At 44.0% G+C, this 257,187-nt stretch overlaps 3 protein-coding genes across 14 annotated transcripts; 2 read left to right on the top strand and 1 right to left on the bottom strand.

Moving 5' to 3' along the window:
- The first annotated feature begins 34,271 nt into the window (after window positions 1-34,271).
- On the top strand, window positions 34,272-70,563 carry LOC129817600 (sentrin-specific protease 6-like). Of its 7 annotated transcripts, none has more exons than XM_055873024.1 (25): window positions 34,272-34,711; window positions 35,773-35,812; window positions 35,897-36,000; window positions 41,348-41,441; window positions 41,911-41,971; window positions 42,479-42,594; window positions 42,733-42,888; window positions 50,699-50,778; window positions 51,569-51,657; window positions 53,291-53,747; window positions 54,166-54,407; window positions 56,110-56,247; window positions 58,269-58,302; window positions 58,493-58,684; window positions 58,891-59,075; window positions 59,358-59,509; window positions 59,749-59,865; window positions 60,053-60,175; window positions 60,461-60,553; window positions 64,033-64,391; window positions 64,558-64,649; window positions 67,446-67,534; window positions 67,705-67,773; window positions 67,891-68,041; window positions 69,960-70,563. In XM_055873024.1, the coding sequence occupies exons 5-25, from the start codon at window positions 41,927-41,929 to the stop codon at window positions 70,185-70,187; spliced, it is 3,207 nt and encodes a 1,068-aa protein (XP_055728999.1). In that variant the 5' UTR covers window positions 34,272-34,711; window positions 35,773-35,812; window positions 35,897-36,000; window positions 41,348-41,441; window positions 41,911-41,926; the 3' UTR covers window positions 70,188-70,563. The 7 variants fall into 7 exon arrangements, with proteins under 7 accessions (XP_055728999.1, XP_055728998.1, XP_055728997.1 ...); XM_055873023.1 differs by having other exon boundaries at window positions 35,897-36,033; XM_055873022.1 differs by lacking the exon at window positions 35,773-35,812 and having other exon boundaries at window positions 35,897-36,033.
- A 2,577-nt stretch (window positions 70,564-73,140) lies between these two features.
- On the top strand, window positions 73,141-202,887 carry LOC129817598 (unconventional myosin-VI-like). 6 transcript variants are annotated; one of them, XM_055873014.1, is made up of 36 exons: window positions 73,148-73,442; window positions 97,480-97,600; window positions 104,658-104,727; window positions 105,013-105,086; window positions 105,824-105,953; window positions 106,937-107,042; window positions 110,286-110,341; window positions 110,435-110,532; window positions 110,956-111,120; window positions 113,488-113,568; window positions 139,696-139,876; window positions 143,136-143,280; window positions 149,695-149,852; window positions 151,920-152,011; window positions 152,690-152,762; window positions 156,059-156,186; window positions 156,348-156,443; window positions 156,744-156,914; window positions 161,622-161,660; window positions 167,084-167,177; window positions 174,631-174,761; window positions 174,902-174,979; window positions 175,740-175,869; window positions 176,619-176,709; window positions 177,010-177,160; window positions 180,228-180,436; window positions 182,011-182,089; window positions 186,875-187,035; window positions 187,194-187,235; window positions 187,685-187,723; window positions 188,682-188,720; window positions 191,714-191,820; window positions 194,198-194,338; window positions 195,272-195,298; window positions 200,081-200,299; window positions 200,442-202,887. In XM_055873014.1, exons 2-36 carry the CDS (start codon window positions 97,484-97,486, stop codon window positions 200,639-200,641), a joined length of 3,918 nt encoding a protein of 1,305 aa, XP_055728989.1. In that variant the 5' UTR covers window positions 73,148-73,442; window positions 97,480-97,483; the 3' UTR covers window positions 200,642-202,887. The 6 variants fall into 6 exon arrangements, with proteins under 6 accessions (XP_055728994.1, XP_055728992.1, XP_055728989.1 ...); XM_055873015.1 differs by having other exon boundaries at window positions 73,148-73,446; XM_055873016.1 differs by lacking the exon at window positions 73,148-73,442 and adding an exon at window positions 74,060-74,176.
- A 3,442-nt stretch (window positions 202,888-206,329) lies between these two features.
- On the bottom strand, window positions 206,330-240,039 carry LOC129817129 (interphotoreceptor matrix proteoglycan 1). The gene is made up of 17 exons (XM_055872063.1): window positions 239,834-240,039; window positions 236,157-236,399; window positions 231,743-231,909; window positions 231,152-231,186; window positions 228,698-228,747; window positions 228,409-228,521; window positions 225,647-225,796; window positions 224,417-224,475; window positions 223,587-223,607; window positions 222,565-222,743; window positions 222,423-222,484; window positions 221,279-222,328; window positions 220,318-220,594; window positions 219,064-219,617; window positions 211,442-211,661; window positions 206,831-207,041; window positions 206,330-206,519 (listed from the first exon to the last, which is right to left on the bottom strand). The coding sequence occupies exons 1-17, from the start codon at window positions 239,901-239,903 to the stop codon at window positions 206,330-206,332; spliced, it is 3,651 nt and encodes a 1,216-aa protein (XP_055728038.1). The 5' UTR covers window positions 239,904-240,039.
- Window positions 240,040-257,187: the final 17,148 nt, after the last annotated feature.

Genomic DNA, 257,187 nt, shown 5'->3' with positions numbered 1-257,187 from the left:
ATCAGTCTCTTGACCAAGTTGAAAGTTCTAAACAACAAGAAGCCAGGCCAGGGGTTTTTAGCAGGAATCAGATTGACCATGACTTGACTTCCCCTAACATCATCATGCCTCTCCTCTCACAATCCAATTCAATTCCCAGTCAAACAGCAATTAAAATGAATGAGCAAAATGTATGGCATGTTTGTATCTATCTTCGCAAGCCTATGTGCTAATGTCTAATACGTGGCTATGGGTCTAGCAAACTGACATCAGTGGCCAGCTGCAGTCCTCTGTCAAGCTGGCCAGTCTCAAATGCCTTTCTAGTGGAATGAGGATGAAGTCACTTCCCTCAAAGCGAGAGACGAAGAGACATCTACAAGGGAGAGTGAAGGAAGGAGAAAGGGGAGGGGAGGAAAGTGTGTGAGCAGGGGGATTAATGCTGACTGTGTTTTATTCTTTTGGTATTTACAGCTTATTTTCTCCCTAAGCATGAAACACTCAACTATTTTGGTTGTCATCAGTTTCCCAGAAAACACATACTGTCATAACCTCTAAAAGTCAGAACAAATGGGTCGAGGACTAAATTCTTGCAAGAGAAAAAAAAAGACAGCTCACAAAATTGTCTGTAGGACGATTAGACTTATCTTACAGTAAATATAATATTTTTTTCTATATAACATGCTAATAAGCCTTTATATTAGTAAAGGTGAGTTGAAAGATGTGTTATATTCTGAACACAAATTTCAAATGGTCCCTCATTCGGGTGAAAATACACATAGTACAGCGACTCTTACAAAGCTGAATTGAATCAGCTGACCTGGTATAATTTCAAGGACTTTAATTCCCTTTGTTAGGAGCAGTCCAATAGCAAGGGCTGGAAATGATTCTGTGTTGCTTCAGATGCAGCTGTTCAAGCTGATAATGAGTGAAGAATCCAGAGACACTCTAAATCGCTTTGTGTATGTGCGTGTGCGTGTGCGTGTGCGTGTGCGTGCGCGTCTGTGTGTGTGTGTGTGTGTGTGTGTGTGTGTGTGTGCATGTCTTGGTCCTGCTGTACATCCAATGTACCACACCTTCCACTCTTCAGTGTGTAGGCAAGCTGGATGATTTCATGAAGGGTGGAATGTTAACTAGCATGGTGGCAATGCATTGCTTCCCTTGATCATTTTCTATGAGGCACACTTTTCAGGGATGTAAAATCACCCACAGCATTTTGCTGACAATGGGTTATTCACTCAAACGATCACATCAGTCATCTCCATTCAACATTCTTGAGATACTTTTTTTTAAGGAAGTGCACTATGGCAGACAGAGATAATATAGTAATATTTCACTGGTCTCTGACAGACAGGGATAATATTAATATTTCACTGTGATCTCCTATCTGGTAAGAAGGCAAATGTAATCCATCTCGCTCTAGTCCCTTATTTTGTTGTCATGAGAACAGAGGTGATGTTGTTATGAAACCAAACATGAGGACCTGCACTGCTGTTTCCATCACTGGAAGATTGCTGAGCTAAATGAGTTAAGTGATCTCATGGTTCACTGTCTTATCACTTGGGCTTTGGCTGCCAGTGAAGTGATGCCACCGACACACAGTAAATCAGATGATTTAGAGACAAGCGCTGCCAGAGAAACTTACAAGACCACAAGGGAATGCAGAATGACAATCTGAGTTCTAGACAGACCGGAGTAGAGGAGAGACATCCACAGGCAGTCATTTTATTCAATCATTTATTTAACTAGGAAAGTCAGTTAAGAACAAATTCATATTTACAATGACGGCCTACCCCGGCCAAAACCTAACGACGCTGGGCCAATTGTGCGCCGCCCTATGGGACTCCCAATCACTGCCAGTTGTGATACAGCTTGGAATCTAACCAGGGTCTGTAGTGACGCCTCTAGCACTGAGATACAGTGCCTTAGACTGCTGCGCCACTCGAGAGCCCCTGGGTTCCCGAGTGTTCATACGTAATACCCGTTAACTACCCAACGTGTCAGTAATCTGTCCAAGAAGGTACACTCCATTAAAATCATTCCAGCTTGTTAATGGAGGTTAAGGAGGACATGTAAAATTGTCCAGAATAATATCCTTATTATTACCAAAAAAATGCGATCCTTGTAAATTGTCCTCTCAGAAATTGGCATTTATATGCAACAGGACCTCACTATGTCTTTAGTTGTTCTGAACGCTATTGGCACTGTCAAAAATATTTCAAAACAAACTTACCTATGAGCTGTCTATTACAAATGACAATAGACATTTTAAACCCCTTGTTCATCCCCCACATAACACAGGATTTCTGTGTGGAGTTCCTATCACCGATGACAATGACGTGATGACGCAAAGCCACTGAATGTAATAGCTGTCGCTTTCCTCATCCTCGGATGAGGTGAGGAGAGAAGGATCTTCGGACCAAAATGCGGAGTTAGGGAAATATGCCATCTTTATTTATAACGAAAACTGATGACACGAAAACAAACACTTTAACAAACTACAAAATAAGAAAACGACGTACAACGGAACCTGAACATAAACTCACATCAACAAACGTAAACTCACGAACAGGAACGTACATCAAAACGAACGAACAGCCAAACAGCTCCAAAAGTGAATACATCGAACATAACGAAGACATCACAGGAGACAATCACCCACAAACACACAGTGATAATGCCCTACCTAAATATGACTCTTGATTAGAGGAAAATGCAAACCACCTGCCTCTAATCAAGAGCCATACCAGGCAAACCGAAACCAACATAGAAACAGGTAACATAGACTGCCCACCCAAAACACATGCCCTGACCATAAACACATAAAAACTAACATAAATAGGTCAGGACTGTTACACTGAAGCCTTCCCTAATCCGCATGGACAGCAGACATTTATTGTATCATCGCAGAGGGGAATACTCTTTAGATCTGATTCAAAATAACTTACAATAAAAAGAGTGGAAAAAGTTATTAATGAAACGCTCCTTAGTCCGCCTAGGGATGAATGGTACCACAGGCTGGCGGAGCCCACATCATATGTATATGCCATTTAACAGATGCTTTTATCCAAAGCGACTTACAGTCATGCGTTCATACATTGTACTTATGGGTGGCGCTGGGAATCAAACCCACAACCCTTGGCGTTGCAAGCGCCATGCTCGACCGACTGAGCCACATGGGACCACTGGCTGCCACTGGAGTAGCAGAAGGGGTGAGGCAGCTCCACTGTTTACTTTGTGCCTTCAAACATGGAAGCTCTTATCAGAATAAAGCCCTTTGGGTACAGCTATTGTTTTCACCTGTGAAAATGTCTAAGTGGAGAGACAAGATATTATCTGTCCATGTAATATACTGTATGTCTCCTTAGGTTAAGAAGGAGAGATATTTGTGAACACTAATTACTTAAATTTAACTTGCTCAACTTGTTCTTAGTTCAACTGTCATTCAACTTGAACACGTTTGACATGTTTCAAAGATTTTCAGTCCTGAGAAAGTTGAATAACCATTGCAGGGGTCGGCAACAGGTGGCCCACGGGCCAAAAACCAGCATGCCATCGTTTTTTTTATCATAAAAGATTGAAATCACCAGGAATTCTGCTGAAAATGAATTTAATTGAGGAAATCTGTTCACCACAAATTAAAAAAAGATGTGAACCAGTCTCAATGTAATCAAGGTATAAAATTATTGTATTTGAAAATACAATCTCTATCTGGGCTTAGTTGTGGTCAATTTGCAGTGTACAAATTATTATATTTATGTTCCACCCCCCCGACAATCCGCTCCGACAAAAATCTAGTTGCTTACCCTTGAACTATTCTCTCTACTCTGTTTTGTTACTCTGCTTTTGGTACATTTAAGAGTTCCTCTAGAGAGAGAGGGAGCTAAAGCTTTATTCTGGTAAAAGATGTCATCAATTAACCTCCTAATGTACCATTTCCTGAGTTGAGCATGGACCGGACGTCAGAGCGAGTGGCAACAAAACGAATGTTCTTAACCAACTCACTGATCCACAATGTGTTCCACACTGACCCATTCATGACTGGGTCAACCTCTACACACATGGGTTAGTGGATGTTATCAAGAATGAATCAATACTGAACCATGGACTGCAACAGAAATGTATGTTTAATTCTAAGTAACATCTTATTCATTATAGAGAACTACTGTATATAAAGTCATTCTCAGTAGACACAACTCTTTCATGAAATACAGCAGTGAATGTAGCAATTCATTCCACTTTATGAATGGAATTTTTCCTTACCTGTTCTCAATGGTTCCAAATCACAGGTGACGACAGGTTAAAAGGTGAATATCTGAGTTACTGAGAATCAAGTCCCACAGTAAAAACAGTGTCTCCTCAATGTCTCAATGTACTTTAGTTACCTTGACTGTGTGTGTCAAAAAGAGACACCATGATAAAGGTAGATTTGTCAAAGGATATTTATCCTCTCTCCTGTTACTCTTCTCTTTTACCTTGCTTCTCCTCTTCTCTCCTGTCAAAGTTACAGAGGTAATGAAAAGCCGTCTGAAGATAAACCCCAAGCTTTGTCCTAACCCAGGGGTTTGGGCCAGCAGAGTCACAGTGAGGCGATGCGTGAGTGAGTGAGTGAGCGAGAGAGTGAGAGAGGCCAGCAGACAAGAGGAGGTGGTCAGAGTTGCTTCAACTGTCACTTTTTGCCACAGTTTTCTCTTCAAATAGAGATATCCAGAGATAGATGGAGAGGAGGGTAGATACTGTAAGTGCAGACAACCTTTGTCAGAAGCCAAGACCCTGCCTTTTCCCCTGTTGTTCCTGGGCAGGAGAGTGTAGAACTCTTGAGTGTAGTGGAGAGCTATATTTAACAAGTGTTCTCAGTCACTCATGGCTGTTAGCAGCTGAGCAGATTGAAGGAGGCTTTTCCAAGCCTCTCAGACAGCTGAACTATCCCACTCTGAAGCAGGCAGGGGAAGTCCAGCTCAACCACTCCCACCAGAGCAGAGGCAGGGTTAGCAATAAGAGCTCAATTTCTGCCTGGTTAGTCAATGCAGTCATCTTTTCTAAGAAACAAATGAGAAAATTGCAGATAAATAATATGAGATCACCATTTTGCCTTTAACCATTTAAGCAGGGATGGGGTGTTACTGATTAAATGTAATCAGTTATATGTCATCTGATTGCAAACAAAGTATTGCCCTGTAATCAGTTACATTACCAGCAAAAATATTGCAATCAGATTAAGAATACTTTTGAAAAACTAGATGATTACTTCTTGGATTACTTATAAATTCAGGAAGTATGTTTGCATAAAAATGTATTATGACACCTTCCTGCTTTCAAAATGACACCTGAGCGAGTCTGACCACAAGTCAGAGACCACTATGATGAGCACAAGTCAGAGACCACTATGATGACACACCAAATGATGAGCACAAGTCAGAGACCACTATGATGAGCACAAGTCAGAGACCACTATGATGTAGTGCACTACATAGGGAATAGGTTGCCATTTGGGACGCAGATCAGATGCCATATTTCAACAAGGAGACCAAATGGCAACCTATTCCCTATGTAGTGCACTACTTTTGACCAGAGCCATATGGACCCAGGTCAAAGGTAGAGCACTAAATTGGGAATAGGGTGCTAATTGGGACACAACCCTTTACTTACTGTACTGCTATTCAGTACTTCAGAAACAGATGTATATGTTCACATGGAGGTCCTGCTAATGCACAACTTATTCTACTTGAATGTTAACATCTACACGCCCCAATGAAGTCATAAAGTTGGTGCGAGAGCTGATGTTGTTGTTTTAAAAGGATCATTCTATATTTTTAGCCCAGAGCTGATGGTGATCCTTACATTGAGATTCAGTGTTGCACTTGTGGTTAACATGAGTCACTTGAGAGACATGGCTGTTAAAGTGTCCAAACTGTTTCAAAGTCCAAGTATTTTATTACTCTAGTGGTTGGTGAGAATGTTTATGTGTAGATGACATACTGCTGTTTCCCTATAATTCTATCCTAATTCTATCCATCTTTTTTCATTATTATGTCCACCTTCAATCTTCATTCTGACATGTAGCCTAACAACAGTAACATGACAACTGGAAGTTTGTTGTTCATTTATTTTAAGTCTTTCCGGAACATGAAGGGCGAAGGTGCAATCTGCTCATAACTGGCTTTGGTTACAGTCTTCCTTGCCCTGCTAATGCACAGGGAGCGGAAACCAAAGCACTGTTCATTACTAACAATTGAGTCAGGGCCTCTCCTCTCTGCTTCCTAATGCTCCAAGATGGTTATCATGGTCAGGACCTCTGTTGGGCAATTCATCTGGGGTTAATCTACAGGATACTCATCCAGTCAGTATCTTCATAAGTTATTTTTACCAGCTGAATAAAACTGCAGGGTGCATTGAATCAAGCTCTGTCATTCCATCTAGCTAACAGCGACATTGGTGTGTTCCATTGGGAGACATGCTACATATAGAATTTGATACGGCCCTCAATAGACCAATCCACTGCTCAGTGAGATAAATAGGTAAATGAGGCAGTGAGGCAGCTCTCTGTCACATAGCAACCAGACCTATTTTGGGGAAGTGTTTAAATGTGCTTGTAAAATCAAGGTCCATGTAATGTTTTATGGGCAAGGAAAACAAAAACAACATTGGATACATTGTTCTGAATCCTACCTATTTGGATGAGGTTCAACACTTGTTTTAGATCCCCCCACCATGGGCATCCAGAGGTTCACAAATGACATGTTGCTCTGTGTCAATCACATCTATCTACCTTCACAAGAGATTGTTTCAGCGTCTGTAGCATGTCACATTTGGCGAAGGAAAATGTATCAATTTAAGTACACATTTACGCGGTTTGTGTCTGGAAACAGGGGTTTTGTGACTTTCATTAAGGCGGATTCACTGTCCTCTTTAATGCAAAATATAAATCCTGCAACATCTGTTTTGCAGTTTTTTAGGTGAGTGATGTCATGCTAGTCAGTGTAACAAGTGCACCATTATGTGCCAAACAAAATAGTTTCCTATTAAGCTGCAACATAATGTAACACCATCTTTCCGATATGTGTAACGTCTAACTGGTGGGGAGATGGATAGAGTAGTGGAGTAAGATTTTATACACTCAAAATGAGTTTGAGGAAATCACTCATCACCAGTCAGTAGTAGGCGAGATTCAGTTATAACACTGAGAGACATTAAATAAGGACGAATGTCTGCACGGCACACGTCAGACCTTACATAATATGTAATTCAGTCCCTGGATAAAACTGACCAACCCCCCCCCCCCCCCCTCCTAAATAGACATTGGTATCTTTAGCCTTATGTATCAAATCCCTCATCTGTGGTATATTACAGGGGACATAGAACCCTTTCAGTTATTATCATACATCAATGTTACAGGCTGTTAGGCTATGAATACATATCATTAATTATATTTCCAAGCTTTACTGCTTTACCATAATCAAGTTTTGGTGGAGAAAATGGATAGGCTACTTGACCATGTGTCTATACAGTGGAAATACATGATGTATTAAGCCTATTTTACGCCTATGCTGTAACGGCTTTCATATTCGTCCTCCTCCTCGGACGAGGAGAGGCGAGACGGATTGGACCAATACGCGGAGTGGTTAGTGTTCATAATGATTTAATAACAAAACTGAACACTGAATTACAAAACAAATAAACGAAGTGCAGAAACCTATACAGTACCGTGTGGTGAAAAACACAAACACGGAAACAAACACCCACAAAACACACGTGAAACCCAGTCTGCCTAAGTATGATTCTCAATCAGGGACAACGATTGACAGCTGCCTCTGATTGAGAATCATACCAGGCCGAACACAAAAATCCCAACATAGAAAATCAACCATAGACAAACCCACCCAACTCACGCCCTGACCAACTAAAATAAATACAAGACAAAGGAAAACAGATCAGGAACGTGACAGAACCCCCCCCTTAAGGTGCGAACTCCGGGCGCACCACCATAAACTCTAGGGGAGGGTCTGGGTGGGCGTCTGTCCACGGTGGCGGCTCTGGCGCTGGTGCTGTGCAGGCAGGCAGCTCAGACAGTGCTGGGCAGATGAGAGACTCTGGCTGCGCTGGAGAAGAGGAATGCTCTGACAGCGCTGGATAGGTGGGAGCAACTGGGGAGAGAACCTGGAATGACAGCCTGGTGCGGGGGGCTGCCACCGGAGGACTGGTATGTGGAGGTGGCACCGGGTATACCGGACCGTGAAGGAGGACACGCGCTCTTGAGCACCGAGCCTGCCCAACCTTACCAGGTTGAATGATCCCCGTAGCCCTGCCAGTGCGGCGAGGTGGAATAGGCCGCACTGAGCTATGCTGGCGAACAGGGGACACCATTTGTAAGGCTGGTGCCATGTATGCCGGCCCGAGGAGACACACTGGAGGCCAGATGCGTTGGGCCGGCTTCATGACACCTGGCTCGATGCCCAACCTAGCCCTACCAGTGCGGCAAGGTGGAATAGCCCGCACTGGACTAAGCACGCGTACTGGGGACACCGTGCGCTTTACCGCATAACACGGTGTCTGACCAGTACGACGCCCTCTCACTCCACGGTCAGCACGGGGAGTTGGCTCAGGTATCCTACCCGGCTTTGCCACACTCCGCGTGTGCCAAGAAATTTTGGGGTCTGACTCTCGGGCTCCCAACCGCGTCGCCGCGCTGCCTCCTCATACCAGCGCCTCTCTGCCTTCGCTGCCTTCAACTCCGCCTTGGGACGGCGATATTCCCCTGGCTGAACCCAGGGTCCTTTGCTGTCCAGGATCTCTTCCCAGGTCCACGAGTCTTGTGTCTTCTGTTGCTGCTGTCGCTGCCCTTCTCCACTCCGCTTGGTCCTTTGTTGGTGGGTGTTTCTGTAACGGCTTTCATATTCGTCCTCCTCCTCGGACGAGGAGAGGCGAGACGGATCGGACCAATACGCGGAGTGGTTAGTGTTCATAATGATTTAATATAACAAAACTGAACACTGAATTACAAAACAAATAAACGAAGTGCAGAAACCTATACAGTACCGTGTGGTGAAAAACACAAACACGGAAACAAACACCCACAAAACACACGTGAAACCCAGTCTGCCTAAGTATGATTCTCAATCAGGGACAACGATTGAATACAGCTGCCTCTGATTGAGAATCATACCAGGCCGAACACAAAAATCCCAACATAGAAAATCAACCATAGACAAACCCACCCAACTCACGCCCTGACCAACTAAAATAAATACAAGACAAAGGAAAACAGGTCAGGAACGTGACATATGTGTTGGAGAAATGCGAGAGCTGGGGACTATAAGGTGCTATCTGCATTTGTCTAAATTGAGTTATTGACATAGCCTTGTTCTGTTTAATGTTCTCTACCTAAATAGTACTCTAAATAGCCCAATTAATGTGGTTAAATTCAAAATAATTCTCTATACAAATTACTGACACCATTCAAACCACTGAGGGTTCGGAACTTTAAAGCCAATTATCTCCTAAATATATTTTTGTAGATAAAACCTTATAGTCCCAAGCTCTCGAAATCTGGAAGCATTTCAGGACATGCCACTACACACCGCACATTTTACAGATTTGTATCTGATTATTTAAGATAAATGGATTATTTTCTAATGAAATGGAAAGTTATTACATACAGGTAACTGCCAAAATAATGGAAACACTTCAGTAAATGAGGGATACAACGTATATTGAAAGCAGGTGCTTCCATACATACTTCCATAATTAAGCAATTAACATCTGTCACGTTCTGACCCTAGTTATTGTGTTAATCCTTTGTTTTTTGGTCAGGACGTGAGCCGGGTGGGCATTCTATGTGTTGTGTTTCTATGTTGGGTTTAATGTGTTGCCTGATATGGTTCTCAATTAGAGGCAGGTGTTTGACGTTTCCTCTGATTGAGAACCATATTAAGGTACGCTGTTCTCACTGTTTGTTTGTGGGTGATTGTCTTCCATGTCTGTATGTATGTTCGTACCACACGGGACTGTAGCGTTGGTTTGTAGTCTGTACCTGTTCGTGCGTTCTTCGTGTATTTGTAAGTTCTCATGTTTTAGGTCAGTCTACGTCGTTTATTTGTTTTGTAGTTTGTTAAAGAGTTTTCGTGTTTCGTCGTTCTGTTAATAAATATTATTTATGTCTTCACAACCCGCTGCATTTTGGTCTGATCCCTACTCCTCCTCTTCAGACGAAGAGGAGGAGAGAAACCGTTACAGAATCACCCACCCACAAAGGATCAAGCAGCGGGGAAAAGGGCAGCGACAGAAGCAGCAGAAATCCCAGGACTCCTGGACATGGGAGGAGATTTTGAACGGAGAAGGACCCTGGGCACAGGCTGGGGAGTATCGCCGTCCCAAAGCTGAGCTGGAGGAAGCGAAAGCTGAGCGGCGGCGATATGAGGAGGCAGCACGGCAGCGCGACAGGTACGAGAGGCAGCCCCATAATTTTTTTTTTTTTGGGGGGGGGGGGGGCTAGAGAGGAGTGTGGCTAAGCCAGGTAGCAGACCTGAGCGCACTCCTCGTGCTTATTATAAGCAACGCGTCACTGGTCAGGCACCGTGTTATGCGGTTAAGCGCACGGTGTCGTGCGTGCCCATAGCCCGGTGCGCTATAGGGAAGCCCCCCGAAAGTGTCATTTGAGTGTGGGCATCCAGCCGGGGCGTATTGTGCCTGCTCAGCGCGTCTGGTCTCCGGTACGCAGTTTCGGTCCAGGGTATCCTGCGCTGGCTCTGTGTGCTGTGTCTCCGGGGCGCTGGGAGGGTGCAGTGCGTCCTATGCCTACGCTTCGCTCGTACCGGGCAAATGTGGGAGTGGAGCCTAAGGGAGAGGTGCGCGTAGTAGGCACTAGATCTCCAGTGCTCATCCACAGCCCGGTTCAACCTGTGCCTGCACTCTGGAGGGTACGGGCTGGAGTAGTATTCCAGCCTGGGGGAGTGGTGCCAAGGCTGCGCACCAGAGCTCCAGTGCTCCCTCACAGCCCGGTCCTTCAGGTGCCTCTTAACATCAAGCCTCCTGTAGGTCTCTCCAGCCTGGTGGGTCCTGTGGCAGCCCCACGCACCAGGCTGTCTCTCCGTCTCCTCCCTACAGGTGTGCCAGTCTGCCCAGAACTGCCCGTCTGTCCCGAGCCGTCAGAGCTGCCCGTCTGTCCAGAGCAGTCAGAGGTGCCCGTCTGCCCAGAGCCGCCTGCACTGCCAGTCTGCCCAGAACTGCCCGTCTGTCCCGAGCCGTCAGAGCCGCCCATCTGTCCTGAGCCGTCAGAGCCGCCCGTCTGTCCCGAGCCGTCAGAGCTGCCCGTCTGTCCCGAGCCGTCAGAGCTGCCCGTCTGTCCCGAGCCGTCAGAGCCGCCCGTCTGTCCCGAGCCTTCAAAGCCGCCCGTCTGTCCCGAGCCTTCAAAGCCTCCCGTCTGTCATGTGCCTTCAGAGCCGTCCGCCAGACAGGAGCCGCTAGAGCCGTCCGCCAGACAGGAGCAGCCAGAGCCTTCCGCCAGACAGGAGCAGCCAGAGCCTTCCGCCAGACAGGAGCAGCCAGAGCCTTCCGCCAGACAGGAGCAGCCAGAGCCTTCCGCCAGACAGGAGCAGCCAGAGCCTTCCGCCAGACAGGAGCAGCCAAAGCCTTCCGCCAGACAGGAGCAGCCAGAGCCTTCCGCCAAACAGGAGCAGCCAGAGCCTTCCGCCAGCCATGAGCAGCCAGAGACGCCAGCCATCCATGAGCAGCCAGAGACGCCAGCCAGCCATGAGCAGCAAGAGACGCCAGCCAGCCATGAGCAGCCAGAGCCGCCAGCTAGCCATGAGCAGCCAGAGCCGCCAGCCAGCCATGAGCAGCCAGAGCCGCCAGCCAGCCATGAGCAGCCAGATCCGCCAGCCAGCCAGGATCCACCAGATCCGCCAGCCAGGATCCGCCAGAGCCAGCCAGTCCGGAGCGGTCCCTCAGTCCGGGGCTGCCCCTAAGTCCAGCGGGACCCATGTCTAGGGTTCCCAGTCCAAGGTCGATGGCGAGGGTCGCCACCTTGAGGAGGCCACAGAAGCGGACAAAGACAAGGGTGAAGTGGGGTCCACGTCCTGCGCCAGAGCCGCCTCCGCGGACAGATGCCCACCCAGACTCTCCCCTATAGGTTTAGGTGGTGCGGTCGCAGTCCGCACCTTGGGGGGGGTACTGTCACGTTCTGACCCTAGTTATTGTGTTAATCCCTTGTTTTTTGGTCAGGACGTGAGCTGGGTGGGCATTCTATGTGTTGTGTTTCTATGTTGGGTTTAATGTGTTGCCTGATATGGTTCTCAATTAGAGGCAGGTGTTTGACGTTTCCTCTGATTGAGAACCATATTAAGGTAGGCTGTTCTCACTGTTTGTTTGTGGGTGATTGTCTTCCGTGTCTGTATGTATGTTCGTACCACACGGGACTGTAGCGTTGGTTTGTAGTCTGTACCTGTTCGTGCGTTCTTCGTGTGTTTGTAAGTTCTCATGTTTTAGGTCAGTCTATGTCGTTTATTTGTTTTGTAGTTTGTTAAAGAGTTTTCGTGTTTCGTCGTTCTGTTAATAAATATTATTTATGTCTTCACAACCCGCTGCATTTTGGTCTGATCCCTACTCCTCCTCTTCAGACGAAGAGACGAAGAGGAGGAGAGAAACCGTTACAACATCCCATTATGCTTAAGTTATGCTTAAGTTCATGTATAAAAATGCTGGGCAGGCCATTATTTTGGAGTCCATGCTATCCGGGACCTTACCCTATTGGAGTTGACATTTAAAATGGTAAGGGTAGGGGTAAAGGTTAGGGTTAGGGATGTCCCAAGAATCCCGGATAACATTAAGCATTATTGCGTGATGCCATCACGTCAGTATGGACCAACATCCCTGTGGAATGTTTCTGACACCTTGTTGAATGCCCCAAAGAATTCAGGCTGTTCTGGAGGGAAAGGGACTCCAACCCGATACTAGATGGGTGTACCTAATATGCCATGGCAGTCTCAGTCACCAGATCTCAACCCAATTGAATTCTTAAGGGGGATTCTGGAGCGGTGCCTGAGACAGCACTTTCGCCCACCATCAACAAAACACCAAATTATGGAATTTCTCATGGAAGCAGGGGTAAAAGTAAGCCGGAGCGGTCCAGTCCTCCGGGAAAATAAATAGTGGGCGTTTGCCGTACCGTCTGAACATGAGCCTATATCACAATAATTAAAGCAAAGATGCCAAGAAAACTGTAGGCTATTATACGATTTATCATTACCGCATTTCTTGAAAAATGAGTGTATCGTCTTCGGAAGAAAAAAAACATTTTGCGAAGGCAGAAATGAGTGGCCGAGACCGAGGACAAGGACAGCAGCGGACACATCAATTCAGGTTAAAAGTGTAGCCCTATTTGACAATTACCGAATTTCATTCATTAAACTTTTTGGTGTTTTGCAACATATGTATCTTTCCATTCATCAAATGGCATGTGCAGTGTATGGATGCGGGAATTATTTTAGAGTGAATGTGCGCAGGTAACCAGGCTTACAGAAGCCTTTTAAAGTGATTGTCACATCCTGATCTGTTTCACCTGTCTTTGTGCTTGTCTCCACCCCCTCCAGGTGTCGCCCATCTTCCCATTATCCCCTGTGTATTTATACCTGTGTTCTCTGTTGTCAGTTCTTACCAGCGTGTTTTCCTGGCTTCCTTTTTCTTAAGTTCTGTTTCCTAGTTTTCCCGGTTCTGACTATTCTGCCTGCCGAGCCTGCCTGCCGTCCTGTACCCACCTGACTTAGACCTGATCACGAACCCCTGCCTGTCCTTGACCTGCCCTTTACCTGCCCCGTGTTTACAATAAATAATCTGAGAACTGTACTATCTGCATCCTGTGTCTGCATCTGGGAAAACATCACGACTGGTTGTGTTTATGCCACATTAAAAGGTAATACATTTTCAAAGTATGTGCACACATAGGAGGTCCCATACCGGGAATAAATTAAATCTAGTTTCACCCCTCCATGGAAGAATAGTGTCGCATCCCTCCAATAGAGTTCCAGACACTTATAGAATCTATGTCAAGGTGCATTGAAGCTATTCTGTTTTGTGGTGGCTCAACGCCCCATTAAGACACTTTATGTTGGTGTTTTCTTTATTTTCTCAGTTACCTGTATATTTGTATAGCAGCAAATTCATTCTGGGGTATAACGACTTCAGTCAGACCTGCTTGACAAATTTTGTGTGCCGGTACTGTTTATATTTAGGTGGAGGACCTCCACAATACCTTTGACCTAATATTCTATAAGAGGAACATCTTGGCACTCTTTATTCTATTTCAGACACCTCAATGCATTATTTCAAATGATATGTGAGCAAAACATACAAATAACAATTTTCATTAAAGTATAATTTTTAGAAAGTACTGTTACTGACCACATTACTGTCACGCCCTGGCCTTAGTTATCTTTGTTTTCTTTATTATTTTGGTTAGGTCAGGGTGTGACATGGGGGATTTATGTGTTTTATCATGTCTAGGGGTTTTGTATGTTTATGGGGTGTTTCTAGTCTAGGTGTTTTGTATGTCTATGGTTGACTAGATTGGTTCTCAATTAGAGGCAGCTGTTTATCATTGTCTCTGATTGGGAACCATATTTAGGCAGCCATATTCTTTAGGGATTTCTTGGGTTATTGTCTATGTTAGTTGCCTGTGTCTGCACTGTTTATATATAGCGTCACGTTCGTTGTTTTGTATAGTTTGTCAAGTGTTTTTCGTTTCATTAAAAGAAGAATGTATTCACTTCACGCTGCGCCTTGGTCCTCCTCTCTTCCTCCATACGACGAACGTGACAATTACAACATAAAAAAACTTAAATATATGTAATTTTGTCCTTAAAACATTTAATTTAAATATTGTAGAATTCCATTCATTCCTATGGAGACTGCTTCTACTGAGGAGTGACAATATGGCTGACCGGTGGCTTCAAAGCCTCTCATTGCCAATACATAGCATCAGCAATGCACGGTTTATATACATCATTGGCTCTAGCCAACAGCTCCCAGATACAGTGCGGGTAGACTATACTTGATGTGATTATTATTATTTGTCAAATGGCAGTCGAGCATCGATCATCATGTCACCAGAATAAGACCTCAATATTTATTGGAAAGAGGCATAAAGCTCATCCATGTGCACTTTCGCCACACTGAAGATCATCGTAATGTATTTAATCTGTAGCCTAATAAACTGCATTGTTTCCCGGGTCGTAGGACCACACACCATATCCTCACGCGACTCCAAGTTTACTTTGATTTGATGGTTATTATATTAATATTTGTGCATAAAGGCAGTTCCACAGTCGTTTCTCGCATAATACATTTTACCTGCACAAAAATATCCCACCATGTCAAACGAACAAGTGATCTGTGGCATTTATAAAATGTTACCATAACTTCCTGTTTCCATCACAGCTGTTGTGATTTTTACAGTATGACAGTATTTATACAGTATTTACTTGCATCAAAACTGTGGATGGAAACATGGTTAGTGAGAAGAGCAAAAATCTATTTATTTTATCTTTGCTTTCTAAAATAATTAGAAATAGGCATATTTCCTATTATTAACTTAATTTCCACGATCATTGCAGAATAAATTCTCTCTTTTAAATGGACCCATTTCACAGTAGTAAATGGATAACCTATTGTAGCATTATTAACTCCTTTAGCCCCACAATGAAATAGGGTGCAGGCCAGGCAGCAGGCTGTTAGCCAACCTGCCAGCTTAGTGGAGTCTGCCAATAGCACAGTCAGTGTAGTCAGCTCAGCCATACCCATTGAGACTGTGTCTGTGCCTCGACCTAGGTTGGGCAAAACTAAACATGGCGGTGTTTGCCTTAGCAATCTTATTAGGATAAAGACCTCCTCCATTCCTGCTATTATTGAAAGAGATCATGATACCTCACATCTCAAAATAGGGTTACTTAATGTTAGATCCCTCACTTCAAAGGCAGTTATAGTCAATGAATGTAAGGGCTGTCTCTCTCCTCATCCTCGGACGAGGAGAGGAGAGAAGGATCATCAGACCAAAATGCAGCTTTCGGGAAATAAGCCATCTTTTTATTTACAACGACGATGGCAACACGAAAAACAAAACACTTTCAAATATACAAAACAAGAAAACGACGTTGACGAAAACCTATACATGAACTTACATAACTAAACGTAAACTCACGGACAGGAAACAGACGACATCAAAATAAACGAACAGCCAAACAGTCCCGTATGGTACATACATTCGACGACACAGGAGACAATCACCCACAAACAAACAGTGAGAAAACACCTACCTAAATATGACTCTTAATTAGAGGAACGCCAAACACCTGCCTCTAATTAAGAGCCATACCAGGCAACCCAAAACCAACATAGAAACAGAAAACATAGACTGCCCACCCAAAACACATGCCCTGACCATAATACACATACAAAAACAACATAAAACAGGTCAGGACCGTTACAGAACCCCCCCCTCAAGGTGCGAACGCCGGGCGCACCAGCACAAAGTCCAGGGGAGGGTCTGGGTGGGCAGTTGACCACGGTGGTGGCTCAGGCTCTGGACGCTGTCCCCACACCACCATAGTCACTCCCCGCTTCTGTCTTCCCCTCCCAATGACCACCCTAAAACTAACATCCCCTAAATGAACGGCCAGCACCGGGAGAAGGGGCAGCACCGGGACCAGGGGCAGCACCGGGACCAGGGGCATCACCGGGACAAGGGGCAGCACCGGGATAAGGAGCAGCACCGGGATAAGGACCAGCACCCGGACAAGGGGCAGCACCGGGACAAGGGGCAGCACCGGGACAAGGGGCAGCACCGGGACAAGGGGCAGCACCGGGATAAGGGGCAGCACCGGGATAAGGGGCAGCACCGGGACAAGGGGCAGCACCGGGACAAGGGGCAGGTCCCGGCTGTGATACTCTGGCAGATCCTGGCTGAGGGACTCTGGCAGATCCTGGCTGAGGGACTCTGGCAGATCCTGGCTGAGGGACTCTGGCAGATCCTGGCTGAGGGACTCTGGCAGGTCCTGGCTGAGGGACTCTGGCAGGTCCTGGCTGAGGGACTCTGGCAGGTCCTGGCTGAGGGACTCTGGCAGGTCCTGGCTGAGGGACTCTGGCAGGTCCTGGCTGAGGGACTCTGGCAGGTCCTGGCTGGACGGCTCTGGCAGGTCCTGGCTGGACGGCTCTGGCAGGTCCTGGCTGGACGGCTCTGGCAGGTCCTGGCTGGACGGCTCTGGCAGGTCTTGGCTGGACGGCTCTGGCAGGTCCTGGCTGGACGGCTCTGGCAGGTCCTGGCTGGACGGCTCTGGCAGGCCCTGGCTGGACGGCTCTGGCAGGTCCTGGCTGGACGGCTCTGGCAGGTCATGGCAGGACGGCTCTGGCAGGTCATGGCAGGACGGCTCTGGCTGGTCATGGCAGGACGGCTCTGGCTGGTCATGGCAGGACGGCTCTGGCTGGTCATGGCAGGACGGCTCTGGCTGGTCATGGCAGGACGGCTCTGGCTGGTCATGGCAGGACGGCTCTGGCTGGTCATGGCAGGACGGCTCTGGCTGGTCATGGCAGGACGGCTTTGGCTGGTCATGGCAGGACGGCTCTGGCTGGTCATAGCAGGACGGCTCTGGCTGGTCATTGCAGGACGGCTCTGGCTGGTCATGGCAGGACGGCTCTGGCTGGTCATGGCAGGACGGCTCTGTAGGAAGGAGAAGGAGAGACAGCCTGGTGCGTGGTCTAGGCACTGGCTGCGCTGGAGAGGAGGAAACAGCTGGAGAGAGAACCCGGAGAGACAGCCTGGTACGGGGGGCTGCCACCGGAGGACTGGTACATGGAGGTGGCACCGGGTCTACCGGACCGTGAAGGAGGACACGTGCTCTTGAGCACCGAGCCTCCCCAACCCTACCAGGTTGAATGGTCCCCGTAGCCCTGCCAGTGCGGCGAGGTGGAATAGCCCGCACTGGGCTATGCAGGCGAACCGGGGACACCACCTGTAAGGCTGGTGCCATGTACGCCGGCCCGAGGAGATGTACTGGAGGCCAGATACGTTGGGCCGGCTTCATGACATCCGGCTCGATGCCCAACCTAGCCCTCCCAGTGCGGCAAGGTGGAATAGCCCGCACTGGGCTAAGCACGCGTACTGGGGACACCGTGCGCTTTACCGCATAACACGGTGTCTTACCAGTACGACGCCTTCTACCTCCACGGTAAGCACGGGGAGTTGGCTCGGGTATCCTACCCGGCTTTGCCACACTCCTCGTGTGCCCCCCCCAAGAAATTTTTGGGTCTGACTCACGGGCTCCCAACCGCGTCGCCGCGCTGCCTCCTCATACCAGCGCCTCTCAGCCTTCGCTGCTTCCAACTCCTCCTTGGGACGGCGATATTCCCCTGGCTGAGCCCAGGGTCCTCTACCGTCCAGGATCTCCTCCCAAGTCCAGGAGTCCTTGTTGCTCTGTTGAGCACTCCCTTGCCGCTTGGTCCTAGTTTGGTGGGTGATTCTGTAAGGGCTGTCTCTCTCCTCATCCTCGGACGAGGAGAGGAGAGAAGGATCATCAGACCAAAATGCAGCTTTCGGGAAATAAGCCATCTTTTTATTTACAACGACGATGGCAACACGAAAAACAAAACACTTTCAAATATACAAAACAAGAAAACGACGTTGACGAAAACCTATACATGAACTTACATAACTAAACGTAAACTCACGGACAGGAAACAGACGACATCAAAATAAACGAACAGCCAAACAGTCCCGTATGGTACATACATTCGACGACACAGGAGACAATCACCCACAAACAAACAGTGAGAAAACACCTACCTAAATATGACTCTTAATTAGAGGAACGCCAAACACCTGCCTCTAATTAAGAGCCATACCAGGCAACCCAAAACCAACATAGAATCGGAAAACATAGACTGCCCACCCAAAACACATGCCCTGACCATAATACACATACAAAAACAACATAAAACAGGTCAGGACCGTTACAATGAACTAATCACTGATCATAATCTTGATGTGATTGGCCTGACTGAAACATGGCTTAAGTCCGATGAATTTACTGCGTTAAATGAGGCCTCACCTCCTGGTTACACTAGTGACCATATCCCCCGTGCATCCCGCAAAGGTGGAGGTGTTGCTAACATTTACGATAGCAAATTTCAATTTACAAAAAAAAAAATGACGTTTTTGTCTTTTGAGCTTCTAGTCATGAAATCTATGCAGCCTACTCAATCACTTTTTATAGCTACTGTTTACAGGCCTCCTGGGCCATATACAGCGTTCCTCTCTGAGTTCCCTGAATTCCTATCAGACCTTGTAGTCATAGCAGATCATATTCTAATTTTTGGTGATTTTAATATTCATATGGAGAAGTCCACAGACCCACTCCAAAAGTCTTTCGGAGTCATCATCGACTCAGTGGGTTTTGTCCAACATGTCTCTGGACCTACTCACTGCCACAGTCATACTCTGGACCTAGTTTTGTCCCATGGAATAAATGTTGAAGATCTTAATGTTTTTCCACATAATCCTGGACTATCGGACCACCATTTTATTACGTTTGCAATCGCAACAAATAATCTGCTCAGACCCCAACCAAGGAGCATCAAAAGTCGTGCAATAAATTCTCAGACAACACAAAAAATCCTTGATGCCCTTCCAGACTCCTTCTGCCTACCCAAGGACGTCGGAGGACAAAAATCAGTTAACCACTTAACTGAGGAACTCAATTTAACCTTGCACAATACCCTAGATGCAGTTGCAACCCCTAAAAACGAAAAACATTTGTCATAAGAAACTAGCTCCCTGGTATACAGAAAATACCCGAGCTTTGAAGCAAGCTTCCAGGAAATTGGAACGGAAATGGCGCCATACCAAACTGGAAGTCTTCCGACTAGCTTGGAAAGACAGTACCGTGCAGTACCGAAGAGCCCTCACTGCTGCTCGATCATCCTACTTTTCCAACTTAATCGAGGAAAATAAGAACAATCCAAAATTTATTTTTGATACTGTTGCAAAGCTAACTAAAAAGCAGCATTCCCCAAGAGAGGATGGCTTTCACTTCAGCACTAACTGAAGTTTATTTAGTGCTTTATCCGGGTAGCCGGAAAGTAGAGCATTGCAGTAGTCTAACCTAGAAGTAACAAGCATGGATACATTTTTCTGCATCATTTTTGGACAGAAAGTTTCAGAAGCTGTCCGTGAAACAGTCTTGATATGTTCGTCAAAAGAGAGATCAGGGTCCAGAGTAACGCCGAGGTCCTTCACAGTTTTTTTTGAGACGACTTTACAACCATCAAGATTAATTGTCAGATTCAACAGAAGATCTTTTTGTTTCTTGGGACCTAGAACAAGCATCTCTGTTTTGTCCGAGTTTAAAAGTAGAAAGTTTGCAGCCATCCACTTCCTTATGTCTGAAACACAGGCTTCTAGCGAGGGCAATTTTGGGGCTTCACCATGTTTCATTGAAATGTACAGCTGTGTGTCATCTGCATAGCAGTGAAAGTTAACATTTTGTTTTCGAATGACATCCCCAAGAGGTAAAATATATAGTGAAAACAATAGTGGTCCTAAAACGGAACCTTGAGGAACACCGAAATGTACAGTTTATTTGTCAGAGGACAAACCATTCACAGAGACAAACTGATATCTTTCCGACAGATAAGATCTAAACCAGGCCAGAACTTGTCCATGTAGACCAATTTGGGTTTCCAATCTCTCCAAAAGAATGTGGTGGTCGATGGTATCAAAAGCAGCACTAAGGTCTAGGAGCAAGAGGACAGATGCAGAGCCTCGGTCTGACGCCATTAAAAGGTCATTTACCACCTTCACAAGTGCAGTCTCAGTGCTATGATGGGGTCTAAAACCAGACTGAAGCATTTCATAGCATGTTCGAATCCAAGATGGCGTAGCAGTCAGATGTCCTTTGTCCTCGTCTTGTCCCGTGTAAATATATTTTATATATTTTTCTTCGCATATCTTTTTATATATATATTCTTTTCTTCTTAAAAACTCAACTTCAAAACACTCTCCTGCAACCCACCTCACCAAATGTGGTGCGGATCTGTTTTTTTTTTCTTCCTCAAAAGTATTATTCACCTCGTATCCGAAATCTACAACAGAAGCTAACCAGAAGTTAGCCAGCTCACAAGCTAACGTTAGTAGTTCAGCTAACCACAGCTAGCGCTCATCAGCTATCCTTTAGCTCGGAAAACTATTGCCAGTTTTGTACAACGCGACTCAGACCAGAGCATACCAGACCTATTTTCTCTCCATATCCCTGGATTTTTACCTCAAGCTCTGGACATTTACACCTGGATCTTGCAGCTAACTAGCTGCTATCCGAGTGACTATCGGCTAACATCAATTCCGGAGCAAACACCAATTATCCCGGAGCTAGCCAGCTGAAGAGTTCCATCAGCCACTCCTGGGCTACAATCACCTATCCGGACCCGTTTTACTGCCGATGCGGAGCCCCACCGGGCCTTCACGACTGGGATACCGACGTTATCTGCCCGAGGGAGTATTTCAACCGGCCCCTCCATCGCGACGTAGCCTGAACGTCCATATACTAACTGCGGCCCGCTAATCGTTAGCTGTCTTGAGCATATCGGCTGCTATCTGAACAGGTCTATCGAACAATCTTCTTAGGCCACTATAACTATTTTGACAATTGGATTGGTCCCCTCTACCACACGGAACCCCACTAATCTACCGACGGAATTGCACTGCGGGCTAAAAACAGACCTCCATCTTCTGCTAGCTTGCTACCCATGACTAGCTGTCTGAATCACGAAGCTAGCACCAGTTAGCAAACACAATTCTACAACTCACAACCTCTCTTTCGCCACCGCCATCCGGCTTGGATTCTCTGTCGACACGACCACGTCTGGTCTGCAGACAAATACCCCATCCGCTGTGCCCTCAACCGGCCTCCGTCTGAGCAGACCCCCTCCGTCTGAGCAGACCACCCCCCCGGGCTACTAACTTTAAACGCCGCGGGCTAGCTTAGTGGAGGCCTCACTACTCCATCTACGGCTGCTCCCTGGACACTATGATCACTTGGCTACATAGCTGATGCCTGCTTGACTGTCCATTAATTCACGGTACTCCATTCTGTTTATTTGTGTTTTATCTGTCGGCTCTGTGCCTTAATTCAGGATCTGTGTGTAGTTAATCCGACCCTCTCTGCCCAGTCGTCGCCATTTTTACCTTCTGTTGCTGTGTTAGCTGACTAGCTGCTGTTATCTCACCTGCTGTTTTAGCTAGCTCTCCCAATCATGACCTGCAATCACTTTATGCCTTATTGTATGTCTCTCTCAAATATCAATATGCCTTGCATACTGTTGTTCAGGCTAGTTATCATTGTTTTGGTTTGCAATGGACCCCGTAGTTCCACTCTCCGTACCTCTGATACCTCCTTTGTCCCACCCCCCACACATGCGGTGACCTCACCCATTGAGACCAGCATGTCCAGAGATACAACCTCTCTTATCATCACCCAGTGCCTGGGCTTGCCTCCGCTGTACCCGTGCCCCACCATACCCTGGTCTGCACATTATGCCCAGAATCTATTCTACCACGCCCATAAATCTGCTCCTTTTAATCCTTGTCCCCAACGCTCTAGGCGACCAGTTTTGATAGCCTTTAGCCGCACCCTCATCTTACTACTCCTCTGTTCCTCGGGTGATGTGGAGGTAAACCCAGGCCCTGCATGTCCCCAGTCACCCTCATTTGTTGACTTCTGTGATCGAAAAAGCCTTGGCCTCATGCATGTCAACATCAGAAGCCTCCTCCCTAAGTTTGCCTTACTCACCGCTTTAGCACACTCTGCCAACCCTGATGTCCTTGCCGTGTCTGAATCCTGGCTTAGGAAGGCCACCAAAAACTCTGAGATTTCCATACCCAACTATAACACTTTCCGTCAAGATAGAACTGCCAAAGGGGGAGGAGTTGCAATCTACTGCAGAGATTGCCTGCAAAGTTCTGTCATACTTTCCAAGTCTATGCCCAAACAGTTCGAACTTCTAATTTTAAAAATTTATCTCTCCAGAAATAAGTCTCTCACTGTTGCCGCCTGCTACCGACCCCCCTCAGCTCCCAGCTGTGCCCTGGACACCATCTGTGAATTGATCGCTCCCCATCTAACTTCAGAGTTTGTTCTGTTAGGTGACCTAAACTGGGATATGCTTAACACCCCGGCAGTCCTACAATCTAAGCTTGATGCCCTCAATCTCACACAAATCATCAAGGAACCCACCAGGTACAACCCTAAATCCGTAAACATGGGCACCCTAATAGACATTATCCTGACCAACTTGCCCTCCAAATACACCTCTGCTGTCTTCAATCAAGATCTCAGCGATCACTGCCTCATTGCCTGTATCCGCCACGGGTCCACGGTCAAACGACCACCCCTCATCACTGTCAAACGCTCCCTGAAACACTTCTGCGAGCAGGCCTTTCTAATCGACCTGGCCCGGGTACCCTGGAAGGATATTGACCTCATCCCGTCAGTTGAGGATGCCTGGTCATTCTTTAAAACTTACTTCCTCACCATATTAGACAAGCATGCTCCGTTCAAAAAATGCAGAACCAAGAACAGATATAGCCCTTAGTTCACTCCAGACCTGACTGCCCTCGACCAGCACAAAAACATCCTGTGGCGAACTGCAATAGCATCGAAGAGCCCCCGTGATATGCAACTGTTCAGGGAAGTCAGGAACCAATACAAGCAGTCAGTCAGGAAAGCAAAGGCCAGCTTTTTCAAGCAGACATTTGCATCCTGTAGCTCTAACTCCAAAAAGTTCTGGGATACTGTAAAGTCCATGGAAAACAAGAGCACCTCCTCCCAGCTGCCCACTGCACTGAGGCTAGATAACACGGTCACCACTGATAAGTCCGTGATAATCGAAAACTTCAACAAACATTTCTCAATGGCTGGCCATGCCTTCCACCTGGCGACTCCAACCTTGGCCAACAGCCCCGCCCCCCCGCTGCTACTCGCCCAAGCCTCCCCAGCTTCTCCTTTACCCATATCCAGATAGCAGATGTTCTGAAAGAGCTGGAAAACCTGGACCCATACAAATCAGCTGGGCTTGACAATCTGGACCCCCTATTTCTGAAACTGTCCGCCGCCATTGTCGCACCCCCTATTACCAGCCTGTTCAACCTCTCCTTCGTATCATCTGAGATCCCCAAGGATTGGAAAGCTGCCGCTGTCATCCCCCTCTTCAAAGGGGGAGACACCCTGGACCCAAACTGTTACAGACCTATATCCATCCTGCCCTGCCTAGCTAAGGTCTTCGAAAGCCAAGTCAACAAACAGATCACTGACCATCTCGAATCCCACCGTACCTTCTCCGCTGTGCAATCCGGTTTCCGAGCCGGTCACGGGTGCACCTCAGCCACGCTCAAGGTACTAAACGATATCATAACCGCCATCGATAAAAGACATTACTGTGCAGCCGTCTTCATCGACCTGGCCAAGGCTTTCGACTCTGTCAATCACCATATTCTTATCGGCAGACTCAATAGCCTCGGTTTTTCTAATGACTGCCTTGCCTGGTTCACCAACTACTTTGCAGACAGAGTTCAGTGTGTCAAATCGGAGGGCATGTTGTCCGGTCCTCTGGCAGTCTCTATGGGGGTACCACAGGGTTCAATTCTCGGGCCGACTCTTTTCTCTGTATACATCAATAATGTTGCTCTTGCTGCGGGCGATTCCCTGATCCACCTCTACGCAGACGACACCATTCTGTATACTTCCGGCCCTTCCCTGGACACTGTGCTATCTAACCTCCAAACGAGCTTCAATGCCATACAACACTCCTTCCGTGGCCTCCAACTGCTCTTAAATGCTAGTAAAACCAAATGCATGCTTTTCAACCGTTCGCTGCCTGCACCTGCACGCCCGACTAGCATCACCACCCTGGACGGTTCCGACCTAGAATATGTGGACATCTATAAGTACCTAGGTGTCTGGCTAGACTGCAAACTCTCCTTCCAGACTCATATCAAACATTTCCAATCCAAAATCAAATCTAGAGTCGGCTTTCTATTCCGGAACAAAGCCTCCTTCACTCACGCCGCCAAACTTACCCTAGTAAAACTGACTATCCTACCGATCCTCGACTTCGGCGATGTCATCTACAAAATAGCTTCCAATACTCTACTCAGCAAACTGGATGCAGTTTATCACAGTGCCATCCGTTTTGTTACTAAAGCACCTTATACGACCCACCACTGCGACCTGTATGCCCTAGTCGGCTGGCCCTCGCTACATGTTCGTCGTCAGACCCACTGGCTCCAGTTCATCTACAAGGCTATGGTAGGTAAAGTGCCGCCTTATCTCAGTTCACTGGTCACGATGGCTACACCCACCCGTAGCACGCGCTCCAGCAGGTGTATCTCACTGATCATCCCTAAAGCCAAAACCTCATTTGGACGCCTTTCCTTCCAGTTCTCTGCTGCCTGCGACTGGAACGAATTGCAAAAATCTCTGAAGTTGGAGACTTTTATCTCCCTCAACAACTTTAAAAATCTGCTATCCGAGCAGCTAACCGATCGCTGCAGCTGTACATAGTCCATCTGTAAACTACCCACCCAATTTACCTACCTCACCCCCATACTGCTTTTATTTATTTACTTTTCTGCTCTTTTGCACACCAGTATCTCTTCTTGCACATGATCATCTGATGATTTATCACTCCAGTGTTAATCTGCTAAATTGTAATTATTCGATTTATTGCCTACCTCATGCCTTTTGCACACATTGTATATAGATTCTCTTTTTCCTACCATGTTATTGACTTGTTTATTGTTTACTCCATGTGTAACTCTGTGTTGTTGTCTGTTCACACTGCTATGCTTTATCTTGGCCAGGTCGCAGTTGCAAATGAGAACTTGTTCTCAACTAGCCTACCTGGTTAAATAAAGGTGAAATAAAATAAAATAAAAATATATACATTGTTTGTCTTCAGGAAGGAAGTGAGTTGCTGCGCAACAGCTTTTAATTTTTTTTTTTGAGAAGAATGGAAGATTCGATATAGGCCGATAGTTTTTTATATTTTCTGGGTCAAGGTTTGGCTTTTTCAAGAGAGGCTTTATTACTGCCACTTTTAGTGAGTTTGGTACACATCCGGTGGATAGAGAGACGTTTATTATGTTCAACATAGGAGGGCCAAGTACAGGAAGCAGCTCTTTCAGTAGTTTAGTTGGAATAGAGTCCAGTATGCAGCTTGAAGGTTTAGAGGCCATGATTATTTTCATCATTGTGTCAAGATATATGGTACTAAAACACTTAAGTGTCTCTCTTCATCTTAGGTCCTGGCAGAGTTGTGCAGACTTAGGACAACTGAGCTTTGGAGGAATACGCAGATTTAAAGAGGAGTCCGTAATTTGCTTTCTAATGATCATGATCTTTTCCTCAAAGAAGTTCATGAATTTATTACTGCGGAAGTGAAAGACATCCTCACTTGGGGAATGCTGCTTTTTAGTTAGCTTTGCGACAGTATCAAAACATTTTTGGGATTGTTCTTATTTTTCTCAATTAAGATATGTGGTGAATCTGTGTTTTATGAAATAACTGTGTCTACCTATTTATTTACCTTGTAACTATTTATCTGTTTTCCTATTGGCCAGTGCTTTAATTGTGTAGTTTAAATTATATTGATACAGGAAGTGACAATTCTAGTGTGGTGCCTGCTAAATAGTTATCCATCTCCATCCAGTCATTGCTCCTACAGAAAGTCATCCATCCATCTGTACTCAGACCCTGAACTTACACTATTTTAAGTATTTTGCTCTGCAATCCGATTGGCAGTTTAACGGTAGAACAGACGGGTCACCTTTTACATTGATGTTTGTAGGTTACTATGTCTGAATACTATAATGTCAAATTTGTGGAGTAGACAATATTTAATTTGTAAAAAATACATAAAGTTATATCGTAACTACCATCAGAAGCACCAGCCCAGACAGTAGGTCCACTTACTACAGGAACATCCATGTAAACTCCATCAGTCCTCACTGTAGTTCTAACAATCTGTCTTATGGCCTCTGCATATGATACATCATGACTGATCCTATATATCTCTAAGCCTCTCTAGCCTCTCTCTGTAGCTGACATCCACCAAATGCTGCACTGTGTTCTCCTCCACAATTACAGCACTTAACCTTCACATTGCTTCCACATTCACCGTAATCATGTGCTCCTCCACACTTGGCACAGCTTTTCTTTCCTTTACACTGAACATGTCCCATTCTTTGGAATTTAAAACACTGCAGTGCATATGGGACAAATTCTCTAACATTAAAACTAAGGAATCCTATCTGTACTTTTCCCAGCAAGACATTCTCAAACCTCAACATCACTGATAAGCTTTCACTTCTTTGACCCTCTTTCCTACTGATAAACCTTTTGGTCTCAATCACTCTGCCTCCCTTCACATTTTCTTTAATATCAACTGTGGACATAGATATTGGGACCCCAGTGATGACTCCCATCAATCTAGCATAAGCACTAGGTACATGGCTTTTAATCTTCTTCTATTCAGCTTTTCCATTTGCAGAATGTTTTCTTGCTGAGCCTGGCTACCACACAATATTAACAATCGACCATTTCTGATGAACCTGGCTAATTTCACTTCACCAACCTTTCTCTATGGCATTAGTTAGTCGAATAGGGTGTAAGTGAGGCCCTGTGGTCTTATCAAACACTATCACCACTTTCCACTCCAACACATCACTACTCTTGTTTCCTACCTTGGCCCTCTTTGTGCTTTCTTTACTAGACTATCCACTGCTTTCTGTATCATGATCTCTCTTCTTCCTATGTCTTTCCACTACTGACCATTTCGGTCCTTGACCCTCATCTTCCCGCTCCATACCATCAGAGCTGACACCCATATTGTCCTGATTCCAGGACAGCTGTTGCTTCACCATCTTTTTCTCCATTTCCTCCATTTCGTCTGCACTACTCGCCACCATTTCCAACACCCAACCCTCTCTCACACTCAAACTCTGCCCCCGTGGATCTGAGCTACATTAGTGTATGACTTTCGGCTGTCGCAGATGCACCTCTCCCGACTTCACTTCTCGAATTTCGTTGAGTTGCTTGCTTTCGCCTTGTCACTCAAACGCACCCATTGTTTCAGAATTAGCAGGCAGTGCAGCATATTTAGGTTGGGAAAATCTGAATGCAAAACATTATTGCATTGAAACAATCTGTTTACAGGTCCACAACAATTTGCAACTGTTTTTGTCTTGCAGAAACGGTCAGCTATAGCAAGTGTCACTGCAAAAGCAAACATTCTGACAACCCTTTGAAAGACATTTGATCAAGTTCGCCATGCATTGCGATTTACTTTAGATACTGTTTTGGCCTAATTCCAATACTTACAAGTATACAGCCAATAAGAGCGTTATTGTCACCATAAAATGTGAATGATGGGCGTTTTTCACACGGCGTTATAATGCTCGTTCACGCGAGCCAGTTTTACGACAGGTCTGATTTATAATGGGAAATATGTATGGCATGTGGCAAGTTTATAAATCTCAATCAGTGGCGACCTGTCATTCAGGGCAGGTGGGAGAGCCCCAACTGTTTTGAGCACCACATGTTTAGGTAAAAAAATATCTATATACAGTAACTGTCACGTCTGCTCCCGGGGCGCCAGGCTGCCCAGCATTACTAAAAATGTACAAACTGTGACGACAATGGAGTGCTGACATGCAACTACACATATACAATATCCCACAAAACACAGGTGGAAAAAAGCTACTTAAATATGATCCCAAATTAGAGACAACGATAGCCAGCTGCCTCTAATTGGGAATCATACCAAACACCAACATAGAAAACAAAACTAGAACCCCACATTGAAAATATAAACTAGACTAACCCCCCAGTCACACCCTGACCTACTCCTACCATCGAAAATAAGGACTCTCTATGGTCAGGAGGTGCGGACTCCGGCCGCAAAACCTGAAACCAAAAGGGAGGGTTAGGCGGGGTGTCTAGTGTCGGTGGCGGCTCTGGTGCAGGGCGAAGAACCCTCTCATCCCGCGGATCCGCCAGCATCGGGGGCGGCTCTGGTGCGGGACGAAGAACCCGCTCAGCTCGCGGATCCACCATCTTTGGTGGCGGCTCTGGTGCGGGCCGAAGAATCTGCTCATCCTGCGGATCCAGCCATGGACAGGCTGAACACTGTGCCTGGACTGGACCTAGATACCGAGGAAGGCTCCTGCCCTGGAGCTGGAGGTTCTGGACCGTGGACCGTCGCAGGAGATTCCGGACCGTGGACCGTCTCAGGAGGTTCCGGGCCGTGGACCGTCTCAGGAGGTTCCGGGCCGTGGACCGTCTCAGGAGGTTCCGGACTGTGGACCGTGTCAGGAGGTCTCGGGCCGTGGACCGTCTCAGGAGGTTCCGGGCCGTGGACCGTCTCAGGAGGTTCCGGGCCGTGGACCGTCTCAGGAGGTTCCGGACTGTGGACCGTCGTTGGAGGTTCCAGACTGTGGAACGTCGCCGGAAGCTCTGGACTAGGAACTGTCGACTCTGGCACTCTCCCTGGGTCGACCGATCACCTCTCTACCTCCTCCCATGTTGTCTCTGGTTCACACCTCGACCACCCCGTGTGCCCCCCCCCCCCCAAAATGTTGGGCTGTCTTTTGGGCTTTCCTTGTGGCCGCGAACCCCGGCATCGTTGCTGTCCTCCCTTCTCTCCTTGCGTCTGCCGCCAAGGAAGGCGATCCCCCAGTCACGCCCTGACCTACTCCTACCATAGAAAATAAGGACTCTCTATGGTCAGGACGTGACAGTCTGTCCTTATACTAACCGGTGCTGATGCTGTTGCTTATTTGTTCCATGTCTGTTCAAATTAAATGTTGACTCCCCGTACCTGCTTAACATCTCCAGCGTCGGTTCTAACAGTACCAGTCAAAAGTTTGGACACACCTACTCATTTAAGGGTTTTTCAAATTTGTACTATTTTCTACATTGTAGAATAATAATGACGACATTAAAACTATGAAATAACACATATGGAATCATGTAGTAACCAAAAAAGTTTTAAACAAATCAAAATATATTTTGGATTCTTCAAAGTAGCCACCCTTTGCCTTGATGACAGCTCAAGGTCATCGGCCACAGATAAAATTACGTCAAATCACGTTATATCTCCCGTAGCTTTGATTGGAATGATCATGTCAACATGGTACTTTCAAAATATTAGCTAGCAAGCTAGACAAGCAGTCATCTGCATGAATCAAGTCGACAATCTACTGGCAAATCCTTTTCATATGAAGAGAAATTATAGATAAAACATATTGGTGCTTATCGGCCATTGGACATAAATATTACCCAAGTTGGATTTCGGAAATTCAACAATGAGTGGTCTGGAAGGAATCAGTGGCTAACTGCAAGCTTTGCAAAGCAATCACTAGCCTGCTATTCAGTGGAGAGGGTATGTGGTCCAAGTCTGGGTTGAAGGGTCTCTTTTCCAAGCTTAAAAGGACAAACATTCACTCGCAACACACCATGGGCCAGAAAAGCTTGAATACATTGGTCATGCTGTCAATCCAGCATGACTGCTGCCGTGTTCAAGACAACTGGGAAAATAAGTTTTGAATGGACCACCAACTCAGAATTGCAAGTCTGGAACTCTGGCCTCTTTGTAGAGCGCCAATCTGAAGATCCCTGACGTCATGATTTGACCTTGTTTTTTTTCTTGAGTTCCCAGTAGTTTTGAAAGCACCATAAATCCAGAGAATGCCAGACTTTGATGACAAAATTTGCCCACAAGAAGGACCGCCACGCCATCTACCTGTTCAAGTGAGCACAGCAAAACAAGGTGAGTCCGAAAATGTATTGTATGCTGCTGCAAAATTATATAATATGCCAGGGAGATATGTGCATGTATACTCTAGCTAAGAAAGTAATACTAAGTTTATGTTGTGTAGTGAGCTGTTAGTAGCCCATGTGCCTCACCCTAATAATTTGGTCCCTTTTTAAAAAGGCAGTAAATGAGGCTGAATGAATTTGCCAGACAAGGCTTCTCTGATTGCCAGGTGTAGCAGTAGTAAGGATTCACTCCATGGTGCTGAAAAGAAAGTTCTGCTGTTGGGACAGCTTTATGTAAGCCCTAACAGTTTATGGGCACCGCTTGTCACCGTTATAGTGGAATTAATGTAATGTTTAGTGTTGTGTAGTGGCTTTGGTGGCATGCATAATTTAAAAATAAATAAATTGTTTGCCCCACCAAGATGTACACCATTTTCAGAAATGGCGCAAGCAGAGGTTTTATGTTAAATTTACACAACAAAATATCTTAAAACACGCCTGTGCCAGTTGAACATGACATGAGAATGCAGTTTTTTAGTGGTTGAAGTACTGCATTGCAATTAGAAAAAAGTTATACATTTACATTATTTAGTAGACTCTCTTATCCTGAGCGACTTACATTAGTGAGTGCATACATTTTCATACATTTTTTCCATACTAGTTCCCTGTGGGAATCAAACCCACAAACCGGTCGTTGCAAGGACCATGCTCAGAATACACTCTCCTTCATAACCAAAGAACAGGTACCCTAGCTAAATATAATAAGATTCAATAATTTACCATTAGTGAAAACAGCAAAAAATGATTTAATCTTTACATTCTAAAATCATTATAAATAGGCATTTATTTATTTCATTTCCATGATGGTTCACCTTTTCCATTGACGTTTGTAGGCTACATCTGAATACTGTAATGTCAAATTTCTCATAGACAATATTTAATTTATGAACATAATACATATCAATTCCTAACCTTTTCATGGCCATGATGAGTTCATATTCCCGAAGTAGCCATACAATAAATTACCATGCGCATCTCTCATTTAATCGGGCCTATTAGATAGGCTCTTATAATCAGAGTTTTTGCTCTATGCATCCTAAAGGGAGTGCGGTTTATAACATACAGTAGAATTGAACAGGTGAACAGACAGTTGATCTTTTGCATTTAAGTGTGTAGGGTACCACTGTAAGTAGGCCTATTGAAGTTTAATATTTTTTGACTAGACAATGTTTCAGAATTCGCAGGCATTGCATCATATTTAGGTTAGGGAAGAAGTAAATGCAAAACATTGAATTCAAAGGAGTTGTTTACAGGTCCACAACAATGTGCAAATGTTTTTGTCTTTCAGACACTTGTTCAGATAGTTTACTGCAAATGTCACCACAAAAGAAAACATTCTGCCAATACCTCCAAAGACATTTAATCAAGTTTGCCATTGCTAATTCCCTTACAAGCATTTTGCTACAGCCACAATAACATCTGCTAAATATGTGTATGTGACCAATAGAATTTTATTTAATTTGAGATACTGTCTTGGCCTAATTTATATACTTCCAATGAGGACAACAATAAAATGACAAAACAAATCCATAGACAGAAATAGCTATTACCAGCACTGCACATTTCCCCAGTGCTTAGTAGACCTAGGTAACATCTTTCTTAAAGTAAATATGGGGAACAAGGTTTTTTTTTTTTTTTTCAACCACACTTCATGCCTCTTGGGCTACTCTTTGCTATATTTTATTGTTTAGGTAAACAACTCACTTATACATATGAGTATGTATACATACATTAATATACTAAGCACTGTTAACGTGCCACCTCTTATTCTACTCGCTCAGCATTTATATTAAATGATCTCTACTTAGAATCAGCTAAATGTTAAAAAATCTGTCTCCAAAGCTGAGAAAAAAATTAGGGCAGTCGTAAAACACTAAAAACACATACTTACACTAATTTCTATGCAAACTCACTCATACTGCAAGCGTTTGAACTGTAGTAGGCATCTAAATAGAATGCCAACAGTTGGTCCATTTAGCGGTCATGATTGTCACTATAAAAGGTGAATTTTGGGTGTTTTTCAGGCGGTGTTGTAATGCTTGTTCATTCCTGCACAGTTTAAAGACTGGTCTGATTTATGACCGGGAAATGCGTATGTATGGCGTGCACCAAGTTTCTAAATCTCAACATTTTTGTGCATGAGCACACAGATATTTTGTGTAAAATTTACACAACGGCTATAAATGATACCCCTTAGGAGTGAAGAAGCTTTGTAACATATGGGTTTGTACCAATGATGTATATAAACCCTGGAATAATTTTCTATGTATTGGCCAATGAGAAGCCACCGGTAGACCATATTGGACCTCCCCAAAAGAAGCAGTCCTCTATAGGGATGAATGGAATTATACAGTATTTCAATTAAACGTTTCAACAACAAAAGGACATTTATTTTGTTTATTTACATTGTTATTAAATTATACGTTCAGGAAAATGGATGGCAGGTTAGCACATTGGGCCAGTAACTGAAAGGCTGCTGGTTCCAATCCCCGAGCCGACAAGGCTCTGTCGATGTGCTCTTGAGCAAGGCACTTAACCCTATTTGCTCCTGTAAGTCGCTCTGGATAAGAGTGTCTACAAAAATGTAAAAATGAACATGTTTTTATAGGCCTATATTTTGTAATGTTTAATTTGTATTGTAATGACCTGACTGTATGTTTAATTCACATAATATGATTGAAAAGGATGCATTAAGGTGTTTGTAATATAATCAATGTGGGAAAAACACATGTTTGAATTAATAAATGCATTTCTACAACTTCCAAATAATTTTTACGACGGTGGGGGAGTGCCAAGATGGAGGCGTGGGGCTTCAAAACAGCATCCCCTGAGCGTCATCTAGTGTATACATAAATTACTGCAATGGTTGTAAACGCTGCTACTGGTGAGTTGACTCCACCTAGCAGTTGTCCGTGGTTTGGGAAAGTGAATTGAGGGATGTGGTATTTCAGAGATCAGTGTTGCTGTGAATACTGCTGAACAGTAGGGACGGGACGATTTTTCTGGTTTGTCTAGAAGAGGTGCAGCTTTTGTCAAAATTGACTTTGCTATCATCAGTAGGCTTCATCCATGGCCGCAGGAATATGTTTTGGGTTGGGGATGCTGGTATTTTTCTCCATTCACATAGGAGTAATAAATGCCTAGTTCACAAAATGTATGTGGAGGGGGGGGGGGGGGGGGGTATATATTAAAAAAACAAGCACCCCTGGGGGGTATATATAAAACAAATAAGCACCCCTACTTCACGTGGATATGGCTACACCAAATATTTTGTCACTTTGTTGCACACTAGCCCAATGATTTCCAAGCAATACTTTGTCAGGCAGCTTATCATGGCAGATGACTGTAACCTTTGAATTTAGAGCCTACTTACAGTAGCTTTGCAAGTCCTTACCTTCACAGACAGAATAGGCTACGTGGAGGCAGCAGCAGAAGATGTGGTGCCCAAGTCGACGCACGTATTATTTTGATTTAAAAAAAATCTAGCACCTCAATGAGTAATAATAACAATAATTGGCAAATCAATAGGGGCATTTCCAATCAATTATTATAGCTACCAAATAATGTTGGACATGCAGTTTATAGCTAGCCAACTACTTTGTAACAATCGAATGAACACAATGTGTGTCGCGCTAACAAAATAATTCTGAGACCAGTACGGTACATTTGGCAATTTGTTTTTTGGCTACAAAAAAGTAGTCGAACGTTGTGCACAGAACCACAAAGAGCCTAATCGCGAGCCCGGGTCGCTGATGAGAAGCAAACACCATCTGAGAGAGAGAACATGGAATAAACCATGGCCCACAATATAAGCTTTTTTGAAGGTAAGGTGTTACTATATTCACCTAATAGCGAAAACAATGCAATGTCGGTTAGCAATCGCATTCCTAGGTGAATGAGACGCCATCAGATACATTGCACGCGTGTAAATGTGGGTTTAATCATGTTCAGAGCTAGCTAGTTAACTAAAGTTCGTTATGCCTTGCAGACCTAACTACATGTATTCGCATAACTTACAGCTTTTGTGACAGTGTATGGACAAAACGACTTAACTAATATGCACGATTTAAAATTGAATCATTATTAGTAAATATACTAAACTAGCTAGTAGCTATTGTTGATGCTAGCTAACTTGCCCGTGTAACGTTGGCTATGTCTGGCTAACAGACTAGCCGGTACTAGCTTGTTAGCTGGCCTCATATCGTAGGAAATTGGACACTAATTGACTGATACATTTGCGCAGTATTTTACAGGATTAACGTTAGTTATATAAATATCGATAGCTTGCTGTGGCATGGGGTAAAGTTGTAACGTTACTGTACTTGCGAACGGTCAGACAGCAAGGCCTAGCTAGCTAACGTTAGTTACCTAATTGTTGACGGGCCTTCCTGTCAACTAGTATATACTTTTACAAGTATTTTTTTATTTCATATATAGCTACATAGTTTCAACAGTGGATCAACGTAACGTTATTTGTTGGTTAGCTAGCTACCTATAAACAATGTATTCTTTCGGCTTTTTAAGGTAAAGCACAGCCACAGGGCTCTTCATTTCAGGCAGCACATAACAAAGTTAGTAGCTAGCTAGTCTGATGGTGTTTATGTAAATAGCCAACAACCCAGGAAGGACAAAGCATATGCTTTAGCTATATAACACCCATGTTTCTCCATTGTACAGATGCACACGTAACAGTAATGCAATGTCAAAGAAGCTAACGTTAGTTAATTCACAAAAACAAGAAAGGGACTACTTCTTTAGCTAAGCACCATGCCAGTGTGGAATGTGGTGTCTCAGATTCAGTGTGTCCCACAGGGGTGGGGGAGTTCCATAGAACACAACTTCAAACAAGACTTAACACATTTTAATATATTTTTTTGTATTAAAGGTGCTGAACAGTTGTCCAATTTCCCAAGTAAAAATATTCTGTGAGTGACCGAAACATCACCCATATCATTTGTACGCTATTAAAATGCACATAATTGAAGAAATCAAACATGTTCTCTCACCAGAACGTCTGAAAGAACAGCCTGGGTGGGTGGGGAGCTTATACTTCTGAGCTCACCTTGACTGGCAGCTCTTTGAAACACCATTGTGGTCGTTGCCAGGTAACAAGGTAAACAATGGACCACATGTCATTGATGACCAGGTAAACAATGGGCCACATGTTATTCTGAGCCTAAATAGTATGCATCAACCCATTTTCTCTGTAAAAATGCTCTCATGGTCAACAGAGCTGATCATGGACTGTTGGATAGACAAACAGCTGCAATACACTATTGCATTGCTATTGTTTTGTAGCTAATTACTGAATACAGTTCACTGATACTTCTTTACAATTATTAGTAAAGCCTGAGTCACCTTGGAAACTTAGACATAAGATAAATGTACATGAAAACAGCTTACAATAAGTGTACTGGACAATTTATATGTGCCTCTGCATTATAAGTGACAATATGTTCAGAATTGTACACTACAAGACCAAAAGTATGTGGACATGCTCGTCGAACATCTCAGTCCAAAATCACCGGTATTATTATTGAGTTAGTCCCCCTTTGCTATAACAGCCTCCACTCTTCTAGGAAGGCTTTCCACTAGATGTTGCAACATTGCTGCAGGAACTTGCTTTCATTCAGCCACGAGCATTAGTGAGGTCGGGCACTGATGTTGGGCAATTAGGCCTGGCTCGCAGTTGCTGTTCCAATTCATCCCAGAGGTATTCGATGGGGTTGAGGTCAGGGCTCTGTCCACGCCAGTCAAGTTCTTCCACACTGATCTCGACAAACCATTTCTGTTTGGACCTTGCTTTGTGCACAGGGCATTGTCATGCTGAAACAGGAAAGGGCCTTCCCCAAACTGTTGCCACAAAGTTGGAAGCATAGAATTGTCTAGAATGGCATTGTATGCTGTAGCGTTAAGATTTCCCTTCACTGGAGCTGAGGGGCCTAACCTGAACCATGGAAAAACAGCCCCAGACCATTATTCCTCCTAACCAAACTTTATATTTGGCACTATGCATTGGGGAAAGTAGTGTTCTCCTGGCATCCGCCAAACCTAGATTTGTCCATCGGACTGCCAGATGGTGAAGCGTGATTCATCACGCCAGAGAACACATTTCCACTGCTCCAGTCTAATGCCGGCGAGCTTTACACCTCCAGCCGACACTTGGCATTGCGCATGGTGATCTTAGGCTTGTGTTCGGCCATGGAAACCCATTTCTTGAAGCTCCCGACGAACAGTTCTTGTGCTGACTTTGCCTTCAGAGGCAGTTTGGAACTCAGTAGTGAGGGTTGCAACCGAGGATAGACAATTTTTACTCACTTCAGCACTCGGCGGCCCAGTTCTGTGGCCTACCACTCAGCTGTTGTTGCTCCTAGACATTTCCACTTCACAATAACAGCACTTACAGTTGTCCTGGGCAGCACTAGCAGGACCGAAATTTTACAAACTGATTTGTTGGAAAGGTGGCATCCTATGACGGTGCCATGTTGAAGTCACAGCTCTTCAGTAAGGCCATTCTTCTGCCACTGTTTGTTAGTAGTGACTGCATGGCTGTGTGCTCGATTTTATACACCTGTCAGCAACGGGTGTGGCAGAAATAGCCGAATCCACTAATTTGAAGGGGTTTCCACATACTTTTGTAAATGTAGCGTATGTATTGATCAGACATATATATTTGATAATTTACAGTAGGCCAGCATAGCCAAAGTATTGATCAACGTGAACTGAGAAATAATGGTGAGACATTTAACACCCCAAACCTTTGAGCAAGAAGCCTAATACCCAACCGCAGGACCCCATTGCTTCGTACAATTTGTAACGCTCACCTTTCCGTCCAAATGCTTGATAAAAATAAAATATTTTCATAACGATACAAAGTAACAATGTTAAGTCATCGTGTAAAAGTGAATTACTTAGACTTTAGGAAATGCAACCAACTACAGAGATTGATGGAAGGGGAGCGGGAGAGGAGGGGGACCCATGTACCCCGCTTCAATCAAACAGGATTCAGTCACCCCCAAGATTGAAGCGGGAGACAAATCCAGCTATGGCCTCCTAGTCAGGCCTCTCACACTGGGTATACAGGGGTCCTGGGATGGACAGCTCGCACAGCTTCCCCACATACAGCACTGGATCAAGGGTGACATCCTTAAAGAGGAGATCCAGGAGCCTGTCTACGTAGCCTGTAATCTTTTTGAAAAGGGAAATGTTTGTTAAATGGGTAGTGAATTTAATTTCCTCCATCAAATGTTATTTGTCACATACACATGGTTAGTAGATGTTAATGCGACTGTAGCGAAATTCTTGTGCTTCTAGTTCCGACCATGCAGTAATATCTAACAAGTAATCTAACCTAACAATTTCACAACAACTACCTTATACACACAAGTGTAAAGGAATGAATAAGAATATGTACATAAAAATATATGAATGAGTGATGGCTGAACGGCATAGGCAAGATGCAGTAGATGGTATAGAGTACATTATATACATATGAGATGAGTAATGTAAACATTATATAAAGTGGCAGTTTAAAGTGTCTAGTGATACGTTTATTACATAAATTTTTCCATTTTATAGTGGCTAGAGTTGACTGTTTTCAGTTATGCTATCAATTCATTGATATAGTGATCTACTCATTATACAATGTGTTTTTGAAGTACTCAATTGGAAATATGCAATATTTGGTCTTGTACTTTTTTGGGAAACTTTTCAATGTTTGTATTTGTAATTTTTGTGTGCCTGAAATGCTCAATTGATTTGAAATGAATAATGATGACATGCAGTATGTTGGATCTGTCCTCACAGGCTTCACAGCATATCCCCCCTTCTTTGCATCACAGCATTCCTGCTGCGGCGATTGCCTGGGAAGCTGAGCCGACAGAGTAGATTTAGAATTTTTAAAATGGTCTATCATTACAGTTTGATGATAGTGGGAAGACAAAAGGAGATGGAAAGTGAAATAATAGTGTAACGTTAAATTAACACTATGGCATCGAGTCACAACAGTGTGCTTTTTTTCTGGCGTGCTGGTAGATAGCCTTCTAGCTGAAGATCACAACAAATATGAAAAGTGGTTTGTTACCAGTATCATTCTGACACATTCTGCTTGAGCTATCATACGGTTTGTAAACAGAGCCGTATAACGTGCACGTGATTAGGGATTTAAGGCTTTGCATATTTAAATGAGTTAAGATTATAAAACGATTATAAAATGTCAGTCTTTAAGTGAAGTTGCAGAAAGCCGGAAGTAATGCGTGCCTCCTGAATCCAACTGGTTGACATGGGGGGATCAACTTTGTCAATGTACCAGCTGCAGTCATTTTTCATACTTGGGTCAACCTACTATGAACTGGTTTTATCCAAATATCATCCAGTTTGATGAAAAACCTGAACCTTTAATACTTGTAGTCATTACCAATTAGGCTAAGTAATAGGCCTAAGTTATTCACTGCCTGTGCAATGTGCAGCAAGGAAGTAGTTGATATGGGGACAGTTTATGCAACCCAAAGGCATGTTGATCAATTAAATGTACTGGATTCATATAGGCTGTATCTCAATCCATTTTTAAAAAATCCTATTTTCTGGTGCTCCTAACTGTTTTAATTTCGAGGTCAGTATGTTGAGATTGATCTGACAGATTCTGAAGGTAGCCTGTCATTCTAGAATCCTCAATGCTCACCGTAACAATTTTCTTCAATTATGAATAACTGTAAGTGCATATAGTGGGAAGTATATAGCTGTACCTAACAGACTGGTTTGAGCTGTCTTGTGGCAGAGGGAACAAAGCTGCAGTGACTGTCAGGTAGTCTGAACCACCAAGCCAGACTCAAAGCTCTCTCACCTATGACTGAGCAGCCTAACTCATTTAGCCTGCTGATGGTGTTGTGAAGAAGGTGGGCTTCTACATGTAGGGTGGAAGCTTTGATTTCATAACACTGTAAGGATAGCCTACGGCATTATGAAATCAGAGCTAGTAGGGTGGAAATGGAAGGAGCTTAATGGACCAGCCATGACTTGAATATCTAGGCTACAGTTGGATATCTAGTGTACAATTGTAGATATATTTTCTGAACTCGGCTAGATTTAGGCATGTCCTATATTGTAATGTTAGTCTATACACTTAGTGACACTGTTTTTGACTGAAATATAGGCCCTCTGGCAAACTGCCACATCCCCAGCTTCACTACTTATCCTGCTGCTGTGCCAGATAGTGCTGATTTTAAATATTGGACATGGATTTTACTGCAGGGAGAATTATCAATTTAATAATAGCTCAGCTATGGAAAACATTTTAAGTGCCTCAATGGTTTCATACAGGGTAAATCCATATGAATTCAATAACTTTTTGACAACATCCCTTTTGATTTAAACACAACTTTCCATACATGTTTGCACATGGAAGAAGTGGTCAGAAACATTCAGGAGATAGAGGTGCTCAAAGTTGACCCATTTTGCATACCAGACTGAGACTTCCATGTCTTCATCACTGGAAAAGATAAACAGTTGATTTTGATCATTCACAAACTCAGATTGACAAACCTGTTTGTAAGCTTTTTAAATTATATCATTCTCAACTGTCTTTCTTTTCCACTGATGAAGACATAGATGTGGGGTATGCAAAATAGGTCAACTTTGAGCAGCTTTAGCTCTTGAATGTTTTAGCATTAAGTTCCAAAAAGTAACTAAATGGACAAATATGTATAGAAGGTTTTGTTCAAATCAAAAGGGGTGGTATCAAAAAGGGATTGCATTGAAATCAATTTACCCTACAGAGGTAAAATGTCTTTCCTTATCCTCAGACATTGATACGTGGAGGCCTACAATTACGTGATTGCAATAATGACAGGGTGACAACACCGAAAATAAAACACAACTTCTCAAAGCATCATTCATATTGCTTTTCAAGAAAACACTTTTTAAAAGTGTTTTTATCCAAGGTAGTTATTGTGATTCTCGTGAGATATTACAACGCCACCACGTCTCATTTTCCAGCAGCATATTGCTAAGCCTCTAAGGCTGTTGCAAATGTTTGAGAGTCACCAGGAAATGAGTTTTGTGGGTCAGAGAGAGGGGGAGTAGCTCCTTGGTATCACCTGCTCTGTTCTCCTCTGCATACAGTTTTATTGCAGGCATGAGTTGAGTTTTATTCATCAAAGAATATAGCAGGGATAGTCAGTGTTGACAACTTCACTTTAGACTGAGGCTTAACATCTGATTTATCTAATTAGATATTAGGATCACACTTGAATCAGGTTGCTCTTTGATGATTTTAATTATACATATGGTGCAAATATGTATGGAAGGTTTTGTTCAAATCAAAAGGGGTGGTATCAAAAAGGGATTGCAACAAGCAATGTTGAAATTATTAGTGAACTCCTGAAAGTACACATGACCATTTCAACTGATGCCTTCATTTGGCCTCGAATAACTGATGTGAGTTGTGGTTTATTATATTCAAGCTCTGGATAGATCAGAGGCCAGGCGAGATGGAGGGTACAAGCAGAACTGGAGCTTTTCTCTTTCTGAAGGCAGTGAAGAACAGAGGAGACACGAGTAAGCACTTCTCTCCTGGACCTCATTTCAGCACTCAGCATCGCTGCACTGCATCAACTTGACCCCACTGTATCCACCAAACTAAGATAGACCCCAAGTCTCTCTCTCTTCTGTGAATTACTATTCCCACTTGAGAGCCTGCCTGCCTGTTAGCTCAATACACAGACTGACACGCACAGCCACATGTACACACACTCTGCATACAGAGCCATTGTGTTGAGATAGAAGTGTGTAGACTTTTGTTTTACTCTAGAGCTACAACCTGACAGTGATGTTACTGTAAATCTGCAGAACATGCATTTCATAATCATGATGTTACATACAATGTATTTGTAATCCAATAATGTACTGTATGTAATCCATTAACTGGAATAAGTACCCAGTATGTTTATCCAATGGTTAGGCCTAAGTGGACATAAAACCAAGGTATTATCTAAGCCTTTTCTTGCTCTTCTTTTCTCCTAAGCAGCACATCGGTGGTGACCATGGAGATGGACAGACAGCAGCACTCCTCCCCAGAGGGACAGAAGGTACTGTAGGCTAACTCCTCATCTAGCCCCCCTCCACACAACTCACATTTAGGTCATTGTTATTCTGCCCATCTTGCTCTCCTCTCTCACTATCTCTCTGCCAGAGCGTGTCTGGCTATGCCATCCAGAGGACTCTGTATTTTTACCAACAAAATGGGTCTGTTTTATGCTGCTGCTGGTGAAAAGTTCATGTTGTGACATTTGATGCTTACAGCACTCGGTTATTATACACAGAACATTTAATCTGATGAACTTTATTGTGAACGTGATCTTACTTTAGGCTATTATAACAAAATCTTCAAAACATGTTTCTCTTGAACAGTGAACAAGGACATCAGATCAGTGCTGTTATTGTCATACTCTACAGGGGTGTATGTGTTATTCATGCAGCGTCACTGACATACAGAATTATCTATGTACTCTGCAGAAATGCCCTGCAACCTGTCACCAGATCCTGTGTTAATTACCTTCTCTGTTCTCTACTCTCAATCTCTCTCCCCACACCAGTCCCCCGCTCTTAGGCATTTCTCTTCTGCGGATCCCCTAAAAACATATGAAAACAGGCCAAATACAAATAATCACATACGGGCTCTAAACAAACCAGGAAGGGACAAGAGGCTAAGGTATGACATATCACTGTTGCAAGTATCTCTTCAGTTCAAGTTGGAATGTTTTGCTGACAACTGCAAATATCACAATGAACCATTACAACCTGTGTTTAGCAAAACCCTAATGTCGTTCCTCTGCTTCCTCTACTACAGTGACCTCCCAAACATGGTAGCAACAACGTCACCGATGCCTAACAGAACTGACTATTTAATAGTCAGCCCAACACCGTCTCAAGGAGTTGTTCTACAGGGGAGAGCCTTTCAACACACCCACAATGTTCCTGCTGCAATGAGGAAACCTGTCCAAAGGTATGAGTCCTCACTGAAGTCACACTGTGGTCGTACTGCATAACATAGCATTGATAGCTACCGAATGGTTTCATTTGACAAAATGCTTTCTTTCTCAAAGTAGTTGGTAGTGCTGGATCTCTAATCAGTCGAAGAGACATGTTACTCACTTTATTTAGGCGATCTGATCAATTCATTTTGGCGAATTGACATCAAGTCGAAAGTGCAACCCATTTAATAATTGTGATAGACTATTACTGCGTTGGACTTGATTGTATTGGTTAAGTTATGTAGTAGGTAGTTTAGTGTTAGCACACAGTTAAGCCGGGTGTGCACAAAATGATTTTGGCCCCGATTTACTTGTCTCAGACAAGTTTTTGAAATCCGAGACAAAATCCCCATGTTGTTGTCCAATCGGGGTGCGGCCGTCAGTTACGCTCATGTGAGCGGGTCAGAGACGCAGTTTGAGGACTGCCAATCTCGTCTTTGAGCAGTCCCAGACGTCCCGATATTTTCAGCCTTTTGATTTTATCGGCACAAAATCTGCAATGGTTTTGTAGTATGAGATGTGCAACGACAAGTTTTGAGAACAGTGATCAACAATAGCAAATAAGAGCTCGCCAGAGAAGAACCCAGTGAAATGATGACGTTGTTTCGCATCACCCAGAATGTGTAGACTCGAGCAGGAGCCATGACTACTACTAGTATGCGTTTGTACTTGCCTAATAACAAAAGTGTCAAATCGTTACAGCTCTGAAGTTCACAAGCAATGTTATTCAATTCAAAATGTTGGCTAGATATTTCAACTTTGTAGGGCAAGCGTGAATGTCTGACTGAAAACGTTTGAGGCTGCTTTGAGCCACAGCTCATTCTAGCTACGCTAAATCTAAACTCGTTGTTTTTGCGATACAGTGTGGTATGGAGAATCCTCACGACCAAGTGAAGAATCTTGTCAAATCAAATGTTATTGGTTGCATACACATATATAGCAGATGCTTTTGTGGGTGTAGCGAAATGCTTGTGTTCCTAGCTCCAACAGTGCAGTAATATCTAACAATACACACAATACCCCATAATAACAAAGTGAAAAAAGGTTTTTAGAAAAACAGATACCTAATTTACAGAAGTATTCAAACCCTTTGCTATGAGACTTGAAATTGAGCTCTGGTGCATCCTGTTTCCATTAATCATTCTTGAGATGTTTCTAAAACTTGATTGGAGTCCACCTGTGGTAAATTCAATTGATCGGACATGATTTTGTAAAGGTATACACCTGTCTATATAAGGTCCCACAGTTGACAGTGCATGTCAGAGCAACAACCTAGCCATGAGGTTGAAGGAATTGTCCACAGAGCTCTGAGACAGGATTGTGTCGAGGCACAGATCTGGGGAAGGGTACCAAAACATTTCTGCAGCATTGAAGGTCCCTAAAAACACAGTGGCCTCCATAATTCTTAAATGGAAGAAGTTTGGAACCACCAAAACTCTTCCTAGAGCTGGCCGCCCGGCCAAACTGAGCAGTCAGGGGAGAAGGGCCTTGGTCAGGGAGGTGACCAAGTCCCCGATGGTCATTCTGACAGAGCACCAGAGTTAGGAGAATCAAGTGGCTTCCAGGACAACATCTCTGCAGCACTCCACCAATCAGGCCTTTATGGTAGAGTGGCAGGGACTGAAAGACTAGTCAGGATCGAGGGGATGAAAACCTTCTCCAGAGCGCTCAGGACCTCAGACTGGGGCGACGGTTCACCTTCCAACAGGACATCGACCCTAAGCACACAGCCAGGAGAAAGCAGGAGTGTCTTCTGGACAAGTCTCTGAATGTCCAGGAGTGGCCACCCAGAGCCCAGACTTGAACCTGATCGAACATCTCTGGAGAGACCTTTAAATAGCTGTGCAGCGACACTCCCCATCCAACCTGACAGCTTGAGAGGATCTGCAGAGAAGAATGGGAGAAACTCTCCAAATACAGGTGTGCCAAGCACACCTAGTAGAATCATACCCAAGAACACCCGAGGCTGTAGTCGCTGACAAAGGGGCTTCAACAAAGTACTGAGTAAAGGGTGTGAATATTAATGGAAATGTATTTCAACTCAAATTTCAAATTTATTTATAAAGCCCTTCTTACATCAGCTGATATCTCAAAGTGCTGTACAGAAATCCAGCCTAAAACCCCAAACAACAAGCTATGCAGGTGTAGAAGCACGGTGGCTAGGAAAAACTCCCTAGAAAGGCCAGAACCTAGGAAGGAACCTAGAGAGGAACCTGGCTATGAGGCGTGGCAAGTCTTCTGGTTGTGCCGGGTGGAGATTATAACAGAACATGGCCAAGATGTTCAAATGTTCGTAGATGACCAGCAGGGTCAAATAATAACTCACAGTGGTTGTCGAGGGTGCAATAAGTCAGCACCTCAGGAGTAAACGTCAGTTGGCTTTTCATAGCCGATCATTCAGAGTATCTCTACTGCTCCTGCTGTCTCTCGAGAGTTGAAAACAGCAGGTCTGTGACCGGTAGCCCGTCCGGTGAACAGGTCAGGGTTCAATAGCCGCAGGCAGAACAGTTGAAACTGGAGCAGCAGCACGGCCAGGTGGACTAGGGACAGCAAGGAGTCATCAGGCCAGGTAGTCCTGAGGCATGGTCCTAGGGCTCAGGTCTTCAGAGAGAGAATTAGAGAGAGCATACTTAAATTCACACAGGACACCGGATAAGACAGGAGAAGTACTCCAGATATAACAGACTGACCTTAGCCACCCGACACAAACTACTGCAGCATAATTACTGGAGGCTGAGACAGGAGTCGGGAGACACTGTGGCCCCATCCGATGATACCCCCGGACAGGGCCAAACAGGCAGGATATAACCCCACCCACTTTGCCAAAGCACAGCCCCCACACCACTATTTCCATTTTTTTAAATTTGTAATGCATTACTAAAAACCTCTTTTTGCTTTGCAACTATGGGGTATTGTGTGTAGATTGATGGAGGGGGGAAATGATTTAGTCCATTTTAGAATAAGGCTGTAACGTAACAAATTGTGTAAAAGTCAAGGGGTCTGAATACTTCCTGAATGCACTGTATATACAGTGGGGAGAACAAGTATTTGATACATTGACGATTTTGCAGCTTTTCCTACTTACAAAGCATGTAGAGGTCTGTAATTTTTTATCATAGGTACACTTCAACTGTGAGAGACGGAATCTAAAACAAAAATCCAGAAAATCACATTGTATGATTTTTAAGTAATTAATTTGCATTTTATTGCATGACATAAGTATTTGATACATCAGAAAACAGAACTTAATATTTGGTACAGAAACCTTTGTTTGCAATTACAGAGATCATACGCTTCCTGTAGTTCTTGACCAGGTTAGCACACACTGCAGCAGGGATTTTGGCCCACTCCTCCATACAGACCTTCTCCAGATCCTTCAGGTTTCGGGGCTGTCGCTGAGCAATATGGACTTTCAGCTCCCTCCAGAGATTTTCTATTGGGTTCAGGTCTGGAGACTGGCTAGGCCACTCCAGGACCTTGAGATGCTTCTTACGGAGCCACTCCTTAGTTGCCCTGGCTGTGTGTTTCGGGTCGTTGTCATGCTGGAAGACCCAGCCACGACCCATCTTCAATGCTCTTACTGGGGGAAGGAGGAGGTTGTTGGCCAAGATCTCGCAATACATGGCCCCATCCATCCTCCTCTCAATACGGTGCAGTCGCCCTGTCCCCTTTGCAGAAAAGCATCCCCAAAGAATGATGTTTCCACCTCCATGCTTCACGGTTGGGATGGTGTTCTTGGGATTGTACTCATCCTTCTTCTTCCTCCAAACACAGCAAGTGGAGTTTAGACCAAAAAGCTCTATTTTTGTCTCATCAGACCACATGACCTTCTCCCATTCCTCCTCTGGATCATCCAGATGGTCATTGGCAAACTTCAGATAGGCCTGGACATGTGCTGGCTTGAGCAGGGGGACCTTGCCTGCACTGCAGGATTTTAATCCATGACGGCGTAGTGTGTTACTAATGGTTTTCTTTGAGACTGTGGTCCCAGCTCTCTTCAGGTCATTGACCAGGTCCTGCAGTGTAGTTCTGGGCTGATCCCTCACCTTCCTCATGATCATTGATGCCCCACGAGGGGAGATCTTGCATGGAGCCCCAGACCGAGGGTGATTGACCGTCATCTTGAACTTCTTCCATTTTCTAATAATTGCGCCAACAGTTGTTGCCTTCTCATCAAGCTGCTTGCCTATTGTCCTGTAGCCCATCCCAGCCTTGTGCAGGTCTACAATTTTATCCCTGGTGTCCTTACACAGCTCTCTGGTCTTGGCCATTGTGGAGAGGTTGGAATCTGTTTGATTGAGTGTGTGGACAGGTGTCTTTTATACAGGTAACGAGTTCAAACAGGTGCAGTTAATACAGGTAATGAGTGGAGAACAGGAGGGCTTCTTAAAGAAAAACTAACAGGTCTGTGAGAGCCGGAATTCTTACTGGTTGGTAGGTGATCAAATACTTATGTCATGCAATAAAATGCAAATGAATTACTTAAAAATCATACAATGTGATTTTCTGGATTTTTGTTTTAGATTCCGTCTCTCACAGTTGAAGTGTAACTATGATAAAAATTACAGACCTCTACATGCTTTGTAAGTAGGAAACACTGCCGATTTTGCAGGTTATCAAATACATGTTCTCCCCACTGTATGTGAATGTGATGGAATGTATAGACATTATGGACAGTATGTGGATAGAATATATAGTATATCTGAAGAATACGTGTATAGAATATGTACAGCAATAGTTAAATAGGATGGGCCTTGACTAGAATACAGTATATACATATGACGTGGATAAAACAGTGTGTTAACATTTGTTAAAGTGACCAGTGTTCCATGACTGTGTATGTAGGGAAATGGGGATACCTAGTCAGTTGTGCAGGGTAGATTAACTGGGTGGTGGCTGGCTAATGACAGCGACTAAATTTCAGGGCAGGGTACCGGCTAGTGTTGACTATTTAATAGTCTGATGGCCTTGAGATAGATGTTTTTCAGTCTCCGGGTCCCAGCTTTGGTTCACCTGTACTGACCTCGCCATCTCGAAGGTAGCATGGTGAACAGGCCACGCCCCGGGTGACTGAGGTCCTTGTTGTTTTTCTTGGCCTTCCTGTTACACTGGGTGCTGTAGATGTTCTGGAGGGCAGGCAGTGTGGCCCTGGTGATGTTGGGCAGACCGCACCACCCTCTGGAGAGCCCTGCGGTTGCATTCGGTGTAGTTGGTGAAACAGCCTGACCGGATGCTCTCAATAGTGCATCTTTAGAAGTTAGTGAGGGTTTTAGGGGCCAAGCCAAATGTCTTCAACCAACCTCTGCTGTCTCCTGAAGTCCACGATCAGCTCCTTGGTTTTGTTTAAATTGAGGGAGAGGTTATTTTCCTGGTATCACTCCGCCAGGGCCCTTACCTCCTCCCTGTAGGCTGTCTCGTCGTGGTTGATAATCACTGTTGTTGTCTGCAAACTTGGTGATTGAGTTGAAGACGTGCGTGGCCACGCAGTCATGGATGTACAGGAGGGGCCTGAGCACGCACCCTTGTGGGGCCCCTGTGTTGAGGATCAGCGTAGTGGAGGTGTTGTTGCCTAACTTTACCACGTGGGGGTATCCCGTCGGGAAGTCCAGATCCAGGGCCCCAAGCTTAATGATGAACTTGGAGGGTACTATGTATTGTGTGACCCAAGTCTGTGCCACATTGTTTAGTTTGTTGTTGTTTAATGTGAGAGGTCAGGATTTTGAAAGTTCAGTAGTGTACACCCGGCTTTTGGCAATACTCTACCAGGATACACTTCAACACACCCTCCCCCAGATGGCAGCACCAACCAGATTACAGACCAGGTAGCTAGGCCTAAGACCCCTATACATAACGAGTGCAGCAAAATCAGTCGGTTTGTTATTAGTTTCGTAACAGCAAGACTAGACTTGCTCTCTTCATTTTCCTTTCTAAAGCAACCTTGACCTAAAAGAAAGGGAAGACATTGCACCCTGTATACAGTATATGCTTAGCCATGCTTTGTGCTGTAATACATTTTAGTGATCTGACCTTTTCCTGTTCTAACATTGTATTTTGTTCCATCTCATGCTGTAGTCAAAGCAGTGGTGCCTGTGGCCATGTGCGTTTATACTGTCGTGTCTTCGGCTATGCCAGATTAATTGCTATGACATGCTATTCTATAAAATAGTTTCTCCGTAATTAATATCACCTGATTGAACTAATCATGTAAATGTAATTAATTAGAGAGGGACACCACAAAATAATATTTATAGAGCGGTTATCTTCCGAATAAACTCTTAAAGATTTAGTAATATTTTACATCAATAGCAGTCAATATTAATCGTCATCTTACTTCAGTCTCATATTCTGAAAGTTGTAAATTCTTGGTTATCTGCAAGAATCCTGGCTAACAAGTTGAATCGGCAATACAAAATTGGGTTTAATTATTTATTTACTAAATACCTAACTAATCACACAGAATCACACATACACAATTAAATCATAACTTGATTACAAATTGCCGTCATAAAGGAAAACGTCCCTAGCGGGCGGAACAGATATGACAGCTTGTTACACAAAGGAAAGGGGGCTGGATTTTAGTCAAAGAGCGGGAGACTGGAACAGAGGCGAAGCTGTGCTATCGTAAATACAGTATCTTATGCATTCTAAATTACCGCCCATTTGGAAAAGGAAAATGCAATAAATATTTACTTTGAGCTGCGCTTCAGTAGGTTGGTGGTAGATGGAAGACCGTATTGCCAAACCGAGTCCTCTGTCCTTTGAAGAATGTCTCTGGTGGTCACTGTCGTAGTAACGTCGTTGTGTAGTAGACGGGATACTCTGACTGTCCTTCCTAACCTGCGTTTGTAGCAGCTGTTGCTAACTCAACGGCTAGGAGGTATCACTTCTGTAGTGAATACGAGTTCAAAGTTCATACCATTCACAACCAAAGTTCATGCTGATGTTGGCTTCGTTCTGTAGTTATTATCTGAACCATTCTGACATCGAATCGTCATCCTAATGTACCCGGAACAGGAAGTTATATTTTTGTCAATGGCTTTATATAGTGGAGGGAGAGGGGTGTGTCTGAAAAGTTTATTACCCATGTCTCTTCACAGGGGCGGGCCACTGGTTGAGCAGAGGCCCAAACTTATGAAAACCCAAATCTCTCATTTGGAAGCTAAAATTACATTTAATCTCTTCACAAATAATTTCATATTCAAACATTTGAATTAAACAACAATTCCATGTGAATCCGATACCTCTGATGTTTAGACTTTCCACAGTAGAGTTTGTCATTCTATCATTGATGAGAATGTGTCAGAGGGCAACCGAACTGACATAATATACCTTAAGTACCACCGCATATGTTCAGTTGGTCGGATTACCAGAATATAGTTTATTTCCCCCCAACTTCTGATGTTCCCAGAATCTCTATGTTAACCAAAGGGCTTTCTAATGTCACATCAGTAGGGAAGAGGAACGGGGGAGGGGGGAAAGAGGTATTTATGACTGTCATAAACCTATCCCCAGGCCAACGTCATGACAATACTAACTAACTACCTTAATAACCTGCATCCATCCACCTTTGGTCTGGTTCTGTAGGGCAGCACTGCTAGCATGGATACCCCACGTGTTGTTTCCTCATATTAGATCATTTCCCCCACCAACCTCTTCAATTGCATAACTTGTTTATCTCCAAATTTGAGTTATTGATTTGTTTACCTCATTATGGTTGTTGACAAGAAAACAAAAAGGCTTTGTTTTGAATGACTTCTGACCAGACTGCCATTGTTCCCTCAGAAGAGACTACAGCACCACTCAACAGCAGATCCAAGCAGCAGAATTAGAGAGTATCATTCTCACCTGTCCAGAGAGCCCAGGTAAAATGAGACACACACTGCCATTACATTCACTGTACTGATATAATAACAGTAGCATGTTATATGTGGAGGCAGTGTACTACTAAGACAGTGTGGGTAAATGCTGCTTTCAGGATGTGATGTGGGACGGTAAGTGGTGGTGGGGGATGGAGGACAGTGTGTGCAGTCTCAATCTGAGGCAGTCTCAAACTATGCTTTCCTATGTGGACACAGTGTGCTGTACTAAGATGGTGCGGTTAAATGCTAGTATCAGGATGTAATGTGGGACTTGGTGGTAGAGGGAATAGTGGACGGCGTCTTGCTGGGAAGTCTGTCTCTAGCAGTGAAATCCTTTGCGGAGTGGTGCCTGGAGGGCAGTAGATCTGGACTGAGCCTCCTGTCTGTCTGCCTAAGGGGGATTGCATCAGGCCTCGCAGATTAATCCGCCCGCAAAGCTCCTGTGAGAGGAAGGAGTGAGAGCGAGTGAGTCTGGCTGCCACAGATGACCATGGAGAGGACAGTAGCACACACAGGCAGTCAGGCTAGTAAAGCACACTGTGACCCAGCCAGCTGACTCCGGCACAGACAAATATGACAGTATACAGTAATGATGATGATCACCTGGTGCAGCAAGGTGACCTTGAAACACTGGAAAACTGCACCTGTGTGAAACTTCCCCAAGGCCAACTTTCTCCACTCTGATATTTTTTTGTTTGTCTTGAAGATGAGGCTGGTTCTCAACACGATCAGTCGTTACTGTACATGACAGATGAATGTTTCCTTTCCATGTTGTCTTTTATTCCCTTTTAAGCCAACGACAACTTGAGCATCAAAGAGCACAGTCGGAGACCCTCGCTGGAGGGCTGTTGTAGCTTTCCCTCGCAGGTTCAGACAGTGGAGGTAAGAGCAGTATGCACTCACGTCGTCATCTGGGTCCGTATTCATAAAACATCTTGTTGTATGAGTGCTGATCTAGGACCAGTTTAGCCTTTTACACCATAACGGATATGTTTATATGGCCATGGGGGACCTGATCCTAGGTCAGCACTCCTACTCTGAGACGCTTTATGCATATGCCAGGTCCTGAAGTTAAAAAGGACCTGTGCTGGCTGGATGAGTCTAGGATCATTACTGGTTAGTGTTTACCATTATGGAGCCTTTTCTATGAGGACTGTGACCGTGCTGGACTGTAGTTACTGCTACTCCCCTCTGAGCCTCTCTCGCTTTCTGGTCTCCCCTCTGGGCCTCGCTCTCTCTCTGATCTCGCTAGTCCACTATCAAACCATCCAGCATGTTCCTTCCTGTCCGAGTCATACCTATTAATGTTGTGGCTAGAGATCATATATATATAATATATACACTGCTCAAAAAAATAAAGCAAACACTTAAAAAACACAATGTAACTCCAAGTCAATCACACTTCTGTGAAATCAAACTGTCCACTTAGGAAGCAACACTGATTGACAATAAATTTCACATGCTGTTGTGCAAATGGAATAGACAAAAGGTGGAAATTATAGGCAATTAGCAAGACACAGCAAGGCAATTAGCAAGCACTGGCGCCCTGTGCTCTTCACAGATGAAAGCAGGTTCACACTGAGCACATGAGCACATGTGACAGAGTCTGGAGACGCCGTGGAGAACGTTCTGCTGCCTGCAACATCCTCCAGCATGACCGGTTTGGCAATGGGTCAGTCATGGTGTTGGGTGGCATTTCTTTGTGGGGCCGCACAGCCCTCCATGTGCTCGCCAGAGGTAGCCTGACTGCCAATAGGTACCGAGATGAGATCCTCAGACCCCTTGTGAGACCATATGCTGACACATGCACATTTGTGGCCTGCTGGAGGTCATTTTGCGGGGCGCTGGCAGTGCACCTCCTTGCACAAAGGCGGAGGTAGCGGTCATGCTGCTGGGTTGTTGCCCTCCTACAGCCTCCTCCACGTCTCCTGATGTACTGGCCTGTCTCCTGGTAGCGCCTCCATGCTCTGGACACTACGCTGACAGACACAGCAAACCTTTTTGCCACAGCTCGCATTGATGTGCCATCCTGGATGAACTGCACTACCTGAGCCACTTGTGTGGGTTGTAGACTCCGTCTCATGCTACCACTAGAGTGAGAGCACCGCCAGCATTCAAAAGTGACCAAAACATCAGCCAGGAAGCATAGGAACTGAGAAGTGGTCTGTGATCACCACCTGCAGAATCACTCCTTTTCTGGGGGTGTCTTGCTAATTGCCTATAATTTCCACCTTTTGTCTATTCCATTTGCACAACAGCATGTGAAATTTATTGTCAATCAGTGTTGCTTCCTAAGTGGACAGTTTGATTTCACAGAAGTGTGATTGACTTGGAGTTACATTGTGTTGTTTAAGTGTTCCCTTTATTTTTTTGAGCAATATATATATATATGAGCGGTTTTAAGACGATACCCCTGACCGATTTAGCAATGATGTTGACTGATGTCAGAAGATACAAATAATTTAAGTGTAGCCTACCTGCTGTTGAAATGAAATTGTCTTTGCCTTGTCTGCAGCCCCTAAATCCAGAAAGGAACCACACAGTGTGTGAGAAGTGTAGCAAATCCAGTGAAAGCCACAGCACGTGTGAACACTGTGGAAACTCCTTGGTGCCGGAGGTTCCTCACCTCTACCACCCCCCAGCAGCCCAGCCTACGTCCCCCACGCCCAGACCCCCCATTCGACCTCACCCACAGCACACTCAACACCACTCCCCAGGACCAAACAGTCGACAGCTGACCAAGAACAGCTTCTACGGTTCGTCCTCGACCATGAGGGTGCTGCCGCTGCGTGTGGACACAGTGATGAACCCGCCCATTCCGGTACGCATCACCACCCGGGCCGGCCTGCCGCTGCCACACAACGGGAGACCCGCGGGGGTGGGGTTGGTGGGGAGCTGCTGCGCCGGGAAAGTCGCCGGCATCAAAGGCAGGAGGACGGCGGCCGCCAAGCAGCACGAGCTTAACGACCCCAGTAAGTCCACTGTCCAGGTATGCATCCCAAATTGCACCATATTCCATTTAGTGCTCTGGTCAAAAGTAGTGCACTATGTAGGGAATAGGGTGTCATTTGGGATACACACCTGGCCTGCTCAGTACTCACTCTTCACCTGCCTGTGTGCTGGTTAGTTTCAGGGTTTACTGCAGGTAGGCGTTTGTCCCTGTGAGAGGTAGTACACTACAGAAATGGTTCATTTCAACCAACTGCACAGGACGTTCTCTGTAACCAACCACACAGCTCAAAACCACTAGCACCTGTCTGTACATCTTACCTCTCTCTGTCAGAACTGTTAGCAAACGAAGGCCACATTTCAGGATGTAAATCCCATCTTGTTGAAGTAATTTATTCAGTTGTGTTGCGTCTGGAAATGACGACTCTGTTTGTGTTCCAGTCGTTCTGTCCAGTGATGAGGATGAGGCGGACAACGCCAGCACGGGCAGCGTAACCAGGCTGGACAGCGTTTCCCCTCGGCCCGCTGACTCAGCCCACTCCTCACCGGCGCCCTCCGGAGGCAGAGTGGAGGCGGCAGTGAAGAGTAGCACAGGAGGGGAGCAGGAGGAGATCACTTCTGACTTCTTCTCCGACGTCGACAGCAGAATTTCACTACCCAGAAGGAACCGCATGAAAGATCAGGTATGTCGTCTTTTAACATAAACTCAGCGAGAAAAGAAATGTCCCTTTTCAGGACCCTGTCTTTCAAAGATAATTTGTAAAAATCCAAATAACTTCACAGATCTTCATTGTAAAGGGTTTAAACATTGTTTCCCATGCTTGTTCCATGAACCATAAACAATTAATGAACAGGCACTTGTGGAACGGTCGTTAAGACACAAACAGCTTACAGACGGTAGGCAATTAAGGTCACAGTTATAAAAACTTAGGACACTAAAGCGGCCTTTCTAGTGACTCTGAAAATACCAAAAGAAAGATGCCCAGGGTCCCTGCTCATCTGTGTGAACGTGCCTTAGGCATGCTGCAAAGAGGCATGAGGACTGCAGATGTGTCCAGGGCAATAAATTGCAATGTCCCTACTGTGAGACGCCTAAGACAGCGCTACAGGACGGACAGCTGATCGTCCTCAGTGGCAGACCACGTGTAACAACACCTGCACAGGATCGGTACATCTGAACAGCACACCTGCAGGACAGGTACAGGATTTTAACAACAACTGCCCGAGTTACACCAGGAACGCACAATCCCTCCATCAGTGCTCAGACTGTCCTCAATAGGCTGAGAGAGGCTGGACCTGAGGGCTTGTAGGCCTGTTGTAAGGTAGGTCCTCATCGGCAACAACGTCATCTATGGGCACAAATACACCGTCGCTGGACCAGACAGGACTGGCAAAAAATGCTCTTCACTGACGAGTTGTGGTTTTGTCTCACCAGGGGTGATGGTCGGATTTGCGTTTTCGTAGAAGGAATGAGCGTTACACCGAGGCCTGTACTTAATGCAGCTGGTGGCCACACCAGATACTGACTGTTACCTTTGATTTTGAACCCCCCCTTTGTTCAGGGACACATTATTCAATTTCCGTTAGTCACATGTCTGTGGAACTTGTTCAGTTTATGCCTCAGTTGTTGAATCTTATGTTCATACAAATATTTACACATGTTAAGTTTGCTGAAAATCAACACAGTTGACAGTGAGAGGACGTTTCTTTTTTTGCTGAGTTTATATTTTTAAGTATTTTTCATTTTATTTAGACCAGGATAGCATGACGTGAGAAGGGTCGGCCAGGAACCCTACCCATGCTGGGGTGGTGTATAGGTGCTGTAGGCGACCCGCATTATCCTCTACAACAGCCTCTGTGTATAGGGTGGTACTTGTGTGGATACGTAATTAAGTTTTCCTCAATTCATGGCTACATTATGTAAACGGACCTGTCTATAGTGAGCCAGTGTTGTAGTGAGCTGTTTTATCACGTTTCAGTCTGACTTTGAGTCTGTCTGTCAAAATGTCCTTGAGACCATAATGTTCCTGATCTGCTCTCTCAAGGTAACCTCGTGGGTTGTTTTGCTTGGCAGAAAATGACATCACTGGGTGTTTTTGTATTCACCGAGATGGGCTCCTTAAGTTGTTTTTGGCAGCCATTGTGACTAAGGATTTAAGTCTCATTTACTTTGTGTCTTCAGGGTTGTAAAGTTTACCTTTGAGAAAACAACATAGTGCTACCGATATTTAGCTTGCAAACTAATTGGGCAGTTGAATCTAAATGGCCAGTTGATGAATCACCTTGTGGTGTTGGCCAGACATCTACTGTACATGATTTGTCCCTCAGAGAAATGAGTGATATGAAGCAGCAGGTTTCAAGGCTGACCATGCATGTCATTTTCAGTTTGGAAACAAAATGCCGGACGACTCTACACCCAGGAAAAAACAGAGGATCTCTCCCGACAAGTTGGACAGCATCATCCTGGACTGTCGGAGTGTGAGAGTAGGGACTCTTCGCAGGATGGTGTCCAAGCCTGTCAATGTAAGTACCCTGCTCCTGTACAGTCGTGGCCAAAAGTTTTGAGAATGACACAAATACTAATTTCCACAAAGTTTGCTGCTTCAGTGTCTTTAGATATTTTTGTCAGATGTTACTATGGAATACTGAAGTATAATTACAAGCATTTCATAAATGTCAAAGGATTTTATTGACAATTACATGAAGTTGATGCAAAGAGTCAATATTTGCAGTGTTGACCCTACTTTTTCAAGACCTCTGCAATCCGCCCTGGCATGCTGTCAATTAACTTCTGGGTCACATCCTGACTGATGGCAGCCCATTCTTGCATATTCAATGCTTGGAGTTTGTCAGAATTTGTGGGTTTTGTTTGTCCACCTGCCTCTTGAGAATTGACCACAAGTTCTCAATGGTATTAAGGTCTGGGGAGTTTCCTGGCCATGGACCCAAAATTTCATGTTTTATTCCCCGAGCCACTTAGTTATCACTTTTGCCTTATGGCAAGGTGGTCCATCATGCTGGAAAAGGCAATGTTCGTCACCAAACTGTTCCTGGATGGTTGGGAGAAGTTGCTCTTGGAGGATGTTTTGGTACTATTCTTTATTCATGGCTGTGTTCTTAGGCAAATTTGTGAGTGAGCCCACTCCCTTGGCTAAGAAGCAACCCCACACATGAATGGTCTCAGGATGCTTTACTGTTGGCATGACACAGGACTGATGGCAGCGCTCACCTTGTCTTCTCTGGACAAGCTTTTTTCCGGATGCCCCAAACAATCGGAAAGGGGATTCATCAGAGAAAATGACTACCCCAGTCCTCAGCATCCCAATCCCTGTACCTTTTGCAGAATATCAGTCTGTCCCTGATGTTTTTCCTCGAGAAGTGGCTTCTTTGCTGCCCTTCTTGACACCAGGCCATCCTCAAAGTCTTCGCCTCACTGTGCGTGCAGATGCACGCACACCTGCCTGATGCCATACCTGAGCAAGCTCTGTACTGGTGGTGCCCCGATCCCGCAACTGAATCAACTTTAGGTGGTCCTGGCGCTTGCTGGACTTTCTTGGGTGCCCTGAAGCCTTCTTCACAACAATTGAACCGTTCTCCTTGAAGTTCTTGATGATCCGATAAATGGTTGATTTAGGTGCAATCTTACTGGCAGCAATATCCTTGCCTGTGAAGCCCTTTTTGTGAAAGCAGTGATGACGGCACGTGTTTCCTTGCAGGTAACCATGCTTGACAGAGGAAGAACAATGATTCCAAGCACCACCCTCCTTTTGAAGCTTCCAGTCTGTTATTTGAACTCAATCAGCATGACAGAGTGATCTCCAGCCTTGTCCTCGTCAACACTCACACCTGTGTTAACGAGAGAATCACAGACATGATGTCAGCTGGTCCTTTGGAGGCAGGGCTGAAATGCAGTGGAAATGTTTTATTGAGATTCAGTTAATTGGCATGGCAAAAGGGTCTTTGCAAATAATTGCAATTCATCTGATCACTCTTCATAACATTCTGGAGTATATGCAAATTGCCATCATACAAACTGAGGCAGCAGACTTTGAAAGTTAATATTTGTGTCATTCTCAACTTTTGGTCACGACTGTACTCTTTCTGTACAGACACTTATACTTACTTAAAATCTGGCTAAAAGCAATAGCCTATCAGGTTTTTTTCCTGGATCAAAAAGGGGCTTAGGTGGTGGGCTTGGTAGGAGGCGTGGAATGAGCGCCGTCAGTGTAGCTACATTTTAGAGAACATTTTAAGAGGCCCTCATCCTGCAATTCTACACATTTTCTCCATGGAGCTGAGAGAAAATGGTGCCGTTTTAAAGCTTATTTCCTGTGATTCTACATATTCTGCCATCGAGCTGAGAGAGAATTTTACTGTTTTTAAAGCTAGTTTTCCTGCAATTCTATACATTTACCATGAATAATGTTGTTATTTGTCTTAACCATAACAAAATGAATACTGCTAAATTAATTGTTTTTTGAATTTTCACTATTCCCTGACTGTCTAGCATACCGCCATCATTCAACCATCTCTTTGTCTTTCAGTTTACGGTCGATCACATTCATCTTGAAACTGAAGGTAGGAGACAACAAGAACGTCAGATGTCCTATAAATGTTTTCCTCTGCTCTCAAAGGACAACCGATTGTAGATAGACTAGACAGTGTTGTACAGTGTGTAGGGTTGCAAAATTACAGTACATTTCCTAAATACATTTCTGGAATTGATCAAACTAAACAGTATGTGACATAATAGTGCTTTGTGTGCCAGGTCCTGAGGTGGATGCTCTGGAGAAGGTGTGTCTGCGTGCGTCGGAGCTCATAAGCTGTGAGTGGTGCAGCGTGAGGAAGCTGCCCGTCCTCTTCTTCCAGACCAGCACCGAGGAATGTGTGCGGCTCCGCACCCAGCTCAAGATGACCCGAGACAAGGGAGGCCTGTGCTGGTACGACTGCGCTGGCAACGGTAAGGATTGCAGACGCTACATAGTGATGTCAATGGAACTGTGGAGATCCCATGCCAGTTGCAGTAGTCTGTACATAGATGGATGAACAGAAACCTGTGTTTGGAGAAGCCTTTCTGTGACATGTCATTTTGTGCTAAATAAAGCGAGTCTGTTACCTCACCTTCAACAAAATGTCAAGTCTTGTTGCTTTCCGTTCTGTCCTCAGACTCTGATGAGAAGTACATCGTGTTGATCTTTGAGAACGGGCTGTCGATGCACCAGCAGATGGTTCTAGAGGAGATTCTACAAGAGATCGGCCGAGCCAACAACCTCAATGAGTTCCCCACCAAATTGTCGTTTGATGAAGCTAACATCAGATTGGTCAACTACAACAAAGCAACTAAAGAAAAGGTGGGCCTGCTTATTCCCTGTTTCTGGGAATCTTCCAACTGGGATTTCTGGAGAACTTGGGAATTTTGGAAAAGTTGTTGGAATTGATCAAACTTAACAGTATGTGACGTAATAGGGCTGTGTGTCTCAGGTCCTGAAGATTAGCATCTTAGAGCCTTTTGAGACTAGCTACAAAAATATATGTTGCTGGTTTTGCTTTTCTTAGACATCAGATTTTCAATAAATAGTTTATTTTGAACAATCCCATGACAAATATATTTTGGTTACATCCCTTTCTTGTAGGTAAACAACAAAAACAACAGCACTAAAACCAACACACCGGCTCCAATGGTGCGAACGCGCATGGCTACACGACAGCAGAACGATGCGTTCTTTGATGATGAAGACGATGACATGGCTGAGCTCCAACCCACCTTCACTGGACCAATCATAAAGTACAAGGGTTATCTATCTCCTACTCCTGGGTCATGTTCATTAGGCACCAAACAGAAGAAAATTGACTGAAACGGGGAGGGACTATCTGAAACTTGTCCAATAAGAAACACTTGTTTTCATTTTTTGTTGCAAACGATTTTGCTTCGTTGTACCCTAATGAATACAACCCTGTCATCTTAAGCACAATTCTGTGTTTGTTTGTTCCTGATGGTTTAATCATTGGATGGTTGTGTTGTAGGTTGATGGTGTACCCACCTCCTCCAGCCAAGGGGGGCATATCGGTGACTAACGAAGACCTTCACTGCCTTAATGATGGAGAATTCCTAAACGACGTCATCATAGACTTTTATTTAAAGTTGGTGTAATTTGCTTTCCATTGTCTTATTTTCCATTGTAAATTTTCCATTGTCTTTAAAGTCACATTCTCTGTTTGATATTCTATCGAAGCAGTGCTTGCTTTTGTTGCATATAAGGGACATTGACCAACCTCACAGGGACTGTGGATTGACTGTTTTCTGTGTGTGTATCTTCCCTTTACTTAGATATTTAGTTTTGGAGAAGTTGAAAAAAGAAGACTCACAAAGGAGTCACGTGTTTAGCTCATTCTTTTACAAGAGACTCAACCAGAAAGAGAGGAGAATCCTCCCAGACACCACGAACCTACCGTGAGTCTCCCCTTCTCTGGCCAGTGATATGAGGGGCAACACATTTCACACCGAATTTAGTTATGACAGGACAGAAGCTGAAGTGCTGGAGTCTGGTTTAGTGATAGCTCTGCCGACTCCGGACCACACATCCGCTGGCTACTGCGTTTCGATGCCCGCCTTGGCCCTTCCTCTCGGTCTCACTCAGTCTTCCTCTCTACATTTCGACTAGGACTATTATTGTCCATAAAACAAAATACCAACGACTTAAAAAAACAAACATGTTACTTCTTTGCTGGTTATCAGGATGCAGAAGAGGAAGCACAACAGGGTGAAGACATGGACCAGACATGTAGACCTGTTCCAAAAGGACTTCATCTTTGTGCCCATCAATGAGTCGTAAGTTACTGTCTCTAAATATCACTGACTGCTTCCCAAATGACACCCTATTCGCTATATAGTGCACACATGTTTATATAGTGCACCACTTTACAAAAGTAGTGCGCTTTATAGGGCTCTGGTTAAAATAAGTTCACTATTTAGGATGCACAATCTATCCAAATGGAATTCCATTCAAGTCTCAAAGGGATACTTTGGGATTTTGGCAATGAAGTCATGGATACCATTTTTATGTCTCTGCATCCAGTATGAAGGAAGTTGGAGGTAGTTTCACAAGCCAATGCTAACTACAGTGCATTCTGAAAGTATTCACACCCCTTGACTTTCCACATTTTGTAACGTTACAGCCTTATTCTAAAATTGATTCAATCTACACACAATACCCCATAATGACGAAGCGAAAATAGGTTTTTAGAAATGTTTGCAAATGTATAAAAAAAGAACAGATTGGGATAAACAGATATCAAGGTATATCTGGAACAGTAAGAGACCAATAATTAGATATACAATATTACATTTACCAAAGAACTGTTGGGGTATGGTCTTACCAAACCTAAAATATTATTTTGTGTCAGCCCAATTGAGACCTCTGGTGTGTTGGTGCAATTCAGAATCCAAATCCAAATTGAAAGACATGGAGACTACTTTGACAGAGATACCCATACAGTCAGTTTTGGGAAATAAAGACATGGTAATAGAAATATACTGTAGACAAAATCAGTGGATTAATTTCTCTCTGAAGACATGGTTTAGGGAAGTTATGCAAAATAATTAAGAGAGGTCAACTGCTGAGTTGGCCCGCATACGACCCCAGCTTCATCCCTGCAACTCAGGACAGCAGATTTAAACAATGGACGCAGAAAGGCATCACATCATTCAGTACAATTATGAGGACCTAGATAACTTCCAGGACCTAAGTAAAAAAACATGGCTTGGATAAACAAGATTTTTATAGATGCCTACAAGTTCGACACTATTTCTTGAGGGAGATAAAAGTGATTGAGCCACGAGCACCTCAAAAATGAATCCAAGTATTCACTAACGCATACAACTTGGGGAGTAACAAAAAAACTATTTTAAATCTCTACTTGGGTATTCAAACCTCAAAGAAACATTCTACAAACTATAAGAAATGGGAGGAGGAACTTAACATTGAAATAACTGATGAAACATGGTTGAACATATTAGAGACTCAACAAAGCTCCACCAACTCAAGATCATGGAGAGAATTCTGTTGGAAGAATGTTATACGTTTCTTCATAACACCTAAACTGAAATCAAAACAGACTGGCTCACCACACCCTTGTTGGAGAGAATGCGGTCTATTGAGGGCGGACCACTCTCATATCTTTTGGACTTACTGGGGAAAATAAGATCTAACATTGGAAAAATAATGGGATTTGACATAGAACAAACATTAATTTATTTGTACTTGGGTGAAATACCTGATAACTTAGACAATAGAGTCAAGTACCTGTTGAAGGCCCTACTGGCAGCCAGTAAAAAGGCTATCACTAGGAAATGGCTACAAAAAGACCCTCCCACAGGGACACAATGGATAGACATTGTAGAAGAAATACACCACATGGAGCGTATGACCTTTGCTTTAAGAACTCAAGAGGAGATAGTTCAAGAATACTGGGAGAAATGGGTTTCATACTTGGAAACGGTCTAATTCAAAGATGTTAATGTAACTAATATGATGAAGGTGTGATGTGCACTGTAACTGCCAGATCTTTTTTGTTGTTCTTTTACTTTATTTGTACTTTCTTTGTGTTCCTCAATAAAAACAAAGTATAAAGAAAAAAAACAACAACAGATACCTTATTTATGTAAGTGTTCAGACCCTTTGCTAAGAGACTCGACATTGAGCTCCGGTGCATCCTGTTTCCATTGATCATCCTTTATATGTTTCTACAACTTGGAGTGCACTTGTGGTTAATTCAACTGATTGGACATATTTTTGGAAAGGCACACACCTTTCTATATAAGGTCCCACAGTTGACAGTGCATGTCAGAGCAACAACCGAGCCATGAGGTCGAGGGAATTGTCCGTAGAGCTCCAAGACAGGATTGTGTTGGCACAGATCTGGGGAAGGGTACCAAAACATTTCTGGAGCATTGAAGATCCCCAAGAACACAGTGGCCTCCATCATGCTTAAATGGAAGGAGTTTGGAACCACCAAGACTCTTCCTCGAGCTGGTTGCCCGGCCAAACTGAGCAATCGGGGGAGAAGGACATTGGTCAGGGAGGTGACCAAGAACCCGATGGTCACTCTGATAGAGCTCCAGAGTTCCTCTGTGGAGATGGGAGAACCTTCCAGAAGGACAACCATCTCTGCAGCATGCCACCAATCAGGCCTTTATGGTAGAGTTGCCAGAGGGAAGCCACTCTTCAGTAAAAGGCACATGACAGCCCGCTTGGAGTTGTCCGAAAAGGCACCTAAAGGACTTTCATACCATGAGAAACAAGATTGAACTCTTTGGCCTGCATGCCAAGCGTCGCGTCTGGAGGAAACTTTGCACCATCCCTATGGTGAAGCATGCTGGTGGCAGCATCATGCTGTGGGGATCCTTAAGCGCCAGGGACTGGGAGACTAGTCAGGATCGAGGGAAAGATGTAAACAGAGATCCTTAATGAAAACCTGCTCTAGAGCGTTCAGGACTTCAGACTGGGGTGAAGATTTCCCTTCCAACAGGACAATGACCCTAAGCACACAGCCAAGACAACGCAGGAGTGGCTTCGGAACAAGTCTGTGAATGTCCTTGAGTGGCCCAGCCAGAGCCCAGACTTGAACCCGATCTAACATCTCTGGAGAGACTTGAAAATCTCTGTGAAGCGATGCTCCCCATCCAGCCTGACAGAGCTTGAGAGGATCTGTAGAGAAGAATGGGAGAAACTCCCCAAATACAGGCGTGCCAAGCTTGTAGTGTCATATACCCAAGAAGACTCAAAGCTGTAATCGCTGCCAAAGGCGCTTCAACAAAGTACTGAGTAAAGGGTCTGAATACTTATGTAAATGTGATATTTCATGTTTTTTGTATACATTTGCAAACATTTCTAAAAACTTGTTTTTGTTTAGTCATGGGGTATTATGTGTAGATTGATGGGGGGGAAACAATTTTAATCCATTTTAGAATAAGGCTGTAACGTTAGAAAATGTGGACAAAGTCAAGAGGTCGGAATACTTTCCGAATGCACTGTAGTGTTTGCGCAATGATGGAAGTCTATGGTATCTACTAGCATGCTAGCAACTTCCTTCAATCTGCACGCAGAGATATAGTTAATTTGACGCTGGGGAAGTAGATGAATGGCTTCATTTCCAAAAACCTGAAGTATCCCTTTAAGCATTTACGTGACGTGCAGTGATGAAAGCAAACACATTTGTTATTTTGTATCAGTATAAGATGCAAAGTAAGACACATGGTAAACCTAATTCTCTTTCTTAACCAAACCCATTGGTCTCTCTATGTTTCAGATCCCACTGGTACTTGGCAGTGATCTGCTTCCCAGGGATGCAGGGCCCTCAGTTTGAGCCCAACCCTTTGTGCCAGGCCCCAGGGCTATCACAGACACAGTCAACACCCCAGGGCAGGCCTCCTGACCACTGCCGGCCACTCTCCCCAGAGTCAGACTACTGTGAGCCCCCAGGCAGAGAGGAACCTTTGGCCCCCTCAGAGAAGCTGTCCCTCAGTGCAACAGAGGCCTCCTCGGAAGGACACTCCCACAGCGAGCAGCCAAAGGGAGCGTCCATTTGTCCCAATGGGGGCCAAGTGCCTCCCAAGACCTCTTTAGAAAGGGTGAATGGGCTGGTCAATGCTCAGCCACAGTACACAGGTGACCCACAGACAATGTCTCTACTTGGAAGTAGCATTTCATTGCACTGTGTACAGTACACTGTATCCTGTGCAAATGGCAAATATACTTTGATGTCTTAGAAGCTGTGTGGAAATTGATGGATGAAGAGTCAGTTATCTCACTGGCTTTTAATCATGTTTTGCAGATGGCTTGCACAGAATCAGTTTGTGTTTCAGATCAGGTAGTGGCAATGGTGATGACACAGATACCTTTTCTGATGACCAAAGCTCCTGTCAGGTAATGGGGGAATTTGCTATTCTGTTGGTGACATTTGTATTTATTATGAAACTCCAGTAGTTCCTGCCAATGCAGCAGCTACTCTTCCTGGGGTCCAGCAAAATAAAGGCAGTTTATACAATTTCAAAAATATTACAACCCATTCACAGATTTCACAACACACTGTTTTAAATCAAATTTGACTGCTTGCATCAGTTACTTGATGTGGTATAGAGTTCCATGTAGTCATGGCTCTATGTAGAACTGTGCGCCTCCCATAGTCTGTTCTGGACTTGGGGATTGTGAAGAGATGTCTTGTGGGGCATGCATGGGTGTCTTACGCCTGTAGTTTAAACAGACAGCTTGGTGCATTCAACATGCCGACACCTCTCATAAATACAAGTATCGATGAAGTCAATCCCTCCTCCACTTTGAGCCAGGAGAGATTGACATATTAATATTAGCTCTCTGTACATCCAATGGCCAGCCGTGCTGCCCGGTTCTGAGCCAATTGCAATTTTCCTGAGTCCTTTTTTGTGGCACCTGACCGAACAGTAGTCCAGATGCGACAAAACTAGGGCCTGTAAGACCTGCCTTGTTGATAGTGCTGTTATGAAGGTAGTGCAGCGCTTTATTATGGACTTCTCCCCATCTTAGCTACTTTTGTGTCAATATGTTTTGACCATGACAGTTTACAATCCAGGGTAACTTCAAGCAGTTTAGTCACCTCAACTTGCTCAATTTCCACATTATTTATTACAATATTTAGTTTGAGGTTTAGTGAATGATTTGTCCCAAATACAATACTTATATATATATTTTTATATTTAGGACTAACTTATTCCTTGCCACCCACTCTGAAACTAACTGCAGCTCTTTGTTAGGGGGTTGCAGTCACTTCAGTCGCTGTAGTAGCTGACATGTATAGTGTGGAGTCATCCGCATACATAGACACACTGGCTTTACTCAATGCCAGTGACATGTCATTAGTAAAAAATGAAAAAAGTAAGGGGCCTAGACAGCTGCCCTGGAGAATTCCTGATTATGTTGGAGAGGCTTCCATTTAAAGAACTCCCTCTGTGTTCTGTTAGACAGGTAATTCTTTATCCACAATGTACAGTTGAAGTCGGAAGTTTACATACACCTTAACCAAATACATTTATACTCAGTTTTTCACAATTCCTGACATTTAATCCTAGAAAAAATTCCCTGTTTTAGGTGAGTTAGGATCACCACTTTATTTTAAGAATGTGAAATGTCAGAATAATAGTAGAAATAATTAATTATTTCCGCTTTTATTTCTTTCATCACATTCCCAGTGGGTCAGAAGTTTACATACACTCAATTAGTATTTTGTAGCATTGCCTATAAATTGTTTAACTTAGGTCAAATGTTTTAGGTAGCCTTCCACACGCTTCCCACAATAAATTGGGTGAATTTTGGCCCATTCCTCCTGACAGAGCTGATGTAACGTAGTTAGGTTTGTAGGCCTCCTTGCTCGCACACACTTTTTCAGTTCTGCCCACAAATTTTCTATAGGATTGAGGTCAGGGCTTTGTGATGGCCACTCCAATACCTTGATTTTGTTGTCCTTAAGCCATTTTGCCACAACTTTGGAAGTATGCTTTGGGTCATTGTCCATTTGGAAGACCCATTTGCGACCAAGCTTTAACTTCCTGACTGATGTCTTGAGATGTTGCTTCATGATGCCATCTATTTTGTGAAGTGCACCAGTCTCTCCTACAGCAAAAAGTACGATATTTGTTACCTTGTGCAGTTGCAAACCGTAGTCGGGCTTTTTTATGGCGGTTTTGGAGCAGTGGCTTCTTCCTTGCTGAGCGGCCTTTTAGGTTATGTCGATATAGGACTTGTTTTACTGTGGATATAGATACTATTGTACCGGTTTCCTCCAGTATCTTCACAAGGTCCTTTGCTGCTTTTCTGGGATTGATTTGTACTTTTCGCACCAAAGTATGTTCATCTGAAGGAGACTTAGTGACATGACGTCTGCGTGGGTCCATGGTGTTTATACTTGCGTACTATTGTTTGTACAAATGAACGTGGTACCTTCAGGCGTTTGGAGATTGCTCCCAAACATAAACCAGACTTGTGGAGGTCTACAATTTTTGGCTGATTTCTTTTGATTTTCCCATGATGTCAAGCAAGGAAGCACTGAGTTTGAAGGTAGACCTTGAAATACATCCACAGGTACACCTCCAATTGACTCAAATGATGTCAATTAGCCTATCAGAAGCTTCTAAAGCCATGACATCATTTTCTTAAGCTGTTTAAAGGCAGTCAACTTAGTGTATGTGAACTTCTGACCCACTGGAATTGTGATACAGTGAAATAATCTGTCTGTAAACAATTGTTGGAAAAATTACTTGTGTCATGCACAAAGTAGATGTCTTAACCGACTTGCCAAAACTATAGTTTGTTAACAAGAAATTTGTGGAGTGGTTGAAAAACAAGTTTTAATTACTCCAACCTAAGTGCATGTTAACTTTCGACTTCAACTGTAGCAGAGGGTGTTAAGCCATAACACATATATATGTATTTCCAGCAGCAGACTATGATCGATAATGTCAAAAGCCACACTGAAGTCTAACAAAACAGCACCCACAATCTTTTTATCATCAATTTCTCTCAGCCAATCATCAGTCATTTGTGTGAGTGCTGTGCTTGTTGAATGTCCTTCCCTATAAGCATGCGAAAAGTTTGTCAATTTGTTTACTGTAAAATAACATTATCTGATGATTTGCAGATTAAGTTAAATGAATGTTGTGTAACTTTGTTTAGTTCTTTTTTTTTGTCTAGGATGAGTGCAGTGAGGACGGTGCACTTGCTGAAGACCTGGAACTCCCTGAGAGCTCAGAGTGGACATCAAAACCCACCGTCTGTAAACAGTGAGTAGGAAAGGATGTTCTACCATTTTTGTGGCAGTAGAGGATGCTATTGCTTTCCTTCTGACACCTTTGGATAGTGTCATTTGAGGTTAATGAATATTTACCATGAATATTTACCTAACGATTACAATGTTTTAGGCCTTTTCTAAGTGTGTTGTTTGTTTTCTCAGACCTTGTATTCTCATCATGGACTCGTTACGTGGCCCTGCCAGATCTTCTGTCATTAAAACATTACGAGAGTAAGTCAATGCTTTAATACTGTTCTGAATATTGTAGATTTAGTTTGCCTAATTAGCACACAAAAGCAAACCTTCCCAAGCCATTTATATTTTGTTTGTGTGTGTGTGTAACTGTAGGTACCTGGAGGTGGAGTGGGAGGTGAGGAAAGGAAGTCGGAGGAGTTTTGGGAGGGACCAGACAAAGGGTTCTAGCCCACATGTGCCTCAGCAGGACAACTTCAGCGACTGTGGAGTCTACATTCTGCAGTATGTGGAGAGCTTCTTCGAGGTGAGAGTTTAATCTGGAGCGACACAACCAGTGTACACACACACACCAATGCAGTGTACTGTAACTGAGACACCTGGAGCCATATAATGGGATGTAGGCCATTAACACAGTGTTGCTGGGTCATTTTAAATTGCCAATGTTTTCAGAATGTATTTAGTGACGCAATTACTTGTAGCAGACTAACCTTACCATTGATCCTGGTAGGATAAATAGTGCATTCGGAAAGTATTCAGACCCCTTGACTTTTTCCACATTGTTATGTTAGACTTATTCTAAAAGATAACATTTGTTTTTTTCCCCCTCATCAATTTACACAATAACCCATAATGACAAAGCAAAAACAGGTTTTTCATTTTTTAGCAAATATATTACAAATAAAAAACTGACATTTACATATGTTTTCAGACCCTTTACTCAGTACTTTGAAGCACTTTTGGCAGTGGTTACAGCCTCGAGTCTTCTTGGATATGACGCTACAAGTTTGGTACACCTGTATTTGGGGTGTTTCTCCTATTCTTCTCTGCAGATCCTCTCAAGCTCTGTCAGGTTGGATGGGGAGTGTCGCTGCACAGCTATCTTCAGGTCTCTCCAGAGATGTTCAATCGGGTTCAAGTCCGGGCTCTGGCTGGACCACTCAAGGACATTCACAGACTTGTTTCCGAAGCCACTTCTGCATTGTGTGCTTAGGATCATTGTCCTGCTGGTTAACCTTCGCCCCAGTCTGAGATCCTCAGTGTTCTGGAGCAGGTTTTCATCAAGGATCTCTCTGTACTTTGCTCCACTCATCTTTCCCTCGATCCTGACTTGTCTCCCAGTCGCTGCTGCTGAAAAACATCCCCACAGCATGATGCTGCCACCACCATATTTCACTGTAGGGATGGTTTTAGGTTTCTTCCAGATGTGACGCTTGGCGTTCAGGCCAAATATTTCAATCTTGGTTTCATCAGATCAGAGAATCTTGTTTCTCATGGTCTGAGAGTCCTTTACGTTCCTTTTGGCGAACTCCAAACAGGCTCTCGTGCCTTTTTTAATGAGGAGAGGCTTCCATCTGGCCACTTCCATAAAGGCCAGATTGGTGCAGAGCTGCATAGATGGTTGTCCTTCTGGAACGTTCTGCCATCTCCACAGAGGAACTCTGGAGCTCTGTCAAAGTGACCATCGGGTTCTTGGTCACCTCCCTGACCCAGGCCCTTCTCCCCTGATTGCTCAGTTTGGCTGTGCGTCCAGCTCTAGGAATAGTCTTGGTGGTTCCAAACTTCTTCCATTTAAGAATGATGAAGGCCACTGTGTTCTTGGGGACCTTCAATGCTGCAGAAATGTTTTTGTACCTTTCTTCAGATCTGTGCCTCAACACAATCCTGTCTTGGAGCTCTATGGACAATTCCTTTGACCTTATGGCTTGGTTTTTGCTCTGACATGCACTGGCAACTTTGGGACCTTATATAGACAGGTGTGTGCCTTTCCATATGTCCAATCAGTTGAATTTACCACAGGTGCACTCCAAGTTGTAGAAACATCTGATGGATGATCAATGGAAACAGGATGCACCTGGGACTCGAAATTGAGCTCATCGCAAAGGGTCTGAATACTTATGTAAATAAGGTATCTTTTTATTTTTAATACATTATCAAACATTTCAAACAATTATGGGGTATTGTGTGTAGATCGATCAGTCTAATTTTAAAAAAGGCTGTAACGTAACTAAATGTTGAAAAAGGGAAGGGGTCTGAATACTTTTCGAATGCACTGTATATTTTATTTAACTGAATTACCTGCAGTGGTTGTTAATCAATTGAGCAATTGCATGAACCAGGGCTTTAGACTATTGATTTGGAAGCTTCATTTCTACCTTGCACCACTCTGAAAATAGGACTTCGGCCTGAATCCAAAATAATCATGATTTTGGGCTCCCATTCAGAATCCACTTACCAGCTTTCATCTCCCGGTGAACCTGGAGGAATGGTTCCCGCAGCAACGTATGAAGACGAAACGCGAAGAGATCAAGGAGCTCATCTTAAATATCCAAGCTCAACAGGAGATGGAGGCGGGCCAGGGCTCAGCCAAAGGCTCCCCTGGAGAACAGGAGGTGGGAGAAGAGGATACAGGGGAAGGTGTAGAGATTCAGAACCTGCCTGTCAGCCCCTGAGGTGCGCTGTCTAGTCCGACACTGCTACCTACTTACCTCTTTTACTTTGACATGATGGTCCTATCTATCGGGTGGGTCTCCCGCTGCCTGGCAAAGCCTTGGAGGTCTGTCTGCCTGCTGCCGGGGCCAAGCCTGGATGAAGGTCTGCCTGCCTGCTGCCTTGGCCAAGCCTGGATGGGGATCTGGAGGTATGCCTGCCTGCTGCTGGGCCCAGACTGGATGGAGGTCTGCCTGCCTGCTGCCAGGGCCAAGCCTGGTTGTACACTGCTGGATTACTCTCCATCTCCATTATTTCTTAACAGCCATATTCCTTCCATTGACAACAAAACAAAACATTTTAAATTTGTATTGAATAAAACATGTATATATTCTGGAAGTTTTTTGCTGCCTTAGTAATTGATAGTTTTTGATGCCGTGCTCTACATGAAGATCATCATCCATAGGTTAGTTATGTTTTCTTCATAAATGTTATTTTCCGGAAGGATCTGTGCAGAATATACCGTTGTGCTGCTCTCGCATCGTGTTTATGCTTTCGACTGAGACTGAACTGGCAGTTATTTGTAATTTATATCCATACCTCTCATTAATGGGGCGGCAGGTAGCCTAGTGGTTAGAGCATTGAACTAGTATAACGAGATATTGAACCTGGGATGACATCATCTCATGTATTCTATAACAGTAACTGTCAAATATTTTACTAGGGAAAAGGTGCACCCAATTCAGAATTTTTTTATGCAGAGAAAAATACTGGCATACAGTATGTTATAAAGAGCAAGTGATGTGCTCGTGTCTGTGTTTAATGCTCAAGATCCATCCACTCTGGTAGTAGGGATTTAACAAGCACTGGCTAAACTATTTATTTATTTTACCTTTATTTAACTAGACAAGTCAGTTAAGAACATTCTTATTTTCAATGACGGCTTAGGAACAGTGGGTTAATTGCCTTGTTCAGGGGCAGAACGACAGATTTTTTTTACCATGTCAGCTCGGGGATTCGATCTTGCAACCTTTTGGTTATTAGTGCATTTTGCCTAGTTGCTTCATCTGGTCACCTGGGGTGGATGGGATGTAAAATAGGTCCTCCAGAGAGCTGCTTGTCTTCCATTGTTTGAACAAATAACTGCTGTTATGATCTATCATTATCTAGGGATGATTGGGTTTTGACAGTTTACATTTACATTTAAGTCATTTAGCAGACGCTCTTAACCAGAGCGACTTACAAATTGGTTTATACAGGGATATACATTGAGTGACAGACTGTCCACGTGAAAGCTAGGATCCCTTATTGATGTCAATTGTTAAATCCACTTCAATCAGTGTAGATAAAGGGGAGGAGACAGGTTAAAGGATTTTTAATCATTGATACATGGATTGTGTGTGCCATTCAGAGGGTGAATGGGCAAGACAAAATATTTAAGTGCTTTTTGAACGGGGTATGGTAGCAGGTACCAGACGCACCGGTTTTAGTGTGTCATGGACTGCAACGCTGCTGGGTTTTTCACACAACCGTTTCCCGTGTGTATCAAGAATGGTCCACCACCCAACTCGACACAACTGTGGGAAGCATTGGAGTCAACATGGGCCAGCATGCCTGTGGAACGCTTTCGACACCTTGTAGAGAAAGACCATACCCTAAAGAATTGAGGCTGTTCTGAGTGCAAAAGGCAGAGGTGCAACCCAATATTAGGAACCCAATGCTCTTAATGTTTTGTCCACTGTTTATTTAGTGGGTGTGTACATGACGGACCACAGCAGTTTTATAGATCTTTATTTTCTAAAAAGCTTTTATTTTATATAACCCTAGCTCAAAGTAAGCTCCATGTATATTCAGAGGTGTTAATTATTTGTTTTAATCACATTGATCTTAAAGATACTGTATGTGAAGGAGTATGTTAAAACAGCAGAATGAGGCTTTCCTCTCCTTTTCTAGGTATGTGTAGCTTTTTGAGTTCATAGAAGCTTTGCATTCATTCCCACGTTCTATCCTGATGGGTGTTTTAAAACTAAGGCTGTATCCCAAATGGCACCCTGTTTCCTATGTAGTGCACTACTTTGACCAGAGCCCCATGTAGTTAGTGTACTACTTTTGACCAGAGCTCTGGTCAAAAATAGTGCCCTATATAGGGAATAGTGCCATTTGGGACGCTAACCATGAGAGAATAACCTAGAGATGCCTTCACTGCGGTTATGGTCACGGACAATGTTGTGTAAATATTTTACAAGCTAAAGTTGGATCAATGCACCCTCACACTTGTCCTCTGTGATGTGACGGACAGTATCTATTGTCCACTGAAATGTCAAGTGCATCCAAACCAATTCTGCCACACAACCAGTCATCATAGTTTCCATGGAGGATAGGCCTATGATTGTGTTTGCACAGCTAGCCTTGTTTTTCATGAGGGCTGGCCCCAGTTGGCTGGTGAATAGACAAACATTTCCTCTAGCACAACCTGAAATTGCCTTTCATATGTACATGATACAAGGTGGCCAATGAACTTGCTCACCTCACCAGGTGTGGAGTGTGATATATTTGTGCTTTGTCTTTCCTCCCAAAGTAAGCACTTGTCTTGTTCACTTCCCTTGTCCTTGAAATGAGTGGTATAAGAAACATGGTGGAAGCTCCCAATAGTCCATGCTTCTACAATCCTATGGTTTTAATTTATGTGCACACTTCAGGAGAATGGAGATATTAAAGGGACACACCAGTGAGGAGCCAACAGGTTCTCGGGGCAGAATGCACACATTAGGAGGCACCATTGTCTGTGTGTACAGAAACATGAAGCAGATGTAGCTCTGGCCTCCTCTCAGGTGATTCTCTAATGTGATGCACTCACCCTGCAGCTATCAGCTTTCAATCTGGTATTGGATGACTTCTTTAGGGGAGGGTACTTTAATGTTACTGGGTCACTCAAAAATGTATGATGCCCAAGTTGTCTGGAAACTTGGTCTGCAATGCTGTGCATTTTCCCGAACCCTGTAGTGGCATAATTGCTGAGAAATAAGTCTGGCTAAGTGGCTATTGAACCACATGGCTGCGTAGACAGTTTAAAAAGATAATGGGATACATATAATCTAAATGTGTACAACTGTCCAAACGTCAAGTGACGTCATGGCCAATTCCTTGGATTTGTGAGCGAGTCGAAGGTTGCTGCAGGAAGGGGAGATCGGAGGTTGGATCTACACCCGGCAGTCTATTGGGGAAACTTCCACTTTTATAAACAAGTATCGGGCTGCACTGGTTGAAGAGGATACGAGGTAGGTAATGTCTGCGAGCATTTTTTTTACCCTTACAAACTAAATTCAATGCAATTGTTGAAAGCTTTTTAAATATTGGTAGCTAGTTGTACACGGGAGTTATCTTCGCTAGCTTGTTGGCTAACATTAGCAGGCTACATTGATGCCAATGGAGGCTGTCAAAACGCAGGAGACGATTGCCATCACACGTATTCTTCCATAGGGAAAACCGTAAACACAGCATCCTGGAATGTAGACTTTTGTTCTGATTTTCGCTCAAAGAAATACTCCCTTTTAGAAAACATTAACTTTACTGGTTTCCAATGAGTTCAACATTTAGCTGGTCAATTCGATATTTGACACGCTCCGAGACAGAACAGTGTCTGGGTATCATTGAAGGTTCATTACACCGCTCTAGAGTTGTCATTTCCCAGCTGCAGAGCATGCACTGCTGCGTACATCAGATCAGATAATGCGATAACAGTTTTTATAACCGTTCCAACGAATGGTTCCATTACAATATAATCCTAACAGTTATGCACCATCAACGCAATTGCTTGAGGATTGATGGAACCCTTGTGTCCTGACCGAAGTGTTCCGGTTTTGTAGCTCGTTCGTTTTCTTCTCACCCACACACACAGGCGTACTGTTGTGTGTGGCAAGAGAACCAACTGAGTAACCAATTGAAGCATGGGCAAGCATCTAGCCTACCTATTGCTTAAAAAATAAACAGGAGTTTTCATATGGACACACAGGTACGTGTGCTCTCGTTATGGATTGCAATAACTCATGCCTGTGTTCTCAGATGAGTAATGTCCTAAATCAAAAATGTTACATGGTTAAATGAGAATTCAGTGTGTGCAATAGGCTATGCTGTTCTGTGACTGACAGACCAGACAGAAAATTGATGGAAAGAACTAGAGGTGCCTAGTTCACCATTTTTCCATTGATCCCACTGTCTGCAGGCGTTGCCAACAGAAAAGGATTTGTCTCCGTTTTTGGGGGGACTTTGATCTTTTGTCATTTCCATACCTGTTTTATTTTTATGAGAGTGTGAATTGCTATCAGTCACGGTGTTGCTGGTCTTTGTGACAGAGGCGTTGCACCTGTGTTGACATCCTGCTAGTAAAAGTTGAGGCCGTTCAAAGTCCTTTCAGGAAATATTCACTTTACATTTCCTTTCAGGAAATATTCACTTTACGACCATGCACTGCCGGTTTCACCTTTCTTAAAAAACATTTGAAGACCACTGGAAATGTCTACTTTTACCTAGTGTATAGCTATTGCTTGTAGGATACAGCAGGCTAAATATCCCCTTTTCTTTTCTGTTATAACCACTGTGGGTCAAGCTTTAACAATGCAAATTCCTCCATATTATTGGACCATTATTGATGAGCAACAGCAATACAATTATATTAAAGGACTTTTGGATTCAATGACTCTGTACGTTTACTATAAAACACAGGTTTTTAAAGCTGTAAAGTGCAATCTCACTGGTTTCTTATTTGACTGCTGCCCTCAGTGTCTTGATGGTAAAACAACATCCCCCACACCATGGGACCAGGGTTATTGTAACCCTTTCATCAGACACTGGTTAACTCCCAAATGGCAGCCTATTTCCTAAATAGTACACTACTATTGACCAGGGGCCCTATGGGTAGTGCACTAAATTGGGAATAGGTTGCCTAACCACCACAGTGTGTATGTGGGTGCCAATGATGACGGAATGAGGACTGCAAAGATCGTGTTTCTGAGGGGTATGATACTCTGTGGTGGATTCCATCCAGACCTCATTGGCTCACCCGTGTGCCTTTTGTAATTAGTGGATTGTGAGCTGATTTAGTCATGCCCCAGTGAGAAGACTAAAGTCTCTGTTCAATGTGATGAGGACTGAGGAGTGCCACCTTACACTGTATGTGGTGTGTAGGCTACCCAGACTGCTCCCCCAGGTGCTGCATCTGACACCTCTGACTCTTGTTGTATGTTCACACACATTAAAAACTAGAGGTCGACCGATTTATGATTTTTCGATACCGATTATTGGAGAACCAAAAAAAGCTGATGCCTATTTTTTTTATTTTATATATTTGTAATAATGCCAATTACAACAATACTGAATGAACAATTAACACTTATTTTAACTTAATATAATACATCAATTAAATCAATTTAATCTCAAATAAATAATTAAACATGTTCAATTTGGTTTAAATAATGCAAAAACACAGTGCTGGAGAAGAAAGTAAAAGTGCACATTTTTTTTATTTCACCTTTATTTAACCAGGTAGGCCAGTTGAGAACAAGTATTCATTTACAACTGCGACCTGGTCAAGATAAAGCAAGCAGTGCGACAAAAACAACAACACAGAGTTACACACAAACAAACGTACAGTCAATAACACAAAATAAAATACAAATCTATGTACAGTTTGTGCAAAAGTAGAAGAGTAGGGAGGTAGGCAATAAATAGTTCCTAGAGGTGAAAAATTAAAATTCGAAATGGTCGGTGATCTGTTTATTAACTTGGCTTTCGAAGATTTTAGAAAAGCAGGGCGAGATGGATATAGGTCTATAACAGTTTGGGTCTAGAGTGTCTCCCCCTTTTGAAGAGGGGGATGACCGCGGCAGCTTTCCAATGTTTGGGGATCTCAGACGATACGAAAGAGAGAATAGGCTAGTAATAGGGATTGCAACAATTTTGGTGGATAATTTTAGAAAGAGAGGGAGACAGATTTTGCAGTTCTTTCAGAACATCAGCTGTCTGGATTTGTGCCATGTAAAAAAGCTAACGTTTACGTTCCTTGCTCAGAACATGAGAACATATGAAAGCTGGTGGTTCCTTTTAACATGAGTCTTCAATATTCCCAGTTAAGTTTTAGGTTGTAGGTATTGTAGGAATTTACTATTTCTCTCTCTACCATTTGTATTTCATATACCTTTAACTATTGGATGTTTTTATAGGCAGTTTAGTATTGCCAGCCTAATCTCGGGAGTTCATAGGCTTGAAGTCATAAACAGCGCTGTGCTACAAGCACAGCTAAGAGCGGCTGGCAAACGCAGTAAAGTGCTGTTTGAATGAATGCTCACGAGCGTGCTGCTGCCTACCACCGCTCAGTCAGACTGCTCTATCAAATCATAGACTTAATTATAATAAACACACAGAAATACGAGCCCTTGGTAATTTAATATGGTAAAATCCGGAAACTATCATTTAAAAAACAAAACATTTATTCTTTCAGTGAAATATGGGACTGTTCTGTATTTTATAGAACGGGTGGCAACCCTAAGTCTAAATATTGCTGTCATAATTATGTAAAATTCTGGCAAATTAATTATGGTCTTTGTTAGGAAGAAATGGTCTTCACACAGTTCGCAAAGAGCCAGGCGGCCAAAACTGCTGCATATACCCTGACTCTGTTTACACTGAACGCAGGAGAAGTGACACAATTTCCCTAGTTAATATTGCCTGCTAACATGCATTTCTTTTAACTAAATATGCAGTTGAAAAAAAATAATACTTCTGTGTATTGATTTTAACGAAAGAATTTTACATAATTATGACAGCAATATTTAGACTTAGGGTTGCCACCTGTTCTATAAAATACGGAACAGTTCCGTATTTCACTGAAAGAATAAACGTTTTGTTTTTGAAATTATAGTTTCCGGATTTTACCATATTAAATGACCAAGGGCTCGTATTTCTGTGTGTTTATTATAATGTTTATGGTTAGGTACATTTGTGCAACGATTGTGCTTTTTTTCGCGAATGTGCTTTAGTTAAATCATCACCCGCTTGGCAAAGGTGAAATAGGCTGTGATTCGATGATAAATTAACAGGCACCGTTTTGATTATATGCAACCCAGGACAAGCTAGTTAACCTAGTAATATCATCAACCATGTGTAGTTAACTAGTGATTATGTGAAGATTGTTTTTTTTAAGATAAGTTTAATGCTAGCTAGCAACTTACCTTGGCTCCTTGCAGCCACAAGGTCCTTTTGATGCTGCACTCGAGTAACAGATGGTCAGTCTGCCACGCAGTCTCCTTGTGGATTGCAATGTAATCGGCCATAATCTGCGTCCAAAAAGGCTGATTACCAGTTGTTATGAGAACTTGAAATCGGACCTAATTAATCGACCATGCCGATTAATCGGTTGACCTCTATTCAAAACCCCACCAAACCAGCTTTGTTGTGCAGGATCAGGGTTGTAAATGGGAGAACAATGGAGGTTTGAGCTTTGGCTGTAAAAGGCTAGTAGTTTTGTTTTTCTCTCATTTTGCTATTAGCACACAGAACAACAAACCAGGTTCTATAGTAGGTAAGCTATGTAGTGGAAATGATGTGCCGTGACCTGTTTCTATTGATCTGATATGAAGGATGACACCGTCATGGAATGTTTTATTTCTTCCCTTTCCAGACCAAATGGCTGAGGTGAGCCTCTGTACTGACTGAGCCTCTACTGTCTATGACAGACCTACTTGACATGGGTCTTTCATCACATCAAACTGTTGAGTTTTGCGAGTGGGCTCGAATCTTCAGTTCATTCATACATTTTTCTCCCTCCATGTCTCCGCTGTGAACTTGGCCTGATTGCATAACTTCATGCCTTAAGTGATTTAGCCGGCAACATAGATGCAAATGAACCCAGCCCATCATTAAGGCAGGTAGTCAGTGTAACCATAGTAACATACCTCGTCCCTGGTGCCAGTACTATAGATCAGGTGTTTCTGACCTTTGGAAACTCAACCCAAGGCCTCTTTATGGAATGGAGTTATGGTCTCTTATCACGTTTATTTATAAAGCCCTTTTTACATCCGTTTATGTCACAAAGTGCTGTACAGAAACCCAGCCTAAAAGCCCAATCAGCAAGCAATGCGGATGTAGAAGCACGGTGGCTAGGAAAAACTCCCTAGAAAGTCAGGAACCTAGGAGGAAACCGAGAGGACAGGCTCTGAGGTGTGGCCTCTTCTGGCTGTGCTGGGTGGAGATTATAACAGTACGTGGCCAAGATGTTCAAACGTTCATAGATGACCAGCAGGGTCAAATAATAATCACAGTAGTTGTAGAGGGTGCAGCAGGTCAGCGCCTCAGGAGTAAATGTCAGTTGGCTTGTCATAGCTGAGCAATCAGAGTTCGAGACAGCAGGTGCGGTAGAGAGAGCGAGAGAGTTGAAAACAGAAGGTCCGTGACAAAGTAGCACGTCTGGGGAACAGGTCAGGGTTCTATAAAGTCTGTACTATTGCTCTAAGGACATTTAGCCTACATAGTTAAGTCTACAGTGCACACACTACAGTTACAGTATCTGATTTAGTTGTTACTGATGGGGATAGATAATATTTGGGGAGTTGGCCTGATTCAGTATCAGTTTGATAGTTGTTTCCACAACAATGAATATTTTTATACCAGTGCCGAAGTCTGAATAGGCCTACATACAGATAGATGACACACAGGCTAGACCGAGGCCTATTCAATCAATATCAGTTATTTGCTTCTCTGTAGTGGATTAGAAATATTGACATTATTTTCACTCTGTCTGCAGTCATCTAGTGCTCTAAGCTATGAGTCCAGACAAAGGATTTGCTGTTGACTGAAGCATGAGGAGGTTTCATTTGTAATATATGCAATTATTTATTCTCTATGATTGCCTTGGCCAAGCCCATCCCTGGTTGCTCATTAGGTAGCTTTATTAAGGGAAACCTTGACCCATATTAAACCAGCACTTTCCCTAGTCCCAACCCTGTGACATAAAAGGAAATATTATAGACTACAGTCTGTTTTTTTCTGTTGTCATTGAGGGACATTGTTTGGCAATTTTTATACACAGAAACATTATGGTTCTCTGTTCTATAGATGGAATAGTGGGACATTTTGCCTCACCCATGGGATGAGCATTCAGCATTCACTGCAGCGTCAATAATTTACTGCCTCTATGTTGTAACTTTAATGCGTTACAGAGGTAATGTTTAAGTTAATTCATTGAGCTGTATCTAAAGATATATTTTCTTTTAGAGTTGTTTACATATGTAATTGTATTAGAATTTGTGTGTTGGAGTTTGAGGGAACTACATACATATTTTTGTTGTATTGTTAGTATTGGATTACGCTTTTGACTGCAAGTTCCAGTAGAAGTAGAGAAAGAACGAGCCAGTTATGTACAAGTGATAAGTGATTATCCTGACTTTCGCTAGTAACTTTATTTTATAGTTTTGTAGAATCTGAAGTTGTTAAATGTAACGTGAACAAGTAGTATTACTAAAAGAAGCTTTAATTTCAAACCCGACATCCCTAGTCATTACTTTGAAGATGGAGTATAGAATAACTATGGCCATGGATCATGTATAGCTTTTACTAATCCTGCGTCTCCCCTGTGTTGCTATTCCTCCTGTACCGATGCTGAAACTTAACTAGTGCTTTTAAGAGACAGTGGGATAAGCAGCTTGGGGCCTCCAGACTGTCTGGATCCCGAATGGCACCCTATTCCCTACATACTGTAGTGCACTACTTTTGACCTGGCCCATAGTTTTGTACACTATATAGGGAATAAGGTGCCGTTTGGGACTCTGAGTGTGTGTGTGTCTGCTTGGGCCTAATGTTGTTGCCCAAGCTAGCTGTGTGAAAGAGAGGCCACCACTGTTTTCCTGACAGTTCCATTTGGCTCCAGTCATTGCCTCAGTGTTTTCCATGTTCACGTTGGCTAGATAAGATGGATGGGCTCTTGGGAAATGGGAACTCCTGGTTCTCAGTGTGTCTCTGACTTGCTATCTGAGTGTCTTCAGACCATTTGACATTATGGGGTATTGTGAGGCTTGTGAGGCTTCCTCTCTATTCATTGTCTGGTGGCTGTGGAGTGTCTATGTTGTGTCCTAAAAGGTACCCTATTCCCTAATATAGTGTGCTACCCTATGGGCCCTGGTCAAAAGTAGTGCACTACAAATGGAATAGGGTGCCATTTGGGACGCATACTTTGTGTGGTATGTGCACATTGAATAATCTGTGGTGTATCTGTGTCGGGACGACATCACACAGCAGAGAGATTACTGTACGCCTGAAAAGAGAAGATTGTGAGAACGAGATTTCGGCTGTCTGTGTAGCACTCGAGGGACTGGCCGTAGGGGGATGTTGTCTTAGGTTTTAGTTGACAAAGGACAGACTGCACAGACTGGGTCCTAGTAAAGGTTCCTTTTCAGTGTGTGGAATCCTTAGTTGAGATCCATGCGATTTGCTCAAAATTTTGAGTAGCCCTAAATTATGGAAATGTCAATGGAAGATAGGCTACGATTTATGCCAAAGTGATGATGATAGCTCATAGTGATGGGGGGATTGATACAGTTACATATCGTAATATTATTTTAGACAATATTATACCGATACTTTGACTAAAAGTATAGATTTGTTAAAATATGATTTATTATTGTTAGGTATTAACTCAGATGTTGTTCATCCTATAGCTTCGTCTCCATCTTCTTTTTAAATAGTGAGCCAACATCAAAACATTTTTTTTTCATTCTCTCGTTTCTCTGCAGCAGACATATAGTGAGCAATATGTTTTGGAACATTAAATCGCAAATAAAATCACAGTATCAAATCGCAATACATATAGAATCATGACAATCACAATGTATATCTTACCGGCACCTACAGTTCCTTCAGAAAGTATTCACACCCCTTGACTTTTGATGTTTTTGATTTACATTTAGATTCTGTGTCACTGGCCTACACACAATACCCCATAATGTCAAAGTTGAATTATGTTTTTAGAAATTTGTACAAATTAATAAAAAATGAGAAGCTGAAATATGTTGAATCAATAAGTATTCAACTCCTTTGTTACGGCAAGCCTAAATGCGTTCAGGAGTAAAAATGTGCTCAACAAGTCACATAATAAGTTGCATGAACTCACTCTGTGTGTAATAATAGTGTTTAACATGATTTTTTTAAATGACAACCAGATCTCTGTACCCCACACACACTGGGATGTTCAAAACATTAAGAACACCTGCTCTTTCCATGACAGACTGACCAGGTGAATCCAGGTGAAAGCTATGATCTCTTATTGATGTCACTTGTTAAATCCACTTCAATCAGTGTATATGAAGAGGAGACAGGTTCTTAAAGGTTTTTTAAGCCTTGAGACAACTGAGACATGGATTGTGTATGTGTGCCATTGAGGGTGAATGGGCAAGACAAGAGATTTAAGTGCATTTGGACAGGGTATGGTAGTAGGTGCCACTGGTTTAAATGTGTGTCCAGAGCTGCAACTTTGCTGGGTTGTTCACGCTCAACAATTTCCCTTGTGTATCAAGAAGAGTCCACCACCCAAAGGACATCCAGCCAACTTGACACAGATGTGGGAAGCATTCCAGTCAACATGGGCCAGCATCCCTGTGGAACGCTTTCGACACCTTGTATAGCCCATGCCCCAATGAATTGAGGCTGTTCTGTGGTCATAAAGGTGGGGTGCAACTCAATATTAGGATGGTATCCTTAATGTTTTGTACACTCAGTATAAAATGATTTAAACACCAATTCAACCACAAAGACCAGGGAGGTTTTCCAATGCCTTGCAAAGAAGAGCACGTATTGGTAGATGGCTAAAATAAAAAAAGCTAACATTAAAAATCCCTTTGAGCATGGTGACATTCTTAATTACACTTTGGATGGTGTATTAATACACCAAGTCACTACAAAGATTACAGGCGTCCTTCCTAACTCAGTTGCCGGAGAGGAAGGAAACCGCTCAGGGATTTTGCAATAAAGCCAATGGTCACTTTAAAACAGTTACAGAGTTTGATGGCTGTGATAGAACTGAGGATGGATTAACAACATTGTAGTGAATCCACAATAATGACTTAAATGATGGAGTGAAAAGAAGACACCTGTACAGAATAAAAGTATTCAAAACATGCATCCTATTTGCAATAAAGCACTAAAGTAAAACTGCAAAAAAAATGTGGAAAATTAAGGAGCTTTATAAAGCGGTATGTTTGGGGCAAATCCAACACATCACTGAGTACCACTCTTCATATCTTCAAGCATGGTGGTGGCTGCATCATGTTATGGGTATGCTTTTCCTAGTAGGAAATCTGGTTCTGTCTACTTTCCAACAGACACTGGGAGACATTCACCTTTCAGCAGGACAATAAGATGATAAAAAAAAATATATATACATACACACAGTACTATTCAACAGTTTGGACACACCTACTCATTCAAAACTATGGAATCATGTAGTAACCAAAAAAGTATTTAACAAATCAAAATATATTTATATTTGAGATTCTTCACAGAAGCCACCCTTTGGCTTCATATGTGTTATTTCATAGTTTTGATGTCTTTACTATTATTCTGCAATGTAGAAAATAGTTTAAAAAAAAAATACAGATAAACCCTTGAATGAGTAGGTGTGTGTGTATATGAGAACGGACCACCTGCAGTACCTCCACGGATCGTAGTTTGAGAACACGTGACCTTCTCTATGCTTAGCTTGAAATGGTGCTCAATCCATTAGGGGCTACAATTTTTTGTGGTTTAAAGATACATTTAATTAGATAACAATCGATGTTGTGTATGCACTGCACTTACAGTTGAAGCCGGAAGTTTACATACACCTTAGCCAAATACATTTAAACTCAGTTTTTCACAATTCCTGATATTTAATCTTAGTAAAAATTCCCTGTTTTAGGCCAGTTAGGATCACCACTTTATTTAAAAAATGTGAAATGTCAGAATAATAGTAGAGAGAATTATTTATTTTAGCTTTTACTTCTTTCATCACATTCCCAGTCGGTCAGAAGTTTACATACACTAAATTAGTATTTGGTAGCATTGCCTTTAAATTTTTTAACTTGGGTCAAAAGTTTCGGGTAGCCTTCCACAAGCTTCCCATATTCCTCCTGACAGAGCTGGTGTAACTGAGTCAGGTTTGTAGGCCTCTTTGCTCGCACACATTTTTCAGTTCTGCCCACACATTTTCTATCCTTGCTCCCAAGAATGAACCAGACTTGTGGAGGTCTACAATTATTTTTCTGAGGTCTTGGCTGATTTCTTTTGATTTTCCCATGATGTCAAGCGAAGAGGTACTGAGTTTGAAGGTAGGCCTTGAAATACATCCACAGGTACACCTCCAATTGACTCGGGCTAATTGGCATCATTTATCAGAAGCTTCTAAAGCCATGACATTTTCTGGAATTTTCCAAGCTGTTTAAAGGCACAGTCAACTTAGTGTATGTGAACTTCTGACCCACTGGAATTGTGATACAGTGAAATAATCTGTCTGTAAACAATTGTTGGAAAAATTACTTGTGTCATGCACAAAGTAGATGTCCTAACCGACTTGCCAAAACTATAGTTTGTTCACAAGAAATTTGTGAAGTAGTTGAAAAACGAGTTTTAATGATTCCAACCTAAGTGTATGTTAACTTCCGACTTCAACTGTATAAACAACTGTATGAAATAGGAATAAGTCCTATAGGAAGGAATCGAAGTGATACATATGCCTAGTTTGCCACGGGACCTGTAGAATTTATCCAATGTTTATCTTAAGTGGCAGAGTCCCGCTGAAACAAGTTTATTGGCATTCGACTTCGACTTGAAGAAGAGGATACTTGTCAATCTTTAAGCTGTGTAACAGGGTTGTAGGTTGAAGTTATGCTTTGGATTCACCGCATCTGCCGACCTCATCAAAACCAAGTTCACTGAACTGGGAGGGAGTTTACACAATGGAGTCTCTAGGAACAGAAGGGAAGGGATTCCTGTCCTCTTCAATAGCAACAAGCTGGTAATCTGCTGATCCTTTTACTCCTAGTTTGGGCAAGGCTTGGCTGCAGGAGAGTGATGCCTCAACTTTTGTACAGTCACATACTGGGTCACATTCACCCACTGGGCACACAAACTGGAGGAATGTTGTTGAATGGAAAACATGAGCAGTCATACAGGCCATGTTCAGGTGCTGTTGTTGGCTACCTCCTGTGTTTTTAACCATTTACTCACGTCTGGTGGCCACTGCTCACTAACACGACCCTAGTAGGCTTTACCTTCCTAGACCAGACTGGCTGGCACCAGGATCAGGAACCTACTCTTGCTGAGCCTCTGTCAGCTCCAGTTAACAGGGCATGGATGAAAGCCCTATTTCTGACCTGTAGTCGGGAACCCCATCTGTGGCAGGAACCATCAGTCACCATCACAGAACCCTAGAGTTAGATTGAGTATACCAGTCAAATTGTGTTGTCAGAGGTTCCAATCCCATTCTACTCATTCTATGGATGCAACCCTGACTGAGGAGAAAAATTAACATCTGTTGTGGGAGCATGACAGTGAAAATTGAATGGCACTACATATTTATAACGTGTCCGTAAGGTCTTAAATTATTAAGCCTGTAGTTTGAAAACCTGTTTTGTCAAGTAGGATTTTCCTCACTCGCAAAACTGACAGTTACGTTTGTGGTGTACAGACCATATCCTAGGCCTAGCCGACACACCCTTCAGGGCAGGGAAGCCATAATCTTATAGTCAGTTTCCCTCTGGGATACAAGTCATGTCTCGACAAACTAACTCCAACTGATTCTGACTCCATGATGCAAGTTCTAGTTACTTAGCATGATATATGGCATTAAAGTACACTGCAGTACTAGTCTGTGGAGTAGGCCCCTCCCACTTTTAGCTCACTCATTACATTTTGCTGGCTGTAATTATTACTTATCAGATGTTCTATAAATATCCACCAACCAAAGTCATACTGTATAAAATCACAACAGCTATGATTAAAACAGGACGTTTCGGTACAGTTTTATGAATGCCAACAGGGAATTTGTTTGTTTGACATGGTGTAATATTTTTGTGTCTAAAATTTAATTGTGTGTAAATATTGATATAATAACCATCAAATCGAAGTAAACTTGGAGTTACGCTATGATATGGTGTGTGGTCCTTCACCAATGACAAGACGATGATTCAGGAAACCATTCCGTTTATTAGGCTACAGATTAAATAAATGATGATGAACTTCCCCCAGGTGGTGAAAGTGCACAGTAACGATGCTACTTTCCAATAAATATCAAGGGTCTTATTCTGGTGACATGATCGATGCTTGACTGCCATTTGACAAATATAAATATGTTTGCTGTTATCCATAATAATCTCATGTAAACTAGCCTACCCTCACAGCCTATCTGCACTGTATCTGCCAGCTGTTGGTTAGAGTGCAGGTGTCAAGACCAGACTAGGCACATTTGCTATTTAACACAACAGTTTTTGTGACAAAACTATCGATTTAGAGTTGAAAATATGATGGAATCACATTGAATGTTGTATTTTTATTTGGTACATGAAAAAGTGTGTTTTGTGTGTGCTAGGTCATCACGTACTGATTTTCATCCGCAAAATGTCCGTTTGTTTTTCACCAATGTACATATTTTCTTCATGCAGATCTTTGAATATTTGCATGATAATCTGTTGTTTTGCCTAGACAGGATGAGGGTGTCACACCCTGGCCTTAGTTATCTTTGTTTTCATTATTATTTTAGGTAGGTCAGGGTGTGACATGGGGAAGTTTGTGTGTTTTTGTATTGTCTAGGGTGTTGTATAGTTAAGGGGGTTAAGTAGAGTAGATGGGTTAGTGTTTAGTATAGATGTCTAGGAAAGTCTATGGTTGCCTGAATTGGTTCTCAATCAGAGACAGCTGGTTATTGTTGCCTCTGATTGGGAGCCATATTTAAGGCAACCATGGGCTTTAGCTGTTTTGTGGGTAATTGTCTATGTTGAACGTTTGTTGCTTGTCTGTGCACTAACGTTTGTAGCTTCACGGTCGTTTGTTGTTTTGTTTCTGTTTATGTATAGTGTTTGTTTTGTCTTCATCTCCAATAAAAGAAGATGTCTTCATTTCCCGCTGCGCCTTGGTCCTCTCTCTCACCCACTTATTATGACGATCGTGACAGAGGGACAGGAAATGCTAGTTAATTCTGTTAATATGCTACATTTATAGAACTAAGCATAAGCTAAAAATGCTGACTGTCATAGCACTTGAAAGAGACTGAAGCAGATTCAAAAGGCTTTGAAGGCTCAGCTCTTTGGAGTTTAGTTCTTCTTCAGTGCTGCCTCCGGGCCCATTGTTTCTAAACATATCACAAGGTTTTGTTTCACTCTTCACCACGTGACTTTCCTTTACTATGACAGTGAGCTGTCAGTGCGTGGCAGACAGTCCGAACACCACTATAACAATCCTCTGTTTGTCCCAGCCGTGGCAGAGCGAGGAGGGGGCCCAACATGCATAACTCACAACCCATTATCAACTATTTTGATTTAACGTCCTCTGCTGGGGAAGCAGTGGCTTTCTTTAGAATAGATAGGATACAGTCTGCCTTTCCTAATCATCTTCAGAAACATCCAATACACTTAAACCAGCAGCTGCTATTGGTCTGAACATCCATATTAATACCATTTGGTTTACTGTCTTCGCTGAAATATCCAGACCCTCCCAGCCAACACACATAGACACTCCCACCCCTTGGCTTTCGTGTCGTCCTCCCTAAGCTGTTCTCTTCCCATATTTCCCTTCAGCAGTTTGTCAGATTGTAGAGTGAGAGAGAAAAAATACCTTTAGAAACAGACTCACTCTGGGGCAGCTGGCACCATGATCCCCAATCACACTACACTACACTCTCTGATGCAACTGGTTGGTTATGCTGGGTTAGCTTTAGCTCTGCATCAAGTAGTACATGTTGTTGCTGCTGTACAATACTTTTAGATTGGCTACTCCCTAAGGTAAAGGAACAACAAATCAACCCTTCCCAGGTCCTACTATGTTCCATTCAAGGAACAACAAATCAACCCTTCCCAGGTCCTACTATGTTCCATTCAAGGAACAACAAATCAACCCTTCCCAGGTCCTATGTTCCATTCAAGGAACAACAAATCAACCCTTCCCAGGTCCCACTATGTTCCATTCAAGGAACAACAAATCAACCCTTCCCAGGTCCTACTATGTTCCATTCAAGGAACAACAAATCAACCCTTCCCAGGTCCCACTATGTTCCATTCAAGGAACAACAAATCAACCCTTCCCAGCTCCCACTATGTTCCATGCAAGGAACAACAAATCAACCCTTCCGAGGTCCCACTATGTTCCATGCAAGGAACAACAAATCAACCCTTCCCAGGTCCCACTATGTTCCATTCAAGGAACAACAAATCAACCCTTCCGAGGTCCCACTATGTTCCATTCAAGGAACAACAAATCAACCCTTCCGAGGTCCCACTATGTTCCATTCAAGGAACAACAAATCAACCCTTCCGAGGTCCCACTATGTTCCACTATCATCTGCACATCTATCACTCCAGTGTTAATACTAAATTGTAATTTTTTCTTCACTATGGCCTATTTATTGCCTTACCTCCCTAATTCTGCTACATTTGCACACACTACATCATCAATTTTTCTATTGTGTTATTGACTGTACGTTTGTTTATGTGTAACTCTGTGTTGTTGATTTTGTCGCACTGCTTTGCTTTATCTTGGCCAGGTCGCAGTTGTAAATGAGAACTTGTTCTCAACTGGCCTACCTGGTTAAATTAAGGGGAAATTTAAAAAAATACAAAAATTGTAACAAGCATTGTGCATTGCTCAAGTTCTGCTGCATGTCAGAACAAACGACGAGCCTTGATGTTTCATAGTCAATTTTTTTTGCATATGTAAATTGAAAAAGATGTGGTACATGAGCTAGTAAGCAAATACCTCCTTATTACGCAGCGTTGTAAAGGCCAGGTGTGCTCAGCCAGCACGTCACGCAAAAAAATCTCTTTCCGGTGAAAATGACTTCTATGTTTCCCAGGCGTTTGGCTGGGCACTGAGCTGGAGTTACCATGTACAGTAGCAATACATCACAGCAGGACCTTGGCTGAGTCCTAAATGGTATCCTATTCCCTATACAGTACACTACATAGAGAATAGGGTGCCATTTGGGATTATGGCCCTTGTCACAAGGCCAATCAAACAAATGTGTGTGCCCTTTCCTCTGCCCAGTGATTGGAAACACATTTCCTTCAAATGCATATTGTTCAAACTATATCAGATGTGCCATAGTGCCTACATTAGTTATTGAGCAATAGTGTGAGTTGTGAAGATGGACTGGCACACCTAAAGTGCCTCAAAAGTGGCAATCTTTGAGTTGATTGCCTGGATCAAGAGAAGTAGCAACTCCTAGCCTACTCTCTCCAGAACGGCATGTGGTAATCGCATGATCAGGCGTGATTCTGTATTACTGTATTACCATCATATAAACCACCATATATTTTCTGTATAGTGCACTACCTTTGACCAGGGCTATTGGGCTCTGGTCAAAATAATATTTGATTTGATGGTGGACTTCAGGAAACAGCAGAGGGAGCACGCCCCTATCCACAATGACTGGGCCGCAGTGGAGAAGGTGGAAAAAGCTTCAAGTTCCTTGGCGTACACATCACTGAAATGGTCCAGTCACGCAGAGAGTGGTGAAAGTGCAACAGCGCCTCTTCAACCTCAGGAGGCTGAAGAAATTTGGCTTGTCACCTAAAACACTCACAAACATTCACAGATGCACATTTGAGATTATCTTGTCAGGCTGTATCACCGCCTGGTATGGCAATTGCACCGCCCGCAACCGCAGGGCTCTACAGAGGGTGGTGACGTCTGCCCAACGCATCGCCGGGGGCCAACTGCCTGCCCTCCAGGACACCTACAGCACCCAATGTCACAGGAAGGCCAAGAAGATCATCAAGGACATCAACCACCCGAGCCACAGCCTGTTCACCCCACTACCATCCAGAAGGTGAGGTCAGTACAGGTGCATCAAAGCTGGGACCGAGAGACTGAAAAACAGGCCTTCAGACTGTTAAATTGCCATCACTAGCCGGCTTCCACCAGGTTCTGTAACCCTGCGCCTTAGAGGCTGCTGCCCTATATACATAGACATGGAATCACTGGCCACTTTAATAATGGAACACTAGTCTTCAATTTGCTTACCATCCCAATAGATCCACAGACGACGCAATGCACACTTCCCTATCCCATCTGAACAAGAGGAATACCTATGTAAGAATGAATAGTTAATAATAACATTAATTAATAACATTAATAATGTTTACATACTGCTTTACTCATCTCATATGTATATACTGTATTCTATTCTACTTTATTTTAGTCAATTCCACTGACATTGCTCAATCTAATATTTATATATTTCTTAATTACATTCTTTTACTTTTAGATTTGTGTGTATTGTTGTGAATTGTTAGATACTACTGCGCTGTTGGAGCTAGGAACACAAGCATTCAACTACATCCACAATAACATCTGCTAAATATGTGTATGTGACAGGTAAAATGTGATTTGAGTTGAAGCTGCGCTGTCAGATGTTCAGATGCAGAGTGTTGGCTGCTGTGGGTGGTTGTCAGGATCAGCCTTGCCTCTCTTTGTTCTGCTCTGCATGGCTCGCCAAGGCAGTTCTAGTATCACATGTGGATAATGTGAATGGAGTAGGCTACTGCTTTAAGGGTGGGTGAGAACACTGTTTGCATCCAAATATTTACTTGTGGCCTAGTAATAGTAGTTCTTCTAGTCATCTTGAAATGCAAACTGGATTGCATTCAGTTTCTACTGAACTAAGACCACCACCACACCTTGAATGACGGAATGGAAATATCCTAAGGTAATATCTAACTGGGTTAATCTGATAAGCGACCCGTGACTGTGTCATCAGGAAGCGAGGAGGGATTTTGAGTATTGACCTCATATCCTGATCCACAGGAGGTTGGTGGAACCTTAATTGGGGAGGAGTGGCATCAAATATGTAAAACACATGGTTTGATGCCATTCCATTTGGCTCCGTTCCAGCCATTATTATGAGCCTTTCTCCCCTCAGCAGCATCCACTGATCCTGATGTGTTTTCAGGAATGATGCTTTGACAAACTAATTCAAATAATCCTGCATCATCAGTGCTGATGTCACGTGTCTTAGTATCGGGAATAGTTCCCACTCCTCAATAGAGACTGGTCAGAGTGACGTTAGCCATGTGCCGTACCGTTATTGGCCAGGTGTAGTGAGATATTATGGACAGATAATAGAGAATACCTAGTAAACAGTCACCACTAGCTGCTAGCCAGCCTCCGCCGGCCTCCTAGTCACCACTAGCGGCCTGGCCCTGAACCTTAGTCACTGTTACTCGCTGGCTACCACCCGGTACTCTATCCTGCACCTTAGAGACTGCTGCCCTATGTACATAGTCATTAAACACTGGTCACTTTTAATAATATTCATACTGTTTGATCACATTATATGTATACACTGTATTCTAGTCATGACTCATCAAATACAGTATAACTACTGCTTTACACACCTTTTCTATTCATATAGAATTCATGCTGTCTATACACACCATTATATTCTGAGTGTACAAAACATTAAGAACACCTTCCTGATATTGAGTTGAACCCCTTTTGCCCTCAGAACAGCCTCAATTTGTTAGTGCAAGACTCTACAAGGTGTCAAAAGCGTTCCACGGCCATGCAATCTCCATAGACAAACATTGGCAGTAGACTGGCCTTACTTAAAAGCTCAGTGACTTTCAATGTAGCACCGTCATAGGATGCCACCTTTCCAACAAGTGAGTTCGTCAAATGTATGCCCTGCTAGAGCTCCCCGGGTCAACTGTAAGTACTGTTATTGTGAAGTAGAAACGTCTAGGAGCAACAACTTTCATGCCGTGATATGGTGGGCCACACAAGCTCATAGAACGGGACCGCCGAGTGATGTAGCACGTAAAAATCGTCTGTCCTCGGTTACAACACTCACTACAGAGTTCCAAACTGCTTCTGGAAGCAACGTCAGCACAAAAACTGTTCGTCAGTAGCTTCATGAAATAGGTTTCCATGGCCGAGCAGCTGCACACAAGCCTAAGATCACCATGCGCAATGCCATGCTCGCCACCATTGGACTCTGGAGGAGTGGAAACGCATTCTCTGGAGTGATGAATCATGCTTCAACATCTGGCAGTCTGACGGACAATTCTAGGTTTGGCTGATGCCAGGAGAATGCTACCTTCCCCGATGCATAGTGTCATCTGTAAAGTTGGAATAATGGTCTGGGGCTGTTTTTCATGGTTCGTGCTAGGTCCCTTAGTTCCAGTGAAGGGAAATCTTAACGCTACAGCATACAATTACATTCTAGACGATTCTGTGCTTCCAACTTTGTGCCAACAGTTTAGGGAAGGCCCCTTCCTGTTTCAGCATGACAATGTCCCCATGCACAAAGCGAGGTCCATGCAGAAATGGTTTGTCGAGATGTGTTGAAGAACTTGACTGGCCTGCACAGAGCCCTAACCTCAACCCCATCGAACACCTTTGGGATGAATTGGAACGCCGACTGCGAGCTGTTGTGGAAAATCTTGAGTCAAATATTTGCACAGATACCGGAACTTGTGAATTCAATTTAGACTTTATTACAAACTTAACAGAGCCAAGCCCTTCCATGGAAAAGACTAAATTCTCTAATCACAGAGTTCTGACTTTATAGTTTTTCCCGTCTTTACATTGCACATATAGTCACTCCTTGTATGTACACGAACAACTCCTATTTGCCTTATAGTTCTCCGATCTTTGCGTTACGTATAGAATCCCCTCCCTCTATACGAAATTAACTCCTCTTGACCTTTCTCCACCATTATCTTTCCATCTCAGTTCTTGCTTGTTAACGCCCACATCTGACAGCTGTATAGGTTATAATGGTAGCAGGCCCTGTCCATATATGTTCCATTCCTTATATAGGCACTCTGTCTTAGCACTTCAAAGTGGACAGTCTAAACACTGCCTGCTAATATTGGAGTCATGAGTTTTGCGTGAGTTTCACTACCACAGAGTCAAGCCTAATCGTCCAACATCAGTGCCCGACCTCACTAATGCTCTCTGACATTGCTCGTTCTGAAATTTCTTAATTTCTTTATTTTTACTTTTTGGATCATGTGTGTATTGTTTTGTATTACTGCACTGTTGGAACTAGAAACACAAGCATTTCGCTGCACCTGCAATAACATCTGCAAGTCTGTGTACGTGACCAATAAACTTTGATTTGATAGTGTATTCAGATGGAATTACACTTCCGAATGAGGATGTGATGTGTAGTACTTACATTGGCTGGTGATTTTTACAGCCCAGCCAATAAGTTACTAGCAACCTTTGACCTATGCTTTTGCTACACCTGCTTGGATAAAGGGACATTCCTGGAATCTTAGTGAGAGCCTTCTATGCTGCTGACGCATGGAGAGTTCCATGTTTGAATGGATGATGTGATATTTAGGGTATTATTGAATTTGACTTATTTTAGGATGATGTGAAAAGCAAAGACCCAGTCAGCTCTTGGCACAGTGCTGAATTGTTGTAGAGGTTATTATGATTGACGGTCCACATTCAAAACTCTCCAGCTTAATGAAATTTGTTCCACTTTGATTACCAGCCAAAAATAACTTTAAGATTGCAGGCAAGCACCCATGTAGGCTAGTTGTTTCGTTTGTTGTTGTAGCCAGTAACATTGTGAATAGGCCTAGACATCATTTGGTTGGCTTTACTAGTTTTCCTCTGCTTATAACAAGAAAATATGTTCCATTATTATTTATGATCTCAACCCTTTTAGTAGGTTAATAGGATCAGCACACCCCTTAGTGACGTGAAAGCAGCTTAAACACAACCAGGCCTATTAGTTTGTCAATTCTGGAAACACAGTCTGTACTAAGGCTCATTGTCAGTGCCAAGTTGATCAGGCCCTAGCTATTCCATTGTTTCACAAGAGGGAAACCCCCTGTGGAGTTACTGAACAAACTAGGCTTAGTCTGACATTTCACTCATTGAGTTTGTTTGCTTTTAATATTAGCATAGTTATTTGTGTTAGTGGCACCTGTATTTTAATGTGGCGCGTTTATGTGGGGAGAGAATAACATGCTGACCAGACCGGACACGTCGCGTGCAAAATACATTTTGAAATCCATGTTATTCAATTATTGCACCCACACTGCTTGCGCGTGCCAACGAGCGTCTGCGACACCAAGGGTTAAAATAGATGTCGTTCCTATTGTTGACGCAGATCGCGCTGCAGGTCCTGCCTCTTCCATCTCCTCATTGGTTTATAGAAGCAGGTACCCACGTGCCATCTCCTCATTGGTTTATAGAAGCAGGTACCCACGTGCCCTCCCCATCATTGGTTATACCCATGTAGGTGATAGAAAGACGAACTGTTTTGCCGGTAGTCGTGGTAATACAATGAAAGTTTAGATGCGATCACCGTATAATTTAAACGATGAAAAGGCCTGGAAGGAGGAGAGATGACTAGAAACGATTCGGTTGGCCGTTTTATGTGTGGATTAATTGTCGGAGTAGAGATCCTTGTGCATTTCAGGTAAAATAACAACTCAGTGTTTATATCCCAGGACAAATTAGCTAGCAACAGCAAGCTAACTAAATAGGACAAATTAGCTAGCAAGTGCAAGCTAACTAGCTAAAGTACCATACATGTTTAATGCTTTTCGACCTGTCCCCAAATTAATGTCATTGGTTCAGAGTTTGTTTTGATATTTTAACCTGCGTGTTGTGATCGCGTTTGGTGTGGGGGGGCAAAATACATTTATGCACGATAGCGCACGATGGCGCACGCGCACAGCCGGTTTGGGCAAGGTGTAAGGCGATTGTGGTGCATAGTAAGCGATTCCCAAAGCATGACCTGAATAATTGATAATTGAGCATTGAGAATCACCCTTGAACCCAGGCTGTGTCAATCAATCAAATGTATTTATAAAGAACCTTTTTACATCAGCCGATGTCACAATGTGCTATATAGAAACCCAGCTTAAAACCCCAAACAGCAAGCAATGCAGACGTAGAAGCAAGCAATGCAGACGTAGAAGCAAGCAATGCAGACGTAGAAGCAAGCAATGCAGACGTAGAAGCAAGCAATGCAGACGTAGAAGCAAGCAATGCAGACGTAGAAGCAAGCAATGCAGACGTAGAAGCAAGCAATGCAGACGTAGAAGCAAGCAATGCAGACGTAGAAGCAAGCAATGCAGATGTAGAAGCACAGTGGCTGGGAAAACCTCCCTAGAAAAGCAGGAACCTAGGAAGAAATCTAGAGAGTAACCAGGCTCTGAGACACTCAAGTGAAGCATAGATGGCCAGCAGGGTCAAATAATAATCAGTGGTTGTAGAGGGTGCAACAGGTCAGCACCTCCAGAGTAAATGTCAGTTGGTTTTTCATAGCTGAGCGTTCAGAGTTTGAGACCACAGGTGTGGTAGAGAGAGTCAAAAACAGCAGATCTGGGACAAGGTAGCACGTCTGGTGAACAGGTCAGGGTTCCATAGCCGCAGGCAGATCAGTTGAAACTCGAGCAACAGCATGACCAGGTGGACTGGGGACAGCAAGGAGTCATCAGGCCAGGTAGTTCTGAGCCATGGTCCCAGGGCTCAGGTTCTTCGGGAGGGAGAGAATTAGAGGAAGCATACTTAAATTCACACAGGACACCTGATAAGACAGGAGAAATACTCCAGATATAACAGACTGACCCTAATCCCCGACACAAACTATTGCAGGATAAATACTGGAGGCTGACACAGGAGGGGTCGGGAGATACTGTGGCCCCATCCAATGATACCCTCGGACAGGGCCAACTAGGCAGGATATAACCCCACCCACTTTGCCAAAGCACAGCCCCCACACCACTAGAGGGATATCTTCAACCACCAACTTAATACCCTGAGACAAGGCTGAGTATAGCCCACAAAGATCTTCCCCACGGCACGAACCCGAGGGGGGCGCCAAACCCGGACAGGAAGATCACGTCAGTGACTCAACCCACGCACCCATCCTAAGGACGGGGTGGAAGAGCACCAGTAAGCCAGTGACTCAGCCCCCGTAATAGGGTTAGGGGCAGAGAATCCCGGTGGAGAGAGGGGAACCGGCCAGGCAGTGACAGCAAGGGTGGTTCGTCGCTCCAGTGCCTTTCCGTTCACCTTCACACCTCTGGGCCAGACTAAACTCAGTCATAGGACCTACTGAAGAGATGAGTCTTCAATTTTTTTTTATTTTTTTTTTACCGTTATTTTACCAGGTAAGTTGACTGAGAACACGTTCTCATTTGCAGCAACGACCTGGGGAATAGTTACAGGGGAGAGGAGGGGGATGAATGAGCCAATTGTAAACTGGGGATTATTAGGTGACCATGATGGTTTGAGGGCCAGATTGGGAATTTAGCCAGGACACCGGGGTTAACACCCCTACTCTTACGATAAGTGCCATGGGATCTTTAATGACCTCAGAGAGTCAGGACACCCGTTTAACATCCCATCCGAAAGACGGCACCCTACACAGGGCAGTGTCCCCAATCACTGCCCTGGGGCATTGGGATATTTTTTAGACCAGAGGAAAGAGTGCCTCCTACTGGCCCTCCAACACCACTTCCAGCAGCATCCGGTCTCCCATCCAGGGACTGACCAGGACCAACCCTGCTTAGCTTCAGAAGCAAGCCAGCAGTGGTATGCAGGGTGGTATGCTGCTGGCAATAAAGACTTAAAGGTTGAGACCGAGTTTGCGTCTCTCACATGGATCGGCAGACCATTCCATAAATATGGAGGTCTATAGGAGAAAGCCCTGCCTCCAGCTGTTTGCTTATAAATTCTAGGGACAGTAAGGAGGCCTGCGTCTCGTAACCGTAGTGTATGTTTAGCTATGTACGGCAGTACGACCAAATCGGAGAGATGGGTAGGAGCAAGCCCATGTCATAGGTTAGCAGTAAAACCTTGAAATCCGCCCTAGCCTTAATAGGAAGCCAATGTAGAGGCTAGCACTGGAGTAATATGATCAAATGTTGGTCAACAGACCCCTATCTGGAACAAACTCTGAATTGGAGAAACTTAAATGTGGGCATCCGGCTCCAGTGTGCCGCTAATGTTACGGCTGAGAATTGCCAGGCTCCTTAAGATACGATATTATCCCGATACTTAGTTGCCAATACGATATGTATTGCGATTTGATACTGCGATTTATATTACGATTTAATGTTCCTAACATATTGCTCACTATATGTCTGCTGCAGAGAAACAAGAGAGCATGAGAAAGCTAGTTTTGATCAGTGAGGGAAATAAAAGTGCTGAAATCCTGTTGGCTCACTATTTAAAAAGAAGATGGAGAACAAGCTATAGGATGGACAATTAGCAGAGTTTTGGTGCAGGTACAGCTGACTAGGGCTTTCTTACGGTATCAAGCAAGAACAAAATATTGTTTCGTGCTAGGGCAAAACAACTAAACATGCTTCCCTTGGGGTCCCCAGGACCGAGTTTGGGAAACGCTGCTCTATGGGGTCTTACGTCAGAGTTGTTTTGGCCCAGACTTAGGCCTACACATTGAAGTAGTTTGTGGCCTGTCTGATATCCCTTTAGGCTATGTGTTTTTTATGTATCACAACACAACAGCCTGGGGTGTCCGCCGATTTCCCTGAGGGGTTGTTAGGCTGCTCATTCTACTGTATTGTAATCTCACCACAGTAACAGGATCAGCTGGTGGTTGGACTCAACAACATGATTATTGGAGACTTGGCCACAGCAAGGCCCAGGAGAATGTGTTTAACCTGAATCTGCTGGTGTGCTGCTCATCTGCTTAGGGTAGGCTACAAATACTCTACAATTAGTGTGCACCCCAAATGCCCTGGGCAAAAGTAGTTCACTATAAAGGGAATAGGGTGCCATTTGGGTATACGTCTAGTGCCAGTGAAATTAATCAAACACCCTGAAAATAGGATTTAGAAATATAGGCTATTCAATTTTAAAGCATACTGGGAGTGAGTATTAACCATTCCGTACACAGTTCTGCTTGATCTATTGTCTTCATATGTGTAGTGCTAGCCTGTACATTTTGTAATAACTTTGTAGGCTAATTGCCCTTTGGGGATAAAGGATTTTTTGTTGTTGTGTGAATTAAATGTGATAACTGTTTGATGGCTTTAGGAAAGGAACCAGCCTCTAATGGCCCTCTGTGTCTGTCCTCTTGTCTTGTAGTGTCATGGAGGATGGGAAGCCGGTGTGGGCGCCCCACCCAGGAGATGGGTTCCAGCTGGGGACCATAGTGGACATAGGAGCAGACAGCTTGACCATTGAGCCGCTGAAACAGGGGAACAAGGTGGGTGATCACACACGCATGTTCAAAAACAGACGTCCATGATCACTGTAATATTTTCCACCCAGAGAATTTTTTTTTAATTTTTAATTTTTATTTTTATTTTTTTAGGGGTGGATCAGCTTAATATTGCGGAAAGAATGTTGCTTCCAATGTAATTGTCTGCATCATTTCCAATCCCCCATATTTTTGGGGGTAAATATATATATCCATTCACGTATGCATACATATACACATATATACATACACATACCTACATAGACATACATACTTTTTTTTAAAGAGTATACCTTTATTATTATTCCCCGCAAACCCTAACACCGATCCCGCAATTGGAGTAAACTGATAAACATTTCTGTTTTTACCTTCAATTTTACCTTCAAAATCTTATACACATTTTACAGACACAGTCTACCCAGAGAATTGACGTAATGGTGTGGAGGCCGCCAGTGAAACATCTACTTTAAAAACTGCAAGAGGCAGTTTCTAGATGGTACCCTATAGATCAAGGGGGCTCAACTCTTACCCTACGAAGTCCGGAACCTGATGTTTTTCTGTTCTACCTAATAATTAATTCCAATCTAAATCAGTCCTTGATTAGAGGGGGAACAATGAAAAAAAGCAGTGGAACTGGTTTTGTTTGAGAAACAGATGCTCACAAGCTCTCAACTGGCAGCTTCATTAAATAGTACCCGCAAAACACCAGTCTCAACAGTGAAGAGGCGACCCCGATACTGGCCTTCTAGGCAGAGTTGCAAAGAAAAAGCCATATCTCAGACTGGACAATAAAAAGAAAAGATTAAGATGGGCAAAAGAACACAGACACTGGACAGAGGAACTCCAGCATCCCAGAATGCCAGCATCCCAGAGTCGCCTCTTCACTGTTGACGTTGAGACTGGTGTTTTGCGGATACTATTTAATGAAGCTGCCAGTTGAGGACTTGTAAAGCGTCTGTTTCTCAAACTAGACACTAATGTACTTGTCCTCTTGCTCAATTGTGCACAGGGGCCTCCCACTCTTTCTATTCTGGTTAGTGCCAGTTTGTGCTGTTCTGTGATGGGAGTAGTACACAGCATTGTACAAGATCTTCAGTTTCTTGGCAATTTCTCGTATGGAATAGCCTTCATTTCTCAGAACAAGAATAGACTGACGAGTTTCAGAAGGAAGGTCTTTGTTTCTGGCCATTTTGAGCTTGTAATCGAACCCACAAATGCTGATGCTCCAGACACTCAACTAGTCTAAAGAAGGCCAGTTTTATTGCTTCTTTATACAGAACAACCGTTTTCAGCTTTGTTAACATAATTGCAAAAGGGTTTTCTAATGATCAATTAGCCTTTTTAAAGTGATAAACTTGGATTAGCTAACAATGTGCCATTCGAACACTGGAGTGATGGTTGCTGATAATGGGCCTCTGTACGCCTATGTAGATATTCCATTTAAAAAATCAGCCGTTTCCAGCTACAATAGTCATTTACAACATTAACAACTGTATTTGATCAATTCTATGTTCTTTTAATGGACAAAAAAATGTGCTTTTCTTTAAAAAACAAGGACCTTTCTAACTGAGCCCAAACTTTTGAACTGTAGTTTCAGTATTCAGAGACTCGTAATTAAGCTCAGGTGCATCCTGTTACCATTGATCATCCTTGAGATGTTTCTACAACTTGATTGGGGTTCACCTGTGGTAAATTCAATTGATTCGACATGATTTGGAAAGGCACACGCCTGTCTATATAAGCTCCCACAGTTGACAGTGCATGTCAGAGCAAAAATCAAGCCATGAGGTCGAGGGAATTGTCCGTAGAGCTCCGACACAGGATTGTGTCGAGACACAGATCTGGGGAAGGGTACCAAAACATGTCTGCAGCATTGAAGGTCCCCAAGAACACAGTGGCCTCCATTCATAAATGGAAGAAGTTTGTAACAACCAAGAGCTGGTGGTCGGGGGAGAAGGGCCTTGGTCATGGAGGTGACCAAGTACCCGATGGTCACTCTGACAGAGCTGTAGAGTTCCTCTGTTGAGATGGGGAGAATCTTCCAGAAGGAGAACAATTTCTGCAGCACTCCACCAATCAGGCCTTTATGGTAGAGTGGCCAGACAGAAGCCACTTCTCAGTAAAAGGCACATGACAGCCCACTTGGAGTTTGCCAAAAGGCACCTAGAAGCCAGAAGCCACTCTCCTAAAGACTCTCAGACCATGAGAAACAATATTCTCTGGTCTGATGAAACCAAGATTGAACTATTTGGCCTGAATGCCAAGCGTCACGTCTGGAGGAAACCTAGCATCATCTCTACGGTGAAGCGTGGTGGTGGCAGCATCATGCTGTGGGGATGTTTTTCAGTGACAGGGACAATAGTCAGGATCGAGGCAAAGATAAACGGAGCATAGAGAGATCCTTGATGAAAACCTGCTCCAGAGCGCTCCGTACCTCAGACTGGGGCGAAGGTTAACCTTCCAACTGGACAACGACCCTAAGCATACAGTCAAGACAACGCAGGAGTGGCTTCGGGACAAGTCATTGAATGTCTGAGTGGCCCAGCCAGAGCCCGAACTTGAACCCGATCGAACATCTCTGGAGAGATCTGAAAATATCTGTGCAGCAAAGCTCCCCATCCAATCTGATAGAGCTTAAGAGGATATGCAGAGAAGAACGGGAGAAACTCCCCAAATACAGGTGTGCCAAGCTTGTAGCGTCATACCTAAGAATACTTGAGGCTGTAATCGCTGCCAAAGGCGCTTCAACAAAGTACTGAGTAAAGGGTCTGAATACTTATGTAAATGTGACTTTTCTGTTTTTTATTTATTATACATTTGCAAAATTTTCTAAAAACGTGTTTTTGCTTTGTCAGTATAGGGTATTGTGTGTAGATTGATTTCCCCCATGAATTTAATCCATTTTAGAATAAGGCTGTAATGTAACAAAATGTGGAAAAAGTCAAGCGGTCTGAAAACTTTCCGAATGCACTGTATATAATTTGTTTCTATTATTTGTTATTTGCAAACTTCTCCATGAAATGAGCAGCAACAGTACAGAACCATCGCTAGACCGGCACATTCCTTACTCACTAGGTGCGCAATTAAAGGGCCAGATGCACAATTAAAGTGAATTACACAAAAAAATCTAAATGTGTTAGTTTTCTTCAAGACCTAAAAATAATTGTATTCTGATATGATTTAAGCATTAACATGGACTCAGAACATCTAATTAGTTTTTTCTTTGTGAACAATTAAGAGTGGAAAAACTAAAACAAATCTAAACCCAGGAAAATAAAACAAAACATAATTTAGGAAAATATTAAACATATCATTTTTAGGGGGGGGGGGGGATCCCATTTTATAGGTCCCCCTTAGAGTTGTTTGTCAATATACTTGGTAAAAGAATGCTTATAGACTACTTTCTCTTGTACAATAAGTACCCAGGGGGAGAGAAGAGAAGAATGTGCCTATTTGAAAGCTAGAAAAAAAAATTGTAGCTTGGCGACGTGTTTAATTTGTTTGAAGTAGCTCTCATTCTAGAAAAGCTACAGCGGGCCCCCTATACGTGATACCCGACAGAGGGCCCCCTATACGTGATACCCGACAGAGGGCCCCCTATACGTGATACCCGACAGAGGGCCCCCTATACGTGATACCCGACAGAGGGCACCCTATACGTGATACCCGACAGAGGGTAACTTCCGACACTGGTACAAAATGAAGCCCCAGTGTCTGAGATCAGGTAGGCTTTCCCATAGAAGCCACCAGTCACTGCTAATTCACTTCTTCACTAGGCTAGATCATGTGTTACACTCTGTGCAAAGTTTTTGATGTTAGCCAAACCCAGTTTCTATGGTAACTCATGCTTCCTTGTGTGGCTCTGTCATCAGCTGAACGTCCTCCTCAAACAATCTGTTCACTTAGTGTGTTTACATCCGGACCATAAAGCATGGGACTCAAATCCTTTATTATGAAGGAAGCTGTGTGCGCGTAACGGATGTGTCCATTCTCCGGCCGTTATGGCCAGTTCTGGGCCTTAACACGAAGTCTGAGGGGCACAATGTGTGTTCTGTCCGGTGGCAGCCAGTTTGTGCCAGTGTACGGTGAGCTCCCTTGTCACCCGACCCGCTCAGAGCAGCAACGGCGTACGCAGCCTGGCAGACCCTTGTAGGGGGACTTCAGGAGAGAGGAGTTGCTCAGTGCATGACACCACGTCACACTCACAGCTTTAGCCACAATGGCGGACTCTGTGGCCCATAGCATTAGGTAATGTTTTCCTGACTGGGTCTGCGTCCCCAATGGCACCCTATTCCCTATACAGTACACTACTTTAGACCGGAGCCCTGTGAGTCCTGGTTGAAAATATTGCACTATAAAGGGAATAGGGTGCCATTTGGGACGCTGACAGTTTCTGGACTGTTTCACTCTGCCTTGGTGTCGGTGAAAGAGCAAGAGACCGAGGGGGTAGGGACGTGTTCAAATTCAGGGGGCATTGCGTCATCCCCTTCCTTCTCTCCCTCTCCCGCTCCTCTAAACTTCAGTCTCCTCACGTGGCTCAGTGCTATAAAATCCTGCCAGTCTGGGCCCATTGCAGGAAAGAATGAACTGACTGTATGTCACCTTGGCTTCTTCAACCTTGGAGATTTTAAATCCCTCTTGCTGTGCTTCTTTATTTGGAGAGACTAAGGCCGCATCCCAAATAGCAACCTATTCCCTATATAGTGCAATACTTTCAAAGTAGTGCTCTACATATGGAATAGGGTGATGGACTAGACTGCCATTTGAGACACGGACTAAATTGCTGGCCCAGCAGAGGCCAACCGGGAACTATGGCCCACAGGAGGGAGCTGAGTCCAACCGGGTCCCATGGCCCACAGGAGGAGGGAGCTGAGGCCGACCGGGCTCCATGGCCCACAGGAGGAAGCTGAGAGCAAACGACAGGGCCCCATGGCCCACAGGAGGAGGGAGCTGAGAGCAAACGACAGGGCCCCATGGCCTACAGGAGGGAGGTGAGAGCAAACGACAGGGCCCCATGGCCCACAGGAGGAGGGAGCTGAGAGCAAACGACAGGGCCCCATGGCCTACAGGAGGGAGGTGAGAGCAAATGACAGGGCCCCATGGCCCACAGGAGGAGGGAGCTGAGAGCAAACGACAGGGCCCCATGGCCCACAGGAGGGAGCTGAGAGCAAACGACAGGGCCCCATGGCCCACAGGAGGGAGCTGGCCCACATGAGGGAGCTGGGGCCAACAGTGCCCCAAGGCCCACAGGAGAGAGCTGGGGCCAACAGTGCCCCAAGGCCCACAGGAGGGAGCTGGGGCCAACAGTGCCCCAAGGCCCACAGGAGGGAGCTGAGACCAACAGTGCCCCAAGGCCCACAGGAGGGAGCAGGCTCTGGCTGACTGCATCCCATATGGCACCCTATTCCCTACATAGTGCATTACTTTTGACCACTGCCCTATGTAGGGAATAGGGTGCCTTTTGGGATGTATCCACTGTGTCTTATGTCAACCCATTTGTGTTCCCCACACAAACTTCACAAAAATTTGTTAAACATGTTAATTTTTCCCTAGTGTAATGTCTGAATCACTTGTGGAGTGGTAAGGTAAAATGGCAGAAGGCTTTTAGCTGGTGTTGTGTTATAGGGGCTGGCCAGGAGAATGTATCCATGCAGAAGGAGAATGGAGCAGCCAGCGAGCTTTCACTAACTTTGGTTAGCCTAGTAGTGCAGAAGAGAACTTACTGTATGTTTGTTCATAATTCTATGAACATGGAGGTATATCCCGTAAATGCTTTAATAAAAATCCCTTTACATTGGATTAGCTAACTTTGAAAATATTGGGATAGACTATGCATTTCTTTGTAGCTAGGATTTAGCTGCCCCCCTTAGTTTGGACTTTTAACACAGTTTGTTTTTGTGACAAATCAGAAGCATGTGACCGTGTTTTCTTTCAAGCTCCCTGGGACTTAATGGAGAGTGGAGAGGGAGGGAGGTGTTGGTGGAGAGGGAGGGGTGGGTGGGTGGGTGGGGAGGGAGGGAGGGGTGGGTGGGGAGGGAGGGAGGGAGGGGTGGGTGGGGAGGGAGGGAGTGAGGGGTGGGTGGGTAGGGAGGGAGTGAGTGAGAGAGGGGTGGAGAGGGAGGGAGTGAGGGGTGGGTAGGGAGTGAGTGAGGGGTGGGTAGGGAGGGATGGATGGATGGATGGAGGTAGGGAGGGAGGGAGGGGTGGGTGGGTAGGGAGTGAGGTGTGGGTGGGTAGGGAGGGAGTGAGTGAGGGAGGGGTGTGTAGGGAGGGAGGGAGGGGTGGGTGGGTAGAGAGGGAGGGAGGGAGGGGTGGGTGGGTGGGTAGGGAGGGAGGGGTGGGTAGAGAGAAGGGAGGGGTGAAGAGAGAGGGAGAAGGGAGGGGTAGAGAGAGAGGGAGGGGTGGAGAGAGAGAGAGAGGGAGAAGGGAGGGGTGGAGAGAGAGGGAGGGACTAGTAAATCTCATCAGAGACTAACCCTTTGGTGTTCTATCACACACTGAGTCACGCTAACTTGAAATCGCAATGTGCTTTGAGATGCTTTTAGGATTCTGAAATAACCCAGTGTTCACCAGATGTGTTTACCCTAAACATGCGTGCTATGAGTAACAAACACACACACCCTACTAATGCCAGACTAGCTCCAGCCTCACAGCACTTGTCTAGCTGTATTGTTTTTCCTGGGCCATGCATGTGTGCTGATAACTCTAGTGAATATGGCACGGTGGCTGTACTCTGCAGTGGAGGTTCTGACTAACGACCATGGGCTGGAAGAGCTTGCAGCCAGCCAACACCGCACCTCCAAATAATGAATTGTCCCCTGATTTGTCACTTACTGCTGCGTACGCCAGGCCCTCATCCTGCTGTTGGCTCTGTTTGATTGAAGCAATGGCATCTGAATGGCAGCTTTCTCTCTCCTTTGGGTATTGTTTAGTGTTCTAAGCCATGTGAACTTGATGTAGTTGCCCACTCTTCAACAAAGAGAACAGCCTAGTGTCAGCATAGTGGCATGCTAATAGTACAAAAGACTAGTTGATCACTGTCACCTCCATCTTGTTTTTTCAGAGCTTTACGGCCCAGATCAACCAAGTGTTTCCGGCTGAGGATGATGTCAACAAACATGTGGAAGACAACTGTGAGTTTGTTTTACCAAAAGTCTTCAGTCTCCACAAGGTTTTTGTTTCTCACCATCTCATAAAGCTACCCTAACTGACACCTAAGTGTTTTTACAGCACTATATGAAGTTATGAACACAATTACAACCCTGAAACTGTTGCCCAATGCAAATGATTCCCCTGAGGATTAAGGAATGTCATTTTGTGCCATTATGTTCTTATGTGTTTCTCATTTTTATCCATCCTCTTCTTTTGACAGTTGTGATTAGTCTGGCTTAATTTACTTCAGATCTGTTGTTTTTCAGGTTCTTTAATGTACTTGAATGAAGCCACTCTCTTGAACAACGTCCGTGTGCGGTATAGTAAAGACAGAATTTATGTAAGTACTTTATAACAGACATAGCTATATCCTGCTGTCTGCCTCATCAATCTGGTTTAATCAGCGGTGCGCCATGGTGAACAGGCCACAGGTTGAACCAGCACAGGTGAGTTCAATAGAACACCCACTCATTATCATGCTAAAGCCCTGTCACTTCGGTCTCTCTGTGCCTACTGTACTGTATGTGTTGTGGTGGGTCCCCTCCCTCCCTGCTTCCCAGTGTGACAGGTGTGATGGGCTTGTCATTGTCACTCAGGGCTGCCTGTCAGGTGTTTGCTGGGAGGGAGGCCAGTTACAGTGGCACACACACAGCTAGCTCTTGTCGTCACTCTCCCTGCTGGCCCCTGTGTCCACTCCAGGCTCAGGTGACCTCTATAATCAGCCAGGGAGCAGAACAGAGCCAGGGAGTGCTATCCTGTTCCCCACTGAACTTAATTAGGTCCTCTGATATGACGGGGGAGGCAGGGGGACGTGAAGGCCAGCAGGTGCGGCGAGGAGACCGGTGGGACACGTTTTCCAACAGGTGGCATCTAGTGGTTGCAGTGAGAAACTGCCTGCTTTGTCCTATGAAGTGACAATTCCTTTTAGCAGTGATGGGATTCAAGTGTTTTCTTAGGTCACTGAGAAAAAACTGGGTGTCATATCAACACAAGTGTACGCTAGTACAGCATCTTGCTAAAAACAGATTCCTATATGTGTACTAGAGTATTTCTGACTTGTCTTTGTTTTTCTCCCAGACGTTTGTAGCTAATATCCTGATAGCAGTGAACCCCTACTATGACATCCCAAAGCTCTATATTCCAGAGACCATTAAACAGTACCATGGGAGGTCCCTGGGCACCCTTCCGCCCCACGTCTACGCTATTGGTGAGAACTGGGAAGGAAGATTCCAAATGGCACCCTATTCCCGTATAGTGCATTACTTTTGATCGGAGCTCTATGGGCACTATATAGGTCAAAAGTAGTGTGCTATGTAGGGAATAGGGTGCCATTTGGGACTTAGACACAAAGTCCCTGACACTTTTGGGCTGACAATGTGTTACGTTTTCACATCTGTCCACCAGAGGGCAGTCTATAGTCATTTTCACAGTATTCTCAGTCTTTGCTTACCAGTGTGATTTAGCTACCTATTAACAGGGTTGGGGAGTAACGGATTACATGTAATCTGAGCCGTTACAGGTAAGGGATTACAAAAAAAACTAACTGTAATCCGTTATGTTACCAGCAAAAATATTGTAATCAGATTACAAATGCTTTTGAAAAAGTAGATAACTTCGACGATTACTTTTACATTCAGAAAGGATGTTTACAAAAAAATCTTTGACACTTCTCTGTTTTCTCAATGACATTCAAATCGGCATTGAAAAAAGGCACAAATGTGTTCCACCTGAGCGAGTGTGACCAGAGGTCAGAGACCCCTATGACGACACACCAAATGTGTTTGATGGATCGCAGGAATGGACTTTTGTAGGCTACAGTCCAAGCTATGTCTTTATAATTTTGGACAGGTAACTAGTAACTGTAACGGATTACATTTAGAAAGTAACCTACCCAACCCTGCCTATTAACAGTGAGCATTCATTGTGCAGTGTGACTTTGCTAATGCAAACATCATCTTGAGGATCTCATTCAGAGAAGTTGTATGTCACTGAGGTAAAGGGTAAACAATGAATACTGTCATCTAGCATGTGATTTAGAAGTACAAGGAGCGTTCATTGTACAGTTTGCATGTCTAATGCAACCATAGGCTTAATTTATGATCCCATTGAGATACATGTTGTATCACTGAGGAAAAGCAGAGGGGTAACAAACTGTAAACAACTGTCTGGATGTCTGTGTCTGTGTGTCAGCTGACAAGGCCTACAGGGACATGAGGGTGCTGAAGATAAGCCAGTCCATCATCGTGTCCGGGGAGTCTGGTGCCGGGAAGACTGAAAACACCAAGTTTGTCCTCCGGTAAAGTCATGACATTCCCTGTGAATCGTCAACACACAGGATGTGTCCCAAATGGCACCCTAATCCTTATGTAGTGCATTATTTAATTTTTTACCCGAGCTAGTCAAAAGTAGTACACTATATAAGGATTAGGACACAGACCCCGTCTGATCTGGCAGGCTGTTTCTAATGGTTCATGTAAAGTAAGCACACGGCTCAAAAAAATAAAGGGAACACTTAAACAACACAATGTAACTCCAAGTCAATCACACTTCTGTGAAATCAAACTGGCCACTTAGGAAGCAGCACTGATTGACAATAAATTTCACATGCTGTTGTGCAAATGGAATAGACAAAAGGTGGAAATTATAGGCAATTAGCAAGACACCCCCAATAAAGGAGTGGTTCTGCAGGTGGTGACCACAGACCACTTCTCAGTTCCTATGCTTCCTGGCTGATGTTTTGGTCACTTTTGAATGCTGGCGGTGCTTTCACTCTAGTGGTAGCATGAGACTGAGTCTACAACCCACACAAGTGGCTCAGGTAGTGCAGCTCATCCAGGATGGCACATCAATGCGAGCTGTGGCAAGAAGGTTTGCTGTGTCTGTCTGCGTAGTGTCCAGAGCATGGAGGCGCTACCAGGAGACAGGCCAGTACATCAGGAGACGTGGAGGAGGCCGTAGGAGGGCAACAACCCAGCAGCAGGACCGCTACCTCCGCCTTTGTGCAAGGAAGAGCAGGAGGAGCACTGCCAGAGCCCTGCAAAATGACCTCCAGCAGGCCACAAATGTGCATGTGTCTGCTCAAATGGTCAGAAACAGACTCCATGAGGGTGGTATGAGGGCCCGACGTCCACAGGTGGGGGTTGTGCTTACAGCCCGACACCGTGCAGGACGTTTGGCATTTGCCAGAGAACACCAAGATTGGCAAATTCGCCACTGGCGCCCTGTGCTCTTCACAGATGAAAGCAGGTTCACACGCACATGTGACAGACGTGACACAGTCTGGAGACGCCGTGGAGAACGTTCTGCTGCCTGCAACATCCTCCAGCATGACCGGTTTGGCGGTGGGTCAGTCATGGTGTGGGGTGGCATTTCTTTGGGGGGCCGCACAGCCCTCCATGTGCTCGCCAGAGGTAGCCTGACTGCCATTAGGTACCGAGATGAGATCCTCAGACCCCTTGTGAGACCATATGCTGGTGCGGTTGGCCCCGGGTTCCTCCTAATGCAAGACAATGCTAGACCTCATGTGGCTGGAGTGTGTCAGCAGTTCCTGCAAGAGGAAGGAATTGATGCTATGGACTGGCCCGCCCGTTCCCCAGACCTGAATCCAATTGAGCACATCTGGGACATCATGTCTCGCTCCATCCACCAACGCCACACTGCACCACAGACTGTCCAGAAGTTGGCGGATGCTTTAGTCCAGGTCTGGGAGGAGATCCCTCAGGAGACCATCCGCCACCTCATCAGGAGCATGCCCAGGCGTTGTAGGGAGGTCATACAGGCACATGGAGGCCTCACACACTACTGAGCCTCATTGTGACTTGTTTTAAGGACATTACATCAAAGTTGGATCAGCCTGTAGTGTGGTTTTCCACTTTAATTTTGAGTGTGACTCCAAATCCAGACCTCCATGGGTTGATAAATTTGATTTCCATTGATCATTTTTGTGTGATTTTGTTGTCAGCATATTCAACTATGTAAAGAAAAAAGTATTTAATAAGAATATTTCATTCATTCAGATCTAGCATGTGTTATTTTAGTGTTCCCTTTATTTTTTTGAGCAGTGTATATTCTGAGAGTATTCACATTTAAAGGGGAAGCTCACAAATATTTACCTGTAGACTTATTTTCACTATGGTCAGTTAGGATCACCACTTTATTTTAAGAATGTGAAATGTCAGGATAATAGTAGAGAAATGATTTATTTCAGCTTTTATTTCTTTCATCACATTCCCAGTGGGTCAGAAGTTTACATACACTCAATTAGTATTTGGCAGCATTGCCTTTAAATGGTTTAACTTGGGTCAACCATTTCAGATAGCCTTCCACAAGCTTCCCACAATAAGTTGGGTGCATTTTTGGCCCATTCCTCCTGACAGAGCTGGTGTAATTGAGTCAGGTTTGTAGGCCTCCTTACTCGCACACGCTTTTTCAGTTCTGCCCACAAATGTTCTATAGGATTGAGGTCAGGGCTTTGTGATGGCCACAGCTTTGGAATTATTATTGGGGTCATTGTCCATTTGGAAGACCCATTTGCGACCAAGCTTTAACTTCCTGACTGATGTCTTGAGCTGTTGCTTCAATATATCCACATCATTTAACATCCTCATGATGCCATCTATTTTGTGAAGTGCACCAGTCCCTCCTGCAGCAAAGCACCTCCACAACATGATGCTGCCACCCCCGTGATTCACGGTTGGGATGGTGTTCTTCGGCTTGCAAGCCTCCCCCTTTTTCCTCCAAACATAATGATGGTCATTATGGCCAAACAGTTCTATTTTTGTTTCATCAGACCAGAGGACAATTCTCCAAAAATCCCCATGTGCAGTTGCAAACCGTAGTAGTTTTTTATGGCGGTTTTGGAGCAGTAGCTTCTTCTTTGCTGAGCGACCTTTCAGGTTATGTCGATATAGGACTCGTTTTACTGGTCTACAACTCTTTCTGAGGTCTTGGCTGATTTCTTTAGATTTTCCCATGATGTCAAACAGAGGCACTGAGTTTGAAGGTAGGCCTTGAAATACATCCACAGGTACACCTCCAATTGACTCGGGCTAATTGGCATCATTTATCAGAAGCTTCTAAAGCCATGACATTTTCTGGAATTTTCCAAGCTGTTTAAAGGCACAGTCAACTTAGTTTATGTAAACTTCTGACCCATTGGAATTGAAATACAGTGAAATAATCTGTCTGTAAACAATTGTAGGCAAAATGACTTGTGTCATGCACAAAGGAGATGTCCTAACCGACTTGCCAAAACTATAGTTTGTTAACAAGAACAGAACAAGTGGTTGAAAAACTAGTTTTAATGACTCAAACCTAAGTGTATGTAGACTTCTGACTTCAACTGTGTATATATATATGTGTATTTTGTTTCATTACAGAGAAAATTGGTAGACACATTTTGATGACTCAGCAAAATGTGTCAACCTCTAACAAAACAAAATATAAAATAAAAATTGTTTGTGGGGTCAACTACAACAACAGAGGCCATATGTAAAACTTTGAACTTCCCTTTTAACTCTGATTTCTTTCTGCGCGTTAGATACTTGACAACATCCTATGGAACTGGTCAAGATATTGATGAGAGAATAGTTGAAGGTAAATATTAATTTCACTTCCCAACAGCATGACCGAATACCACACAGTATGGATTTGTGTTTTAATTGCTTTTCTTCTTCATCAATCCCACAGCCAATCCCCTGCTAGAAGCTTTTGGAAACGCTAAAACTGTCAGGAATAACAACAGTAGTCGCTTTGGGAAGTTTGTAGAGATCCACTTCAACGAAAAGGTGCAGCAGCACCACTGTACAATAATTCACTATCAATGAAATCATCAGACAACAACACCGAAATAGTGATTTGACAATTCTTTAAAATACTTTGTCTCCTTTGGCTTGCCTCGAGTGCCAGATGGGTGGAGATTAGTTTTGTGACTTGTGTTGGTTCCATTGTACCAGGCAAGCCTAATAAAGCCCAGCTTAAAGTGATGCTCTAGACTCTAGAGCTTTTGTGTAATTTCAGCCAGTACTTTTGAGTAATATGTCATCCATTTCATGTCCTTAAAAAAAATTGGGGAAAAATTGTATAAGATATTTTACAAATTTATGATTGCTTAAGAGCCCAGACTGCATTTTTAAATATTTAAAATGATTTCAAGTAATATTTGAACCCAGTTCTGATGCTAATTGAACATGTGTTGTTGTGTCACTTAGAATACTGTGGTGGGAGGCTTCGTGTCCCACTACCTGCTGGAGAAATCCAGGATCTGCCAGCAGAGCCAGGAGGAGAGGAACTACCACATCTTCTACCGGCTGTGTGCTGGAGCCTCCGAGGATATCAGGACCAAGTTCCACCTGGAATCACCAGACGCCTTCAGGGTGAGTGGGGCCTACGGCCAGCCTTGTTCCCTGTGTCTTGTCCCTCCAGAGTGGATACGTAACCAGGCTGGCGCTGTATTGCTCGGCTCGGTTCGTCTGTCGAAAAAAGTATAAACTTGTCTCGTCATTCTAAGGACACTGCGCTGTCCTATGCAGTCACTCAGTGCAACGCGGGGCAGAGAAGTTCCTCTGATTATCGCAGTGCATCATTAATTATTAAGGAGGCTCACACTTTTTGGTGTTTCAGCTTAAGATAAAATGCTGCTATAAAAATGTCAAGTCATGATAGACATTTGCATGAATTGTTAATGTGGCTCGGAGACCACTAGATGGCACACTCAGCCATCGTTTAGACAGCCTATTTTCTTGGCATCAACTTCACAAATAAAACTATCCATCTCATTGTACTTTAAGGCAAGCCCCTTCTGTTATAGTTAGCTGGCAGGTTTTTAGCTAATATGTAAAAACTCTCCTCCTGCTGTGTCCACTATTGAGTCCCTCTTTTAAACTTCCCTGTCTGGTCCCGCTCAGCCTCGGTCCCTTTCAGCCTATGGTCCCTTTCATTCTATGGTCCCGCTCAGCCTCTGTTCCCTTTCAGTTTCTGGTCCCGCTCAGCCTCAGTCCCTTTCAGTTTCGGGTCCCGCTCATCCTCGGTCTCTTTCAGTTTCTGGTCCCGCTCAGCCTCGGTCTCTTTCAGTGTCTGGTTCCGCTCTGCCTCAGTCCCTTTCAGTGGCTGGTCCCTTTCAGTTTCCAGTCCCGCTCAGCCTCGGTCTCTTTCAGTTTCCGGTCCCGCTCAGCCTCGGCCTCTTTCAGTTTCCGGTCCCGCTCAGCCTCGGCCTCTTTCAGTTTCCGGTCCCGCTCAGCCTCGGCCTCTTTCAGTTTCCGGTCCCGCTCAGCCTCGGTCTCTTTCAGTTTCCGGTCCCGCTCAGCCTCGGTCTCTTTCAGTTTCCGGTCCCGCTCAGCCTCGGTCTCTTTCAGTTTCTGGTCCCGCTCGGCCTCGGTCCCTTTCAGTGTCTGGTCCCGCTCGGCCTCGGTCCCTTTCAGTGTCTGGTCCCGCTCGGCCTCGGTCCCTTTCAGTGTCTGGTCCCGCTCGGCCTCGGTCCCTTTCAGTTTCTGGTCCCGCTCAGCCTCGGTCCCTTTCAGTTTCTGGTCCCGCTTAGCCTCAGTCCCTTTCAGTGTCTGGTCCCGCTCAGCCTCAGGAAGATGAGGTGCTTTGACTCCAGTCCTTGACAGCAATATCGTCCACTGTAATGGAGATAACCATGCATCAATCAATTTGTCTAATGGCAGTGACTTTTCTGCTGATATCCAATTCCACTTGGACATTACTATTGACCTTTGGAGATCCTGGCTCTCGGCAGACATTTTACAAGGGCTCAGGCACATCTTGCTAGAGGTGCAGATTAGAATATAGAATTAACAACAGCACCCATATAAATCAAGTGTCTTCTCTTTCACACCCAGTACAGATTTGCATCTAATGGATCCCGAATTGAAAATGGGTTTGAGCAGCTAGACGGGAAGGAAGTTGCAGTGAAAAGATAGGATTAACTAAGTCAAACGTCAATGCTGACATGAATATCATTTCAGCGGTAGGCTACATCTCCCCTCTCATATTTTCATAAATGTGTGTACTGTGTGGCCGTGCATTACCTCTTATTTCTATCTGTCCAGTGAAGCCATTCTTCAGGGCAGTAAGCAGGGCACTTCTGCCTGACCGAGCTACCTTCCTCTAATGGTCTCATCCGTTTTTAACTTTTTTTCTGCTGATCTGGAAACAAAAAATTAGGTGGGGAGGGAGGGAGAGAGATACAGAATCCTCCCAAAGGCCTATCTCTGTAATGAAAACCTTTGTTCCGTTTCAGCTGAGAATACTCCTCTCGTACAAACAAGATAAGCCACTGGGTTCTGTTTTGTTTTTCTCTCCTACCCACCTGGGAAGTTGTCGTCGCGCTCATCATCAGGCCGTATCTCTAGTGACAGGCAGGAAGAGAGCAGGCTACTGAGAAGTCATTAAAAGTCGCACAAAAGCAATTACAGAGAGGGAGAAAAGTATTATGTGCCAAATATAAATTCTTTGCTGTGAACAATGGTGAATCCTCAAGAAAGAAAAAATCAGTGTTAGAGTCCACACAGAGACAGTGATGTGGATATAGTACTTTGCTTTGACTTTCGAAAGTCATCAAATTTGCCATATTGCAACTGGTCATGCATGGTGTCTGATGTGTTGACGATCATGTTAAACCATCCTGGACCAGTGTTGATGGGATATTCAATAGATGTTTTAGGTATTGTTAAAACTGTCATACTGCGGTATATTGATCCATGAAATCTGCTGCTGTTTACTGATTCTTGTCTATGTTGCAGTATTTGAACAGAGGATGCACTCGCTTCTTTGCAAACAAGGACACGGACAAACAGATCCTCCAGAACCGCAAGAGTCCAGAGGTACGGTACATATCTTAATCTCTCTCAACCCCCTCACTCTCCATCTCTCTCTCTCTCTCAACCCCCTCACTCTCCATCTCTCTCTCTCTCTCTCTCTCAACCCCCTCACTCTCCATCTCTCTCTCTCTCTCAACCCTCTCACTCTCCATCTCTCTCTCTCAACCCCCTCACTCTCCATCTCTCAACCCCCTCTCTCAACCCCCTCACTCACCATCTCTCTCTCTCTCTCTCTCTCTCTCTCTCTCTCTCTCTCTCTCTCTCTCTCTCTCTCTCTCTCTCTCTCTCTCTCTCTCTCTCTCTCTCTCCCTCAACCCCCTCACTTTCCATCTCTCTCAACCCCCTCACTCTTCAGCTCTCTCTCAGCTACTCTCTCTCTCTCTCTCTCTCTCTCTCTCTCTCTCTCTCAACCCCCCTCTCTCTCTTTCTCAACCTCCTATCTGCTTTCTTTCCTCGTGCACATTATATATTGGTTGAATTGCATCTTCACTACTCCATGTATTCCAATATCCATGAAAACCACAGACGGAAACCCTCTCTCTTATCTGTAGTTTTTGGCCAGGATTCCCTTTGCTATCTAATGACAGACGGTTTCTCATCTCCAGAACTAATTGGAAATGCACTTAGGCACGACTCTGTCTGCGGAGAGAGTGAACAGAATGTACTTCTCTACCCCCCCACCTTTCTCCCTGTATCTGTCTCAGTGGCTTTTACCTTTACTTAATGGCTTGCTCAGTCAAAGGAGGATTGTTGTTTTGTCTTGGTCTGCAGATGCACTGATGCAGTGGCTTCTAGTAGTGACATGTTTTACTTAAAAAGTTTTAAAATTCTGACAAAGTAGCCTACAAGTTTTATTTTCATTCTGGTCAGATTAAAACCTGTTGTATATTACCTATTGAAACATTGTTCTCTGAGATGTAATGCAGATAAGCAGCAAACATTTGAATTAGGAAAGGAGCCACTTACATGACCGTATGGATAGATGTAATGTACCACATCAATGAGAATTCTTTATCCTCCCAATGAAATTACTTCCTTTGCCTTCTCCCTTTGATTAATTATGCATACAGTTATAAGTACTCCAATATTGCAGCTGTGTGTATGGCACCCCTTCAGGACTCACCGTAATGAATTGTTATTGTTATGAAGAAATCACCTGGACAACACTATGCCTCTTTTTCTCTCCTCTTGAGGGACAGTGATGATTCATTTGTTCTGTGTAGGCTAGTTGGGGACATAAGAAGAAGTGTCTCTTAACGTTTTTTTAGTAAAGGTAATAGTACCATTTAGGTTAAACGCATAAAAATATCAGTAATTATCTTTCTATTGTTAAAACTGGCAAGTAAGTGAAGAGATTCTGAATACTTGTTGGGTTGAGTTTTCAGCGTCTGTTTAACCTAAGCAGATGATATTCAGGTGATGCTTTAGGTGGTGGGTACAGTAGAGCTAGGTGATGCTTTTAGGTGGTAGGTACAGTACAGCTAGGTGATGCTTTTAGGTGGTAGGTACAGTACAGCTAGGTGTTGCTTTTAGGTGGTAGGTACAGTAGAGCTAGGTGATGCTTTTAGGTGGTAGGTACAGTACAGCTAGGTGATGCTTTTAGGTGGTAGGTACAGTAGAGCTAGGTGATGCTTTTAGGTGGTAGGTACAGTACAGCTAGGTGATGCTTTTAGGTGGTAGGTACAGTAGAGCTAGGTGTAGCTTTAGGTGGTGGGAACAGTACAGCTAGGTGATGCTTTAGGTGGTGGGTACAGTACAGCTAGGTGATGCTTTTAGGTGGTGGGTACAGTAGAGCTAGGTGATGCTTTTAGGTGGTGGGTACAGTAAAGCTAGGTGATGCTTTTAGGTGGTAGGTACAGTACAGCTAGGTGATGCTTTTAGGTGGTAGGTACAGTAGAGCTAGGTGTAGCTTTAGGTGGTGGGAACAGTACAGCTAGGTGATGCTTTAGGTGGTGGGTACAGTACAGCTAGGTGATGCTTTTAGGTGGTGGGTACAGTAGAGCTAGGTGATGCTTTTAGGTGGTAGGTACAGTAGAGCTAGGTGTAGCTTTAGGTGGTGGGAACAGTACAGCTAGGTGATGCTTTAGGTGGTGGGTACAGTACAGCTAGGTGATGCTTTTAGGTGGTGGGTACAGTACAGCTAGGTGATGCTTTTAGGTGGTGGGTACAGTACAGCTAGGTGATGCTTTTAGGTGGTGGGTACAGTACAGCTATGTGTTGCTTTTAGGTGGTGGGTACAGGACAGCTAGGTGATGCTTTTAGGTGGTATGTACAGTACAGCTATGTGTAGCTTTTAGGTGGTAGGTACAGTACAGCTAGGTGATGCTTTTAGGTGGTAGGTACAGTGCAGCTATGTGTAGCTTTTAGGTGGTGGGTACAGTACAGCTAGGTGTAGCTTTAGGTGGTGGGTACAGTACAGCTAGGTGATGCTTTTAGGTGGTAGGTACAGTACAGCTATGTGTAGCTTTTAGGTGGTAGGTACAGTACAGCTAGGTGATGCTTTTAGGTGGTGGGTACAGTGCAGCTAGGTGATGCTTTTAGGTGGTGGGTACAGTACAGCTAGGTGTAGCTTTAGGTGGTGGGTACAGTACAGCTAGGTGATGCTTTTAGGTGGTAGGTACAGTATAGTTATGTGTAGCTTTTAGGTGGTAGGTACAGTACAGCTATGTGTAGCTTTTAGGTGGTGGGTACAGTACAGCTAGGTGATGCTTTTAGGTGGTGGGTATAGTACAGCTAGGTGATGCTTTTAGGTGGTGGGTACAGTACAGCTAGGTGATGCTTTCATGTGGTGGGTACAGTACAGCTAGGTGATGCTTTTAGGTGGTGGGTATAGTACAGCTAGATGTAGCTTTAAGGTGGTGGGTACAGTACAGCTAGGTGTAGCTTTAAGGTGGTGGGTACAGTACAGCTAGGTGTAGCTTTAAGGTGGCGGGTACAGTACAGCTAGTTGTAGCTTTTAGGTGGCGGGTACAGTACAGCTAGTTGTAGCTTTTAGGTGGCGGGTACAGTACAGCTAGGTGTAGCTTTTAGGTGGTGGGTACAGTACAGCTAGGTGATGTTTTTAGGTGGTGGGTACAGTACAGCTAGGTGATGCTTTTAGGTGGTGGGTACAGTACAGCTATGTGTAGCTTTTGGGTGGTGGGTACAGTACAGCTAGGTGATGCTTTTAGGTGGTGGGTACAGTACAGCTAGGTGATGCTTTTAGGTGGTGGGTACAGTACAGCTAGGTGATGCTTTTAGGTGGTAGGTACAGTACAGCTAGGTGTTGCTTTTAGGTGGTGGGTACAGTACAGCTAGGTGATGCTTTTAGGTGGTGGGTACAGTACAGCTAGGTGTTGCTTTTAGGTGGTGGGTACAGGACAGCTAGGTGTTGCTATTAGGTGGTGGGTACAGTACAACTAGGTGTTGCTTTTAGGTGGTGGGTACAGTACAACTAGGTGTTGCTTTTAGGTTGTAGGTGCAGTACAGCTAGGTGTTGCTTTTAGGTGGTGGGTACAGTACAGCTAGGTGTTGCTTTTAGGTGGTGGGTACAGTACAGCTAGGTGTCGCTTTTAGGTGGTGGGTACAGTACAACTAGGTGTAGCTTTAAGGTGGTGGGTACAGTACAGCTAGGTGTAGCTTTTAGGTGGTGGGTACAGTACAGCTAGGTGTAGCTTTTAGGTGGCGGGTACAGTACAGCTAGGTGATGCTTTTAGGTGGTGGGTACAGTACAGCTAGGTGATGCTTTTAGGTGGTAGTTACAGTGCAGCTAGGTGATGCTTTTAGGTGGTGGGTACAGTACAGCTATGTGTAGCTTTTGGGTGGTGGGTACAGTACAGCTAGGTGATGCTTTTAGGTGGTGGGTACAGTACAGCTAGGTGATGCTTTTAGGTGGTGGGTACAGTACAGCTAGGTGATGCTTTTAGGTGGTGGGTACAGTACAGCTAGGTGATGCTTTTAGGTGGTAGGTACAGTACAGCTAGGTGATGCTTTTAGGTGGTGGGTACAGTACAGTTAGGTGTTGCTTTTAGGTGGTGGGTACAGGACAGCTAGGTGTTGCTATTAGGTGGTGGGTACAGTACAGCTAGGTGTTGCTTTTAGGTGGTGGGTACAGTACAACTAGGTGTTGCTTTTAGGTGGTGGGTACAGTACAACTAGGTGTAGCTTTAAGGTGGTGGGTACAGTACAGCTAGGTGTTGCTTTTAGGTGGTGGGTACAGTACAGCTAAGTGTGGCTTTTAGGTTGTGGGTACAGTACAGCTAGGTGATGCTTTTAGGTGGTGGGTACAGTACAGCTAGGTGATGCTTTTAGGTGGTAGGTACAGTGCAGCTATGTGTAGCTTTTAGGTGGTGGGTACAGTACAGCTAGGTGTAGCTTTAGGTGGTGGGTACAGTACAGCTAGGTGATGCTTTTAGGTGGTAGGTACAGTACAGCTATGTGTAGCTTTTAGGTGGTGGATACAGTACAGCTAGGTGATGCTTTTAGGTGGTGGGTACAGTACAGCTAGGTGATGCTTTTAGGTGGTGGGTACAGTACAGCTAGGTGTTGCTTTTAGGTGGTGGGTACAGTACAGCTAGGTGTTGCTTTTAGGTGGTGGGTACAGTACAGCTAAGTGTGGCTTTTAGGTTGTGGGTACAGTACAGCTAGGTGATGCTTTTAGGTGGTGGGTACAGTACAGCTAGGTGATGCTTTTAGGTGGTGGGTACAGTACAGCTAGGTGATGCTTTTAGGTGGTAGGTACAGTGCAGTTATGTGTAGCTTTTAGGTGGTGGATACAGTACAGCTAGGTGTAGCTTTAGGTGGTGGGTACAGTACAGCTAGGTGATGCTTTTAGGTGGTAGGTACAGTACAGCTATGTGTAACTTTTAGGTGGTGGGTACAGTACAGCTAGGTGATGCTTTTAGGTGGTGGGTACAGTACAGCTAGGTGATGCTTTTAGGTGGTGGGTACAGTACAGCTAGGTGTTGCTTTTAGGTGGTAGGTACAGTACAGCTAGGTGTTGCTTTTAGGTGGTAGGTACAGTACAGCTAGGTGATGCTTTTAGGTGGTGGGTACAGTACAGCTAGTTGATGCTTTTAGGTGGTGGGTATAGTACAGCTAGGGGATGCTTTAAGGTGGTAGGTACAGTACAGCTAGGTGTTGCTTTTAGGTGGTGGGTACAGTACAACTAGGTGTAGCTTTAAGGTGGTGGGTACAGTACAGCTAGGTGTAGCTTTTAGGTGGCGGGTACAGTACAGCTAGGTGTAGCTTTTAGGTGGCGGGTACAGTACAGCTAGTTGTAGCTTTAAGGTGGTGGGTACAGTACAGCTAGGTGTAGCTTTTAGGTGGTGGGTACAGTACAGCTAGGTGATGTTTTTAGGTGGTGGGTACAGTACAGCTATGTGTAGCTTTTAGGTGGTGGGTACAGGACAGCTAGGTGTTGCTATTAGGTGGTGGGTACAGTACAGCTAGGTGTTGCTTTTAGGTGGTGGGTACAGTACAGCTAGGTGTAGCTTTTAGGTGGTGGGTACAGTACAGCTAGGTGATGCTTTTAGGTGGTAGGTACAGTACAGCTAGGTGTTGCTTTTAGGTGGTGGGTACAGTACAGCTAGGTGATGCTTTTAGGTGGTGGGTACAGTACAGCTAGGTGTTGCTTTTAGGTGGTGGGTACAGGACAGCTAGGTGTTGCTATTAGGTGGTGGGTACAGTACAACTAGGTGTTGCTTTTAGGTGGTGGGTACAGTACAACTAGGTGTTGCTTTTAGGTTGTAGGTGCAGTACAGCTAGGTGTTGCTTTTAGGTGGTGGGTACAGTACAGCTAGGTGTTGCTTTTAGGTGGTGGGTACAGTACAGCTAGGTGTCGCTTTTAGGTGGTGGGTACAGTACAACTAGGTGTAGCTTTAAGGTGGTGGGTACAGTACAGCTAGGTGTAGCTTTTAGGTGGTGGGTACAGTACAGCTAGGTGTAGCTTTTAGGTGGCGGGTACAGTACAGCTAGGTGATGCTTTTAGGTGGTGGGTACAGTACAGCTAGGTGATGCTTTTAGGTGGTAGTTACAGTGCAGCTAGGTGATGCTTTTAGGTGGTGGGTACAGTACAGCTATGTGTAGCTTTTGGGTGGTGGGTACAGTACAGCTAGGTGATGCTTTTAGGTGGTGGGTACAGTACAGCTAGGTGATGCTTTTAGGTGGTGGGTACAGTACAGCTAGGTGATGCTTTTAGGTGGTGGGTACAGTACAGCTAGGTGATGCTTTTAGGTGGTAGGTACAGTACAGCTAGGTGTTGCTTTTAGGTGGTGGGTACAGTACAGCTAGGTGATGCTTTTAGGTGGTGGGTACAGTACAGTTAGGTGTTGCTTTTAGGTGGTGGGTACAGGACAGCTAGGTGTTGCTATTAGGTGGTGGGTACAGTACAGCTAGGTGTTGCTTTTAGGTGGTGGGTACAGTACAACTAGGTGTTGCTTTTAGGTGGTGGGTACAGTACAACTAGGTGTAGCTTTAAGGTGGTGGGTACAGTACAGCTAGGTGTTGCTTTTAGGTGGTGGGTACAGTACAGCTAAGTGTGGCTTTTAGGTTGTGGGTACAGTACAGCTAGGTGATGCTTTTAGGTGGTGGGTACAGTACAGCTAGGTGATGCTTTTAGGTGGTAGGTACAGTGCAGCTATGTGTAGCTTTTAGGTGGTGGGTACAGTACAGCTAGGTGTAGCTTTAGGTGGTGGGTACAGTACAGCTAGGTGATGCTTTTAGGTGGTAGGTACAGTACAGCTATGTGTAGCTTTTAGGTGGTGGATACAGTACAGCTAGGTGATGCTTTTAGGTGGTGGGTACAGTACAGCTAGGTGATGCTTTTAGGTGGTGGGTACAGTACAGCTAGGTGTTGCTTTTAGGTGGTGGGTACAGTACAGCTAGGTGTTGCTTTTAGGTGGTGGGTACAGTACAGCTAAGTGTGGCTTTTAGGTTGTGGGTACAGTACAGCTAGGTGATGCTTTTAGGTGGTGGGTACAGTACAGCTAGGTGATGCTTTTAGGTGGTGGGTACAGTACAGCTAGGTGATGCTTTTAGGTGGTAGGTACAGTGCAGTTATGTGTAGCTTTTAGGTGGTGGGTACAGTACAGCTAGGTGTAGCTTTAGGTGGTGGGTACAGTACAGCTAGGTGATGCTTTTAGGTGGTAGGTACAGTACAGCTATGTGTAACTTTTAGGTGGTGGGTACAGTACAGCTAGGTGATGCTTTTAGGTGGTGGGTACAGTACAGCTAGGTGATGCTTTTAGGTGGTGGGTACAGTACAGCTAGGTGTTGCTTTTAGGTGGTAGGTACAGTACAGCTAGGTGTTGCTTTTAGGTGGTAGGTACAGTACAGCTAGGTGATGCTTTTAGGTGGTGGGTACAGTACAGCTAGTTGATGCTTTTAGGTGGTGGGTATAGTACAGCTAGGGGATGCTTTAAGGTGGTAGGTACAGTACAGCTAGGTGTTGCTTTTAGGTGGTGGGTACAGTACAACTAGGTGTAGCTTTAAGGTGGTGGGTACAGTACAGCTAGGTGTAGCTTTTAGGTGGTGGGTACAGTACAGCTAGGTGTAGCTTTTAGGTGGCGGGTACAGTACAGCTAGTTGTAGCTTTAAGGTGGTGGGTACAGTACAGCTAGGTGTAGCTTTTAGGTGGTGGGTACAGTACAGCTAGGTGATGTTTTTAGGTGGTGGGTACAGTACAGCTATGTGTAGCTTTTAGGTGGTGGGTACAGGACAGCTAGGTGTTGCTATTAGGTGGTGGGTACAGTACAGCTAGGTGTTGCTTTTAGGTGGTGGGTACAGTACAGCTAGGTGTAGCTTTTAGGTGGTGGGTACAGTACAGCTAGGTGATGCTTTTAGGTGGTGGGTACAGTACAGCTAGGTGTTGCTTTTAGGTGGTAGGTACAGTACAGCTAGGTGATGCTTTTAGGTGGTGGGTACAGTACAGCTCGGTGATGCTTTTAGGTGGTGGGTATAGTACAGCTAGGAGATGCTTTAAGGTGGTAGGTACAGTACAGCTAGGTGTTGCTTTTAGGTGGTGGGTACAGTACAACTAGGTGTAGCTTTAAGGTTGTGGGTACAGTACAGCTAGGTGTAGCTTTTAGGTGGTGGGTACAGTACAGCTAGGTGTAGCTTTTAGGTGGCGGGTACAGTACAGCTAGGTGTTGCTTTTAGGTGGTGGGTACAGTACAGCTAGGTGTTGCTTTTAGGTGGTGGGTACAGTACAGCTAAGTGTTGCTTTTAGGTGGTAGGTACAGTACAGCTATGTGTAGCTTTTAGCTGGTGGGTACAGTACAGCTAGGTGATGCTTTTAGGTGGTGGGTACAGTACAGCTAGGTGATGCTTTTAGGTGGTGGGTACAGTAAATCTAGGTGTTGCTTTTAGGTGGTGGGTACAGTACAGCTAGGTGTTGCTTTTAGGTGGTGGGTACAGTACAGCTAGGTGTTGCTTTTAGGTGGTGGGTACAGTACAGCTAGGTGATGCTTTTAGGTGGTGGGTACAGTACAGATAGGTGATGCTTTTAGGTGGTGGGTACAGTACAGCTAGGTGTAGCTTTTGGGTGGTGGGTACAGTACAGCTAGGTGATGCTTTAAGGTGGTGGGTACAGTACAGCTAGGGGATGCTTTAAGGTGGTAGGTACAGTACAGCTAGGTGTTGCTTTTAGGTGGTGGGTACAGTACAACTAGGTGTTGCTATTAGGTGGTGGGTACAGTACAACTAGGTGTTGCTTTAAGGTGGTGGGTACAGTACAGCTAGGTGTAGCTTTTAGGTGGTGGGTACAGTACAGCTAGGTGTAGCTTTTAGGTGGCGGGTACAGTACAGCTAGTTGTAGCTTTAAGGTGGCGGGTACAGTACAGCTAGGTGTAGCTTTTAGGTGGTGGGTACAGTACAGCTAGGTGATGTTTTTAGGTGGTGGGTACAGTACAGCTATGTGTAGCTTTTAGGTGGTGGGTACAGTACAGCTAGGTGATGCTTTTAGGTGGTGGGTACAGTACAGCTAGGTGATGCTTTTAGGTGGTGGGTACAGTACAGCTAGGTGTTGCTTTTAGGTGGTGGGTACAGTACAGCTAGGTGTTGCTTTTAGGTGGTGGGTACAGTACAGCTAAGTGTGGCTTTTAGGTTGTGGGTACAGTACAGCTAGGTGATGCTTTTAGGTGGTGGGTACAGTACAGCTAGGTGATGCTTTTAGGTGGTAGGTACAGTGCAGCTATGTGTAGCTTTTAGGTGGTGGGTACAGTACAGCTAGGTGTAGCTTTAGGTGGTGGGTACAGTACAGCTAGGTGTAGCTTTAGGTGGTGGGTACAGTACAGCTATGTGATGCTTTTAGGTGGTGGGGACAGTACAGCTAGGTGATGCTTTTAGGTGGTGGGGACAGTACAGCTAGGTGTTGCTTTTAGGTGGTGGGTACAGTACAGCTAGGTGTTGCTTTTAGGTGGTGGGTACAGTACAGCTAAGTGTGGCTTTTAGGTTGTGGGTACAGTACAGCTAGGTGATGCTTTTAGGTGGTGGGTACAGTACAGCTAGGTGATGCTTTTAGGTGGTAGGTACAGTGCAGCTATGTGTAGCTTTTAGGTGGTGGGTACAGTACAGCTAGGTGTAGCTTTAGGTGGTGGGTACAGTACAGCTAGGTGATGCTTTTAGGTGGTAGGTACAGTACAGCTATGTGTAGCTTTTAGGTGGTGGGTACAGTACAGCTAGGTGATGCTTTTAGGTGGTGGGTACAGTACAGCTAGGTGATGCTTTTAGGTGGTGGGTACAGTACAGCTAGGTGTTGCTTTTAGGTGGTAGGTACAGTACAGCTAGGTGTTGCTTTTAGGTGGTGGGTACAGTACAGCTAGGTGATGCTTTTAGGTGGTGGGTACAGTACAGCTAGGTGATGCTTTTAGGTGGTGGGTATAGTACAGCTAGGGGATGCTTTAAGGTGGTAGGTACAGTACAGCTAGGTGTTGCTTTTAGGTGGTGGGTACAGTACAACTAGGTGTAGCTTTAAGTTGGTGGGTACAGTACAGCTAGGTGTAGCTTTTAGGTGGTATGTACAGTACAGCTAGGTGTAGCTTTTAGGTGGCGGGTACAGTACAGCTAGTTGTAGCTTTAAGGTGGTGGGTACAGTACAGCTAGGTGTAGCTTTTAGGTGGTGGGTACAGTACAGCTAGGTGATGTTTTTAGGTGGTGGGTACAGTACAGCTATGTGTAGCTATTAGGTGGTGGGTACAGTACAGCTAGGTGATGCTTTTAGGTGGTGGGTACAGTACAGCTAGGTGTAGCTTTTAGGTGGTGGGTACAGTACAGCTAGGTGTAGCTTTTAGGTGGCGGGTACAGTACAGCTAGTTGTAGCTTTAAGGTGGCGGGTACAGTACAGCTAGGTGTAGCTTTTAGGTGGTGGGTACAGTACAGCTAGGTGATGTTTTTAGGTGGTGGGTACAGTACAGCTATGTGTAGCTTTTAGGTGGTGGGTACAGTACAGCTAGGTGTAGCTTTAGGTGGTGGGTACAGTACAGCTAGGTGATGCTTTTAGGTGGTAGGTACAGTACAGCTATGTGTAGCTTTTAGGTGGTGGGTACAGTACAGCTAGGTGATGCTTTTAGGTGGTGGGTACAGTACAGCTAGGTGATGCTTTTAGGTGGTGGGTACAGTACAGCTAGGTGTTGCTTTTAGGTGGTGGGTACAGTACAGCTAGGTGTTGCTTTTAGGTGGTGGGTACAGTACAGCTAAGTGTGGCTTTTAGGTTGTGGGTACAGTACAGCTAGGTGATGCTTTTAGGTGGTGGGTACAGTACAGCTAGGTGATGCTTTTAGGTGGTAGGTACAGTGCAGCTATGTGTAGCTTTTAGGTGGTGGGTACAGTACAGCTAGGTGTAGCTTTAGGTGGTGGGTACAGTACAGCTAGGTGATGCTTTTAGGTGGTAGGTACAGTACAGCTATGTGTAGCTTTTAGGTGGTGGGTACAGTACAGCTAGGTGATGCTTTTAGGTGGTGGGTACAGTACAGCTAGGTGATGCTTTTAGGTGGTGGGTACAGTACAGCTAGGTGTTGCTTTTAGGTGGTAGGTACAGTACAGCTAGGTGTTGCTTTTAGGTGGTAGGTACAGTACAGCTAGGTGATGCTTTTAGGTGGTGGGTACAGTACAGCTAGGTGATGCTTTTAGGTGGTGGGTATAGTACAGCTAGGGGATGCTTTAAGGTGGTAGGTACAGTACAGCTAGGTGTTGCTTTTAGGTGGTGGGTACAGTACAACTAGGTGTAGCTTTAAGGTGGTGGGTACAGTACAGCTAGCTGTAGCTTTTAGGTGGTGGGTACAGTACAGCTAGGTGTAGCTTTAGGTGGTGGGTACAGTACAGCTAGGTGATGCTTTTAGGTGGTAGGTACAGTACAGCTATGTGTAGCTTTTAGGTGGTAGGTACAGTACAGCTAGGTGATGCTTTTAGGTGGTGGGTACAGTGCAGCTAGGTGATGCTTTTAGGTGGTGGGTACAGTACAGCTAGGTGTAGCTTTAGGTGGTGGGTACAGTACAGCTAGGTGATGCTTTTAGGTGGTAGGTACAGTATAGTTATGTGTAGCTTTTAGGTGGTAGGTACAGTACAGCTATGTGTAGCTTTTAGGTGGTGGGTACAGTACAGCTAGGTGATGCTTTTAGGTGGTGGGTATAGTACAGCTAGGTGATGCTTTTAGGTGGTGGGTACAGTACAGCTAGGTGATGCTTTCATGTGGTGGGTACAGTACAGCTAGGTGATGCTTTTAGGTGGTGGGTATAGTACAGCTAGATGTAGCTTTAAGGTGGTGGGTACAGTACAGCTAGGTGTAGCTTTAAGGTGGTGGGTACAGTACAGCTAGGTGTAGCTTTAAGGTGGCGGGTACAGTACAGCTAGTTGTAGCTTTTAGGTGGCGGGTACAGTACAGCTAGTTGTAGCTTTTAGGTGGCGGGTACAGTACAGCTAGGTGTAGCTTTTAGGTGGTGGGTACAGTACAGCTAGGTGATGTTTTTAGGTGGTGGGTACAGTACAGCTAGGTGATGCTTTTAGGTGGTGGGTACAGTACAGCTATGTGTAGCTTTTGGGTGGTGGGTACAGTACAACTAGGTGTAGCTTTAAGGTGGTGGGTACAGTACAGCTAGGTGTAGCTTTTAGGTGGTGGGTACAGTACAGCTAGGTGTAGCTTTTAGGTGGCGGGTACAGTACAGCTAGGTGATGCTTTTAGGTGGTGGGTACAGTACAGCTAGGTGATGCTTTTAGGTGGTAGTTACAGTGCAGCTAGGTGATGCTTTTAGGTGGTGGGTACAGTACAGCTATGTGTAGCTTTTGGGTGGTGGGTACAGTACAGCTAGGTGATGCTTTTAGGTGGTGGGTACAGTACAGCTAGGTGATGCTTTTAGGTGGTGGGTACAGTACAGCTAGGTGATGCTTTTAGGTGGTGGGTACAGTACAGCTAGGTGATGCTTTTAGGTGGTAGGTACAGTACAGCTAGGTGTTGCTTTTAGGTGGTGGGTACAGTACAGCTAGGTGATGCTTTTAGGTGGTGGGTACAGTACAGTTAGGTGTTGCTTTTAGGTGGTGGGTACAGGACAGCTAGGTGTTGCTATTAGGTGGTGGGTACAGTACAGCTAGGTGTTGCTTTTAGGTGGTGGGTACAGTACAACTAGGTGTTGCTTTTAGGTGGTGGGTACAGTACAACTAGGTGTAGCTTTAAGGTGGTGGGTACAGTACAGCTAGGTGTTGCTTTTAGGTGGTGGGTACAGTACAGCTAAGTGTGGCTTTTAGGTTGTGGGTACAGTACAGCTAGGTGATGCTTTTAGGTGGTGGGTACAGTACAGCTAGGTGATGCTTTTAGGTGGTGGGTACAGTACAGCTAGGTGATGCTTTTAGGTGGTGGGTACAGTACAGCTAGGTGTTGCTTTTAGGTGGTGGGTACAGTACAGCTAGGTGTAGCTTTTAGGTGGTGGGTACAGTACAGCTAGGTGTAGCTTTTAGGTGGCGGGTACAGTACAGCTAGTTGTAGCTTTAAGGTGGTGGGTACAGTACAGCTAGGTGTAGCTTTTAGGTGGTGGGTACAGTACAGCTAGTTGATGCTTTTAGGTGGTGGGTATAGTACAGCTAGGGGATGCTTTAAGGTGGTAGGTACAGTACAGCTAGGTGTTGCTTTTAGGTGGTGGGTACAGTACAACTAGGTGTAGCTTTAAGGTGGTGGGTACAGTACAGCTAGGTGTAGCTTTTAGGTGGTGGGTACAGTACAGCTAGGTGTAGCTTTTAGGTGGCGGGTACAGTACAGCTAGTTGTAGCTTTAAGGTGGTGGGTACAGTACAGCTAGGTGTAGCTTTTAGGTGGTGGGTACAGTACAGCTAGGTGATGTTTTTAGGTGGTGGGTACAGTACAGCTATGTGTAGCTTTTAGGTGGTGGGTACAGGACAGCTAGGTGTTGCTATTAGGTGGTGGGTACAGTACAGCTAGGTGTTGCTTTTAGGTGGTGGGTACAGTACAGCTAGGTGTAGCTTTTAGGTGGTGGGTACAGTACAGCTAGGTGATGCTTTTAGGTGGTAGGTACAGTACAGCTATGTGTAACTTTTAGGTGGTGGGTACAGTACAGCTAGGTGATGCTTTTAGGTGGTGGGTACAGTACAGCTAGGTGATGCTTTTAGGTGGTGGGTACAGTACAGCTAGGTGTTGCTTTTAGGTGGTAGGTACAGTACAGCTAGGTGTTGCTTTTAGGTGGTAGGTACAGTACAGCTAGGTGATGCTTTTAGGTGGTGGGTACAGTACAGCTAGTTGATGCTTTTAGGTGGTGGGTATAGTACAGCTAGGGGATGCTTTAAGGTGGTAGGTACAGTACAGCTAGGTGTTGCTTTTAGGTGGTGGGTACAGTACAACTAGGTGTAGCTTTAAGGTGGTGGGTACAGTACAGCTAGGTGTAGCTTTTAGGTGGTGGGTACAGTACAGCTAGGTGTAGCTTTTAGGTGGCGGGTACAGTACAGCTAGTTGTAGCTTTAAGGTGGTGGGTACAGTACAGCTAGGTGTAGCTTTTAGGTGGTGGGTACAGTACAGCTAGGTGTAGCTTTAGGTGGTGGGTACAGTACAGCTATGTGTAGCTTTTAGGTGGTGGGTACAGTACAGCTAGGTGATGCTTTTAGGTGGTGGGGACAGTACAGCTAGGTGATGCTTTTAGGTGGTGGGTACAGTACAGCTAGGTGTTGCTTTTAGGTGGTGGGTACAGTACAGCTAGGTGTTGCTTTTAGGTGGTGGGTACAGTACAGCTAAGTGTGGCTTTTAGGTTGTGGGTACAGTACAGCTAGGTGATGCTTTTAGGTGGTGGGTACAGTACAGCTAGGTGATGCTTTTAGGTGGTAGGTACAGTGCAGCTATGTGTAGCTTTTAGGTGGTGGGTACAGTACAGCTAGGTGTAGCTTTAGGTGGTGGGTACAGTACAGCTAGGTGATGCTTTTAGGTGGTAGGTACAGTACAGCTATGTGTAGCTTTTAGGTGGTGGGTACAGTACAGCTAGGTGATGCTTTTAGGTGGTGGGTACAGTACAGCTAGGTGATGCTTTTAGGTGGTGGGTACAGTACAGCTAGGTGTTGCTTTTAGGTGGTAGGTACAGTACAGCTAGGTGTTGCTTTTAGGTGCTGGGTACAGTACAGCTAGGTGATGCTTTTAGGTGGTGGGTACAGTACAGCTAGGTGATGCTTTTAGGTGGTGGGTATAGTACAGCTAGGGGATGCTTTAAGGTGGTAGGTACAGTACAGCTAGGTGTTGCTTTTAGGTGGTGGGTACAGTACAACTAGGTGTAGCTTTAAGGTGGTGGGTACAGTACAGCTAGGTGTAGCTTTTAGGTGGTATGTACAGTACAGCTAGGTGTAGCTTTTAGGTGGCGGGTACAGTACAGCTAGTTGTAGCTTTAAGGTGGTGGGTACAGTACAGCTAGGTGTAGCTTTTAGGTGGTGGGTACAGTACAGCTAGGTGATGTTTTTAGGTGGTGGGTACAGTACAGCTATGTGTAGCTATTAGGTGGTGGGTACAGTACAGCTAGGTGATGCTTTTAGGTGGTGGGTACAGTACAGCTAGGTGTTGCTATTAGGTGGTGGGTACAGTACAACTAGGTGTTGCTTTAAGGTGGTGGGTACAGTACAGCTAGGTGTAGCTTTTAGGTGGTGGGTACAGTACAGCTAGGTGTAGCTTTTAGGTGGCGGGTACAGTACAGCTAGTTGTAGCTTTAAGGTGGCGGGTACAGTACAGCTAGGTGTAGCTTTTAGGTGGTGGGTACAGTACAGCTAGGTGATGTTTTTAGGTGGTGGGTACAGTACAGCTATGTGTAGCTTTTAGGTGGTGGGTACAGTACAGCTAGGTGTAGCTTTAGGTGGTGGGTACAGTACAGCTAGGTGATGCTTTTAGGTGGTAGGTACAGTACAGCTATGTGTAGCTTTTAGGTGGTGGGTACAGTACAGCTAGGTGATGCTTTTAGGTGGTGGGTACAGTACAGCTAGGTGATGCTTTTAGGTGGTGGGTACAGTACAGCTAGGTGTTGCTTTTAGGTGGTGGGTACAGTACAGCTAGGTGTTGCTTTTAGGTGGTGGGTACAGTACAGCTAAGTGTGGCTTTTAGGTTGTGGGTACAGTACAGCTAGGTGATGCTTTTAGGTGGTGGGTACAGTACAGCTAGGTGATGCTTTTAGGTGGTAGGTACAGTGCAGCTATGTGTAGCTTTTAGGTGGTGGGTACAGTACAGCTAGGTGTAGCTTTAGGTGGTGGGTACAGTACAGCTAGGTGATGCTTTTAGGTGGTAGGTACAGTACAGCTATGTGTAGCTTTTAGGTGGTGGGTACAGTACAGCTAGGTGATGCTTTTAGGTGGTGGGTACAGTACAGCTAGGTGATGCTTTTAGGTGGTGGGTACAGTACAGCTAGGTGTTGCTTTTAGGTGGTAGGTACAGTACAGCTAGGTGTTGCTTTTAGGTGGTAGGTACAGTACAGCTAGGTGATGCTTTTAGGTGGTGGGTACAGTACAGCTAGGTGATGCTTTTAGGTGGTGGGTATAGTACAGCTAGGGGATGCTTTAAGGTGGTAGGTACAGTACAGCTAGGTGTTGCTTTTAGGTGGTGGGTACAGTACAACTAGGTGTAGCTTTAAGGTGGTGGGTACAGTACAGCTAGCTGTAGCTTTTAGGTGGTGGGTACAGTACAGCTAGGTGATGCTTTTAGGTGGCGGGTACAGTACAGCTAGTTGTAGCTTTAAGGTGGTGGGTACAGTACAGCTAGGTGTAGCTTTTAGGTGGTGGGTACAGTACAGCTAGGTGTAGCTTTTAGGTGGTGGGTACAGTACAGCTATGTGTAGCTTTTAGGTGGTGGGTACAGGACAGCTAGGTGTTGCTATTAGGTGGTGGGTACAGTACAGCTAGGTGTTGCTTTTAGGTGGTGGGTACAGTACAGCTAGGTGATGCTTTTAGGTGGTGGGTACAGTACAGCTAGGTGTTGCTTTTAGGTGGTAGGTACAGTACAGCTAGGTGATGCTTTTAGGTGGTGGGTACAGTACAGCTAGGTGATGCTTTTAGGTGGTGGGTATAGTACAGCTAGGAGATGCTTTAAGGTGGTGGGTACAGTACAGCTAGGTGTTGCTTTTAGGTGGTGGGTACAGTACAACTAGGTGTAGCTTTAAGGTGGTGGGTACAGTACAGCTAGGTGTAGCTTTTAGGTGGTGGGTACAGTACAGCTAGGTGTAGCTTTTAGGTGGCGGGTACAGTACAGCTAGTTGTAGCTTTAAGGTGGTGGGTACAGTACAGCTAGGTGTAGCTTTTAGGTGGTGGGTACAGTACAGCTAGGTGATGTTTTTAGGTGGTGGGTACAGTACAGCTAGGTGATGCTTTTAGGTGGTGGGTACAGTACAGCTAGGTGATGCTTTTAGGTGGTGGGTACAGTACAGCTATGTGTTGCTTTTAGGTGGTGGGTACAGGACAGCTAGGTGATGCTTTTAGGTGGTATGTACAGTACAGCTATGTGTAGCTTTTAGGTGGTAGGTACAGTACAGCTAGGTGATGCTTTTAGGTGGTAGGTACAGTGCAGCTATGTGTAGCTTTTAGGTGGTGGGTACAGTACAGCTAGGTGTAGCTTTAGGTGGTGGGTACAGTACAGCTAGGTGATGCTTTTAGGTGGTAGGTACAGTACAGCTAGGTGTTGCTTTTAGGTGGTAGGTACAGTACAGCTAGGTGATGCTTTTAGGTGGTGGGTACAGTACAGCTAGGTGATGCTTTTAGGTGGTGGGTATAGTACAGCTAGGGGATGCTTTAAGGTGGTAGGTACAGTACAGCTAGGTGTTGCTTTTAGGTGGTGGGTACAGTACAACTAGGTGTAGCTTTAAGGTGGTGGGTACAGTACAGCTAGGTGTAGCTTTTAGGTGGTGGGTACAGTACAGCTAGGTGTAACTTTTAGGTGGCGGGTACAGTACAGCTAGTTGTAGCTTTAAGGTGGTGGGTACAGTACAGCTAGGTGTAGCTTTTAGGTGGTGGGTACAGTACAGCTAGGTGATGTTTTTAGGTGGTGGGTACAGTACAGCTATGTGTAGCTTTTAGGTGGTGGGTACAGGACAGCTAGGTGTTGCTATTAGGTGGTGGGTACAGTACAGCTAGGTGTTGCTTTTAGGTGGTGGGTACAGTACAGCTAGGTGTAGCTTTTAGGTGGTGGGTACAGTACAGCTAGGTGTTGCTTTAGGTGGTGGGTACAGTACAGCTAGGTGATGCTTTTAGGTGGTGGGTACAGTACAGCTAGGTGTTGCTTTTAGGTGGTAGGTACAGTACAGCTAGGTGATGCTTTTAGGTGGTGGGTACAGTACAGCTAGGTGATGCTTTTAGGTGGTGGGTATAGTACAGCTAGGTGTAGCTTTAGGTGGTGGGTACAGTACAGCTAGGTGATGCTTTTAGGTGGTAGGTACAGTATAGTTATGTGTAGCTTTTAGGTGGTAGGTACAGTACAGCTATGTGTAGCTTTTAGGTGGTGGGTACAGTACAGCTAGGTGATGCTTTTAGGTGGTGGGTATAGTACAGCTAGGTGATGCTTTTAGGTGGTGGGTACAGTACAGCTAGGTGATGCTTTTAGGTGGTGGGTACAGTACAGCTAGGTGATGCTTTTAGGTGGCAGGTACAGTACAACTAGGTGTTGCTTTTAGGTGGTGGGTACAGTACAGCTAGGTGATGCTTTTAGGTGGTAGGTACAGTACAGCTAGGTGATGCTTTTAGGTGGTGGGTACAGTACAGCTAGGTGATGCTTTTAGGTGGTGGGTATAGTACAGCTAGCTGTAGCTTTTAGGTGGTGGGTACAGTACAGCTAGGTGTAGCTTTTAGGTGGCGGGTACAGTACAGCTAGTTGTAGCTTTAAGGTGGTGGGTACAGTACAGCTAGGTGTAGCTTTTAGGTGGTGGGTACAGTACAGCTAGGTGATGTTTTTAGGTGGTGGGTACAGTACAGCTATGTGTAGCTTTTAGGTGGTGGGTACAGGACAGCTAGGTGTTGCTATTAGGTGGTGGGTACAGTACAGCTAGGTGTTGCTTTTAGGTGGTGGGTACAGTACAGCTAGGTGATGCTTTTAGGTGGTGGGTACAGTACAGCTAGGTGTTGCTTTTAGGTGGTAGGTACAGTACAGCTAGGTGATGCTTTTAGGTGGTGGGTACAGTACAGCTAGGTGATGCTTTTAGGTGGTGGGTATAGTACAGCTAGGAGATGCTTTAAGGTGGTGGGTACAGTACAGCTAGGTGTTGCTTTTAGGTGGTGGGTACAGTACAACTAGGTGTAGCTTTAAGGTGGTGGGTACAGTACAGCTAGGTGTAGCTTTTAGGTGGTGGGTACAGTACAGCTAGGTGTAGCTTTTAGGTGGCGGGTACAGTACAGCTAGTTGTAGCTTTAAGGTGGTGGGTACAGTACAGCTAGGTGTAGCTTTTAGGTGGTGGGTACAGTACAGCTAGGTGATGTTTTTAGGTGGTGGGTACAGTACAGCTAGGTGATGCTTTTAGGTGGTGGGTACAGTACAGCTAGGTGATGCTTTTAGGTGGTGGGTACAGTACAGCTATGTGTTGCTTTTAGGTGGTGGGTACAGGACAGCTAGGTGATGCTTTTAGGTGGTATGTACAGTACAGCTATGTGTAGCTTTTAGGTGGTAGGTACAGTACAGCTAGGTGATGCTTTTAGGTGGTAGGTACAGTGCAGCTATGTGTAGCTTTTAGGTGGTGGGTACAGTACAGCTAGGTGTAGCTTTAGGTGGTGGGTACAGTACAGCTAGGTGATGCTTTTAGGTGGTAGGTACAGTACAGCTAGGTGTTGCTTTTAGGTGGTAGGTACAGTACAGCTAGGTGATGCTTTTAGGTGGTGGGTACAGTACAGCTAGGTGATGCTTTTAGGTGGTGGGTATAGTACAGCTAGGGGATGCTTTTAGGTGGTAGGTACAGTGCAGCTATGTGTAGCTTTTAGGTGGTGGGTACAGTACAGCTAGGTGTAGCTTTAGGTGGTGGGTACAGTACAGCTAGGTGATGCTTTTAGGTGGTAGGTACAGTACAGCTAGGTGTTGCTTTTAGGTGGTAGGTACAGTACAGCTAGGTGATGCTTTTAGGTGGTGGGTACAGTACAGCTAGGTGATGCTTTTAGGTGGTGGGTATAGTACAGCTAGGGGATGCTTTAAGGTGGTAGGTACAGTACAGCTAGGTGTTGCTTTTAGGTGGTGGGTACAGTACAACTAGGTGTAGCTTTAAGGTGGTGGGTACAGTACAGCTAGGTGTAGCTTTTAGGTGGTGGGTACAGTACAGCTAGGTGTAACTTTTAGGTGGCGGGTACAGTACAGCTAGTTGTAGCTTTAAGGTGGTGGGTACAGTACAGCTAGGTGTAGCTTTTAGGTGGTGGGTACAGTACAGCTAGGTGATGTTTTAGGTGGTGGGTACAGTACAGCTATGTGTAGCTTTTAGGTGGTGGGTACAGGACAGCTAGGTGTTGCTATTAGGTGGTGGGTACAGTACAGCTAGGTGTTGCTTTTAGGTGGTGGGTACAGTACAGCTAGGTGTAGCTTTTAGGTGGTGGGTACAGTACAGCTAGGTGATGCTTTTAGGTGGTAGGTACAGTACAGCTAGGTGATGCTTTTAGGTGGTGGGTACAGTACAGCTAGGTGATGCTTTTAGGTGATGGGTACAGTACAGCTAGGTGATGCTTTTAGGTGGTGGGTACAGTACAGCAAGGTGATGCTTTTAGGTGGTGGGTACAGTACAGCTAGGTGTAGCTTTTAGGTGGTGGTTACAGTACAGCTAGGTGTTGCATTGACCCTCTTTCAAGGTTCACATTGGGACAAGGCAGGCTCCTAAGAGCTATGGATCGTATTACATGGTCATGGAGGATCATGCATTTTGATCTCAGGAATCACCTGCTCATGATAAATGCTGTGTTTGGCCTTTTGGAGATCATCGTGATGTGATAAAATGATGAATAAGACCTTCATGCTTATTGCCAGTGCATATAAGCCCGTACTAGGGTTGCAAAACTCTTGTAACTTTCCCAGAAATCCAGATTTCAGTTTCCAGAAATCCTGGAAAATTGCCCGAATTTTGTAACCCTTGCCCATACATTGTTCCATACCATGTCGCCTGTCCCTTGTGTTGATCAAGGTTATATGTCTCTTTACATTGCTTCTCTATACAATTCAGGACAATCAGGTGATTTATGGATTTGGTGCTGTGACCAGGACTACTTCTTTTAGATTTTATTATGATGTGAATTTTGGGAAGATTTTTTTGTCTCAGGGTTCACATCAGTGCTGAGTGTTGTGGGGTTGCATGCTTTCTCTAAATGCATGATGTGGTTTTGCTCTGTAGTTTAGGGCTTGAGGTCAAAATTACAATATCTTTTGTGTCCACCAGAATGTCACAGTACAATGGTTTAACAGATCTTGGAGTAATTGTGTGTGTGTAAACGCAGGACCCTGTCTTTCAAAGATCATTTGTAAAAATCCTTATAACTTCACAGATATTCATTGTAAAGGGTTTAAACACTGTTTCCCATGCTTGTTCAATGAACCATAAACAATTAATGAACATGCACCTGTGAAACGGACGTTAAGACACTAACAGCTTACAGACGGTAGGCAATTAAGGTCACAGTTATGAAATTCTTAGGACACTAAAGCGGCCTTTCTACTGACTCTGAAAAACACCAAAAGAAAGATGCCCAGGGTCCCTGCTCATCTGTGTGAACGTGCCTTAGGCATGCTGCAAGGGGGCATGAGGATGGCAGATGTGGCCAGGGCAATAAATTGAATGTCCGTAATGTGAGACTCCTAAGACGGCGCTACAGGGAGACAGGACGGACAGCTGATCGTCCTCGCAGTGTCAGACCACGTGTAACAACACCTGCACAGGATCGGTACATCTGAACATCACACCTGCGGGACAGGTACAGGATGGCAACAACAACTGCCCGAGTTACACCAGGAACGCACAATCCCTCCATCAGTGCTCAGACTGTCCGCAATATGCTGAGAGAGGCTGGACTGAGGGCTTGTAGGCCCGTGAGCGTTACACCGAGTCCTGTACTCTGGAGCGGGATCGAGGTGGAGGGTCCGTCATGGTCTGGGGCGGTGTGTCACAGCATCATCAGACTGAGCTTGTTGTCATTGCAGGCGATCTCAATGCTGTGCGTTACAGGGAAGACATCCTCCCTCATGTGGTACCCTTCCTGCAGGCTCATCCTGACATGACCCTCCAGCATGACAATGCCACCAGCCTTACTGCTCGTTCTGTGCCTGATTTCCTGCAAGACAGGAATGTCAGTGTTCTGCCATGGCCAGCGAAGAGCCCGGATCTCAATCCTATTGAGCATATCTGGGACCTGTTGGATTGGAGGGTGATGGCTATGGCCATTCCCCCCAGAAATATTTGGGAACTGGCAAATCTGGTGCAGTCCATGAGGAGGAGATGCACTGCAGTACTTAATGCAGCTGGTGGCCACACCAGATACTGACTGTTACTTTAGATTTTGACCCCCCCCCCCCCTTTTTTCAGGGACACATTATTCCATTTATGTTAGTCACATGTCTGTGGAACTTGTTCAGTTTATGTCTCAGTTGTTGAATCTTATGTTCATACAAATATTAACACATGTTAAGTTTGCTGAAAATAAACGCAGTTGACAGTGAGAGGACGTTTATTTTTTTGCTGAGTTTATGTGTGTATATATATATATATATATATATACATATATACATATATATATATATATATATGTATATATATATATGTATATATGTATATGTATATATGTATATGTATATATATATATGTATATATATAGTTGAAGTCGGAAGTTGACATACACTTAGGTTGGAGTCATTAAAACTAATTTTTCAACCACTCCACAAATTTCTTGTTAACAAACTATAGTTTTGGCAAGTCGGTTAGGACATCTACCTTGTGCATGACACAAGTCATTTTTCAAAAAAATAGTTTACTGACAAATTACTTTACTCACAATTCCAGTGGATCAGAAATTTACATACACTAAGTTGACTCTGCCTTTAAACAGCTTGAAAAATTCCAGAAAATGTCATGGCTTTAGAAGCTTCTGTTAGGCTAATTGACATCATTTGAGTCAATTGGAGATGTACCTGTGGATGTATTTCAAGGCCTACCTTCAAACTCAGTGCCTCTTTGCTTGACATCATGGGGAAAATCAAAAGAAATCAACCGAGACCTCAGAAAACATTTTGTAGACCTCCAAAAGTCTGGTTCATCCTTGGGAGCAATTTCCACATGCCTGAAGGTACCACGTCCATCTGTACAAACAATAGTACGCAAGTATAAACACCATGGGACCATGCAGCCGTCATACTGCTCAGGAAGAAGACGCGTTCTGTCTCCTATAGATGAACGTACTTTGGTCCGAAAAGTGCAAATCAATCCCAGAACAACAGCAAAGGACCTTGTGAAGATGCTGGAGGAAACCGGTACAAAAGTATCTATATCCACAGTAAAACGAGTACTATGCAAGGAAGAAGCCACTGCTCCAAAACCGCCATAAAAAAGCCAGACTATGCTATGCAACTGCACATGGGGACAAAGATCATACTTTTTGGAGAGATGTCCTCTGGTCTGATGAAACAAAAATAGAACTGTTTGGCAATAATGACCATCGTTATGTTTGGAGGAAAAAGGGGGAGGCTTGCAAGCTGAAGAACACCATCCCAACCGTGAATCACGGGGGTGGCAGCATCATGTTGTTGTGGTACTTTGCTTGCAGGAGGGCCTGGTGCACTTCACAAATTAGATGGCATCATGAGGGAGGAAAAGTAAGTAGATATTTTGAAGCAACATCTCAAGACATCAGTCAGGAAGTTAAAGCTTGGTCGCAAATTGGTCTTCCAAATGGACAGTGACCCAAAGCATACTTCCAAAGTTGTGGAAAAATGCCTCAAGGACAACAAAGTTAAGGTATTGGGAGTGGCAATCACAAAGCCCTGACCTCAATCCCATAGAATATTTGTGGTCAGAACTGAAAAAGCGGGTGCGAGCAAGGAGGCCTACAAACCTGACTCAGTTACACCAGCTCTGTCAGGAGGAATGGGCCATAAATTCACCCAATTTATTGTGGAAGGCTACCCGAAACATTTGACCCAAGTTAAACAATTTAAAGGCAATGCTACCAAATACTAATTGAGTGTATGTAAACTTCTGACCCACTGTAAATATGATGAAAGAAATAAATGCTGAAATAAATCATTCTCTCTACTATTATTCTGACATTTCACATTCTTAAAATAAAGCGGTGATCCTAACTGACCTAAAACAGGGCATTTATACTCTGATTAAATGTCAGGAATTGTGAAAAACTTTGTTTAAATGTATTTGGCTAAGGTGTTTGTAAACTTCAGACTTCAACTGTATATTATATACATACATACATACATACATACATACATACATACATACATACATACATACATACATACATACATACATACATACATACATACTGTGCCAGTCAAACGTTTGTACACACCTACTCATTCAAGTTTTTTTTTCTTTTTAAACTGTTTTTTACATTGTAGAATAAAAGTGAACTCATCCACACATTGAAATAACACATATGGAATCATGTACAGTAGTAACCAATTTTTTTTTAAACAAGTCAAAATATATAATATTTTGAGATTCTTCAAAGTAGGCACCCTTTGCCTTGATGACAGCTTTGCACATTCTTGGCATTCTCTCAACCGGCTTCATGAGGTAGTCACCTGGAATGCATTTCAATAAACAGGTGTGCCTTGTTAAAAGTACATTTTCTGAATTTCTTTCCTTCTTAATGCTTTTGAGCCAATCAGTTGTGTTGTGACAAGGTAGGGAGGGTATACAGAATATAGCCCTATTTGGTAAAAGACCAAATCCATATTATAGCAAGAACAATGCAAATAAGCAAAGAGAACTTTGAAAGTTTCTTCAAGTGTAGTCGCAAAAACCATCCAGGGCTATGATGAAACTGGCTCTCATGAGGACCGCCACAGGAAAGGAAGAGCCAGAGTTACCTCTGCTGCAGAGGATAAGTTCATTAGAGTTACCAGCCTCAGAAATTTCAGCCCAAATAAATGCTTCACATAGTTCAATTAACAGACACATGTCAATATAAACTGTTCAGAGGAGACTGCGTGAATCAGACCTTCATGGTCGAGTTGCTGCAAAGAAACAACTGCTAACGGACACCAATAATAAGAAGAGACTTGCTTGGGCCAAGAAACACGAGCAATGGACATTAGACCGGTGGAAATCTGTCCTCTGGTCTGATGAGTCCAAATGTGGCATTTTTGGTTCCAACTGCTATGTCTTTGTGAGATGCAGAGTAGGTGAACGGATGATCTCTGCATGTGTGGTTCCCACCGAGAAGCATGGAGGAAGAGGTGTGGTGGTGTGGGGGTGCTTTGCCGGTGACACTCAGTGATTTTATTTAGAATTTAAGGCACACTTAACCAGCATGGCTGGTTTGCGCTTAGTGGGACTATAATTAGTTTTTCCACAGGACAATGATCCAAAACACACTTCCAGGCTGTGTAAGGGCTATTTGACCAAGAAGGAGGGTATTGGAGTGCTGCATCAGATGACCTGGCCTCCACAATCACCTGGCCTCAACCCAATTGAGATGGTTTGGGATGAGTTGGACCGCAGAGTGAAGGAAAAGCAGCCAACAAGTTCTCAGCATATGTGGGAACTCCGTCAAGACTGTTGGAAAAGCATTCCTCATGAAGCTGGTTGAGAGAATGCCAAGAGTGTGCAAAGCTGTCATCAATGCAAAGGGTGGCTACTTTTGATTTGTTTAACACTTTTTTGGTTACTACATGATTCCATCTGTGTTATGTGTTAGAATTACATTTTTTGTCCAAAAAAAACTTGGGGTAGGCAAATAAAACTACCTGCGGGCCAAATAAGGCCAGTTGGGAACCCTGCCTTAGGTTAGATTTCTCTACAGAGGAGAACAAACTGCTCCTCGTACCATGGTACTGTGACATTCTTCTTGTGTGGTTGGTTTCCCAGGTGTGTGATCCAACGCACTATCCCTCTCTCTTCCTACTGCAGCTAGTTGGAGATGTGATGTACCTCATCTTTCATGCAGGTTTATTGTGCTAATTCTGTAAAACAACAACAAATGCATTATAGCTTGAAGTCCCAATGTTACATATGAAATAGCAGCCCATGCCTCCGCTCAGATCCAAACAAACACTTTCACCAAGTCAAAGAAAACCTCAGTGAGGGAGACGGATGGTATTTTTACTTTATGGGTAATTAGAGAGGTTATTTTATTGATGTTAAGACACAGCCTTGACACAGCTTGCTTTAAGCCTCCAATGCAAGCCTCCAATCTTTGAGACAGTACACCTTCTGTGAAGAGCGTGTAACCCTGGTCACTGACCCATCCTCTCCCCATGGTCTATTAGCACCTGAAATGCTGGGCTCCTGAAGCGTTAAGGTTATAGAGAGAGGGGCTGCGTTCACACAGGGAGCCCAATTCTGATATTCTTTCCACTAATTGATCTTTTGGCCAATCACATCAGAACTTTTCACATCAGATATTGTTTTAGAGATGAACTGATTGGTCAAAAGAATTGGTCTGCCTGTCTTAACACAGCCAGGGTGGCCCTGGGTGAGGGTGACCACTGACCTGTCCTCTCCCCACTATGGTTCCTCAGCACCTGAAGGCTGGACCCCTGAAGGACCCTCTGCTGGACGACCAGGGGGACTTCAACAGGATGTGCGGGGCCATGAAGAAGATCGGCCTGGATGATATGGAGAAGCTGGACCTGTTCAGGGTGGTGGCCGGGGTGCTGCACTTGGGCAACATCGACTTTGAGGAGGCAGGCAGCACATCAGGTAAGCGGGGTGACGGTCGGTCTCTGTCTGACTCTTTCTTTCTCGCACACTCACTGCTCAATATAGTTTCCATATCAGGTTAGCCAAGTCTTTCTCTCTCTGTCGTGTGTATGTACATACATACATACATACATACATACATACATACATACATACATACATACTCCTCTTTATAGTTTCAATATTTTTTGGCATACTTGTTTGCAAGTTTTCTTAAAGGGGTACTTCAAGATTTTGCCAATGAAGCCCTATATCTACTTCCCCAGAGTCAGATGAACTTGTGGATACCCTTTTTGTGTGTGTCTCTGCAGTTTGAAGGAAGTTGCTAGCTAGAGCAATTGCTAACGTGCATTGGTGCAATGACTGGAAGTCTATGAGTATCTGTTAGCATGCTAGTAGTTACCCATATACTTCCAGTCATTGTGCTAATGCTAGTTAGCAATTACTCTAGCTAGCAACTTCCTTCAAACTGCACACAGAGACATAAAAATGGTATCCATGAGTTCATCTGACAAATCCCAAAGTATCCCTTTAACACATGCCTGGCTTATGAGATGTCTTGTCAGACTACATTACTTCAGAACACATACTGTTTGGTACGCCAACCAATAACAAAGACACAGCTGTCTCTGTGAGTGCTATGGCAATATGAGTAAAGCACCAGGGCACAGGACAGGAAGCATAAGGGATGCTGAGAAAGTGGTAGTTAAAAGTTTTTTGTCACGGAGCTGGAAGATACCTTGGCATTTTCTCATTGTGTGTTGTTACATGAAGAAGTAATTTGTCTAGTCTACAGTGGCTTGCCAAAGTATTCACCCCCTTGGCATTTTTCCTATTTTTTTGTCTTGCAACATGGAATTAAAATTGATTTTTGGGGGGTTTGTATCATTTGATTTACACAACATGCGTACACAAAGGTGCACTGCCAGAGCCCTGCAAAATGACCTCCAGCAGGCCACAAATGTGCATGTGTCAGCATATGGTCTCACAAGGGGTCTGAGGATCTCATCTCGGTACCTATTGGCAGTCAGGCTACCTCTGGCGAGCACATGGAGGGCTGTGCGGCCCCACAAAGAAATGCCACCCCACACCATGACTGACCCATCGCCAAACCGGTCATGCTGGAGGATGTTGCAGGCAGCAGAACGTTCTCCACGGCGTCTCCAGACTCTGTCACATGTGCTCAGTGTGAACCTGCTTTCATCTGTGAAGAGCACAGGGCGCCAGTGACGAATTTGCCAATCTTGGTGTTCTCTGGCAAATGCCAAACGTCCTGCACGATGTTGGGCTGTAAGCACAACCCCCACCTGTGGACGTCGGGCCCTCATACCACCCTCATGGAGTCTGTTTCTGACCGTTTGAGCAGACACATGCACATTTGTGGCCTGCTGGAGGTCATTTTGCAGGGCGCTGGCAGTGCACCTCCTTGCACAAAGGCGGAGGTAGCGGTCCTGCTGCTGGGTTGTTGCCCTCCTACGGCCTCCTCCACGTCTCCTGATGTACTGGCCTGTCTCCTGGTAGCGCCTCCATGCTCTGGACACTACGCTGACAGACACAGCAAACCTTTTTGCCACAGCTCGCATTGATGTGCCATCCTGGATGAACTGCACTACCTGAGCCACTTGTGTGGGTTGTAGACTCCGTCTCATGCTACCACTAGAGTGAGAGCACCGCCAGCATTCAAAAGTGACCAAAACATCAGCCAGGAAGCATAGGAACTGAGAAGTGGTCTGTGGTCACCACCTGCAGAATCATTCCTTTTTTGGGGGTGTCTTGCTAATTGCCTATAATTTCCACCTTTTGTCTATTCCATTTGCACAACAGCATGTGAAATTTATTGTCAATCAGTGTTGCTTCCTAAGTGGACAGTTTGATTTCACAGAAGTGTGATTGACTTGGAGTTACATTGTGTTGTTTAAGTGTTCCCTTTATTTTTTTGAGCAGTGTATATACTGAGATCATGTGACAGATCACGTGACACTTAGATTGCACACAGGTGGACTTTATTTAACTAATTATGTGACTTCTGAAGGTAATTAGTTGCACCAGGTCTTATTTAGGGGCTTCATAGCAAAGTGCATATGCATATTCACAAACCACTTTTCCTTTTTTATATAATTTTTTTTTTTTTTTAACAAGTTATTTTTTTCATTTCATTTCACCAATTTTGACTATTTTGTGTATGTCCATTACATGAAATCCAAATAAAATCCATTTCAATTACAGGTTGTAATGCAACAAAATTGGATAATAGCCAAGGGGGGTGAATACTTTTGCAAGGCACTGTACCCGCTAAAAAAATAATCCTTGTGTCCGGGCAGCAGGTGCCATTTTGCTGTGGTCCGCCAGAACACTGCTCTGTGATTGATTTACTTTAATCTTCATCTTCCTTCTGAAGGCCCATGTGGCCTCTTGTGACGCATTTCCATTTACAATGTACACCAGTGTTTTACCCAAAAGGCTCAGACTTTTGTTTCCATCTACGCGGGCCGGCACCCCGTGTCTCACTGAGCCATGGCTCCGGCGAACTTGCAAGCTACTCCCTGGGTACTTTTCAGCTGACATTTACATAACAATGTCTAACAGTGAACTTTAACACCTTCTCACAAAGCAACAGTCTTAAATGATGCAGAGGTTGTTGATTCTGCTAGCCACAAGTCTTTCGTGCCACACTCCTGATGGGAACACCACAACACTAGAGCTCACATTAACATAAAACACTGGCGGCCCACTGGTGTGGGGGTCTCAGTGGAAAAGCACCATTGTTGTAGTCTGTGAAAGGGCTTTTATTCACTATTAAGGAGCCACTATATACACCAAGGACACTGCGGGCTAATCATTCTCCTCCCCTTCATTCATTATTAATACAAAGCTATCAGAGTAACTGATGAAAAGGTTCTCATGCGTCTTCTTTGTGAATGTCACTCTTTGTAGTCTTCTGCGGTAATCTCTTACAGAATCATCTTGTATATTTGTATTGTTAGAGCAAGTTAGTATTCTCTCATTTGTCAGGGCTGATGCATTACGGTGTGAATGTCTTGGGCTCTCCGTTACTCACCGACTCCACATTACACATGCTGTTCCAGACAGCCCAGAGGAAGATCACATTTCTATGGGAATAAGCCATTTATTTTTAACATCAGAGTAAAACTTGTACGTAGTGGCTTTCAACCCCCCCCCCCCCCCTAAACATCGTCCTCATAATGTTACGAACAACATTACTAAACGACGTTACCGTTCTGTATGTCTGTCCCACCAGGTGGCTGCACCATAAAGAACCAGTCAAGCCAGACGGTGGAGTACTGTGCTGAGCTGCTGGGTCTGGGAGAGCAGGACCTGAGTGTCAGCCTCACGTCCAGGGTCATGCTCACCACAGCAGGGGGCGCCAAAGGAACAGTTATCAAGTAAGTTATCAAAGCCCTGGTCAAAAGTAGTGAAATGCACAGTGCATCTACGTTTGAAGTCAGAAGTTTACATACACCTTAACCAAATACATTTAAACTCAGTTTTTCACAATTCCTGACATCTAATCCTAGTAAAAATTCCCTGTCCTAGGTCAGTTAGGATCACCACTTTATTTTAAGAATGTGAAATGTCAGAATAATAGTAGAGAGAATGATTTATTTCAGCTTTTAATTCTTTCATCACATTCCCAGTGGGTCAGAAGTTTACATACACTCAATTAGTTTTTGGTAGCATTGCCTTTGAATTGTTTCACTTCGGTCAAACATTTCAGGTAGCCTTCCACAAGCTTCCCACAATAAGTTGGGTGAATTTTTGGCCCATTCCTCCTGACAGAGCTGGTGTAATTGAGTCAGGTTTGTAGGCCTCCTTACTCGCACATGCTTTTTCAGTTCTGCCCACAAATGTTCTATAGGACTGAGGTCAGGGCTTTATGATGGCCACTCCAATACCTTGACTTTGTTGTCCTTAAGCCATTTTGCCACAGCTTTGAAAGTATGCTTGGGGTCATTGTCCATTTGGAAGACCCATTTGCGACCAAGCTTTAACTTCATGACTGATGTCCTCCAAACATAACGATGGTCATTATGGCCAAACAGTTCTATTTTTATTTCATCAGACCAGAGGACATTTCTCCAAAAAGTACAATATTTTCCCCATGTGCATTTACAAACCATAGTCTGGCTTTTTTTATGGCGGTTTTGGAGCAATGGCTTCTTCCTTGCTGAGCGGCCTTTCAGGTTATGTCGATATAGGACTCGTTTTACTGGTCTACAATTATTTTTCTGAGGTCTTGGCTGATTTCTTTTGATTTTCCCATGATGTCAAGCAAAGAGGCACTGAGTTTGAAGGTAGGCCTTGAAATACATCCACAGGTACACCTCCAATTGACTCATTTGATGTCAATTAGCCTATCAGAAGCTTCTAAAGCCATGACATCATTTTCTGGAATTTTTCAAGCCGTTTAAAGGCACAGTCAACTTAGTTTATGTAAACTTCTGACCCACTGGAAATGTAATACAGTGAATTATAAGTAAAATATTCTCTGTAAACAATTGTAGGAAAAATTACTTGTGTCATGCACGAAGTAGATGTCTTAACCGACTTCCCAAAACTATAGTTTGTTAACAAGAAATTTGTGGAGTGGTTAAAAAACGAGTTTTAATGGCTCCAACCTAAGTGTATGTAAACTTCCGACTTCAACTGTATATGTATCTGTGTGTGTGTGTGTGTGTGTGTCCGACATCACTCCCAGTGAGTATTGTGCTGAGAGTTAAAAATAGGAGCGCTATTCTGTCACACACAGCGCAGCAGCAGCCATTCATGCATCCTCCCTCCTTCAGCCCTACCATACTTTTCCTGTTGAGGATGGAACACACTGGTAGAGGTAGGGCTGAGCAGTGGAGAGGAGAGAGAATCACAGTATTACATGCAGAGAAGAGTCAATATGGTCATGTTGCTGTGGGAAACAATACGGTCATGTTGCTGTGGGTAACGATACGGTCATGTTGCTGTGGGAAACGATACGGTCATGTTGCTGTGGGAAACAATATGGTCATGTTGCTGTGGGAATGGACAGCTCCGAAGTCTTCAAAGTAATGGAGGGAATAAAAGACAAGCATTTGCCCTCCTCCAAGACTCCCCTAGTCCCTGCATGCATCCCAAATGGAACCCTATTCATTTTATCAGGGTTTCCCATAGGGCTGTCCCCGACTAATCAATTGGTTGACACTTTTAAGTGTGTATTTTTCAATATATAGACACAACCTATGTTTTGAATGAAATCAACTATATGTAGGCTACTGAACTTGTCTGATGCTTTAAGTACTGCGATTTAAAAATGAAGACACATTACTGAAGAGGGAGCAAGAGATCAATATAGCCTAACCAGAAGAAAGAAAGAACTGTTCCTGACCCTCCTCCCCGCTGCTGCTGCTGGCCTTCACAGATTCTAAGCTCCTGAAGTTGCCAGTAAAAGGCTACACCAGCGGTCACCAACCTTTTCCATTTGGAGTGCCATGTTATCGCACCGTTCCCTACTGATCTGCCTGCTGATTATTCCTCTACTGATGGTTTTCATATGCACATTTTCATGGAACAGTTTCATTTATAATAAAGTCTTCATGTCTCAAAATCAACGTCATGCAGTTCATCAAAATTCTTTCTAAATGAAAAATGTACAAATCTAAAAAATAACTTCTATTGACATTGCCAGTATGTAAAAATAGCCTACATGAAGCCAACAAATAAAGAAAATATCCTGATTAAAAAATATATATATAGTGGGGCAAAAAAGTATTTAGTCAGCCACCAATTCTGCAAGTTCTCCCACTTAAAAAGATGAGAGAGGCCTGTAATTTTCATCATAGGTACACTTCAACTATGACAGACAAAATAAGGGGGGAAAAATCCAGAAAATCACATTGTAGGATTTTTTATGAATTTATTTGCAAATTATGGTGGAAAATAAGTATTTGATCACCTACAAACAAGCAAGATTTCTGGCTCTCACAGACCTGTAACTTCTTCTTCAAGAGGCTCCTCTGTCCTCCACTCGTTACCTGTATTAATGGCACCTGTTTGAACTTGTTATCAGTATAAAAGACACCTGTTCACAACCTCAAACAGTCACACTCCAAACTCCACTATGGCCAAGACCAAAAAGCTGTCAAAGGACACCAGAAACAAAATTGTAGACCTGCACCAGGCTGGGAAGACTGGAACTGCAATAGGTAAGCAGCTTGGTTTGAAGAAATCAACTGTGGGAGCAATTATTAGGAAATGGAAGACATACAAGACCACTGATAATCTCCCTCGATCTGGGGCTCCACGCAAGATCTCACCCCGTGGGGTCAAAATGATCACAAGAACGGTGAGCAAAAATCCCAGAACCACACGGGGGGACCTAGTGAATGACCTGCAGAGAGCTGGGACCAAAGTAACAAAGCCTACCATCAGTAACACACTACGCCGCCAGGGACTCAAATCCTGCAGTGCCATACGTGTCCCCCTGCTTAAGCCAGTACATGTCCAGGCCCGTCTAAAGTTTGCTAGAGAGCATTTGGATGATCCAGAAGAAGATTGGGAGAATGTCATATGGTCAGATGAAACCAAAATATAACTTTTTGGTAAAAACTCAACTCGTTGTGTTTGGAGGACAAAGAATGCTGAGTTGCATCCAAAGAACACCATACCTACTGTGAAGCATGGGGGTGGAAACATCATGCTTTGGGGCTGTTTTTCTGCAAAGGGACCAGGACGACTGATCCGTGTAAAGGAAAGAATGAATTAGGCCATGTATCGTGAGATTTTGAGTGAAAACCTCCTTCCATCAGCAAGGGCATTGAAGATGAAACGTGGCTGGGTCTTTCAGCATGACAATGATCTCAAACACACCGCCTGGGCAACGAAGGAGTGACTTCGTAAGAAGCATTTCAAGGTCCTGGAGTGGCCTAGCCAGTCTCCAGATCTCAACCCCATAGAAAATCTTTGGAGGGAGTTGAAAGTCCATCTTGCCCAGCAACAGCCCCAAAACATCACTGCTCTAGAGGAGATCTGCATGGAGGAATGGGCCAAAATACCAGCAACAGTGTGTGAAAACCTTGTGAAGACTTACAGAAAACGTTTGACCGCTGTCATTGCCAACAAAGGGTATATAAAAAAGTATTGAGAAACTTTTGTTATTGACCAAATACTTATTTTCCACCATAATTTGCAAATAAATTCATTAAAAATCCTACAATGTGATTTTCTGGATTTTTTTTCTCATTTTGTCTGTCATAGTTGAAGTGTACCTATGATGAAAATTACAGGCCTCTCTCATATTCTTAAGTGGGAGAACTTGCACAATTGGTGGCTGACTAAATACTTTTTTGCCCCACTGTATATCCTTAAAATCACATTGGCTATGCATGGTCTGTCTGCAAGGAACTTGAAACTCTATGAACTTGGTCAAGGCCCAAAACTCATGCTGGCAAACTTAAAGTATTCTGGGCCTTTAGAGTTTCTGCTCCAGTGAGCTCCGGACAGACACAGTTGTAGGCTATTTGCGCAAGAGATAAGTAATATTTTAGTCAAATATTATATCTGTTTGGGCGGTCTGTTAGATCTTCTTGCGGTCAATTTGCAGTCTACAAATGATGTAATTATGTTCCGGCCCCCTGACCATATGCTCAAGAAAACATCTGCACGCGACTGAATCTAGTTGATGATCCCTGCCCTACATAGTGCACTACATTTGACAGAGCACTATAGGAAATATGGTGCCATTTAGGAAACAGTCCCTATCTCTATCTACGCCAAGGCTTTGCATGTATTTAGCCGTGGCTCAGTCTTTCTAATGCCTGACTGTAATTGTTGTACGGGCAGCTTGGCACTCCCTCGGCTCGCCAACCTGAATGCCAAGCCACTCGCTACCTGCAATTACCCTCCCACCCGCCCTCCCACACTAATGTTTGTCTGTTGTTTTATCTGTGGAGCGAGAGACACTTTTTTGCACAGTACTTATGCTTGAAGTGCTGGTTTATATGGGCCTGGCTGTGCCTTTATGAGTGCGTCCTAAATGACACCCTATTTCCTACATATAGTGCACTACTTTTGACCAGGGCCAAGGTCTGTATGCATGCTGTGGTGAGAGGGAGAGCTCTCACGTTTCATTAAGAGGGCATAATAATAAGCAATGAGTTAGTGGTGTACAGTACTTTGTGGTCCCGTGTAGCTCAGTTGTTAGAGCATGGCGCTTGCAACGCCAGGGTTGTGGGTTCGATTTCCACGGGGGACTAGTACATAAATGTATGCATTCAGTGCTGTACGTCACTCTGGATAAGAGTGTCTGCTAAATGACTAAAATGTAAATAATCTTCTGTTTTAATTAATAGCAACAATAGCAATGTGTGAGTATAGTGGCAGTAAGTGTCTTAGTGTCCACCTAAAGGGTGGGTGTGGATTTCAAACGTCTCTCTGTCTGCGGCTCCACCACTATAGTGGGGCTATTTTTATTACTTATGTAAGGGGGAAAGCCGTAGCTAGCTAAATGTTAGTTTGTTTGGGGACTAGCTTTAAGGTGTTTATATGTGCGAGGCAGAGAGTGGGAGAGAGGGACGTTAATCGTGTTTACCCCACCATGGTGAGTTCTGTGGCGGACTCGGTAGTTCAGCGAGGGCAGGGGGTACAGTCATCCAATCTCTCAGCAAACCGATATACATGTTCACTACACAGACTCATTTAAAGCTAATTTAATGAGATGTGAGCTTCTCAACTTCCTGATTACATCTGAGAACATGGTGCCGGAGAGTATGTTATGGAGATCATAGAGCATGTGGGCTTCATAGGGGATACATGCGTCACCGCTACTGTTAGTGTGATGGCAAACCTCTTGGTTTTTTAATGAGAGGCCAAGGCTTAACCTTTGTATTCAAATGTTTTAACTGGAGGCTATGGGCTCTTCTCACTGGCTGGAAGAAGCAAGGGGATAATGAATTAAACATGTGGTGTTAGAGCGAAAGAGCACGCGAGCGAGGCCAGGTGTGTACTGAGAGCTGGGGGGTCAAGGGTGTAAAACGAGTTGGGGAGTTGGGGTGAGGATGGGGTCATCATGGATTAGGTTATCATGGAGAGTCCTTATCTTGTGGGATGTGGCTGTCGTCTCAACACATCAGCCAGTGCTGAAGGGAGATGCATAGTGGGGACAGGATAATGGATATGTCCTGCCCCGAGAGAGAGAGAGGTGTGTGTGTGTGTGTGTGTGTGTGTGTGTGTGTGTGTGTGTGTGTGTGTGTGTGTGTGTGTGTGTAATGGAGGTGAATGTGTGTGAAAAGAATCTGAAATCATTATTAAGGTGGACTTGGACATAGACATTAAGTACTCAGAGAACTGCTAAGTCCCACAGATAAGAATTAGTTATTTTCTGTCATGCCTGAAGTGCATGACAATGATGTTTGCAAAGAAAAGGGCAGATGTAAAGCTTGTTGGGAAACTTTAAGTCCACGGGTATTCATATTGTACGTTTTTCCATTCCTCTTCTTTCTTAGCCCTCTCTCTATGGTCTGTAATTATTGAGCTGCATACTTGACTGCAGTCAGAGATTAGTGAGTGACTGTCGTCTTTGAGTTGTGGGCTACTTCTTTCACCAGCCACCAGTGCTCAGGTTTATACGTTGTGGCTGTATGTTTATTTGCTGTTGACAAATCCAATTTCCCCTCGTGCGATTAATTAGTTTTAGATCAGATATACTTCATTGAATGTTATTCACAGAAATGTGCTTTGCGTACAGAAACGTCAAGTTTATTAATTTCAGTTCAGTGATGTGCTCATTCTCGCTCTTGCTCTCTCTCTCTCCCCCCTCTCTCTCCCTCCAGAGTGCCACTGAAAGTGGAGCAGGCAAACAACGCACGGGACGCCCTGGCCAAGGCTGTGTACAGCCGGCTGTTTGACCACGTGGTCACCAGGGTCAACCAGTGTTTCCCCTTCCACTCCTCTGCCAACTTCATCGGGGTTCTGGATATCGCAGGCTTCGGTCTGTACACCTTCTATGTGCCCTATGTACAGGGCTTTCTGAAAGTATTCATACGTCTCGACTTATTCCATATTTTGGTGTGTTACAGCCTGAATTCAACATTTATAAAACATTTAAATACATCTCACCCATCTACACCTAATACCCCATAATTGCGAAGTTTGTTTTTAGAAATTTTTGCAAATGTATTTAAAAAAGGTTGTCAGGAATATCTGATTTACGTAAGTATTCACACCCCTGAGTCAATACTTTGTTGAAGCACCTTTGCCTACGATTACAGCTGCGAGTCTTTCTGGGTAAGTCTCTAAGAGCTTTCCACACCTAGGTTGTGTAACATTTGCCCATTTTTCTTTTAAAAATTCTTCAAGCTTTGTCAGATTGTCAGGTTTTGCCATAGATTCTCAAGCAAATTTAAGTCAAAACTGTAACTCGGCCACTCTGGAAAATTCAGTCTTTTTGGTAAGCAACTCCAGTGTAGATTTGGCCTTGTTATTTCAGGTTATTGTTCTGCTGAAAGGGGAATTAATCTCAGAGTTTGTTGGAAAGTAGAGTGAACCAGGTTTTCCTCTAGGATTCCGTTTCTTTTTTATCCTGAAAAACTCCTCAGTCTTTAATGATTACAAGCAGTCCTTGACGATTACAAGCATACCCATAACAGGATGCAGCCACCACTATGCTTGAAAATATTCAGAGTGGTACTCTGTAATGTGTTGAATTGGGATTTGCCCCAATTTGTATTCAGGACAGAAAGTGAATTGCTTTGGCACATACTTTTTAGGAGTATTACTTTAGTGCCTTAATGCAAATAGGATGCATGGAATATTTGTATTCTGTACATGCTTCCATCTTTCCTCTGTCAATTGGGTTAGTATTGTGGAGTAACTACAATGTTATTGATCCATCCTCAGTTGTCTCCTGTTACAGCCATTAAACTCTGTAACTGCTTTAAAGTCACCATTGGCCTCATGGTGAATTCCCTGAGCTGTATCTTTCCTCTCCGGCAAGTTAGGAAGGACACCTGTATCTTTGTAGTGACTGGGTGTATTGATACACCATCCAAAGTCTAATTAACAACTTCACCATGCTCAAAGGGATATTCAGCTTTTTTGTCAGCTTTTTTTTACCCATTTACCAATAGTTGCTCTTCTTTGCAAGGCATTGGAAAACCTCCCTGGTATTTGTGGTTGAATCTGTGTTTGAAATGTTCTGCTCAACTGAGGGACCTTACAGATAATTGTATGGGAGGGGTACAGAGATGAGGCATTCATTCAAAAACTAGCTGCAAAAAACACTCAAACTGGACCGTTTTATCTCCATCTCTTCATTCAAAGACTCAATCATGGACACTTACTGACAGTTGTGGCTGCTTATCGAGATGTATTGTTCTCTCTACCTTCTTGTCCTTTGTGCTGTTGTCTGTGCCCAATAATGTTTGTACCATGTTTTGTGCTGCTACCATGTTGTTGTCAAGTTATGTTGCTACCATGCATGCTGTGTTTTCATGTGTTGCTGCCATGCTATGTTATTGTCTTAGGTCCATGCAACTTATTATGTGACTTGTAACGCATATTTTAACTCTTGAACATATTTAGGCTTGCCATAACAAAGGGGTTGAATACTTATTGACTCAAGAAATTTCATCTTTTCATTTCTAAAATGAAACAATTCCACTTTGACATTATGGGGGTATTGTGTGTAGGCCAGTGACACAGAATCTACATTCAATCCATTTTAAATTCAGGCTGTAACACATGTGTAAAAAGTCAAGGGGTATGAATACTTTCTGAAGGCACTGGGCATATGTGTTCTATGGATGTGATACACGATGCCACATGATATGATAGTAGTAGCACAATTTATTATCCCTCAGGGGGAAAATGGTTTTACAGCATAATTGTCCATAAAACAACAACAGACATTTCCCCACGAGACAACATTATACAGAACATAACATGAACCACACATTGCATATAATTGCAAGAGTCCATTAGTCAGAGACAGTGGTGGTTTACGGCTAAAGTGCTTGGTTTTTTAATGTGTTTTCGTTTCCTGATGTCTCTCTTCCAGAGTACTTTGAGCACAACAGCTTTGAGCAGTTCTGCATCAACTACTGTAACGAGAAGCTGCAGCAGTTCTTCAACGAACGCATCCTGAAAGAGGTGAGTGCTTCTTCCAGGGTCTGTGTGTGTTCACCCCAACGTCCCTGCCTCCTTAACTGACATCCCAGTTGTCTAACCAGGGATCAACTTCAAGTTGTCTTTCTGCGATTCCTAGCATCTCCTCGCCTCCTTCTAAGCTATTTGAAGGGTATGTCCATGGGTCCCTCCCATCGGACCTTCTTCAATGCGTTTTGAGAAGGAGGGAAGAAGAGAGGATGCAAGAAATCGAGAAAAGATGAACTGAGGATGAGCCCAGGTGTTTGCAACAAGCAGAAGGAAACCTTGTCATTTGGATTCAGTTATATTTGTCAGAGATGATGTTGCAAAATTTTGTGAACTTGGTTTTCCAGAAATCCTGTTTGGAGGATTCTGGATTTCCTGCTTATTCCTTCCTGATTTCAGGAATCCTCCAACCGGGATTTGGGGAAAACCAGGGAATTTATTGAACATTCTCGTAACTTTGCAACCCTAGTCAGAGACCTTGGTAAAGTAATGTGTTATTGCACAATGGATAGAAAAGCAACTCATGACGGATTTATTTGAATACATTGGAGTCCTTGGCCTCATTATAGTAGAGAACTATCTTGTATAATAAACAATATTCAATTATATTCTGAATGTCATTCTGAAGGTCATTATAAATGTTTGTTATTGGAACTGTTCTGTTTCAAATTCTAGGAACAAGAGCTGTATCAGAAGGAGGGCCTTGGAGTGAACGAGGTCCGGTATGTTGACAATCAGGACTGCATAGGTTTGTCTAATCTTAATACCATTTCGTGCACATCATTTCAGAGGGTTAGCCTACGTACAGTATCCTCCACCTAGTTTCCAGTGTTTTCCCCCTGTTTTATCAATGTGTTGCCATTCCGTGTTCTTCTGACTAGAGATCTGTCTCTGCGTGGGAAGCTGGAACAGCTGTTTTCTCTGAGAGAAGTTAAACTCTTGAACGGGGCCTGGCTCTGCGGAATGGGGCCTGGCTCTGCGGAATGGGGCCTGGCTCTGCGGAATGGGGCCTGGCTCTGCGGAATGGGGCCTGGCTCTGCGGAATGGGGCCTGGCTCTGCGGAATGGGGCCTGGCTCTGCGGAATGGGGCCTGGCTCGGCGGAATGGGGCCTGGCTCAGCGGAATGGGGCCTGGCTCTGCGGAATGGGGCCTGGCTCTGCGGAATGGGGCCTGGCTCTGCGGAATGGGGCCTGGCTCTGCGTAATGGGGCCTGGCTCTGCGTAATGGGGCCTGGCTCGGCGGAATGGGGCCTGGCTCGGCGGAATGGGGCCTGGCTCGGCGGAATGGGGCCTGGCTCTGCGGAATGGGGACTGCCTCTGCGGAATGGGGACTGCCTCTGCGGAATGGGGACTGCCTCTGCGGAATGGGGACTGCCTCTGCGGAATGGGGACTGCCTCTGCGGAATGGGGTCTCTTCCTCCCCCAAAATGACTGTGCATTGCTGTGTATGAGAAATGATACACTGCTCAAAAAAATAAAGGGAACACTTAAACAACACAATGTAACTCCAAGTCAATCACACTTCTGTGAAATCAAACTGTCCACTTAGGAAACAACACTGATTGACAATAAATTTCAAATGCTGTTGTGCAAATGGAATAGACAAAAGGTGGAAATTATAGGCAATTAGCAAGACACCCCCAATAAAGGAGTGGTTCTGCAGGTGGTGACCACAGACCTTCTCAGTTCCTATGCTTCCTGGCTGATGTTTTGGTCACTTTTGAATGCTGGCGGTGCTTTCACTCTAGTGGTAGCATGAGACGGAGTCTACAACCCACACAAGTGGCTCAGGTAGTGCAGCTCATCCAGGATGGCACATCAATGCGAGCTGTGGCAAGAAGGTTTGCTGTGTCTGTCAGCGTAGTGTCCAGAGCATGGAGGCGCTACCAGGAGACAGGCCAGTACATCAGGAGACGTGGAGGAGGCCGTAGGAGGGCAACAACCCAGCAGCAGAACCGCTACCTCCGCCTTTGTGCAAGGAGGAGCACTGCCAGAGCCCTGCAAAATGACCTCCAGCAGGCCACAAATGTGCATGTGTCTGCTCAAACGGTCAGAAACAGACTCCATGAGGGTGGTATGAGGGCCCGACGTCCACAGGTGGGGGTTGTGCTTACAGCCCAACACCGTGGAGGACGTTTGGCATTTGCCAGAGAACACCAAGATTGGCAAATTCGCCACTGGCGCCCTGTGCTCTTCACAGATGAAAGCAGGTTCACACTGGGCACATGTGACAGACGTGACAGAGTCTGGAGACGCCGTGGAGAACGTTCTGCTGCCTGCAACATCCTCCAGCATGACCGGTTTGGCGGTGGGTCAGTCATGGTGTGGGGTGGCATTTCTTTGGGGGGGCCGCACAGCCCTCCATGTGCTCGCCAGAGGTAGCCTGACTGCCATTAGGTACCGAGATGAGATCCTCAGACCCCTTGTGAGACCATATTCTGGTGCGGTTGGCCCTGGGTTCCTCCTAATGCAAGACAATGCTAGACCTCATGTGGCTGGAGTGTGTCAGCAGTTCCTGCAAGAGAAAGGCATTGATGCTATGGACTGGCCCGCCCGTTCCCCAGACCTGAATCCAATTGAGCACATCTGGGACATCATGTCTCGCTCCATCCACCAACGCCACGTTGCACCACAGACTGTCCAGGAGTTGGCGGATGCCTTAGTCCAGGTCTGGGAGGAGATCCCTCAGGAGACCATCCGCCACCTCATCAGGAGCATGCCCAGGCGTTGTACGGAGGTCATACAGGCACATGGAGGCCACACACACTACTGAGCCTCATTTTGACTTGTTTTAAGGACATTACATCAAAGTTGGATCAGCCTGTAGTGTGGTTTTCCACTTTAATTTTGAGTGTGACTCCAAATCCAGACCTCCATGGGTTGATAAATTTGATTTCCATTGATAATTTTTGTGTGATTTTGTTGTCAGCACATTCAACTATGTAAAGAAAAAAATATTTAATAAGAATATTTCATTCATTCAGATCTAGGATGTGTTATTTTAGTGTTCCCTTTATTTTTTTGAGCAGTGTATATCCTCCTGAATTGGCAGAGGAAAAAAGACTAAGGGACGGTCTATTGTAATTATACTGTAATAGGTCGCCTGTGGCGTTGCGGCGAGCAATCCCAAGAATATGCAGCTTTGAGCTTGTATGTGTCAACACATTCTGTTTGAGCAACCCGTTGTTTAAACTAAGACACAAAAGAGGAAATAGGCAGTGAGAAGCTCCATTCTAGGGTTTCTTCTGGACCACTTTGGTGGTTGGCGTGGGTGCGGTCAAGGGCGCGGTCGCAGACGGAAAATCTTAGAGGCCGTCCTATTGGCCGCTGTTGCCATTTAAATCTAACTTCCTGCAATTCTACACATTTAGTCATGCGTTGGAGATATTCTTTGAGCAGTTTTAAAGCTAATTTCCTGAAATTCTATACATCTTGCCATGGATTATGCTATCTGAGTGACTCATACATTATATCAGAATCAAAGGGGACAAAAATACGCCTGAATGCATCATTGATTTAGGTGATTGTTCGTTCTTTAAGATTATTTTATGTAAAATTATATAGGTTTGAGTCGTTTAAGTTTACACTGAAAATATTTTTCCATCCCAATTTCTTTCTTTTTTACTGACTTTTCTATGCATAAAACACCTGCTCTCTCGCGCTCTCTCTCGAGCCCTCTCTCTAACCTATGGAAAGAGTGAGTCACTGCAGCTCTAACTATGGATGTGTCATTCAGTCATGTCTTAATGAGCCGTTGTTCTCTCGTACAAAGTGGTCTGTGTAGGTCAAGGTCAGCCTATTCTGAACTGAAACATTTTCATTATTTTATTACACCTTAAATTGGTTTTTGACAGGTACACCTCCCTTCCCTAGCGTAATTGGATATCTTACACCGTCAGTGGCCCTGGACTATACAAAGACTAAACCCCTAATGAAATACGTGAAGCAACAGGCTAGGATAGCTCTAAGGCTACACTGACTTATTGGATACAGTCAATTTGGGATCTCTTGACCCCTGACTCCTGACCGCTGTGTCTGTCTACAGACCTCGTGGAGGCCAAGCTGGTGGGCATCCTGGACATCCTGGATGAAGAGAACCGTCTACCTCAGCCCAGCGACCAGCACTTTGCAGAGACTGTACACAGCAAGCACAAGAACCACTTCCGACTGACCGTGAGTTCTTACTTTAACCAGGATTCATGTCCTTTCTCTGTGTGCGTTTTATTGTCCGTAATGTCAGTCATGGGTTTGTTAAGCCATTGGAATAAGTCTTGTTTCTGTGGTTGTATTTTTTTCACTTTTTTAAAATGGATAGTGTGAAATGTGTTCCTCAGGTGCCACGGAAATCAAAGCTGCAAGTTCACAGGAATGTGAGGGATGACGAGGGATTCATCGTCAGACACTTTGCAGGAGCGGTGTGCTATGAGACGGTACATTTATGTTCACAAAATGACACCACAGGATGAAGGCTAGAAAACATCAACATTACACCTTTTTATATCAGACTTCGGTCTGTTTAAGTAATCTCTTATGTCCTTGTGGTAGGCCTATACTGCAGCATCTCCAACCAAACATTCTCCTCCTCTTTGAACCCTGCACAAAACCCAGCATGTGGAATTATAATTTTTTTTATCACAAGTTGCCCCACTTATCTTCCAACCAGAGTAGCATTTTTCTGAACTGGATGTGCTTCTGCATCTTCAAGGTTCTACATTTTCTCTGAATTACAGACCAAGTTTGTGGAGAAGAACAATGATGCACTGCACATGTCCCTGGAGTGCCTGGTGAGTGAGTCTAAGGACCGGTTTATCCGGGAGCTCTTTGAGAACTCCAACAACACCAAGGACTCGAAACAGAAGGCCGGCAAGCTCAGCTTCATCAGCGTCGGCAACAAATTCAAAGTGAGGACGAATTTTAATCTACTACCTTTTACTTCCACACTTTATTAATGTGCTGCTCAACATGGTAGGTATCCCAAATGGGACCCTATTAAGTGTGCTACTTTTGACCAGGACCCATAGGGCATAGGGTGTCATTGATGCAGCCATGGAATACTGAGGGGGAATGTGTATAAATGTCGATTTTAAAGGTCCAGTCTACATGTTTTTATCTCAATATCAAATAATTTCTGGGTAAGAATTTAAAGTACCTTACTGTGATGGGTTTTCAATTAAAATGGTCCAAAATAAACAAATAGCTTCTAAGCAAAGGGCAATTTCTCAAGAAATAATTGTGCTATGACTGTCTGGGAGTGGTCTGAGTGAAGAGTGTAATACTAGCTATACTAGTGTATATATATATATATATATACTGTTTATGAAACATAAGAAAATAAAGTTTTTGACTGCACTGGGCCTTTAACAGCCATAGCAGGTGTGTTACGTTTATCTTGTGTTTTATATGCAAAACAGTAGCATCAAGGCTATTTTGTTACTTTATAGTCATAACCGTGATACTTTCTCACTCTATGCTGTGATCCTGTAAGAAGTGTTAAGATGCTGTGTCTGTTGTAAGTGAAATCAGAGGGGCGTTCAGGTGCTGCAATATTCATTCATGTTAATAAGCAGTTATTGTAAGCTATCATAGGTACTGCTAGACACAGTGGAGAAGAAGGAAAGTTGGAGTACAATAGTTACAAAAAGTTACGAACAATTTCAGAGGATTTGAATGCAGCTTATTTTTCAGGGCTGCATAATGTGTTTTGATTTAATCTTCCTCTGGTTTAGTTTCCACAGAGTTCATTTTGTTTCTACATTCTGTTAATGTGTTCTTCCTAATCTCTCTCCTTCCCACTGTTCCTCCTTCCAATCTGTCTCTCCATCCTTTCCCTATCCCCCATCACGCCTTGGTTTCTCAAATGACTGCCTCGCCTGGTTCACCAACTACTTCTCAGATAGAGTTCAATGTGTCAAATCGGAGGGCCTGTTGTCCGGACCTCTGGCAGTCTCTATGGGGGTGTCACAGGGTTCAATTCTCGGGCCGACTCTTTTCTCTGTATACATCAATGATGTCGCTCTTGCTGCTGGTGATTCTCTGATCCACCTCTACGCAGACGACAACATTCTGTATAATTCTGGCCCTTCTTTGGACACTGTGTTAACTAACCTCCAGACGAGCTTCAATGCCATACAACTCTCCTTCCATGGCCTCCAACAGCTCTTAAATGCAAGTAAAACTAAATGCATGCTCTTCACCCGATCGCTGCCCGCACCCGCCCACCCGACTAGCATCACTACTCTGGACGGTTCTGACTTAGATTATGTGGACAACTACAAATACCTAGGTAAACTCTCCTTCCAGACTCACATTAAGCATCTCCAATCCAAAATTACATCTAGAATCGGCTTCCTATTTCACAACAAAGCATCCTTCACTCATGCTGCCAAACATACCCTCGTAAAACTGACTATCCTGCCGATCCTTGACTTCGGCGATGTAATTTACAAAATAGCCTCCAACACTCTACTCAGCAAATTGGATGCAGTCTATCACAGTGACATCCGTTTTGTCACCAAAGACCCATATGCGACCACTGCAACCTGTAAGGCCCTTGCTTCGTATTCATCGCCAAACCCACTGGCTCCAGGTCATCTATAAGTCTTTGCTAGGTAATGCCCCGCCTTATCTCAGCTCACTGGTCACCATAGCAGCACCCACCTGTAGCACGCGCTCCAGCAGGTATATCTCACTGGTCACCCCCAAAGCCAATTCCTCTTTGGCTGCCTTTCCTTCCAGTTCTCTGCTGCCAATGACTGGAACGAAAAAAATCACTGCATTGCAAAAATCACTGAAGCTGGAGACTCATATCTCCCTCACTAACTTTAAGCACCAGCTGTCAGAGCAGCTCACAGATCACTGCACCTGTACATAGCCCATCTCTAAATAGCCCATCCAACTACCTCATCCCCATATTGTTATTATTTTTTTGCTCCTTTGCACCCCAGTAGCTCTACTTGCACATTCATATTTTGCACATCTATCACTCGTGTTTGAATTGATTCATTGTAATTATTTTGCCACTATGGCCCATTTATTGCCTTTCCTCCCTTAATTTACCTTATTTGCACACACTGTACATAGACTTTTTCTCTATTGTGTTATTGACTGCATGTTTGTTTATTCCATGTGTAACTCTGTGTTGTTGTTTGTGTCGCACTGCTTTGCTTTATTTTGGCGAGGTCGCAGTTGTAAATGATAACTTGTTCTCAACTAGCCTACCTGGTTAAATAAAGGTGAAATAAGAGAAATAATAAAATCATAGCTGTGATTTAAAGTCTAAAAGGTGTGTAGAGAGAGGAAGAAATACAGACAGGAAAAGTAGATGCATATAGCGGTTCAAATCAGAATCAGTCAGGGTAGTAAGGTAACTTGTCCTGTTCCGTTGTGTGCTATGAATCCCACAATGCATCAGTGAATAATGCAGGCAACCCCCGGCTGTTCTCCAGCTAACTACCTCCAGTTAGCCCCTTCCCAGTCCCCTACCTCCCCAGTCCTGTTTCTGTGCTGTCTCCCTGTTAATCGCCGTTTGTTTCCTGCAACACTTGCTAATGACATCTTGATGTCGGCAGCTTCCAATTCCAATCAATGGAGAAGTTATTCATATCATTATCAGGAGTGTAGTATGAAGAGTTTGCAACGTTGTGTAGTTTGCAGTGAGATACCATAGCATATAGGATCAGAGAAATCTTCAATGACAGGATCAATGTCCACCGAGCAATTGTCCCTACAATCCCATTATCTTCTTATGATTCCATAATAAAATGATTACGATACTTATTGACCAGTGTACATGCCAGTTGGCAGTTGCACGATAGGACTGCCTGCCAGGCAGCTACTGTACATATTAAGCAGCTACTGTTAATAAGGTAGTTACTGTAGAAAGTGATATGCTGTAGATCATAAGGCTTAGAGCTTGACTAAGGCCTAATCAGTGATTCAGCGTTTTGTACCTGTCTGTTCTCAGAGTTACAAGGTGAGATAGAGCGCGTTATCAGCTGTTTATTTGAGATATCCTGCTGGGTTTATAAATATTAATGTCCCAGGGGTGGTCCCTAGAGAGCAGTCTGTCTGTTAAACACAACTCTCTGCAGATTAAGGTTGCAAAATGACGGTAACTTCCCAGGTTTTCAAGAAATGCCGGTATGGACAATTCCTGGACTTATTAGGGAATTCCAACTGGGATTTCTGGCAAACCGGGACATTTTGGGAAGGTTCCAGGGGTTTTGCCACCAGAGCTCTAGATCAGTGACAGAGGGGCCAACAAGCGGTTATCTGTCTGTCTGTCATCTCAGTTAGTTGGCTACCATGCATCCATCTGTCTGTCATCTCACAGTGTCCAGTTAGTTGGCTACCATGCATCCATCTGTCTGTCATCTCAGTGTCCAGTTAGTTGGCTACCATGCATCCATCTGTCTGTCATCTCAGTTAGTTGGCTACCATGCATCCATCTGTCTGTCATCTCACAGTGTCCAGTTAGTTGGCTACCATGCATCCATCTGTCTGTCATCTCAGTGTCCAGTTAGTTGGCTACCATGCATCCATCTGTCTGTCATCTCAGTTAGTTGGCTACCATGCATCCATCTGTCTGTCATCTCAGTGTCCAGTTAGTTGGCTACCATGCATCCATCTGTCTGTCATCTCAGTTAGTTGGCTACCATGCATCCATCTGTCTGTCATCTCAGTGTCCAGTTAGTTGGCTACCATGCATCCATCTGTCTGTCATCTCAGTGTCCAGTTAGTTGGCTACCATGCATCCATCTGTCTGTCATCTCACAGTGTCCAGTTAGTTGGCTACCATGCATCCATCTGTCTGTCATCTCACAGTGTCCAGTTAGTTGGCTACCATGCATCCATCTGTCTGTCATCTCAGTGTCCAGTTAGTTGGCTACCATGCATCCATCTGTCTGTCATCTCAGTGTCCAGTTAGTTGGCTACCATGCATCCATCTGTCTGTCATCTCACAGTGTCCAGTTAGTTGGCTACCATGCATCCATCTGTCTGTCATCTCAGTTAGTTGGCTACCATGCATCCATCTGTCTGTCATCTCAGTGTCCAGTTAGTTGGCTACCATGCATCCATCTGTCTGTCATCTCAGTGTCCAGTTAGTTGGCTACCATGCATCCATCTGTCTGTCATCTCCCAGTGTCCAGTTAGTTGGCTACCATGCATCCATCTGTCTGTCATCTCAGTGTCCAGTTAGTTGGCTACCATGCATCCATCTGTCTGTCATCTCACAGTGTCCAGTTAGTTGGCTACCATGCATCCATCTGTCTGTCATCTCCCAGTGTCCAGTTAGTTGGCTACCATGCATCCATCTGTCTGTCCCTCTGTTCCTGTGGTCCTATCAGTGTTGTATTTAGACCTGTTTGCATGATACATTAAAACAAAAGTCTTTGTCTTTCGTTTCAATGCGCTTTAACCATGAACGTGTGTCTGTCGCGGCTGTACTGTTGCTTAAGTAGCTGTTGTTTTGAGTGTTGGACAGGAGCACTGGAGGCAGAGAGGGAGCAAGTACCCTTTAATAAGCATGTGTTCATGCTGTGTTGGACTAGACAGGTCTGTGCAGTTGGTCTGTATCACTGAACAAAGGTTTTCTTTTATCTCAACAGACCCAGCTGAACATTCTACTGGAGAAGCTTCGCAGCACGGTTAGTATTTACTACAGTGCTCAACAATTTACTACTTTACCCCACACATAGGGCATCTAACTTGAGTTGAGATCAGTTGTCATATAATATACACTCACCTCTGTATTTATTTTGACAGTTAAGATAACATGTGTACATGTGACTCTATGCTCCAGCATTATGGATCTGAGATGAAATGTTTTATATGTTGCATCAGTACAGAATGTCACCTTTTATTTGAGGGTATTTTCACACATATCTGCTTTATCGTTTAGAAATGAAACCATTTTATGTGTGTTGTCACACCATTTGAAGAAGTTTTCACTTCACTTATATTGTATTAAAGTAGTCAAAAGTTTAGTATTTGGTCTCATACTCTTAGCACGCAATGACTACATCAAACTTATGACTACAAACTTGTTTGATACATTTGTAGTTTGTTTTGGTTGTGTTTTAGATTGTTTTGCCCAATAAATTGTAAACTGCCCTGAGATTGTAAACTGTTATGGTCAAAACATATAGATTCAATGGTTGTGAAGATGGGGAGAGATCTGTCCGTAATAAAGAGATGCTCTGATTTCTCACTCCACAAAGCAACTCCTGCAGGCTCTAGTTTTATCTTATCTTGATTATTGTCCAGTCATATGGTCAAGTGCTGCAAAGAAAGACCTAGTTAAGCTGCATCTGGCCCAGAACAGAGCGGGACGTCTTGCTCTTCATTTTAATCAGAGGGCTAATATTAATACTATGCATGCCAGTCTATCTTGGCTAAGAGTTGAGGAAAGACGACTGCGTAATTTCTTGTTTTTATAAGAAACATTAATGTGTTGGAAATTCCAAATTGTTTGCATTGTCAACTTACAAACAGCACTGACACACACACACACACTTACCCAACCAGACATGCCACCAGGGGTCTTTTCACAGTGTCCAGGTCCAGAACAAATTCAAGGAAACGTGCAGTATTATACAGAGCCATGAGTGCATGGAACTCCTTTCCATCTTATATAGCGCAAATGAACAGCAAACCTGGTTTAAAACATGTATAAAAATGAAGGCATCCCCAGTGGCGCAGCAGTCAAAGGCACTGCATCGCAGTGTTGCCGCGTCATTACACCCTGGGGTTTGATCCCAGGCTGTGTCATTACCGGCCGTGACCGGGAGTCCCATAGGGCAGCGCACAATTGGCCCAGCGTCGTCCGGGTTAGGGGAGAGTTTGGGGGGCTTTATATGGATCATTGCGCTCTAGCGACTCCTTGTGGTGGGCCAGGCGCCTGCAGACTGACTTTGGTTGTCAGTTGAACGGTGTTGGTACAGCTGGCTTCCGGGTTAAGTGAGCGGGTGTTAAGAACCTCTACAGGATCGGTGTCCCCCACACGGGATGGTTGAGCTAAAGTAGGCTAATGTGATTAGCATGAGGTTGTAAGTAACAAAAAAAAATCCCTGGACATAGACATATCTGATATGGGCAGAAAGCTTAAATTCTTGTTAATCTAACTGCACTGTCCAATGTACAGTAGCTATTACAGTGAAATAATACCATGCTATTGTTTGAGGAGAGTGCACAATTATGCACTTGAAAATGTATTAGGAAACCAATTAGGCACATTTGGGCAGTCTTGAACATATATGCCATGGTTCATTGGCTCAGTCTAAAATTGTACACATACACTGCTTCCATACAGTGGTCAAAATCAAAATTGTGCCTGGGCAAGAATAATACATTATGGCCTTTCTCTTGCGTTTCAAAGATGATGGTACGTCATTGTATTATATTTTACCAGATCTAATGTGTTATATTCTCCTCCATTAATTTCAAATTTCCACAAACTTCAAAGTGTTTCCTTTCAAATGGTATCAATAATATGCATATCCTTGCTTCAGGTCCTGAGCTACAGGCAGTTAGATTTGGGTATGTCATTTTAGGCGAAAATTGAAAATAAATGGTCGGATCCTTTTAAGAAGCGCGGTTGGCAGGTCATGTTTCGGAGGATGCATGACTCGACTTTCGCCTCTCCCGGACCCGTTTGGGGAGTTGCAGCGATGAGACAAGATCATAATCACGAAAAAGGGGGGGAAATTACACAAAAAAAGAAATGACCAATAATAAAGCAACACCTCACGGCAGAACACCTCTCCCCCATGTGACGTGTGTATTTCTTTTTTATTTAATTTTTATTTAACTAGGCAAGTCAGTTAAGAACAAATTCTTATTTACAGTGACGGCCTACCAAAAGGCAAAAGGCCTGCTGCAGGGACGGGGGCCTGGGATTAAAAAAAAGATTTAAAAAATACAATATAAATATAGGACAAAACACACATCACAACAACAGAGACAACACTACATAAAGAGAGACATAAGACAACAACATAGCAAGGCAGCAACACATGACAACACAGCATGGTAGCAACACAACATGGTAGCAGCACAAAACATAGTACACACACTATTGGGCACAGTCAACAGCACAAAGGTCAACAAGGTAGAGACAACAATACATCACACAAAGCAGCCACAACTGTCAGTAAGAGTGTCCATGATTGAGTCTTTGAAGAGATTGAGATAAAACTGTCAAGTTTGAGTGTTTGTTGCAGCTCGTTCCAGTCGCTAGCTGCATCGAACTGAAAATAGGAGCGACCCAGGGATGTGTGTGCTTTGGGGACCTTTAACAGAATGTGACTGGCAGAACGGTTGTTGTATGTGGAGGATGAGGGCTGCAGTAGAAATCTCAGATAGGGGGGAGTGAGGCCTAAGAGGGTTTTATAAATAAGCATCAACGAGTGGGTCTTGCGACGGGTATACAGAGATGACCAGTTTACAGAGGAGTATAGAGTGCATCTCGCCGCTTGAGAGCACCCTTAGCTGCCGATCTATAAATGATGTTTCCGTAATCTAGCATGGGTAGTGTGGTTATCTGAATCAGGGTTAGTTTAGCAGCTGGGGTGAAAGAGGAGCGATTACGATAGAGTAAACCAAGTCTAGATTTAACTTTAGCCTGCAACTTTGATATGTGCTGAGAGAAGGACAGTGCACCATCAAGCCATACTCCTAAGTACTTGTATGAGGTGACTACCTCAAGCTCTAAACCCTCAGAGGTAGTAATAACACCTGTGGGAGGAGGGGCATTCTTCTTACCAAACCACATGATCTTTTGTTTGGAGGTGTTCAGAACAAGGTTAAGGGTAGAGAAAGCTTGTTGGACACCAAGAAAGCTTTGTTGTAGAGAATTTAACACAAAATCCGGAAAGGGGCCAGCTGAGTATAAGACTGTATCGTTCGCATATATATGGATGAGAATCCTTCCTACTGCCTGAGCTATGTCGTTGATGTAAATTGAGAAGAACGTGGGGCCTAGGATTGAGCCTTGGTGTACTCCCTTGGTGACAGGCAGTGGCTGAGACAGTAGCTTTTCTGACTTTATACACTGCACTCTTTGAGGGCGATAGTTAGCAAACCAGGCCAAAGACCCCTCAGATACACCAATACTCCTTAGCCGGCCCACAAGAATGGAATGGTCTACCGTATCAAAAGCTTTGGCAAAGTCAATAAAAATAGCAGCACAGTATTGCTTAGAATCAAGGGCAACGGTGACATCATTGAGGACCTTTAAAGGTTGCAGTGACACATCCATAACCTGAGCGGAAACCAGATTGCATACCCGAGAGAATACCATAGACATCAAGCCAGTCAGTTGAATATTGATACGTTTTTCCAACACTTTTGATAAACAGGGCAAAGTAGAAATAGGCCTATAACAGTTAGGATCAGCTTGATCTCCCCCTTTAAATAGAGGACGAACTGTGGCTGCCTCCAAGCAATGGGAACTTCCCCAGAAAGGAGAGACAGGCTTGGCGATGAGAAACTTTGTAGCGGGGCAGGGGAAAAAGAGGGAGAAGCATCAGGGATAGTCACATTAGAAGGGGTGGGAGATGAGGAAATGTTGGACAGGCAAGGAGGCATGGCTGAGTCAAATAGGAATCTTGACTTAATTAAGTGGTGATTAAAGCGCTCAGCCATGTGCTTCTTGTCAGTAACAACCACATCATTAACATTTAAGGACATGGGCAGCTGTGAGGTGGAGGAGGAGGGTTTATTCTCCAGGTCTTTAACCGTTTTCCAGAACTTACATTTACATTTACATTACATTTAAGTCATTTAGCAGACGCTCTTATCCAGAGCGACTTACAAATTGGTGCATTCACCTAATGACATCCAGTGGAGCAGCCACTTTACAATAGTGCATCTAAATCTTTTAAGGGGGGGGGGGGGGGGGGCAGAAGGATTGCTTTATCCTATCCTAGGTATTCCTTGAAGAGGTGGGGTTTCAGGTGTCTCCGGAAGGTGGTGATTGACTCCGCTGTCCTGGCGTCGTGAGGGAGTTTGTTCCACCATTGGGGTGCCAGAGCAGCGAACAGTTTTGACTGGGCTGAGCGGGAACTGTACTTCCTCAGTGGTAGTGGTTCCTCAGTGGTAGGGAGGCGAGCTGGCCAGAGGTGGGGTTAGACCCACAGAGAGGGAACTGCTCCTTAAAGTAACTAACTTTGGCCTTCCGGATAGCCTGAGTGCACTTATTTCTCATTTGCCTGAACAATAGCCAGTCAGTTTGAGTATGCGTGTGCCGAGCCTTTCGCCAAATGCAATTCTTGCGGTGGAGTAACTCTGCAAGATCACGGTCGAACCAGGGGCTGAACCTGTTTTTTAATTCTCCTTTTCTTTGTGGGGGCTTGTTTGTTAACAATACCACTGAAAATATAAAAAAGAAGATCCAAGCGTCTTCGACAGAGGAGATCAAGCTGATTCTATACCATTTTACAGACATATATGTGTAACTAATAGATGCGTGCACACACACACTACATGTTAATGTTTTTAAATGTATATCAATTGTAGTCTTTTGTCTGTAATGTCTTTTTCGTTATGTGTCAGACCCCAGCAAGACTAGCCTTTTCCATTGGTGTCGGCTAATGGGGATCCTAATAAATCAAAATGAATGGTGAAATCATGTATTGTGTCACTTTTATTGTAAATAAGAATACAGTATGTTTCTAAACACTTCTACATTAATGTGGATGCTACCATGATTATGGATAATCCTGAATAAATCGTATATAATAAGTGAGAAAGTTACAGAGGAACAAAGATCATACCGCCCCAAAGCTGCTAACCTCTCACCATTACCAATAACGAGGTTAGCATTTTTTGTCCAAATAAATACGGAGGGGAGTGTAATTTTATCAATCTTCCAGTGAATATTTTTATTTTGTCAGTTCATAATGTTCAAGCCAATGTCCAACCAATTTAGATCTGGATCACCAAAGAGGTACTCTGTTGCCATCTTCAGTGTGGCTACTGTCAGGGCTAACAGCATGAAATTACATATAGAACACTTCAATTTAATAGGATATCTATGGCTAACAGCCTCTTCTCCCTCCCTCCCTCCCAGGGCTCCAGTTTCATCCGTTGTATCAAGCCCAATCTGAAGATGGTCAGCCACCAGTTTGAAGGGGCCCAGATCCTCTCTCAGTTGCAGTGCTCAGGTCAGTATATACAGTGCATTCGGAAAGTATTCAGACCTTGACTTTTTCCACATTCTGTTACATTACAGACTTATTCTAAAATTGATTAAAAAAAAGTAAAAAAAATCCTCGTCAATGTACACATAATACCCCTTAATGACAAAGCAAAAACAGATTTGCAGATGTATAACATTTTTAAAAAATATCATGTTTACATAAGTATTCAGACCCTTTACTCAGTACTTTGTTGAAGCACCTTTGGCAGCAAATACAGCCTCGACACATTCAGAGACTTGTCCCAAAGCCACTCCAGTGTTGTCTTTGCTGTGCGCTTGGGGTCGTTGTCCTGTTGGAAGGTAAACCTTCACCCCAGTTCTGAGCACTCTGGAGCAGGTTTTTAATCAAGGATCTTTCTGTACTTTGCTTCGTTCATCTTTCCCTCGATCCTGACTAGACTCCCAGTCCCTTCTGCTGAAAAACAACCCTTCAACATGATGGTGCCACCACCGTGCTTCACCGTAGGGATGGTGCCAGGTTTTTTCCAGATGTGACGCTTGGCATTCAGACCAAAGAGTTCAATCTTGGTTTCATCAAACCAGAGAATCTTGTTTCTCATGGTCTGAGTCCTTTTTAGGTACTTTTTGTCAAAGGCTATCGTGCTTTACTAAGTGGCTTCCGCCTGGCCACTCTACCATAACGGCCTGATTGGTGGAGTGCTGCAGAGATCGTTGTCCTTCTGGAAGGTTCGCCCATCTCCGCAGAGGAACTCTGGAGCTCTGTCAGAGTGACCATCACACTCTTGGTCACCTCCCTGACCAAGGACCTTCTCCCCCGATTTCTGAGTTTGACCGGGTGGCCAGCTCTAGGAAGAGTCTTGGTGGTTCCAAACTTCTTCCATTTTAAGAATTATGGAGGCCACTGTGTTCTTGGGGACCTTCAATGCTGCAGAAATGTTTTAGTACCCTTCCCCAGATCTGTGCGTCAACACAATCCTGTCTCGGAGCTCTACGGACAATTCCGTCAACCTCATGGCTTGTTTTTTGCTCTGACATGCTCTGTCAACTGTGGGACCTTATATAGACAGGTGTGTGCCTTTCCAAATCATGTCCAATCAGTTGAATTTACCACAGGTGAACTCCAATCAGGTTGTAGAAACATCTCATGGATGATCAATGGAACCAATATGCACCTGAGCTCAATTTCTCATAGCAATACTTATGTAAATCAGGTATTTCTGTTTGTTTTTTTTGCAAAAAAATAAAAATGTAATTTTGGGGTATTGTGTGTAGTTTGATGAGGAACATTTTAGAATAAGGCTGTAACGTAACAAATTGTGGAAAAAGTCAAGGTCTGAATACTTTCCGAATGCACTGAAGGCCTAAAGAAAGGGGCTAATCAACTTTGCACCATATTCCCTATGGGCCGTAGTTAGTGCTGAGCGATTCCGTTTTGATTAGATTATAATGAAATAATTACAGTTTTCGGTTTTGACTTGTTTTTGTTTTTACATGAAATGCACTATGCATTATGTGGGTTGAATGCTGTAACACAGACAAAAACTAATACAAGTCCCATCATGGTGTTGACGGCCCATTGCACTTAACCATCATTTATTTACATTACTTTACTTTGATAAAATATTTTAGTTGTGTATATAAACATTTTTTTTTATGACTTTATTATTTCATTCTAAGTCACCATCTCATCTGTATAGAGCTGCTGCCTATGCTGTCTGACAAAATCACTATTTTAGTAGTTCTACAAAGTAAATAAGGCACACTTTTATGACTGCTGAATACCAACTATCAATCACTTACATCATCTATTTTCAGTTAGAGATGCCTCGCAAAGCAAATGCTCTCTACAGTGGCTTGCGAAAGTATTCACCCCCTTGGCATTTTTCCAGTTTTGTTGCCTTACAACCTGGAATTAAAATGGATTTTTGGGGGGATTTGTATCATTTGATTTAGACAACATGCCTACTACTTTGAAGATGCAAATATTTTTTTTGTGGAACAAACAAGAAATAAGACAAAACAACTGAATACTTGAGCGTGCATAACTATTCACCCGCCCAAGTCAAAACTTTGTTGTGCCAACTTTTGCAGTAATTACAAGAATGTCTCTTGGGGTATGTCTCTATAAGCTTGGCACATCTAGCCAATGGGATTTTTGCCCATTCTTCAAGGCAAAACTGCTCCAGCTCCTTCAAGTTGGATGGGTTCCGCTTGTGTACAGCAATTTTTAAGTCATACCATAGATTCTCAATTGGATTGAGGTCTGGGCTTTGACTAGGCCATTCCGAGACATTTAAATGTTTCCCCTTAAGCCACTCGAGTGTTGCTTTAGCAGTATGCTTACGGTCATTGTCGTGCTGGAAGGTGAACCTCAGTCCCAGTCTCAAATCTCTGGAAGACTGAAACAGATTTCCCTCAAGAATTTCCCTGTATTTAGCTGCTTCCATCATTCCTTCAATTCTGACCAGTTTCTCAGTCCCTGCCGATGGAAAAACATCCCCACAGCATGATGCTGCCACCACCATGCTTCACTGTGTGGATCGGGTTCTCGGGGTGATGAGAGGTATTGGGTTTGCGCCAGACATAGCGTTTTCCTTGATGGCCAAAAAGCTCCATTTTAGTCTCATCTGACCAGAGTACTTTCTTCCGTATGCTTTGGGAGTCTCCCACATGCCTTTTGGTGTCCTATGGACAGCTACTCCAATCTCTGCTGTGGAGCTTTGCAGCTCTTTCAGGGTTATCTTTGGTCTCTTTGTTGCCTCTGATTAATGCCCTTCTTGCCTGGTCCTTGAGTTTTGGTGGGTGGCCCTCTCTTGGCAGGTTAGTTGTGGTGCCATATTCTTTCCATTTTGAAGTTGATGGAAAGACTCAATATTTGCAGTGTTGACCCTTCTTTTTCAAGACCTCTTAAATCCGCCCTGGCATGATGTCAATTAACTTCTGGGCCACATCCTGACTGATGGCAGCCCATTCTTGCATAATCAATGCTTGGAGTTTGTCAGAATTTGTGGGGTTTTGTTTGTACACCCGCAACTTGAGGATTGACCACAAGTTCTCAATGGGATTAAGGGCTGGGGAGTTTCCTGGCCATGGACCAAAAATATCGATGTTTTGTTCCCTGGGCCACTTAGTTATCACTTTTGCCTTATGGCAAGGTGCTCCATCATGCTGGAAAAGGCAATGTTCGTCACCAAACTGTTCCTGGATGGTTGGGAGAAGTTGCTCTTGGAGGATGTGTTGGTACCATTCTTTATTCATGGCTGTGTTCTTAGACAAAATTGTGCCCCACACAACCCCACACATGAATGGTCTCAGGATGCTTTAATGTTGGCATGACACAGGACTGATGGTAGCACTCACCTTGTCTTCTCCGGACAAGCTTTTTTCCGGATACCCCAAACAATCGGAAAGGGGATTCATCAGAGAAAATGACTTTACCCCAGTCCTCAGCAGTCCAATCCCTGTACCTTTTGCTGAATATCAGTCTGCCCCTGATGTTTTTCCTGGAGAGAAGTGGCTTCTTTGCTGCTCTTCTTGACACCAGGCCATCCTCCAAAAGTCTTCCCCTCACTGTGCGTGCAGATGCACTCACACCTGCCTGATGCCATTCTTGAGCAAGCTCTGTACTGGTGGTGCCCCAATCCCGCAGCTGAATCAACTTTAGGAGACGGTCATGACGCTTGCTGGACTTTCTTGGGTGCCCTGAAGCCTTCTTCACAACAATTGAACCGCTCTCCTTGAAGTTCTTGATGATCTGATAAATGGTTGATTTAGGTGCAATCTTACTGGCAGCAATATCCTTGCCTGTGAAGCCCTTTTTGTGCAAAGCAATGATGACGGCACGTGTTTCCTTGCATGTAACCACGGTTGACAGAGGAGGAACAATGATTCCAAGCACCACCCTCCTTTTGAAGCTTCCAGTCTGTTATTCAAACTCAATCAGTATGACAGAGTGAACTCCAGCCTTGTCCTCGTCAACACTCACACCTGTGTTAACGAGAGAATCACAGACATGATGTTAGCTGGTTCTTTTGTGGCAGGGCTGAAATATAGTGGAAATGTTTTGGGGGGATTCAGTTCATTTGCATGGCAAGGAGAGACTTTGCAGTTAAATTGCAATTCATCTGATCACTCTTCATAACATTCTGGAGTATATGCAAATTGTCATCATACAAACTGAGGCAACAGACTTTGAAGGTTAATATTTATGTCATTCTCAAAACTTTTGGCCACGACAGTATGTCCATTACATGAAATACAAAATAAATCAATTTAAATTACAGGTTGTAATGCAACAAAATAGGAAAAACGCCAAGGGGGATGAATACTTTTGCAAGGCACTGTATCCCTCTCCATCACACATTCTTCTCTCTTCTTTCAGTGTCTGCCCCACACTAACCTAATGTAGCAAGCCAAAAGAAACACACAGACCGGACAAGTAGGAGCGCAATGGACTATGGTCATTTTAGTTCATGACCATATTTTCTGCACTAAACTATGTAGAATATTGGCCTGTTGGAAACTGCAACTCCCTACTACATCGCACTGTTTGGGCTTGATCTGATTTATCTCAAGAGAAACTGTGCAATGTGTGCATTGAATTAACTTCTTACGCCTGAAATCCCGTTAACCGGATCAATTTGACAACAGCCAGTGAAAGTGCAGGGCGCCAAATTCAAACAACAGAAGTCTCATAATTAAAATTCCTCAAACATATAAGTATTATACACCATTTTAAAGATACGCTTGTTGTTCATCCCACCACAGTGTCCGATTTCAAAAAGGCTTTACGACGAAAGCGTACCATGTGATTATGTTAGGTCAGTGCCTAGTCACATAAAAACACAGCCATTTTTCCAGCCAAAGACAGGAGTCACAAAAAGCAGAAATAGAGATAAAATGAATCACTAACCTTTGATGATCTTCATCAGATGGCACGCATAGGACTTCATGTTACACAATACATGTATGTTTTGTTCGATAAAGTTCATATTTATATACAAATATCTCAGTTTACATTGGCGTGTTATGTTCAGTAATGTTTTGCTTCCAAAACATCTGGTGATTTTACAGAGAGCCACATCAATTTACAGAAATACTCATCATAAATGTTGATGAAAATACAAGTGTTATGCATGGAATTAAAGATATACTTCTCCTTAATGCAACCACTGTGTCAGATTTCAAAAAGCTTTACAGAGAAAACACACCATGGAATAATCTGAGTACAGCGCTCAGAGACCAAAACAAGCCATACAGATACTCGCCATGTTGTGAAGTCAACAGAAGTCAGAAATAGCATTATAAATATTCACTTACCTTTGATGATCTTCATCGGAACGCACTACCAGGATTCCCAGTTCCACAATAAATGTTTGTCTTGTTCAATAAAGTCCATAATTTATGTCCAAATACCTCCTTTTTGTTTGCGCGTTTGGTTCACAAATCCAAATTCACAATGCGCGAGCACTAGGTCCAGACGAAAAGTTAAAACAGTTCCATTACAGTTTGTATAAACATGTCAAACGATGTATATAATCAATCTTTAGGATGTTTTTATCATAAATCTTCAATAATGTTCCAACCAGACAATTCCTTTGTCTTTAGAAATTAAAGGGAACGCAGCTCGCTCTCACGGCTGCGCGCGTGACTTAACTCATGGCATTCTGCCAGACCCCTTTGTCAAACAACTCTTATTCGCTCCCCCTTCATAGTAGAAGCCTGCAGACTGTTGACATCTAGTGGAAGCCATAGGAAGTGCAATCGGACCAAATTTACACTATCTTGGATAGCCAAAGACTCAAACCTACAAACCTCAGATTTCCCACTTCCTGGTTGGATTCTTTCTCAGGTTTTTGCCTGCCATATGAGTACTGTTATACTCACAGACATCATTCAAACAGTTTTAGAAACTTCAGAGTGTTTTCTATCCAAATCTATTAATAATATGCATATCTTAGCTTCTGGGCCTGAGTAGCAGGCAGTTTACTCTGGGCACCTTATTCATCCAAGCTACCCAGCCATAAGAAGTTAACATAAAAAACAAAATGGAAAAAAATAATTTAACCGACATTGGTCAATTAGTTGTTTAACAAACAGAAATGTTGGTTAATGCTCAGCACTACCTTTGACCAGAGCTAAGCATTAACCGACATTTTTATTTGTTAAACAACTAATTGACCAATGTCGGTTAAATTATTTTAATTCCATTTTGTTTTTTATAAAGGGTAAAGGGTGTAATTTGGGATACACTGTCGCTCTACATTGGTGGTGGATAAGGTCAAGTTTCACCACCTTACTATGCAAAGCGCTTTGAGTGTCTGGAAAATGTTAATCCAGTAAATTATTAATATGTTTATAAATTAATTACACAGAGCGACACAGGGAGAAATTACTGTGGAGATGTGGGGTTTTAATCTGCCCACGCCAATACTGCAGTTATTACAAAACGATCTTGTCGCTGCGGAACAAAAACGATCAAATGCAAAATGACCAGAGTGATTTACATACATTTACTGAGAACTCACAGCTCTTTTCTCTCCACAAATTGGCACACAATTACAGTCGGAGGAGAGATACTGTATAGCATCTGAGTATCTGCTTGCTGTTCTTCTTGACTGTTTTCTGAACATTTCTCTTTCTCAGACCTTCAAACTAAAGGCTGCGACGCTAATTTAATTTCCCATTCTCCTGTTCAATTTGCATATTAAATTTGACTCGCTTTTCTTCTGTATCCTTGGAGATGCCTGCATTTTTCATCTACACTCATGAGTGGTGGCTCAGAGACATGCAGAGACTGTGTTGCTCCATCTCTCTGAGCTTAAAATCAAATTATGCATCAACTATATTGGGTGGGGGGTGGACGAGTCAGCAGAAGTTAGTTTGATGTATTTGGAAGAAACAGGGGAAGTAGTCGTGCATAAACAGTCATAGAGAAATGTGTCTTCAAGTTGACCACTGGCTGTGCAGAAAATAAATTATTGAGATGTCTCTTTGGACTGGGATGACCCGGTCTGTCTCCATGTGAGAGAAAGTCAGTTGACAAAAGGCCCCTTAACGGCAGGTAGACTAACGCTTCCTGGGGAAGACCTGATTGGTCAAAATGTGTTGCAGCATTCGACCTGCTTTAATATAGTAGGATGATCTGCTCCTACCTGTATATATTTTAATTAATTTCTTTAATATAGTAGGATGATCTGCTCCTACCTGTATATATTTTAATTAATTTCTTTAATATAGTAGGATGATCTGCTCCTACCTGTATATATTTTAATTAATCTCTTTAATATAGTAGGATGATCTGCTCCTACCTGTATATATTTTAATTAATCTCTTTAATATAGTAGGATGATCTGCTCCTACCTGTATATATTTTAATTAATTTCTTTAATATAGTAGGATGATCTGCTCCTACCTGTATATATTTTTGTGACTAGTTCACTAAAGTGTGTCTGTAGGAATGGTGTCCGTGCTGGACCTGATGCAGGGAGGCTTCCCCTCCAGAGCGCCATTCCATGAGCTCTACAACATGTACAAGCAGTACATGCCTGCCAAGCTGACTCGCCTGGACCCAAGACTCTTCTGCAAGGTCAGTGGACCACTCACACACACACACTGGCCCTGCTCTGGGCTCATCCTCTTATCACTGTACCATCCAATACACTACAAAGCCAGTTTGTCATGTTCATATGACATGTATTGACAATGACATGTTTGTTTGTGCTGCAGGCTTTATTCAAAGCGCTGGGACTCAACGAGAATGATTACAAGTTTGGGCTGACCAGAGTGTTCTTCAGACCTGGGAAGGTGATACCTTCATGAAATATATCTCTGTTATGCTCTGTTGCTCTGCAATGGCTCTCAGCATTACAATGTTCCCCTGACTGAATGGACTTCAAAGAAATTCGCATCTGGCTGCGAGCGAGGGGAGCTCTGCAGGGGAAAGGGATTTAGATAATAAACCATGTAGAGCTAACACATGGGGTATTCATTTATGTAACATAAGTTATTCAATTATGTTAAATGTGCGGTTTGGAAGCCTATTATAAACATGTCTGTTGTGGCTTAATTGGACTATGTCAGAGGTGATCGCTGTGTGGGGCAGGTGTAACTTTGATTTTGTAGCTGAGTAGTTTTGTGCTTATGAATACATTAATATACTATCCTCTGTTGACCACGACAAGACAGGTACTTTGCTGCTGTTATTGTAATCTCCGTTTTCACCTTCCCTGAGGGAACATCAGCATACTGATGGCTGTTTTAGTGTATATGGCTGCTCTATGTTCTCTCTCTCTCCATCCTTCTCTCTCATCCCTCCACTCTTCTCTCACCTCTCTCTCATCTCTCTCCCCATTCTCCTCTCTCATCCCTCCATTTTCTCTCATCTCTCTCCATTCCTGTATCTCATCTCTCTCCATTCCTGTATCTCAACTCTCCATCCCTCTCTCATTTCTCCATTCATCCATTCTACTCTCTTCATCCTTCTCTTTGGTCCCTCTCCTCATTATTTTCTCTCATTTCTCCATCACTCTTTCATCCCTTCTTTCTCCATCCATCCTCCCCTCAGTTTAAGGAGTTTGATCAGATCATGAAGTCGGACCCAGACCACCTGGCGGAGCTGGTGAAGAAGGTCAACCAGTGGCTCATCTGCAGCCGCTGGAAGAAGGTCCAGTGGTGTTCCCTCTCTGTCATCAAACGTGAGTAACATCCTGCTACCTTCCACATCATTATACACCAGGGCCCGTATTCACAAAGCGTCTGAGTAGGATTGCTGATCTAGTGTCAGTTTTCCCATTTAGGTCATAATGAATAAATTATATAGACAGGGGGGACCTGATCCTAGATCAGCACTCCTACCCTGAGATTCTTTGTGAACACGAGCACTGTCATGTTCTAGAAGACAAATAGTTTAAAGTGATGGCACTAATTGCCCCGATCCAATTCTGATCATAAAACGCTAACTAACTGGCTCTAGCCATCTGTTTTGTGTGGAGATATCCTCTGATATATTCAGACTGCCTCATTAAACTCTGAAATCAGTCATTGTGAACATCTTCATCCTGGACCAAGATATAGCTTTTTCCTCCATTACTCTAGTGTGCTGTGTGCCCTGTTGGCAGACAGTTCACCTCGGCCTGTTACCCTCCAGATATGATCTATTACCTGCCCAGTATACACCTCCAATCTTAGAGGGCTTGTGTCCCTAATGGTATCCTATTCCCGACATAGTGCACTCCTTTCACTATGCACTTTTGAAGTAGTGCACTGTATAGGAAATAGGGTGCCATTTGGGTCACAGACACTCACTGAGGCAACATTTCCATACCGTCTGCTCTCTCTGTGTGAATTACCACCACGGCTGTGGAGTTACTGTGCCAGTCCCTGCAAGTCTGTGAGTGTCTGGGCTGTCAGTCTCATTGTCTCTCGGTCTCTCTCTCTCCCACAGTGAGGAATAAGATACTGTACCGTGCCAGTGCCTGCATCAAGATGCAGAAGACGGTGCGCATGTGGCTGTGCAGGAGGAAGCACAAGCCGCGGTAGGTGTCCTCTTATCCCTCCTCTCCCTCCCTCCCTTCTCGTTATACAGCACTTTCACAGCTCAGCGGTGCCAGGCTGCTTAGCACATCATGGCTGCATCGCCACGGAGACAGTCTCATTGGTACCGGCTGGTATACCGCATGACTCTGTCTTATTACCTCTGTAAAGCTCCAGGAGATCTGTAGTGATAAACAACAGAGCCTTGTGGGCAATGGGAGAGGGGTATCATGTGTCTCTGTAATGTTTCAAGTTTAAACCCAAGTGACTAAGTGTGTGTGCGTGCGTGTGTTGGGGTACAGGATCGATGGGCTGGTGAAGGTGCGTAACCTGAAGAACAGGATGGATAAGTTCAACGAGGTGATCGCCGGCCTGAAGGAGGGGAAGCAGGAGATGAGCATGCAGATTCAGGGGCTGGACGATGCCATCAACACAACCATGCTCAAAATCAAGGTGTGAGAATACTGCCAGCCTTCCATTCTGCAACCTCTCCTAGTTCTATGCTCCTAAATCAAACTTCTATACAATCCCTTTTTTCCTCTTGCCTGACTTCTATGAGTAGAAAAAGTATATTTCGTCAAGCTAGTTTAGTGAAACACTTTATTTCATTATTTCTCCACGTTCAACATTGTTTTCTGAATGTCAATACGCCAGCATGTGTATAGAATCAAAGTGTATGACATGGGCGATGACATGTCGTGCTCTCTTCTCCCCTCCATATTTAATAATTCATTAGTTTTCCAAATTCAACATTGTTTTCTAAAATGTCAATACGCCAGTGTGTGTAGAATCCGCTCAATGTCAGACACGAGATGTGTCCCAAGTGGCGCCCTATTATAGTGCACTTCTTTTGATGGGCCCTGGTTAAAAGTAGTGCATTATATGGGGAATAGGGTGCTGTTTGAGACACATCTTATGTCTTTGACATTAAGAGGATTCTACACGCACACTGGCGTATTGACATTCAGAAAACAATGTTGAATTTATCCCAGGGTGAAATATTTAGTGATGGTTGATGGAGGGAATCTTTACCTAATAGGAGGCTTCAGCCAGCCAGATGGTGTGTAATTACGTCTGGTTTAGTCAAACTATGGATTTTGGGGAACCTCTGGGGTACTAAGCATTTTAAATGAGGGTCGCTTTGACTCCCTTGAGTGATTTTTCTCATTTTCTCTCAAGATTCAGGGTTTGTCATTTATTTACCGAACCTGATGATGTTTTGGCAGTGGTACTGTATATCTGGATCTGGCCCTCTCTCTCTACCCGATGGCATTGTGGCTTATTTAGAAGCTAGGAGATATTTTTAATCGTTGTGGATGGCGGCTAGATTTAATAGGATGCCTTAGTCCACAGGTTATGTTCTGCATTTTGAGATGATATACATCTTGTCTCGGAGCGCCGTGTATATTACCTTTTGCATTTTTATGGCCCTGCTTATGCTAGTAGCCTATTAATTATCTATAAAAAAGCCAGGTAAACATTTAGTTATTTTGCATACAACTTATTTGCTTGCCTTTAAAGGTGACACTATTATAGGGAGTAGAGGGCCTTTAGAGAGCGGAGAGTACCGGGCCTTTTGAGAGCGGAGAGTAGCGGGCCTTTAGAGAGCGGAGAGTAGCGGGCCTTTAGAGAGCGGAGAGTAGCGGGCCTTTAGAGAGCGGAGAGTAGCGGGCCTTTAGAGAGCGGAGAGTAGCGGGCCTTTAGAGAGCGGAGAGTAGCGGGCCTTTAGAGAGCGGAGAGTAGCGGGCCTTTAGAGAGCGGAGAGTAGCGGGCCTTTAGAGAGCGGAGAGTAGCGGGCCTTTAGAGAGCGGAGAGTAGCGGGCCTTTAGAGAGCGGAGAGTAGCGGGCCTTTAGAGAGCGGAGAGTAGCGGGCCTTTAGAGAGCGGAGAGTAGCGGGCCTTTAGAGAGCGGAGAGTAGCGGGCCTTTAGAGAGCGGAGAGTAGCGGGCCTTTAGAGAGCGGAGAGTAGCGGGCCTTTAGAGAGCGGAGAGTAGCGGGCCTTTAGAGAGCGGAGAGTAGCGGGCCTTTAGAGAGCGGAGAGTAGCGGGCCTTTAGAGAGCGGAGAGTAGCGGGCCTTTAGAGAGCGGAGAGTAGCGGGCCTTTAGAGAGCGGAGAGTAGCGGGCCTTTAGAGAGCGGAGAGTAGCGGGCCTTTAGAGAGCGGAGAGTAGCGGGCCTTTAGAGAGCGGAGAGTAGCGGGCCTTTAGAGAGCGGAGAGTAGCGGGCCTTTAGAGAGCGGAGAGTAGCGGGCCTTTAGAGAGCGGAGAGTAGCGGGCCTTTAGAGAGCGGAGAGTAGCGGGCCTTTAGAGAGCGGAGAGTAGCGGGCCTTTAGAGAGCGGAGAGTAGCGGGCCTTTAGAGAGCGGAGAGTAGCGGGCCTTTAGAGAGCGGAGAGTAGCGGGCCTTTAGAGAGCGGAGAGTAGCGGGCCTTTAAGTTGGAACTAAGTGTGAGTTCAGAGTCAGATGTGCTACATAAGAAATACTTGTCATATGCCATTTAGCAGACACTTTTATCCAAAGCGTCTTACAACGGTGAGTGCATACATTTTCTTATGGGTGTCCCCAGCGGAAATCGAACCAATGACCATAGCGTTGCAAAGCCATTCACTACCGACTAAGCCACACAAGCTACCATTAAGTGCTTGCTAAGTGTGAGTTCAGAGTCTGATATGGTAGACAAAATGTAATTGAACGTCTGTTTGTTTGTGTTCTGAAAACAGATCGTGCACCTTGTCCTGGGGAGATGTTAGAACTCATCAGACTCAGAATAAGGCATTCTGATAAAAGGTTCATTTGACCTCAGATGCATATGAATATTCATCAGCAGAAGAGCGTGTTGCTGTAACACATTTGCCTCTAATTCAATCCTATGCCACTGTCTGTGTGGAAGCTCTGTAGATCACAAATGTAGGGTGATGCTCAGCAGTCACAAATGTGGGGTTCTGATTGGGATGAATGTGTCAGTGCTCAGGTTAGGAGATGGCAGCAAACAGAAATAGGAACTTCCTGGACCATCAAGACCAATAAGGTGAGGCGGCATGTGTCTTTATGTTCCAGGAAGGCATTTGTTTGTATTTCTGTTTGCCGCAAGTAGACACTTGCTGAATCCCAAACCAGTCCCTTCCCCTCGCCCCTTGGCTCTCTATTTACAGTACATTCACGCAAGCCACTTCCATATGCACAATTGTCCCAAATTATTGAGTGTGTAGGGGCTAATTAGACCCTTTAATAACCACTTCGACCGAGCCAGCAAGGATGCTGGCTCCAGAGTGAGGTGCTAGCCCAACGTATGTTTGGAGTTTGTGCAATTTCACACAAAAGAATGGAGAGGCGTGCCTAATTATATACAACATGCATTTGTTTGTGTTTGATTTAGGGGCTTGACACATATAACGAATTAAATACAAAATAAATAGGAAATAAATGAAGTGTTGGTCTTTGCTTATTCTTTATTGAATGAATGAAGCCAGCCCGGGGTTTTGTCTGCAGCCTTATTGAAGGGACTCTACTCTCCTCTCCCCTCAGACCACAGCAATGACCCGCATTGACATGGACCATGAGTACCAGGCCCTGGTCACCAGGTCAGAGGAGCTGCTGTCGGCCATGCAGAACAAGAAGAAAGAGGAGGAGGAGAAGGAGCGACTGAAGAAGATCCAGGAGGAGATGGCGAGAGAGAAGAAGAGGAGGGAGGAGGAGGAGCAGCGCCGCAAGCAGGACAAAGAGGACAGGCGTCTGTGAGTTGGGGAGATGAAGAGAGAGAGCCGAGGTGCTCCGACACATTAGTCATGCCTCGTGTCCTGACCCTCTTTTATTGGTGTATGTAAAACCTGTAAGACCAACCGATGGTCCATTATCCATCAAGTCACTAGCTCCTAATTTAATATTTTACACTCGTGGGAATTGACCTATATGGATAGGGCTAAATTAAATGTTCTTTACTAAATAAATATGAAAAGCATATGCTTAGCCATGGAAAGGGAACAGTTTAGAGATAACGGGGAACTGATTAGACCAAAGGTTAGAACACAACATTTCACCTGACACAAGACTGAATCCAAACATTATTGTTCTATGTACAGTTTACATTTACTGTGCTTTTCTCCACATTTGTTGATAAAGAAATCTGAAAATACTCTGGATACATTCAGTAACATGATAAGACTGTTCCTGGAAATTGCAGGGCAGTTTCAACATAAGGTGAAAAATAATTACAGCGGTTTAAGTGAGAGGACTAACTGGTGTGGCCACACACCTATCCAAAGTGTACACAGTTCCTAAGCTATTTCAATGCACTCCTATGACTCAGTCTTCAACGATCAGGTACTTATTGAGGTCTCCTAGCTGTGCCGTTGAAGAACTAGAGCCAGCACACGTGTAGTTATTTAGTTTGGAGCACAACCCTGCATCCCCGCCATCACACAATTACTGTTGTGTATGCAATCCAAAAACAGTCTATTATAAATCAATCTGGGTCAGGTGGGCATCATTTGAAAGCTTGTTCTATTGCCAATATGACTAGCTAAATAATAAAGTGTTAGGCTTTCGCAGGGCAATTCAGAGAAACAGGTCATCATGTTGGTGGCATAGAAAGGATTCATAAGTGGATTCAGGTCCGGCAAATTTTCTTCAGAATAAATAAACAGGCTCATTTTGTTCAGAACAACCCAGGATATGACGACATGTCAACTGGTAACTGTACATCAAACATAGTGATCGTAAACATTGACACTGTATATGACATGGCTATATGATTTAGAAATGTGGAGTGCACATTTGGACTCACAGGTGTCTGGCTTGCTTGTACGACATCAAAGCAATACTTATTATAATCCTCAACGTCACATCTTTCAAATTACATCAAGTCATCTTAATTGACAGAATTTCCCTCACTCAGACAACAAGAAAATTGCCCAATTAAGGGGAGTGATGGGGGCAACTTGTTGTCACGAGCTGTGCTCAAGTTCAGAACGGCTGTCAGTCAAAACCCATATAACACTGTGAAGCGCAGCGAGACCTCTAGCATATTACTGTAGGGAGGATTTATTTGGGCCAATGAATTGATGCGACTGTTTACTGTAGATCTGTAGCAGCGTCCTAACTGGATGGATAGTTATTTTTTGGGGCCGTTGGTAAAACTGGTTTTCCCTCAAGTCTGTAGTAGGATGGATAAAGTATTGATTGGCCTTGACTATTACTGAGGAGCGGCTGTACAGTAGAACCTCTTCCCATTACTTATGGTACAGTATTGGTTAGGATCTTTATATTGCAGTGACACCAGACATTAATAGCCTTTCTTACTCTTCCTCAGGAAAGCGGAGATGGAGCTGAAGCGGAAACACGAAGAAGAGGAGCGGAAACAAAGAGAGGAAGAGGAGAGAAAGCTTCAGGTTAGTGACAGTTTTCTTCTTCCGCTGTTGGTTTCTCCTGGTCAGTGTCTGCCGCAGGGCGAAAGGAGTTAACAATCTGGCTTTAGTACAATGCTCCACTTCCCCTGCTCTACTTCTCAATGTTCTCTGGCAGGAGAGCTCAGTCAAACATCTGTGTTGTTCTTTCCCACCACCGGCCTCTCCATCTCTTTCTCTCTCTCGCCATCTCTTCTGTCGCTGCCATCTCTTTATCTCTGTCTGTCTCTGTCTCGCTCCATCTCTCTCACTCTCACTGGCCGACCGACCATACTCCCAGTCACTCCAGTTCTGTGGAGATAAGACATCTGAGGGTAATATACTGTTTGTCTGGCTCCCCATGTTGTCCAATTGGAGAGGGAAAGCTGCGATAACCTCCAGAGATCTGACCCCAGATCAGCTACAGGCGTTTAATGCTGAAAGCTGCTCCCTAAGATCAAAGTGTCTTGCCTTGTGCCCACCCTGAGCCCAGGGCAGGCTTGGTGCTTTTCAAACAGACTTTTTACTCTTTAGATTCACCATCATATTGGGCTTCTGTGCACGCGTTGGTGTAAATATTCATGACATGCACTGCAGATGTTTGAGTTTTGGGAGGAAAAAACCACATCAAACTTCCTCTAACTTCAGAGTGATGTTTTTTCTCCAATGTTCATATTAGTTTTTCTTATCCACAAATGCCTTCAAGGGAACTTTTCTTCCAAAATGAGTTTCGTAGGTTGTTCTCTGAACTCAATAAAAAAAAAGTGAGATCTTCTTTTCAATACTGCCCCTGCTCGCTAACTCTGAGGTGTTAGTAGACTGCTTGTTCCCTAACTCTGAGGTGTTAGTAGACTGCTTGTTCCCTAACTCTGAGGTGTTAGTAGACTGCTTGTTCCCTAACTCTGAGGTGTTAGTAGACTGCTTGTTCCCTAACTCTGAGGTGTTAGTAGACTGCTTGTTCCCTAACTCTGAGGTGTTAGTAGACTGCTTGTTCCCTAACTCTGAGGTGTTAGTAGACTGCTTGTTCCCTAACTCTGAGGTGTTAGTAGACTGCTTGTTCCCTAACTCTGAGGTGTTAGTAGACTGCTTGTTCCCTAACTCTGAGGTGTTAGTAGACTGCTTGTTCCCTAACTCTGAGGTGTTAGTAGACTTCTTGTTCCCTAACTCTGAGGTGTTAGTAGACTGCTTTCTCAATTGAGCCCCTGGATGGTGGCCAGCTCCAGCAGACTACAGCGAATGCTCGCTGAGGGACCCACAGGCAGAAGAAAGGCTCATTAGTGCATGTGTAAGGTGTCTAATCAGGCCCTGTCTCACACAGTCTTCTTCTCCACATCTGTATGAGAGACACACACACACACGCACACACACACACACAGAGAGAGACTGCTATACGCTGATGACCTGGTGCTGCTGTCTCCCACTAAGGAGCGGTTACAGCAGCAGCACTGGTTCTAACAGATCTGTGCTCTGACAGTTAACCTGAAGAAAACAAATATAATGATATTCCAAAAGAGGTCTGGACACAGTTTTAATAGAACACTTCAAAAACGACAAGTATCTAGGACTAACTATCAGCAACACATGGCTGTGAATGAGCTGAGAGACAAAACATGAAGAGCATTCTATGACATTAAAAGGAACTTAGAATCTGGCTCAAAATGTTCCGTTGTATGAAATAATGCATTTACCAAATAGGACAAACATCCATTCGAAATACTGCATGCAAAGTTTTGCAAGACTGTATTGCAAGTGCAAAGAAAGAATGGGGGTAATACCCCCTCCTTAATCGAATAGGAAAAAGGGCCATCAAATTTTACAACCATCTAAAAACAAAACATTTCATAACACAGCCCTACAATGTCAAGAGTTGAAACAAGAGAAGAGTCCCCTCAGTCAACTGGTTCTAAGGCTCAGTTCACTAACCCAAACCATCCCCATAGAGCCTCAGGACAGCACTCAGAAAATCTGGCCCAACCAAATCATCACAAAGCAAAAAGAAAAATATCACCAATTGGAAAGACACCACAAAAAATCTAAGTCAACTTCAATGCTATTTGGCTGTAAACAGACAGTACATGGTGGCAGACTATCTGATCACTGTGACTGATAGTCAGTGTTTTCCTCAGTTTTCTATGTACAGACTCAGTGAGCACAGTCTGGCTATAGAGACTGGTCGTCACAGGCAAACCTGGCTGCCCAGAGAGGACAGGCTGTGCTCACTCTGCTCCAGGGGAGAGTTAGAGACAGAACTGCATTTCCTATTACACTGGGACAAATACTCAGACCTAAGATAATCTTTCTTTCCCAAAATGTCCCCCTGCCACAACCCGAGAGACGGCCAGTGTAATGTCAATAATATTTCCCGTTTTGTTTTAGCTTTCATACCGTGTCATGTGTCTTCTGTCATGTTGAGACTCACTATTGCTTTAATGTATTATTCTCATTAATGTTGTTTTTGCTGTTAATGGTGATACCAGTTCCACTACTACTATTATTATTGATGTCATATTGCTGTTGGTCCCACCATTGTTGTTATGTGTATTTTGACAATGTAAGTAATTTATCTTACCATGGCAATAAAGGCTATTGAATTGAATTGAGAGAGACACAGAAAGAGAGAGACACACACACACACACACACAGATGGAGAGAGAGAGAGAGACACACACACAGAGACAGGGAGAGACAGAGATCCAGAAAAGAGACGTTAAATTCTACAACCACCGAAAAGGAAGCGATTCCCAAACCTTCCATAACAAGCCATCACCTACAGAGAGATGAACCTGGAGAAGAGTCCCCCAAGCAAGCTGGTCCTGGGGCTCTGTTAACAAACACAAAGGACAGCAACACAATTAGACCCAACCAAATCATGAGAAAACAAAAAGATAATTACTTTACACATTAGAAAGAATTTATAAAAAAACTGTGTAAACTCGAATGATATTCGGCCCTTAACAAAGAGTACACGTTGGCGGAATACCTGACCACTGTGACTGACACACAATTAAGGAAAGCTTTGGCTATGTACAGACTCAGTGAGCATAGCCTTGCTATTGAGAAAGGCCGCCGTAGGCTGACCTGGCTCTCAGGAGAAGACAGACTATATGTGCACACTGCCCACATAATGAGGTGGAAACTGAGCTGCACTTCATAACCTCCTGCCCAATGTATGACTATTAGAGAACATATTCCCCTCAGATTACACAGACCCACTGTAAGGGCTGTTGTCCTCCTCTTCCTCAGATGAGGAGAGGAGAGAAGGATCAGTGGACCAATACGCAGCATTAGGGAAATAAGCCATCTCTTTATTTGAAACGACGGCACACGAAAACAAAACACTTACAAAATTACAAAACAAGAAAACGACGTAGACGAAACCTGAACATGAACTTAACTAACTAAACGTAGAACTCACGGACAGGAAACAGACTACATCAAAACGAACGAACAGCCAAACAGTCCCGTATGGTACATACATCGACGACACAGGAGACAATCACCCACAAACAAACAGTGAGAACACCCTACCTAAATATGACTCTCAATTAGAGGAAAACGCAAAACACCTGCCTCTAATTAAGAGCCATACCAGGCAACCCAAAACCAACATAGAAACAGAAAACATAGACTGCCCACCCAAAACTCACGCCCTGACCATATACACATACAAAAACAACAGAAAACAGGTCAGGAACGTTACACCCACAAAGAATTCGAAAAACAAATCGAATTTTGATAAACTCCCATATCTACTGGGTGAAATACTACCGCATGCCATCACAGCAGCACAATTTGTGACCTGTTGCAACGAGAAAAGGGCAACCAGTGAAGAACAAACACCATTGTAAATACAACCCATATTTGTTTATTTATTTTCCCTTTTGTACTTTAACTATTTGCATATCATTACAACACTGTATATAGACATAATATGTCATTTGAAATGTTTTTATTCTTTTGGAACTTGTATGGGTGTAATATTTACTGCTCACTTTATTGTTTATTTCACTTTTGTTTATCCATTTCACTTGCTTTGGTAATGTAAACCATGCCAATAAAGCTTCTTGAATTAAAATTGCGAGACCGACAGAGACCGACAGAGAGAGAATGTTGGGCTTAGAGAGAGAGCAGGAAACGCAGAAAGACACACAGGTGCTTATATTTCTCCTATTCTTGTCCTTTGTGTTACTGTGGGTGACCCAAAGAGAGTGAGAGTGTGAGTGTGAGGAAGCTGCCAAAGGGACTGAAGAAGGTGCCAAACGGAGTATCACCCAATTTTCTGAACCTGGAGACACACCGAACCTGCAGGGATGGGCTGCTATTTTGAGAGCACTGGAAAATGTTAGGCCTATGTTATATCTCAAGGCTTTTGATCTGACAGCTTTTCCCTGTTTCTGGTACCCTTCATGAGTCTGGCTGGGGCTGGGCAGAGAATGACTTATGAATGACTTATGAGTGGACATGGTGCAGGCAGGACAATCCAATCATATTACTGGGTCCGTCCAAACCCCCAGCTGCCCTGCATCCCTTATTATGGGGAGTAAAGAACCACTCACAGTAGTATTGGGATTGTCTGTAATTTGCGGATTTGTGTGTGCATGCATGTGTGTGCGCGCGTGTGGGTGTGTGTGCGTGCGCGTGGGTGTGTGTGTGTGTGTCTGTGTCTGTGTGTGTGTGGGTGCGCGTGGGTGTGTGGGTGGGTGCGCGTGGGTGTGTGTCTGTGTCTGTGTGTGTGTCTGTGTGTGCATGCGTGCCTGCGCGCATATATTCAAACATGCCGTCTCTCTGCAGTCAGAGATGGATGTTCAGCTGGAGGCTGAGCGGGAGGAGGCGGCGGCGCGTCAGAACATCCTGGAGCAGGAGAGGCGCGACAGGGAGCTGGCCATGAGGATCGCCCAGAGCGAGGCTGAACTCATCCCAGAGGACACCCAGAATGACGCAGGCCTGCGCAGGTAACAGCTCACTAACATACCTCCATACACTGTCTCTACCCCTCTGATGGAAAGCAGAGATGGGGCTTGATGTGGACTTTGGAGAGACGGAAATATATTTTTCATCTCTGAGCGTCAGTAGGCCCGCTTAACCAATCTCTTCTCTTCTCTTCTCCCAGTAACGGCACCTCAGGTGGTCCATCCTCCCCAGAGAGAGCTACGTAAGACACCACGAGTCAACCCTTTAATCCCTCCAGTCCAACCTAAACCTGACCACCCCCTGACCACTGAACCATAACTACACTGCATACTGTAGCAATCTTTTAGGTCAACCAACCAACCTTAACTCTATCAAGCAAGCACAGCCATTGATCGATGATAGGCTAATTATGATATTTAAACAATCTCAAACAACTTCCGAATCAGAATCACCTTTATTTACATGTACAAGGAATTTTACCTCAGAAATAGATTCTCAGACATGACTGAATCACTTTGACTGTCAATCATTTTCCTTTATTTTCTAATTAATGTCAGAGAGGAATGATCTATCCTTTAACAAATCAAAGTAAGAGAGGAAAGGGAATGACCTTTTCTTCCAGTTCCTGATTGTCTCCTGTATTGTGTATAGTGTCAGAGCATTGTAATCCTCACCATTCTCTTGTTGCAGGGGAGCTGGTGGATCTCAAAAGCTCAAGAGCATGTCCATGTAGGTTCCTTTTAAACACCTCCTTCACTATGTTTAAACACACCTTCAGCACTCTGGCACTTTTTATTCAGTAGTGGTACACATAGAATATCACACTTTATATCATTTTTGATGCATGCTTTTGTTTGTATTTTTTTAATATTGAGGCTGAAAAGAATGCATTGTGGAAAAGCAACGGCTAAGCTGACTACACTGGCTATTATCTTGATATTACTAATCTATTCTACTGTACACAGTAGCACCGAAACTAGCATCTGGTAACTAGACCTCCACAGCCCCTAAACCAAACCAACTCACTAACATGTGTTTAATGGATGTGTCACATTGTGAATCAGATGTATGACACTCTCTGAAGTGGTGTTTTGAAGGGTCCTAATGGATTTGCCGTATGGTTACTTTCTCTGTTTCTGTCCATTTCGCTTTTTTTTAAGCCCTTGATCAATTTCTCGGAAATGTGCTCTCTCGTCAGGTAATAAGAAATCGCTATGAAGGACAATTCCAGAGGATCTAGGCAGAGTGTAGATATTAGAATGTGCACGTTGGCTCAATGTGCGTCACCTGAGAGTGTCCCAATCAGGAAGAGAAGCTCTTATAATTATGTAACATCTTCCTCCTCAGAACAGCAGGAAGGAGGTTCACATTCTGAGCTCTGGGCTGTTTTTACAGCCTCATGCTGAAAAGATCACACACACTCTACACAGACACGATTACATAGACACACACACACTGACAGATCAGCCTCTGTGTGTCACGCCACCTGTAAAGCATCCGCGTTCTTGTTAGGGAGAAGAGTGTGTTATCCTGTTGTCTGCACATGCACACACACTCTCTACACGTCGTCTTCCTCTGTGTGCCGTCTTAGAACTGCAATCATTGTACACGTGTGACAGTTGGATGGTATTGAAAGTGTCTCCGTGGTTCTAACTGTTATTGTGCTGGGCTCATCATGTCCTTTTAGGGAGGAAATGGCCAAGGAAATGTCTGAGCTTCTGTCTAGGTGGGTAGAGATCCTTACTTTAAGTTTCATGAATGACATCTCAGAAAATCTTCACAATCACTTTAAACTCAATGGATAGAAACGGCATGATCAACAGAAGTATATGATGTGTGAATAAATACTAATTGTCCTAATAGGGATTCATCGCCTTAATTAGGTGTAATTCTGAATAATTCCACACAATTAACCATTAATCATTGTTGAGAATTCCTACACAATGGGGTGGGGCTCCCCACCATGCAAATTAATGATTGGTTTTCAAATCAGACTGTCTTTTTAAGTTGTTAGATCTCAGACAATAACTTACTTTTAGCTAGCTTTTATTTCAAATAGAGGTAAGTAAATAATGGCGAGACTCAGTCTACAACGGGACCTTGTCACATGTTGGTTCTAACTATTATAGTTAGTCACACATTATATAAGTCAGCCTTGTCCTGATTCCTGGCCCACTAGTTTCACACTGTAGTAGAGCAGCTGTTCTTTATTGGATCCCCATTAGCTGATGCCATGGGGCCAGCCTCGCGCCATCAGAATGACTGAATGAGTGACGTTTGACCCGGAGGCCACACCCAGCAGGCACTACTGTCACTTTGTCTGTGTACTACTTGGCTCAAGCCGCCTGCCTCTACTCCTCATAGTGACACATGGCCACCGGCCACAGGAAGTGGTAGCAGAAGGTGACCGGCCCTCTAGCCCAAGGTTAATGGAACAGCCACCAACTGCTCCAAGTGTAAGAGGCCAGCTCCCCTGGGTGGAGAGGCTCAATTGCTCAGTCAGTCAATAGGATTATGGTGTGGATGGCCTCAGATGGCCCAGGGCCCACCCCCTAACTCCAGCCTCAGATCCAGAGTCAGTGTTCTAAAAGTGGCACATCCCAGCCAGGACTTAATCAGCCCTGTCAGCAGTCAGCAGCATTGTGGTGGAGGTGACGGCAGAACAGACCAGCAACAAACAGCTGGAGAGGAGAAGTACACGTAGGACCAGTTTCCTGGAGAGAGGTTAAGTCTTTAATCTTCGTCTGGGAAACCCTCCCTTACAATGGCCGGTCAAAATAATGCAGCACTGGAGCAGTTCCATGAGCAACAAGCTGCCTCACGCTACAGAAACCTGCTCCGAGTTGGGTTTTGAATAGGTTGTGTTACTGGTGTGGGGTTGTTGAATTTCTCTTGTACAGTGCAGCTGACCAACTCCACATTATCCCCCTTATCAGCCTGCTCCCAAATGATGACCTTTGAAATCTCTTTCCTTGTGGATCGTGTCAATTTGGCTCTACTGTGCAGTAGGGTGAAATGATCTTAAGTCAGTTTTTTTTCTACTAATAGTTGCCGTTTGACGTTTATTGTCATGAATCTTGCCATTGGAGGCAGAACTGAGTGGTTTTTGCTAGATAGGCCAGCTGCAAAGTCAAAATTGTCTTTATTGTCTAAAAAACATTTACTTTTTTTAATCCTAATTTAAAGTTCGTGTTAGGCGTAAGAGTGTGTAGTGTGGTTAGGTTTAATGGCTTTGTGGCTGTGCCAGCTAGTGACCACCTAAATCTGTACCCAGGGAAAACTTCACCCCGGAGCCGCCACTGTATACTGCTCTTGTTTGGGTTGTAACCCCACTGTGCTGGTTCTAACCCCACTGTGCTGGTTCTAACCCCACTGTCCTGGTTGTAACCCCACTGTGCTGGTTCTAACCCCACTGTCCTGGTTGTAACCCCACTGTGCTGGTTCTAACCCCACTGTGCTGGTTCTAACCCCACTGTCCTGGTTCTAACCCCACTGTGCTGGTTCTAACCCCACTGTGCTGGTTCTAACCCCACTGTGCTGGTTCTAACCCCACTGTGCTGGTTCTAACCCCACTGTGCTGGTTCTAACCCCACTGTGCTGGTTCTAACCCCACTGTCCTGGTGGTAACCCCACTGTGCTGGTTGTAACCCCACTGTCCTGGTTGTAACCCCACTGTGCTGGTTCTAACCCCACTGTGCTGGTTCTAACCCCACTGTGCTGGTTGTAACCCCACTGTCCTGGTTGTAACCCCACTGTCCTGGTTGTAACCCCACTGTGCTGGTTCTAACCCCACTGTCCTGGTTGTAACCCCACTGTGCTGGTTGTAACCCCACTGTGCTGGTTTTAACCCCACTGTGCTGGTTTTAACCCCACAGTGCTGGTTGTAACCCCACTGTCCTGGTTGTAACCCCACTGTGCTGGTTGTAACCCCACTGTGCTGGTTGTAACCCCACTGTCCTGGTTGTAACCCCACTGTGCTGGTTCTAACCCCACTGTGCTGGTTCTAACCCCACTGTGCTGGTTGTAACCCCACTGTGCTGGTTGTAACCCCGCTGTCCTGGTTGTAACCCCGCTGTGCTGGTTGTAACCCCGCTGTGCTGGTTGTAACCCCGCTGTCCTGGTTGTAACCCCACTGTGCTGGTTGTAACCCCACTGTCCTGGTTGTAACCCCACTGTGCTGGTTCTAACCCCACTGTGCTGGTTCTAACCCCACTGTGCTGGTTCTAACCCCACTGTGCTGGTTCTAACCCCACTGTGCTGGTTCTAACCCCACTGTGCTGGTTGTAACCCCACTGTCCTGGTTGTAACCCCACTGTGCTGGTTGTAACCCCACTGTGCTGGTTGTAACCCCACTGTCCTGGTTCTAACCCCACTGTCCTGGTTGTAACCCCACTGTCCTGGTTGTAACCCCACTGTCCTGGTTGTAACCCCACTGTCCTGGTTGTAACCCCACTGTCCTGGTTGTAACCCCACTGTGCTGGTTGTAACCCCACTGTGCTGGTTGTAACCCCACTGTGCTGGTTGTAACCCCACTGTGCTGGTTGTAACCCCACTGTCCTGGTTGTAACCCCACTGTCCTGGTTGTAACCCCACTGTGCTGGTTGTAACCCCACTGTGCTGGTTGTAACCCCACTGTCCTGGTTGTAACCCCACTGTCCTGGTTGTAACCCCACTGTGCTGGTTGTAACCCCACTGTCCTGGATGTGTCTGTGTTGCCAGAGGCCCACAGGTTCAGGCTACCAAAGCTGCTGCTGCTGGCACCAAGAAGTACGAGCTCAGCAAGTGGAAATACGCCGAGCTGAGGGACGCCATCAACACATCCTGTGGTAAGAAAGTCAGCCATGCCAAACATGTGGTTGAAAATCATTAAGAAACTTGACTCTGACATTTTGCTGTGATATTGCTCTTAACAAACCTCATGTAATATTGAACTGTCAGTTCTCTGAGCCTGTTTTGCTTAATACCCACCTTATTATTTGATCACATCGTTTTACATGTTGATCAAATTCTTCTATCATTTGGTAGAACAGTATGGTACCAGTGTTCAAACGTAGTGCACTATGTAAGGAATAGGGTTTCATTTGGGACGTAGACTGATTGGCAGCTCCCCAAGCTCTGTGTCGTATGTGTCAAATATGCCCAACAATAGGTATCTGGGGCTGCAGACCATCTGTATTGAAAGTAAAACATCTCCATTTTCCTTCGAAACGATCAGGCATGCTGATGTTAAGTAGTATGCACATTACAGGAAGACATTTTGACAGTGAAATTACTCATTTATCTGGAGGGTAGGAAGCCATATTTGTGCACTCAACTTTAGCAAGGCACTTAGCAGGTATTAACCATCTAATTTCACACCATATTTCACTCCGGGACTTCAGCCGGTATGCTGATTGACAACTTAAATGCATTTTAATCCTAGCAGCAATTGTTTTAGAATTTCATGAAGACATAGATTGACAATGAAACTGATAATGCTGTCTCGTCTTTCTTCTTTTATGACTTTTAAATTGTTATTAAATTAATGAAAATCTTCGAGTAGTATGTCTGTTGGTAGTCCTCCATCCATCCATCTGTCTGTTGGCAGTCCGTCCGTCTGTCTGTTGGCAGTCCGCCCGTCCGTCTGTTGGCAGTCCGCCCGTCCGTCTGTTGGCAGTCCGCCCGTCCGTCTGTTGGCAGTCCGCCCGTCCGTCTGTTGGCAGTCCGCCCGTCCGTCTGTTGGCAGTCCGCCCGTCCGTCTCTTGGCAGTCCGCCCGTCCGTCTCTTGGCAGTCCGACCGTCCGTCTCTTGGCAGTCCGACCGTCCGTCTGCTGGCAGTCCGCCCGTCCGTCTGTTGGCAGTCCGCCCGTCCGTCTGTTGGCAGTCCGCCCGACCGTCTGTTGGCAGTCCGCCCGACCGTCTGTTGGCAGTCCGCCCGTCCGTCTGTTGGCAGTCCGTCTGTTGGCAGTCCGCCCGTCCGTCTGTTGGCAGTCCGCCCGTCCGTCTGTTGGCAGTCCGCCCGTCCGTCTGTTGGCAGCCCGTCTGTTGGCAGTCCGTCCGACCGTCTGTTGGCAGTCCGTCTGTTGGCAGTCCGCCCGTCCGTCTGTTGGCAGTCCGCCCGACCGTCTGTTGGCAGTCCGCCCGACCGTCTGTTGGCAGTCCGCCCGACCGTCTGTTGGCAGTCCGCCCGTCCGTCTGTTGGCAGTCCGCCCGTCCGTCTGTTGGCAGTCCGTCTGTTGGCAGTCCGCCCGTCCGTCTGTTGGCAGTCCGCCCGTCCGTCTGTTGGCAGTCCGCCCGTCCGTCTGTTGGCAGTCCGCCCGTCCGTCTGTTGGCAGTCCGCCCGTCCGTCTGTTGGCAGTCCGCCCGTCCGTCTGTTGGCAGTCCGCCCGTCCGTCTGTTGGCAGTCCGCCCGTCCGTCTGTTGGCCGCCCGTCCGGCCGTCTGTTGGCGGTCCGCCCGGCCGTCTGTTGGCGGTCCGCCCGGCCGTCTGTTGGCGGTCCGCCCGGCCGTCTGTTGGCGGTCCGCCCGGCCGTCTGTTGGCGGTCCGCCCGACCGTCTGTTGGCGGTCCGCCCGACCGTCTGTTGGCGGTCCGCCCGACCGTCTGTTGGCGGTCCGCCCGACCGTCTGTTGGCGGTCCGCCCGACCGTCTGTTGGCGGTCCGCCCGACCGTCTGTTGGCGGTCCGCCCGACCGTCTGTTGGCGGTCCGCCCGACCGTCTGTTGGCGGTCCGCCCGTCCGTCTGTTGGCGGTCCGCACGGCCGTCTGTTGGCGGTCCGCCCGTCCCTCTGTTGGCAGTCCGCCCGTCCGTCTGTTGGCAGTCCGCCCGACCGTCTGTTGGCAGTCCGCCCGTCCGTCTGTTGCAGTCCGCCCGTCCGTCTGTTGGCAGTCCGCCCGACCGTCTGTTGGCAGTCCGCCCGTCCGTCTGTTGGCAGTCCGCCCGTCCGTCTGTTGGCAGTCCGCCCGTCCGTCTGTTGGCAGTCCGCCCGTCCGTCTGTTGGCAGTCCGCCCGTCCGTCTGTTGGCAGTCCGCCCGTCCGTCTGTTGGCCGCCCGTCTGTTGGCGGTCCGCCCGTCCGTCTGTCACACGGGTGGTTCTAGTTGGCTGGTTTACTTCAGTACCTGCTATGCTCTCATATTTCTCTCTCCCTTTCTTCTCTCTCTCCCTTTTCTTTTTCTCGCCTCTCTCCCATTCCCTCTCTTTTTTTTCTCTTTCTCTCCACCTGCAGACATTGAGTTGCTGGCTGCCTGCCGAGAGGAGTTCCACCGCCGGCTGAAGGTCTACCACGCCTGGAAGTCAAAGAACAAGAAGCGTGGCAACAACCCCAGCATCACAGAGCAGAGGGCCCCCAAATCAGTCACCGACTATGGTAAGGGAACCCCAACCCGCAGGAGATATTTCAGGCAGTGTTATACAGTACAACATCACTGTAGGTGTCTTTTTCAATGCTTTGATAGGCGTGATTCGGAAAACATCCATTTTTATTCTGCTCCCAATACCCTAGAGGAGGCCGACCCAAAGAGACTCGGTCAGAGCTTTAGCCCCCTATTGAATATTCTAATATAGTGCTGATACTAGTGAATAGGTTGCCATTTGGGACACATCCTGGTGGTGGCTACTCTCTTCCTCCAGCCTGACCTCTTCTCATTGTTCTCCATAGAAACCTGTGCTGTCTTGCTCCTGGTTCTGCTTCATTTCCATGAGCAGTCACCATGACGACAAAGAGCTATTTTCCCCCCCGTGTGACAGAGTGCAGACACACTTTATTTTAGTCTGTTAGACTACTGATTGGACCACATACCCAGCCCCCATAGAATTACATACAGAATCATCATGTATAATTATAGGGTCTGTAGCTATGCCCAGCCCCCACCTCTCACTTAGTGGGCATACACAGCACAGTACCAGCTATACCTCTACCTGCTCTCTGACACAATAACAAGCCAGAGGCTGAGGAGAGCTCATATTTTCAGGGTCCTAGCATAATATAGCCTACAATCTAATGATTTTGCTTGTGAATGACCATACACAGTGGAATGACTCTCCCCATTCTTCCATGCCTATGGTGTCATCAATTTAGGCCGGTCCTGGCTACCGTAAACACATGTAAAGATGTGGTAATGACTCTGTCATTATATATTATGGTTTCTTCTTCCCCTAACATCTATGATGATGTGATAGGCTCAAAAATGTATTTATAGGAAATCCATTTGTCATTCCATGATCTTGTCTTGCATGTTGTTTGTTTCATACCTGTGTCATACTACATGTGATGTTTGTAACCTGGCATGTTTACTTTCAGATCTCGCACCTCGTGTGAGACAAGCACGTAAGTGGTTCTCCATGATGTAGCAGCATCACTAACCTCAGCCCCTAACCCATCTATTAACCATCGGGAAACGGAGGGGTGTGGTACTCACTACCCTGTGTGGAAGGGGTTTACTTTCTGTTTTGGGATGCACCCTTTCCTTGTAGTGCACTACTTTTTTACCAGGACCCATAAGGCTCTGGTCAACAGTAGTGCACTATATAGGAAATAGGGTGCCATTTGGTATGCAACCTTGGTGATGGCGTAAGGAATCATAGAGCAACTGGTTTCTTTCTGAAAAATGAATCGTCTTTAGATTGAATGTTATTTTATTCCTGGGACAGAAGAAGGTTATTAAGAGGTTGTCAACTAAGTGCACCTGCCATTCTTCAAAGATTATTAGGGTGTAGGCTATTGTACGAGACACAGTGTAGTCAAACGTCTGACGTAAGCTGATCGAGAATGAGGATGTGCACAAAGAGATTTCAAAGTGCCTAAATGGCTGGTGTTATTGATGCTGATGCAAATGTGATGTGGCTACGCTGACAATGGGAGCTAAAAGTGCTCAGGCAATCAGGCTAAGTTGTGTTTGGGATGGATGTGTGGGCGCGTCCCAAATGACACCTTATTCCTCACATGCTGACCATACCGCTCTCGTTGCAAAATAAATGTTGACATGCATGTTATTCAATCTTTGCACCCACACTTCTCCCGCGCGTCAGTGAGTGTCTCTGTAGCCAGGCACTAAAATAGAACTTGGTTCTATTTGTGACACTTGAAGCGCTGCAAGTTCCCCTCTCCCATCTCCTCATTGGTTTTTAGGAGAATATACCCACATGCCATTTCCTCATTGGTTTTTAGGAGCATATACCCACGTGGGTGATTGAAAGATGAACTAAGGCCCGCACTCCAGTCCAGTTGGTGGTGGTAATGCACCTTAAAGTTGGTTGCCAACCGCCATATAAAGTCCAAATAAGAAGCCTGAAGGAGGAGAGATTACTAGAAACAAACTCTGTTTACTCCTCTTCTTTTTTTCATTTTTTTTACCCCTATTTCACCCCAATTTTGTGGTATCCAATTGGTAGTTACAGTCTTGTTCCATTGCTGCAACTCCCGTACAGACTCGGTAGAGGCGAAGGTCGAGAGCGGTGCATCCTCAGAAACCCAGCCAAGCTGCACTGCTTCTTGACACAGCGCCCGCTTAACCCGGAAGCCAGCCACATCAAAGGAAACACTGTACACCTGGCGATCGTGTCAGCGTGCATTGCGCTTGGCCCGACACAGGAGTCGCTAGTGCGCGACGGGACAAGAACCTCCCCTAACCTGGACGAAGCTGGGCCAATTGTGCGCCGCCCCATGGGTCTCCCGGTCACTGCCGGCTGCGACAGAGCCTGGACTCGAACCAGGATATCTTGTGACACAGCTAGCACTGCAATGCAGTGCCTTAGACCACTGTGCCACTCGGAGGCCTGTTTACCCTTTTGTCTGTGGATTAATTGTCGGAGTAGAGGACCTTGTGCGTTTCAGGTAATAATAACAACCCAATGTTTATATCCCAGGATGAATTGGCTAGCAACAGCAAGCTAGCTAGCAAAATGGTCATAAATGTTTAATGCTTTTCGGCCTGTCCCCAAATTAATATAGTTCAGAGTTCGTTTTGATATTTCAACCTGCGTGTCCTGATCGCGTCTGGTGTGGGTGGACAAAATCAACATGCACATGTTACGCCCGGTCTAGTAAGCATGTTAGATAGTGCACTACTTTTGACCGGGGCCCATAGAGAATAGGGTGCCATTTGAGACACTGCGGGTCTCCGTCTCGTTGTGTTTATTGGAGTGTGACAGCATAACACGTCAACCTGCTGAGGTGACCCCGGGATGCTGGCCTTCTAGGCAGAGTTGCAAAGAAAAAGACATATCTCAGACTGGCCAATAAAAAGAAAAGATTAAGGTGGGCAAAAGAACACAGACGCTGGACAGAGGAACTCCAGCATCCCAGAAGGCCAGCATCCCAGTCGCCTCTTCACTGTTGAAGTTGAGACTGGTGTTTTGCGGATACTATTTAATGAAGCTGCCAGTTGAGGACTTGTGAGGCGTCTGTTTCTCAAACTAGAAACTAATGTACTTGTCCTCTTGCTCAGTTGTGCACCAGGGCCTCCCACTCCTCTTTCTATTCTGGTTAGAACCAGTTTGTGCTGTTTTGGGAACGGAGTAGGTCACAGCGTTGTATGAGATCTTCAGTTTCTTGGCAATTTCTCGCATGGAACAGCCTTCATTTCTCTGAACAAGAATAAGACTGACGAGTTTCAGAAGAAAGTTCTTTGTTTCTGGCCATTTTGAGCCTGTAGTCGAACCCACAAATGCTGATGGTCCAGATACACAACTAGACTAAAGAAGGTCTATTTTATTGCTTCTTTAATCAGCACAATAGTTTTCAGCTGTGCTAACATAATTGATAATGGGCCTCTGTACGCCTATGTAGATATTCCATTAAACATCTGCCATTTCCAGCTACAATAGTCATTTACAACATTAACAATGTCTACACTGTATTTCTGATCAATTTGATGTTATTTTAATGGACAAAAAAAACGAGTACATTTCTAAGTGACCCCAGACTTTTGAACCGTAGTGTACATTCGCAAAAATGTCCAAAACACAGTTTTTGCTTTGTCATTATGGGGTATTGTGCGTAGATTGATGAGGAGGGGGGAGACGATTTAATCCATTTTAGAATAAGGCTGTGACAGCGACTTTTGTGGATTTTACATATTGTGGTGGTCTGCAAAGTTGTTTCCACGGGTAACAAAAGCCAAATTAACGTAACAGGAACTGAATTGAATGTAAATTGCTTTGAAAATAAAAAAATCTTGTGGTTTGCTCCGTTCTACATTGACATTTCACAGTGGTACGCTTGTTTTTGTGAGAAATCTTCTAAAAAGAACAGGAATTTCGCATTAATATGAAAACAATACACAAAAATAGGAAAATACTACATGTCATGTCGCAAAATCTATCTTACCTTTGTATTGTTTTATGTTCTCCTGATTCGAGAAGGAATATGACGAGGTCAAAGTTGAGCCTGTCAGTTTGCCTTAATTCTCTCACAGCATCCAGCCCAGCTGACGCAATGCTATTTTCCTGATTTTTCTTTTATTTCTTTTATTTTTTATTACCACTTATTCTCTGGCCTCCATTGATTTAGTCACCCTAATGTTGACCATCCTACAAGGGTAAAAACTCCAAGAACTTTTGACATGAAGTTTGAACCATTGGCCTTTTCAGAGGAGTATCTATACAATTAACAGATTATTTACCCATTGGTCCAAAATATGCAATTTGATTGGACACCCCAGAGCAGGGGTACTCTCTAATGTTATTCATTCTCTATATATTTTCCTTACATGACTTTTGCACCATCTTATAGTTTATTTCAACTTCATAATTATTTAGAAGAGACCCCAGCGTTTCCCAAACTAAGTCCTCGGGCACGGCAAGGGGTGCAAGTTTTGGATTTTGCCCTAACATTACACAGCTGATTGACATTATTAAAGCTTGAAGATGAGTTCATTATTTTAATCAGCTGTGTAGTGCTAGTGCAAAAAACCCAAGGACCGAGTTTGGGAACCCCTGCCCTACGAGGTCCGGAGCCTGCTGGTTTTCTGTTCTACCTGATAATGAACCTGGTGTCCCAGGTCTAAATCAATCCCTGATTAGAGGGGAAGAATGAGAAGAAGCAATGGAACTGGCTTCGAGGTCCAGATTGGAGTTTGAGGGCCCTATAAGAGATATGCTACTTATCCTTTTTTCTATAAAATGTCTTGCACAACATTTATTTTGGGATCCACCCCTGTAAACTTAACTTAAACTTATATATATAGTATGTCACTGGAACAAATGCCACAAAGAAATTATATCGGTCCCTCTCGGTTTCAGCTTTCTCTCTGGACAAAAACGAGGGAGGGGCTCTGAAAGGTGTTGGGAATGGGTGGGCGGCCATTGCTGTTCCTTGTCTCTAGTTAATATAATACCTCAATGGGGTTGGGGTGCCGACGTGTTAGCGTCTTCACAGTTAGTCACAAAATGTTGTGCTTCTACTTTTACTAAGTTGGAGTGAAAGATCCATTTTGTTTGGTGACAGCGGATCTGGGATATGTTGCTTTAAAGGAAAGGATATATACTTTACTGTATCCATACTGTACTGTATCCATACTCCAGTCCTCCAGTACCACCAACAACACAGATTTTTCTTGTGGCCTCGGACAAGCGCACATGATTCAACTTGTCAACTAATCATCAAGCCCTCAATGAGTGGAAATAGGTGTTTTTTTGTCTGAGGTACAACAAAAATGTGTGCTGTTGAGGGGTACCAGAGGACTGGGGTTGAGAACCACTGCTGTACCACGCCTGTCAACAGGGCTGAGGCTATTCTACCACTCTCTTTCTCTGGTCCTTTTATCCATAGAGCCTCCCACCCATCCAACCCCTTCAATCACTATCCCTCATTTATTTACGCTCCACTTTGTGGAGAATATGCAAATCTATGCTCTTTGTTTTGATACGAGCATTCAAACTCTTTAACCATCACCTGACATGCTGCTTGTCGCTCTCATTTACTCCCCCTTTGATCAGTAGCTCTGTGATCTACTGCTAGTGCTGACCCCTCCTCCCTAGCTCGAGCAACATCACACTCCCTGCATTCATATTGGTTCCTGTTTCTACCCCATCCCTATTGGTTAGGCTATTGTTCCTTCCCATTCCAATCAACAAGCGTCATTAGTCTAACTAGCCCCTCCCCCAACAGCCCAGGCGAACTCAGCCCCGCCCATCCCAGCCAGGCAACATGAGGTGGCCATGAACAGGCAGCAGCGCTACTTCCGCATCCCCTTCATCCGGCCCGGGGACCAGTACAAGGACCCCCAGAACAAAAAGAAGGGCTGGTGGTACGCCCACTTTGACGGGCCCTGGATTGCCAGGCAGATGGAGCTGCACCCGGACAAGCAGCCCATCCTGCTGGTGGCAGGTCAGTCAGTGACACAGAACTCATATTATAAGCGATCTTCTCTCTCTCTCGTGTGCGTGTGCACGCTCGTTTATCTGTACGATTTATAGTCTTACTGCCTCACAGGCACAATGCTCTATTGTTTTGCGGTCTGTGTCTCTAGGGAAAGACGACATGGAGATGTGTGAGCTGAGCCTGGAGGAAACAGGCTTGACGAGGAAGAGGGGAGCTGAGATCCTGCCCCGGCAGTTTGAGGAGATCTGGGAGCGCTGCGGGGGCATCCAGTACCTCCGGAGAGCCATCGAGAAACGACAGGCCCGCCCCACCTACGCCACAGCCATGCTGCAGACCCTCCTCAAGTAAGGGTGTAGGGTGAATTTGCCCCTAGTCGCTGATCATGGGTCAGTTTAGCATTTTCCCCACCTAAAGGTTAAGGTTAGGATTGGGGGAGGGGAAGCTGATCCTTGATCTGTACTCTGGGAAACTTCACCCTGGAGCTAAAGCACCCTGTCTTAAACCACGAGCCTTTCTCTCACTACAGCAAAGGGAAGAATGCACTAAGCTACTGTACCTAACACAGTGGGTATTCAAGCCTACTGTACCATGTTTTGACTGGGGGCAAGTCATAAGTTAACCACTTTTTGTTAATTGTCTTTTTTCTTTTGTTCATGTTGTTGGTCTTAGCTGCTTTCAATTGTCTTGATGTATTATTTCTTGGTGGGTGCGGGGGAATTTGTCTTGATGTATTATTTCTTGGTGGGTGCGGGGGAATTTGTCTTGATGTATTATTTCTTGGTGGGTGCGGGGGAATTTGTCTTGATGTATTATTTCTTGGTGGGTGCGGGGGAATTTGCAGTGAACCTATGCAGAGGAATCAGACAGTGACTAATTATTACATCTAGTTTTGTTTCTCGAGCAAATGTGGATGTTTTCCTTTTAATATTCCTACTACTTTAACTACGAGGCCTTTTTAAAACTACTTTAACAGGGTAATTTGCTGAAAGGTAGGAAGTGTTTCAAAGCTGCCTCCAAATAAGTTTTAAGAGTATTAAATTGTTGATGTTTAATATTATGTCTTTGTGATTTAAACTGAAGTCAACATTTTGTCTCTGCAGTCTTAACAGCTTGTTGATCATTTCACTCAAACCGATACTAGCTTTTTATTTTCATGTAGTTATTATAGGACAATACTTGCACAAGAGAGGGGTAGAAATTGGGGTAGGTTGGGGTAGAAATGGGCTAGGTTGCACCTCTCTGTTTTCTCATGTGAGGCAGTTATACTTGAGCGTCAGGTTCTTCTCTAAGGATATTTTTGTAGTAACTGCACATAAATTCACATTAATTTCTAATTATAATATTTGATAATACTGTAATACGTTTTTTTTTACCTCTGGCTTTCAGACTGAATGTAATATGGGTTTGTTGATTTGTTCCTTCAGTCCTTACTGTTTGGTTAGGAGCTGTTTGTTTTATTCTTCATATGTGTGATTTAGGTTTGCTAATGAAAGGTAAAGAAATATTTCCTTTACACATTCCCCAACCATTCATTTCTAAAGCCACATGGTTGAAATTGAAATGTATTTTTTCATGTTCTCCACTTGAAACAATGTCTATTCCAAATATTTAAACAAAAATAAAAAATAATGTATAGATCAAACTTAATTATGAGAAGTGAATAATACAAATCTTGAGATACTCTACGATATCAAATCATACTGTCGGACCAAATGTGTGTATGGGACAAAAACTGAATAGTGAAATCGTGTTGATGTCTTCTTGACCCCAACTTCATTCAAGCTCATATACAATATAGTCAGCTATCCTTCCCTCTGCTAGATATTCCAATAGACAAATACATACAGAATGTTCTACGTGTATGATAGAGAGTCTAATGTTTCTACACAGGAATGTACACATTTATTTTCTAAATAAATATTTCTACTCTAAGATACTCTAAAGCATGTGTCAAACTCATTCAACAGAGGGCCATGTGTCTGCGGGTTTTTACTCCACCCTCTTATTTTATTAATGAATTAAGGTCACTAATTAGTAAGGACCTCCCTTCACCTAGTTGTCTACTGTAGGTCTTAATTGAAAGGAAAAAACAAAAACCTGCAGACACTTAGCCCTCCATGGAATGAGTTTAACACCCCTGCTATAAAGGGTTTGGTCACATGACACATGTTTCTTAAAAAATAAACAAATGATGAAGCAATAATTTACACACGCAACACTACAAGGAGGACAGACAGACTCAAACACACAGTACATGACAATCTTGTGAGACTAGAACTACTCTCTTCAGGTAAGGCTGTTAGTCTTCTCATTCCCTTGGATGCTCTGCACAAGCGAAAGGCGATGTCGTGGTTGTTTGAAATCTATCCACTCATGCGCATGTCTTCAGTTTAGACCGAAGTATGTATTTCTAACTTAAACAGCAGAGTTTACTACTGTACTGTGGGGTCTCCTTTAATATCGCTTATAATGTACAACAAATGACTGGCTTCCATATGCTCTATCTCACAACACGCATAGCAATCATTCCTCAGATACTGCCTTTTCCAATGCTGATCTCTAACTGAAATAAACGCATTTCATGCTCCACTCAACTGCTTTTGCCCCTCGTGTTTGACATCACTCTATTCCTCAACATGGTAATGGTACAGCAGCAAAAATGCACACAGTTCTGTTAGGAAATGCTGACTGTTAAAAAATCACTATTGAAGACAGTGAGTAGTTCATTTCCCCGATGTGTACAGAACAGATGTTTGAGGAAACAGAGATGGACTTTATACAATTATCAATAATAATGATCAATATTACACAACACCAATACAGCATTACAGAGACAGACAATATGATACAGGTGTACAGTATGTGATATTAACTATACTCCATTGCAACATACATACCTCATTATGAGGAAAACATCACTTTTCTTCTGGCATTTTACATATAAAAAAAAATGTGCTACTACATTGTCAGCACATTATGTATAAAAGCAGTTTGCTGTTTGCTCTGGGGTGCCTTTGCAACTTGATAAATGCAGCGAAATGATCACATCTGTTTGTCATTCACAGTTTGGGGAGTATCCTTTCAGGTGAAACACAGGCTTTGGAAAGTTGAGATGAAGGGGTTGTGTCTGCCTGTCAATCAGAAGACCGCAGATCAATGTCTTTCTGCAGTCACAACAGTCTGTTAACTGCATCAGCTATTAAATATCCTTTATAAACGGTCCTGTGTTGCTTCTGCAGTGATCCAAACGCTGTCTTCTGCAGTCGCCATGTCTAAAACAGGAGAAACACAGATGCCAGTGTTACCTTTGTTCGTATTTGCCAAAGGGAGTGTACAGTGTATGCAGGCTAAGGTAGTTCCACTTTGCCAAGCATTCATTAAACTGGTATAGTGTAGAAACCCAAGTCTGATACTTTATATTGTATGATCTTTGGAATGAAAGTCAGCCATGCTATATTCTGTTTGTTTAAATGTAACCCTTAATTAATTACATTTGACCTAGTTCCTCAACAGCAAAATGACTGACCCGGAAAGAGGGTCAAAGAAGGCTAGACTAATGACAAAGCCTGCATTTGGAAAGCAACAACAGGCTTGCCAATCCGTCTCTCCTCCATCAAGAGGTGAATAACATGGACTAAGCGTTCCCTTTGGGAGCTTTGGTTTGTTTGTGTGAGGTGTGTCTGTCTGTGGCTTACAGTCTTGTGGAAATACACTCGGCTCTAAACCAATTTGAGCGCCACCCGTAAACTAGTGGAAAGATCATGGACCAATTTATTTGAATGATAATTATATGATGTCATGGTGTGATTTGCTTTCTTGTTTCGATAATGTGGCATGACTGGGTCAGAAATGAAGGTCAAAAAAAGATTTTAAAAAGCAAATAATCGAACAAGTCCTTACCCCAATACGTAGTGTTGATGTCATTCAACCCTCTATTTTATTAACTTGTTATGCCGGGAAGACTTGTCTGGGTATCTACCAACAACAACAACAAAAAAACACGAAAAATGATATTGATACAAAAATAACAAACAAATGAGCGAACAAGAAAACAATTGCAGCTATATATTATCCCAAGGGGCAGAAATCACATGGGATGAAGCACGACAAGAGGTTTTTCTGTAAAGAAGACAGTCGTTAGGTCACTGTAGAGACCTGGGAGATTGTCACAATGGAAGGACACTGAGTTCACTATGGTGCAGATGTAGTATCCTTTTTTGGCAAAAACTACTGTTCCTCCACTTTGCTCACAGACCAATGGACTGACATTAACTAACCAATAGTCGGATATTTCAACTATTTTAGAATCTTACGCGATTGTAGACCTACATTGTTTACTGGAATAGATTTCCCTGGGACAAATTTAGCTGAGAAATCTTAAACTATTTACAATAAGATTACTGAAACCTAGATAATGTCAGCAGCACCCTGTATGGTATTAACCTTTGAGTTTTCATAGACTGAGAAAGCTAGATAATGTATTAACCTTTAGATTTTCATAGACTGAGAAAGCTAGATAATGTATTAACCTTTAGATTTTCATAGACGGTTGTTATTTCTGACTGTTTGTGGTTTGTGGTGCTGTCTGGTCTAGGGGCTGGATTACTGTGTTAGGGTCTGTTTGTGTGCCAAATGGCACCCTATTCCCTATATACACAGCAGGGCACTTTTGTCCCTGCCCTACGGGCCCTGGTCAATTGTAATGCACTACATAGGGAATAGGATGCCAATTGGGATGCGCACACTCTGTGTTAATAGGAGATGGCAAGTCTGTGTGGGTGTGTTGACTGGTTCCTGGTGGGGTGAAGCCCCCCAATGCTCGCATAATTACACATGGAACTAACCGGATCAGAGAGGGAACTAAAGCCACTGACACTTTAACCTTTGCTTGAACACTTTGTTGCTGTATTTACATATACTGGAGGGCAGTGGTATTGAAATATTTTCAGCGGGGACCCCGTTTTTTCCCCAAGAATTTCTCATGACCCCGCCCAACCCCAAATCTAATGACACAACCTTAAATAACAAATTACCTTCAATTCATTGCATTTTCATCTGTCAAAATTATGATTTTTTTTTTTTGTCAATATAAATCTATTTTTTCAATTGGCTTTCTCATAAACCTTTGTATATTGTCCCATACAATAATCTGTTCTCTTAATTTCTGTTCCTAAAAATATATGTATAGTAATTTTGACGACCCCAATGCAGCTCCCCCGCGACCCCGACTATGAATACCACTGCTGTAGTGGGATTAGTTAAGTGTTAGTGTAGTTAATGTATAGTTAGTGAAGGAGATTTGGACGTTTCAGATTCTTGTCACATGGTCTTTACTGAAGCGAAACATATTTATTTGGCCCATACAGAAATTAATCTTTACGCATATAAAAGGCATAATGATTACCTTTTTGAAGATGTTTTTTTTAAATAAGAACCCAGATTTAAGTGGTGGTGATTTCTAAAGATGTCCATGTTACCTCTGTAGCTGAGTTGGACCGCAGAGTGAAGGAAAAGCAGCCAACAAGTGCTAAGAATATGTGGGAACTCCTTCAAGAGTGTTGGAAAAGCATTCCTCATGAAGCTGGTTGAGAAAATGCCAAGAGTGTACAAATCTGTCATCAAGGCGAAGGATGGCTACTTTGAAGAATCTCAAATCTAAAATATATTTTGATTTGTATAATTTTTGAATTATCTCAAATATAAAATATATTTTGACTTGTTTAATTGAGTATAATCAAAATAATGTTAAGGAAAAAATGTCATTATGGAGACATTTTCTCTCTAGGTTCCAGAGTCAGCACGACACTGGAAGTCTGTGACTGCAAGCTGGGAACTTATAACATCGAGAGAAAGTCACTCTGTTCCGAAAACCTCTAGTCCACTAGTATTAATTCTACAGTACCAGTGCAGCTCTCAGCTCTAAAAGCAAAATGGGGACGTTATCTCTTACTAGAATGTATATAGTAAGTGTTGAAAGAAGAATACATATAAATACATGTACCGTACAAATCAACACAGTGAAGAAAATACTTTTGCTTACGCCAAAGTCACTGTCTCTCTGGTCCGTCTACATTGTGTGTACATGAATATCATGAGAGCTATCACGGCATAAACAAAGAACAGGAAGCCCACAAAGCAGCTTATGAAAAGGAAGGGGTCTACTGGCACGGCCACCAGCTCAGTGCAGCGCTCCCCGTTAAAGTGCCAGACATTACCTACAGGACATCTAAAGAGGTCAAAGACACTGGGTTAGAGCACATTATGAACACTACAGTTCATGAAAGTGTGTGTTTGTGCGCGTGTGTTGCATGTGGAATTAGAATGTCATGTGTTGCTTTCCTCTCAACACTTTAAGTAGACAACATCAACAAAGAACAACATCAAGTTGAACTGTAACAGGTGAGAGAAACAACAAGTGATGGCAATGGATATTATAATTCATACGTCTTAGTAACAATGAATGGCTTAATAGAAATCTGGAAATCCAGAATCATGGCACAATGTTTACTTTATTTGGAGGTGGTTATGCTAAGGTACCTGCAAGTGGCTCCATGCCCAGGCACTATCTCACACTGACCCCCGTTTTGGCAGTAGTCAGGCTGCAAGACACAGATACTCTGACAGGGCAAACCGTCCAATGTAATGTAGCCCGGGTCACACAGACACTCGGCCTCCCGAGACCAGCGGTTCACCACACAGCGAGAGAAGTCGTTGCATGCCAAGAACTTACAGGGATCTGCTTGATCCGCTGTTAAAAAAGAATGAGGAACGGGGAAATGGTAAGATCAGTATTCATTAAATATCAAAGTAGCTGTGAAGCTGTCTTCTCCCCCTTTTAAACGACCCTCTTTCTCTCAGGAAGTTACTAAAAACATTTGATTGATTTTAATGAGGTAGGTCCTCCTCGGCTTCTTCTCTGCATTGAACTTCAAGGTTTAGCACATTAGCTAGTGAAAAGTCGAATATTGATGGACCAGACAAACCATAACATTAGATGGATTCTACACCCATAGGGGGCACAGGGGCATGTGCCCTCTCAGATCTGTCCTCTGTGTGTGTGTATATATATATAAATATATATATATATATATACATATACACCCACACACATATATATAGTACCAGTCAAAAGTTAACACACCTACTCATTCCAGGATTTTTCTTTTTTTCTACTATTTCTACAACAAAAAAACACATGGAATCATGTAGTATCCAAATAAGTGTTAAATAAATCAAAATATATTTTATTTGAGATTCTTCAAGTAGCCACCCTTTGCATTCTCTCAACCAGCTTCATGAGGTAGTCACCTGGAATGCATTTCAATTAACAGGACTGCCTTGTTAATAGCTGATTTGTGGGATTTCTTTCCTTCTTAATGTGTTTGAGCCAATCAGTTGTGTTGTGACAAGGTATACAGAAGATAGCCCTATTTGGTAAAAGACCAAGTCCATGTTATGGCAAGAACAGCTAAAATAAGCAAAGAGAAACGACAGTCCATCATTATTTTAAGACATGAAGGTCAGTCAATGCGGGATATTTCAAGAACTTTGAAAGTTTCTTCAATTACAGTTGCAAAAACCATCAAGTGCTATGATGAAACTGGCTCTAATGAGGACCGCCACAAGAAATTAAGACCCAGAGTTACCTCTGCTGCAGAGGACAAGTTCCATACAGTTAACAGCACCTCAGATTGCAGCCCAAGTAAATGCTTCACAGAGTGCAAGTAACAGACATCTCAACATCAACTACTCAGAGGAGACTGCATGAATAAGGCCTTCATGGTCAAATTGCTGCAAAGAAACTACTACTAAAGGACACCAATAAGAAGAAAATACTTGCTTGGGCCAAGAAACACGAGCAATTAACATTAGAATGGTGGAAATCTGTCCTTTGGTCTGATGAGTCCAAATTTGCCATTTTTGGTTCCAATCGCCGTGTCTTTGTAAGACGTAGAGTAGGGGAACGGATGATCTCCGAATGTCTGGTTCCCACCGTGAAGCATGGAGGAGGAGGAGGTGTGATGGTATGGGGGTGCTTTGCTGATGATGCTGTCTGTGATTTATTTAGAATTCAAGGCACGCTTAACCAGCATGGCTACCACAGAATTATGCAGCAATACGCCATGCCATCTGATTTGCGCTTAGTGAGACTATCATTTGTTTTTCAACAGGACAATGACCCAACACACCTCCAGGCTGTGTAAGGGCTATTTGACCAAGAAGGAAAGTGATGGAGTGCTGCATCAGATGACCTGGCCTTCACAATCACCCGACCTCAACCCAATTGAGATGGTTTGGGATGAGTTGGACCGCAGAGTGAAGGAAAAGCAGCCAACAAGTGCTAAGAATATGTGGGAACTCCTTCAAGAGTGTTGGAAGAGCATTCCTCATGAAGCTGGTTGAGAAAATACCAAGAGTGTACAAATCTGTCAAGGCGAAAGATGGCTACTTTGAAGAATCTCAAATCTAAAATATATTTTGATTTGTTTAACACTTTTTTGGATACTACATGATTCCATATGTTTTTTTAAAATAGTTTTGATGTTAATTTATTTTATTTTATCTTTATTTAACCAGGTAGGCTAATTGAGAACAAGTTCTCACTTACATTATCTTGACCTGGCCAAGATAAAGCAGTGCGGAGTTACACATGGAATAAACACACATACAGTCAAAAACACAATAGAGAAAAAGTACAGTGTGTGCAAATGAGGTAAGATAAGGGAGGTAAGGCAATAAATAGGCCATGGTGGCGAAGTAATTACAATATCGCAATTAAACACGGGAGTGATAGATGTGCAAAATATGAATGTGCAAGTAGAGCTACTGGGGTGCAAAGGAGCAAGATAAATAAGTAAATACAGTATGGGGATGAGGTAGTTGGATGGAATATTTACAGATGGGCTATGTACAGGAGCAGTGATCTGTGAGCTGGTGCTTAAAGTTAGTGAGGGAGATATGAGTCTCCAGCTTCAGTGATTTTTGCAGTTCGTTCCAGTCATTGGCAGCAGAGAACTGGAAGGAAAGGCGGCCAAAGGAGGAATTGGCTTTGGGGGTGACCAGTGAAATATACCTGCTGGAGCGCGTGCTGCGGGTGGGTGCTCCTATGGTGACCTGTTGGCTGAGATAAGGCGGGGCCTTACCTAGCAAAGACTTATAGATGACCTGGAGCCAGTGGGTTTGGCGACGAGTATAAAGCGAGGGCCAGCCAACGAGAGAGTACAGGTCGCAGTGGTGGGTAGTACATGGGGCTTTGGTGACCAAACGGATGGCACTGTGATAGACTGCATCCAGTTTGCTGAGTAGAGTGTTGGAGGCTATTTGTAAATGACATCGCCGAAGTCGAGGATCGGTAGGATGGTCAGTTTTTCGAGGGTTTGTTTGGCAGCATGAGTGAAGGATGCTTTGTTGCGAAAAAGGAAGCCGATTTTAGATTTCATTTTGGATTGGAGAAGCTTAATGTGAGTCTGGAAGGAGCGTTTACAGTCTAACCAGACACCTAGGTACTTGAAGTTGTCCACTTATTAAGTCAGAATCATCCAGAGTAGTGATGCTGGACGGGCGGGCAGGTGCGGTCAGCGATCGGTTGAAGAGCATGCATTTAGTTTTACTTGTATTTAAGAGCAGTTGGAGGCCACGGAAGGAGAGTTGTATGGCATTGAAGCTCGTCTGGAGGTTAGTTAACACAGTGTCCAAAGAGGGGCCAAAAGTATACAGAATGGCATCGTCTGCGTAGAGGTGGATCAGAGAATCACCAGCAGCAAGAGCGACATCATTGATGTATACAGAGAAGACTGTCGGCCCGAGAATTGAACCCTGTGGCACCCCTATATGAGACTGCCAGAGGTCCGGACAACAGGTCCTCCGATTTGACACACTGAACTCTTTCTGAGAAGTAGTTGGTGAACTAGGCGAGGCAGTCATTTGAGAAACCAAGGCTGTTGAGTCTGCCGATAAGAATGTGGTGATTGTAAGGAGTCGAAAGCCTTGGCCAGGTCGATGAATATGGCTGCACAGTATTGTCTCTTATCGATGGCGGTTATGATATCATTTAGGATCCTGAGCGTGGCGCACCCATGACCAGCTTTGAAACCAGATTGCATAGCAGAGAAGTCTTCACTATTATTCTACAATGTAGAAAATAGTAAAAATAAAGAAAAACCCTTGAATGAGTAGGTGTCCAGACTTTTGACTGTTACATAAATTGTTTTGTTGTTTCTCTGTAATACTACGAGCCACCTACAGATGTAAGAACTTCATTTGAGCAAGTTTGCTACAGCAGGCAAATATTCCTGCAGCAATAGGAAATTTGAATTATTATGCGGAATATAATGAATGTATATTTTTGTAATGGTTGATACATTTTTCATTAGGGAAAACCAAGTCTGTAATTTCAAAGTGGAAATTACAATTTTAGAAGCCTTTTTAAACCTCAAATACACTACATGTTTTAAATTTCCTGCATTGCAGCAGGGTGATCAAATGAAGATCCCACATCTGTAGGAATTTCATGAAGTTTGCTTTAGCTGCCCCAGATAGGTTACCGACCTCATGACTAGCTACTGTACCAAGACATTTCAGGCTATCAATCAAGTTAGAGTAGCTAGCTTGTCTAACTATCTTAGCTGGCATGCCTTCTGGCAAGGTTGGTAGACTGTAGAAAAGCAAGAAATTACTAAATGTACTGAGTAAAACTCACATTCCTTTCAATGTTTTACACAGATTTTAGCAGAGATGCAGAGAACCATATTTTGTTTCTTAAAAATATAAATTAACACCAGTTAGGAGGATAGACAGCTCAAGCACATTTTTAGATATGCAGAAAAAAATATATATATTTGACATAGAATTAAGCGTAATGATTATGGCTCTAGATTGCAGGAAAAATTTGTTTCCAGACAGCCGCCCGCCCCCCAGCCACCCTCACATGCTTTGTGCCCCCTTATATTTTCGGGGTGCATGACGCCCCTGCTCTCTACCAACTTATAGTCTACATTAGTGTTTTTTTCTTTACTGCTGTAGTATTCTCCATGTTTTCATTTGACTGTTACTACTGTATACATTATGTATTTCAGATTCTGTAAATGTCACCTTTAAAATGACCACATAGGGTGCCATTTGGGACAAAGCCAGGATCTCATCTCATACCCGGCTCTATGTCCAGAGAGTGACTGTCAATCTCAATGTTGAGGCTTATGGCAGCAGCATTGCAGAAGTCTTCTAGGACACAGTGGACGGCCTGGGTCACGTTGTATGGAACTGACTTGGAGAACTTCATCTTGCTGTTGACAACAACGCTGCCGTTCCTGAAGTTGAGAATCTCCAGCTTCTTGAATCCCGTTAGATTGGACTGCAGGTAAGGCAGCAGCTGGACAGAGGAGAGAAAAAAAGTGACTATCAAGTGTTCAGACTAATCCATTACAATCCAAAGGGAACACTGCCACTAACTCGCTCTCCAGCCAAGGTGCATGAATGGAGGATCAAACTAAAGTAAAGAGGAAATTCAGCAACAATTGATTTTTTAAATCTTTCTGTTTCCAATGTGTTTTACTTTGTCGTCTTAAGCATGGTGAGAGATTATTCACCTTATTTAGATGACTTTCTAATTACAATTACATTTAACCACTGTCTGTAATTACCGTGCAGTAGTTGAAAGATTCTACCCACTACACCAGAGGCTTTTATACACTATTGTAGAGTGACATTGCCCTGACACTCAAATCCTCCACTTGCACCCGGTGTAGTGGGGTCCCATTTATTCAAAGTCATGAAAGTGCTAATATAATATTAGCAGGTCTCAGCCAGTACCTTTCCGCTGAGTTGAAGAAACCCTTATAGCTAGAGTCCTTGAAACAATAACAAAAGGGGCACCCCACCTCTGTTTTGGTAGAAAGCTGAGGGATGGGCCTGAAGAAATGTAACCACTCTCAAATTCATGGATGCAAGGACTGACCATCCATCATATCAAAATTATTGTTTTAACCATTTTTTAGGCCATTAAGTGTCTGTTTATATGTACATTGTTTCAAACGGAGTAAAACAAGCATATATTTGGGGTTCTGATGGGGTAAAACAATAGAACTAAGCTGATCAGGCATTTATAAGTTACATTCAAGAATCAATGGGTATGTTAATATGACACATTTCTAAGTCAAAAAAAGTATGTGACAAAAGATTCTAGCTTTAAAAAGTAGGAAATTGCTCAGATCCTGAGCATGCCATAGATGACAGAAGATTTCAATTGGAAATATTGAATACATTTAGAACCATTACTGGCAGGCAGCACATTGAACAGTTGTTGCTCTTTAGGAAGCAACTGAGGATAGACCTGGACAGCATTGATACTGGGAGAGCTCTCAAGGCTTTGCAGTTCATCACAATGTTGCGGTCAGCACAGGTTTTGTCAAAGTGATTCAAAGCTACCATGTTAGACTAACAGAGAGCATTGCCTAATCTCTGCATTTACATGTTAAGTATGCACAGATTGTAAGTGCCAAATCTTTAGAAGTACATATCCTCAAGCATAGAAACCCTTCAAATGTTGCCTACTGTACATACGTGCATAGCTGGGAATCTGAATCAAATTGAAAAACAACATGTAACTACCTTGTTTCTCTGTTGCCCTTAGGGCTGAACATAATTGGCCGTATATAGTACCACAGTATGAGTCATAATACCCATAAAACCTAGTGGTCAAACAGGGAAATGGTTGAATAATTTTTTCCACCATTAATTTTTCCCATAGGGGATTTTAGAAACACACACAACAAGGGCTGTGTTTTGTGTAGGCTTACCTTGGTGGAAAGTTTTGGTAACCCTGTAAATCTCTCTAGGACAAGGTGACTTTTGGAAAGTATTCAGACCCCTTGACATTTTTGCACATTTATATAAGAACAACTGAAATATCACATTGACATAACTATTCAGACCCTTTACTCAGTACATTGTTGAAGCACATTTTGGCTGCGATTACAGCCTCAAGTATTCTTGGGTATGACACTACAAGCTTGGCACACCTGTATTTGGGGAGTTTCTCCCATTCTTCTCTGCAGATCCTCTCAAGCGCTGTCAGGTTGGATGGGGAGTGTCGCTGCACAGCTATTTTCAGGTCTCTCCAGAGATGTTAGATTGGGTTCAAGTCTGGGCTCTGGCTGGGCCACTCAAGGACATTCAGAGACTTGTCCCAAACCTACTCTTGCATTGTCTTGGCTGTGCCCTTCGGGTCGTTGTCCTGTTGGAAGGTGAACCTTCACCCCAGTCAGAGGTCCTGAGCACTCTGGAGCAGGTTTTCATCAAGGATCTCTCTGTACTTTGCTCTGTTCAACTTTCCCTCGATCCTGACTAGTCTCCCAAGTCCCTGCCGCTGAAAAACATCCCCACAGCATGATGCTGCTACCACCATGCTTCACCGTAGGGATAGTGCCAAGTTTCCTCCAGAGGTGACGCTTGGCATTCAGGCCAAAGAGTTCAATCTTGGTTTCATCAGACCAGAGAATCTTGTTTCTTATGGTCTGGGAGTCCTTTAGGTGCCTTTTGACTAATTTCAAGCAGGCTCTCATGTGCCTTTTACTGAAAAGTGGCTTCTGTCTAGGCACTCTACCATACAAGCCTGATTGGTGGAGTGCTGCAGTGATGCTTGTCCTTCTGGAAGGTTCTCCAATCTCCACAGAGGAACTCTGGAGCTCTGTCAAGGTGAACATCTGGTTCTTGGTCACCTCCCTGACCAAGGCCCTTTTCCCCCCAATTGCTCAGTTGGTCTAGGTGGCCAGCTCTAGGAAGAGTCTTGGTGGTTCCAAACTTTATTTTTTAATAATGATGGAGGCCACTGTATTCTTGGGGACCTTCAATGCTGCAGAAATGTTTTGGTACCCTTCCCCAGACCTGTGCCTCGATACAATCCTGTCTCGGAGCTCTATGGACAATTCCTTCAACCTCATGGCTTTGTTTTTGCACTGATATGCACTGTCAATTGTGGGACCTTACATAGACAGATGTGTGCCTTTCCAAATCATGTTGAAGTAATTGAATTTACCACAGGTGGACTCCAATCAAGTTGTAGAAACATATCAAGGATGATCAAAGGGAAGAGGATGCATCTGAGCTCAATTTTGAGTCTCTGAGCAAAGAGTCTGAATACTTACAGTACCTATTCATTCAAGGGTTTTTCTTAATTTTTTACATTGTAGAATAATAGTGAAGACATCAAAACTATGAAATAACACATATGGAATCATGTAGTATCCAAAAACAAAAGTGTTAAACAAATCAAAATATATTTTATATTTGAGATTCTTCAAAGTAGCCACCCTTTGCCTTGACAGATTTGCATTCTCTCAACCAGCTTCACCTGGAATGCGTTTCCAACAGTCTTGAAGGAGTTCCCACACATGCTGAGCACTGGCTGTTTTTCCTTCTCACTGCAGTCTGGCACTCCATCACTCTACTTCTTGGTCAAATTGCCCTTAGTCTGGAGGTGTGTTGGGTCATTTGTCCTGACGAAAAACAAATGATAGTGGGACTAAGCTCAAACCAGATGGCATTGCTGCAGAATGCTGTGGTAGCCATGCTGGTTAAGTGTGCCTGGAATTCTAAATAAATCACAGACAGTGTAATCAGCAAAGCACCCCCACACCATCACACCTCCTCCTTCATGCTTCATGGGGGGGAACACACATGCAGAGATCATCCGTTCACCTACTCTGCGTCTTTCAAAGACACGAAGGTTGGAACCAAAAATGCCACATTTGGACTCATCAGACCAAAGGACAGAGTTCCACCGGTCTAATGTCCATTGCTCATGTTTCTTGGACCAAGCAAGTCTCTTCTTATTATTGGTGTCCTTTAGTAGTGGTTCCTTTGCAGTAAGGCCTGATTCACACAGTCTACTCTGAACAGTTGATGTTGAGATGTGTCTGTTACTTGTACTCTGTGAAGCATTTACTTGGACTGCAATTTCTAAGGCTGGTAACTCGAATGAACTTATCCTCTGCAGCAGAAGTAACTCCGTTCCTTCCTTTCCTGTGGCGGTCGTCATGAGATCCAGTTTCATCATGGCGCTTGATGGTTTTTCCAACTGCACTTGAAGAATCCTTACAAGTTCTTGAAATATCCCGCATTGACTGACCTTCATGTCTTAAAGTAATGATGGACTGTCGTTTCTCTTTGCTTATTTGAGCTGTTCTTGCCATAATATGGACTTGGTCTTTTACCAAATAGCGCTATCTTCTGTATACCACCCTACCTTGTCACAACACAACTGATTGGCTCAAATGAATTAAGGAAAGAAATCCCACCAATCAGCTATTAACAAGGCAGTACTGTTAATTGAAATGCATTCCAGATGACTACCTCATGAAGCTGGTTGAGAGAATGCCAAGAGTGTGCAAATCTGTCATCAAGGTAAAGGGTGGCTACTTTGAAGAATCTCAGATACAAAATATATTTTATTTAACACTTTTTTGGTTATGACATGATTCCATGTGTTATTTCATAGTTTTGATGTCTTCACTGTTATTCTACAATGACACAATACCTGTTTTGCAAAGGTGTCAACTATTGATGATGTGCAGGAGCTTATAGGGATTTGTAGTTTTGCATGATGTCTACCTTGATGCTTATTAGCATTTTTGAATCAGAGTAAATAGAGTCTAATATATTGATAAAAGTCACCTTGTCCGAGAGAGATTTACATGGTTATCAATCCGTCATGCCAGTAAGCCTTCAAAAAACACAGCCCTTATTTGAAGTGTTTCTTAATCCCCTGTGGGACCACCCGTTTTATTGGTATTATGATACCGGTACTGTGGAGCTCTATTGCACCAGTAAAGTAGAACACTGATTTGTATTGTAGCTCAAATAGAATAGGAAGTACTATATTAAGGGTCACTCTGTGCCAAAGAGATTACATACATACATCTATCTATGCCTTACTGCCTGAAATGAAAAAATCCCATCAAGTTTGATTTACACACAATATCCAAGTGAATGTAAAAAAAAGAAATGTTTTACTTTAATTAAACGTAAAACAGTAAAATACCATATAAGCCCCCCCCCCCCCCTCTTAGAATTACAATTGCAAACTTGCAGGGACTGGACCACATGTCAGGATCGAAGGGAAAATTAACAGTGCAAAATACCGACAGATTCTTGAGGAGAACCTGCAGCCCTCTGCCAGGAAGTTGAAAATAGGAAGATGTTTCAACATAACAATGACCCAAAGCACACCGCCAAAGCAACCATACATCGGCTGAAGGACAAGAAGGTGAATGTCCTTGAGTGGCCTAGTCAGAGCCCCAACCTAAATCCCATCGAGAATCTGTGGAATGACTTGAAGAGTGCAGTCCATGAGCGGTCACCATACAATTTTACTGAGCTTGAAAAATTCTGCAAGGAAGAATGGGCAAATATTCCACAGTCTAGGTGTGCAAAATTAGTAGAGACGTATTCAAAGAGACTCATGGCTGTAATTCAAGCGAAAGGTGGTTTCACCAAGTATTAACTCATGGGGGTGTTCACTTATCCAAAGAGAGTATTTGACTGTTTTAATTTGAATACATTTGAGTTTTAAACAAAAAATTATATTCACTGGGATATTGCGGGTTACTGTGTGTAAATAAGCCGGAAAAAGTCTTATTTTGTGTTTTCATTTCAGGCTGTAAGGCAACAGAAGGTGAACATTTTGAAAGGGGGTGGTGACTTTCTATACCCACTGAACCTGCTTCTAATATGTCCTGTGTCCTGATCTTGTCCACATTCTGATTGTTCCCACTTTTCCAGGCATGCGTCTACACATTGTATTACAATGGGTCTCTTATCCATCCTCTGTGTCCGCATTGTGACTAGATTTCCTGATCCCTCCCTGTATGTAAGTTATTTGACAGATATTCTTTCAAAATAAGATTTATTTTGAAATAATAAGATTTATTTTGACACATATTGATGCCATAAGGCAATGGTGCCACCTGTCAATGATTTTAGAGGGTGAATTAATTATGATTTAAATGGTTTCACTGTCCAGATGCGTCTAAACTTGTAAGCTATCCGGACTCAATGTGTGCCTGACTACCTTCAGAGGTGGTCAGGAAGATCAGATCAATGTGTCTTTTAATTGTCTACACCTGTCTAAAAATGTGGGCACAATCAGAATGTAGACAAGATCAGGACAAAGGACGCATGTTAGAACCAGGAATAAACTGGGCTAGAGAGTCTGGCCCCTGGCCCTTCAATTTACAAATAGTGTCATTTTGAATCCTGATATGAGCCCAAACAGGCTATTCCGTTGGATTCTGCACATGTGGAGAGTCTGAGGGGTTAGCAGCATGCGTTTAGTGACGAGGCTATTGGGCCAATGACATTGTGACAGCAAAAAAAAAGAAATGTCTAAAATAAGATTCTCTCCCATCTTATCACATCAAAAGGAACTAGAGCACTGTGAAAGTGTTCTGTTCTCAACATGGCACATCCCTCATCTTCTTCAGCTTATTAGCTGTAAGCTAAGTCATCGCTCTGTATACTGAGGGGAACGTTGCATTTGTTTCAGCGTGGATGTGAGACAAATTAATCTACTTATGTGCATAAGTAAATCTAAATCACCTGTTGATGATACAGTACAACCAATCATCAAGCTCAGTAGAAAGGTGAAGAAAGATTAACTAGGCCTATACTGTCACAAACAACATACCCATTACATTTACATTTACATTTAAGTCATTTAGCAGACGCTCTTATATCAGCTGTTTCATTTCAATGTACCTTATTCGGAAAGATGAATCTACCATCTTATGACTTATTGCTAATTTAAGTCAATGTTGAAGCAGGCATGTCAGTTTAGTCAGAAGACAAAGGAATCATGCATAACACTGGGCTTTGAATAGGATGTCACTCAAAAATAGTCCATGAAAACCAGCTGAATTGAAGCTACAGTATGTCAGCATGTTAGTTTTGTTCCAGCGCAGGTCAGGCAGTTTTCAGCATGAATTAAGCTAAGAGCCATTAGTGAGAGTGCAGTACATTCATCTAAATGATTAAATCTAATTACTTAAAGGCCCAGTGCAGTCCAAATTCAGATTTTCATGTGTTTTTTATATACTTCCACACAATAAAGTTGGAATAATACTGTAAATTGTGATAATGCCCTTTTAGTGTAAGAGCTGTTTGAAAAGACTGTCTGAAATTTAAGCCTGTTTTGGTGGGGTAGAGTTTTGGTCTGCCTGGTGAATTGTTTAATAGACCAATAAGAAAGAGAGATCCAAACTGAGAAATTGCTCACTGTTGAAGCTATATGTGTTTCTTTTCGACCATTTTAATTGAAAACAATCACAGTAACGTACTTTATTGTTACCCAGAAATTATTTGATATTGAAATAAAAATGGCTACATTGGACCTTTAAATAACAGACTGTGATACAAATGCCTTAAGAAAATGTTAGCTAGTTATCAACCAGGTTGTAATAACCACCTCCATCTAATGTCCTTCTGAAATAGGCAACACAATACACTTTTTTCCATCTTGTGAAATACATTAGACTGTAAATCGGTGTAAAGCAGTTTCTCCTTTCTACGTCATTTGTCAGTGATAAGTCAATGTATATGGGCTTACATAGCTTTGCCTAGTAATAAGGACCAAGGCTACTTCCTATTATCTTTCTTTCCTCACTTGGGTGGGCAGTATCCTGTTTTAATCTTATGACATTGGGTTCAGTAGCCTGCTGCAGCGCAACAAATAAATGCTGTCACTCATCTCTTTATGAACATATTTCATTCTCACTCACCAGCTCCACAAAGGTGTTCTCCAGGGATCTGTATTCTGAAGAGCTCTTGTTGAAGAGGTCATCTGAGAACCTCATGTTGGTCACCCGTAGACTGAAGAACACTACCAGCTCCCTTCCTTTACTGGCCGTGGTCATGGAGGGCGTGGTCAGGTATCTCAGTGGTGGAGACGCTGTGGTCTCGAAGGGGTGCTCCTCGGGAGCCAATGGGTATCCACTGGCATCTGGAAGATCAATGGCTTCTGTGCTCACCAGGTCCATTTGGTCAAATTCGTCTGCAAGGTCTTGCACGATCTCATCCTCAGGTTCCGAGACATCTATGACCTCCTCTTCAGCCTCCTCTTCATCGATAACAACCACCTCGGGCTCCTCGGCATCCTCCTCCATAGGCTGTAACTCTGAAGCTGACTCTGTTTCATCTACCTCAGGCACAGTGTCAGATTCTGCAGGTGGTGTTGGTGAAGAGTCTGGGATGGGTTCTGCTGTCACTGCTATCTCCACTTCCCTGTCCCCTGACAATGGAGCCAATTCCACTTCACTGACCTCTGGTGAATGATCTTTGAAACAGAAGATAATATTTCAATAAGTCACAAACCATCACAAGTGAGTTTTACCCATACTGTAAATGCTTTCCAATTGTCCAGTACATAATCCTAATTTATACTGAACGTGCAGATTCATTTCCTACATGGCTGCAGGGATGAAACCGTCTCATGCAAGACCTTTTGCAGGGCCCTGCTGTGAATAATATTTCTTCACATTTATTTGATAAAAAAATATATCTGCATTGTTTGATAAAGTACAGTATCCCTCAGCGGTGTAACCATTGGTAATTGGTAAGTCCCGTGTGGCTCAGTAGGTTGAGCATGGCGCTGCAATGGCAGGTTTGTGGGGTGGATTCCCACGGGGGAACAATACTTAAAGTATGAAAATGCATGCACTCGCTACTGTAAGTGCTCTGGAGGAGAGCGTCTGCTAAATTATTAAAATGTAACAAATGAATTATCAAAAGCCTTTTGTTGACCACGTACGAAATGATGAACACCACATTACAGCTCTTTCATCATCACGCATCACAGCACTCAGTCCAAATATAGAACATTAATATATCTCCTCCCTGGCCTGGACTCTAATAATTAGCTGTAATGCACCTGCACACCTCTATCAACGAAATGTATTACTTTAAATGTTTAATTGTCTTTGCGTTTTGTCGTCCTTTACAGGGCTAGAACAGCTTTAATAACCTGCATTGCTCACCTGATTGGTCCACAGTATCAACAGCTTCGTCAGGGTAGATGTCCTCATATCCGGGGTATTCAGGCAATTGTTCCTCCATGTCCTCCTCAGGTGACGGGTCTTCTATTGGCACAATATTGTCCTCTTCAACAGGATACATTTCCTCTCCAAAGAGAGTGTCCTCTGCAGAATCCAGAGGTTGGATGATTTTAATTTCTTCTGCTGGTGGTTCATTAACATCTTCCTCAGGTTCTGGTTCCTCAACTACCTCTTCTTCAGGTTCTGGTACATCAACTACCTCTTCCTCAGGTTCCTCAACTACCCCTTCCTGAGGTTCCGAGACCTCAACTACCCCTTCCTCAGGTTCCGAGACCTCAACTACCCCTTCCTGAGTTTCCGAGACCTCAACTACCCCTTCCTGAGGTTCCGAGACCTCAACTACCCCTTCCTGAGGTTCCGAGACCTCAACTACCCCTTCCTGAGGTTCCGAGACCTCAACTACCCCTTCCTGAGGTTCCGAGACCTCAACTACCCCTTCCTCAGGTTCCGAGACCTCAACTACCCCTTCCTGAGGTTCCGAGACCTCAACTACCCCTTCATGAGGTTCCGAGACCTCAACTACCCCTTCATGAGGTTCCGAGACCTCAACTACCCCTTCCTGAGGTTCCGAGACCTCAACTACCCCTTCCTGAGGTTCTGAGACCTCAACTACCCCTTCCTGAGGTTCCGAGACCTCAACTACCCCTTCCTGAGGTTCCGAGACCTCAACTACCCCTTCCTGAGGTTCCGAGACCTCAACTACCCCTTCCTGAGGTTCCGAGACCTCAACTACCCCTTCCTCAGGTTCCGAGACCTCAACTACCCCTTCCTCAGGTTCCGAGACCTCAACTACCCCTTCCTCAGGTTCCGAGACCTCAACTACCCCTTCCTCAGGTTCCGAGACCTCAACTACCCCTTCCTGAGGTTCCGAGACCTCAACTACCCCTTCCTGAGGTTCCGAGATCTCAACTACCCCTTCCTGAGGTTCCGAGACCTCAACTACCCCTTCCTGAGGTTCCGAGACCTCAACTACCCCTTCCTCAGGTTCCGAGACCTCAACTACCCCTTCCTCAGGTTCCGAGACCTCAACTACCCCTTCCTCAGGTTCCGAGACCTCAACTACCCCTTCCTGAGGTTCCGAGACCTCAACTACCTCTTCCTCAGGTCCCGAGACCTCAACTACCTCTTCCTCAGGTCCCGATTGCTCAACTACCTCTTCCTCAGGTCCCGATAGCTCAACTACCTCTTCCTCAGGTCCCGATTGCTCAACTACCTCTTCCTCAGGTTCTGGTTCCTCATCAACTTCAAGGTCCTCTATTGCTTCAGTAGTAGGCTGATCTGTGATGGCTGAGAGAGTCGTTACAGGTAATCCAGGGTCAGACAGCTCTTCAGTGGCTGTGGGGAGCAGAATCTGAGGGGTTGGAGTAGGCTCTGCCTCTTCCTCAACAACAGCCTTCTCCTCTGATATCAAGTTAGGAGGGAGTTCAGCTGGAGCATCAGTTTCTATACTTTCTATTTCAGGAACGGAGGTAATATCCAAACCCTCAGGGGGTAAGACAAGGTACCCATTAGTAGGGACTAAATTGCCAAAAGGTGGCTCAGGGTATTCCTCTGGAACGCTGGGCTCAGCAGCAGAGTCCTCAGCAGGAGGGGTTGGGAAATAGTCTCTCACAAGCTCACCAGTTCCCTCATCAATGGCATAGATGGTTTCAATCATGTGTGTGATAAATGGCACCTCTTCCTCTGGTTCAGCTGTTGCTTTAAACTTATTCTCATCAACGTCTTCGTAGATGTAAGGCACATCACCCCTCTCTGGTTGGGCTTTTTCTTCTTCTACTTCTTCTTCTTCGTCATCTGTAGAGTCCAGGAGGGTGACGAGAGCATTTTTCTTTTCCACAGGGCCGAGTGGAACATCCAGACGAGGCTTCTCCCCAGCAATCTCTGGCTCATCTATGGCTATTTCCAGGTCATTGTGGATTGATGGCGCACTGGACTGTTGATGGAAAAGACAAAAAAGCATGTTGATGCATATTTCCAAGGTTTGGTATTTCACCTTAGGTAGTCTAGATTAGAATTCCAGTACTTACATATTCAATCACTTCCTCAACAGCTTCCTCAATACGTCTTGTAGTTAATGGAATCACTTTTACTGTGGAAAGATGTACAAAAACGATGCAAAATCATGTCTTTTAGAAATATAACAGAACTTATTCACAGGGATTTGGTTACCTGGTTCAAAGTTTAATGACTGTAGATCCACTGGCAGAGAGGCCTGTTCACTCAAAGACTTGGCCACCCTTACCCACAGGCTGGGCACAGCTGACACTGGAGTCCCTGTGTCATCCTCTGAAACTTCTGTTGAAATTGTCTCAAAGACCAGGGAATAGTGCACTGTCACTGCTCCAGGTCTGAAAAATAAGAATATACTGTATGAGAGCAGAAAATAGTAGCTATTGGTGATGTACTGCATTATACAGATCTAGAAAAGCTAAAAGGATTTAACTACATAAACTAAAAACACAGTCAGCCTCTGTCAGGTTTAAAATTTGGAGAGTCAAAAATTGCTGATTTTAATGACACTATCAAAAATGTATTCAATATGCAGCTCTGTCATAGAGAAGCCGGAGGACGAACAGATCAGTTAAATGTGATTTTGATTAGAATAGTAATGATACCATCAATGGTGGATTTCTTTCCATTTTGTTTTTGTAAATAGTGAAGACACAGACAAAAGTCAAATTAGTTGTGAATCATTTATCAGATTAGTGGAGCAGGCTTGAGGATGTTATTGCCTGTGACAGCACTGGCCACAATGGGCCCTGCAAATTAGGGAAGAGAGCAACTCGGCAATTATTCTATTCACACAGGGGTTTTATTGCACTGCTTAATTCCCTTCCATCTTAAAATGAAGAAGACAGGAGCATTAACACCCTTTCAGAAAGATTTAAAGAAGCACATGTTAACCTTCAATGAGATACAGAAGGGAAATCAAATGTAGGCCTAGTTTCAGCTGATTTTGGCCCTCATTTCTCAACTGTGTCCCTGGTTGATGTATTGACCCACCATGGCTGCACTTAGGGCTGAGTAATTGCCAAGTTGGTGTTTGTTTAGGTCATGTGATCCCTCTCTCCTTGGGCCCTGTGTTAGATCCAGATTAACACTGAGAGGAGAAGCAGACGGACAGGGACAAGCACACAGAGGGAAACAGCAGCTACCACTCAAGATGGCTTTCATTACAGTAATTCAATTACCCGTCACTCTCCTGGGTCTCGCTAGGATTTGGACGGGAGAAGAAAATAGGCCATTAGTATGTGACATAATGACATGCCACCTACAAGGAAATAGATCATCATTCATTGCTGGTCGTGTGTCATGACATCACAGGGTGTTTGTCTCTTGACACCACAGGCAGCTGGTGGCACCTTAATAGAGGAGGATGGGCTCATAGTAATGACTGGGATAGAATTGTTGAATGGTATCAGACACATCAAACACGTGGTTTCCATGTGTTTGATGCCATTCCGTTCACTCCATTCCAGCCATTATTATGAGCCATCCTCCCCTCACCAGCCACCTGTGCTTGACATGTATTCTTTTGCATTTGAATGTAAAGATATAATGACCTTCAGAGTTAACACACAGGAAAGGAAAGGTATATATTTTTGGCCTGCATGTGGGTCACACTAATGACACAAGTATTCAGTTCTTACTACAGTCAGCATAGCCAAGAGCACAGCCTGTAGCATGACAGAATGGCTTGGATGGCACTCAAATATTTTCTGTTCCTGGAATTTGACTCAATTTCACCTAGGTGGGAATGAGCTAGTTTTGTTTTCAAATGAATCAGTGTCCATGCCAAATCAACACTTTGTTAAGAAGGTCCGATTAAATAAATTGAGTGTCAGAGGAATTTCTCAGTGCAGTGAGAGGCTGTGGATTGATCCCTACTGGCAGGGTTCCCAGCTTGCACCTGACTTTCATCTATCTCACCTAATCTATTGCCATTTAATTTGCTCACCAAAACGTCAGTATTAAGCACGAAGGCACCAGATGTGATTATTCATGTCTGCCACAGACTTACCTGATTCCCAAAACATTGATATCTTTAAATCCTGGGAGTTTGTCAAAAACATGGAGCATCTGTGGGAAAATAAGTTTGTTTTAAAGCTTACAGAATCACATATGATGGCATTTCTCTCCAGTCCGTATAGCAGTCCCATTAATAAGTCAAATAAATGTTACTAGTTACATAATGTAATCTGAGCATATTCCCTACTACTATAAATCAGTGCAGAGGAATGTATGAATGAGACACTTAAATTCATTGATCTCTATCTTTAGTTAATCACATTTAGCACACACTTATGACATTATCATCACTTATGGAGCTTAGAGAGTCCATTGGGGGAAATCCAATGAAGGACTCCATCTCCAATAAATCTCAATACAGTATGTGCGAACTAGCCTCCAGAGCGCTTGAATCGGATCGTTAAGTGAAATGAATCAGATGTATTTTCTCACAAAGAGTAAAATGGTTGGCAGAGCTTTGGGCTACGTCCCTATTCTCCACCCTTTTCCAAAAGTGAGCACTTGCACCTTCACTGTCATGGATTTAAAAGCATGGGATTGGTGCAAGTATTGGCTGGAGGGAATCTCTACAATTGAGAATGTGCAATTGCATACTTTGGGAGAAGGGTGAAGAATCGGGACTGAGCCTTGGTCTAGTCAGGTTGAGAATCCAGCCCTGACGGTCCAAGTGGAACTCACTAATCTGCTTTATCTGCCTCTGGCTCATGGTCCTGTGGCATTATATAATCATCTTTACCATGAACCCCCTCAGAGGGCCACAACCCATGAGGACAGTATCACTTGTAGCAACATGTCACACAACACACCGTGCAGCATCAGGCACCTGCATCTGACAGTTGATTGTGTTACACTGATAAGATTGTGCCTTTATTTTCATTGGGAAATGTTGTTTGAGGCTCTGTGCCTACATTAAAAACGTATTAAAAAACACTGAATAAACTGACACTGAATAAACTGTACCTCAAGGGAATCAAAATGTATATCCCATTGGTCTTAGGGACTTAAAATCATCAATAACATTTTACTGATGGACATAAAGAGGAGTACAGACTACAGAGCTCCCATAAGTCTCGTCTTCTACTGTGCAGTATGTCACCTAGCCTGGGTGTCAGTCTATAGGCCACCTTGTCACAAAAGTTCATGCCATTTGGCTTGACAATGACAGCAATGTAGTTGTCAAAAGCAAAAATAGATCTGGGACCAGGCTATATTATAATCTCACCTGGTCTTGCAGGTGATGAGAGAGGTCAACATATTGGGGGGAGTCAGGGTCGTCCAGTAGTTCCTTGTAGCCTGGGTCCACGAGGTCAATGCTGAACTCCACTATCTCCTCCACAGGCTGCTCTGGGACAACATTGGGCAGCTCAGAGTCCTACAAACAGAAGACAACAGGGCCCTGTTCATTAGGCACCAAAAGAAAAGAAAACAGATTGAAAACATGGAGGGACAACCTGAACTTGACCAATAAGAAATCACTGGTTTTCGTTTTCCATTGCAAAACATTATGCTACGTTTTGCCCTAATAAATAGGACCCGGCAGTCAGATAATGTACAGGTAACTGACAAAATAAAGGAAACACCAACATAGTGTCTAAATAGGGCGTTGGACCACCACGAGCCAGAACAGCTTCAATTTTATTTATTTATTTATTTTATTTCACCTTTATTTTACCAGGTAGGCTAGTTGAGAACAAGTTCTCATTTACAACTGCGACCTGGCCAAGATAAAGCAAAGCAGTGCAACACAAACAACACAGAGTTACACATTGAATAACAAACATACAGTCAATAACACAATAGAAAAAAAAGTATATTTACAGTGTGTGCAAATGAGTTAAGATAAGGGAGGTAAGGCAATAAATAGGCCATAGTGGTGAAATAATTACAATTTAGCAATTAAACACTGGAGTGATAGATGAATGTGCAAGTAGAGATACTGGGGTGCAAAGGAGCAAAAAATAAAAAATAAATAACAGTATGGGGATGGGGTAGTTGGATTATCTATTTACAGATGAGCTATGTGCAGGTGCAGTGATCTGTGTGTCATGCCATGGCCATAGAGAGGCTTTTATTCTCTATTTTGGTTCGGCCAGGGTGTGACTAGGGTCGGCATTCTAGTTTCTTTATTTCTATGTTTTCTATTTCTTTGTTTTTGGCCGAGTGTGGTTCCCAATCAGAGGCAGCTGTCTATCGTTGTCTCTGATTGGGAATCATACTTAGGCAGCCTTTTTTCCACCTGTGTTTTGTGGGCAGTTAGTTTTAGTTTAGTGTCTGCACCTGACAGAACTGTTTCGTTTTTTCACTTTGTTATTTTGTTCGAGTGTTTTTGTGAAATAAAATATCATGAACACTTACCACGCTGCGCTTTGGTCCATGCCTTCCAATGAGAGACGTTACACTGTGAGCTGCTCTGACAGCTGGTGCTTAAAGTTAGTGAAGGAGATATGAGTCTCCAACGTCAGTGATTTTTGCAATTCGTTCCAATCAGTGGCAGCAGAGAACTGGAAGGAAAGGCGGCCAAAGGAGGAATTGGCTTTGAGGGTGACCAATGAAATATACCTGCTGAGGCACATGCTACGGGTGGGTGCTGCTATGGTGACCAGTGAGCTGAGATAAGGCGGGGCTTTGCCTAGCAAATACTTATAGATCACCTAGAGCCAGTGAGTTTGGTGATGAATATGAAGTGAGGGCCAGCCAACGAGAGCATACAGGTCGCATATGGGGCTTTGGTGACCAAACGGATGGCACTGGGATCGACTGAATCCAATTTGCTGAGTAGAGTGTTGGAGGCTATTTTGTAAATTACATCGCCGAAGTCAAGGATCGGTAGGATGGTCAGTTTTACGAGGGTATGTTTGGCAGCATGAGTGAAGGATGCTTTGTTGCGAAATAGGAAGCCGATTCTAGATTTAATTTTCGATTGGCGATGCCTAATGTGAGTCTTGAAGGAGAGTTTACAGTCTAACCAGACACCTAGGTATTTGTAGTTGTCCACATATTTTAAGTCAGAACCGTCCAGAGTAGTGATGCTTGACGGGCGGGCAGATGCTGGTACCGATCGGTTGAAGAGGATGTATTTAGTTTTACTTGCATTTAAGAGCAGTTGGAGGCCACGAAAAGAGAGTTATGTCCAAAGAAGGGCCAGAAGTATACAGAATGGCATCGTCTGCGTAGAGGTGGATCAGAGAATCACCAGCAGCAAGAGCGACATCATTGACGTATACAGAGAAAAGAGTCGGCCCGAGAATTGAACCCTGTGGCACCCCCATTGAGACTGCCAGAGGTCCGGACAACAGGCCTTCCGATTTGACACACTGAACTCTTTCTGAGAAGTAGTTGGTGAACCAGGCGAGGCAGTCATTTGAGAAACCAAAGACTGTCAATGCACCTTGGCATAGATTCTACAAGTGTCTGTAACTTTACTGGAGGGATGTGACACCATTATTCCATGAGAAATTCCATAATTTGGTATTTTGTTGATGGTGGTGAAAATGCTGTCTCAGGAGCCGCTCCAGAATCTCCCATACGTGTTTGGGTTGAGATCTGGTGATTGAGCCATGGAATATGGTTTACATGCTCATCAAACCATTCAGTGACCACTCTTGCCCTGTGAGTAGGAGCATTGTCATCCTATGGCGGCATAGCCATGGTAGACAAAATAATGGCCTGCCCAGCATTTTTATACGTGACCCTAAGCATGATGGGATGTTAATTGCTTAATTAACTCAAGAACCACACCTGTGTGGTTATACTTTGCATCCATAATTTACTCAAGTGTTTGCATGATGTTGGCAGTCACCTGTATTTGATAAGAGGTGTTGTGCATGACCATATGGCTAAATGCTATCAGCTCACTGTCTCTGTCTGAGAGGAACAAGACAACAGCTGGACTGGGCAACAACAAGCAATATTTCTGTCGACTTTCCTTTCAGTCTGCAAGCTGTTAGTGATCTAAACAGCTAGACTAAAATAAATGTTGTTTACCTCCTCCTCCGCAGTTTCTTCTTCAACTGTAACCTCAGGAGCATCAGGGACGCTGGCAACGCTGGTTACAGGAGCAGGTGGTTCTGGTGTTGCAGTCTGGGCCTCCTCTGGACCTTAACGGTTAATTACAATTTCATTATACTGTATATTAGATTTCATTCACCATTGATATGTGCATCTTGATTCAATTACTTGACACATGTTGACACAGCGTCTTGACACAGCGTCTTGGTACAGATACAGCTTGGTACAGTGTCTTGATACACCTTGGTACAGTGTCTTGTCATACCTGTTATATCAGCGACCTCCGGTGCTGCTGTGGTTGTGGCTGCTACCATTCTGCAGGTGAAAGAGGATAAAATACACTTAAGTAACTATGAAAAATAATATGTAGGGTATGTTTTCAGGTTTGTACCTGATGAGAATATTTGTTATTTTATGTACAACAAAAAGGCCTGCAACAAAAAATGCAAGATAAAAAATATTTTTTTTTTTTTTATTTAAAAATCTTTCCACATTAGCCCAGCATTGAATGATTAAGCTAATGGTTTGTAAAAAACAGCACTTGAAAACACACACAGTGCCTTTGGAAAGTATTCAGAACCCTTGACTTTTCCCAAATTTGTTATGTTACAGCCTTATTCTAAAATGGATTAAATTTAAAAAAATACTCAGCAATCCACACACAATACCCCATAATGGAAAAGTGAAAACAGGTTTTTAGAAAGTTTGCTAATTTATTAAAAATAAAAAACAGAAATACTTTATTTACATAAGTGTTCAGCCCCTTTGCTATGAGACAAAATAAAGCTCAGGTGCATCCTCTTCCATTGATCATCCTTGAGATCTGTCGACAACTTTATTGGAGTCCACCTGTGGTAAATTCAATTGATTGGACATGATTTGGAAAGGCACACACCTGTCTATATAAGGTCCCACAGTTGATAGTGCATGTCAGAGCATAAACCAAGGCATGGGGTTGTAGGAATTGTCCAAAGAGCTCCAAGACAGGATTGTGTTGAGGAACAGATCTGGGGAAGGGTACCAAAGCATTTCTGCAGCATTGAAGGTCCACAAGAACACAGTGGCCTCCATCATTCTTAAATGGAAGAAGTTTGGAACCACAAAGACTCTTCCTAAAGCTGGCCATCTGGCCAAACTGAGCAATTGGGGGAGAAGGGCCTTGGTCAGGGAGGTGACCAAGAACCTGATGGTCACTCTGACAGAGCTCCAGAGTTCCTCTGTGGAGATGGGAGAACCTTCCAGAAGGACAGCCATCTCTGCAGCACTCCACCAATCAGGCCGTTATGGTAGGGTGGCCAGACGGAAGCCACTCAGTAAAAGGCGCATGACAACCCGCTTGGAGTTCGCCAAAAGGCACCCAAAGGACTCTCAGACCATGGGAAACAAGATTCTCTGGTCTGATGAAACCAAGATTGAACTCTTTGGCCTGAATGGCAAGTGTCATGTCTGGAGGAAACCTGGCACCATCCCTACGTTGAAGCATGGTGGTAGCAGTATCATGCTGTGGGGATGTTTTTCAGAGGCAGGGACAGGGAGACTAGTCCGGCAAAGATAAACCGAGCGAAGTAGAGAGATCCTTAATGAAAACCTGCTACAGAGCGCTCAGTCCCTCAGCCTAGGGCGAGAGTTCACCTTCCAACAGGACAAAGTCCCTAAGCACACAGCCAAGACAATGCAGGAGTGGCTTTGGGACAAGTCTCTGAATGTTCTTGAGTGGCCCAGCCACTGCCTGGACTTGAACCGATCTAACATCTCTGGAGACATCTGAAAATAGCTGTGCTGCAACGCTCCCCATCCAACCTGACAGAGCTTGAGAGGATCTACAGAGAATGGGAGAAACTCCCCAAATACAGGTGTGCCAAGCTTGTAGCATCATACCCAAGAAGACTTGATGCTGTAATCACTGCCAAAGTTGCTTCAAAAAGTACTGAGTAAAGGGTCTGAATACTTATGTAAATGTTATATTTCAGTTTATTTTTAATGCATTTGCAAAAATTACTAAACTTGTTTTTGCTATTTCATTATGGGTTATTGTGTGTAGATTGATGAGGGGGAAAAACAACAATTTAATCAATTTTAGAATAAGGCTGTAACGTATCAATGTGGAAAAAGTCAAGGGGATTGAATACTTTCCGAAGGCACTTTATCCTCTAATTACTTTACAAGATCAGTACCATGGCAATGCACAAGCTCTCCACCTGTCTAAGATTAGACTGCGTATCAACCAGCAGTAGAATATGGAAGAGTGCATGTACAGTATACCTAAGATGATTATATATATTGTAACTACCTGAGGACATACTTGATGGTAGTACTAATGTCTTTACCTATAACTTTCTTTCTCAGTGGCTGCTGCTGCCTAGTTACAATCAATGTCAGCTTGACATATTCTAATAAAGAACTGCATAAGTTAGTTTAATTTCTTGTTAATTTACTGTTCATGTACCATCTCGCCTGACTTCATTATCATAATTTCATTGCCAATTGTGATCATGCATGTTCAGTGTCTAAGATGTGTGACTGATTCCTTCATATCTCAAGAGCCACTCTACCATTGAGTGTCCATAACCAGCCATTATACACTTAGAGAGAGGGAATTATGTGGCAGATCAACTACAAAGCCTGACTCAAGAGGGCTGCACCGTGTGTGAGAAAGCAGTGCTCCTTGACAACTATCAGCAGACAGCAGGTTGCATAAGGTACTGTCTCTAATCCTTACCTAGTCGACTGCCTCTCATCTCCCAGGTTCATCTTCTGTGAGAGCACAATCACAATCATAACATGAATCACACACATCAATTCAAACCAATAACATAACACTTCAACACTGTGTAGCATGTAAAGTACGACTGAAACATGCACTTGGGAGTGCTGTCTGTTAATATATAGTATATGCATGTTATACCCTCATAGGAATATAAAATAACCAAATTGACTAGACCAGATTGATGGGTGCTGTTTTGTGTGTTAATGGGAGCAATATAATGTGGATATTTTTTCCCTCCCCTGAAGAGACTGATATGTAATAATTACATGTCAACAGGTTTGAATAAAGAGGGGAAAGAAACGTAATCAACAACTGCTTTCCCTATAGCTATTGGGCAAGAAACAATGCTGTTGTTTCCTGAGGAAAATCGGCAGAAATAAATGGATTTCACATGATATCATAAATTCACCCATTGGCATTTAAATATACATTTTTATCCATCCCCCAACATAAAAACGTGCACATGTTCATTCAAATAATGTAAGCAATTATTGGTATAACAGTTATGACACATAAAAGGGAGTTGTGTCGTTGGTTCCTCACCCTGTACACCATACTCATGTGCTCCTCTGAGTTGCTGAAGTTACTGGCCAGGTCAGAGAGGCACAGAGACTCATGTTGACATGTGTGAACCCAAGTTGTATATTCTGTAGGTCCAGGGATCCGGTCATAGAAGATCCGGAAGGCCTCCCACACAGCCTCCTGACAAACTGACCAAAGACAGAACGGTGTTCCAGTGAGAATGAAAGATCCTCAGCACAATAGATACAGATCCACATCAAGTCTGAGGGTAGGTCCCAAACAGCACTCCATTCCCTACATAGTTATTGGCCCTGGTCAAAAGTAGTGCACTATAAAGGGAATAGGGTGCCATTTGGGACATACACCAAGACCTCATCATGGAGTGATGGCATTGTCTCTAAGTACAAATAACTCTAAAACCCAGGAAATGATTTCAATAGTAGAGACATAAATGCTGGCTTTACTTTCCAAGCGAAGACATGGATGATTCTCATGACAAACAACTTCATTCAGTCACATACCCAGGCACACACTTCCTCCCTACATGCTTAGAAACCTTTTGGAACCCTTTTTTCTTCGGCTGTCCCCATAGGAGAACCCTTTTTGGTTACAGTTAGAACCCCTTTTTGGTTCTAAGCAGAACACTTTTGGGTTCCATGTAGAACCGTCAGTTACGCAATGTGACCCTCCGCTCCTTCAAAATAAAATAAACAAAATGTGATACAATGGGTAATTAGCAGAATAATCTAAATGCATCTGCATTGGCTACAAATAAAATGTGCAGCAATGTTGAAATTAATTCAAGACTATTGCTGCCATCATTCAGTTTGTTCTCGTCCTTCAAACAACCCATGTTGAGACTTTAACCTGTTGAGGCTGGGGGCGCTGTTGTCACTATTTATGGTAATCTTGTAATTTTTGAAACGGCTTCCTACAAAACTTTTGATCGTACAATATGCATATTATTATTATTATTGGATAGAAAACAGTCTATAGTTTCTATAGGAGTTGAAATTTTGTCTCTAAGTGGAACAGAACCCATTCTACAGCAATTTCCCTGACATGGAGTCAGATTTCAGAAATTTTGGCCCCTGATCTGGAGTCAGTTAAAAGGCCACTGTTATTGCTATGAGTATACGGACACTGCTTACGTCTTCCCCTGGATGCCTTTACGTGATGACGATTTGAATGGGGTCGATTGCGCGTTCACAGGCACTATAAATCAAAAAACCCTGTAGCTAGTAAGTCTTTTGGAGCTGCGTTATGCGCGTGGAGGACACCGACCCGCACCTGTTCCAAGCATTAGTGTTGGGAGTAATCTTTCTCCGGTCATGTTAAGACTCGTTATAGGAGTTAAAAACATCATAAGGTAGTTAATTTAAAGCGTTTTATAGCAATTTATATCCGTTTAGTGCGATTTTGGGACATTTATTTCTGAAACGCTGTGAATCGCCGGGCACGCTTCCAGTTCATGCTGAACGCAGTTGGCATTTGCACATGGCAAGAGGACAGCTTTCCACCAAAAGACGATTAGACCCAAGAAAGGATCCTTTGCCCAAGATACTGATGGAAGAACAGCTCAAAGTAGGACATTTTTATTATGATAAATCGTGTTTCTGTCGAAAAATGTTAGTGGCTTAGGACGCCATGTTTTTTGACGTAGCTTCGCTTGGCGCAAACTGTATTGAAAAGTAAGGATAATTTAAAAAATGTAATTCCGCGATTGTATTAAGAATTAAATTGTCTATCAATCGATGTCCACCCTATATTTTTTAGTCACGTTTATGAGTATTTATGTATAATAGTAGATCACTGTCTAATATGGCGCACGGACATTTTCTCACCAGCTGGGCTACTTTCCCCATTGTCTAACCATGATTTTGGTGGCTAAATATGCACATTTTCGAACAAACTGTATATGCATGTTGTAATGTGATGTTACAGGGGTGTCATCTGAAGAATTCTGAGAAGGTTAGTGAAAAAAATAATATATTTTGGCGATGTTGACGATTTATTGTGTTTTCGCTGTAAGACACTTAGAAAATCTGAAATATTGTCTGTATTCACAGGATCTGTGTCTTTCGATTAGTGTATGCTGTGTATTTTTACGAAATGTTTGATGATTAGTAAGTAGGTAAACACGTTGCTCTATGTAGTTATTCTAGTCCATTTGTGACGGTGGGTGCAATTGTAACCTATGCCATCTACCTGAAATATGCACATTTTTCTAACAAAACCTATCCCATACCATAAATATGTTATCAGACTGTCATCTGATGAGTTTTTTTCTTGGTTAGGGGCTATAAATATCTTAGTTTAGCCGAATTGGTGATAGCTACTGGTGTTGGTGGACAAATAAAAGATGGTGGATTATGCTAATGTGTTTTTAGGTAATAGATTTACATCTTTACATATTGTGTCTTCCCTGTAGAACATTTTAAAAATCGGACATGTTGGCTGGATTCACAAGATCTGTGTCTTTCATTAGCTGTATTGGACTTTAATGTGTGAAAGTAAAATATTTAAAAAAAAAATAATTTTGGAATTTCGCGGCTCTGCCTTTTCAGTGGGGGGGGGGGGGGGGGAGTGCCGCTAGCGGCACCCTCATCCTAGACAGGTTAAACACGACAAGTGTGTATGTAGAACAATGTTCTGATGAAAAGGTGAAAGTTTGATCTTTAATATTTTTTACAAAACCTGTGGGGAAAATGTTTCATGTCAATTCCCAAAAGTGTGCTATCATGTTTTTTTTAGTTTTTTTAGGCTGGGAACATGTCCCAAATGGCACCCTATTTCCAGGGAATATTGCATGTTGCTTGCCTCAGGGTGAAGCTGTGATATTTCTCCCTACCTCTTTAATCAAAGGGACTCTGGATGATGTGTTATTCTGCTGCACTGTCTTCAATTCTCTTCACTGTCTAGACTCTATACTCAACACCTGCTTCTCACTGGTACACACCTGGATAAGTCACAGGTACTGCTATGTTTACTTCAATGGTCCATATTCTATACTTATGGTCATATAGTGTATGGACACCAGCTCGACGAACATCTCATTCCATAATCATGGGCATTAATGTGGAGTTGGTCCCACCTTTGCTTGTATAACAGCCTCCAGTCTTCTGGGAAAGCTTTCCACTAGATGTTGGAACATTGCTGCGGGGACTTGCTTTCATTCAGCCACAAGTGCATTAGTGAGGTCGGGCACTGATGTTGGGCGATTATGCCTGGCTCGCAGTTGCTGCTCCAATTCATCCCAAAGGTCTTTGATGGGGTTGAGGTCAGGGCTCTGTGCAGGCCAGTCAAGTTCTTCCACAGCGATCATGACAAACCATTTCTGTATGGACCTTGCTTTGTGCACGGGGGTATTGTCATGCTGAAACAGGAAAGGACCTTCCCCAAACTGTTGCCACAAAGTTAGAATCACAGAATCATCTAGAATGTCACTGTATGCTGTAGCATTAAGATTTCCCTTCACTGGAACTAGGGAGCCTAGCCCGAACCATGAAAAACAGCCCCAGACCATTATTCCTCCTCCACCAAACTTTACAGTTGGCAATATGCATTTGGGCAGGTAGCGTTCACCTGGCATCCGTCAAACCCAGATTAGTCCGTGGGACTGCCAGATGGTGGAGCGTGATTCATCACTCCAGAGAACATGTTTCCCCTGCGCCAAAGTCCAATGGCGGCGAGTTTTACACCACTCCAGTCGACACTTGGCATTGCTTATAGCAATCTTAGGCTTGTGTGCAGCTGCTCGCCATGGAAACCTATTTCATTAACCTCCCGACGAACAGTTATTGGGCTGACGTTGCTTCCCTAAGCAGTTTGGAACTCTGTAGTGAGTGTCGCAACCGAGGACAGACGATTTTTACTCGCTACGTGCTCCAGCAATTGCCGGTCCCGTTCTGTGAGCTTGTGTGGCCTACCACTTCGTGGCTGAGCCGTTGTTGCTCCTAGACATTTCCCCTTCACAATAACAGCACTTACAGTTTACCGGGGCAGCTCTAGCAAGGCAGAAATTTGACGAACTGACTTGTTGGAAAAGGTGGCATCCTACGACGGTGCCATGTTGAAAGTCACTTAGCTCTTCAGGAAGGCCATTCTACTGCCAGTGTTTGTCTATGGAGATTATATGGCTGTGTGCTCAGTTTTATACACCTGTCAGCAATGGGTGTGGCTGAAATAGCCGAATCCACTAATTTGAAGGGGTGTCCACATGCTTTTGTATATATAGTGTATTTAAACATTTCTAACTGGTGCACAGCACAATTTTCACTATTTCGTTTGAGTAGAGGCTATGAATGCCATGCCCCAGGCGAGGCCTCACCTCATGACTTCTGTCAAGGGCAGAAGACCTAGATACTGAACATGTGGCACTGAAATAGCCAACAGAATAGCAATTGACTAACTATAATGAATGGGAGGCCTATACCTCTGAGCTTGTAGTAGGCTTGATGGCTGGCGATGACCTCATTGATGGTCTCCTGAGGACACACTCTTACTCCAGAGTGAAAGACCGCTGACCTCTTTGTCCGATGCTTTTCTAGGTCAAATATCGTTCTGACATTAGAGTTTTGTTTGGTCGTTCTCAAAAGTTCAACCAAGTGCATAGAATTGATGGCTTCTGTTTCTGTCCCGATATCTCCTCTCTGCCAAGAGCCCCGATTATTCCTCTCTGCAAAAACATGATAAAAGGAAAAAGACATTGAAACCATGATATCTTCAAGATGTGTCAAATTGTATAGTGTACTGTATCATGTTTGAAAAGCCTGTTGAAAAGCCACTTTTCCCTCATGGCTATCCTGAAATATATTAGTGTGTCATTGAATTCTATCAATGCATACAAATATGAATGTCTCTGGCTTCCATTTGGAACAGAATTACTTGTTTTGAATGATCTCTCAGCTGTGCGAGATGAGCATTCTACTGTAGTGGTGGGAGGGAAATTCAGGACAGCCATCATTCAAACCACTTATCAGCAGACAATGATGTTTACAGGTGTAGGATTTTAATTTGATCACCCTGTTGATGGAGAACTGGCGCACACCTGTCACCATCGTTACCCGCACGTCATCAGACTCACGTGGACTCCGTCACTTCCTGATTACCTTCCCTAAATATGTCACTCCCTTTGATTCCTTCCCCAGGCGTCATTGTTTCAGTTTCATGTCTGTTTGTTGTTCGAGTCCGTTTATTTATTAAAACACTCACTCCCTGAACTTGCTTCCTGACTCTCAGTGCACATCGTTACAGAATGATGCCTCACCTAAGGGAAGTATCATGGAGTGTTTTTTGTTTCGGTGGGAATGACGTCGCGTCCGGGAGCCGCTACAGGTTCTGATGCCTCAGACAGATCGCCAGGCTCCCCTGCCTCCGCTGTTTCGTCAGGCTTCATGCCTCAGCCGGATCGGCAGATTCCCATATCTCAGCCGGTCTGTCAGGTTCCCGCGCCCCAGCCGGCGACATGTTTCGGCACATCAGTAGGGGTGACCGGTCCGCTCCTGATCCCCGGGATTGTCATTTTGGTCAGCGTCTGTGGCACGTAGTGGAGGGGGTACTGTCACGTGTGCTCCCTCTCTGGCCTCTAGGTCACCAGGCTGCTCGTTATGGCACACACCTGTCACCATCGTTACCCGCACCTGCGCATTATCAGACTCACCTGGATTCCATCACTTCCCTGATTTCCTACCTTATATATGTCACTCCCTTTGGTTCCTTCCCCAGGCGTCATTGTTTCTGTTTCATGTCTGTGTGCTGTTTGAGTTTCTTGCTTTGTATTATGTTCCGTATATTTATTAAAGCACTCACTCCCTGAACTTGCTTCCTGACTCTCAGTGCATATTGTTACACATTACATGTAATCCACATTATAATCACATTTTCTGTTGCTGAGTAAACAGTTAAAAAAATGAAGATCCTACATCATATAACCATGAAGGAACATGACCTTTTCAGATTTATACTTGTCACCAAGAAAACAGAGACCACCATAGTCCTAATTTAGATGTCAGTACATTTGCATGCCATATACAGAGAAAGAGGATCCATGAGAATCAAAATTATTCTGTAAATAATTATTGGTGCATGGGTGCACATCTGAAATTGAGTCGCTTAAGTCATCGCAGAAAATGACGTTTAATTCATTGCTTCTGTCCTACAGTAAATATTTACAGCTTGAGCAATTCTCAAAGACCTTGAAACAGTGTTTCGTTCTGTGCGTTTATTTAATCCTACAAAAAAACCTGTTTATAACAACCAAAAATAGTAGCCAGTTCGTGTAGATATCAAGTTGTGGGAAATGCCATGGTCCACAATCTATTTGCCTACTTAATGAGTAATTTCTGCTTTTATACCGTAGAACCACGATCACTGCACAATCAAACTATAACGAACAGGCATTCCTTCAACTGTAGCTACATTTATTTAACTAGCCATTCAATCTGACCCTTTGTGTCTCTCTAGCCAGTTGTGTCTTACAAGTCATTTTCACGTCACCAAGTTATTGCCAGCTTGTGTGCAACTACAACGAGTCTGACACCATCAATGAGGGATGAACCCATGCCAAAAGTTCAAACAAGTTGGAGGTTGTGACAAATGCAAGGAGATCACTCTCCTGGTAAAGCTCATCAGCATCAGCATGGTAGGTACTGTATAGGAGATACTGCATAAGAGATTCTGCAGCCCTATAGGCAAATAACCTGTTGTTATGCCACCATCAGCAACATGCTGTCATCCTGGTTGAGGACTATATGGTATACATTACATTCGGGAAGGCATTCAGACACCTTCCCCTTTTCCACATTTTGTTACATTACAACCTTATTCTAAAATGGATTCAATAAAAAAGGTTCCTTATCAATCTACACACAATACTTCATAATGAAAAAGCGAAAACATGTTTTTAGAAATGTTTGCAAATTTAATTTACATAAAAAACATAAATATCTTGTTTACGTCTGCAGAACTTTTGCTATGAGACTTGAAATTGAGCTCAGGTGCATCTTGTCCATTGATTTTGCCTTTAGTCCATCTGTGGTAAATTCAATTGATTGGACGATTTGGAAAGGCACACACACACAAAAAACCAAGCCATGAGCTCGAAGGAATTGTCTGTAGACAGGGTTGTGTCGAGGCACAGATAAGGGGAAGGGTACCAACAAATGTCTGCAGCATTGAAGATACCCAATAACACAGTGGCCTCCATCATTGTTAAATGGAAGAAGTTTGGAACCACCAAGACTCTTCCTAGAGTTGGCCGCCCGGCCAAACTGAGCAATCGGGGGAGAAGGGCCTTTGTCAGGGAGGTGACCAAGAACCTGATGGTCACTCTGACAGAGGTCCAGAGTTCATCAGTGGAGATGGGAGAACCTTCCAGAAGAACGGAGGCTGAAGAGGCTGCTAAGGGGAGGATGGCTCATAATAATGGCAAGAACGTAGCAAATGGAATGGCATGTATGTATTTGATACCATTCCACTAATTCCATTCCGGCCTTTACCACAAGCCCGTCCTCCCCAATTAAGATGCCACCAACCTCCTGTGAAAGCTATGAACAGAATTTACATTTCGTAGCAGGTTAGGAGAACTTACCCAGCAGGTTAGGATAATTCACGTTGCAGGTTAGGAGAATTAAATTAAGGTTAGGACAAAATATCCCCGAAATTACAAAAAAATTTTTTTATTATTTAATCCCATCCTGCCCGCCATATTCACCGCCATATGCTGGGATCCTGCCCGACATATTCACTCATTACAAGGTGCAGTAGCTCCTGAGTTTAATCAGAAGTTAGCGTAATCAGTAGGCCTACACACCAGAGCTTCAAAGGTAGCAATAGTAAAGATAAAAAGTGAATTTTCAATCATTCTGAAGCTTGATTCAACCCAATTACCCTTAACGGAATCTTGCAGACTGCAGTTGTAAAGTTCCAAACACACATTGTGCATACTGTAAAATCATCTTTACTTTGGAACTGAAATGGTTCAACCTGCTGTATGAATGCTGTAACATTTTATATCTAAAGCAGCAAGATCCTATAAAAACAGGCTTAGTGTAGTGCCCTTCAGGTTTGAAGGTTTATGGCTCCCTGAACTAGAAGGAGCTTGAAGCTTACCTTTAATTCCTGTGGCTTGGAGAGTGAAGACGAATAGTGTAAGAACAAGGAGTCCATATTTCCAAGGCATATTGAAACCAGTCTGTTTCCAAAGTTACTAATAAACTCTGCACCTGGGCTTATTTTTTTATCTCATGTGGTGCCCATGAATGCATTCACAGTCCTTTGGATCACTAAATATCTGGGTGTCGATTAGAGGAGGCTGGTCATATAGGCTAAGGCTTTAACTTGGTTTCCCCGCTGATGGTGAGAATTCGAGGGTGGCATCTGACAGACATGGCATGGAACTAGGCGAGCTCTCCTGGTCCAACTTGGGTGTGTGGATGCGCTCGAAGAGTGTCAGGGTAAAAGAAGCAGGTGCTGTTTCGGGAATAATCTACTGCTCAGACATAATCCGTTTTTACCCCATGGGCCCTACAGCGCCAGCGTCATCCTGTTAGGGGCTTTCTTTGTGGGAGCATCTGTCAACCAGTAACCTAAGGTAGCAGGGTTAGAAGAAACACCTCAGTGGAGTTCCCACATCCGCTTTTCAGCGGAAAAGGAAGCTAGGTTAAATTACAGTAGCTGAATCCCTGAAAACCAGATGCATCCTGCTAAGGGTGGTCAACCAGGTACCTGTGAGTCATCTCTGCTTGCCCCCCCCCCCCCCCCCCCCCCCCTGGCACTCCTGCCCACCTCATCCTCCACTCCGACTCCCAGCTTCACCTGAGACTGCACACCCTCCAACCTCCTTATCCCACTCTGTCACCCAGATCCCTACTGTCCTCTTAGCTTACTTGGTACCTAAACCATAGCAGCTTTTATTAAATCCTCCACAAGACAATGCACTTTGTTCCTCTGTGGGTATTACTGTATAGTACGCCAGACGGTGTTGTGTCTCCTCTAGGGGTTTAAATTGGGTGCTTTAGCAGTGGATTGCCATCTGCACTACTGTCAGATAGCAGGAGGGTTGCCAACAGCCGCTGTTATTGGTGTTTTATTTGCGTTCTTGCCGCTATAAAGCCCTCGCAGGATGAGTACCTATGAACTGTGATCTGTTTGATTCGGATGACTGGAGGAAAGTTGCAAGTAGTTATTTATGTCACTGACCAAATTACTGTATATATATGCCATTCAAAATGGCACCCAGTAGAAGGCACAGTTTATGCTCGTTGGTCCGAAGAATTGTGAAATTAATGACTGACTGACTGACTGAATGAATGAACACAATTATTCCACAATTGTGTGTGTGTGGTTGTAGCATTTAGGTTCCATTTAGCGCTGCTGTAACCACCAATTTCCGAGACTCACTCCACAATTTGACATTTGTGTCGCTCCACGAAAAGAGTGCCTTTTGCATCCCTTCAATATTAAATGTATAAATTGTGCACTAATATTGAATTTTAAAAGCCTGTTATATTAAATGAAGTGCACTTTAGTATGGACCACGTGGAGAATTCATTAAATCTGTTTTTTATATGAATAAAGTCTTGCATTAGTGCAAAATATTAAGCATTTTGACATGTCCCTCCATAAATAAAACACTTAATCCAAAAATGTCTCCCAGTTTTACCATTATTTTAAAGCCTTAGTTATTTTGTTGTTTTGACAAAGTAATTTCTAAAGATAATTATTTATTTGTGATTAGTTTAATTTACGTCTGTCACTCTTTTTTAAGGTCAACCCTGCTACGTGAACTGAACTTAATATGGTGAAACTATTCCTTTAAAAACATTTTTTTTTTAATAAATGTAATTTTTTTATTTGAACCTTTATTTAACTAGGCAAGGCAGTTAAGAACAAATTACAAATTCTTATTTACAATGACGGCCTACCGGGGAACAGTGGGTTAACTGCCTTATTCAGGGACAAAACGACAGATTTTTACCTTGTCAGCTTGGGGATTCAATCCAGCAACCTGTTGGTTACTGGCCCAACGCTCTAACCACTAGGCTACCTGCCACTAGGCTACCTGCCACTAGGCTACCTGCCACTAGGCTACCTGCCACTAGGCTACCTGCCACTAGGCTACCTGCCACTAGGCTACCTGCCACTAGGCTACCTGCTGCCTGCCACTAGGCTACCTGCCTATTGAACATCTAATAGTCAAATCATAGTGTAAATGATTTGTACATTTTCTGATGTTTTGTGGTGGAAAACTGGACGGGTCGAGTATAACAAGTCAACTGTTACCCATAGATAGACAGGCTAGAAATGTTTTGGCAATTAAATTTTTTGGTGAATCTTGCATTCAATTGCCACTTCCTCTTGCACACAACAAGCTTCCATTCCCCCTGTTACAAGGGGATTCATGGCTCCCTCTTGCACACAACAAGCTTCCATTCCCTGTTACAAGGGGATTCATGGCTCCCTCTTGCACACAACAAGCTTCCATTCCCCCTGTTACAAGGGGATTCATGGCTCCCTCTTGCACACAACAAGCTTCCATTCCCCCTGTTACAAGGGGATTCATGGCTCCCTCTTGCACACAACAAGCTTCCATTCCCCCTGTTACAAGGGGATTCATGGCTCCCTGTTGCACACAACAAGCTTCCATTCCCCCTGTTACATTCCCCCTGTTACAAGATAACTAAGGCCAGGGCGTGACACCATTCCCCCTGTTACAAGGGGATTCATGGCTCCCTCTTGCACACAACAAGCTTCCATTCCCCCTGTTACAAGGGGATTCATGGCTGATTTAAGGAACTTACCATAGCCATTTTTTGTATTTAATCTCTTGAGATGGGAAAATATATGTTTTTATTAAGTTGAATATGTGCTCTTTATGACTAATGCTAAAATTAGGTAAAATCAAACTTTTTGTGGAACCAAATTACACATCTCAAAAGGCACCGAATCGGTCGAACGACCCATTTAAAAATCAAATCAAAGTTTATTGGTCGTGTACACAGATTTGCAGATGTTATCGCAGGTGCAGCAAATGACTTGTGTTTCTAGCTCCAACAGTGCATTAATACCTAGCAATACAAAACAATACACACATAATCCAAAAAGTAAAAAGAAAGATATTAAGAAAATCACATTCCGGAATATAAATATACATTAATATTTTGGGGATTATTATATATATATATATATACACTTCATGACCAAAAGTATGTGGACACCTGCTCGTCGAACATCTCATTCCAACATCATGGGTATTAATATGAAGTTACCCCCCCCCCCTTTGCTGCTATAATAAATAGCCTCCACTCCTCTGGGAAGGCTTTCCACTAGACGTTGGAACATTGCTGCGGTCTCGTCCTGTGAGCTTGTGTGGTCTACCACTTCGTGGCTGAGCCGTTGTTGCTCGTAGACATTTCCACTTCACAATATCAGCACTTACAGTTGACTATGTACTGTATATAGAGCAGCAGTCTCTAATGTGCAGGGTAGAGTACCGGGTGGTAGTAACAGTGACTAAGGTTCAGGGCAGGGTACTGGGTGGAGGCCGGCTAGTGGTTACTATTTAACTGTCTGACGGCCTTGAGATAAAATCTGTTTATCAGTCTCTCTGTCCCAGTTTTCATGCACCTGTACTTTCTCCGTCTTCTAGATGGTAGCGGGGTGAACAGGCCATGTCTCGGGTGGCTGAGGCCCTTGATTATCTTCTTGGCCTTCCTGTGACACCGGGTGCTGTAAATGTCCTGGAGGGGGGCTGACCACCCACCCTCTGGAGAGCCCTGTAGTTGCGGACGGTGACACATTTCTTCAGCCTCCTGAGGTTGAAGAGGCGCTGTAGCGCCTTCTTCACCACACTGTGTGTGTGAAGGGACCATTTCAGGTCATCAGTGATGTGCACGCCGAGGAACTGGAAGCTTTTGACCCTCTCCACTGCGGCCCGTCGATGTGGATGGGGGCGTGCTTTCTCTGCTGTCTCCTGTAGTCTAGGATCAGCTCCTTTGTTTTATTGAAGTTGAGGGGGAGGTTATTGTCCTGGCACCACTCCGCCAGGGCCCTCACCTCCTCCCTGTATACTGTCTCGTCATTGTTGGAAATCAGGCCTACCACTGTTGTGTCGTCAGCAAACTTGATGATTGAGTTGGAGACCTGCATGGCCACGAAGTCATGTGTGAACAGGGAGTACATGAAGGGGCTGAGCACAGACCCCTGTGGGGATCAGCGTGGCAGAGCTGTTGTTGCCTGCCTTCACCACTTGGGGTCGTCTCATCTGGAAGTCCAGGACCTAATTGCACAGGGAGGGGTTCAGACCCAAGGCCCTGAGCTTAGTGATAAGCTTGGAGGGCACTATGGTGTTGAAGGCAGAGCTGTAGTCAATAAACAGCATTCTTACATAGGTATTTCTCTTGTCCCTGTGGGATAGGGCAGTGTGCAGTACAATGGCGGTTGCGTAGTCTGTGGATCTGTTGGGGGCGGTATACGAATTGTAGTGGGTCCAGCGTGTCAGGTAAGGTGGAGGTGATATGATCCTTAACTCGCCTTTCAAAGCACTACATGATGGCAGAAGTGAGTGCTACGGGGCAGTAGTAATTTATTTAATTAAGTTACTTTCGCTTACTTGGGTACAGGAACAATGGTGAAATTCCTGAAGCAAGTGGGGACAACAGACTGGGATATAAAGATATTGAAAATGTCCCTAAACACTCCAACCAGCTTGTCTGCACATGCGCTGAGGCCGCGGCTTGGGATGCCGTCTGGGCTGGCAGACTTGCAAGGCTTAACACACTGAAATGACTTACTCACGTCAGTCACGGAACTACTTCTGAAGTACTTCTAAAGTACTTGATGATGAAGCCATCATCGTTAATATTCATATGCTCTATTCATTGCCCTATTCACAGAGGTATCATGCAACATGGAAATGATGACTCGTTAACAAAAGGTAACGATAAGCAAGAATCTCTCTGTAACGCTTGTCGTCTGGAGGAGAAGAAGAGGACCAAGGTGCAGCGTAGTAAGTGTTCATATCATTTAATAAAATATGCAACACTAAACAAAACAACAAACACGACAAACGCACAGTCCTGAAATGTGACACAAACACTAAACCGGAAACAACCACCCACAAACACAGGTGGGAACAGGCTACCTAAATATGATTCTCAATCAGAGACAATGATAGACAGCTGCCTCTGATTGAGAACCATATCAGGCCAAACACACAGAAATACAACACAAGGACAACATAGAACACCAGACATAGAATGCCCACCCAAACTCACGCCCTGACCAACCAAAACAGAGACATAAAAAGGATCTCTAAGGTCAGGACGTGACACTCTCTGAGATTGAAGCAAATCTCACAAATCAAACAACATTAGTTTTTCTTCCAAATGACAGCTCTCTTGTAGTGCATTTCGGCTAAATATGCAGACTTTGCAGAATTTCTACAGGAATCTATTGTATACAGTATACAGTGAGGGCTATTGTCCATTGTCCTGTAAGTGCCCTATTCATTTAGACACTGTCTCCATAATAAGATTTATATTTTTTTAATTTGAAAAGGAGTTCTTCTGTTTTTAACTTGTGACATAGAATGTCAAAAGAATGTCAAAAGTCTCTGTTATAATGTTCTATATTTTAATTGCACTGGCCTCCAGTAACTCACTAATGGCTGGGATAACATTTAAACACCTCCAGCTCTGCCACCAAGCGAATCATACTACGATCAGTGGACCAGTAAAATCACAGGTTTAATCCAGTAGCTTCCAGATCGAGCTTCTCAATATAACCATTGACAGCTTAAGATAAGGGCCCTTTCACTCTGAGTAGCACAGTGTAAAATGACAGAGCCAACGCAATTAATTTCAATGGGGAAGGTGTGTTCTATCAAAAAGCCCTTAAAAGGCACAAATTGCATACTCCTCTCTTAGCTCTGTGTGGGATGTGTGAGCCCTAACCTCTCCCTTCCTCTACCAAATCCCAGTGCATAAACACAGGCCTCTGGGGGCAAAGGACAAGCACCTGTTACAAGAAGGAAAACAACTGGACAGGCTAATCCTATTATGGAGTTCCATTCAGTTGTCTATGACACAACAGGTCTGTCATGGCCAACCGTTAGCAGTCCCGCTGGCCGCCCTGCTGTGAGGTGTAGTGGAATGATGTGATTACATGCTGATTGATTGAAGTGAACAGCTCGGAGGGACAAGGTGCCCCAGGTGGAAGGCGACTAGGGATGGACACCAGCAGGCAGGCGAGGAACCCTGGCAGGAATCCTGACTGTCTCCTTTAGAGAATCTTGTTATACAACATAAATTAAGAGTCAACATCAGACAAAGTGATGGAGCTCGACTAAGAAGACCTCTGATACCTAAAGCTGCTTATATTTAAGATCTAAATTCTAGAAGCCAAATATCTAGATTTAATTTTTTTACCAGAACCAAATCGTTCCTATCACTTAAAGGGACATTTCTAAATGTTTCAACTTCATATTCATCATCCCCAGCACTGCCCCAACATCACCATGTCAAAAAGGCACGTTTCTATATTTTGTAGTAGAAAAGAAGAGGGAGATAAGTGTTTTCAAAGACATAATTGATGTGCACCATGTGATTTTTACCAGGGCTCGAAATTAAGGCCTTCCTGTTGTCCAGGGGAGGATAAGAAATATGTCTGGGAAGGTTTAAAACAGATGCTGGGACAGTTGCTGGATAATAGGCCAGAGAAATATAAAATGCATACAACAGTTCCATACTAAAATGTGTAAACACAAAGATGAGGCTGACGAAACAGATCACAACATGTAGCTTAAAGGTTATCATCTATGAATAATTCCCATTAGGAGCGCAGCAGTGTGTTCACTCGTCTCGGCCATATGTGGGAATGTTCAAAAATGTTATTACGGGAGAACACCACTCTCAATCACTCACCTGATGCAAGCATTTTTTATAATGCGACAGAGATGGATATACAGCCTAACGGAGAACCTTAGAAAGAGGGAATATCTGAAAATGCAACAATAGGATTGTGACTTACTGCCTTTGGACAGTAGAAGAAGAAATGCTGGTTTTAACGGAATATCAGGAAATATTCACTTTTTTTCTATGGTCGGATTGTGGGCTATTAAAAGCAAGGTATGATAGGCTACGTAGAAAAACGTCCAGGTTTCAAACAATGATATGGCTGACTAGGCGTCACATACAGTATGTCATGATTTAGGTTATGGAAATGTAAAATATTAGAATATCATTCTAATGTTGGGCAAATAGGCCTAATAGAATACACATTTGACTCTCTCCCAGGCTGTCTGCCGGGTCCACCAGCCCGGAGCTGAGGTTTCATGTGCCGGGAGTTGCTGTGGTATTTGCATTGTCTGTACACTATGGCTAGCTACTATGGTGTTCTAGAGAATATGGTTGTATCTCCCTGATCGGAAATTAATGAACACTGTAATGTGAAAAACATTTCTGCCTCAAGCTGCAACACTGTCTTGGTCGGGGCTGTGCGTGAGCACATTAAGAGCTGAGTGACAGATTACATTTTTGGCACAAAAGTTTGTTTAATTTACTTGAAACGAAAGTCTACTGAAGTGAGACGTTGTCCTTATGTTCCTTGGCTATTTACATTGTTTTGATCACAAGCTAGATTGTTTTTCAATATTTTAGTTGCAACTGCTAGGAAAGAGAAGCAACGCTGATACTAGCCAGACTCTCAATCTCACAGGCACAAACATGACTCGAGTGACTCGAGAACATTTTTGTCTCTATTGCATCCTAAGATGCTGGGTTCTTTTACTGAAGACTCCGAAGCATTCTTATAATAAACGGAACAGATTTATTTAACGTTCTCCTTAACACATTACAGTCGAATACTCTCTACAGTGTCTTCAGCCCAGCTCTCCCATACATCATTGAATTTTTACCGCCCTTGAATCTCGTAATCCAATCACTTCAATGTAAGAACGGAAACCCCATTGTCATTTGTTAATTCAAATAACTCAAACCCTGCATACAAATCCCATTAGCTATTTGCAACCATTTTAAATACACCACAGTCTCATCTAATCTCAGCAATCTACTCACAATACCCCATAATGACAAAGCAAAACTCGTTTTTTAGACATTTATAAGTATTCAGATCCTTTGCTATGAGACTCGAAATTGAGCTCAGGTGCATCCTGTTTCCATTGATCATCCTTGAGATGTTTCTATAATTTATATTGTGTCGAGACACAGATCTGGGGGTACCAAACAAATTCTGCAGCATTGAAGGTCCCCAAGAACACAGTGGCCTCCATCATTCTCAAATGGAAGAAGTCTGGAACCACCAAGACTCTGCAAGAGCTGGCTGCCCGGCCAAACTGAGCAATCAGGCCTTTATGGTAGAGCGGCCATACGGAAGCCACTTCTCAGTAAAAGGCACATCACAGCCTGCTTGGTTTGCCAAAAGGCACCCTCAGACCCTGAGAAACAAAATTATCTGGACCGATGAAACCAAGATTGAACTCTTTGGCCTGAATGCCAAGCATCACGTCTGGAGGAAACCTGGCACCATCCCAACGGTGAGGCATGGTGGTGGCAGCATCATGCTGTGGGGATGTTTTGGGAGGCTAGTCAGAATAGAGGGAAAGATGAACGGAGCAAAGTACACAGAGATCCTTAATGAAAACCTGCTCCAGAGAGCTCAGGACCTCAGACTGGGGTGAAGGTTCACCTTCAAATAGAACAACGACCCTAAGCATACAGCCAAGACAACACAGGAGTGGCATTGGGACAATTCTCTGAATCCAGCCAGAGCCCGGATTTGAACCCGATCTAACATCTCTGGAGACACCTGAAAATAGCTGTGCAGCAACGCTTCCCATTCAACCGGACAGAGCTTGACAGGATCTGCAGAGAAGAATGGGAGAAACTCCCCAAATACAGGTGTGCCAAGCTTGGAGCGTCATACCCAAGGAGACTTGAGGCTGTAATCGCTGCCAAAGGTGCTTCAACAAAGTACTGAGTAAAGGGTCTAAAGAATTATGTAAATGTGATATTTCTGTTTTTTATTTGTAATAAATTTGCAAACATTAAAAAAAAAACGTTTTTGCTTTGTCATTATGGGGTATTGTATGTAGATTGATGAGGGATAAAAAGGTAAACTTCACAAAATATGGAAAAAGTCAAGGGGTCTGAATACTTTCTGAATGCACTGTATATTTTATACTTAAGCAATAAGGCATGAGGGGATGTGGTATATGGCCAATATACCACGGCTAAGGGCTGTTCTTACGCAAGATGCAACACGGAGTGCCTGGACACAGCAATTAGCCATGGTATATTGGCCATATACCACACACCCTTGTGCCTCATTGCTATTGTAACCGATGTGAAATGGCTAGCTAGTGGTGGTGCGCGCTAATAGCGTTTCAATCGGTGACGTCACTTGCTCTGAGACCTTGAAGTAGTTGTTCCCCTTGCTCTGCAAGGGCCGCAGCTTTTGTGGCTCGATGTGTAACGATGCTTCGAGGGTAGCTGTTGTTGATGTGTGCAAAAGGGTCCCTGGTTCGAGCCCAGATAGGGGCGAGGAGAGGGACGGAAGCTATACTGTTACACTATTATAAACTGGTTACGACATAATTAGAGCAGTAAAAATACATGTTTTTTTGTCATAGCCATGGGATATCAGACTGTATACCATGGGTGTCACCCAATCAGCATTCAGGGCTCGAACCACCCAGTTTAAATGTGGTTAACATGTTCAATTAATAAATCATGTAATGGATGTTTCTCTGTTTTCATTAAGATGCAAAAAGTTTTTTTCTTAACAATTTAAGTTTATGTAATAAACTGTCTGTATCTGTCTCAGAAATATACCAATTACTTTAAAAGCACTGCAAATTACCTACACCCATGTTGGCATATCAGAACTTTTTTTTAAAAAGTATTTCATTTTGGGATTATTCAAGTTCAGTTTGGGACCGTTGAAATTGTTCCTCGGAACAGTGAGGAAAAAGGTTAGTCGCAAGCAGTGATTTTAACCAATTATGAGTAGGCAATTAGTAAGCCATGCCTTCTCATAATTGGTTAAAATCGGCGCTCCACCAACGTTCCGTCAAAAAACAAATATCTAAAATATATAATGTATCAGATACAGGATAAAAAATACTTGGTTGATGATGTCATTGGAAACACTTATCTTCCTCTATCTTTTTTTAGTTCAAAACAGAAATGTGCCATTTTCACATAATGTTCATTTTGGGGTGGTGCTGGAGATGATGAAAATGAAGTTGAACATTTTTGTAATGAGATCAGTAGAGGATGCAAGAAAGACAAAAATCTGTATGTATGCATAATCTTTGTCATGGATGATCAGGGCAGAGTTGTCTGTCCTCTGTTGGGTTTGCCCCCTGTTAACCCCACCATTATGAGTTAGCATCTCATCAGTCTCTACACAGCCTTGGGCTAACCATGTTGCCTGAGGGCTTTGCCAAGAAGCAAACTTCAATGCTGTTACAGAGGCTGCTTTACAATCATATGATTGGTTGAGCATTTCCTTAAGATTTAGAGTCATATTCTGAATGAATAAGCATTATACTTGTTTCTTAATGGGATAATCATGAAGGGATTTATAAGGATTTGTTGGAGTAAGGGTACATAGGCCTATCATTGGTAGATTGGTAGAGTACAAATCCTTATCAGTCTGAAAGCAAGAGCTCCTCCAGGATCTTAGAGCAACACCCTACAGATAATACTCTAACACAGGGTTTCCCAAACTCAGTCCTCAGGACCGCAAGTGGTGCACGTTTTGGTTTTTTCCTCTAGCACTACATCACTGATTCAAATAATTAACTAATCATCCAAGCTTTGATCATTTGAGTCTGATGTGTAGTGTTAATGCAAAAAACTAAATGTGCACCCCTTTGGGTCCTGAGGACCAATTTTGGGAAACCCTGTGTTACAGTATACTGAAGGGTGTTTCTCTAATCTCCTGGAGGAGCTCTTGCATATGATTTAAAAAATATAAAAAATTAAATGAATGTCTGTGGGTTTTGCAGACACAGATCTGACACCCTTAGTATCTAAAAACTTGATCTCGTTCCAAAATTTAGGCTTTCCTTTGAACACCTCAGCATGCCAGTGTGTGTGTGTAAATTTACTCATTTCCATCCCAGCAAAGAGGTACAGTACATTGCCAAAAGTATGTGGACACCTGCTTGTCGAACATCTCATTCCAAAATCATGGGCATTCATATGGAGTTGGTCCACCCTTTGCTGCTTTAACAGCCGCCACTCTTCTGGGAAGGCTTTCCACTAGATGTTGGAACATTGATGAGGGGACTTGCTTTCATTCAGCCACAAGAATAAGTAAGATCATCCACCAAACTTTACAGTTGGCACTATGTATTCAGTCAGGTAGCGTTCTCCTGGCATCCGCCAAACCCAGATTCGTCCGTCGGACTGCCAGTGCTTTACACCACTCCAGCCGACGCGTGGCATTGTGCACGGTGAATCTTAGGCTTGTGTGCAGCTGCTCTGCCATGGAAACCCATTTCATGAAGCTCCCAACGAACAGTTATTGTGGAACTCGGTAGTGAGTGTAGCAACCGAGGACAGATGATTTTACTCACTACCTTTATTTAACCAGGTAACTAGTTGAGAACAAGTTCTCATTTACAACTGCGACCTGGCCAAGATAAAGCAAAGCAGTGCAACAGAAACAACAACACAGAGTTACATGGAATAAACAAGAGCACAGTCAACACAATAGAAGAAAAAAAGAAAGTCTATATACAGTGTGTGCAAATGGCATGAGGAGGTATGGCAATAAATAGGCCATAGTAGCAAAGTAATTACAATTTAGCAGATTAACACTGGAGTGATAGATGGGCAGATGGTGAGCAAATGGTGTGTAAGTAGTGATACTGGTGTACAAAAGAGTAGCAAAGTAAATAAAAACAATATGGGGATGAGGTAGGTAGATTGGGTGGGCTATTTACAGATGGACTATGTACAGCTGTAGCGATCGGTTAGCTGCCCAGATAGCTGATGTTTAAAGTTAGTGAGGAAAATGTAAGTCTCCAGCTTCAGCGATTTTTGCAATTCGTTCCAGTCACTGGCAGCAGAGAACTGGAAGGAAAGGCGGCCAAAGGAGGTGTTGGCTTTGGGGATGACCAGTGAGATATACCTGCTGGAGCGCATGCTACGGGTGGGTGTTGTTATTGTGACCAGTGAACTAAGATAAGGCGGAGCATTACCTAGCATAGACTTGTAGATGACCTGGAGCCAGTGGGTCTGGCGACGAATATGTAGCGAGGGCCAGCCGACTAGAGCATACAGGTCGCAGTGGTGGGTGGTATAAGGCGCTTTAGTAACAAAACGGATGGCACTGTGATAGACTGCATCCAATTTGCTGAGTAGAGTATTGGAAGCTATTTTGTAGATGGCATCGCCGAAGTCGAGGATCGGTAGGATAGTCCGTTTTACTAGGGTAAGTTTGGCGACGTGAGTGAAGGAGGCTTTGTTGCGAAATAGGAAGCCGATTCTAGATTTGATTTTGGATTGGAGATGTTTGATATGAGTCTGGAAGGTTTCAGCATTCTGTGGTCCATTCTGTGAGCTTGTGTGGCCTACCACTTCACGACTGAGCCGTTGTTGCTCCTAGACGTTTCCATTTCATAATAACATCCCTTACAGTTGACCGGGGCAGGGCAAAAATTTGACGAACTGACTTGTTGGAAAGCTGGCATCCTATGACGGTGCCACGTTGAAAGTCACTGAGCTCTTCAGTAAGGCCATACTACTGACAATGTTTGTCTATGGAGACTGCATGGCGGTGTGATTAATTTTATATGCCTGTCAGCAACGGGTCCACTCATTTGAAGGGGTGTCCACATACTTTTGTATATATAGTGTATTTCTGAAGGCCTCAGAATTTCTTTTCAGTATGATTTTTTGAAAATGACTATACTTCAAGAGGAAGCACAATGCTCATATTCACCCAAACGATTTCAGTCAGACATCCTACCACCTCTGTCCAAAAATAAATGTAAACTTTCTCTAGTAGTGCTGTTAGCTTCTCTCTCACTACCCTGCAGTTCAGACGTCTTTTTCTGTTCCGTATTGTCGTGTCCTGTATATATATATATTTACACCTTTCTTCGCATATCTTTTATTTATTTTATTATCCAAGAACTCAACTACAAAAGCTTTCCTGCAAAAGCTTTCCTGCAACCCGCTTCACCAATTACAAAAAGTATTACCTCAATCTGAAAATCCATCGTGGAAGATAGCCAGGGGCTAATTCAGAAGCTAGCCTGAAAGCTAACCAGAAGCTACTCCGATAGCTAGCCAGAAGCTAATCTGTAGCTGCCCCGAAATTAGCCGGTTTGCTGGCTAGCGTTGGTGTTTCAGCTGCCCACGTTTAGTGGTCATCAGCTATTCCTTTAGCTCGATAATCTACCGGCACTTTTGTGCAACGCGACTCGGACCGGAGCATTCCGGGACTCTTTTTCTCTCAGTTTCCCCGGATTCCAGCCGCAGGCTCTGGACACTTGCACCTTGATTTCGCAGCTAGCTAGCTGCAAACCGTGTGACTATTGGCTTACATCGACCCCGGAGCAAACTCAAATCATTCTGGAGCTAGCCAGCTGAGGAATTCCATCACCATCCGGACCCGTTTCTTTTGTTGCTGCTGCAGATACGGAACCCCACCGGGCCTTCACGACTGACTGCCGCGACTGACTGCCGACGTTATCTGCCCGAGGGATTTATCCAACTGGCACCTCCGTCCCGACGTTACCTGAACGCTCATCTGAGGCCCGCTAATCGTTAGCTGTCTTATCGGCTGCTATTTGAACAAGTATATCGGACAACTATTATTATTATTATTATTTATTTATTTTATTTTTTTCCTTGGGTCACTATATCTATTTTGCCAATTTGGATTGATCCCCTCTACCACACGGAACCCCACTACACGGAACCCCACTAACCCACCGACGGAAACGCACAAGGTATCTACAAACAGACCTCCATCCTATGCTGCTACCGTTAGCCATATACCCGGCCAGCTGTCTGGATCGCCACGACCCCAACCAACCTCTACTCACTGGACCCTTATTGATCACTCGATTAGCATGCCTCTCCTTAATGTAAATATGCCTTGTCCATTGCTGTTCTGGTTAGTGTTTATTGGCTTATTTCACTGTAGAGATTCTAGCCCTGCTCTCTATACCATATCCAACCTCTCAGTTCCACCACCCACATATGCGATGACATCACCTGGTTTCAATGATGTTTCTAGAGACAATATCTCTCTCATCATCACTCAATACCTAGGTTTACCTCCACTGTATTCACATCCTACCATACCTTTGTCTGTACATTATTCCTTTAAACTATTTTATCGCCCCCAGAAACCTCCTTTTACTCTCTGCTCTAGTAGCTCTAGGCGACCAATTCTCATAGCTTTTAGCCGTACCCTTATCCTACTCCTCCTCTGTTCCTCTGGTGATGTAGAGGTGAATCCAGGCCCTGCAGTACCTGGCTCCACTCCTATTCCCCAGGCGCTCTCTTTTGATGACTTCTGTAACCGTAATAGCCTTGGCTTCATGCATGTTAACATTAGAAGCCTCCTCCCTAAGTTTGTTTTGTTCACTGCTTTAGCACACTCTGCCAACCCGGATGTTTTAGACGTGTCTGAATCCTGGCTTAGAAAGACCACCAAAAATTCAGACATTTTCATCCCCAATTACAAGATTTTCAGACAAGATAGAACGGCCAAGGGGGGCGGTGTTGCAATCTACTGCAAAGACTGCCTGCAGAGTTCTGTTATACTATCCAGGTCTGTTCCCAAACAATTTGAACTTCTACTTTTAAAAATCCACCTCTCTAAAAACAAGTCTCTCACCGTTGCCGCCTGCTATAGACCACCCTCTGCCCCCAGCTGTGCTCTGGACACTATATGTGAACTGATTGCCCCCCATCTATCTTCAGAGCTCGTGCTGCTAGGCGACCTAAATTTGAACATGCTCAACACCCCAGCCACCCTACAATCTAAGCTTGATGCCCTCAATCTCACACAAATTATCAATGAACCTACCAGGTACCACCCCAATTCCGTAAACACGGGTACCCTCATAGATATCATCCTAACAAACTTGCCCTCCAAATACACCTCTGCTGTTTTCAACCAAGATCTCAGCGATCACTGCCTCATTGCCTGCATCCGTAATGGGTCAGCGGTCAAACGACCTCCACTCATCACTGTCAAACGCTCCCTGAAACACTTCAGCGAGCAGGCCTTTCTAATCGACCTGGCCGGGGTATCCTGGAAGGATATTGATCTCATCCCGTCAGTAGAGGATGCCTGGTCATTTTTTTAAAATGCCTTCCTCACCATCTTGAATAAGCATGCCCCATTCAAGAAATTTAGAACCAGGAACAGATATAGCCCTTGGTTCTCTCCTGACCTGACTGCCCTTAACCAACAGAAAAACATCCTATGGCGTTCTGCATTAGCATCGAACAGCCCCCGTGATATGCAACTTTTCAGGGAAGCCAGAAACCAATATACACAGGCAGTTAGAACAGCCAAGGCTAGCTTTTTCAAGCAGAAATTTGCTTCCTGCAACACAAATTCAAAAAAGTTCTGGGACACCGTAAAGTCCATGGAGAATAAGAACACCTCCTCCCAGCTTCCAACCGCTCTGAAGATAGGAAACACTGTCACCACCGACAAATCCACTATAATTGAGAATTTCAATAAGCATTTTTCTACGGCTGGCCATGCTTTCCACCTGGCTACCCCTACCCCGGACAACAGCACTGCCCTCCCCTCTGCTACTCGCCCAAGCCTTCCCCATTTCTCTTTCTCCCAAATACAGTCAGCTGATGTTCTAAATGAGCTGCAAAATCTGGACCCTTACAAATCAGCCGGGCTAGATAATCTGGACCCTTTCTTTCTAAAACTATCTGCTGAAATTGTTGCCACCCCTATTACTAGCCTCTTCAACCTCTCTTTCGTGTCGTCTGAGATCCCCAAAGATTGGAAAGCAGCTGCGGTTATCCCCCTCTTCAAAGGGGGGGACACCCTTGACCCTAACTGCTACAGACCTATATCTATCCTACCCTGCCTTTCTAAGGTCTTCGAAAGCCAAGTCAACAAACAGATTACCGACCATTTCGAATCCCACCACACCTTCTCCGCTATGCAATCTGGTTTCAGAGCTGGTCATGGGTGCACCTCAGCCACGCTCAAGGTCATAAACGATATCGTAACCGCCATCGATAGGAAACAATACTGTGCAGCCGTATTCATTGACCTGGCCAAGGCCTTTGACTCTGTCAATCACCACATCCTCATTGGCAGACTCGACAGCCTTGGTTTCTCTAATGATTGCCTCGCCTGGTTCACCAACTACTTCTCTGATCGAGTTCAGTGTGTCAAATCGGAGGGTCTGTTGTCCGGGCCTCTGGCAGTCTCTATGGGGGTGCCACAGGGTTCAATTCTTGGACCGACTCTCTTCTCTGTTTACATCAATGATGTCGCTCTTGCTGCTGGTGATTCTCTGATCCACCTCTACGCAGACGACACTATTCTGTATACTTCTGGCCCTTCTTTTGACACTGTGTTAACAACCCTCCAGGCGAGCTTCAATGCCATACAACTCTCCTTCCGTGGCCACCAACTGCTCTTAAATACAAGTAAAACCAAATGCATGCTCTTCAACCGATCGCTGCCTGCTCCTGCCCGCCTGTCCAACATCACTACTTTGGACGGCTCTGACTTAGAATATGTGGACAACTACAAATACCTAGGTGTCTGGTTAGACTGTAAACTCTCCTTCCAGACTCACATCAAACATCTCCAATCCAAAGTCAAATCTAGAATTGGCTTCCTATTCCGCAACAAAGCATCCTTTACTCATGCTGCCAAACATACCCTTGTAAAACTGACCATCCTACCAATCCTCGACTTCGGTGATGTCATTTACAAAATAGCCTCCAAAACCCTACTCAATAAATTGGATGCAGTCTATCACAGTGCCATCCGTTTTGTCACCAAAGCCCCATATACTACCCACCACTGCGACCTGTACACTCTCGTTGGCTGGCCCTCGCTTCATACTCGTCGTCAAACCCACTGGTTCCAGGTCATCTACAAGACCCTGCTAGGTAAAGTCCCCCCTTATCTCAGCTCGCTGGTCACCATAGCAGCACCTACCTGTAGCACGCGCTCCAGCAGGTATATCTCTCTAGTCACCCCCAAAACCAATTCTTCCTTTGGACGCCTCTCCTTCCAGTTCTCTGCTGCCAATGACTGGAACGAACTACAAAAATCTCTGAAACTGGAAACACCTATCTCCCTCACTAGCTTTAAGCACCAGCTGTCAGAGCAGCTCATAGATTACTGCACCTGTACATAACCCATCTAAAATTTAGCCCAAACAACTACCTCTTTACCTACTGTATTTATTTATTAATTTA

The sequence above is a fragment of the Salvelinus fontinalis genome, chromosome 20 (assembly GCF_029448725.1).
Source record: "Salvelinus fontinalis isolate EN_2023a chromosome 20, ASM2944872v1, whole genome shotgun sequence".
Lineage (NCBI taxonomy): Eukaryota > Metazoa > Chordata > Actinopteri > Salmoniformes > Salmonidae > Salvelinus > Salvelinus fontinalis.
The sequence above is the reverse complement of the archived record's forward strand: the minus strand, read 5'-3'. Positions and strand labels throughout refer to the sequence as shown.

Excerpts from the sequence above, each read along its gene's own strand:
- LOC129817598 (XM_055873014.1), top strand. The coding sequence starts at position 97,484 with ATGGAGGATGGGAAGCCGGTGTGGGCGCCCCACCCAGGAGATGGGTTC. Across the intron at positions 105,954-106,936 it reads GCCCCACGTCTACGCTATTG|CTGACAAGGCCTACAGGGAC; the intron begins GTGAGAACTGGG and ends TCTGTGTGTCAG. Across the intron at positions 110,533-110,955 it reads AGATCCACTTCAACGAAAAG|AATACTGTGGTGGGAGGCTT; the intron begins GTGCAGCAGCAC and ends TGTGTCACTTAG.
- LOC129817600 (XM_055873020.1), top strand. The coding sequence starts at position 34,684 with ATGGCCCACAATATAAGCTTTTTTGAAG. Across the intron at positions 53,748-54,165 it reads GCACGAGCTTAACGACCCCA|TCGTTCTGTCCAGTGATGAG; the intron begins GTAAGTCCACTG and ends TTTGTGTTCCAG. Across the intron at positions 68,042-69,959 it reads ATGTGGAGAGCTTCTTCGAG|AATCCACTTACCAGCTTTCA; the intron begins GTGAGAGTTTAA and ends GCTCCCATTCAG.
- LOC129817129 (XM_055872063.1), bottom strand. The coding sequence starts at position 239,903 with ATGCCTTGGAAATATGGACTCCTTGTTCTTACACTATTCGTCTTCACT. Across the intron at positions 236,400-239,833 it reads CCAAGCCACAGGAATTAAAG|AGAGGAATAATCGGGGCTCT; the intron begins GTAAGCTTCAAG and ends ATGTTTTTGCAG. Across the intron at positions 228,748-231,151 it reads GATGAGAGGCAGTCGACTAG|AATGGTAGCAGCCACAACCA; the intron begins GTAAGGATTAGA and ends TTTCACCTGCAG.